At 34.6% G+C, this 249,520-nt stretch overlaps 23 protein-coding genes and 1 pseudogene across 31 annotated transcripts in view; 12 read left to right on the top strand and 12 right to left on the bottom strand.

The window, feature by feature from the left end:
• MIZ1 (MIZU-KUSSEI-like protein (Protein of unknown function, DUF617)) overlaps positions 1 to 595 on the bottom strand; it is a 965-nt gene extending 370 nt beyond the window's left edge. The window contains exon 1 of the mRNA XM_086248790.1: positions 1 to 595. This exon is cut by the window's left edge and continues 370 nt beyond it. Within this exon, the coding sequence (XP_086104916.1) occupies positions 1 to 587 (587 nt within the window). The 5' untranslated portion in view covers positions 588 to 595.
• A 7,645-nt stretch (positions 596 to 8,240) lies between these two features.
• Positions 8,241 to 10,925, top strand: LOC147282454 (putative disease resistance protein RGA1). The gene has a single exon (XM_086248218.1). It carries the CDS (start codon positions 8,328 to 8,330, stop codon positions 10,923 to 10,925), a length of 2,598 nt encoding a protein of 865 aa, XP_086104344.1. The 5' UTR covers positions 8,241 to 8,327.
• Positions 10,926 to 15,455: 4,530 nt separating this feature from the next.
• AGL18 (AGAMOUS-like 18) lies at positions 15,456 to 25,149 on the bottom strand. The gene is made up of 8 exons (XM_086247758.1): positions 24,965 to 25,149; positions 23,665 to 23,737; positions 23,109 to 23,170; positions 19,698 to 19,797; positions 18,290 to 18,331; positions 17,359 to 17,400; positions 17,085 to 17,233; positions 15,456 to 15,543 (listed from the first exon to the last, which is right to left on the bottom strand). The coding sequence occupies exons 1-8, from the start codon at positions 25,144 to 25,146 to the stop codon at positions 15,456 to 15,458; spliced, it is 738 nt and encodes a 245-aa protein (XP_086103884.1). The 5' UTR covers positions 25,147 to 25,149.
• A 2,788-nt stretch (positions 25,150 to 27,937) lies between these two features.
• LOC147282456 (P-loop nucleoside triphosphate hydrolases superfamily protein with CH (Calponin Homology) domain-containing protein) lies at positions 27,938 to 36,199 on the top strand. The gene is made up of 19 exons (XM_086246285.1): positions 27,938 to 28,007; positions 28,364 to 28,521; positions 28,718 to 28,864; positions 28,958 to 29,213; positions 29,425 to 29,555; positions 29,633 to 29,695; positions 30,423 to 30,524; positions 31,558 to 31,632; positions 32,075 to 32,156; positions 32,316 to 32,411; positions 32,513 to 32,686; positions 32,813 to 32,919; positions 33,129 to 33,304; positions 33,408 to 33,575; positions 33,762 to 34,012; positions 34,321 to 34,484; positions 34,657 to 35,546; positions 35,675 to 35,847; positions 35,955 to 36,199. Exons 1-19 carry the CDS (start codon positions 27,941 to 27,943, stop codon positions 36,029 to 36,031), a joined length of 3,357 nt encoding a protein of 1,118 aa, XP_086102411.1. The 5' UTR covers positions 27,938 to 27,940; the 3' UTR covers positions 36,032 to 36,199.
• Positions 36,200 to 39,226: 3,027 nt separating this feature from the next.
• Positions 39,227 to 41,873, bottom strand: LOC147282457 (xylan glycosyltransferase MUCI21-like). The gene is made up of 3 exons (XM_086247244.1): positions 41,209 to 41,873; positions 41,021 to 41,101; positions 39,227 to 40,665 (listed from the first exon to the last, which is right to left on the bottom strand). The coding sequence occupies exons 1-3, from the start codon at positions 41,423 to 41,425 to the stop codon at positions 39,350 to 39,352; spliced, it is 1,614 nt and encodes a 537-aa protein (XP_086103370.1). The 5' UTR covers positions 41,426 to 41,873; the 3' UTR covers positions 39,227 to 39,349.
• A 4,634-nt stretch (positions 41,874 to 46,507) lies between these two features.
• Positions 46,508 to 49,888, bottom strand: LOC147282458 (xylan glycosyltransferase MUCI21-like). Its single transcript, XM_086248036.1, has 3 exons — positions 49,381 to 49,888; positions 49,132 to 49,224; positions 46,508 to 48,056 (listed from the first exon to the last, which is right to left on the bottom strand). Exons 1-3 carry the CDS (start codon positions 49,595 to 49,597, stop codon positions 46,753 to 46,755), a joined length of 1,614 nt encoding a protein of 537 aa, XP_086104162.1. The 5' UTR covers positions 49,598 to 49,888; the 3' UTR covers positions 46,508 to 46,752.
• An 18,099-nt stretch (positions 49,889 to 67,987) lies between these two features.
• Positions 67,988 to 73,285, top strand: LOC147282459 (transcription initiation factor IIB). The gene is made up of 7 exons (XM_086248535.1): positions 67,988 to 68,615; positions 69,272 to 69,296; positions 71,010 to 71,139; positions 71,233 to 71,363; positions 71,452 to 71,540; positions 72,472 to 72,548; positions 72,857 to 73,285. Exons 1-7 carry the CDS (start codon positions 68,263 to 68,265, stop codon positions 72,988 to 72,990), a joined length of 939 nt encoding a protein of 312 aa, XP_086104661.1. The 5' UTR covers positions 67,988 to 68,262; the 3' UTR covers positions 72,991 to 73,285.
• A 14,083-nt stretch (positions 73,286 to 87,368) lies between these two features.
• On the top strand, positions 87,369 to 88,937 carry LOC147282460 (zeatin O-glucosyltransferase-like). Its single transcript, XM_086248826.1, has one exon. It carries the CDS (start codon positions 87,369 to 87,371, stop codon positions 88,821 to 88,823), a length of 1,455 nt encoding a protein of 484 aa, XP_086104952.1. The 3' UTR covers positions 88,824 to 88,937.
• A 7,616-nt stretch (positions 88,938 to 96,553) lies between these two features.
• On the top strand, positions 96,554 to 97,384 carry LOC147282461 (uncharacterized). Its single transcript, XM_086249391.1, has one exon. The coding sequence runs from the start codon at positions 96,554 to 96,556 to the stop codon at positions 97,382 to 97,384; it is 831 nt and encodes a 276-aa protein (XP_086105517.1).
• A 1,700-nt stretch (positions 97,385 to 99,084) lies between these two features.
• On the bottom strand, positions 99,085 to 101,379 carry LOC147282462 (uncharacterized). Its single transcript, XM_086248583.1, has 4 exons — positions 101,117 to 101,379; positions 100,889 to 101,020; positions 99,942 to 100,340; positions 99,085 to 99,391 (listed from the first exon to the last, which is right to left on the bottom strand). Exons 1-4 carry the CDS (start codon positions 101,278 to 101,280, stop codon positions 99,253 to 99,255), a joined length of 834 nt encoding a protein of 277 aa, XP_086104709.1. The 5' UTR covers positions 101,281 to 101,379; the 3' UTR covers positions 99,085 to 99,252.
• Positions 101,380 to 104,758: 3,379 nt separating this feature from the next.
• On the bottom strand, positions 104,759 to 114,824 carry LOC147282463 (nuclear pore complex protein NUP93A-like). The gene is made up of 15 exons (XM_086247982.1): positions 114,620 to 114,824; positions 113,287 to 113,378; positions 112,935 to 113,001; positions 112,446 to 112,505; positions 111,059 to 111,148; positions 110,419 to 110,688; positions 109,940 to 110,035; positions 109,709 to 109,843; positions 109,414 to 109,467; positions 109,229 to 109,312; positions 108,264 to 108,350; positions 107,261 to 108,160; positions 106,388 to 106,569; positions 105,413 to 105,704; positions 104,759 to 105,084 (listed from the first exon to the last, which is right to left on the bottom strand). Exons 1-15 carry the CDS (start codon positions 114,719 to 114,721, stop codon positions 105,007 to 105,009), a joined length of 2,589 nt encoding a protein of 862 aa, XP_086104108.1. The 5' UTR covers positions 114,722 to 114,824; the 3' UTR covers positions 104,759 to 105,006.
• A 376-nt stretch (positions 114,825 to 115,200) lies between these two features.
• LOC147282464 (Mitochondrial glycoprotein family protein) lies at positions 115,201 to 120,412 on the top strand. The gene is made up of 3 exons (XM_086247983.1): positions 115,201 to 115,408; positions 115,938 to 116,281; positions 119,970 to 120,412. The coding sequence occupies exons 1-3, from the start codon at positions 115,295 to 115,297 to the stop codon at positions 120,127 to 120,129; spliced, it is 618 nt and encodes a 205-aa protein (XP_086104109.1). The 5' UTR covers positions 115,201 to 115,294; the 3' UTR covers positions 120,130 to 120,412.
• Positions 120,413 to 125,315: 4,903 nt separating this feature from the next.
• Positions 125,316 to 135,885, top strand: LOC147282465 (putative calcium-transporting ATPase 11, plasma membrane-type). Its single transcript, XM_086246029.1, has 7 exons — positions 125,316 to 125,736; positions 130,546 to 130,600; positions 130,699 to 132,659; positions 132,748 to 132,906; positions 134,169 to 134,340; positions 134,432 to 134,730; positions 135,099 to 135,885. The coding sequence occupies exons 1-7, from the start codon at positions 125,566 to 125,568 to the stop codon at positions 135,408 to 135,410; spliced, it is 3,129 nt and encodes a 1,042-aa protein (XP_086102155.1). The 5' UTR covers positions 125,316 to 125,565; the 3' UTR covers positions 135,411 to 135,885.
• Positions 135,886 to 144,112: 8,227 nt separating this feature from the next.
• On the bottom strand, positions 144,113 to 149,274 carry LOC147282466 (UDP-URONIC ACID TRANSPORTER 1). Its single transcript, XM_086247180.1, has 4 exons — positions 148,700 to 149,274; positions 147,424 to 147,527; positions 145,848 to 146,076; positions 144,113 to 145,317 (listed from the first exon to the last, which is right to left on the bottom strand). The coding sequence occupies exons 1-4, from the start codon at positions 149,138 to 149,140 to the stop codon at positions 145,171 to 145,173; spliced, it is 921 nt and encodes a 306-aa protein (XP_086103306.1). The 5' UTR covers positions 149,141 to 149,274; the 3' UTR covers positions 144,113 to 145,170.
• A 576-nt stretch (positions 149,275 to 149,850) lies between these two features.
• LOC147282467 (translation factor GUF1 homolog, chloroplastic pseudogene) lies at positions 149,851 to 151,382 on the top strand (annotated as a pseudogene).
• Positions 151,383 to 160,520: 9,138 nt separating this feature from the next.
• Positions 160,521 to 169,911, top strand: LOC147282468 (Rho termination factor). 2 transcript variants are annotated; one of them, XM_086249365.1, is made up of 9 exons: positions 160,521 to 160,646; positions 162,094 to 162,151; positions 162,298 to 162,366; positions 162,462 to 162,796; positions 163,304 to 163,486; positions 164,442 to 166,622; positions 167,450 to 167,635; positions 167,835 to 168,047; positions 168,365 to 169,911. In XM_086249365.1, exons 2-9 carry the CDS (start codon positions 162,115 to 162,117, stop codon positions 169,346 to 169,348), a joined length of 4,188 nt encoding a protein of 1,395 aa, XP_086105491.1. In that variant the 5' UTR covers positions 160,521 to 160,646; positions 162,094 to 162,114; the 3' UTR covers positions 169,349 to 169,911. The 2 variants fall into 2 exon arrangements, with proteins under 2 accessions (XP_086105491.1, XP_086105492.1); XM_086249366.1 differs by lacking the exon at positions 163,304 to 163,486.
• A 1,351-nt stretch (positions 169,912 to 171,262) lies between these two features.
• Positions 171,263 to 173,355, top strand: LOC147282469 (trimethyltridecatetraene synthase-like). Its single transcript, XM_086246840.1, has 2 exons — positions 171,263 to 172,181; positions 172,635 to 173,355. The coding sequence occupies exons 1-2, from the start codon at positions 171,267 to 171,269 to the stop codon at positions 173,256 to 173,258; spliced, it is 1,539 nt and encodes a 512-aa protein (XP_086102966.1). The 5' UTR covers positions 171,263 to 171,266; the 3' UTR covers positions 173,259 to 173,355.
• A 1,838-nt stretch (positions 173,356 to 175,193) lies between these two features.
• On the bottom strand, positions 175,194 to 178,400 carry LOC147282470 (alpha-crystallin domain-containing protein 22.3-like). Of its 4 annotated transcripts, none has more exons than XM_086248551.1 (4): positions 178,257 to 178,400; positions 176,653 to 176,917; positions 175,881 to 176,289; positions 175,194 to 175,539 (listed from the first exon to the last, which is right to left on the bottom strand). In XM_086248551.1, the coding sequence occupies exons 2-4, from the start codon at positions 176,890 to 176,892 to the stop codon at positions 175,292 to 175,294; spliced, it is 897 nt and encodes a 298-aa protein (XP_086104677.1). In that variant the 5' UTR covers positions 176,893 to 176,917; positions 178,257 to 178,400; the 3' UTR covers positions 175,194 to 175,291. The 4 variants fall into 4 exon arrangements, with proteins under 4 accessions (XP_086104677.1, XP_086104674.1, XP_086104675.1 ...); XM_086248550.1 differs by adding an exon at positions 175,712 to 175,760 and having other exon boundaries at positions 175,410 to 175,539; positions 175,881 to 176,917; XM_086248548.1 differs by having other exon boundaries at positions 175,881 to 176,917.
• A 9,872-nt stretch (positions 178,401 to 188,272) lies between these two features.
• On the bottom strand, positions 188,273 to 195,794 carry LOC147282471 (transferases, transferring acyl groups). 2 transcript variants are annotated; one of them, XM_086247212.1, is made up of 16 exons: positions 195,512 to 195,794; positions 195,368 to 195,431; positions 195,225 to 195,270; positions 194,921 to 195,006; positions 194,550 to 194,623; positions 194,153 to 194,225; positions 193,962 to 194,051; positions 193,168 to 193,241; positions 192,485 to 192,572; positions 191,783 to 191,909; positions 191,588 to 191,692; positions 190,262 to 190,391; positions 190,073 to 190,124; positions 189,940 to 189,984; positions 188,609 to 188,707; positions 188,273 to 188,511 (listed from the first exon to the last, which is right to left on the bottom strand). In XM_086247212.1, exons 1-16 carry the CDS (start codon positions 195,559 to 195,561, stop codon positions 188,359 to 188,361), a joined length of 1,356 nt encoding a protein of 451 aa, XP_086103338.1. In that variant the 5' UTR covers positions 195,562 to 195,794; the 3' UTR covers positions 188,273 to 188,358. The 2 variants fall into 2 exon arrangements, with proteins under 2 accessions (XP_086103338.1, XP_086103337.1); XM_086247211.1 differs by having other exon boundaries at positions 194,921 to 195,039; positions 195,512 to 195,793.
• A 1,584-nt stretch (positions 195,795 to 197,378) lies between these two features.
• On the bottom strand, positions 197,379 to 200,735 carry LOC147282472 (threonine-tRNA ligase 2). 2 transcript variants are annotated; one of them, XM_086248844.1, is made up of 6 exons: positions 200,533 to 200,735; positions 199,102 to 199,135; positions 198,892 to 198,980; positions 198,717 to 198,811; positions 198,545 to 198,593; positions 197,379 to 197,680 (listed from the first exon to the last, which is right to left on the bottom strand). In XM_086248844.1, the coding sequence occupies exons 1-5, from the start codon at positions 200,605 to 200,607 to the stop codon at positions 198,563 to 198,565; spliced, it is 324 nt and encodes a 107-aa protein (XP_086104970.1). In that variant the 5' UTR covers positions 200,608 to 200,735; the 3' UTR covers positions 197,379 to 197,680; positions 198,545 to 198,562. The 2 variants fall into 2 exon arrangements, with proteins under 2 accessions (XP_086104970.1, XP_086104969.1); XM_086248843.1 differs by having other exon boundaries at positions 199,093 to 199,135.
• Positions 200,736 to 205,293: 4,558 nt separating this feature from the next.
• GPDHC1 (6-phosphogluconate dehydrogenase family protein) lies at positions 205,294 to 209,409 on the bottom strand. The gene is made up of 6 exons (XM_086246733.1): positions 209,217 to 209,409; positions 208,103 to 209,008; positions 207,552 to 207,773; positions 206,543 to 206,790; positions 205,914 to 206,053; positions 205,294 to 205,690 (listed from the first exon to the last, which is right to left on the bottom strand). Exons 2-6 carry the CDS (start codon positions 208,758 to 208,760, stop codon positions 205,531 to 205,533), a joined length of 1,428 nt encoding a protein of 475 aa, XP_086102859.1. The 5' UTR covers positions 208,761 to 209,008; positions 209,217 to 209,409; the 3' UTR covers positions 205,294 to 205,530.
• A 4,082-nt stretch (positions 209,410 to 213,491) lies between these two features.
• HDA14 (histone deacetylase 14) lies at positions 213,492 to 215,491 on the top strand. Its single transcript, XM_086247964.1, has 2 exons — positions 213,492 to 213,628; positions 213,886 to 215,491. Exon 2 carries the CDS (start codon positions 213,922 to 213,924, stop codon positions 215,209 to 215,211), a length of 1,290 nt encoding a protein of 429 aa, XP_086104090.1. The 5' UTR covers positions 213,492 to 213,628; positions 213,886 to 213,921; the 3' UTR covers positions 215,212 to 215,491.
• Positions 215,492 to 217,456: 1,965 nt separating this feature from the next.
• SFGH (S-formylglutathione hydrolase) lies at positions 217,457 to 222,979 on the top strand. The gene is made up of 7 exons (XM_086247198.1): positions 217,457 to 217,694; positions 219,102 to 219,219; positions 220,546 to 220,593; positions 220,814 to 221,010; positions 221,204 to 221,302; positions 221,387 to 221,452; positions 222,579 to 222,979. Exons 1-7 carry the CDS (start codon positions 217,545 to 217,547, stop codon positions 222,759 to 222,761), a joined length of 861 nt encoding a protein of 286 aa, XP_086103324.1. The 5' UTR covers positions 217,457 to 217,544; the 3' UTR covers positions 222,762 to 222,979.
• A 1,700-nt stretch (positions 222,980 to 224,679) lies between these two features.
• Positions 224,680 to 240,160, bottom strand: INO80 (DNA helicase INO80-like protein). 3 transcript variants are annotated; one of them, XM_086247158.1, is made up of 23 exons: positions 240,037 to 240,160; positions 239,360 to 239,447; positions 238,760 to 239,147; positions 238,210 to 238,642; positions 237,863 to 238,063; positions 237,587 to 237,697; positions 236,734 to 237,155; positions 236,508 to 236,616; positions 236,313 to 236,393; positions 236,068 to 236,240; positions 233,892 to 234,017; positions 232,489 to 232,650; positions 232,336 to 232,393; positions 230,780 to 231,010; positions 230,440 to 230,586; positions 228,067 to 228,627; positions 227,690 to 227,947; positions 227,201 to 227,308; positions 226,673 to 226,767; positions 226,408 to 226,564; positions 225,913 to 226,110; positions 225,631 to 225,783; positions 224,680 to 225,496 (listed from the first exon to the last, which is right to left on the bottom strand). In XM_086247158.1, exons 2-23 carry the CDS (start codon positions 239,439 to 239,441, stop codon positions 225,269 to 225,271), a joined length of 4,482 nt encoding a protein of 1,493 aa, XP_086103284.1. In that variant the 5' UTR covers positions 239,442 to 239,447; positions 240,037 to 240,160; the 3' UTR covers positions 224,680 to 225,268. The 3 variants fall into 3 exon arrangements, with proteins under 3 accessions (XP_086103284.1, XP_086103283.1, XP_086103282.1); XM_086247157.1 differs by having other exon boundaries at positions 239,914 to 240,134; XM_086247156.1 differs by having other exon boundaries at positions 239,706 to 240,134.
• Positions 240,161 to 249,520: the final 9,360 nt, after the last annotated feature.

The following is a 249,520-nucleotide window of genomic DNA, read 5'->3' on the forward strand; positions in this document are numbered from 1 at the left end:
CTCCCATTGCAGTACATGGTCCACGTGGGCTCCTGAAACAGTTTTCGGCCGTGCTGCATGTTAGTAGCACGGCCGGAAACCTGACGATGCCTTTCGGACTCAAGCGCAATGCGGACGAGTCCGGAAGACATTTCCTTGACAAGGGAGCTAGTAGACATGGCGAGCTCAAGAAGCAAGACAGGCTCGGACTGGGGATCGAGCTGGACTGCGAAGCTGACGTGGCCACGGCGGTGGCCGAAGAGGGTGCCGGTGACTTTGCGGCCGAGGGAAGGGGTGACGGAGAGGTGGGAGGGAATGGCGAGCCACTTGCAGGTTGGGAGGAGGGAGGGGAAGGAGAGGAGGCCGAGGAAAGAGCGGAGGAGAGAGGAGAGCTTTATTTGGGTTTTGGACAGGTGGTGGAAGGAGATTGGTGAGTGTTTCGGAATCAAGAGGTTGTTGGAAACGTCATCGTTTTGGTTTTGGTGGTGATGATGGTGAGGTGGGAGAGTTATTGATGATGAGGATCTGAAATGGTTTGAAGGGATGATCTTTCTTGTGCTTCTTGGGGTGGAGCTGCTTCTTTGGAGGTTGAGGTCTTGGTGTTTCATGGTGTGCACAAAATTAATAAGAGAGAGAGAGAGAGAGAGAGAGAGAGAGATTGTTGGGTTTGTTTGATTGAATCTTAATTTGCAGAAAGAGAGAGGGGGCGTGGTGTTGTTTTTGGGAAAGAGATGGAATTAAAGCGGCCGACAAGTGATGATAGTGTTCGGAGGTGGTGAATATAAAGGGGGGCTATGGAGGCTTGTGGTGATGATGATCATTTTGTGGACTTTTTATATTGTGTGCTTAAGGCCTTATATGGTCCTACAAACGACCATCACTTTTAGCGACCTGCGTTTTTTCTTTTGGTTTTTATTTTTATTATTATTTTGGTTTCAGACTTTCTGTCATGCATCAATTTTTTAATTAAATTTTGTTTACCTAATAATGCGACCATTTTTTATTTTAGAAATTAAGATTAAATATTAAGTGGGAATGTCTTTTTCTACAAAAGAGAAAAGAGAGCTTCTATTCATACCCAACATCCTTTTTATTTTACTCAACAAAATTTTTATTCCTGAATGGACAATTATGTCCTATGAATCTATGATGAAATGACCATTAAGGACAAATGTAACTTAAAAAAAAAAAAAAAAAAACTTTTTTTTCTTTCTATACCCAACATCATATCTTCATCTTCATCTTCAACCTCTTCCATAACCAAACTTCAATCCTAACCAAATTTTGGACCTCATATCATCAAATCAAGTGTTTTAACTCGAATGGATGGTCAAATCCTTATTTTCGAGGCTCCAAATAAGGTATGTATGCCAATTTTTTGCATTTTTTTGTGGGGTATTAAAAGCTTCAGCAAATACGGGTTCGTGCCTCGTTTTGTGAACTAGCACTTAATACGATGCTATTATTCGGCCGTTATCCACCACATGTTGACAACTTATTCGGATGATCGACACCCACCGAATTTCACATTCAATGGGTACCTACCTTATAAGGTTATATTGTTCAACTGCCTTGAACCGAATATTGGGTTACAATTCGATTGCTATCCACCGAATACTAGGAGCATAACTCTCTTTAACAATGGCCTCAGCTGTGGAGCCTGCTTCGAAATCAAGTGCGTGCGACGACGACCCCAAATGGTGCAATCCAAGCAAGCCCTCCATCTTCATCACCACTACCAACTTCTGCCCTCCGAACTTCCAGCCCAGCGACGACGACGACTAGTGCAACCCTCCCTGCACCCACTTCGACCTCGCTATGCCCATGTTCCTCAATATCTCAAATCTTAATGGGTAAGAAAAAAAATGGTTGTGATTCATTCTTATTCTTAATTAAGGTATGATGGTAATTGCAGTTAGGTATAATAAGAAAATGGGTTAAATACAAAAATGGTCCACGAACTTTACACTCATTCTTAATTTGATCCACTAACTGTAAAAAGTATCAATTTGGTCCATGAATTTTTCAAGTTGTACCAAAGCAGTACAAACGTTAACTTCAATCCAAAATTAACGGAATTGATCACATGAAAATGTGATGATAGAACTAAAATGCTCCTGAAAATGTGATCACTTGCTATATGCACATGACCAATTTCCGTTAAATTTTTTGATGAAAGTTAATGTTTGTACTGATTTGGTACAACTTAAAAAGTTCGTGAACCAAATTGATACTTTTTATAATTAGTGGACCAAATTGAGATGCACTGTAAAGTTTATGAACTATTTTTATATTTAACCTTAAGAAAATAGTGTTTTAGAAAGCTGTAGCTGGGTAAATTAAAAAGATTGGGTAAAATAATAATAAAATTAAGTTGGGTATGCTCTTAAGCGAAAAACTTAGGTGGAAAAGCCTCTTGCCATCTCATATTGCTGAGTGGCACAACTATCCACTTAAAATTCGACACATATTTAACTTTAATTGCCATTTTTATTCTCTATTCTCTTAACTAAATTTGTAATTTTTTTTCCTTAAAGTTTTGGGTTTATTTCATATTTAGTACCTAAACTTTGACACTTGTTTTAATATGGTACCTAAATTTTTATTTGTCCCAATTGAGTACCTAAACTTTTATTTTGTGTTTAATAGGTACCAAAATGAATTTTTGTTAAAATTGTCAATAAAAATTAGGGGCAATATAGTCAAAGTATATTTTAATTATTTTCTTTATATGTTTAAAATTATTAAAAAAAAACACACAACAAACAAAAAAAATTAAAATATAAATTTTTTGAAGTGACTATATTGCCCCTAACTTTTGTTGATAATTTTAACAGAAATTCATTTTGGTACCTATTAGACACAAAATAAAAGTTTAGATACTCAATTAGGACAAATAAAAATTTAGATACCACATTAAGACAATGGTCAAAGTTCATATACTAAATATGAAAAAAAAACCTAAATTTTTGTTTTACCTTTAAATAAAAAATTACAAAACTATATAAGAAAATCAACAACCCCAGCGCACTCAAACAGCCGCAGCCTCTCTCTCTCTCTCTCTCTCTCTTCCTATTTTTTATTTCATTTTCTTTAAAAACCCAAAAAACTTATTCTAACTTTTTTTTGCCTAGAGATCTGGTTTTACCCCCAAATAATCATCTAAAAAACCCACTCCTTCTCACCGGCAGCTTCCCAATAATCCCACAGCCTGGAACTTCTTATGATCGAACTTTGCATTCCCAAAATATTCCAAGTGATCGAACGTCAAAATATTTCCATAACCCATTGCCATTGAATTCTTTAATTGGAGCTGCCTATGGCGGCCGCAGTGAATTGTCTGATAATACTGGTGCTAAGAACCTTTACATATCATATCAGTAAAGGATTTAAGGTCGTCTGAAGACTCTGAACAAATTGCCATCCGCTTGGACATATTATAGTGTATGATCTTTTGTCGACCGTTGGATTAAAATCATTAAGGATAAGTGGTTGAGATATTATTTAAACTCAAATCGTAAAGAGATCCCACTTCAGTTGAATCAAGCACAGTAGTGGTCCTTTAGTAGTGCACCCCAGTCCCCAACTTCATGGAATCATATATATATATGGGACACTTGTAAATGAGCTACCCTTAAAAGATATAATGTCCCAATTTTATTGAAGGATCGAAGATGGAAATTTTCCAGATGCTGTCATTAGTTTGAGGAGGGCCAGAAACAGATGGCTATAGGATTAAGCGCACCTTTGGCTTTAGTTTTCTAAACGATTTCTTATATTTTATTAATATGGAAGAGGCTAGTAAGTTTTAATTTCTCTTGTTTTTGGGTTTAAAGAAAAATGTTTGGACCCTCTAAATAGAAAAAGCTTTTAAACAAAAAGTTTTTTTTAGTTTTTTTTTAGTTTTTCTTTAAAAAACCATTCAGTCTATTCTTCCTTTTCCTTTAATATAAACAAAAAGAAAAACACACTTTAACAAACAAGAGTACTAAAATATAAAACATCCCTGTCACATGACCTAAACACCCTAACCAACATTTCAACTAGCAACATAATAAATTGCATGCATGGTACCTACCGATAGTTCAAGTTATGGCTTTCTGCTATTAAAAAAAAAAAAACAGTCTCTCATCATTCGAAATGTTTATTTCTATATCTTCATCCAAAGAATATTAATTTTAAAGAATCAGTCAAATCAAAAAATTGTTTATAAATAATTTTTGAACAAATTAATTATCTAATCGCGATAAAGAATATAGGCAAATACAATATTTTTGAAAAAAAATGCTGAAATGGACATAATAATAACTAAATGACTAAATAATTTTTAAATTGATTTATCGTTAATAAAGATGATTTTTAACAAGACTTACAAAATAAACACTTCAGACCATTAGACAATATTGTAAGGTGTACTCAAAAAAAAAAATTCTAAGTGTCATATTAAGAAACATTGTTCTTGAACAAATCTCTATCATTAGAATTACTTTGTGTTGAAAAAGTAATTTAAATAGATTTTTATTTTTATGTAGAAGATGGATGAGTCATGAAAGTTGAAACATCATTATCTAGAGAAAATACCAATAAATTAATTGCTAGTTGGTAATTAATATTGATTTATATGTAAAAACAAGTATAGTTTTATAATGCGTACGAAAACTACTCCAATGGTGAGTTATGATTGATGAAGCATAGGGGATGAGTTGACCCCAACACATGGGCGTGAGATGGGCATTTTCTATGGTAAGACATAAGGTGACAAAAGGGTGACGAGCATTATAATGAAAGTCAATGCAAATTATGTTGTGAGAGGCCGACTTGTCCCATCAATTTGGAAGCCAAACAATACTTTGTATTAAACTACGCGAGTTTAATGTACATGCCTTTTTATAATTAATCATTATTTCTATACTTAATTAAATTTATTAATCCAAAAAAGAAAATTAATTAACATTTTTGGACGGTTCCAAACAAGCATGCTTTGCCCCCATGACCAATTAGATTGGTGGCCTAACAGTTGAGAGCTGAAGTTGGCCACATAGTGTTTTATGTGGACAGAACAGCATCACTAGCAGACGCAACTTTCTTGTCCAATTTCCTTTTGTAATTATAATATGTCACCTGCTTCATCTCATAAATCAGGATGAACATAATTTTATATAAATGTATGTGTGAGAATTTAGAATGCTTTTATAAACACAAATTCGATCAGGTGTGTATGTTCGACGCCGAGTATTCAGTAATAATTTTTTAATATAGGCAAGTGTTGCTTCCACATCCAAATTTTAAGAGTAAATCGTCATCTTTTCACTTCATTTCTTCTTAGGATATAAAATGGGCTTGGTACACAATCGTTGTTAAACTAGCACCGAACATTCGGTGGTAGTCGCCGAGTGCTCAGCATCAGGTGTGAAGGGCCGCACGTTCGCATCTGAATAAGCTTGTTTATAAACAATCTTAAATCTTATTAAATGTTGTTTTGATTACCGAAATAAAGATATACAGTAGGATCCACATTTGATTTGTTATAATAAATGTTCTTCTAAAAAAAAAAAATCAATATATATATATGTTGATTCTACATGAGTATATGCCATAATACATATAGTAATGTTCTCTTATATAAGACAGTCTACATCTACATATTGTTAGACAATAAATTTAATCACACATGTAATTTAATTAAGAGAGACTTTTTTTAGGTCCTTTAATTTTATAATTTATTGACTAAAGCTTTCTGACTTTTAAAATTATAACTAAAGTCTAATAATATTGTAACCATTCCATATTACATAATATTGGTCCATTATTTTCTATTTTTTTTCACACATAATTTTTGAGTGTTCGGCAGTGCATTTTTATTTATTCATCAAATCCGGGTTTGTTGACTTTATATTAGGTTTTAAAGCTCAAAATTTCAGAGTTAAAATCTAATATACAGCCTCCATAAACCTTATTCTATACTCTAAAAAGGTATAAGATTAACCCGTAGCCTATACTCTCAAAAAATAAAAAAATAATGACATATTTCTTTGACAAGACCATGATCAAAGGACTTTATTTAAAAAAAATAAAAATTTTATATGGAAAAAAAAAGTTATAAGATTTTTTTTCAAATAAGAAATGTTAGAAGGACTAAATTGTAATTTTCCCTTTAATTAATAATCAATCTAATCAATGATCTAAATTTTAGTGTTTTAGAAAATGTCAGTCAAGATAACATTACCATGCATGTACCAACCCATGCATTAATTTATATGAAAGAATTTATAAATATTATAAATGATTGTGAAACAAAAGAAAGATGCAGTGCAGTTCTGAGTTCTGTATTTGATTTGTGAATGTGTGTGCAAGTCATTATTTCTTGACTAAAATTTAGGACTTCAAAGTTCTCATTCATATATTGGATGAAATTTAAGACTAGATTGCTCATGCATATGAGTTATGTCCTTGCTCATAAATTTGAATAAAAAGGATTAGAAAATCGATCTGAGAATGTAAAGATCATGGTTGAGCACAATGCTCAATCATTTAAGTTGATCTGAAATGTGTACTTCTCATTTAGGAGAAACCGGGAAAAAAAAGAAAAAGAAAAAAGCTCCTGAAGCAAGGCAGTCTGAAATTACGTGTGGTAATAAATCATCATTTTGTCTACACCTCCCATAATTGAGAGAATTGGACATTTCGGTTGTCCTGAATTGAGTAAAAGATGTAAAAGGGAAGAAGGTGAGGATTGGTCCAACATCTCTCATGTCCCATCTATTCTCCTTGCAATTGATAATGAACAAATCGCATCAATTGACATTCCCTTTAAGTAACAATCTACTATCTATTTATTTCTTCTTCCTCCGCATCAATTGACATTCCCTTCTTGATTACCTTTTTTCCTACCCAGAAAATAATCTGACAAAAACAACAAATAGATGTGATTTTTATAAGTACCAGATTTCCCTAAAATTTTCACATATATACTTAACGTCATTTTTTTTAATTAATAATTGTAACAGTTGCAGATCTCAAAGGGTGGCAGCAAAAGCATGCGGTCATTGGAGCTGCGTTGGAGTAATAATGGTGTGTTGTATTGGTTTGGGTTGTAGTCATATTATTGGAATTTGAAATAATTAAGAGAATATAAATAACTTCAAGGTGATATATATATATATATATATATGTGGATGTTTTATGTTTAATTTATTGATGTTGCTGTATTAAACATGTTTTTGTTATAACTTCTAAATATGTATGATTCATGATTGATCCCCTTTTGTATCGAAGTTAATCACCTTGAATTTCTTGTTGTGGCACAAACTTCTACTTTATATATATAGATGCATGCCATCATTATACATTGGACGCATTATCTCATTTGTCTTACTCTGTTTTAAGTTTAGAGTTTGCTAGCTTGTTTGAAAGTCTCTCTCGATCATGTTTTATTATAGTATTGCAACAGCACCCATCATAAAATCAATAAAGGAATCTTAGATTCTGTAACTATGTAACAATAAACAGCTGATAATTAATAACAAATTCAGAAAGTAATAATTAATTAATATAATGCAAAATAAACATTTGGATTAATCCAGGCCAGCTGAAATTTGGGGGACATATGGATGAAGGTTTTGCTGATCCCATTGACAAAAAAAATCCCGTTTTACACAAACCGGTCCACCTTTTAAAAACTCTCATCTGGCGCCGTGTCTCTACCTCTCTCCTCCGTTATATGTATATACTTGTCCATTTGGTTTATTATGTACACTGTACAGTCATTTCTTTCTTTTAAGTTTTAATGTAAATGTTGGTTGATGACTATGAACTACAACTTTTTGTCAAAGCTTATAGTATTGCTTTTTTCTGTCTCAACCAAAAAAAATAAAAAAATAGTATTGCTTTTATCAGAATCTGACAAAAGGAGCTATAGGTGTACAAACATCAATGTTCGTATAAAACTGTAATGTGCAAAAATGCAAGTTTGGAATCGCCTTCCACTCAAGTTTGAAATAACCAGAATATTAGATTGCAAAAACCGAACACTTTGGCCTGCACAAGTTATCCCCTCACTTTCCTCCGGATTGTTCTTTTCCTTTAACACCACTCCTCTGTTTTCAAAAGATTCCACTTGTAATGTGCAATATAGGCAAACGGTGCCCAAATGTCTCTTATCTTACTCAGTTGGCTTCCCATATATATAGACTCCACTATGTCAATTGCTTCAGGAAAACAGATGTAAGCCAAGTTTCCAATCCATAAAGTCCCAAATTTCGCATTTGATTTTTTCATAACTACTTGTTTCCCATTTCCCAAATCAACCATATATAACATTACTCCCTTTCCTCCCCCTCTGAATCATTATGGAGTCATTAGCCTTCAACATTGCAGAGAGAGTGTTGACTAGGCTCGCTTCTCATACTTACCAACAAATTTGCTTGGCATGGGGTGTCAGAGATGAGCTAAACAAGCTCCAAGAGACCTTACAAACCATCACCATAGTGCTCCTGGATGCAGAGGAGAAGCAGACAGAGAATCCCCTACTGTCCATTTGGTTAGGAAAGCTCAAAGAAGTTTGCTACGATGCAGACCAAGTGCTGGATGACTTTGAATTCCAAAAGTTGCAGATGCAAGTGCTCAACCGTGGGAGTATCAGAAGAAAGGCACGAGGAAAGGTATGCAACTTCCTTTCACGTTCTAATCCACTCGTGTTTCATTGTAAAATGGGTCATAGAATCAAAGAGATAAGAAAGAGGTTAGATGAAATTACTGTTGAAAAGAATACCTTTTCTCTCTCGGAACGAGTTGGAGAATGGCATGGCGTGCACATGCAGAGGGAGACCGGCTCTTCTGTGCTGGTCTCAGATGTTTTTGGGAGAGATGATGATAAAAAGAAACTTATCACCCATCTCTTAAAGAACACTGGTCATGGGGACGTGAATCTTTCTCTTATTTCCATTATTGGGTTAGGAGGGTTAGGCAAAACTACACTTGCTCAATTGGTGTGTAATGATGAGACAGTAAAAAAACAATTTAATTTGAGCATGTGGGTATGCGTCTCAGATGACTTTGACCATGAAACATTGGTTCGTAAAATTCTTAAATCTGCAACTAATCAAAATTGTGAGGATGTAAGTTTGGATAGTTTGGAGATTAAGTTGAAAAATGTTTTGAGAGATAAAAAATTTCTTCTCGTGTTGGATGATGTATGGGATAAGAAGCCACTGGGAATAACAAAAAACAAATGGATTCGTTTAGAAAGCTTGTTAAAGGTTGGGGCTAATGGGAGTAAACTCATTGTAACAACACGTAGTGAATCGGTTGCTTCACTTATGGGCTCCACACACATGCATCGATTAGAAGGTCTTTCTCCTGAGGATTGTATGTCTTTGTTTATAAAAAGGGCATTTCGAAAAGGAGAAGAGAAGCAGTATTCACACTTGTTGGACATTGCAAACAGTATTGTCAAAAAGTGTGGAGGAGTTCCTCTAGCCGTAACTACTGTAGGGAGCCTACTGTCTTTGAAAAGAGACAGAAATGATTGGTTGAAAGTGAGGGATAATGCTATCTGGACATTGGAACAGCAAAACGATGACATTCTACCTGCACTCAAATTAAGCTACAATGCATTGCCACCTTACTTGAAGCCTTGTTTTGTCTTTTGTTCACTTTTTCCAAAAGATTATCAATTTGATAGTGTATCTCTGAATGCACTATGGATGGCGCATGGCTTCCTTGAAACCTCTAATGGAAACCAAGGGTATGATGAGATAGGCCTAGACTACATAAGGCAATTATGTTCTAGGTCTTTCTTTCAATTAGAGGATGATTATATATTCGCTATAACATTTAAAATGCATGATCTAGTTCATGATTTAGCCATCTCAGAGGCGCAGGTAGAGTTGTCATCTGTTAATTTCCGTCCCAATAAGGCTTTTGAAAGGGTTCGGCATGTGTCACTATCTGAAAAGGATTTCTCCCAAGAAGAGCAACTGGTTCCTGAATTCCTACTCCAGTCAGATAAACTCCGGACCATTCTATTTCCAGATGAGGGAGATGGGGTCACCAATGAATCATTTTTAAAAACATGCATCTCGAGATTCAAGTATCTTCGGGTGCTAGATCTGAGTGATTCGACTCTTGACGTCCTGCCAAGTTCCATTGGCAATTTGATTCACTTGAGATATCTCGATCTGTCTCATAATCGTAGGATAGAAAAGCTTCCTGATTCCATTTGTAAGTTGCTCAATTTGCAGGCGTTAATACTTTTAGACTGTCAGAAATTGAAGGAGTTACCCAGAGACATAGGGAACCTGATGAACCTGATACTGTTGATGTTAACTACACAGCAGACGTATTTGCCAGAAGGAATTAGACACCTCAGCTCTCTTCAATTTTTAGGGGTCAAAGAGTGTGTCAATCTTAAATCTTTGGGTGAAGGGCTCCAATACCTCACTAACCTTCGGCAACTGGTTATTTTGAAATGTGAAAGTCTGGAGTCCATGCCGCCTAATATGGAACGCTTGACCGCACTAGACACTTTATTTATCGGGGGATGTGAGAAGCTTGATTTGATGGAATCAGGACAAGGCATTCGAGATCTCCGAGTTTTCTTTATCTTCGATCAAAGTCTGGAGGTTTTGCCCCGTTGGCTTCAAGATTCTGCAAACACTCTTGAGATCATGAGGATCGAGTTTTGTCGCGATCTCACGGTACTTCCGGAGTGGCTTCCAAACTTCAGGTTGCTGCAGAAACTAAAGATTGGGAGTTGCCGCAAATTGTCAAGTTTGCCAGAAGGGATGCGTCACCTCACTGCACTGAGAGAATTGGAAATTCGCGGTTGTCCTGAATTGAGTAGAAGATGTAAAAGGGAAGAAGGTGAGGATTGGTCCAACATCTCTCATGTCCCATCTATTCTCTTTGATGGTGAACAAATCGCATCAATTGATGATTTGATTTAAGGTACGTAACAATATACTATCTATTTATTTCTTCTTCCTTATCTTATCAATATCATATTTGTGGGTTTCATAGAAAATGTCGTCTATATTTTATACTTTTATGCCATTAATTCTAAAATCAAAGCAGTTGTCAGTTTGATGGAATTAGTTTAATTGTTTTTATAAAAGGTGTTTTAAAAAAAATTAAAGTTTTTGATCACATGTTCATAGCACATCTAACTATTGATTTTTTTCTTTAATCATAACAATTGCAGATCTCAAAGGGTGACAGCAAAAACATGCGGTCATTGAAGCTGCACTGGAGTGAAATAATGTTGTGTTGTTTGGGTTTAGGTCGTAGTCGTGATATTGGAATTTGAAATAAGGAATGTTAATAACTTGAAGGAGATATATATATATATATATGTATACATGGATGTTAATTTTAGTGATTTGATTTATGCTTCAATAATGTTGTTGTATTCAACATGTTTGTGTAACTTCTTAAGATGTATGATTGTGCCCCTTTTGTATCGAAGTTAATAACATTGCATTTCATATTCTGGCACAAACTTTGTATGCGAATTTCTCTAGCTGCAGGCACTTATACTCTAAAGCTTATTTTCCTTAATACTCTTGTAAGTTTAGAGTTTCCTATAGCTTGTTAATTTATAAGCTCTCATTTTCTCTCTTTTGCTTTAATATCCCAACAACACATCATAAAAAGAAATTCAACAAAATGTATATGCACATAATTGCAATGCCTTTATCTATTTTTCTGCTTAAATTGTCACTCTCTCACGTCCCAATGTTGGAATGTTGTTGGCACTGGGTCCTTTTGGTTGATGACATATAGTCCTTTGGTATCGTTGTTTTACTCCTCGAAATCTTTATGTATTTATTTGCTTTGTTTTTAGCTGCTTCCCTTGTGGAAAGTTGTTGTATCGCTTTTCTGTTTCCTTTAATGAAGTTCTTCTTCGGACAATAAAAGGAAGAGTTTTTTTTTTTTTTTTTTTTTTAAAGTCCAGTTGAAAAATAAGGCTATACTTCAGTCCAGGCGCTACAATGCACTCCCAGCCTGGTTCACTTTAATGTAAAAAACTAATGAAACCAACATAAACACAACATTCAAGCTTATGTAGTTATATCCACCTGTGTTATAACGTAAAAATAACTGTTACTAATTGTCACTGTTAGACAATGGCAATTTGCCCAATTAAAAAAAAACACGCCGAGCGCTCGGCACAAAAAACAAGGAGAAAGTTATAATTGGGCTTATTTGTCAAAAAATTAACCTATTTTTCATTACAACTTTTTAGGTGGGTTTATTTATCATTAAGAGTTGTAAAATGAATTTTTATAATAATTTACTTTCAAAAGAATTGTCACCCGTAGCTTGTTAATTGTGTTCACTAAAAATTCTCACCCTACTTTAGTACTGCATTAGGCAAGTTGGAATTCTACCCAATAGCTTTGGTTTTAGCATGTAGATTTGTATAATCAACACTACAAAAAAAAAAATACCATACGCAAAGAAGCATTTTCGTCGCCTAAGGGTTTGGGCGACGAAAATGCTTCGTCAGAAACTTTGTCTTCCAAAGCTCGTCGCTCAAGATCTTTAGGCGACAAAGATATACGACGTCACCTCAAACCACTTTGGGGGACAAATATGGTTCGTCGCCCAAAGTAACTTTAGGCGAAGACATCATAACTTCGTCGCCCGATGTGACTTGAGGCGACGAACCATATTCGTCACCCAAGGTTTTTTATTTTTTTTATTTAAGCTTTTTTATCCAAAAACTATATAACCCAAAATTTATTAATAAATTTATATTAACACAAATTAGTAAAAAATTCATAATTATATCCGTACAAATGATAACTAATATATGACCTTAGTGGTCAATCTAAGTCAAAGGCATCATCGGAATCTCGTCTTGGCGACGTAGGCGCGGTAAACCCAGGTAGGTACTGGGTGAATATCTGAAGCACTGTGCCTGCATCTGTGCCTGTTGTGCCTGCATCTGTGCCTACATCTGACTCACATGTGCCTACATATGTGCCTCGCGAGTCTCTCTCTCGGAATCTAGCTGATGCTGCAGCTTCTCCAATCGAGCGGTCAGATCAGCGACGACTGGAGATGGTTGAGAAGAAGACGAGGGGGTACTGACGTCACGAATCATCTAATATCTCATGCCACGTATCTCCCTACCGGGCCAAACACCGAGTGTGTCCATTAGAATACAAAGGCCGGCATCGGGATCAAGTTGGATTGACTCCAACGGAGTGTTAGGAGGGAGTGAATGGCCGCGTCATCCAAATACCTCGCTCTCTTGACTAGCATCGCATCCTTCAAAACCAAATACACAAGTTAGAAATTAAGAAATTAAATATAAATAAAAAAATTAAAAAAATTAAAAACTAACGTGCATCGCTCTAGCTGCGTCACTGCCGCCATGACTGCAATAGACATCCTTGTAGGTGTCGATCTCCAAAAATTGCGAACCCGCCAGAACAAAAAAATAATGTTGTCAAAGATTAAACAATACTAACGAATATATATGTATTAAATTAAATTAAAGAACGACGTACCTGACGTCGCTCCTCCAACCGGCATGTGATGGGCGGGCTCGAGCTGGGATGGGATGAGAGATGAGAAAGTCACAACAAACCAAAAAAGAGAAAGGGGAAAGCAAGGATTAAAAATCCCGACCACACAAACCATATTTAGGCGACGAAAATATTCATCGCCTAAATATGGTTTGGGCGATGACTGGGCTTTGTTGCCTAAGATAATGAAATTTTAGGGTGTCATTTCACCCGCTAATATTTCGCATTTTAGGCAACGGCCCATTTTGTCGCCCAAACCATATTTTTGTCACCTAAGTACCTTTTAATTATAAAAACCATGATCGTTCATACGTTCGAACTCCGATACCTAACTTCTACATATGTGATTGACCTAATTTTTTGGAGGGATGATCTTTGAGTGTGGAACTGAAAAATAAACGGTTCAGATCGTTGAAAACACAATCGGGATGTGAGCTTCTATATATAAATGCACTTGAAGAGTATAATTCTATTAACTTTTTCGTTGAACCCTTGTCGTTTCAATAACTGCGAAGACCTCAACGTGATTTTAACGATCGAAGCCGTTCATTTCTATGTTCATTCTCAAAGATCATCCTTGCAAAAAATTGGCCTAATCGGAATTCATTATGTTCAATTATCATAAGAAAGATCACGATCGTTCATTAATTCAACCACCGTTACCTAATTTTCTACATCTTCGATTAAGCTAAATTTTTGCAGGGATGATGTTTGAGTAGGGAACTAAAAAATCAATGATTTGGATTGTTAGAAACACATCAAGATGTGAGATTCTACATATAAATACACTTGAAGAGTATAATTCTATTAACTTTTTTGTTAAACCCTTTTCGTTTAAATAATTGTGAAGACCACAACATGATTTCAACAATCGGAGCTGTTCATTTTCTATGTTCATACTCAAAAATCATCTCTGCAAAAAATTGGCCAAATCAGAATTCATCTACCCGTTTGATTATCATTAGAAAAACCACGATCGTTCAAATGTTCGACCACTATTACCTAACTTTTACATATCCGATTGGGTCGATTTTTTGCAGAAATGATCTTTGAGTGGAGAACTAAAAAATGAACGGTTTTGATCGTTCGAAACATAACTGCATCGTATGTTTATACATAAATATAAATGCACATAAAAAGGCATTGGGCGTACTTTAGGCGACGAAATTAAGTTGTTGCTTAAAGTGATCTTAGGTGACGAAGGTAAGTGTCCTGGGAGACGAAAAATTCCTTCGTCACTCAAAATACTAAAGGGGCGACAAATTCATTTCGTTGCTCAAAGAGACCTTAGGCGACGAAGGCTTTGTGTCGTCGCCTAAAGTCACTCAAACGCTCTGTGCACAAAGCTTGGCGCCAAGATCATTTTGTGATCAACTTTAGGTGACGAATGATTTTCATTGCTCAAAGGGTGTTTTAAGCAACAAAGCTTATATTCGTCGCCTAAAGTGTGTTTAGGCGACGAAAGAGTTCGTTGCTTAAACCTTTAACGTTTTAGGCGACGAAACGGAAATTGTGTTGCCTAAAGTGACTTAAGGCGACAAATTTGGGTCCGTCGCCCAAGATTTTGTTGCTTAAACATGTTTTTCTTGTAGTGCGATACACTGCCACGTGGTATAACTAATCTATGTGTCATAATATTGGTAAATGTTTTTAATAGTATATCCTACAAATATAAATATACCGTTCAATAATATCTTTACACGTTGGATTGGTTATACTACATGGCGATATATCGGTTATACCCAATAATTTTTCGTAGAACTGTAGAAGAGATGGAACATTTATAATCTGAATTTAGCTCTCAATATTGCATCTATATAAATATGTCTATTACTTTAAAAAAAAAATTAACTGCTAAAACTAACTAGAACTAATAAGAAAAATCCAAAAAAATTGAAAAGAAGAAAACTAAAACTCAAATTGGAAAAATCTTCAATGATATTAGTCTGAGTGCACTTGACTCTCTGAATCATTAGAATTGGGTTCAATCTTTGCTGCTTTCCTCTTCCGACCAACAGATGATGACAACCTGAGAAAACCAATTGCATGATTAAGATATTATGTCCGTCTTGTATTTTGAAAAAGAAAGTCTTTGTTGTCTATTTAGGTTTAGACAACCATTCAGGTCATGAGAGAGATATGACTAGGGTTTCATAGAGTTAATAAAAATGCATGGAGAGCAGAGGAAAAAAAAAAAAACAAGGGACATATATGGGATTTGTCTTACGACTTAGGTACTAAAGAATAATAGGTCGAGTTAGAGGTTCTGATTAGATGATATATTATCTATCGTGTTCGTAAATCTCAATCAGATTTAACTGTCTCATGTTAAATTATGTCTCTCTTAAATGTGTACTCTATTTTTCCTTTGATCTCCATATGCTTCAATTAAAACCTAACAAAGATTTGGGTTATGTATGCTTAGTTTGGTACATACAACTAAGAGGAAATTACAGATTTGGTCCACTTATTTTATACCTAGTTCAATTTTGGTCCATAATCTTTTTTAAGTTCTATTTTGGTCCACTAATTGTTTCATTTGTTCAGTAAAGGTCCAGATTTGTGACTTTAAATTCTTTGGGTTGTGTTTTCTTCAATTATAATTGAACTATAAGTTATATTTCATCATTTCTTAGTCATAAAACCAAATTTGGAGTATTATAATCTAAAAGAATTGAGATTGGGTGAAGTTTGAAAAATTGGCAGTTTCGGGTACCCTACTTTGGGGTCAATTATCTTGAGTTTTAGAACTCCAATTTGAATGATTTTTATATGGTTGTAAAGAAGAAATACATAGCTTTAAAACAAGTATATGTTCGCTGAATTTGGGTGAGATTTGATAGGATAAAAAGCATGCCAAATTTGAGAAAACAAATATGGACCTTTACTGAACAAGTGGAACATTTAGTGGACCAAAACAGAACTTAAAAAAGATTGTGGACTAAAATTGAACTAGGTATAAAATAACTGGACTAAATCTGTAATTTCCTCTACAACTAATAACACTAACGGCTAACTCGCTAACAAGCATAAATGATTCAAAATGACACCTACGAGAAATTTGTACATGTAATGAATGTATACAATATGCTTCTCTTACATTCACCCCTCACATATTGGTCTTATGATCAATTATTGTGAGGGGATGTTGCATACACCCATTATACCTTATAATTTCTCCACAATTACAAGCATACACAATGGTAACACCTTACAAAAAAAAAAAATAGAAGTATATGTGTATCCTCTTGGATGAAATCTCAAGATGAAATCTTCAGAATGTTTTGACACCTTTCTTTTGATTTTATAATTTAACACTAGCATAATTTAGACATGGCCCAGAAGATACTAAATTACCAAGAATAGATCTTAATCAAATTGTGGTTGGGATTGGAATTGGTCCATTAGGAAGTTGACAATTCTCAAAGCCTCAAGCCCAAGTACTGCCAACCCATAACCCAAAAAGCATTTATGTGAAGCTTTCTACTCCTATGAAATTTCAATACCAAGACCAGAAATTCAAAAATTGGAAGCAAAGGAACATTTTAATGGAGATTTAATGTAACATACCCCAAGTGCAAAGAAGTGTCTGAATGGTCATCACTTTCCTCATCTGATTCACAATTGGAAACTGCTTTTGAGCTTGTGAAGGAAAACCTCCTCTCCGAAGGATGAGATTCCAGGATAAATGGCTTGTAGTTTTGCTTCATCTCCTCAAGCTATGTGAATTTAAGATTAAAAAAAAAAAACAATTAAATGACGCAGTTTTGTGTTATCCATGAAATATTGCTACATAAAATGATGTTCTTGCTATCTATATCTGGATCAAGCTTACAATGTTTACCTCTTTGCGCAGATTCTCATTCTCTTGCATAGCTTTTTGCTCCTGATGAGTATTAGTTAAAATTAAAAAAACATACATATAAGTTGTTTAACTAGAAACAAAAACATAAAATCACTATAAAATGAGCCATATACATAGTTCTTCATTCCATACTGTTATTAGTTTGTTAGCTTGTATTTCACCCTAACCAACATAAAGATTCGAACGGTCATATTGCGCCGTTCGAACAATATAACATGCACAAATTGCTTCTTTTTTTTTTTTCCCTTGGTCCGGCCAGCTAGTACTTTGGCCTTTTACGCAAATAATTCTAAAAACTTCCCCCTCAACTTTGAGCTTAAAGTAGTCCTAGTCCATCAGTTTCTTATTAATTTGACCAATATATATGCCCTTCATCAACTATGAAAAAAATATCTAGAAACTCTTAAACACAAAATATTAGGAAGAAAAGTTAGATATCGCATCTTATACCTCCTAAATTCCACAACTAGTATGTGCTGGAAAGATCTAGGACATATATTTAAGGTCTACGAATTCAAATGTGATCAATTGAAGCTAACATTTTTGGAGGAAGTATTGAGTGTCGTTACCAATAATATCAGAGCAACCTAATCAAATTAATTCTTGTATATGATTGGAGGGAAAATACGTCCCTCCTTTACAGGCTAAGATGGACCTATCACCTATGGACAAGTAAATTTTACGTTGTGTCCCACATTAGAAATGTGTGTTCTTTGTCTGTGTATGATATGCATATATGTTCCCCTCATGGCAATGACGTCAAGGTATAAAAAATGAAAGATTGTGCTAGCTTTGAAGCTCACATCGGTATAGAATACTTAAATAAGGTCTAGAAATTCAAATTTTAACTGGAGCTAACATTTATGGAGGAGAAAGATAAGCATGCATGAAAAATTGATGGTTAGTTTACCTGTGATCTGGAGCTCTTGAGCTTCTCCAAAAGTACTTCCTCCTGCAACAGTAAAGATTCGGTAAAGTTTACTTTTTGCTAGACCTACCAAACTAGATAAATTTTAGAGTAAACTACAATTTAGTACCTCAATTTTTATTTTGTATCAAAATAATATTTCCGTTAGTTTTTTTGTTAGTAAAACCGTTATTTGCTGACGTGGCAGAGGTATTTTCATCTTTTTTCCACATGTTAAAAAAAATATTTTAAAGAACTTTGAATTAAAAAATTCTTCAAACAAAAAATACATCTACAGCAAGGGGGAGAATGGGTCGAGGAGGGGCTGGGTTGGGGGGGGGGGGGAAGAGGGGCTGGGAGGGGCTGGGTTTGGGGGGAGAGGGTGGTGGTGGGTCGGGCTTGGGTGAGGGGGTGAGGCGAGGCTAGGTGAGGGGGGTAGGTCGGGGAGGGGCTGGGTTGGGAGAAGAGAGGCGAGGAGGCTAGTGCTGGATAGGGAAGAAGATAGAAGGGCAGGAGCCTAGCGCTGGGTGGGGGAGGGAAGGGAATTGCAGAAGAAGAAGAAATTGTGGGGGTGGGGGGAAGTATTTTTTTTAATGTTTATTTTAATATTTATTTTAAAAGTTTTAATGTTTTTAATTATTTTTTTATTCAAAGTTCTTAAAAACATTAATTTCTTTTTTACATATGGGGAAAAGAAGAAAATATTTCTACCACATTAGCAAATAACGTTTCCACTAACAGAAAACCTAACGAAAGTATTACTTTGACACAAAATGAAAGTTGAGGTATTTTTTTGTAAGTTTTCAAAGTTAGTGTACTAAATTGAAATAACATGTAAAGTTGAAGTACTAAAATATAGTTTGCTCAATTTATATTATTATTTAACTTATATATATATATATATATACAAAAATGTTTTAGAGTTAACTAGTTAGTAAAATAATATAATATTAATCACCATTTTGGGCCCATTACACAATGTAATCTCATAATCCAAACCGTTCATATTTTAGGTCTTCATTCAAAGATTAACCTTGCAAAAAATCAACCAAATCTGAAATCATTTAGTCATTCGATTATCATTACAATCATTTCATCTTTTATTGAAAAATTTGTATTCGTCCATTTACATGAGCATAATTAGCTTACTAATAGTTGGCTAAACGATTTCCGATTTTGTTACTTTTTTCTAAGGATGATATTTGAATGAGAGCCTAAAAAATAAACGGTTTAGATCATGAAATTACATTGTGTAGTAGTATCATATTATTTTGCTAATTGTTTACCTCTAGAGCATTCCTCAAATAATTTTATTTAAGAAATTCCTCATGGGGCATCCATATAATATTTCAACGATCTGAACCGTCTATTTTTTTTGTTTATATATATATAATATTATATATGGCATCACCTTCTTATCCTTAACAGATAATATCCCTTCACTTAGTTGTTCTTCGAGCTGCTGCAGCTCTTTGAAACTCAAGCCATCCAACTCCTTACCCATCATCCGCCTGTACAAGTAGAAGTAACACGTACATGAATAAATACAAGGAAAAGAAATGAAAACACTTCAAATTATGTTGTAATAGGAACACCCTTTTCATTTTTGTCAAATGTAATAGGAATACCCAAATTTTCACACCAATTAAAAAAGCTTAAATTAATATATAGCTCGAGCTATTATAATCTCTTACATGCAACTCCATCCTAGAGAGATCGAGAAGAAAAACAAATATGTGCGACCCCACCTTGCATGGCTGCATGAAACAATTCAAGGCCTCATCCAAACGTGCAAGATGGAGTTACAGTTTGGATTCCAAGGACTTACTTATGTTTATTCTAGATCACCTCAATGCTTTATACCGTCTACTTTTTTGGTCTCAATTGAAGAATTGTGTTTACTAAAAATTAGGTTAATCGAAAATCATTTGACCGTTGATTAAATGATCACTATTTCAAGTGTTTATTAAAAATATTTTATTCGTCTATTTATTTGATCAAAGTTAATTGATAGCTTAATGATTTTCAATTTGCTTAATTTTTTACAAGATTCGGATCGTTGAAATACAATATGGAGTGGGCCCCACATTGGGATCCCACACCTGAAGCTATATATATATATATATAACCAGGCCCCTTTTATTGAAGGATCCCTCAAATATTTTTGTTTAAGGGATCCCTCATGGGGCCCACTCCACGTAGTAATTAAACGATCCAAACTGTCTATTTCTTATATCTATATTCAAATATCATCCTTGTAAAAAATTAGATAAATCGAAAACCATTAAGCTATTAAACTTTGATCAAATAAATAGACGAACATAATATTTTTGATAAACACTTGAAATTGTGACAGTTTAATTAATAGTCAAATAGTTTCCGATTAACCTAATTTTTTGCAAGGACAATCCTTTAAAGGAGACCAAAAAAATAGATGGTTATGATCATCAAAATATAATGTGGAGTGCATCCCACAAGAGATCCCTTGAATAAGCTTATTTAAGGATCCCTTATTGGAAGGGGGTTGTATAGCCCCCTTCTAAGAAGGTGTTAAATGAGGGATCCCCATGTGGGGCCCACACGGGTCGTTTTGTATCGATCTGAACCGTCTATTACATAATATTTTTTATATACACTTGAAATTGTGACAGTTTAATCAATGGTCAAATAGTTTCCGATTAACCTAATTTTTTGCAAGGACAATCCTTTAAAGGAGACCAAAAAAATAGATGGTTATGATCATCAAAATATAATGTGGAGTGCATCCCACAAGAGATCCCTTGAATAAGCTTATTTAAGGATCCCTTATTGGAAGGGGGTTGTATAGCCCCCTTCTAAGAAGGTGTTAAATGAGGGATCCCCATGTGGGGCCCACACGGGTCGTTTTGTATCGATCTGAACCGTCTATTTTTTACATCTCCATTGATAGATCATTTCTACAAAAAATCAGCCAAATCGAAAATCGTTTATCCATTCTGATTTGGCTGATTTTTTGCAAGTATAATCTATCAATGAAGATATAAAAAAAATAGACAGTTCAGATCGACACAAAACGACCCGTGTGGGCCCCACAGGAGGATCCCTCATTTAACACTAAATGAGAAATCCCTTATTGGAAAGAGACTATATATATATTGGTCTCTCAAGTAGAGATTGAGGCGTCGAGCTACAGAAAGTGTGCATATATATATAGGACAGGATATCACAATCTCCTTTTAGAACTTGGCATCCTCACCGAGGAAGGAATCATACATAAATATCACACTTATACCAATTGACATGGTTTTTTTTATGTGAGACACAACCATTTACTTGTCTACGAATCCATGTTACCTCGTAGCTCAGAGGGACAATATCATTTCTTTCATCGGTAGGGAGGAGTCATCATAGTCGTAGCCCTTAAAGTCCCATATAGGCAATGGGCTATGTTATGCTTTGATACCATTTGTAACGACCCAAAGCCTCATCTAGAAAGTACTAGCTGAAGTTGAATTTTGAATTCTTATGTATTGGTTAAGTACCCTAAATCTCCAGTGCATTACGGGTACTTATATGTGCATCACCATACATCTTACAAAACAAAAAGAAGTGGAAAATGAGGATTGAAAGGTTGCCAACCCACATGACATCCTACAACAAGGCCTTAAGTACCATAGATCTCCCCAAAGCATTGCCAATATGGAATTATGGTTATCACCATGCACCTTACCAACAAAGAACTGGGAAATGAGGGAGTTTGCCAACCCACAGAACCTGCTACAACTTGGCCTTACTTATGTACCCTAGAGCATTACCAATATGGAATTATGGTTAATTATCACCATGCATGCACCTTATAAACTAACAAAGAAATGAAAAATGAGGATAGTAGGTCACCAACTCACATTACCTCATGTTAGATAACTGGTACCATTGGATTCCAAAACTTAGGTTATTGAGAAATAAACCAACATATATATATATATAATAAACTGTATTTGTCTGCAAAGTTTGGAGAACCAAACAATTATCGATTTGGCTGATTTTTTACAGGGACGACCCTTAAGGATGGACCTAAAAAATGGACCGTCCCGATCATTAAATTCTCCGCTCTGTGGTGAGCGGGTGGTTAGGTGAGTGAGGGATTCCCCGCTCTATGGTGAGCGAGTGATCATTTTTGTATATATATATATATATATATATATACGAAGAATGCTTTAAAACTAACTAGTTAGAAAATTAATACGAAGCTAACAATGCTTTTGGGACTACCATATAACTAATCTCATAATCCAAACTGTCAATTATTTAGGTCATACTTCAAATATCATCATTACAAAAAAATGAACTAAATCGGAAATCATTTAGTCATCTAATTGAGATCAAATAAATAGACGATCAGTGTTTTCGATAAAAGCATATAAATAGTTGTTGTTATAATCAAATGACTAAATGATTTTCGATTTTGGAGATTTTTTACAAGGATGATCTTTGAAGTAGGACCTAAAAAATAAACGGTTCAGATTTTGAAATTATATTGTGCGGTAGGCCCAACATGGTGGTTAACTTTGTATTAACTTACTAAGTAGTTAATTTTAGAGTATTCTTGTATATATACATATATAAAACTATAATGACATTCTTTTTTGTTCCTTTTAAGTAAATGGACCTATTTTTGTAACATCTCTATAAAGTCCAAAAAGGAGAGCAAATTTAATACTGGTACGATAACATGCCTCTAGAACTATATATAATCATATCAAATAGACATGATGAAGCAATTAGTATTCTTATTTATCAACATGATATCCGCAAGTGACACAAGATCATCAGAATGACTTACAAGCATGCCAAGCGCAGTGTTGCAATCTCATCCTGCAGTGCATTTACATCACATTTCGGTTCCTGTTCATTCAACAGAAGGGTACTTGTCAGATGAAGTGTTTCCACATATGTTGTTAGAATATAAATATAAATATTGATTAGATGAATGTTTGTCAAAATGTGTAATCCAAATAGTCCATTATGTCAAAGTGCCAAAATGTGTAATCCAAATAGTCCATTATGTCAAAGTGTCAAACTGTCTGATAATAGAACATTCATTATATGACACATGTATTCTCGGTCTCTTTTCTATGTTTAGAAAAAATTTGAAAATTTGCCTACTTCATTCACCAATTTGGTCATTTGATAAAGGCCGTTAGACAATTGAGACAAAAAAAGGTTTTAGGAAAACAAGAATAAAAAAAGCTATGTAGCAAATCAACACTATTAGACTGATACATGATTATATTTATCAACTTTAGGATACTAATTGGCATGACAATTCTTATTTGTTAAAAATAAATAATTTCTTTAAGAAAATTAATGAGACTAATATGGCATACCTCTGTTGTTGCAGGTTCATGGGGGCGCTCTTTTGGATACTCTATTGCAAGGCCATTGTTGTATCGTGAAAGTGTCTGTTCCATGCTACATTAAAAAAAATAATAATAATGGATGAGAAATTAATTAAAATAAAATAGCTATTAATTATTTTTTTGTCAAATATAGTTATTAAATTTTTTTTTTTTTGGCCAATAATAGTTATTAAACTATTAACGGTTCCCTTTTTGTCACAATTATTACTTGGCCAGTAGGGTGTTCGTAAATCGTAACTTGGGCTGCAAGTTGAGAGTTACCCGTACTTGCAGGCATCTACTTGGGCCTAACTAAACCTAGTAATCAGGCCCATCCAAGCCCATGTACTCGGTCTAATATTTGCGTATACGATTTGTATATGTCCAAAATTAAAATTTTTGACCAACCCACTTTTACTAGAATAAGGTTTCTACTCTTGGTTAATTACCTTTTTCAGAAAAATTCGTCCTTATCTCTGTCTTTGAGTTTTCATCCTCAAACCAAAATTTTATAATATCAGTGAAAACTTTCCAATTTTTAGGGTTTTTTTTTTTTTTTTTTTTTGTGTGTGTGTTTAGGGAGCTCTCGAAACTACCAAAATATTCCCCAAAAATCATAATTTTCTAATTTTAGTGAAAAATTTCTACTGTTTCAGTTTATTTGTGTTTGCGGATGCTTTCCAAATTACCAAAAATATTTTTAGTAGTGTAATTTGATTAAAATAGACCAAAGTAACACTTACGGTTTCATCCCATTCTCAACACTTTGGTTAAGCATATAAAAAATTTCGGAGTTGAGAATGCTTTTAATCATGTTTTTAATGAAATTTTTTATGTGTATCTAATCTAACATCAAAGGCACTCACCAACCGTATAAGCAAGTCTATAATTCACAAATCTTTCTTGTATATTGACTATGTGCTTCTCCAACAAGGACTGAAAGTACCTCTACAACCTAAGAAAACAGTAGCTTCAAAAAAAAAATTCTTATTTGCTTATGGGACAACACAATACCAAGTCCCATAAATCCATAATCATTTACTACTATGACTGGAAATTTTCAGGTTTCAGAATCATCCAAAATTGAAAACACTGGCTGGTGAAGGTCCATGGACACATAAAAACATCAAGAACAAGAAAGAAATTCATCGAAAAGTAAAACATAAAACTTTCACAAAGTCTCAATCAAAAATAACCTATAACATTTATGATATCCAAGAAAGAGTGGCAAAAATAAAAAAAACAAAGAACAGTTTTCGGGAAGAATAACAAACAGACCCTTAATTAAATGTATACGGACCTGGTGCTTGAGAATTCATAAAGCTTTCCAGTGCTGGAGAAAACGATGACTCCAACCTCGGCATCACAGAGAACTGACAATTCCTTGGCCTTCTTGAGCAACCCATTCCTGCGTTTGGAGAAGGTCACTTGTCTGCTGTTCAGATTTTCAATCTTCTTGATCTCAATTCTGCCTCTACCCATTTGTTTTTTGTCCCTCTCTTCTTTCTCTATTTTCTCTATTTCTTAATTGGCAAATATGAGACTAATTATATAGAGGAGTGGGTGTTTATATAATAGGATTACTATGTTGCCTAAATAGATAGGGATTCTGCAGGTCTGCTAATGAAGGAAAAGTAGGACCAAATTAGGATACAAATATGTGAATATAGGTAACAAATGGAATACTATAGGTGGCAAAAATCCAAAATTGGCATGCATAGTTCATTCCCAGAAGAAATTACTCTTTCTTTCTTTACTAAAGAAGAAAATCTATTTACTTGGGGAGTAAGTCATTGCTACTTTCGGAATTGTTTTCTTGGAGATATTTTTGGAATTTTAGTCGAAACATATACATTCTGTTTTTATTTTTTGGCATTAGGCCTTAAATATACAATAATTTGGATTCCTTTTTTCTTAGTCCAAAATGGAAAATATATCCGCCAATAAAAGGGTTTCCCGTGCTCAGATGGTGATAACCCAAATCGATCGGCACCAATGTTCCTTTTTTCTTTATCATGGCTGTCGATATGCATACGAAAAATGAATATACAATGTGTAAACACCAAAAGTGCAATAATTTTGTGAGTTAGTCACTTACAATGTGCAATTGAGTGACAATTTCAATTTCCTTGTAAAAAAAATAAAAACAACAATCGGCAAGGAGACCGATTGATCGGCCCTTACAACATAAACGTAGATTTCATATACATATTGCAGAAAGGAGGTCACAAATGTCCGAAACATGTATGTATACAATAATGTTTCTAGTCCACCAATAATTTTGTGTCCTACACCATACATTTGCTAGAATTTGTGACTTGCTATACTTTTGAGTACAATTATACTTTTTTTTTTTTTTTTTTTGCCAAATAACACTTTTGGATCCTTTGGTCTTTGTAGTTTTGGTTATTTTCCAATTTGGAAATTTTGATCATCTACTTTCATCAGGATTAAAATCAAGTGTAAAAATGAAATTCATATACATATATTTTGAAGACAGAAATTCGACGTGCCACACACATATTGGGTTTGTATATAAGTATTTTGGACAGTTCCTTCTTACTAGGCAAGGTTAATGTGCATGCCATGTCAGATTTGGGTCTTCAAAATACATGAGATTAACATTTTGAAATTGATTGCGATTGTTATAAAGGTGCATGACTAAAATTTCCAAAATTGAAACTACGAGACACAAGTAAAAAATATTGAAACTATAAGGACAAAAAATGCAATTTGACCTTTTCTTTTCATAAATAATACAATAATCTCATAGGAAGTAACTAGTTAATAAAAAACAAGCAGATATGAAGCTACTTTTTCTTCCAAAAAATCAATAGCTTCAACAAAATAATATCATAACATGATTAATGCTACATACATGCATGAGAAAAACAAGATTTTTCCGTCAGAACAAATGAAATTTCAACATGATTAAACTTTGTACAAAAAAAAAAAAAAACACGTACACACGCAAGGTCAACATATGAAGAATTCCATGAGTTCCATGCTTCAAGATATCAAAGGTCATATTTGATAGTAAATAAATCAAAATGCTCCTAAATTTAACGGATTGTTGGAGAGATATGACAATGGAAAATATTGAAAAAGAAAAATTAAAAATCCAAAGGGTTTAGAGACAAATTATTCTCTAAGAGGCAAATAAAGACTTAGGTAATAGTTCGAGAGGTATTGCTAAAATTTTCCTCTTAAAGAATTAGGGTATAAAAGAGGGAAGGAGGAGATTTAACTCTTTTTTACAATTTGTTTTGACGTTAACATTGAGATTGTGGTCTTAGCCTTTGACTGTTAATTAATTAGAGTCCATGGGATACTAAAAATAGGATGTGTTGGTGCAATTAACGAAATGGTTCACTGAAATAAGCCTAGATTTAATGATTTGGTGGAATTAACCATAAAATTTTTAAAAATGCTACACTTACAAGCCAACTCATCTGTATTTAGATGGAAATATATCAGATTGTGTAGGGTGCAAATGTGCAATGTCCTCAAAAACAAAAAAGTATTTATGATTGATAATTTGATATCCCACTTCCTAGCAAATCCCTAAATTTCTTATTTATCAAAAAAATCCCTAAATTTTTGGTAAAAGAAGAAGGAGCGTGTTCTACACGCGCATAGCCTGCGATTCGTAAACTGCCATAAGCTCCTCGTTGCAAACCAAAGGCCCAACCCCGACTAGAACCCAAATTTCAACACTTCCCTTCTATAAGATCCCATCCGTTGGCGAAGATCGGACAGTCAGCTAATCTGACGGCTGGGATCATTGTTCATTGAGCGAAGCCACGTGTGGCCCTACCGATTTGAATTCAAAAAAAAGAAACGTTAGGATTCCGTAGCCTTAGGTTCGGAATTCGGGTCCCCAGCCCAAAAAGCCTATACCCAAGAACTATTCTCTCTCACTCTGTATCACCACTACCAAACCCCACCTCTCTCTCTCTCTCTCTCTCTCTCTCTCTCTCTCTCTCTCTCTCTCTCTCATTTTCTCGCGCTCTCTCTCTCTCTCACTTTCTCGCGCTGGGTTCTGGGTTTCTAGGGGTTTAGAGAAAGACCCGGATAAAGAAGCAAGTATGTTCTCGAATATTCTCTGTCTTTTTCTCTCTGTGTGTCATTCCCAATGTTCATTTTGTTTAGTATATGATTTCCTTAAGATTTTTGGTGGGTTCTTTTGGAATGTTATTTTAGCGGTTTTTTTTGGTTGGTTCTGGATTTTTGGTGGTTTTATTTTAGATTTTTATTTTCTTACAGGAAACAAGGAATGGAGGACTGTGCAAGAACTGGGTTGCATGATTTTACTAGGGCTTCAAGAAAAGCCGAAGAAGCAGGTTGGTTGGTTCATTGAGTCATTTGCGTTTTACTTTCCCAGTATGTGTCTGTTTTCTTGGTCAGAATGTTATAGAAAATAAAAGAAGAAGAAAGAAAATTAGAATAGTGTGTGTGGCTATGGTGGTATGGTTTCCAAGATTTGAAATTTTTTTGTCAACTAAGACCAATTGTGCTGCATTTGGTTCAATTGAATTGAGGTATTAATTTCTTGGTTCGTAAATTACAAAGAGATCACAGATGTATGATTCTTTTCCCTTAATAGGCTTAATTGTAGGGGCATAATTGTTGACTTTTCAAGAAACGGAACATTATTGATTATTCCGTTCTTAATTGCTAAATTTGCTAAATTTGGCAGCTGGGAGGCGATTCCAAGCTGTTGAGTGGCTTGAAAGCTTGGTGGGTCCACTTGGCATACCGAAACAGCCATCAGAGAGAGAGTTCATTTCTTGCTTGAGAAATGGTCTGATCCTATGCAATGCTATCAACAAGATTCAACCAGGAGCAGTGCCCAAGGTATTACTTTTCACCAAAATATCTCTCTTTGGTTGATGAGAAGAAGCAAAAAAAAAAAAAAGCAAAAGAAAATAATATATTATTGATTAGTTTGTCCAACAGTTAAAAATTTACATATATTCTCATGTAAAGGCCTCACATGTATAAGCTTCTAAGTTTCTATTTCTGTCAATTTCTTCTTATTATTATCTTTAAGGTTGTGGAGAGCCAAATTCCTTTGCAATCACTAAGTTGGGAATTCCAACCATTGCCTGCCTATCAGTACTTTGAAAATGTTCGTAACTTTCTGGTCGCTGCTGAAGAGTTGAAGCTGCCTGCGTTTGAAGCTTCTGACCTCGAAAGGGTAGATCATCTGCTTATATAACATGCATGTATATATATATCAATAGTACTTGTATTTTTACATTGTATGTGAGATCATGGTATATTGTCTCAGGATACATTGGAGGCAGGGTCGGCAGCCAAGGTTGTTGATTGTGTTTTAGCCCTTAAATCCTATGATGAGTGGAAGCAGATGAGCAGTGGGAATGGATTTTGTAAATATGTGAAATCTCCCTTAGTTATGCATTCTTCTAATAGAATGCATTCTAGAGCCTCAGCTACTGTCACAGCAGACACTTGCAGGCACTTGGATATGTCTGCCGCACATGAGAAACAACCACCTGTTGAGGGTGACAGTTGGAAACTTGAAGGTTTTATTCGTTTCTCTTGAGAATTTTTTTTGTATTTCTCATTATGCATTTCAATTCATGCCGCTGTACATGCAAAGGCCTATCGAATGATATGAAACAACTCAATTTTTTTTATCTGTTAGTAGATAAGACATCTACTCCAGAAATACCATCATCCTTATGTGGTATCCTCATCTTAGTAGCTCTATAGGCTATTTGTAATGGTCTTCAGTTCCTCTCCCTAACTATTATCTTCTCTTTTACTTCATAGAATCTGTTGTCAAGTTACTTGCTAGCTCAATGGTCGACATGAAGGAAAACATTGATGACAACCTTCTTGCTTCCTACCATAATGGAGATCTGGTAATGATTTCTTCTTCTTCTTCTTCTTAGATTTTACATCAAGTTTCATCTTTGTTAACCAATTTCTTTTGCTGCAGGATCCAGTCAGCCTCTTTACAAGGATCATGACAAGTTGTTTGGAGGAAAAGAAGTTTCCTGAGGTTAGTTAAATTTGAGTGTTAGGATATTTTTCCTTTTATTTTTTCTTGGTTGAATAAATTCCACAACAAGCCATATTTTTATTGAGCTTTTCAAGTATGATACTATGATGTTATTTTGAGTTTAGTGAAGACAGAATGAACGAAATAAAAATGTGGAGGGAAGCCCCCCTTCCCCCCCCCCCCTTCCCGGCTTTCCCCCTTTTTAATAATAATAAATTTAGGGGGCAAATTTGGGATAAAGTTGCAGTCTATTGTATTGTTGCTGCCATATGCTTAATTTTGAGTAAAAAGGGGTAACTTGATTTTGCCATAGTAGTTTTCTTCTTTATGAAATAAATGTAAATAGCTTTTTTTGCTTGATCCCAAATACTTTGGTAGCATGTATACTCTGAGTGTTTTTTTGCCCTACCATTGGATACAACAAGAAGTGCCTAGGAGGTATTTCGGTATAATTGGTGCCTTGATGGTATATCTTAAATGGGAACTATAACATTGTTGAATGCAAACAGTGGTGCATGTTTTGGTGGTTCAAAAGTCTTGTCTGTAATATGACTTTTTCTTTCCGCACTGCCTACTCTACATTATTCTGTAACTTTTTTTTTAAATTGGTTGTGCTTATGTTTAATTTGGAAAATCCCCCCCTCCCCCATTTATTTTCTGCCAATGTTTTCATTACATGAAGTTGATTTGAGCTTGACAGTATTCTTGTCTTCTTGTGTATAAACAGTTGCATTCAATGTTAAAAGAATCATTAAAAGGAATAAGCAGCTCACCTGCCCATTCAAAGTCTATGCCTCCAGAGGATTTATCTGCTCTTGAAAATTCCAGAGTATGTTCATGTTAAGAATCACTCTCTATGCAATCAATATTCTTAGAAATTGATAATACTTAAGAACCGTGTGTTAAACTTATGTTATTATGTTTTAAAAGCATTTATTTTATCTCAGTTAGAAGTCTACATTTAAGGAAAATCTTATTGTTCATTATGTAAGTTTATTTGTATCGAAGTTTAATGAAATAGTTTTGACTTCAAAATAATTTCTTTGAAGTGAAGAGTGTTTAAATCATTGAAAATCAAATGATTTTTTTGCTTGGAAAGAAGTTGTAAAATGTTTTCTTTATATTCAATATTAGTTTCATGTTGACGGTTGTAACCCCATCTTTTGTGCCGTTAGTGAATGGAGAATATTCACTTTTCTCATTTAGAAAGTGGCAATACACTCCTCTCTACTTTTTCCCCCTAGGAATCTTTAGATGTCTTATTCATTACTTCTATAATTAGAAATATATCTAAGAATTTTTACATATTCTATATGGTTAAATTTCTCTCACGACTCTGTATTTCTAGTAATTGATTTGGTACCATATATTTACATACTGACCCCAAGAGTAACCAGCTCTGTTAAAGTTAGATTATTGAATGTTGTTTGATATTTTACATGGCACAAGAAATATAAAGCCACAACTTTTTGTGTTTGGTAATGCCTTGTTTCCTAATATAGAGCACAAGTTACATGTATTCTGAATTTCATCATTTTCAACTAGACTTGAACATTCAATTCTACCTACTTGTGCCAGAAAATCCACTCTAGTTATATGATTTTGTGAACTCACTATTTTGTTGAAATTTGAAATGAGAAATATTAATTGTAAATTATATACCTCTGTTTCCTAAGAAGAAGTATCCATATTTAATGATTTCAATACACACAGATATATATATATATATATTTCTCTTTCCCTTTTTTGGGTTAGCCTCTAATGTAGTGCTACCTGATGCGATAAGTATGGTATTGGATGTTGCTCTCTAATTTTTGAACATCTCCTAGATTCTGAAGTCTCTTTATGTTTCGTCTTTTCAGTGCTGCAAAGCTTGTTTGAGAAAGGGTAACTGCAACCACAGGGTTCTATTTCAAATGCAAGAGAAAGAACTTGTGGTAGGTATTTATTTTGTTTTCTTTCCTGTACATCTATTATCATTTCAGTATAAACTTATTATTAAATCTTGTAATCCACTACTTTTGGATGGGTTATATGAATTTCCATTAAAATACAAAACTAATTCTGACACTGGATAGCTATTTTGTTTATCTTTTGTGATGGTTTTAGATAAACTTTGATTTGTAATTCAACTGTTCTTGGTTCTCTAACGTATTTTTTTTTTTAAAGAAAAAGGAGGTCATACCTTTTAGCATAAATCATATTTCATAACAAAGTAGTTAGGAACAGGCTCCTTGTTTGGACAAATAAATTCAATTTAATCAAAATATAATTAAATAGCACAATTTTCTAGAAAAATTATGATAAGACTTGCAATTTAGGACTATTGCATATATGATATCTCTAGCAGGGCTATTGGTAATGGTGTTTATATGGCAGGACCTCAAGGCGTTGTGGTTAAGTGCAAAAAGGGAGTTTGAAGATTTACAGTCCGAGCTGCAGAGAGGTTTGAAAGACTTGGGTATGTCCTGCTTTTAGTGATCTAATTAGTGATGGACGAATGTCCTAAATTCTTGCAATTTTACACAGCTGTATGCACATATTCACATAAATTTGTCTCCCACCAGTATAAAGAATTTTTCTTGAATGTTAATTGTGCTTGTGCGCTTTGTGGGTTCAGGGACTCAGGTGCTAGAGCTGTCTACTGCTGCTCTTGGGTATCACAGGGTGGTGAAAGAGAATCAGAAACTATACAACTTAGTTCAGGATTTGAAAGGTTGGTACTTTTTCAAACATAAATGTTAGCTATGCTTATCCTATTTCTAATTTGACAACTATCAAGAATTAGTGATCTTATCTTGGTTGAAATTTCTTCAGGTAATATTCGAGTTTACTGCCGGATTAGGCCCTCCTTCAGTTCTGAATCCAGAAATGTGATAGATTTCATTGGAGAGGATGGTTCACTTGTGATCTTGGACCCTGCAAAGCCCCAAAAGGATGGAAGGAAAGTTTTTCAGTTCAACCGAGTGTTTAGTCCAACTGCTACTCAAGGTAGTATTATGGGAAAAAATAATATTTTTTTATAGCTTTTCTACATCAATCCAAGTTTGTTTGTTTTTTTTTTTTGGCCAGCAATCCAATTTTGTTTTGACTATATTATTATACTTTCATTTGCAGATGAGGTTTTCAAGGACACCCAACCATTGATTAGGTCTGTGATGGATGGTTACAATGTATGCATATTTGCTTATGGTCAAACCGGATCTGGAAAAACACATACCATGGTAAGAGAATCCTGTGGCTTCAGTTGGATATATATTTTGCAATTTCTCATCCTCCCCCTTTTGTGTTTAAATATCTAATATTAGGCTGAAGATCCGTTTTGGAGGAGATTTTTGTTTGCTTTCATCTGTTTGCAAGTATTTATGCTTAATATAAGAAAATGACACATTAGATAAATCTGAATTAATTTTTTTTCTTTACATTTTTACAGAGTGGTCCATCAGGTGGGTCATCTAAGGATTTGGGGATTAATTATCTAGCTCTCAACGATCTGTTCCAGATGTCAAATAAAAGGAAAGATATCATACATTATGACATTCATGTTCAAATGGTTGAAATTTACAATGAACAAGTACGAGACCTTCTCGCAGAAGATTCATCAACCACCAAATATCCTTTCATATATTATTGGCTATTTTACTTTTACCTAAGTTGTATTCGCTGGTAAGAAGTAATGACCACATGCAATATGTGTATCCTTAACAATTCACAAATTAGAGATTCGGAGCTGCACTGGTGATAATGGCTTGAGTATTCCAGATGCTACAATGCGTTCCGTAAATTCCACCACTGATGTTCTCAACCTCATGAAGTTCGGTGAGGTGAATCGTGTTGTGAGTTCTACTGCAATGAATAACCACAGTAGCCGTTCCCATAGGTCAGTTTTTAGGAGCTGATTTATGTTAACTGTTTCTCTAATAAGAAACAACTTAAATTTTCTACTTCATAGTTTATGGTTCCATGTCTAAAACTATTGAGTGTAAATAAAAATAAAAATAAAAGCAATAAGCAAGATATCAGTTATTTTGTACCACTGATAGAATTCTTTGGTGTGTCTCTGTAGTGTCCTGACAGTCCATGTGCATGGAAAAGATACATCTGGAGGTACTCTCCGCAGTTGCCTTCATTTGGTTGACCTCGCAGGAAGTGAACGAGTGGACAAATCTGAAGTTACAGGAGATAGGCTCAAAGAGGCACTGTATATCAATAAGTCTCTTTCTTGTTTAGGAGATGTTATCACAGCCTTGGCTCAGAAGAATTCTCACATCCCTTACAGAAACAGCAAACTCACACTTCTGTTGCAAGACTCCTTAGGTTTGAAACATACCAGCTAGTCCTCATTTTTTGAGTTTCCAGCTTCTCTTTGTTATACTATCTTCTTGTATTGCTTTATGTGCCAGATCATGCCACACTATAATGCACTCTTTTTATATATTAATAATGGTGAAAAATTAGTGAACTGTTTACTTCCATTTTGATTGATACTGCAATGTGAGTGGTGAAATGACAGAAACTTGTCCTCCAAGGAGTTAAACCATTAAATTCAAATTGAGTATTGTGTATTGTGTACTGTGTACTGTGCATGTACTGACACAAATTTCTTTTTGGGATTTGTACTTTAGGTGGACATGCTAAAACATTAATGCTTGCTCATGTGAGTCCAGAAGAAGATTCTTTCAGTGAAACAGTCAGTACCTTGAAGTTTGCTCAGAGGGTTTCCACTGTTGAACTTGGTGCTGCTCGTTCGAACAAGGAGAGTAGTGAGGTTATGCAACTCAAAGAACAGGTAAATATATTTTACTGAGTAAGGTTTGTGTTGCCTGTATTCTTTCTATTCTGGTTTGCTCTTTCTTTATCCTGAGATTGGTTAATTTATCTAAGTTCATCCTGAAAATTTGGAGTATCAGCAAAACATTAAAATTGTTTAGGCAGTAATACTTTTGTTTCAAATTTTGCAGGTTGAGAGCCTTAAAAGGACATTAGCAAACAAGGAATCTCAGGGTATACAGTTCAATAAAACATGCGAGAAACCAAGGGCTGTGACTGAGAAAACTCCTCAGCGCCTTAGAAGATTAAGCATCGAAAATTGTAGCACTGTGAAGACCGAGAAGGCAATGAACCTTGAAGACAGAAAGGGATCCAAAACCCCTTCTCTTCCAACTCGTTCAAGAAGATTGAGCTTGGAAGGTCCAAGATCTATTAAGAAGGATAATCTGCATATATCATATGATATGGGGAAACCCCTGCCGTCTGAGGCAGTGTCATTGCAGAAATATGGTCAACTTCAAGGTGCAGAAGCAGTCACAAAGCCATCTGGGCATTTCAGCAATGACAACTCCACGTTGGAAGTGTTTTGTCCCAAGGCTCCTGGAAGTCCAATAAGCACTGCCTATCAGAAGCAAGTGTTAGAAACAGATAGGAGAACACAAGTTCCTCCTCTTCAGCTACCTACGACACCTGAACCTCGCCCCAGGGTTCTTCGAAGTCCAACAAGTGCTACCTATCAGAAGCAAGTGCTGGAAACAGATAGTAGAACACAAGTTCCTTCTCTTCAGCCACCAACGACACCTGAACCTCTTCCCAAGGCTCCTCGAAGTCCAAAGATGGCTACTTCTCAGAAGCGAGGATTGAAAACAGATAGTAGGACACAAGCTCGCTCTCTTCAGCTACCAACAACACCTGAACCACAAATACGTGCCAGAAATGAGGAGATTGTTTTTAAAAGCAAGCTCCCTCTTTTTACGGATTACCCGACACCTAATTTGACTAGTAGCACAACTGGAAAAGGATCTCAGATAAGGAGATCCCTTCGGACCATTGGAAAACTGATAAATGGCTCTGAGAAGAGGTGGGTGATAGTCTAGGACTTTTGCTGTTTCAATACATGTTATTTTGTTATGCATGATTCATATTGAATGTTATTGAAATTTACTTCTGCTGCAATTTCTCACTAAAGCTTATGGTGAAATATTGCAGGAACCAGCAAAATTTGATAGAAACACATTCAACTATTAAATGTTCAGTCGATATCAATGATGGGGAGTCACCAGTTACAAACAGTGCAAGAACTCTGAGGCGGCAATCACTGACTGGCATTCAACCTGACAGGTCTCGACGATCCTCTCTTGGAGGGAAGCCAGTCGACACTAGTACGGAAAACTCATACCAGCTTTCATTACAGTCTAGAACTTCTCATATTTTAGAATTTTCATGTTCAGATATATAACTTGTGTTTCTTGTGGTCTTTGCTTTGTAGGTGTAAACGACAATAGAAATGCCAAAACACCTCCCCCAGTCCACCAGTCAACAAAAAGTAACAAGCGATGGCTATAGATCATTCATTTGAAGCTGAGTTAATGCAAACTGATCATTATAACTGTAAGTCTGTAGTGGTGCTTTGACTCGAAGCATACTGATCTGTTGACATATGAATTAGGACACTCCAACAACTGCCTGAAAGAGAGTTGCTCACAGACTGGCCAAGACATGTATAGGCTTTTTTTTTTTCTTTTTTTTTTTATTGATAATGATGAAGTAGTAAATATTTTGCTAAATTTGTTATAATCTCATATTGATCATTTTGAGATGTCATCCCTTTTACCCATTTATGAGAAAAAATAATTCTCTTTTACCCAGTTTTTAAGGCAATGATCTCTTTATCCAATTAAAAAGTTATATAGATTTTGTGAAAGTGACATATTTCACATGGGCTTGAAATACTCAATGTGAAATTTTATAATTACAACTGGATCACGAGGTAGGCCGAAGGGATCAATATGTGAAAAGTGTAATTAACCTCTTTTGCCAAAACAATCAGACACCTTCCTTTTCTTTTCAATATCTTCAAGGAAGGTAAAGATAAGATAAGCATAATATTTTATATTTCATTTGTCTCGTACCTCAACTCATTGACATGATATTTTATACTTCATCTGTCTCCTGTCCTCCCTCCATTCTCTATTTCTTCCATTCTCAAAATGTCGAAATCTTTGTTTTTCCTTTTTTCTATTTCAACGGAGAAAGTCTTTTAAGAACTCATAAAATTTTGTAATTCTCTCAAGCTGGTTTTCTTGGGCAACACAAAGCGTTCCTTTCTCAAGAAGAGGCATGTTTTTACCCATATCCAGCATGGGTGAGTAGCCAACCACATTTCATATTTTCTAATTAAAATTTGATGACTTTTAGTTTTTTTATTCAAGTTCAATTTTTAAATATCCTACCATGTTGATCTTTCTAGGAAAAATAATATTTGGGATCCAAAATTTGTGAAGTGGCAGTGTTTCATTAGTCCATATCTAGGTTCAGTATAGAGCTCTTTTGTTTACAAAAGTATAAATCCAAATTTTGTACACAGATCTAAGATCTCTATATCTAATATAATATCACTGTGATTTTAATTACCTTAGAACCAAACCTACCCTTAAATTATACTTGATTAATCAATTTCACGCTACCATCCTGGCATGTTGTTATTGTTTAATGATTTCAAAGATATGGCTCTGAATTTTAAATGAATTTACATCACTGATGCAATGCCTGCCCAAGTGATGTAATGCATATGCCCCAAATCGTGAACTATATTATAAATTATCATTTATGTTTCATTTTTATAATTCAGGATATGTAAAATGAAGCAAGGTGATCAGTTGTCAAGTTTGACTAATAAAAACAGGAAGTATCACACAAACATGCTTATGCATATGCAGTGTAATGGAAAGCACAATATAGAAACCAAACTGTATGGCAGAGAGAAAGTGGAGGGAAAAAAAACTCTATTATTAAACTACTATGCTTGAAAATTTCTTCACTATAGTTGACAAAGAGAATCTTCTTAGTTCTAGCATAGATACTTACAATAAATTTAAAAAAAATAAAAAAATAAAACTGTTATTATTTCAGTCTAACAAAATTTGGACGATAAAATACTTTTTTTAGCCTTAGAGATATAAAGAAAAACCCTTGTGGTACAAATCAACCTCAACGACTAGTATTTGTGAGACTTATTCTCTATGCAAAAGTTCTTTCTTTTTCTCTGACCTCACCAGCCCCTACCCAATAATAAAAAAGAAACAAAATAGAAGAAAATGAACCAATAAAAACCCATAAATTAATAACTAGATATATATGAAGGGACAACTGGACAGTTCCTACTTGACCATGCGGTCCAGCAGTGCAGCATATGAGCTTCTGAGCCATACTTTTAGAAAGGCGTGTTTGGAACCTGTCATATGATGTATTCTGATCATCCAATATCATTATCATTGTCCTAGTAAGTAGTAACCACTTTATAGATGGAGGAAAAAATTTTATAGAAATTTGTAAAAATTTTTGTTCATGCCATGCCAACATTGCCTCACTGCAATCATTCTGCATAATATAAATTCGGACGGTACTTGTGTCACCTTGGGTACTCAAGATCACTCCACTACCCAAAATTACAAATTTGGTAATATAACTGCATAATCGAAATTGTTTATTTTTTAAATAACTTATTAAAGATTATTTTTATAAAAAATAAAATCAATCGGAAATCGTTTGATTATATAATTATTATCGCTTAAATAAAAAAAATCAACAATTTAATCCAAAAATCACTCTTTAATTGAAAATCATCGATTTTTTACTTAATTGACAATAATTACATAACCAAACAATTTTCGATTGATTTAATTTTTTGTAGAAATTATCTATAATAAATTATCTAAAAAATGAACGGTTCCGATCATGCGTCAGTATTATCAAATTTGTAATTTTAAAAATTTTAGATGGTGGAGTGACCTTAGAGTACCTAAGGGTGACCCAAGTATTTTCCTATAAATTCAATGTACCCTTTTTCAGTTTGTACAGTACAATACCGTTGCCATAATTTTGGCACTCATCAGATACAATAATGCATTCTACTGACAGTCTTCACATGGAGATTTTTGTATAGGAGATTTTTGTTTCACATGTCATGTTGAACTTATGGGGTTCTCAGGCAAACAAAGCCAATGTTACGCACGCACACATCACACACATCTACGTTAACAATAATCCTACGAGTGCACACAACACAAAAGGCATGACAAAGTGGCTAAAGTTGAAAATATGGCAGGTTTAGTAACCCACAAGATGTATTTTCCTGTCAATATCTTGGCCTAAAAGATGCATGTGCCAATTTGGAAAATGCAAGTTCAGACACATGGCTAAGTTATCCCACTATGTATGATAATTGCAGAACATATACAGCTGATGTTGATGTGTCAATGTTAGTATCATACATAAACACAAGCCTCCTAAACTTTTTGGACTAATCAAAAGCAGCACCTGAAACAACAAAGAAAAATGCAGAAAGCAACAAAGATTCGAGTCAAGAAAATTTGTGGACTATCGGAATACAGCTGGTCTAATGCAATTGAATTCAATATATAAAAATAAAATATTAACATTGGTCCTAGAAGAAATAAGTCCTAGAAGAAAAGAAGGGTTGCTTAAAAAATCAAAGTATTTACCAAAATTCAAGTTTAAGTTTCTTAGTTCAATGCTTGATGTACAAAAGGGCACATATGTTCAATAATTTCTACCAAATACAAACAAATCTTCCTAGTAGCCATTTTGTGCCATCTACAACCTCCAAAATGATTTATGTAAGGCAAAGAAAAACCATCAAAATTACTGTGATTGCAGATGGGGATGCTGGTTGATTCTGTTGAAGATGTAATCATAAGCACGAACCAACCGCTTCCGAAATCTTCCAAGGTCTAATCTCACATTTTGACCATCAAGATAGATCTCCTTTGTGTATTGCCATCCCTTTTTGTTTACACTCTTTGGATCTCTAAGAACAGGATCATCTTTATCATATTTGTCATATAATGAGCTCTCCTTGGTAAGAATTTGGTAGCCAATGTATTTTAAGCCAAGCTTCCTTGCAGGTTCCCCATAATACTCCTCTGCTGCCCACTCAGTTCCTAGGGGAACAACTTGGATAAACACACAACGAGGCTTCATAAAGAGAAAATGGGTCATGGCAGCACCATGAACCCCAATCATCACATCACTCGAATTAAGGGCCCGATAAATCTTTGCTAACTCTGTCGTAGGGTCAGGTCTCAAAACATTAACTTCAAACCCGATTTTCTCAGCCATTTTCACCAATAAATTCTCATTAGTTATCGCTCTTGATCCATTTCGAGATATGATAACCAGTTTAGGCTTCTTCAACTGATCTTCTTGCACTGCATTCTCAATTTCTAAGGACCTTTCAGATGTCGGAGATGCAGAAAGCTTCTCCTGTGCTTCTCGTTCCTCATCTTGAATTAGACTTCTAATTCGAGGCCAGTAAGCTCGGTCTAGAAGGTTTCGAAAGTCAACGATGCTTGTATTTCCCTCCATCAGTGAAGAATCCACAGTGAGCTCATCATGAATTCTCAGACCAACAATGGCCTCAGGGAAGCAATGAGTTCTCATATCTCCACTAAAATCTACAGGTGGATAATCTGATAGTTGTGAAACAATGTCTCCATATTTCATAACCCACCAATTATGATAATCGAGAATGACAAACACAACCTTCTTGTTGAATTGCTGGGAAGTAATGAACAATGGCAGAATCCCATCATTGAATTCATGATAAACATTACCGGTATAGCCCCCAGTTGAGAAAAAAACTGCTGGAACATCATGTTGGACATCACACTCATGGTGCATTCCTAGAGTGTCTTTCTTTGCAATGAGCTGCAATTCATCAATGGTGTCCATGACACTTGTTTCCCATTTCCGGGTGTACGGTTTGACCTTTTCGTGCTGGAGTTCCTCATTCTCCCCTTCTTCGTCTTCCTCAACGACACCTGAAACATAATTTTTGAAGCTACTCCTGTCTCTAGATCTATAGACAAGTATGGAAGAGGATGCAGAGTGTGTTCTTACATCCCCTTTCATGATACAAACATCTGAACGAATACTGTTTCTATCACAACATATAGTTCCTGCAGCCAGAGAAAGAAATGACAATAAATTAATACTTAAGAAAAAAAAAACATAAAAAATTAAAAGGGATTGAAGTTTATGATGGGATTAAGTTGTCTGATCAAACTCAGAACATGAGAGAGAGAGAGTTGTAATTTAATCCCCAGCTTGGTTACTGAGAAAACTGAAGAAGATAGGAAAGAAAATGAACTTTCAATCTCAACAAAGCCAAAGCACGCATGCTAGATTTTTATTTTCAATATAGTTTCAATTCTTTACCTTATTTTTTCTTTTAAGGCACCAAAAGGGGCATAAGTGAATGTTAACAATCAATAGCAAACAATCTAAAGAGAAAGAGAGAGGCAGAGTACTAACCATTAGAGATTGAAGAACACAAGGGAGCATCTGCATTCAAATCAGCAGCAGCAAGGCCTTCATTTTCTACTGGTGTTGAATCTGCAAAAACCAACAAGGTCCGCGTTCATAAATACACAGGTAAAGTAGAACAAAGAAAATAATAAAAAAAATAAATGAAACCCTTGGCCAGAGAGAGAAAAGCTTACATAAGAGAGAGAAAGTGGTGTTGGAGCTGAAAAGATGAGGGGCTAATATGAAGCTGAAAGAGAGGAGAGAGAGGAAGAGAAGATAGAGAAACTTGGGACTTGGTCTTTTGTAATAGCCAGAGTTTGCAAACTCCATTAGAAGGGCCTGGGATTCTTCATCTTCTTCGGTATGCTTTTCACCTTTTCTGCACTGGTGATAGCGCAGATAGCGTGCCATTTCTTATGCAAAAGATTTTATTTTTATTTGTTTGCCTCTGTTTTCTGCTTTGTGTGTTCAGCTTTTGTAACTGGGCTGGTTTTGAAGTTGGGTTCCCAATTACAGAGAGAGAGAGAGAGAGAGAGAGAGAGAGAGAGAGAGAGATTTATGGGCTTGGAAAGAAAACCCAGATGAGGAGGAAGAGGAAAGGGAAAGGCATACAAATAGAGAGAGAGAGAGAAGAAGGTGTTTCTTGGATTCCTCTGTTTCAGAGAGAGAGAGATGGCAGATGGGGTTGGGTTTTTGTTTATTTAAGAGAGAAGCTGCTTCATGGCCAAAAAAAAAAAAAGAGAGAAGCTGCTTCTTCCTTTGAGAGTGAGAGAGAGAGAGAGAGAGGGAAATGAAAGGGGATGAATAAGAAATCAAAAGGAGTTGTCAGAAGAGGCCATTTCAGTCAGTCTCTGAAATCGGGTATTATTTTAGGAAATGTATTTATTTGATTTGCAGTCAAATGCGTGTAAAGGAGCTGTTGTTGTGTTGGGCTCCTTCCTCGGTTGGCTCTTTTGGCACCTTGGGTTGGGGAGGAAGAGCATTAGTGTACTGAACACAACTCATCCCACCACGCGCCTTTGAAAGCTGTCAGCAGCATGGCAACTGTCCTTCGATTATGGTGAATTGACCACTAAGAAAAGAATTTGCAGATATGCATGGGTTATTGGGTTGCATGTTGGAGCATCTACAATAAAATAAGAGTGGGTACAAAACATGGGGCTCTTCAGATTATCCTTTACTTATCTTTGTTTTTAATGTTGAAAAAGGCTAGTTTTACATTCCTGCCCTTGTTTATCTTTGTACCATTTTGAATAGTCCTTGGCAAGGAGTAAAATTTCGGTTTCGAGGAAATTTTCGATGGAAATTTCGACGGAAATTTTCGTGGAAATTTCGATTAAAATTTCGATTTCGACAAAATTAGATAAAAACGACGGAAATTGTTATCAAAATATGGAAATTTTGAATGAAACTTGACCATATGCTTATTTAACATATTATCTACTATATTGATAAAAAACATTGAAGAAACCAAATTATATAGTAAGTTTTATGTAATATAAGATGAATATAATGGGCGCTGGTGGTAAATACTGTTACAAAAATGGGTGACTAATTAATAATTATATAAATAACACCTCAAATTTATTTATATTACAATTTTAAATCTCTTTGTATTTGGTAATCTCTTTATAGGACCAAGAATCTTTAAGAATGTTAATTATAATCTTCTGTTGCCTTCATTTGAATGTAATTTAATTCTAAATTTCATATTAGCATGTACTCTAGCTTTTTCTTCATTAAATGGTCCCATTACTCCTTTAATCAATTAATCTTATATATATTCTTTTTTATTTTAATAGACTTTAGGGCCTTAGGCTGTCATATTTCATGGTGATCTGATTGAAATGGGTAATCAAGAGAAGATATATTCAAAGCATAGTATTTAATGTGGAAAAGTGGAAAAAAAAAATTAATAATTTCTTGCAGCTTTGTACTAATTAGCAAATGCAAGACATGTGAATAATTCAGCTACACAGTCTAAATCTAAACTAATAAAAACAATACCCGGAATATGATCCAATAGGAATGCAGCCTACTAAAAGAACTGGCTTTCTCTGCTTATATAAATAACCAACAAACAACAAATTTTAATCGTGAAGCATAACTGCAGAAGAAAGCATAACACTAGCTTAGAACCAAGGGACAAACAAAAAGGCCAACCATTGCTAAAACTATATGATATATTTGACGGTGGCCTCTTTGCTGTAGCGACGCTGGCCATAGGCCTTTCCTCTGTTTGCCTTCTGTTGCCTTGTTGGGCTTTAATGAATCACGTTGACCAAAAAAAAAAAATATGATATATTTGACATCCAGGCTATCCAGCATAAACCCAGGCTACCCAGCACAAAAATCGAGCAGCAACCCAGGCTAATTGACATCCAGCATAAACCCAGGCATATACAGATATACTTGACATCCAGCATAAACCCAGGCTACCCAGCACAAAAATCGAGCAGCAAAACCAAGAAATAGACATATATGATATATTTCATCCAAAATCGAGCAGCAAATTGAACAACCACTAGGAGTACCGAGTACCCACCCGCCGTTTCTCCAAAATCGATCACCCACCCAGTTGAGATTCTGCGAAATTTCGGCAAATTTCGTCGAAATTTCAGCAAATTTCGTCGAAATTTCGGCAAATTTCGTCGAAATTTTACAAAAATGCATGTGAGGGGGATCGAAATTTCGGCCGAAATTTCGGCGAAATTTTCGAAATTTCGCCGAAAAATTACCGAAAATTAAGGGTAGTGTGATAAAATTTCGGGATCCCTAAAAAACGAAAATTTCGGCGAAATTTCGGCGAAATTTTCGAAATTTCACTCCTTGGTCCTTGGTTTCTATTTTATTTTTTCTGGCTATTCCTCACTTTGACACATACTTAGCAAAAGGGCAAAAAAAAATTCTTTGTTTACTATTTTTCTTTTAATTAGGAAAATCCTCTCATGTCACGACTCACAAGCCAGGTTTTCTTTCAATCAAAGTTAGAGCGAATCTATTTGGACCACTCTAGTTATTTGTTAAGACTTTTTTTTTTTTTTTTTAAGATCACTGTTATTCTTACACTCCCAAATTTCTGACCTCACACTCCTATAACTTTTTAATTTATTAAATTTCTCTTTACACCCCCTCTCAAATTCTTAAAATATCCTCATTAACCAAGGAAAAAACAGAAAGAGGAAAATCAATCCCCAGCAATCCTCACCCCCAACCCCGACCCCACCCCAGTCGCCCCCACCGCCAACAAGGTCGATGGTGGTCCAGCCTACAGCCTCCACTTCATTCTCTCTCCTTCCCTCTATCTTTATCTTTTTCACCCTTTTTCTCCATATCTTCCTTCCTCTCTCTTTCCGATTTGTTGCAAAGGGAGGCCGGCAACCTTGCTGGCCTCCAGATCGGTTGACAGCAATCTCCAACTTGGAGGCCTCAAGGTTGCTAGTCTTCCTTTGGAACAGACCGGAGAGAGGAGAAAATAGAGGGAGAGAGAGAAAGGAAGAAGGAAAGAGATAAACATAGAAGGAAAGTGAGAGGAGGAGAAAAATGGAGCGAGAGGGAGGGAGAGAGAGAGAGAGAGAGAGAGAGAGAGAGAGAGAGAGAGAGAGAGAAGGGAGTGCAAGTCGCAGGTTGGACCACTGGCAACCTCGCCAGCGGTGGGGATGGCTGGGGGTTGTTGATCAAAGCACCTGTCATGCCAACTGAAAATGCAATTCTCTATTTGTTGATCAATCATTTTTGTCTCTTAAATGAGTCCAATGTCTGGGGTTTTTGGAGCCCCTAGATATTCTAGCTTAATTAGGAGTTTCATTGCTCGTGATGGGTCCAGATGATACGGACCCACCACATTAGTTTTCTTTGTCACGTCAACACCTAAGTTAGATACACGGCCTTTCTTCAGAGTCTCATCCTCATCTCCTTTATGTTTTTGACCCCACTCCCTTCTTCCATTTTTTCTTTTGGTTGGGTTTGTCTATCCAAGCCCCTCATTTCTTGCTCCCCGATTCATTCTTAGTTGGTTAGGGTTTGCTTGTTTCATTAGAAAAGTTAGACTTTGTATTCATTGTCATGTTTCAAGTAGCACTACTATCTTCCTTTTGTAGCACTTTTTGAAAGACACCCCCTTAAGCCTTGACCTCTGTCTTCTTTGACAATCCACTCCCACCACCTCCAAAGTCCTCCCCACCTGAGAACTGTCACCCTAAACCAGGCTAGGGCATTTCTCCTTTCTAGACACCTCCTTCTGCCGTTCCACAATCTTATTATTTTTTGTATTTTTGTCAAGGGATTGCATCGTTCTTGAAAATTGCCTTTTCTGCACGTTCATACTCTTCCAAAAGCTTTTTCCTTTGTAACTCTTCAAGCCATTTTTAAGGTTTGAGAGGGGTTGCGCACTCTTGTCTCAAGTTCTGTTCTTGTCTTGACTAACACCCATTGATACCTCAACACTTCCTCATTTTGTACCTCTCTCCCTAGAAAAACCATCTCCCCTTAGAACGTGCATTTATCTCATACTTATGCACCAAAATCGCTTGGGCACCTCCATTTTTCTCGTATGATCCTCCATCATCCTTCGATTTTATTTTCACAAACTAAACTTTCACCCTTAACCATATCCCCCACTGCTTGTTGGGATTTTGTTTTTCTTTAACTGAGACTACACAACAATTTTAGAACTGTGTTCGATAAGCCCGCAATCAAAGTAGAAAGTGGGAAGTTGCTCATATCGGCTGAGTTCAACGTTGATCGTTCCATCCTCCTCCAAGGCTAATTTCTTGACTCTCAAAAAAGTCCTGGTGACATCGAGGCCCACACTCAGATCCTCATAACCCTTCCCACTAAGTCCAACTCGATGTCACCCATTACCTCCAAACATCTTCCAAACCATTGCCTATTGTCTTGCCTGTATCCTCTGTCAGATATAGCAATAGGACATTGTAGCACTATACCCACAAATCTGCAAACCAGAGCAGTAGCATCAATGGCGTTGTCTTCCTATTTGGCTCCTCCAACAAAACAAAGGCTCAAAAAAGGTCCAAGGACCTTGATGAATCAGCCTTTCTTTATCTTGCTCGAACGCGAAAGTAAAAAGAAATAAATTTCCCCTAGATCCTTCGCGATCGCGGTCACCTTCTCCAACGGAACCCATAATTTGATCATCGTGCATGTTCTTGAAATCCTTAATTTTAATTGAATGGCTTTATTGTCAAGACTTGGCACACAAACTCATTCGCAACACTTCTCTACTTATCACGAGGCACGTCTTCTTCACATGTAGCACGTCAACCTCATCTTATGTCAAAACAAGACTTTTTGCAAAGCTCGTCTCAATCTCCTCCATATTCTCCGTCACTAAATTTGCTTCGGGATAGCGCTTGGAGTAGCTTCTCCCAACCTTAGCCACCAAAGGTGAAGAAAACCCTTTCGTGGTGGCCAAGGTTGAAAAGCTCTCGCTGAGGTGGAGAGTATCTATATTTGTAGAATCTTGTACAATTTTTGATGCATTAAGTACAACAACAAAGTCCTAGAACATCATACTATTTTACAAAACTAAGTTTTCTTTTCAATCCTTAACCTACGTACCAAGGTTATATATGTCCACCAGTTTCTACTTTAGTACATACAAAATAACAGATCTCCCTAGTTGACACTTGGTGCCCTGTACAAACTTCCAAAATGAATATTAAACACTAAATCAAAGTTCAAACTACACATGAAATCAATTATGAGATCACTGTGATTCAAGATGAGCTAGATTGCTGGTTCATTCTACTAATGCTGTAATCATAAGCAGCAACCAACTTCCTCCTAAATCTTCTGAGGTTTAATGTCACAGTTTGACCTTCAAGATAAATCTTCTTTGTGTATTCCCATCCTGTGTTGGCCACACTCATTGGGTCTCTAAGAACAGGGTCATCTTTGTCATATTTGTCATACAATGAGCTCTCTTTGGCAAGAATTTGGTACCCAATGTATTTCAACCCAAGTTTCCTTGCAGGCTCCCCATAATATGTCTCTGATGCCCATGTAGTCCCAAGAGGAATAACTTGGACAAACACAGAGCCAGGCTTCATGAACAGAAAATGGGTCATGGCAGCTCCATGAACCCCAATCATCACATCACTCGAATTCATAGCCCAATAAATCCTTGCCAATTCTGTCCTCGAATTAGGTCTCAGAACTTCAACCCGAAACCCGATTTTCTCTGCCATTCTCACCAACAAGTTCTCATTGGTTAGGGCTCTCGATCCATTCCTAGATATGATGACCAATTTAGGCTTCTTTGTCGATTGATGTGATGACATATTTTTCTTCATTTTTAAGGAGCTTTTGGACGTGGCAGTCGACAAAGAGTAAAGCTTTTCTTGTGCTTTTCGCTCTTCTTCACGAATGAGACCTGTAATTCGAAGCAGGTAAGCTCGATCCAAGAGATTACGAAAATCAACAATGCTCTTATTCCCCTCCATCAACGAAGACTCCACGGTGAGCTCGTTGTGAATTCTCAACCCAACAATGGCTTCAGGGAAGCAATGACTTCTCTTATCCTTACTAAAATCTATGATCGGATAGTCTGTCAAATGCGAAAGAATGTCTGCGTATTTCATGAGCCACCAATTCTTAAACTCTAGAATGACAAACACAACCTTCTTGTTGAAATGCTGGCTAGTAATGAACAATGGCAGAATCCCATCGTTGAATTCGTGGTAGACATTGCCGGTGTAGCCTCCAGTTGAGAAGAACACTGCTGGAACATTGTGCTGGACATCACAGTCATGGTGAATGCTTTGAGTGTCTTTCATTTCAATGAGGTTTAATTCGTCAATGGTGTCCATCACACTTGTTTCCCATTTTCGGGTATAGGGTTTGATCTTTTCGTGTTGGACTACTTCTTGATTTTCGCCTTCTTCGTTTTCCTTGATAATGCTCGAAACGTGGTTTTTGGAGCTGTAGATGAAGATGGAAGAGGAAGCTGAGTTTGTTCTTACATCTCCTTTCATGGTGCAAATATCTGATCGGAAACTGCTCCTATCACAACATATAGTTCCTGCAGTCAACAAAAAAAAAAAAGAAGGTAAAATTAAATTTTATATTAAAATAAGAAAGACTCAACAATAATTGAAAGTGCACATTGAAAACAATTCAAAGCGAAAATGTACAGTACATGGTTCTATTTGTGGGTCGCAGCAGGCCAACAGATCGACATGTCCTTGCCATTGGTTCAGCTTTGCAACAATTCAATTAGTTATTTTGGGATTGACCAAAATAATTAAATTGTTCTTTCGGTGAAAAGTTGAGTAATCATTTTCCAATACTACTACTTTTGATGTTATTTGACTATGATGCTATTTGACGCAAAATAATTTTTATATGTATATTATATATGGATTTGTACATCTTGGGACTTCATAAAATTTTTTTTTTTTTTTTTTTGGACATGACTAGGAGAGTATAAAAGAAAATTGAATAGTAAGGGGATTGTAGCTTAATGGTTAAAAACATTTATTGGTGCACTTGAGGTCTGATGTAGGAAAAAAAAACATTATTATGAAGGGTTGTGAGAGAGCTAGGTTTATGGATCGGCTCATGGGCCAAGCCTGGACTCAAAATTAACGATCTTGACCTTGAGCTTCTTGATAGGAAGATTGAATTGACCCAGTCCACTATCGCCTCGAACAAATCACGGCCCACAAGATTAAGTGAAAACCTAATGAATTATTGGTGGGTCATGAGATGGATTATGATAATGATAGCATGATAGCATGATAGCATGATAGCAAAATTACGTGATGATGTTACCGTCGCAAATAATAATTTTTTAAAAAAGAATCATTTGGCAGCTTAGTAATACTATTTGATAATTGAGCATAAAAAAAGAAAAAGTAAATTCTACCATACAGATATTGTACGACATACAAAATAAATAAGGATGACAGAATTCACTTTTTAAATATTAGAAATGTAGGTTTTCCACTATAATATGTGCTTTTATAACATACACTCCATATAAACGAATTCCCAATAAGAATATTGTTTGATGAAAACTTTGTAAGGGAACAAGTAACAACACAAACAACCTACATATAAGGAAAAAGGGAGAAGCAAGCGCGCAGAGCACTAACCATTAGAGGTTGAAGAGGGCAAGGCATCGCTTACAATATCTATATGATCAGCAGCAAAAGAAAGGCCTTCATTTTCTACTTGTGGCTCTGAATCTACAAAAACCAAAAGGCACGTATTTATGTATAAACTACAGGTAATTAATAAAGAGGAAACAGAGAAAGGAATTATTGAAAAATATGGGAAATTAAGCTATGAACCTAAAAAGAAAAAATATGGGAACGCTGCACAGAGAAAATAGTTAAACTTACGTAATGGAGGGAAAGCGGTGTTTGAACAAATAAGATGAGGGCCTAATATGAGGGCACAGGAGAGAAGAGAGAGGAGGAGAAAAGTGAGAAGCTTTGGCTTTGTTCTTTTGTAGTAATGACCAGAGTTTGCACAGTACTCCATTAGAAAGCTCTGACTGCACTCTTCATCTTCTTCTGTGCCTTTTTTCCTCTGGTGATTGCGCTGATAGTACACCATTTGACCAATTGACCTTATGCAAAAGTAAGCTTTAAATTGTACTCTTCTCTTCCCTTTTTTATGCTTAAGTTATCACTTCTGCTTTTTGAAGTATGGCTTGGTTTTGAAGTTAGCTGCAGAGAGAGAGAGAGAGAGAGAGAGAGAGAGAGAGAGAGAGGTGGGCAAATGGGGTTGGTCTGTACTTATTGATCAGATGATGTTTCTTCGTATAGCTCTGTATATAAGCAGGAGAGGGAAAATGAAAGGAGCTAGGTGTAAAAGGGAGAGGCTAATTCAGGGGAGTGCTTTTGAAGTCGTATGATGCGTGGAATGACATATATAGAATAATGCATAGCGCGCACCAGATCGAACATATTATATATATTATAGAACAATTGAAGATGTTATATAGTACTCTAAATGTCTATTCATTTGCAGTCGTATTCTAATTCTAGTGAAACCCTGATATATATTGTTGGAGCATGTTATGTAGAATCTTATACCGGAAAATCCGAAAACAAAAAATGAAGAAAAAGTTGAATAGTCAAAAGGGCAAATACTCACTCTCTCCTATGAATTGTGTTGATCAAATCTCATTATTCTACATCGAATAAGTGATTATTTGTCATAAGTAAACTAAGAGGAGGAGTATTTCCCTTGTATCATTGGATAATTAAGTGAACTCACACCTAGAGGTGAATTCGGTTAGATGCTAAAAAATAAGTTTCTTTTTAATTCAGCTACTAAAATTTTTAAATAGTGTTATTGAAAACAAAATGAATTTAGTAGCAGCCTAATTTTCGTGTGGCAATTGGCTTAAGATTTGTGAGTTTTAATGCCATATATATGTTTCTTTGGCTTTTTTTAATTAATAGTAAATTTATATCACTTTTTGGATGTGAGTGGAGGTATATAAATTCTCTGATTTAAATTATACGGTAGAATTTACATAAATAAAAATAAGAAAAGTAGAGAATCTAACTTTGTACTTTTTTTTATCAATCCAAATCCGTATTTATGTGCCAAAAATTTTAGTAGTTGAAATTAAAGTATCATCTAGTAATAAAACCGAATTGCATCCTATTTAAATTTTTGTATTAAGCGATGGATTTTACCACCTAAGATTGAATTTGGAAACTAACAAAAAAATAAACGAAGTAATACATATATATACAAATAATTTTAGTTTTCGAATTAACATGGTTAATTTTTTATATTTGAAATTAACATGTTAGTCCTTGTATCATCCAAACCACCCCCCTCCGAAAAAAAACATGTTTTTTAATCTCGTATTAAAATTTGTATGTATTTCTCCTGTCTAACCCCCAAGCCACAAATGCATGCTTTTATTTTATTTTTCAAAAAGACATATTTAATATAAGTATATAACTGCACCCCAGAATTGCTCAAAAATCAGAAAGAATGAAAATTTCAAAAGAGTATACAAATCGCAATATTATAGACAAATACAATGGACCAACGTATTTAATTTATTAGTAGTTGATATTCAACTTCACGTGAATTATAGAAATTTTTGTCTCAATAAAATATAGTGGTCTTTGGTGGGTACGGGGTTTTTGGTTGGCGTTCTGTTGTTCTCTGAGGAAGTATCATTCACGTCATCAGTCTATCAGCTCGGCCAGCATATATATATATATATAATTTTTTTTTTGTGGCTAGCATATATTTAGGCATGGATGATTGTGATTTTTGATCGATCATTGATTAAGCCAAACTCTAGAATCGTAGGCAACAGTAGTGATCAATATTCTATAACAAAAAATTTGTTTCATATCCTACCAAAAAAATTTTTGTTTCATACTTAACCCCCAAAAACAACTTGTATCGGATATTACTCTAAAAACTATTTATCTAACTGCAGAACAATTCTCACCAAATAAAACAATCAAGAAACAATAAACTAAAGAATACATAAACTAAAGGATCTTCTTGTTTTTTATTTTAAAGTAAATTACTCTAAAGTCCATTTTACAGTCCTTAATGTTAAACAAATTCACCTAAAAAGTTAGAATTAATGATGAATAGATCCACTTTATACAAATAAATTCCACATTATGATTTGTACCATGTTTTTGGCGCTGAGTGCTCGGTACCCTGCCGAGCGCTCGATGGGTTTTTTTTTTTTTTTAAAGGACAAATTGTCACTGTCACACAGTGATAATTTATAGGGTGTTTTTATAATTTAAATAACTACTATTGCACAGTAACAATGATTGCCACTATCGTCTGATAGTGGCAATTTATCGAGTACTCGGCTCATTAAAGTGGACTGACCTATCACCGTGTTTTTGCAAGTGGGCCTGCCGATCAGAGTATTTTTCGTTTTGGACTTTAAAAAAAAAAAAACCTTAATTTTAACGTGTATTGTAAATTCAATGATGTTTGAGTGTCACAAAAATATATCGAGCGGATATAGTGTCACAAAGATAATTTGTATTTATATATGGAGAATGATTCATGGCATCATATTTTTGACACAAGTTTTGAATGGGGCCCACTCCATATAGGATTTCAATGATCTGAACCGTCTATTTTTTAGGTCTCCATTAAGAAATCATCCTTGCCAAAAATTAAGTAAATCGGAAATCATTTACCATATAAGATTAAATGGTCAACATTTTAAGTGTTTATTTTGTTGACTATTTAATCTTTGTAGGTAAATGATTTCTGATTTATCTAATTTTTTGCAAGAACGATTCTTTAATGGAGACCTAAAAAATAGACGATTCGGATCGTTGTAATCCTATATCGAGTAGGCCCTATTGAAAATTGTGTCAAAACTTATATAAAAAATAGAATGTCACGGATCCGCCTCCTTTATATATATATATATATACATATATATATATATATACAGGCTCCTTCTGTTGAGGTATATCCTGTTGGGGCCCATACGAGTCGTTTTGTGTCGATCCGAACCGTTCAATTTTTACATCTCCATAGATAGATCATCCTTGCAAAAAATTAGCCAAATCGAAAATCATTTGCCTATCTAACTTTGATCAAATAAATGGACGAACCAAGTATTTTCGATGAAACCGTCCATTTGTTTATTAAAGTTAGATAGGCAAATGATTTTTGATTTGGCTAATTTTTTGCAAGGATGATTTATCAATGAAGATGATCCTTGCGAACGGTTATACCTCAACTTATTTATGTTAAGGTATGACCTTGTTGGGGCCCACACGAGTCGTTTTGTGTTGATCCAAACCATTCATTTTTTACATTTTTATTGATAGATCATCCTTGCAAAAAATTAGCCAAATCGGAAATCATTTGTTTATCTAACTTTGATTAAATAAATTGACGGTTTGATTGAAAATATTTGGTTCGTCCATTTATTTGATCAAAGTTAGATAGGCAAATGATTTCTGATTTGGCTAATTTTTTACATGGATGATCTATTAATGGAGATGTAAAAAATGAACGGTTCGAATTGACACAAAACGACTCGTGTGGGCCCCAATAGAGTATATCTCAATAGAAGGAGCCTATATATATAAATATATATATACTAATGATCACTCGCTCACCTAATCACCCAGTAACGAATTTCAATGATCGGAATTGTCCATATTTTAGAGCATCATTCAAAGATCACCCTTACAAAAAATCAGTCAAATTGAAAACTGTTTAGCCAGTGTATAACTGTCAATATCATTTAAACCTTATTTGACGAATTGTATTTGTCTGCAAAGTTTGGAGAACTAAACAATTATCGATTTGGCTGACTTTTTACATGAACGACCCTTAAGAGTGGACCTAAAAAATGGACTCCGATCATTGAATTCCCCGCTCTATGGTGAGCGAATGATCATTTATGTATATATATATATATAACATTGTTTATAGAGGGTTATATTATGATTTGTTATCATCAAATACCTATGATAGGCAGTATTTGTGTGTTAACCCTAAATTCATAGAAAAAGTTATCAGTATTTATACATTGGAACTCATCTCATAACTTTAATTGAGTTACACTCAATTATATTCAATTATATATGTATGCTTTACATGCATGGGAACTCGATCATCTCCTAACTTTATTTCAATCACACTCATTTATTTAATGGTTTTTTTTTTTTTTTTGAGAAATTCAATTTTAGGACCTATTTCGACAATTGGATATCTTTATTGTCTTTGATTTATCTTTTTTTTTTTGTTGGGTGATTCTCGAATAGAGACTTATAAAATAGATAGTTTAGATCATCAAACTACAATGCAGAGTATATCTCACAAATTAATAATTCATTATGGCTAAAATGAGATATACCTCATTTGATCGACCTATTCTCTATCTCATTTCTTTGTTTTTTCTTTACTTTTTAATTAGTAAATAAATGAAAAGAAAAAAAGAAAATAAAAAATATCATCCCAATTAATGAGATAAAAAGATTGATGAAGGGTAAAAGAGTCTTTTAATAAATAAAAAATTGAAGGCTAACGAAGTTCTTTTCAAAGTACTCAAATAGAATCACTATTTTTTCTTGTATTGGGAAATGAATTAACTCCCATGATATTTTCTTGATTTTTAATTTCTTGACTTTTTTTGCTAGGAAGAATATTTTTCTTGGTGGAGAAAAAGAATCTAATTTATCATTTCTTTTTCGTCAATCAAATATCTATTTTTTGGATTGAAAGTAGCAAGTAGTTCAATAGGAATTAGCAAATTAGTCTAAGGCTTAGTTTGAGATTGCTGTGAGAAAAAACAACTGTGAAGTAAAGCAGCTGTGAAGTAAAGTCAGTTGTGAAGTAAAGTAGTTGAGTGTTTGGTAAACTATATTTTCAAAAGTGTTGTGAGTACAAAAAGCAGTATGAAGGTATTTGGTAAATTGTAATGTAAAACTGTTGTGACTATTTATAATTACTAAAATGAGGGTATTATGGGTAAAATAAAATTTTCATTATTGCTGTGATTCACTGCAACTTTCAAAAGCACCTATAAACTTGCTTTCTATTTTTGTTGTGGGGAGTTGAGAATTGTGGGGCAAAGCACTTTTTTATTTTTTTACCAAACACCAAAACTGTTGTGGGTGATTGAGAATTGTCATCCACAGCAGCTTTTGGGTCCTCTACAACAATCCAAACGGGGCCTAAAACCAACCAATCGAAAAATTCTGACGCCAAAAAGAAAACGATTGAAGCAAGGAAGTCCTGACTTTCACGCTTCAATATTAGCAATTGATCATATAAATTATTTTTTTATCGTTCTTTAATTTTTTCTAACTACGCGGAATTCCAATTTGGATGACGCTTCAACTACTTATATTCGGGTCCTTATCTGACTCTTTTTCCCCCTCTCATTAAGAACTTTAGAATAAGATCAAATAATTTTTGCTTCTTTTTGGTGTCTGTTTTGAGGTCTCTTTCAGGTTGACTAATAATTCAATATGCAAAACAGATAGCTAGCATGCTTCATAAAAAAACCAAAACAATTAATAGAAGCAACATTTCAAACTGATATAAAATATTTTTAATTGATTAATTTAATATTCATAACAACCCAAGGCCAAGTTGTTTCTTATTGAATCTCAGAGACTTGCTTATCCTTTGGTAGCTTGATGAAGTCCATGGCTGCTATCTCAGGTAATTTGCTCGATGTACAAGCATGAGCTAGCCATATTCCAATACCACACATGCAGAACAAGAGAAGGTTGTGCTAGCTAGCTAAAAAAACCAGTCAGAGCATCTTGGCCGGCCGGTTTCCAGTACTTGGTTTATTTGACAATATAGAATTTGATATTAAGAATTTTAAGTATTCAATCACAATAAATAAGGTTTAGACTTTAGACCTCACTTATTTTGAATTAGTTTAAGATAAATAGTTTAACTTTTACATAGTGTCAAAGTAGACAATTACATATTAGGCTCAATGTTAAGCTACACGTATTTCATTTCACCAAACATAAGTTGTACATGTATCAGAGACGGCCGATAAAGAATATATAATCTCACATTGGGATTTTGAAGTATATATTTATGTTATAGAGCTTTGCTACCCACAATCGACTAAAGTCGACTGCTACAAAAACTCTCCTACACGTGGATCATTAACTGAGTTGAGCATTTGTATATATATTTATAGAGCTAATTAGAAATACATTCATTTCAGGAGACCCAATTTGATATTATTCCTTTTTAAAAAAAAAATTAGATATACACTCATTTTTTAATTTGCCACGTAGGATTATCTATTTTCTACAGAAAATTTATTTTGTGATTTCCACTTTTACCATTTTGAGTTGAAAAAGGTAAATTTTAATGTTGTGAATTAATGCCTTATTTCAAGGTATTATCATGAAATTTTTTTGTAATTATATTTTCCATCTTTGATTTTCATTTTCAAATTTCAAAGTTTTCTGCTTTTTCCAAATTAGTGCGTATTAATGTCTTATTTCAAGGTTTTATCATTTATTTTTTTGGTAATTAATTGTCATTTATGTTTGACTTTGAAAATTAAGTATATCCTTTTTTATTTTGTTTTCAAATTTCAAAATATTTGTTTTCTTGTCCAAAGTGTATTATGACCAACATTCAAAGATTAAGAAGAAACGTCATTTACGTTTTCCAAACATTATTAAGCTTCCATCCTCACATATTCTTTAGGTTAACAATTTCAAAAGTTCAACACGGCTTTTTTTGCAGTGTTTTTCAAGTTTCCTTCCCACTATATTCAAATAGTCAACAAAAACAATAAATCTCCCTCTTTCTTGCATCTCGTACTACCATGAACTCCTCATTTTTTTCAAAGTTTTTAACTTTGAAAGTTTGGGTCATATATATTGTCTTCCATCTCTTTTTTAGAATAATATCCTGCAGCTCCTAAAACCTCAACTTGAAACTTTTAAAAACTTCATGTGTGTAAACCATGAACATTTGTTTTTCAAAAGGTGACGGAGACTTCAAAACAGGTTGTTTGTGCCATGTTCGAAAATCTACTTGAGCTTCTTTTTCTTGCCTATCTTGGAGAGCCACCTTATATTGCTAAAAAAACTCTTTCAAAGTAGTCTTTTTATTCACATATTTATATAAAATAAAATAAAAAGTTTATACTTTCATAACGTTGAGTTGTAGACATTTTAGCAAAAAATGTGTCTCTTATGTAAATGGGCACCCAATATGAACGATCTTCAAACAATAATGCAAGCCAGTCATTTTCTTGAAGCTCAAATCTTTCAATCATGTCCCACCATCTTCTCTCAAAATCTTCACATGACCATGAATTGTAAATGCAATTATTAAATATTCTCATAAAACTTTCATGCTTTTTAATTAGGCTTAATTATCGATTTACCACCCAAAACTGTAACTCATTCCCACTTTACCACCTGAAAGTTTTTTTGTCCCAGATTACCACCTGTAACTTACATCCGTGTCCCATTTTACCTTGTTCCGTCAACAATTCCGTTAATGCTGACGATCTGGCCGTTAATGCTGACGTGGCGCGTTAGATGTGCGCCACGTGTCACATCTTTTTTTTCCGCATTTTTTATTTTTTTATTTTTATAAACTTTGAAAATTAATTAAAAATAGCTCCAAACTCAGAAAAATACACGAAAAATTCCTACGGACTCGTCTTGACTAGCTCTAATTTAATATAAGGTTAAATTACCAATTTGCCCTCTAAAAATTTTCAAAAAAATTAGAAAGTCCAAATTTATTTCTAAAAAAGTAAAATAAATTTTCCTCTATTAAATAAATTCTAGAAAAAATTCTAGAATTTTCGTAAACTCTTGGACAAATTCTCAAAAATATTTTGAAAAATTACCAAAAGCTTGTTTTAGAGAATTATTTCGAGACTTTACAGAAATTTTAGAATTTTTCTAGAATTTATTTTATAGGGAATTTTATTTTTCTCTAAGACCAAGAGGTCTTTTGGGTAGCAAGTGTTCACGAGAAAGGTATTGTTAGTTTTTAGAAGACTAACGGTGCAGACCTCATATTTTTTGGAGTTCGGGAGATTATTTTAAAAGAGTCTAGAGTATTTTAATTTTTTAGAAATAAATTTGGACTTTCCAAATTTTTTGGAAATTTTTAGAGGGAAAATTGGCATTTTGACCCCATAGTAAATTAGTACTAGTTAAGACAAGTCGGTAGGAATTTTCCGTGTATTTTTCTAAGTTTAGAGCTATTTTTAATTAATTTTTAAAGTTTATAAAAATAGAAAAATCAAAAAAATCAAAAAATACAAAAAAATTGTGACACGTGGCGCACATCCAGCGCACCACGTCAGCATTAACGGAATTGTTGACGGAACAAGGTAAAATGGGACACGGATGTAAGTTATAGGTGGTAATCTGGGACAAAAAAACTTTCAGGTGGTAAAGTGGGAATGAGTTACAATTTTGGGTGGTAAATCGATAATTAAGCCTTTTAATTATATGGCCAATTTTTTCAGGAATTTTCCTTAATATATGCCATAAAATTGTCAATGCCATGAACTTGGAAATACCTTTGTAATTAATGGCTACTTTCATAGTTTTGTCTTGGTCAGTTAGTATAAAAGTTTGAGGTTTTCCACGCATTGCTCAAAGCCATGTTTACATTTTCCATTCAAATATAGGTATATTCTCACATGAAAGCAATGCACACCCAAGTAGCATAGATTGAAAGTGATTGTTCACACCAATAAATGGAGCAAATGACATTTTATACTTATTTGTGAGATATGTGGTATCAAAGAAAACAACATCTCTAAAAATCTTATAGTCTTCACGACCCTTTCCATTAACCCAAAAAACATTTATCAAACATTATTGATTTTCATTTAAATCCATTGCATAAAAGAAATTATGATCATTTTCTTGCATATGCATAAAATGCTCAAGCATAGTTTTAGCAAGAAGATTTTTAACATCTTTTTCAATAAATCCAATATTTTCATATCCCCCATGTTGTTTGGTCATTGCAGCAAAAATTTTGCTTGTTTTCACACCAATTACATGTAAATCTTCAATACTATTTTTTTCGAGAGAGAAAATATTCCTATGACATGGAAAATAGTATGCATATGCAGAAAAGAGTTCATGGTTGTGCTCTTTGATAAAATTATGAACTACCCATTTTTGATAAAAACAAGTTATAACACCCACATCCACAACAAGTTGCACACCCCATTTGACTGTTAAGAAACCCAAAAGAGAAGAAACCCCTTAATTCCTAATCAATAACGTAGTTTCCTAATTGAATCGCAATCATTCTTGATTTAATAGGAAAAACCATAGCAGACTTCTTGTCAATCTACTTCATACCACAACTTGTTTTCCTTCTCGCTTCAAGACCACAGAATACAATAGCTGCTACAAAAGGCACGACGACACTAAAACCAAAACAAAATTAGAGTTTATATTGAAAACCTAGACAAACCCTCTCGAACATTTAGACAACACACACCCGGTGAGTCTGAAATTCAAATGCCATTAGCGTGAGCCCAACATATTATGCAATGAAACGATCAGGCCCATTTGTACGTACGAGTAAAAATTTCACGTATTAATTTTGTATTCATACATGCTATGATGGCAATTAATGAGGCTCTATTACTAAAAGAGAGAAATTTTATATTCATTCATCAACAATTCAACATATAGGTACAGTACGTACAAGACTTTTTATAACAGAAAAACCCAAGCTCCACCTAGAGAGTATTATTTATAGATAGTGGCCAATAAACTACCACCATGTGTTAAGGTAAAATTACAACAATATTATTATTAACCCACTGAGACTGGAAAAATAACACCCCAAGGCCCAAACATGAATAAACCATGATACAGCCCAATTACTCTACTGTTTCTCATATGGGGGCTCATCACTGCCAAACAGTCCATTTAACTTTAGTGTATCTCAGAGCACAGTAGATAACTGATAACAACTAGTATGTTGCAAAACCACTTCATATCCGCTTTTCCGTGTTCATGTCCTCCTAGTTTATTGTTATTAATCTCCTTCACACTAACACTTTGCACATTTTTCCCTATGAGAAAAGAAACGCGAATTACATTTTGGTTCATGTGATTTGAGTTATTTTACAATTAATCTTTGTGTTTCAAAGAAATTTAATTAAATATTTGTGGTTTAGTTTAGTTTACAATTAAAGCCAAATTCGTAAACTTGTAGTTTTGTTTAATGATTCGATGATGTGGCAGCTCCAAACTTTGTGAACTGACCAAAATACCCACACTGATAGCAATCTAGAATTCTAGAGCCGCCACATCATTCTTGGGTCATCAAACCATAAAAAAATTATGCATTTACACATTTGGACTTAATTCCAAAGTAGAGTAAACCATAAAGATTTCATTGAAACTTTTTGACGAAGCAGAAGGTAGAGGAAGAGTGACGTGGTGATTGATGTAGGCCTTGACGTGTAGGTTAAAGGTTAGAATGACCATGTGATGAATTTTACGCATCACCAGTTATTAATGAATGTACATCAAATTGACAAAACAAAAAAATATCAAATATAACATCACAAAACAAAACAAGGAGCTCACTTGTTTTAGTAATCTCATATTGCTCACGTGCCGAAGCCTCAAAGGAAATGAGAAGTACAATGTTAATGACTAAACCTATCAGAAGAAAAGCCTTTATGAAGTTCATGTTCTTCAGCAACGTACATAAAGGAGTCCTAGACAAGGGACTAGAGAAAGCACTCTATTTTGAAATTCCTGTATATAAAGTACTCATGTATTAAATAGGGCAGGATGACTCTCCATAGTCCATATATAAAGACGAGAAATGTTGCTAACCTTCTCACTTATTTGTTTCTTTCAACCTTTTTTCTTACAGTATTTAACAGTCACCTATATTTTTGTCTAGCAAAAAACAAAAGATGAGAGATTTTTAAATTGTAGTTAACCCAAAAAAAATCCAATAGTTAACCTTTTTCTTTTCTTGAAAGGTGATAGCATAAAATTTGATACATAAGATAATTAAAAATTAAATTGTACATATATATTGGCGCAATCAAAAGTTTTAGATATCAATAAATAATTGAATTGCAGTTCTTCAAATATTTATCAAGCCATTGAGTAGTAGGACAAGAAAACTTTCCTTTTATATATGAGCTAAGGAAAGAAAACAATTAATAGACTTTTGGTTGGACCACAGAGCAAGTTACATTACTAGTTTGCTTGAGATAAGGTGAGAGCCTGAATATCAATTATTTCAAAAAAAAAAAAATTTCATAGTTTTAAAAAGATAACATAATACAGATAAGTTACTTATTCAAGGGAAGTAAATATATATATATATATATATATACAGGCTCCTTCTGTTGAGGTATACCTCAACTTATTTATGTTGAGGTATGACCTTGTTGGGGCCCACACGAGTCGTTTTGTATCGATCCGAACCGTTCGCAAGGATGATCTTCATTGATAGATCATCCTTGCAAAAAAATTAGCCAAATCAGAAATCATTTGCCTATCTAACTTTGATAAAACAAATGGACGGTTTCATCGAAAATATTTGGTTCGTCCATTTATTTGATCAAAGTTAGATAGGCAAATGATTTCCGATTTGGCTAATTTTTTGCAATGATGATCTATCTATGGAAATGTAAAAAATGAACGGTTCGGATCGACACAAAACGACTTGTGTGGGCCCCAACATGGCATACCTCAACATAAATAAGTTGAGGTATACCTCAACAGAAGGAGCCTGTATATATATATATATATATAAAGGCTTCATTGTAGGATTCTACATTTAACACTAAATGTAGGATACCTCATGGGGCTCATTCCATATAGTTTTTCAATAATCCGAATCGTCTATTTTTTAGACTTCTATTTATAGATCATCTTTGCAAAAAATTAACCAAATCGGAAATCATTTGTCTATCTAACTTTGATCAAACAAATGGATGGTTTTATAGGAAATTTTTGATTCATCTATTTGTTTGATCAAAATTAGATAGATAAATGATTTTCGATTTGACTAATTTTTTACAAAAATAATCTATGAATAGAGGTCTAAAAAATACACAATTTGGAATTGTTGAAAATATATAAGAGGGGGCCCCAATAAGTATCCTACAAATAATTTTATTTATAAGATCCTACAATAGAGCCTACTTATATATATATATATATTGTTTTGTGTCGATCCGAACCGTTCGTAAGGATCATCTTCATTGATAGATCATCCTTGCAAAAAATTAATCAAATTGAAAATCATTTGTTTATCTAATTTTGATAAAACAAATGGACGGTTTTATCAAAAATATTTAGTTCGTCCATTTATTTGATCAAAGTTAGATAGACAAATAATTTCCGATTTGGCTAATTTTTTGTAAGAATGATCTATCAATGGAGATGTAAAAAATGAATTATTCGGATCGACACAAAACGACTCGTGTGGCCCTAATAGGGTATATCTCAACATAAATAAGTTGAGATATACCTGAGAAAGAATATATATATATATATTTTGTTTTGATTGTTTATACAGTGACCGGCCATTCAATTTCTTGAGCTGTTGGATTGGTGTGCTGCAGACCCATCTAGAACAATTGTTGGGTCATTATCCTGTAGTAAGAAATGAATAAAAAGTAATAAAAACGTATGGCTCTTTATGCAAGAAGTCATTCATCCTTAAAAGCTAATCATAATTTGACAGAAACCATTTAATTTCGGCATTAATTGTTTAATATGACCCATATGGCCATATGCTGCTTTCAAGACTTGAAAAGCAAGTCCATCATCCTTTTACATAAATTTTCAAGGAAGCTAACCTCTCCCCTCCCAAATCCCCATAAAGAATTTATCAATTAAGCTGGGATTACAACAAGATACAATTCAAATTGTCAAACAGATTTATAGTGGTATACACGCACAGTGGATATTTACTATAAAATTTATTGTGAATTAGACGTATATTAATAGTTGATAATTACTCACGCACCCATCACTTATTATCACTAGCATTCTCTATTGAAAATTCTTAGCCAAAAGACGTTTTTGGTTTTTGGTTCATGTATTATGGCTGAGTCGCACTTTGATTTCTATTATTTCAATTTGTATTTTTTAATGACCATGGTTTCATTAATTTCGCAATCAAGTCCAAACAATCAAAATTATCTACTTCAGACCCAATCAGGTGATGTCACGTCAATATTTTTTATCTTGATTTTGACGGATTAGACCTGATTGCCACACTAATAGAAATACGGTCCTTAAAAATAGTAAATTGAAATTACGGGGACCAAAGTGCGACTTAGTCATATTATAGGAACCAAAAACGTCTTTTGGCCAAAACTCTTTATTCCAGCGTACTCTGGTTGCATGAGGACTCCCGACTCATACATGATGTATTTGATAGCAGCACACTAATTTTTGGAGAGATAGTGTTTCTCAACAAAACTCAAGGAATTCCAAGAAAAAAAGAAGGGAAAAAAAAAAAAAAAAACTCAAGCAACATCCTAGCTATATGAAAACAAATACTAGCAACATCCTAGCTATATGAAAAAAAATACTGTGCTTAGGGTTTGAATGTCATCTTGTTCCAATGTGAAAGAGATTTTTATGCAAATTGCAAAATGAGAACCCATGCTAATTAAGTGCAATAGAAGACTAAAAGTCTGTTTAGAAATGGGTGGGTGCTCAAGTTTGGGCCAAACCAAGACCATAAAAGTGTTCCATGATCGCTATACTTAAAAAGGACTAAAATATGTGATATAATTGGGCCTTCATTAGGCCAAACTCCTAAATGAAAAGACGATTAATAAGAAATAAACAAAAGGTTTATTCACATCATTGTCTCTTGTAAAATATATTTTTTTTCACTTTGTCCCGTGAAACTTAAATTCTTAAGTTTGCCACCTAAACTTTACACAGTTGTTGCAAAAGATCCTATACCGTCAACTCTGTCAATTTTTTCATTAAAAAAGCTGACGTGGCGCCTATATGGTATGAGTGAAACCCTTTTCTAGTTATGTAAGATCTATGTGGACAAAAAAAATTATAAAAAATTGACATGGATCTTATTATTTTTTAGTTTAAAAATTATTTTTTATTATTTTTTTTGTCCACATGTATCTTACATAACTAAAAAAAGGTCTCACTCATGCCATATAGGTGCCACGTTAGTTATTTTAATAGAAAAATTGACAGAGTTGACGGCGTAGGGTTTTTTGCAATAACTGTATGAAGTTCAGGTGTCAATTTGAGAAGATTTAAGTTTTAGAGGACAAAGTGAGAAAAAATGTATCTTATAGGGAGGAACGTGAATAAGCCTAAACAAAAATAAAAAACCTACTTTTCTCCTTTGTTTTCTCCGATGGCAGCGTCTTTGTGTAAAAGGTCTTGGAGAATTAGATATATATATATATATATATATACACATATGTGACTTATGTGATTTTGTTTCTTGGAGAATTATGTATTTATTTGATCATCTTAATTCGGAGAACATCTACAATATATCCATCTTGTAATATATTCAAAGAGAAAGGCGAAAAATCTATGAGGAAATTAAAAATGAACTTGTGAATGTTTAATATATGATAGAAAATGTGACTACACAACATGATTGTTTTGTAGAATTTCCTTTTAATTCGTTGCATAACAACTCACGTACTATCCTTTGAAGTTGAGCCAACTGCTTAGATTGCAGTCAAGTGTGTTGGTCTTCGGTTGTCTTTCTGGGCTTCTCTTCTGGCGCATGAGAATCAAGTGTAGTGTACTCCATCCTATGCAACTTTTAAACCTGTTTGCAGCTAGCTAGCTGGTCAATCCTGCCATTACATTAATTACAGATTAATCTGCATTACTTTAGTACATTACTGTTGGGGCATAAAATTTATTCCCTAGGCTCACAACTCACATGTTAAGAAGTCTGAGAGACTAATTAATTATACTTTAAAAGATTGGTAGATGATCTTATTCCCTTGCACGCATAGGAACCAATCATTTTTCTTATATTTTTATACATGCTTTTCAAACAAACCTTTGTCAGCTAAGTATTCTTGTGACTTTTGGAATTTTATCCATACCTTTAATTTCTTGGCCCTTGGACTTGCATATACGTACAATACAATTTAGAATTTTCCGATGTGACCTGTTTTAAAGTATTAGGATCTCTAACTCTGAAGCAAGCAATAATAGTGATATTGTACAAAATACATATCCTAAGATTTCCCACCCCACAAAGGCAACGTTTGCTATATACAAAACTAGGCATATTATCGGTTAAGTTTCCCAACAGGCCAATTAATGGGCCTTTTATCGGTTGATGTCAGTCGCAGTATAGATTTTAAGTGCTTCTTTAATCGACGTACATGAGACCAAGCTTGCAGTGGGGTGGAAACTGCAAAGGTAGGAAATTATCACATATTGCAGAACTTTAATAATACATCATTGTGAACGCAATTTTTTAAAAAATATATATTTTATTAATAAATTTTATGAGTACAATTTCTGTGTACGTGTCTATTCTTTATAGGAATATTTATCTAATTTGATATCCAAGATTGATTTGTTGATCGATCCAAAAATGTCTAGTACTTGTTCTTGGAACAGACGATTGGAATGTTCAAGCCTTCTTCCTATAATTTGTCAGGCCGGGGTTGAAGATGAAGTTTGATTGATGACAGGTATGCATGTCACGTGGTAGAAGAATCGGCAAATGTATATTATGCTTAGTGATTTTCCACAAGTTTGATGAAGAGAAGTCTTCAAAAGTGTTGCCTTGGAAATAGAGTTTTGCCTAATTTTGTCAAAGGTTTGAAGGTTGAAAAGGCCCCTTCATTTAAATAAGAGACGAGCATTTATAGGCAAAGAATAAGGTCATGATATGCTCGGTTAGCGCAATTGGTGATGGAGGGTGTAAAAAAGGGTTAGGATTAGGATATGTTAAGTCCCATGTAACTTTGGTTGATTTTGCCATTTCGGGATATGTAGTTTGATTTATTTAATTTATGATAATTACTTTAATTTAGCTCTTGATTTAAATGAAACAAATTGATAAAAGTGATTTAACCAATCAATATGTCACTAATTTAAGCGATCAACCAATTGAAGTGATTAAAGTGTTTACCAAAATCAAATTGATCATGAATCCACCTTTGCATTCTAAGATATATAACTAAAGTTTAAGCGGACAAAAATCCCTAGCTGCTAAAGAGAATCCTCAGGCCGTCACAGGCTAGTGATTTAGTTTTCTTAGGTTTCGAGTCCCTCTGTTGATCGAGGGTTAGGTTTAGTTTAGTTTTGAGTTCCCTTTCTTATTCTTAGAGAAAGTTTGTCTAGGGTTTTTCTCTGACTTTTTATCAATAGAGATGAACTCTAGCCAGTATTTTGTTGGTGTTTATTTCAGTTGTTTTTTAGGGTCGATGGTGCAGGTGCGATTGCTTGTGATCACAAGAGAGGTTATGGTGATTATGGCCCTCCCTCTTGGACGTATTGCTTCCTCCTAACAAATAGAGTTTGACGTTTTTGCACGAGATTCGATTTGTCTTAGGTGCTGAGTTTTCTTCTATTCTCTTGGACTTCATTCGATTTCAGAAGATAGAGGAGGATTTAGCCCTTGGTGGGCTCCTTTTGGCGGAGCCTAAAAGAGTTTTGGATTAAATTATTCGAGGTTTCCTGTAGTTATGTGTCTAAAATTGTAATGAGACGACACATGCTCATGCTTGTTTTGTTTTATATTGTATAGATCTTATTAGTTGGGTGAGGGAAGCTCTTGTATGGCTTCAATAGCAGCTTCAATCTGATTGTAACTATGTTTATTTTTCTTCAATAAAATATCTTTTAATATAAAAAAGAGTGTACTAAAATCACTATATCCCTCTTTCTCTCTCTCGCACGAGAGAGAAAGAGAAAGAGGGAAAGAGAGAAAGAAAGAAAGAGAGAGAAAGAGAAAGAGAAAGAGAAAGAAAGAAAGAGAAAGAGAAAGAAAGAAAGAGAGAAAGAGGAGACGCACCGACAACTAGGACGTCGAGTCCAGTAGTTGGCTTAGAGGTGTCAAACAAGTTGGGTTGGCTCGAGCACGGCATGGCACGACACGAGTAAATGGGTCGGGCCAGGCTGACTTTTTAGCCCATTAGGCATGGCACTACATGGGCCAAACACAGCACGAGCACGAAATGAGCCTGAATTAGACACGACTCTTTTAACCTTGCTTTTTTTTTTTTTTTCTAGAGAACTTCTCAACGAGAATATTCCATTTTCATGCAAAAAAAATTGTTAATATTTAATTATAAAGAAGAAAAAATATCATAATATTAATTTCTCACCCTAAAAAATAAAAAGAAAAAAAAGGCATGTAGGCCGGCTCGTTTAAGGTACAACATGAGCACGAATGGTCAACGGGCCGTGGGCCGTGTCGGGCCTAGGTCTTAATTACATGGATATGCTCGAACACGGCATAAAAGCATGATAAACTCAACTTAAACGGGTCAACTCGTTTGACACCTCTACAGTTGGCTGTAGTGGGAGTCGGGTCGGGTCGGGTCCTTAGGCTTTAATTTTGTTTTTTTGTTTTTAAATGTTAAGGTGTTAGTGAGAAAATAATTACATGGATATGCTCGAACACGGCATAAAAGCATGATAAACTCAACTTAAACGGGTCAACTCGTTTGACACCTCTACAGTTGGCTGTAGTGGGAGTCGGGTCGGGTCGGGTCCTTAGGCTTTAATTTTGTTTTTTTGTTTTTAAATGTTAAGGTGTTAGTGAGAAAATTATAAAAAATAAAAGGTTATATGAGTGTGTAGTGAGTAAAGAGTATAATGAAAAAGAGGAAGAGCGTTTACACAGCAGCCAGCCAGCCATCAATAAAAAAACTGCCACCCAATCAGTCTCACCCTCCCCTCCCTCCACATCGGCCGGCCCCACCACCCTCATTGGCCGATGATTCCCATTGCTCCTTATCTCTCCCTTTCTTCCCTTCTCTTAAACTCCATCTCTTCCCTTCTCTAAACAATGGCATATGAGGAGGCCGATGGCCTTGCCAGCCGCCAAATCAGTAGTCGACATCATAATCTAGAGGTTAGCAAGGTCGCCAACATCTTTTGATGGAAGAGAGAAAAGAACATAGAGAAGGGAGAGGGAGAGAAGGGGCGATGGGGATCGTCGGCTGATGAGGGTGGTGGGGCCGGGGAGATGAAACTATATCTCAATTTAAAAACACTAGATTATACAAGAAAAAGGAAACACCAGATTATACAAAAAAATGATGAGGGAAAGAACAACATGTCCAAGAGGAAGGGGGGAGCCCATCAAAAAATGGTTTAGGATGTGAGCCCAATACCATAATGCCATAATATTACCCAAGGATGTGAGCCCAATCCAAACAAGTGACAAAAGAGTAGGAATCTCCAAACAATTGCCGTTTGTCCAACTATGACAAACCATGAATACTTCATGACCTTCCTAACAAAGCCCTTCAATACTCCACTCCATTCTTCTTACCTTCTCTCTCTCCTCCTATCTTTCTGTCTCTCTCCTCTTTTTCTATAAATACCCTCACCTCCCCTTTCCTCCTATTCAAGATCTTTCAGCTCACCCAAAGACACACAAAGGAAGAGAAAGAAACAAATAATAATCCAAAAGAGAGAGAGAGAGAGAGAGAGAGAGCGGAGGAAGATCAGAAAAAATCCCACCCTCCGAATTTTCTCACCATCCAAACACCATTTTAACCGACATATTATAAAATAGAAATGTCCGATGCGTATTGCTCCGACTGCAAGCGCCAGACGGAGGTGGTGTTCGACCACTCGGCGGGGGACACGGTGTGCTCCGAGTGCGGTTTAGTGCTCGAATCGCATTCCATCGACGAGACCTCCGAGTGGCGGACCTTCGCCAACGAGTCGGGAGACAACGACCCGGTCCGTGTTGGTGGGCCCACCAACCCGCTCTTGGCCGATGGCGGGCTCTCCACCGTCATAGCCAAGCCCAATGGGGCTTCTGGTGAGTTCCTGTCTTCGTCTTTGGGTCGGTGGCAGAACCGCGGCTCGAATCCGGATCGGGGCTTGATCCTGGCCTTCAAAACCATCGCTACCATGTCTGATAGGTAAGTGTTTGGATCGTGAGAAAGTGTGGGAATTTGGTAAACTTTTGGAATTGGATTTTGGGGTTTGTTAGAGGGTTGAAGTTGGATCGATTGGTGCTATGTGGAATTGATGCGGAAGCTGTTTGGGTGCTGGTTAAGGATGGGAAAGTAAAAATGAAAATTGAAAAATGCAGTCTTCTAAGTTGTTCACTTAATGGAAATCGAGAACATAAAAATGCTATCTTTTAGCTGAGGCTGAACAACTAAGTATCATTGGTTGAATAAATTTTTATCAAAATTGAAGCTATAATGCAAATATCTGGACATATGGTTCTGCTTAATCGTAGGATTGAGTTTCGAATTTGGATATGTCCCGAGCTTTGGCTGGTAATCGAAAAAGAGCTGGAAAAAATACAATTTAAATTTTCATGGCAGTAGGACTACATGGCTTAGCTGGCTGAATTTAGGGTTTCTTCTTATGGAAAACAAATCAATATGAATTTCGGAGTCAAAATATCATTGCTTGCTTTCTTTGCCTGTTCCCTTCAGTAAAGTGTGATGATATGGTAATAGTATTAAAAATTTAGATGTTTTCCTGTTATGCTATATTTCTTTAAATGAGGTTATTGTAAACTACTACAAAGATCAATAGCTGATTTGGTAACATTGTGTTTCAGGTTGGGCCTTGTTGCAACCATCAAGGTATGCTATTTGTCTACTCATAATATTTGTTTATGAGACCATTAATAGTTCTATTACACTCATATGTGTACACATTCATACATAAAATTTTATCAAGTCATTATTTTTTATGCATGTAAGGTATAAAAGAAGTTGTCCCGTATTTTGATTGTGTGATTGTGTGATATGAATGAAATAGGACTGTTATATTATAAGAGAATAAAAGCCACTATAAATTGAATTATGAATATGTTTTCAAGTATGTAATTAATTGTATTTCATGGAATGTGCAAGGAATTTGACCAAAAAAAAAAAAAAAGAATGTGTATGGAAGTACCCCCTCAAATTTTGTATATTTCCTTGCACTACACAATTACATTAGCAGGGTTTAATAATAAGCATTATTTTTGAAAATTTTCCAACTAGCAGTAAAGTTCAAGCAGTTCTGTGCATTTTCATTTATCATATGCAAAATCCCCGCTTATGCATTGCTTGTACAAGTGTCCTTGATAACAATATGAAATGCAAAACAGTTGCAGCTACAAATGAAAATCCGGTATCTACTTAAGATTTTAGGAGTGCCTACTTGTCAAGAAGCATTTGGGACGAGCTGTTCTACTAAGTCTTTCTTGTTTGGTTCAACTGTTCTGGCCCACAGTGCTCTGGGATGAAGCTAAGTTTGCTTTGTTTCATTCAGACTAAGGTCAGAGCCTGAATGGGAAATGGTTGTTGTCGGATACTGGCTAGTGGTATATAGATAATAAAGTGGACAATCATAGATCATTTTACTTTTACTTTGTATGGTGTCTTGGGGATTATGGATGCTGGACTTTTAGCCTTTTTGGTGCTAATTGGGTGAACCCTGATTCTTTTGGTGATTTTGTTAGCTTGTTGGAGTAGAAAATTTGGTAGAGAATAAGCTTAGTTGCTTCTACAGCTGTTCCATCTTGGTTTGTTTTGATGTGACACATTTGGTTGGAGAGGAACATTAAGCTTTTGAGGGCAAAGTAAAAGAATAAAATTCAAGTGGGATGGGTTTCGTTAAGACTTGAATAAGGAACATGGCCAAACTTGTATTAACATATATGCTGTAATAAGGACTGTGATAACAAGTTGTAAATTTGTACTGTGTGCTGATTTTATGTATTTGCATCATGTGATTGGTAGTTATATGAGAAATTTTTTAATGAAGCCTTTAAATTAGAAATCAGTTTTTAATATACAGGATCATAAGCACTGTTTTTAGTTGTAGTGTTACTTTTTAGTTGGTTGTAGAAGGACGAGTTGTATTTTTACTTGTTAGTTGGTTGTAGAAGGAGGAGGATATAAAGTGCGAGACCTAAAAATTCCTTCGGTGTACTGCTTGTCAATACTATTGCAGTGTTGTTTAGTTTATATTAATAAACTTCTTTTGTTTCTTTGTTTAAAATTGTATAAGGGATCGTAAGCACCAGATTCCTGGCCTGCTTTTTCAAACCCGATAACTTTTTCTTTCGCATGAAATTTAAAGTAGTTCTTGGACTAACATGGTTGTGCAATTTAATATAGTTATTCTGTTGCTAATGAAATGAAATGGACATCATTTAATCCCCTGCTGAAATTGTAGCTTTCTGGCCTGGCTAAAGCAAGATTTCCCTCAGTGTATTCTTTAAGATGTTTGATCTTTTTGCTTTTCTTGTTTTTTTTTTTTTTTTTCTTTAGCATTCATGATTGGTTTTATGATTGGTTTTTAAGGATCGGGCTAATGAGATATATAAGAGGGTGGAAGATCAAAAATCTAGTAGAGGAAGAAATCAGGATGCATTATTGGCTGCTTGCCTATACATTGCTTGTCGACAAGAAGACAAGCCACGCACTGTAAAGGGTACAGCTTATGATTTTTTTTAACATCTGGATGCTTCCTGAATTATCTTTGCCTTTGTGTATGAGCTTCCCTGAACCTGTGGATTTCAAATAGAAATTTGCTCCGTCGCCAATGGAGCATCAAAGAAGGAAATTGGCCGAGCAAAAGAATACATAGTGAAACAACTGGGATTAGAAAAGGGTCAGTCAGTGGAGATGGGAACAATACATGCTGGGGACTTTATGGTGAGAATTTTTTTTTCCCTCTTCTTTTTAAATTTGAATTTGAAATAGAAAATTCATTGCCACCGACTTACTATCAACTTAATTGTAGAGGCGCTTCTGTTCCAATCTTGGAATGAATAATCAAGCAGTCAAAGCTGCCCAAGAAGCTGTGCAGAAGTCAGAAGAATTTGATATAAGGTAGTTCTTTGTTTTAGTGCATATGCAGAAAAATAATGGATGTTTTCATGACTGAACATTTCCCTATTATATTGTGTGTACTATTGACATAGTCGCACCGAATTATTTACGTCAAATGCCAATTTCCACTATGAACGTTCCAATTTTGTTCCTAATCATGAAAGATCATGTGATTTATCTCATAAAATGTCAGGAGTTTGGAAAGGATAAGAATGGACTCATAAATTTGGTAAAATGAGGGACAACTAACATGATCAAAATAGCTGATTGAAATGGTTCATCTCTTAATATTTATAATGAGGTCCAACAAGGCATCATAAAGGATTGGTTGGTAAAAGGTGAAGGCTTTCTATAGGAGGCCAAATAGGACTAATAAAGACAAAATGATCTTCTGTAATCCTGTGTTTCAACTGTTGGAACTGCCCTCATGACTTGAGGAATGTCAAATCTCTCTTAAACTGTTAGGCCATCTTTTGGTTTAGCTCAACGATCTGTTATAATGTACATATTTACTTATAAAATAGAAGTTTCTAACAAAACCAGATTCAATTTTTTTTTTTTTTTTTTTTTTTTTCTACTTTGCCTTATCAATTTTGACATGAGCTTGAATTTATGAGTCATAGGTTGTTTTGTTCATTTTCAGTGTGGGGAATTACTGGATATAGTGAAAAGTATATCGTAATGCTTTTGAGTCCTTAAAATGATATGTGATGGTTACAAATGACATTCCTCGGTTCCATGTGAAGAAGTTAATATCTGAATTCTGCTGCGTTATATAATTTATACATTTGTTATGAATGGTATTCATTTTCTTATAATAGAGACCCTTAATGAGTAGGCATGAATATTCTGTATTTTGGGTTTGGTGCGTTGACTTATGATCTTCAGTACTTGCTTCTAATGATGGCTTCTTTTCATCTCTAAATTTCAGGAGGAGCCCTATATCGATAGCAGCAGCAGTTATTTATATTATCACTCAGCTTTCAGACGATAAGAAGCCACTCAAAGGTTCAATAACCTCTCCCTCTTAAAAACCAAAGCATAGAGTTCACAAAATGTGGTTGATAGCTTGTGGACTGAACATATGGCCTGCATCACCCATAATTTAATGGGTTTGCTATGGAGATCCACGACTTGATGGGTCTACATTGATCATTTGAAATCATTAACTTCCACATGCTACTAATCTTGTAGTTTGAAATTAGGTTCCAAGGCCCAGTGCATCTATGTAGAGGTCCTGTTCATGCAATCTAAATATGCACCAAACATATGTTTCTAACAAGTTCTGATATAAGCGATGGCCATTGTGAGTGCAGATATTTCAATTGCTACTGGAGTAGCAGAAGGAACAATCAGGAACTCATACAAAGACCTTTATCCCCATGTGTCGAAGATAATACCGAACTGGTACGCAAAGGAGGAGGATATCAAGAGCCTCTGCAGCCCTTGAAATGTGGAGCAAGCGGACTTATTGGGAATACAGAGGACTTTGGTTTGGAACTTTGGATTGGAGCCTTTTTTTCTTGGTTGTATTAAACTGTCTGATGTATGAAAACAATGCAGAAGGCCTAAATTATTTTGAGAAATTTTCTCCTTTTTCATAGTAAATCATGTCATTCAATTGACTCGATTGAGGTTAATATGCTTCAAGTAGCAGCAATATGTATTCGATTTTTGTTCTTAATTTTAATAAACTGCCTACTTTGACCAATTATATGGGTACAACTGAGATCAATTCTTTTCTATTTGTCTTCTGCAGTTCATTTCCATGAAATTGCTGTCTTCCTTAATGTAGACGATATTCTATGCAGTAATGGTTGAAATTAGTGAGATCTTCTGGTGTTAAATGTCCATCTCTTCCCTATAAGGGTTAGTTCGGTTTGGTTGTAAATTTATGGTTGGTTGACCTTGAGCATTGGTATGTTCAAGGGTTTTTTTCTTGTAAGAACAATACTTTCATAGAAGACCCAAAACAACCCAGAACAGAACAACAAGGCCCAAAGAGGCAACCAACAAAAACCTAGCAAAGGCTACAATACAAAAACCCAAAACAAAAGTACAGGAAAGACCTGGACTTAGACAAAACCTAACCCCTCTCATCTTCTCAACGTTGAACTTAACAACAAAATATCAGAAGTTACAAAATAATTTCAAACACAATACACATAAAACATTTCTTTATCAAACAATACTAGGGATGAGGAATTCGAATTCAAAACCTCCGGCATAAAGGTGAATGTTTTTAACCACTAGAACTACAAGCCCTACATAAATAAAACATCTTTTAGCACCATAAAAACTGACATCAAACATACTACATAGCAAATTTCAAGAACACAACTATAGGTGGAGCTTTCATCACCATATTACAAACTTTATATATACCTAAAAAATATATTTTATCATTAAAATAAAATAACTATCAACTAACTTGTATTTTAATAATATTTCACTCCACAAGTTTGAGAAGTTTCAAGTTCGATCCCCCTCCCCTATATAAAAAAAAATTAAATAAATAAAATAACTAAAATATTACAAATTGGGTATTGACGAAAAACAAACTAGAAAAGTAAAATAAAGACAAAAAATTTTCAATAAAATTACCAAAATGCCATCACTAACGAGTCAACTGGTTTTTGTAATTGGACAAGATATGACTCGTTAATTTGATGGGTTCCTAGTGGGTCCACCAATTAGACTCATAAAGGACCTGACCCTATTGTTGTGCGGAAGCCCGTGGATGAGTTAGACGATGCACCTCCGAACCTACACACACCATACACCACACATGTCAATATTCTCCCCTAACAATACCAAATGAGTATAAGGTTTTACCAAAAGGGCTTAGCAAGTGACATTTGACTCATTTGAGTCATCATTCAAACTTCTCTCCAATCCAAACGAGCCTCCAAATCCCAAGTTCCGTGAAGCCACACATACCACATATGTCGATTTCACCCCAATTTAACCATCCACAATACCAAACAAGTATGAAGATTTACCAAAAGGCCTCGATGTTAGAGTGTGGTCTAATTCCTTATATATATATACATTTATACACCTTTGTGTAAAACATCATTAACAATGTTTGTCCATCACAATTTTAAATACTAAATACTAGTAATCCGTGCACACACAATTCATGTGTTGGAAAAAAGAAAAGTTTATTTGTTGAAGTGCGAATAAAGAACCAAGCATCGTTCATTATATATTTATTTATCATGAACATTCATCTTGTATAGTTTGCTGCTTTGTAATTTAACCAAAAAAATATATTTATCATGAACAATCAAAGACGTGGAGAATTCCCCTACCTTTCACCTTTGTCCCCTTTTCCAACAATCTATCATCTTGCCAAATGCAAATTTCTTTTGGTCTATTACTTAGTCAATCAAAAACAATGACATGTAGCATAATTAATTAACATGTTTTAATATTAATGAACGTAATTAATATTATTTTTTACAAGACCCTATAAGTATAAATTTGTAACTAATATTATAATACATAAATTAATTACACATATGATTGTATAGTGATTGTACATAATCATTTTTCTAAAAACAGAAGATAGTCAACAAATAAGTGGTCTTCTCTTCTATCTGATCTCTACTTGACACGAAGGTGCCCTGGTGTGCTAAAATCTTATAGGCCACTAGCTCAATTCAAAGATTGGATAGGATGAAATTTCATTGCATGAGCTATGAAGCTAGCTTTCTTATCTTTATGAATGCCACGTGGGCTCCAGGAACATTGAGTAGCACAGTAGGTCCCCATTTATCCTTGGTGATAATAATCACTAGGGCATATATCTTTTATCAATGTCTCGTATGATGGCCTCTTTCTCGCCAGGCGGCAGCAAAAGGATTGCAATTTTCTTTTCAAAGGAGCAAACTTTGTCTTGAGGTCAGTTGGTCCGGATAAGGCTGTTAAAAATGTGTAAAATGGTTTATCGATACTATTTCTTTTTCTTTTATTTACAAAAATGGTTTAAAGATACGATTTTTTTTTTCTTTTATTAACAACTTCGCACATAATTTTAAATTCAGAATCACTACAATAAAGAAAAAAATTAAATATTATCCACTAAATTGAATGATCATTCGCACTTATTTATATAGTTAATAATTAAGATGTATGACATATGTCCTACAAATATAGTTTTATATTTAAATATTTCTAATAATTGTTCCGAGTTGATTGTGCTATTATAATTTGTTGAAAAGAACTTATTTATCACGATTGCATATGTTTATATGCCTATCTTTTTTATTATATGGTATAATATATAATAAAAAAAATAGACACACTAATATATATATATCTGTTACATAAAAATATTTTTCATAATTTATTATACTTTTAGGCCCTTCACATCATGAAAATGCTGGTGCATATATACCACTTGTACTCTACAATATTATTTTTAAATATGTGTGATGTATAATATAGTTTATTACTCTCTATGATATGACAATTTTTAAAATTACTTAAAAAGGATTGGGAATTGACAATGTTGCATAACTTTAAAGGACGAAAATTCAACGCTTTTTTCAATGTTCGTTGAGCGTTAGAGCATTCTAACCCCTGATGATCGTTTGTGCACCTACATTAACTATTGCAATTGCGGTGACTAGAAAAATCATTTAATAACTCCTAATCAAATTTCGATAACTAGTACAATTACAATGATATTTTATGGATTATTCTGAGTGATTTGGATGTGTGAGAGTGTGTTTTAACATGATTTTTAATATTTATTGATTTATAATTTAAGATTTACATTTTTTGAAAAACTTGTCCCTTTTTTTATTGTGTAGTTGTAGATGAATTTTGGATGAGTGTTTAAATGCCCTCAGGAGGCGTTTGAATGCATAATGCTCAAGTGTCCTGAAAGTTAAAAAACCAATCACTATTTTGAGTAGATTTAAAGATTGTGAGACCATTATAAGTGGCCAATCCTATATAATATTTTTATTGATAAGAGAAACTGCTTAAAATCTGAATTTTTTTCAATTGATGAAGTTAGGATGAGATCAGCTCTCATTATTTATTTATTTTTCTTAAATTTTCCTTCATTAATTTTTTTGCCACTTTCCTTCATTAATTTTTATACATATACAAAACCTAGGATCATATATAATAGATATCATCCTTAATTATACCTTCTAAGCTTACTATTTAACACATGCATATGTCCATGCATCTTTATGATGAGATCATCCAACTAATACCATGACAGCAATTTTTTTAAAATTTTAAGAGGTGACCGATAATATATATGATATTACCTAGCTAGCTTGCTAGTAATTGAAGATCGAGTAGTTTATTTTTATTAGTACATGCATGCTTATCCATTTCTTTTTGGGTTCCAATAGTACATATCCATTAAAAAACCACATGTTTGCAAGTGAATATTAAAACATGTTAATGAAGGACGGTAGGTCTCAACGAGGAGAAATTATTGTGTGTATTTAATACATCGTCACGTAGTGTAATTAATCTAATATGTCATAATATGAGTGAATATTATTAATATTATATCCTATTAATATAAATATATCGTTCAATAATACTTTTACATATTAAATTAGTTACAACACGTGACGATGTATCGGATACACAATAATTTTTCCTCAATGAGTTGGGGAATGTAATTAAAATGAAGGTTTAGCCCACATTCAACATATTATATATTCTGACTCCATGCTTCAACTCCTCAACCATTATTTACTGAAAAGAAATAGTTGATCGAGAATATATTTTCTAGGCTAAAAGGTCTGGTCGCATTTTGTTGATGCACCATGTCGTTTTATTCCTCCAGTTTGTAATTGTTTGCTCGTTTTGCTTTTAGTTGGGCTTCTCAGTTGAGTTGGGCGGCCTCTGTCCCTTCTTGGCTGGAGGCTCAAGTAGCTAACTGCAAATTGTAATGCTCCTTAATTTTCTTTAATAAATTACTATTTCGATAAACAAAAACACTACAGAAATAAAGACTAACAATTAAAACTACAAAAAGTGAAAAAAATAGTACGTCCAACTTATAGGAACCAAAAACATAAAATTTGGCCTATTTGGTTATAATATAAGACATTAGACTTCACATTCTCACACTAAACTCAGTGTGAGATACTCTCACACATTGTCTCCTTTCACCACAGTTCCCATATGTTTCACTCTCTCTTCATATGTTCGGATTGAGCTCAGCTTTTCTCACTTCTCCATTGAAAAACGATTCCTTTTCACATCTTATTTTCACGGTTTTTTTGTTACAATTTTTTCATGTGTTATTGTTGTAAGATTTCCATTTCTATTAATTATTGTTCTTTATTTTCTGGTGCAACAATTTAAATAATTAATAACCTCAAAATCTAGCTTTAAGATACCTGTAGTAATAATGAATGATTTATATATTGCTAAGGTGCAGGTTTGCCCTATTATAATTAAGTATAAGTCAAGTATAAGAAAAATTATTGAGTATAACTGATATACCGTCACGTAGTATAACTAAACCAAATATAATAAATAGTTGCATCTATATGGTTTGAAAGCTACCACTTTAACAACAAATTAGTCATCACCATATCTCCCTACTGAGATCCACTACATTCTTAATTGAGATATATATCATGAAAAAAAGTTGACATTATCATGTATGTATCATATTATGTTAAAGAAGGCCGAAAAAAAAAAAAAAGAAAAAAAAAAGAAAAGAGGGCCAAGTTGAATGCATGCTTAATTAACTAGCCATCCAACGTGCAAGCCTATAGCCTATAGGTAATGATCCATATATCATATTGGATATTAACAGTGTCATGGCTGAGAGGGAATTATAAGGTGATCGATGGGTAACATATTAAAAAAGGGACAATCTTTCTTTTGGTTGCACAATTCTTGTCACCGCTTGAAAACCAGCAGGCCTGCTTTATTCCATATTGTAAAGAAATCAAGAAAATGAATTAAAAAGCAACATATGTAAGCCTTAATGTATGGAAATTTCTTATGAAGACTTGGTAATGTCTTTATTGAGAAATATTTTTTGTGTCTACCTGTGGTATGTTGATGTGATACCACTAATTTACTTAAATTATAAATTATAATACGTATATAATTTTTTTAAAATAATATTTTAAATATAATAATAATATATGTATTATAATTTACACATACAAATTATTAATTACATCGTCAAGGAGCATTAAAGTCCCCAACTAATATCCCCTCTTTAAGGTAGCCACTAGAAAGTAACAATTAAAATTTTGCTTTTGTTTTAGGGTGTTGTTAATGGCATTTCAAAAAAGTAATTTTACATTTTAATTAAAAAATATATAAAAACAAAATTTATACATGGTGGAGTACATAATAATTTTTTTGGATTGCTAATAACAGCAGTCTTGTTTTAATCTCTTTATTACCTTGAGATAAAGGCAGACAAAAGAGGTGCGAGTCCCTCCAACTTGGCATACGTGGCCAGCCCCGTACTTGACACGAGTTCACCGAAGAAATGATTGTGATGTGTATGGCAACATCCACAAAGTTTTGGAATTTTGTTCTTGTTATGGTCAAAAAGTAGTTTGTCTTTGTTTTTTTTTTTTTTTGGTCAAAAGTAGTTTGTCTTTTGTTCGCCTTTGGCTACAAGCCTACAATCTACATCATCGATCAAATTAAAGCACTTTTTTTTTCTTTTCTTTTTTTTTTGAAAATCAAATCAAACTCTCTCTCTCTCTCTTGACCGAAAAAAAAAAAAAGCACTTTTTTTTTTGGACAAATTAAAATACTTTGAAAGGGATCAAATTAATTGTCCTTTTTCTTTTTGTTAATTGATTGACACAATGACACTAACATTGATAGGTTACGTGCACCTCATCGATCCCTATGGCCGCCCAACTGTGCTGCCGACATTCTACTTAATCATGTACTAATTAAGCACTTCAAAGATTGCAAGTGGTCTCCATGCATGTCAAGTTGCCAACTTGCAACATACTAAACTATCAAGAGGCCAATTATATATGTATCTTATATTTTGGTAGCTTTGGAACATTACATTTACATTTCGGGTTTTTGGATTTGGCAGCATCACTTTCCTTTATCAGTTACTCACAAGTTTTGTTGCTCGATGTTCTTAATGGGTGAAGAAGTCTAAGATCAATGTATTCACTTATGTGTTGACTAAAAATTTAGTATGAGAATTGTTTGTTATATATGATACTATAATATATGTATAGATTAGAGTATCCAATAAAAGACCTATGATAATGGGTGGAGAAACTCTTATCTTATATGTTAATACATGGAAAATGGTTCAGATAATTAATAATAAAAAATCAAACAACCACGCTATATAGAAAATTTACTTATCCCCTCATGTGAAACCACATGGTATCTCTCTTTTTTTTATTGGCTATATCTCTTCTTTCACTCTCTTTCTCTCTCTCATTTCTTATCTCTATCTCTCTCTTCAAATGATACTACATCACTACAATATAGAAATAGGTAAATTTTTTCTCGCTATATAAAGTGGCTCACCCAACATGAGCTACGTCCATGATTCACACAATATATGTTTGAGATTATTCACTGTAAATAAAGTGATACAAAATAATAGGAGGGAATAAGTCGCATACAGAGGAAAATGGGGTCATTTGACCCCATTAACCCATATTTCTTCCCCTAGGTGTACGATGCTTGACCCTATTATTCATAATTTGTTCCTTAAAGTTTGGAGTGAAGGTGTCAATAGAAATGCCTTAAAGAGAGGCTAAAATGAAGGGAGGAGCAGTGGAGCACATCATATGTCTATCACATGTATGGGACATGGTATTTTTTTACTAACCGACTCACCCATGTTTTATCATTGCAACTTGCAATTTTTCTAAGGGGTCTAATGGATTCTAGCTTTTTCAATTCTCATAAGTTCCACATTTTCTCCTCTCCCAAACAGCCACCTACCACTTGATATGCTTGATGATGATTTTATTTGCTTTAAGTGAGACTTTAGGTGTTTCTTGTTCTTGGCGTTGTCTACTGAATCTATTGTCTTAGAGCAAAGGTTGATTTTTTTTTTTTTTTTTGGTTTAATCCTAATGAATCTTGAGTCTTTACAGTTTGTATATGAGTTGCTCATCTTTAATTGTTTTTTTTTTCTTCTATTTTTTTCTTTTATAAAAGATCCTTAAAGTGATAAAAGCATTAGAATTCCATGTAAAAGCTATTAGTTAAAGATCTCCTAGTAACTTATTAACACTAAACTAAAAGAATATAGATTTAATATCTTGACCCCTTAAGGAAATATTCCTGAATCTGTCACTAGCTGCATATGAGCATTAAGGGCGATATCTCTTCTAAAGAGGTGAATAGCCATATTTATAATACATCGGAGTTCTTCCCTTTTACAATTTGCCAATGTACGTGAGATAACACAACTGAGGCTAACAATATGCCAGAAACATTATATATTGTCATATAAAGCATAGATTTCCGATGTGGACTAAAATTTTTTATGTGAAATTTTAGTGGCCGAACTAACACATAAATTGCCTACTCTCAATCGTATCAGCTATAATAAAATTTATTGATTTACCATTATTCTCAAGAGAGGCTTAAATATAAGGGCTTCTGAAACATTTTTAATTCTAACTTTATTGCTTTATAAATTCTAATATAAGGATGATTCTTTAAACTCCTACCACATATACCATAAGATGCACCAAAAAACCTAATATTTACAACGTATGCCACCTTATTTTCCTCCTAGAAAGACGTAAGAGCCCGTTTGACACTGTTTTTAGAATTGGTAAAAGCATTTTCAGATTAGTAAAAGCGCTTTTAGTTGCGTTTGGAAGAAACAAATAAAAGTGTTTCTGAATTATAAAAGCGCTTTTAAGTGGTTTTTTCAGGTGCTTCCTCAAGAAGCACTTCCAAGTGCTTTTACATGAAACACTTGAATTTTTTATAAAAATTTGTATGTGCTTATGAACAGAAGCGCTTCCAACAAAAGTACTACTGATTATAAACGCTTATAAGAAGCACTGCCAAACGGGCTGTTCATAAGCCACCCAGATTAACAATTTTCCTGGTTCATAATTTTATAATAAAAGGAAGGAACCTGTTTGAAATTGAATCACATTGAATTTGGAACCTATTTTGAAGTTTAGAAAAAGGACTTAACAAACCCATTAATTGGGTGGCTTTTGATATTGATGGAAGCAACCTAGTGGAACAAATCTGATTTAAGGCTTGTTTGATCGTGTTTTTGTAAGAAGTGCTTTATAACTCAAAAGGGTTTTTTTTTTTTTTTTTTGCCAAACATAAACAAACTCGTTTTTAATCGACTATTTGAAAGTGTTTTTAAGACTTTTAAAAATAATGCCAAACAAACCCTTAGTATGAATTAAGAAACCTGGATAAAGGAACTTATTTTAATTTAGTATATTGGGCATATTTGTATGTTACGCAATGAACCTTTTTTGAATAATTTATTTTAATTGTAGAGAATGAATCTATTTGAATAATTGTATGTTACTCAATGAACGTATTTGAATATAATGAACCTATTTTGAATTTATTAAACCTATGTCTTTCAACCATCATATCATTTTTGAAATTTGAAATAAGCAATGACGGTAATAAATGTGAAAATCGTTTTTTTTTTTTTTTTTTTTTTGGAACTAGATGAGCTGCTCCAAATTATAATCAACCTCCTAAAATCAAGAATATTAATTGATAAATAATTAATTTATGGAGATTTGCACAATCAACAACAAAAAAAAAAATGGAAAAGGGAAATATGGGTAAAAAATTATAAAAAAACGAAAATGAAAGGCTAATGTGGACAATAATCAAAAGTTGGATGCTAATATGTATATAGAAATAGTCCAAGATTAAAAATAAAATAAAAAAATCCATCAGATTTATATCAAAAACTAATCTTATGAAAGTCCTTAAATCAAAAAATCTATTCTCAAAGGTAAAAATTGTTGTTTTATATTCTAAAACTTGATCGAAGTTTTTATATTATAATTTTTATTTTTGACAAAAAATAAAAAGCGAAAAAACCTCTAAGAAGCTTTGCAAGGGCCATCGGACTATCAGCAGGCAATTTGAGTACGTGATCATCTAGCTGCAGGCTGTTAATGAAATAATTAGCAACGACTATTCAACCTTTTGTTTGATGTTGATTTAGACGATGACATTATTAATTTGTGAAGTTGTCAATATCTTATATGTGGCAGCTTCAGGGATGACCATATCTCTACATCCCTGAAAGGCTGAAACCACCGATATGATCGATGATATGATATTTATGAGATGCAGCACTATTCACCAACCTGCATGCATGACAGTCTCTGTCCACGGGTTTAATGTAGCAAAGAAGAAAAGGAGTACGTGTTTTAAACGAGACTTTCAGAAACATAAACAAAAAAACAAAAAAAAAATTTTCTCAAGACAATATTTGACTAAGAAAATGACAAATTAATCAAATGTACGTTGGTTGGTTGAGTGTTCTACTTGTGTGCAAGAAATTGACCTCTCCCCAAATACTCTTCGGTCACCCTAAAAAAAAAAGTAGAGAAATTAATGTGCAAATGAGCTTATGCAAAATGGTCAAATGATTTGATTCCAATTTTGGTAATAATGCCTCTGTACTTTTTTTTTTTAGCCATTATAATGCCTCTGTAGTTAATTATCTAATGCTGCAAATTTGTGTCCAGATATAATGAAAGCTGTTGCATGTTCAATGAGTTGTTTGATTATGATTTGTGTTACGTGTTTTATTTTTTAGTGTTTTATTATTATTTTTTTTTAAATTCAGTTAAAATGAGTGTTGTTAGTTGTTGAGATATGTCTCCTATATATTAATAAACAATCTATTTAACGTTTGTGGGGTAGTGGGTTAACGTAAGAATAAGTTGAGGAGGGGTGGGTTAGTTGGGTTGTTATCTAGATAGGGTTATTTCCTATCTTTTGTCATGTTATCTTGTAACTCTCTACATCTATTTAAGGTGTATGAAATCTATATAAAAGGGTATCAAAATATTTATAATCCAAGATATAACGTGAGTTTATTTAAAGGTCAGGAGTTTTTCCATAAACCCAATTCCAATTTTTACAGTTACTTCTTTTTTTTTTATGCGAATTTGCGCTAACAAAATTAAATCTAGACACCCAAAGTAATTGTTCAAATTCGCTCAAGAAAACTGGCCGGCCGGTATACTTCATTGAACAAAATGGTAAACTTCCTTTTGACTGTTGAAGTTCGATTTTGCTAGTGCAAAACGTATGCAAACAAAAACATGCCAAACGTCCCGTTATAATTTGGTCACCTTTGAACATGATTCATAATCTTGTATTGGGTGAGCCAAACTAGTCAGATGAAAATAAAATTTAAAAAACATGCAAAATTTAAGAAGTTAAATTGCTTTGTTTGCTAATTGTTTATTGATTAATAATGTATAGGGCCGCTCTTGAGAGAGTTAAGTGAAGCAATTACTTCGGAGTTCGGGCTATTGAATGTTTGTAGTCGACTTCTCTTAATTTTATAAAGAGATAATTAAACTTGGATTCTTTAGAAAAATAATTTTTAAATAGAGACTGAAGGTATTTTAAAATTTATAAAAAAATTTTTTTAATTTATAATAAAGTTATTTAATTTATAAGAAATTTTTTTTAATTCATAATAAAGTCCTTTTAATTTATAAGAAAATTCTTTTTAATTTATAATAAAATCATCTCCGATTTAAAGGGTATTTCCCCTCCTAGGGTGTAGAGTGGGCTTTTGTAAAGGCTGCATATTAAGTTTTAACTCTGAAATTTTGGACGGAACCTAAAATTCCAGAGTTAAAACTTAACATAAAATTGTTAAAGAAAAAAAAAAAGACTTGATTAAAAACCCTAAATTACTACCGATTTTAATCTAAAAAAGACTTATTAAATAAATTAGACTCTAAATCTCCCTTTTATAAACTTCTTATATATATTATATTAGCTCTAGTTAATTTAAACAATTACGTAAAGATAAATGGAGGGTCGAAGACCCTTTTTTATAGTTTGCCTTAGTAATATTATATGGATAATTTTTGGATTGTTTGGTTGCTATGGTATATATGCAAGGCTCACTAACACACATGTAAATAAGAAATTATCTATATAATATATAAGAGATCACCTCTGCACAGCGAGAGAAACTTACATGAACCAGTGTCACTAAGTGGCATCCCGATGTTGAGAGAAGGTTAATTAAACAAAGGGTGAATTCTGCTCACCCTTTTCTCTGCACTGAAATGTCACCTCAGTGGCACTGTTGGAGGCAAGTTTTTTTTTTTTCTGCACAGCACATGACTAGCATATGGGAGATTGAATTCGAAATAAAATTGTAAGTATACAGCGGTACGTTGTGTAGAAGATTTTTCAGTCTATATTACCTTTTTTTGTGCTGCAAACCAGAACTTGACAAGTGTACAACTTTTTCATGTTGAAAAGGTATTATTGGACAGTTCTGACTCCTCCAGAACCTATCAAGTACCTGTACAGGACTATCTCATCTCCCAAAGTCCCAAGTACTGCACTCCGTAAGGATAAGGACGTAACAAATTGACAAATTGTATATGCAGTCAATATACAAAGGGCTTAGATTTTTTCTTTTTTCTTTTTTTTTTTATCAGAAAAGATTAAATTCTAAACTATTCAGTCTATTCTAATCTTAATCAATATCTTTTATTATTTTCAATATACAAAGGCTTAGTTTTTTTTCTCTTGTTTTTTATTATCAGAAAATATTAAATTCTTCTGAACTATTCTAATCTTAATCAATCTTTTTTACTATGTCTTCTATTTTTTCATCATTTTTCACCGAGGTTTTCACAGCTTTTATTGAATGATTTTCTTTCAGCAAATCATATGGAAGTTTTAAGTATGGGTTTTTTTTTTAAATTTGGGTACTTGAACTTTGTTCCTTATCCAATAAGTTATATAAACTATTATTTGTCTTAATTTTATACTTCAAACTTTTACTTTATCTAAGTTTGATGTGACATTCATCAAATAATACAAATAGATGGCATTAAAGTGAGGGGCATTTTAGTCAACCCAAATTTATGAATGGACTAAATTGACCATAGGTATAAGATATGTGCAAAGCACATGACCAAAATTGGTTAGCAATATTTTACAAAAGTCACGTTATATATTAAATTGGAACAAAATCTAAGTTTGAGTATGAAATTGGAACAAATAATAATTTGGATACTTAATTGGAACAAGGAATAAAGTTCAAGTACTAAAATTAAAAAAAATCCTTCACATATTGATGTTCTTTCCAATTTCAATTCTCTTTCGAAGTAGTTCGTTTTTATTTATAGAGCAAACACCTTCATGTTTTTGAACAACGGAAAAACCACACGACTCATTCTCTAATTATATTAATGTTGGGTAAATACGTAATAAAAGATAACAAAAATTATTACATGAGCACCCGGGTCGTGAGGACATAGTTCAAACCTGAGTACTATAGGTGATACATGATGCCTATCTTATATTAGGACGTCACTATGCAACGATATATGGTGTCTATCTTATATATGCATGAAAACGTTTTCGTATAAGATGTGTATCATGTATCGCCTTATAAAGACGTCTTAGTGTAGAATAAGTATCGTGTATCACCATATAGTATATAAATTTGAACTATGTCCTAACAACTGGTGTGCTCATGAGAGAAGGCCCCCATAAGAGAAATACTGACATTTCAACATCATCACAAGTTTTAGTTTTTCTTTTGGCCGGGTTGGCATGGTCTTTAATTTTATGTTTAATGTTTGGCTCCTTACATATATAAGAAGTCATTCCTTCTTACAAGTTAGTCACAATTTGACATGTGATGTGTTATTTTTACTTATAAGGAGAAATTGATCATTAGATAAAAAATGAAATGGTGTTAGTATGTACTTAACTTATACGAATGAATGGTATGTAAATAGCCAAACAGTTTTCTAATTTTAATCTCTCTCCTAGTTAGGCCCAATAGTACCGATATGAAGAGGAGAAAAAAAAACAACAGAAACAAAAGAAAACATTCCGTTCAATAAAATACAATCGGATTATGATAACTATGGGTCTTCACGTTTTCCCAAACAAAGGTATGCACATAGTTTTTTTTTGGCCGCTAAGGTATGCACATAGTTTAGTCGAAGCCTAAAAGGCATATTATCTGAATACTTAAGTTAATATTGCTTCTAATATTAACTAAAGGCTTGTTTACATTATTCACCTGAATTTTGAGTTTAATCTCATTTTATTATTTAAAAAAAGTTGTGCCAATTTAATTATCATCTAAATTAAAAATTTATTCCAATATATAATTTTTGACTTATTTTGTCTAAATTTTTATTAAAAATAAAACTGTTTTGGTCTTTTTTAAATTTCTATGTTTAGAAAAAAAAAATTTTTTTTTTATATTTTACCTGCTTTGATACAATAAAAAATTGACTTAAAAAGACCAAAATGCCTTTATTTTTAACAAAAAATTAAATAAAATAAGTCATAGGTGGTATATTGTAACAAATTTTTAATTCAGTTGATAAATTGACATAATTTTTTTTTAGATAATAAAATGAAATTGAGCTTAAAGTTTAAAAGGATAAAATAAAATAAAACCTTAACTAAATAAAAATATATCCTTCTCACAAAAAAGAATACTAAAGTTAATTAAAGCTACAAATTACATGGAAATCGTCAATATCTAACATGTATACGTCACAAAACCCCAATTTTCTTCTATAAAAACCCCCCAAAGCACAACCATGAAATCATACCAAGCCAATAGCTTCAATATTGATGGCTAACCACCAAAATCATTCCCCTAATGGCCTAACAAGCCAACCCCATCACCAAGTGGTGGTGGTCATGGTGCCCTTGCCAGCCCAAGGCCATCTCAACCAACTCATCCACCTCTCCCGCCTCATCTTAGCCTACAATATCCCCGTTCACTTCGTTGGTGCTCCCAACCACAACCGCCAAGCCAAGCTTCGCGCCTGTGGTTGGAATGATGACCAAAACTCATCATCACTATCCCACATCCAATTTCATGACTTCACAATCCCTTCTTTTGCTTGCCCTCCTCCCAACCCCAATGCACCAAACAAGTTCCCCTCCCATCTCCAACCCTCGTTTTCCGCCACCGCCCACCTCCGCCGCCCCGTGGCAGCGCTTCTCCGCCAGCTGTCATCCAAGACAAGAAGAGTCATCGTCATCCATGACTCCATGATGGCTTCAGTCATTCAAGATGTTGCTTTCATACCCAATGGAGAGTCCTACACTTTCCACACAGTCTCTGCCCTTGCAGTTTTCTTGTACTTGTGGGAAGCAATCGGACGGCCATTAGAGCTCGAGGGGGTCAAAGTGAAGATCCCGGACGACATCCCATCTCTTGATGATTGCTTCACCAATGAGTTCTTCGACTTCATCGGTGCACAATATGATTACCAGAAGGTGACCAACTCCGGGAACATTTACAACACTAGTAGAACCATAGAAGGGGATTACATGGATTTGCTGAATAGAATTGGTGATAACCAGAAGAATTGGGCTATTGGGCCTTTCAACCCAGTCACAATGAAAGCTACTAATAATTCTTCACAAAATTTTGGTGTTAGGGACATGTGCTTGGAGTGGTTGGACAAACAAGCACCAAACTCAGTGGTGTATGTGTCCTTTGGGACCACAACAGCCATGAATGATGAACAAATCAAAGAGCTGGCAATTGGGTTGGAGCAAAGCAACCAAAAGTTCATTTGGGTCTTGAGGGATGCTGATAAAGGTGACCTTTTCATCAATGGTGGGGTGAGAAGAGCTGAGCTTCCAAAAGGGTATGAAGAGAGAGTGAAGGGTAGGGGATTAGTGGTGAGGGATTGGGCCCCCCAATTGGAAATTCTGTCCCACACATCAACTGGTGGGTTTGTGAGTCACTGTGGGTGGAACTCATGCATGGAGAGCATCACCATGGGAGTGCCCATAGCAGCTTGGCCTATGCACTCGGACCAGCCAAGGAACACAGTTTTGATCACCAAGGTGCTCAGAGTTGGGGTTGTTATGAGGGACTGGGAGAAAAGAGATGAGGTTGTGACATCATTGAGTGTTAAAAATGGTGTGGAGAAATTGATGGGATCTAAACAAGGGGATGAGATGAGGAAGAGGGCAGCAGAATTGGGGGCTGCCGTCCGGCAGTCCATGGGGGAAGGTGGAGCTTCTCGCTTGGAGTTGTCTTCTTTTGTTGCTCATATCACTAGATAATTTATAATTAAAGTAAGTTTGTTTTGTAATATTGGAGTTAATTACTTCAACAAAAATCTTCAAACACAAACTGGTATGTAATTTAGAATTGCCACAAAACATTCCTTTGTAAGAAAATTTATTGTGTGGCTAATACCGTAACATTTTGTGACATATGGACATAATATTGCGAATCTATTAAGTTATAAGAAGTGTATAATTATTAATATTTAAACTCTAAATTCTTATTCCTGAATTTTACCTTTGTGTGACAATATATATAATATATGTAGAATGAATAAAAGTTTAGAGTTTAAGATATAAATACTAATGATTGTACATGTGTTATAATTTGAGTGAGTACGTAACAAAAATACGCATCCGAATCCTCTACTTGTATATAGTGTTATCGTCTTAATCAATAATTTTTCCTTTTGGACTTATCTCACAATGTTGGATTATAATTTGAAGTAGTTATTTTGTAGGGCCCACACACTCAAAATAATATTCGTGAAAAAAAAAATCAATTAAATTATAAAATTGATTTAATACCATTTAGTTATGATCATGGAGATCCCACTGTCTTATAGAAAAATGTTGTGTTCGTCTATTGTTCATTAGAATTAGGGAGACTTAGAGTTCAGTTTATTTTATGAGTCTTTTTTAGATTAAGACCGGTAGTGATTTAAGATTTTTAATTATGTCCTTTTATTTTTTTTCTTTGACGGCTTTATGTTAGGTTTTAACTTCAAGATTTTGGGCGGAGTTAAAACCTAATATGCAGCCTCTACAAAGCCCACTCTATACCTTAAGAGGGGAAATACCCTTCAAATCGGGAAAGACTTTATTATGAATTAAAAATATTTTCTTATAAATTAAAAGGACTTTATTATGAATTAAAAGAATTTTTTTATAAATTATTATGAATTAAAAAGATTTTCTTATAAATTTTAAAATACTCCCAGTCTCCATCTAAAAACTGTTTTTTTAAAGGACCTAAGCCTAATTATCTCTTACAATTATTAGATAATTAATTTTTTTTTATCTGACTAAATTTTTTATAAAATCAATTTTTCAAGAAAGAAATGATTTGAAGCATGACACTACACGAGGAATTCTCCAACACGTATGAAAAAAGCGAATGTATATAAGCACAAGAAATGTTAGTGAATTACAAAATTTGAATAAACGGCTTTGCAATTCAATGAGTCAATGACTTACATTTATCATACTGAATTAATTTCTCTACACTTAATTCTAATATAAGAAAAAAAAAAAAAGCAAAAAAGTTGTGATATTAAATTACATACCGACTTTGTACTTCAACATTCGTAGGTACTTAATTCTATGAAGGATTAATGCTATTTTAGCCTCTAGATTACTATATTTGTATCAATTTAATTTTTAGACTTTTAATTTAAATAATTAAATACTTTGGTTTTTTCAATTTTTTTCAATTGATGATATTCTATTAATTTACACATTTTTCATTCAAATTTTCGTTTGTATAGATGTGCCAATTACGTGGAGTCCTTTTTTAGGGAAAAATTGTCTATTCCATTTAGATTTTATCCTTTTTCCCTCATGCTCCATTTTTCCTCTTTCACCTCCCACTAAATTTGAATGAAAAATATGTAAATTGACGAAATAACTTTAATTGTAAAAATTAAAAAAATTAGAGTCCTTAATTTTTTAAATTAAAAGTCTAAAAATTAAACTGACACAAGTGTAATAGTCTGAATATCAAAATGACATTAATCCCTTCTATCAATGAAAAAGAAATTTAATTCCTGCAAAGAAAATGCATAGATGGCAACTGGCAAGCTGTACATGTTTAAAGTCCTTAAAACCATATATACCCAGCACCGACCAAATTTAATACTGACAATTAATTATTTGAACAATAAGTCCTAGTCTGGGAAAGGACCCCATTTCAAAACTTCCCGACTCATGAATGATAAATTAATGAAGCTATATATTTTTCGGATTCGAAATAAAAATTTTCTATAATTAATATTTTTTGGTGGGTAATTATTTTATTTAGGACATAATAAAATGAAATGACGGGGGTTTTAGTGTTGTCACATGATCGTAATTATTTATTTTCTTCTAAATAACCCTTTAAAAATTATCTCTATAAAAAAAAAAAGTCTAAATCAAAAATCGTTTAGTCATCTAACTATAGTATATAAATAAACGATATATTTAACTATTACCAAAATTGTATATTTATTTGATAAAAAATGTATGACTTAACGATTTTCAATTAAATTAATTTTTATAGAATTATCTTTAAAGGGTGTTTTAGAAAATAAACAATTTTGACTATAAAATTACCTTGGAGAAGATCCAAGTAGAAAGAAAAGATGGCTAGCATTTTCTCTTGCATTGACATTTGATATTGAGTAATACTATCCTTTAGGGCGCACTGTACTCTCGTGTATATCAATGGACTTTTGAACAACATTCATTAAAAATTTGTAACTTACTATTTTCTACTGCTTTTAAACAATCAACTGCTATTCTTTACAAAAAAATTTATTTAACTCTTTTATCATTCTTAAATTAAACTATCTTTTTAGTTTGTACAACTTTTAAACAATAGAAGAACATTTAAATTATAACGTGCAGGAGAAAATAGATAGATCTATCTAAAGAACTTTGACACATTTGCAACAAAACATTTAATTAAATGGATGGGATCTAAAAATAAAAAAATTTGGACGGATAAATCCTAGGAGGCTAGGAAGAGACATGAAATGATGAGAATAACTTACATGTCTCCCAATCTGTTATCCCAACGAGAGAGAGAGAGAGAGAGAGAGAGAGAGAGAGAGAGAGAGAGAGAGAGAGAGAGAGAGAGAGAGAGAGAGAGAGAGAGAGAGAGAGAGAGAGAGAGAGAGAGAGAGAGAGAGAGAGAGAGAGAGCATGTGGCATACCTGCCTTGCTGGTAAGTCCTTCTTTGAAATGATATCAGAGCTTATGCTGGATTTGTTTTGCGAAAATGACCTCCTAAACATGAAAAACATTTCTTCGATGAACAAAACATTTTGAAAGTAAATATTTTCTTTGAAAATAATATGTTTTTAAAATAATTTTTTAGTTTCAGTCCAAAAAGAAATATAATAAGGAGTAAACTTTAACTTTCTAATTTTTTTTTTCTACAAAGTACAAACGGAATTTGTCAACGACTTTATGCGCTGCATGGCTAATATGGATAGATTGCCGCAATTTTGGACCGGAGCAGTTGGGATTTCCCCAAACCAACCAACAAGTTGGCGGCTGACAACTTGAGAGGCACTTTAGAGGAGCTATTAATAGTAGAGCAATCACAATTATCAATCACATAGGTTAACTTATTATATGGCACATAGGAGTGTTAATTTGTAGGCTCGAGTATATTTACATTTATTAATTATAGGATCTATTTTAAGTTAGTCTACTAATTATAAAATATTTTAAATTATTACAGTAATTAACAAAAAATATATGGAATGGTCCATCCGTTAAGAATTTCGTAAAATAAATTATTAAATGACACGTTGGACGGAGTCCCCTTGGCCTCCTTAAACACTAACTCCCATAATATTTAATAAAAAATCAGCCTTTGCACTGTCTAAGATTCAATTTGCAGTGAAAATTGTTGACAAAATTATTAGGTGAGCAGAAAATCCTAATTTCAATGGTTAAATGCATTGTTTTTAGCCGTTAGAACAAAAACTCAATTTTTTAATTTATAGGGGCTTATGATTTCATTCACAAAAAGGGAAAAATGGTGGGCTCATATCAGAGTTAGGTACCACATGTCATCGTGGAATGGGCAAGAACTTATTTTGGGGTCAAACCCATTTTTTCTCATACCAGTCAATGCCACGTTATTAAAAATGTTAGGTGGACTATGTTCAGCGTGACACTTAACGGTCCATTTGTCAGAATTCCTAACGAATGGACAATTTCGTTTGTTTAAGTTAATTAATAGGGTAATTTGAAATGTTTTATAGTTCGTAGACCAACTTAATGGACCCTATAGTTGATAAATGTAAATGTATTTGAGCCTAATTTGTATTACTTGGCTGTGTTCTTATTGTATCACTTTGTGTTTACATTGAATATTGGTTAACTTTAACTCAACTCATTTAATTAGTCGTATTAAATTACTCAAAGTTAGATCAACTTGTTGACACATATCTTCTGTGAACTATAAACTTAAAACAAAGTTTTCTTTAATTTTAAACAATTATCTACGTTAATTAATTATAAAATAAAAAACCACTTGATTATGCATGAGATAACAAAAAATAAAATAATAATAATATGTACACAAGGATTCATATGATTTGTAAATGGAATACTCATTTCTAACACTAATCCAACTTATTTACTATTTGTATTAGCCGGTTGTGTCATAATGGGTTCTTGTCACGCCATAGTCAACCTAATTACCTAAACATGCTAATTTTGTGTTATGTCAAAAATTGTCATCTCTAGTGACAAGTATGGTTCATTTGTTATATCAATGACTAGAAAAAACTTATATATCTCCATGTTGTTGTAGTGATATGGCATCACTTGAAGAGAGAGTTAAAGACAAAAGATGAGAGAAAGTGAGAGAGAGAGAGAGAGAGAGAGAGAGAGAGAGAGCTAATGAGAGGGAGAGATGTTATGTGGTATCACATGAGGGGATAGGTAAGTTCTTCTCCAATTACTATGATCAGCCAATATCTTGGCATATAACTTACCACATAATGTATTTTAAAAATGTGGTTCCCTTCATATTATTGTTTAGAAAAACCCTTTTCTTATCGTTGACAAATACAGTGACAATTTGTCACATGACATGAAATTAGCAGATTTCGATTAACCATTTCTTGGTATGAACATGAATATAATACGACACGCTAACGCAAATAATAAACGGGTCGGATCAGTATCAAATACGAGTAACCCACATGTGACACGATAGACATGTATAACTAGAATTATAAGAAAATAATGATTAAATTTTCTCATTTTTCATATTTGTTGTTGTTGTTTTTTTTTTTTTTTTTTCAATTTTCATATTTATTGTAAGAACCACCGTTTAATTATATGATTATTTTTTATGGTTTTCTTAGTATATTGGTTAAGTGAAATATTATTTTACAAGTAATGTATAAATCATAGATTTGGTTTAGAAATAAGGGAAACCCAGTTTAAAGTTTTTAATTCACAATTTGTATACCAATTGGTCTAGTATATGAAATTTAGTCTCTCTTTTTTTAAGTAGGTTATAAGTTCAAATCTCATGACAGCCAGTGCCGGCTAAGGCCCAAGGCGACCAAGGCACAGGCCTAGGGCCACAAATTTTGAAAGGCCTCCATTGTCTGATAGTCTACTACTCTACTATTGAAAAAAAAAAATTTTATAATGGAACTATGGAAGCCTAAAAGCCTCCATCCTTTTCTCTTTGAAAAAAAAAAAATTTAGGCCTAATATTTTTCTGGAAGCCTACTAGCTAGCCTAGTAGCCTACATGCCTTATCCCTACAATTAATGTTGCACACGGCACCTCTACAATTAATGTTGATTTCTTGATTGAGTGATTGCTGCACTTGCACAGTTGCACGCCTAAATTAAGCATTAGACTCTACATCTTTTACTTGGTTGTCTATTCCTTATTCCCATCAGACTCTCTCTTTCCCTCTTCTCTTAATCTCTTAATCTCTTCTAGTTTTCTCTATTCTCTTTGTCTCTCTGACTCTCCTCACTCTCAGTCTCTCTCGTCTATATTCTCTAATAATCTCAACTCTCAATCTTCACAATTCAAACTCAATAGTCAAGGCTCATTGCCTCATTGGATAACTGGTAAGTTTTTGCTAATTTTTTATATTTGTCATTCGATTTTTGGTTGTTCAAAATTGGTGTGTAAATGTGCAATGATATGATTTTTTATACTAATCAAGATTTTTTTCTTCAAAATTGCAGAGCCTTTTACTTGTTGAAATTGTAGAGCCATTTACTTGTGGAAATTGCAGTTGAGCAAGGTTTTATTGTTCTTGTATCTCATTAGTTTTTGTTTGTTACTTTGTTGTTTAATTATCAGTATAAATATCAAATATGTCTAGCAGAAAATTTGAATCAGGGTATGAAAAACTTAAGAAGAAAAAAAGAATAGAAAAACTAATTCAATCTCAAAAAGGAGCTCTTGATAAGTTTGTTATTAACAATAAAGAACCAAGTCAATACCCAAATCAAGGACTAAGTCAAGAACCAAATCAAGAGCCAATTCAAGAACACAACCAAGAACCAAGCCAAGAACAAAACCAAGAACCACACCAAGAACCAAGCCAACAACTAGGCCAAGAACCAAGTCAAGAACCAAATGAAGATGTAACAAACATTTATGATCCTTGCCAATGGAAAAACATCAATACAAACATAAGAAATTTATTAGTGGAAAGAGGTCCCATTAAAGACTTTGAATTCAATTTTCCTAACGATGAAAACTCTAGACATTTCTCTACAAGACATTACAATCGGAAATTAGCAAATGGAGAAGAACGTGAACGAACATGGCTAGTTTATTCAAAAGAGTTGGATAGAGTATATTGTTTTTGTTGTAAGCTATTTAATTCAAAGACTAGTAGAAGTCAATTGGCTAATGAAGGATGTAAAGATTGGAAAAATCTTAGTGAAAAGCTAAGAAGTCATGAAGCAAGTATTGAACATGTGACTAATATGGGTAGTTGGATTGATTTAGAATTAAGATTGGAAAAAAATAAAACAATAGATAAAAAATTACAAGAACACATTAACAGAGAGAAAGAGCATTGGAAAAAAGTATTATTAAGAATTATTGCAGTTGTAAAAAATCTTGCTAAAAACAATTTGGCATTTCGTGGAAAAAATGAGAAGATATATCAAGAAAATAATGGAATTTTTTTAAGCTTTATCGAAACAATTGCAGAATTTGATCCAACAATGGAAGAACATCTTGAACGTATAAAAAATGGTGATGTTCATAATCATTATCTTGGTCATAACATACAAAATGAATTGATAGATATGTTAGCATGTGCAATTAAAATTGAAATTCTTAAAAAAGTTAAAGAGGCAAAATATTTTTCAGTTATACTTGATTGCACACCAGATATAAGTCATCATGAACAAATGTCTCTTATATTGCGTTGTGTGGATCTTTCAAAAAGTCCAATAACTATAGAAGAATTCTTTTTAGGATTTTTAAAAGTAGATGATACATCAGGAAAAGGACTTTTTGATGAACTTATAAGTGAAATAACAAATCTTGGACTTAATATTAATGACATAAGAGGACAAGGATATGATAATGGATCTAACATGAAAGGGAAAAATCGAGGAGTACAAAAAAGATTGTTAGAAATAAATCCAAGAGCATTTTACACTCCATGTGGTTGTCATAGTCTTAATCTTGTACTTTGTGACATAGCCAATTCTTGTTCTAAAGCTAAAACATTTTTTGGAGTGTTACAACGTGTGTATAAATTATTTTCTTCTTCACCTAAGCGGTGGAAAATTTTTGAAGATAATGTAACTAGTTTAACTGTTAAAGCATTGTCACAAACACGTTGGGAAAGTCGTATAGCAAGTGTCAAAGCAATAAGATACCAAGCTCCACAAATTAGATATGCTTTACTCCAAGTAGCAAAGCTTAGTGACTTAGATCCCATATCAAAAAGTGAAGCCGAAACATTATCAACATATGAGATTGAAAACTTTGAATTTTTATTGGGCATGATTATTTGGTATGACATATTATTTGCTATTAACTCTATTAGTAAAAACTTGCAATCCAAAGACATGCATATTGATGTTGCCATACACCAATTAAAAGGTTTGATTTCTTTCTTTGAAAAGTATAGGGAAAATGGATTTGAATCTGCTTTGATTTCAGCTAAAGAGATTGCACTTGAAATGGAAATAGATCCTATTTTTCGTGAAAAACGTAAGGTTTATAGAAAAAAACAATTTGATGAGAATGTGAATGATGAAACAACTCAATCAGCTGAGGAGTCTTTTAGAGTTGAGTATTTTTTATATATAATAGATCATGCTCTTTCTTCACTTCAAAGTAGGTTTGAACAGTTTCAAACATATGAACAAGTTTTTGGTTTCTTATATGATTTGAAAATTTTAAAGTCATTAGTCAATGATGATTTGAAAAGTAAGTGTCTTCATCTTGAAGAGTTTTTAAAAGATGGCAACACTTCTGATATTGATGGATTAGATCTTTTTCAAGAATTAAATGTTTTAAGAGAAATGTTACCAACAGAAACAAAAACTTCAATTGAACTACTCAATTTTATTGCAAGGTTTGATTCTTTTTCAAATGTTTGGATTGCATATAGAATATTATTGACAATACCTGTAACTGTTGCTTCTGCAGAACGAAGCTTTTCAAAATTAAAACTAATAAAAACTTATTTACGGTCAACTATGTCACAAGAAAGATTAAATGGGTTAGCTATGTTATCTATTGAAAAAAATTTGGTAAAACAATTGGAATATAAAAATTTAATCACTAATTTTGCATCTCAAAAAGCAAGAAGATTAATTTTTCAATAATTTTTTTAAAAAAATATTTTTGAATAATATATTTAGAAGGCCTCTTTGTAGTTTCGCCTTAGGCCTCACTTTTTATTGAGCCGCCACTGATGACAGCTAGTTGATTAATAAAAAAAAAATAAAAAAAATTCATGATTTGTATGGATCAGCCCAACACAACACGGTTATAGATGAGTTGCATTATTATATACTATAGAGCTATTCATCATGATTAATTACACATATGGAATTAAATTTTGATTAGTATTTAATACAAATAGAAATGACATGACATAAACTCGACTCTCTAATAGAAACTGCTACTCCTATCGAGGATTACCAATTAAGCACTTGAAAAGTGTAAAATATATATATATATATATTTATATTTTGTTCGATCTTGTTCCTGAAACAAATGGACCCTTATGCAATTCATATAGGAACCAGCGCACGTGTGTACATGCTCAAACATTATAGAATGTCTTTGTAAGCACATTACTAGCGTTCTTTTTTCATTTGGTTAAAAAGGTACTGATGTTCTATCAGCGCATCAGTGCATGTGTCAGTGTGTCACTACATTATCTCACCATAAACATATTGAACGTGCTTCCGCCAGTATCAAAGGTAGAGATGCTTACACCCACAGGACCACAGGAATAAGTTGATGGCTCTTTGCTTTCTTTTTCTGATTTTCTGATTGATTATGATACAATGGAGATTCGAAAATGGCTGGATAAGTAGGGGAAAGAAATTAAAAAAAAAAAAACAAGTGTGGTAAAAATAAAGTGAAAGTTGAAAATGGACAGCATAATTGAAGAAAATTCAATATGGTTTAAAAGGAACTAATTGGAGGATTGGTCTCCATTGTTGTAAAAGATTCTACTCCATTAAAATCTTAACACTCACCCTCAAGTTGGATTCTGCTCCGTTAAAATCTTGACACTCACCCTCAAGTTGGAATATGAATGTTACGGTGAATGCGAATATGAATGTTATGATGAATGCCCAACTTGCCACATCGATATTGCTATCGATCCCTCCCAAGAGTTTTAGTGAAGATGTCGGCTATTTGGTTGACAGAGAGAACTGACACGAGAAGTTTGTATCAAACCAGATGAATTTTTTCATGAATGAGATAGCAATCCAACTCTACATGTTTCATAAGCTCATGGAAAACAAGATTGATGGCTACATGAAAAGTTGCTTTTTTGTTTCCATATAAACGCATGGGATTTTTGTGAAGAATGCCCAGATCTTTGAGCAGCCATTGTCATGTCCCTTTCTTTTTTCAACCCCTATGTTTAGTAAGCGGCTTTATAGTTCTTGCATCTAACATATCAAGGCAAATGTCATTTACCATTTTTTTTTTTCGATTTTCTTAAAACCAAAAATTAACACAGGTGCAATCTCTAATTTCATCTCACACCATACCACTAGAGCTAAATCCATGCAGTTTCATTTCAGTACATGAAGGAAATAAGCTATAATTAAATAATACTACTACCAAAATAATGACAGAAATCAGGTAAAAGAGAACAAATATCTGATAAGTCTTAATTGCCTCAAGTTTTACTGCATCATCTTTTTCAAATTTATGACTCTGATATTAGATAGAAGAGCATGGCATGAAGCGATGTCACCCATTGTTCAGAAAATTGTGCATTTGAAAGAGGTTCAATGAAAATTGAAGACAATTAGCTTTCATCCCCCTAGATTGCAGATGCGTCTTGAATAAATTTCAATGTAGACAAGTTATATAACAGTGCAGGAATCATGCTTCAAGCAACTTGAAACTACAAGTATGCTTTTAGTAAGAGAGAGGTGTAAATACTTGTTTCTGTAGCATCCAATCCTATAGTACAAGTACAATACAACATAAACTCCGGCTGTCAAGGTAGGACAGGAAGTTCCACCTTGTCAAAGGAAAAGAAACTCACCCACCCCTGCTCCACATTACAGAACTTCAAAGGAATATTGCCACATTGCCTCTCGAGAGCTTCAAGGTCTGCTTTTGAGGGTGGATGGCCCCTAAAAGAGAAGTTTGCATAAGAATGAGATACTCAGATCAATTAATAGAACATAGAATCTGATTTAGTAGTTAGACGGAAGAACAAATTTTATGGATGCTAAGCTTCAACTCAAAAATAATCTACCAATACATATAAGCAAAACCTTGGCTAAAGAATTGGCTCCATACATATAAGCATGATGTTGTGGATTCTCAAATTAAGATCTCCAAGTAATGTTTGCAAAATGAGTGACTTAAAAAAAACCCAAAAAAATAAAAAAAAGTAACTGCACAAAAAGATTTATTAACAATTATTTCTACATAAAGTAACTCCATCACAGCAATACATAGTGTTTGGTGCCTCACTAAAAAGCAACTTAACAAGTTTTTCTAGTTAAAAAGGAACAATTCAGTTAATTACTCGCAAAATGAGTATATAGTCTTTGGACTATTGACAGAGTAGGCATATCTTATGACAATGAGGATTGACATCTAAAAGAAAAAAATCAATCACAGCTAATCAGGAATGAAATTTAGTTAATTCCTTAGGATTTACCAAAATATAAATACCTAGTCAAACAGAGAACAAAGCTGGGATCGCCAGGAGAAGACTTCCTGAACTTGCTGTTTGGAAGGTAAACATCAAAAACTGGCCTCACATCATTAATCTGCATCTCATTGACCAATCCAATGACAGAATTAATCTCTTCTGATTCCAAGTCCACTGCATCACTTTCAGGACAACCTTGTGAAGAAATAGATTCATAATTACTCTTGACACCCTTAACAGACCAAGGGATACCATGTCGCCCAACAATGTAACCAAGAGATTTGAGTTGCCTATATGCTCGAAATTCCTCCCAACAGCACCTATTCTTCCCATCTGAAATCTTCGTATATATATCTTTCAAGGAAAGGCTAGTATCATTATCATCCAATAGATGCAAAGCCCCTATTTCAACCAAAAACCTTTAAAAGAATTGTTACAATTTGCAAACAATTCCATCTCAACATGACAAGAAACGGGTAAGTTTCATTATAATGAATACTACCAGACTTTGCATTTACACAAAGAACCAATTACATTTATTTAACAATCCCAAGTTTTTCTTAAAGTGCAGGTCAATTGTAGCTTACATTAGTGACTTCACAGTAGACAAAGTTTGTGGCAGTCCACCCAAACTTGTTCCTCTTCATGCAAGTAGCAGATTGTTTTTGCTTAAAATCATTGAAAAGGAACAATTTCATAAGACGACTATAAGGCCATCTGCGCTTTGAAAGGGAAAAAGTTCAGCTAAAAATAAAATGTTCAAAATTTAAGGCTCACTGAGAAACAAAAAAAACCAAATACAGTAAGACAATGAAATGAAGTAAATCAAGATCGATGGACGAGTTCTTTTGAGTCAAATCTATCCATATTTTACATAAAGTTAAAGATTTTAGTAATTCGCAAGAGAAACCCACAGACACTATGAGCGTAAGAATCACAATAAAGAAGTGTGATTTTTTTCACTTACAAAGCTTCCTCAATGGAGCAATAGAGCTTGCCACTACGGACAATTCCCGTGGTCTTCCAAATTGTACCCTTTTGAACCATGACCTCGGCCATGCCCATCTCATCATTCCAATGAGCCTTGGATACGATAGTCCTAAAAACGAACCAGAAAGCTCAATATAAGAGCTGCTATATGTAAACTATCATATAACTTTTTCAAAAAGATAGTCACTTTAAATATAAACCCAACCTCGTTTGCAACTTGGATACAGACCAAGAAGCACAGTGATCTCCTTCTTCCTCTTCTTCTTCTTCTTCTTCTTCTTCTTCTTCTTCTTCAGCATCATTCGTATGTTGTGCATGTGCTTCAATAACGCTCTCTCCTGAAGACTTCCCCAAGTCCACGACCTCCATTATACTAATTCTCTCTCTTATCTCCCTCTTCCTCTCTCTCTCGCTCTATCGCGCGCGTCTGGTCTCTGTGAGAACTAGCAGAGACGATGCCCTCTGTTTGTTATGGGAAAAGCATCTTATTTGGGAGGCTGGGCAGTGGGTTTGGACTTCTATTGGACTTTAATTGATTATTGGGTGTTGGGCTCATATTTTAAAGGAATTATTTTGGTTTACACAATATTAATCATCTAATAATAATAGGGAATAACATTCTAATAATTTAAATAATGTATATGGAAATGGTTTGTTTTTTTTTATTTGATAATAATTGTATTTATATAGTTTAAAGTTTCTTATAATAGGTTTGTTTTTATATTTGATTATAGGTTTATGTGTGGCATGTTCAAAAAAGATTTATTTGTGACATGTTCATACATATAGTTACAACCATTGGGTTAACGCTCATATACTTTTGAACCCGGTAGAACCTTTTTCTGGATGTAGATGGACACTCATCTACTTTTGTACTACAATAAACTCAAGTATCGATTATGCATTAGTTCAATTTTACTTTTCATACTTGTTCACTAACGCGTTTTATATTTCCTACATATCATATACTTATCATATAGACCTTAATTTAATATACTAATTTGTTTAATATATGCATTTATGATTGATTTAACATTTCATAAAGTTTCATTTAAAAATTATGTGTTTTGAAGTTAATATCTATTGTATAAAAGTGTCTCATTCGTGTTTTGTGTTGTGTTCGGGTCGGGTTTGGCCGGCCTAAGTATTTTAAACTTTAAGCTCAGCCTGGCCCATGGCCCAACCAAAACGGGTTGTGCCGGGCCGGAGCGGCAAGATTAATTAATTTAATTATTTTAAGTTTCTATTATTATTTAATAAATCAAAGATTTAATTTTTAAAAGTAATCAACAATGTCAATATAATTTTTTTTAAAAAAATAGCAATTAATAAGAAATACGTTTGTAATTTAATATATAATTGTATTTTAGTTTTTTTGAAATATTTTTATTTATAGAACTAAATATGAGTTTTTAAAAAATTAAGAAACTAGTATAGACAGGCCAGCCCATGCCCATAACGGGCTTGGATATGCCCGACTCAAGATAGGCTCGTGCTGGGCAGACCTAATAGGATATAAAATCTTGACCCAACCCAGCCCATAAGTATAAGCCGAGCTTGGCCCAACCCACTTAATGACAGGTTGGGCCAGACTGGGCTGACTTTAAATAGGCCGTACCAGTTTCGGACTCAACCCAGCCCAGCCCGATATACACCTCTAGTTTCTACATTAGTGTCAAATACCAAATAATCAGATTCATTACTAATTCAAAGGTATCTAACTTACTAATTCAATATTTTACATAACAAATTTATCTAATATAAGAAATAAAATCATTCAAAAACCACAGTGATTCAATCTGTCAGCAGCCTGTTAGGACAATGGGCTGCTAGGTGTATTGGGCTACATAGAACATTTAGGATATATCAGCTTCATGGGCTACAATGGAAAGGAGTAAACAAACAAGGCGGCACTAATTCTCTTTGATGCCTAGCCTAACAAAAATCAATTTTGTGTTCATGGATATGCTGCAAGATTGAAATTGGTTAAGTTAACATAGAAAGATCATATGCATAGGAATCATATACATGAACAAAGTCAAAAGATCATCTGCAAGATTGAAATATTGCTTCTGAAATTCTGTTGTCATAATCTTTATTCAAGTTCTTAGTCTTGAAATCCAAAGAAAAAAAGATCAAATTACGACTCTTCTAGTAGTAGTAGTAGTAGTAGTAGTAGTAGTAGGTTAAACCCAAATCAAAATACACATAATTATGAAGGATTGCTAACAATGTCTGATTTAAGCATTAACCAAAAAGCCCCAAAGTATAACCACAATCCCTAATTTCCTATAGAAAACCAAAAACCAAAGCTTAATTGCCAAACGTCAAAAGCTATGCCATATTTAATCACTAAACTATGGAGATCATAAAATTAGTTACTTGATTGAGGATTTTCCTTCAGGCATGCCACTGTGCAAATGCGGTGACAAGCGGTGGCTGGTGGAGTGACGGGACTGAGCAGAGAGCAGCTGTAGGAGTTGGAGATTTGGCGCGAGGGGTGGGTGTCTTGTTGGTTTTTTCTTTTTTAAGTTACACTACCAATTGGCCCAAAAAAAAAAAAGTTACACGACAGAACGGTGTCGTTGTGGCACCTGATTAAGAAGAAAAATGGAGTTTAAATTGATCTTATTTGCCCTATGTATTATAATATGAGTAGACGTTATTAATACTATACTCTATAAATATAAACACGTCGTCCAACAATACCCTTACCCATTTGATTGGTTACACCACCTGACAGTATATCGGTTATACTCAATAATTTTTTCCCTATGTTTATTTGCAACCGAGGCACTTCGAGGTTTCTGACTAAGAGTTTAAATTCTTATCGAAAAAAAAAATTGAGAGTTTAAAATTAAGAGGGCACTAATTTAGAGTCCCCTAAGAATTTCTAATCATTCCCAATATTTTTGCTTTCATTTTTTGGCCTTTGTTTTGCATTTTTTTATCGCCCTTACCCTTTTTTCTCACTTGTTTTATGCTATTTGACGTTGATTAGACAGTTATAGTTCAAGTTTAAATATGTCGTAATTAAATATACAATTGTGATTTGCGACACAATTACACTTTTAGCGCTTCATTTGTATTTATTCTTTTTAAAATCTCGTTTATCATTTATAATTTAGGATTTAGCTATAAAAATTTGAGCAAAATCCAAAACTTGACATCTACCTAAATCGATAAGCTTTGAAAGGACAATTCTACACCAAGTAATTAACCATAAATATTATATAATAAATTACTCATAGACCCAGTTTTACAAAGATGTTTAACTACAAACCCAGTTTTAGAAAGATGTTTAACTACAAACCCAACCAATTAAAAAATTAACTACAAATCAAAAACAAGCGACCGAGTGCTCGACAAACTCTGCATCTACATATGGATATGCACACTTTTAAGTTGCAAATGCATCTTTTTAACTTGCATATGTCTTTTTTATGTTGTATATGTATCTTTTTAGCTCACAAATACATCTGCATGCATCTACCGAGCGCTCAGCAAGTCCTACAGTAGTTGAACCAAAATCATAGTGCAATGCATAATATTCATGTGTTAGTAAACCCTAAATCTAAAACTACCCCCCAAACCAATTCAATTCTAAAAAGCAAACGGAAGGTCGTATGATGTTAAGGGGATGAACGAGTTTTTGAACACATGCATATGAGTAAACCCTAGACATGTGTTAAGGTTAAACAGACACCCTAACTAGCAAACAATGGAAGGTTGTTAAGATTTTAAAGAGAGAAAAGCGTAGTGGGATTATTGGAAAATTAGGGTTTCTCCAATTTGGGTCTTCAATTTGTGGAAGCTTCATGTGACTTGGGATAATGCAATACAGAGAGAGTTGAACTCTTTGTGCAAATTGTTATAATCAGAATGTCAACCTTTCGTAGCACAGTGCAAATAAGACTCCTCTAAATTTATACAAGTTCTATATCTAGACAAAGGATAACAAAAACAAAAGACAAATAATTGGCACAAAAGGCAATATTCTCACTCTCCAACACTCTCTAGATGCCTCCTCCACAAGACACATTCACCGAGTGTGCTTGACCGCACAGGAATCTCAATCTACCTGGTAAGTGTGCTTCACAAGCTCCGGGCAACTTTCTCATACAAATCTCGAGGCCAGTTCCTACTGGAGTTATTTGCAATGAAGCTAGCAATCTGCAAAAACCATGACTCATCACAATCATGAAATAGAAACAATACATATCTAAAATTGGATAGATACATCGATAAAATCAACTTCCACCTGTCTAACTTTACGAGTAACCAAAATTACAACTCAAATTTTACATCACAACAGCCCAAAAGTAGGATCAATTAGTCACTTAATAGCTATTGTAATAGCCCATTAAGTAAATATCCAACAAGCAAATCACATCTATTTACCAAAAAAATAAAAGTTAAACATACAAAGGATATTGCAAAAAGATATTTTCTGAGAAGCACCATATAAAACTAAAATATGAAACTATTTGTTAAAACATACCTTAGCCCTCAAGGCACGAAGTGATCCATCAGAATCCGCCACGTTGTCCAGACAAGTGAGTGCAACCTTCAGGAGGTCTGGAACACAGGCTTGGACATGAGAAGATAAATTCTGGAACACATCAATGTTAATATCTGGTGTCCGGGGATCTAATGGAAGAAATGGAAGTCTGGCAACCTCCCTTAAAGCATCAACATAATTGCCACCTCTTGCCAACTTATGGATTGACAATATGGCCTCGAGTTGTCTTAAAATAGTGTGCTGCTCTGAAACACTCTCCCTCTCTTGAGGACTGCACGACACAATCAAATTACCCTTTTCGTCAGAGATAATGCATACACGTAATAAGTGAAAAATCCATTATAGTGAGTAATCGTCTGAAAAAGGTACTAAGAATTGAAAAAAAAAAAAAAAAAAATCACCCAGAAAATGCAGATGCCAGATGTATACTTTTTACAAATAAACAACCTTTGTAAACTACAATATTCTAATAATTCAACAATCTAGGAATAAGAGGAAAAGTTCCAAATTTGCATACATTATATAATCAATTAAAAATAAAAAATAGATAAGGCACACATGAGGAACTAATTGCTAAAGTATGCCAGAGGAAAACAAGTTTATTTACGCATACATTCATAGTTATTAAAACCAGATTTACCGATACGATTGATACGAATCATAATCACTGGAATTCTCAGTCTAAAAAATATAGAATTCCAGACCTACTCCACGAGAAGGTCTGTCCTGCAAAATGTTTATTTCAGTCATATGTTCATAGTTATGAAATCAGATTTACAGAGTCGAATCATAATCATTGGAATTCTCTCAAGACCTAATTAGGGAAGGTCTGTTCTAAATTATTTCTATTACAAGCATCCCTCAAACCTAGGCAACGGTGTAAACAGAAACATTGTTCAACGAGTAAAATTCAGACAGAAAAAAAATTAAACAGAAATACTATGTCTCAATTACCTGACTTCAGGATAATATTTGGACATCTCCAAGATCTCATTTCCAGAGTGAATGAGACCAGCAGTTCGGCTCTCACCATCCAATCTACCACGTGACAGGGCGCATATTGCTTCTGAGAGGCACTTGTTAATCGTATCCAATGCCATTGAGAATGCCCCTATTCGTTTCTGAATTTCTATAGACTGAATGGATAAAGAAGAAAGAAAGAAGCACAAGATTAAAAAAAGAGTAAAAAGCGGTTAAAGGATCAACAAATAGAAGGAAACATTAACATCTGAAGATGGCGTAATCAAGATTAAGAGCATTCATCCAATATTTTATCTTTTTAATAACAGATCAAATAATTTTTATAAAGTTTTAATAACAAACCAGTCATCCAATAAACTGAGAGCAAGAAGATGAGAGGGAACAGTATATGAAACATCAAAATAAGAACCGGACAAAAATTGCAAACTGCTATGAGTTAGAATACTCAACTCAACTAAGCCCTTTATCCCAGAACTAACTGGGGTATGCTGCAAGAGGTAATGTATAGAGCTTTCAATAAATGGTCATCACTTCATTATAACCCACAAAATAGAAAAAAGGTTCATGTCGGAGTTCAAACAAGAAGTCATGAAACCCACCCCCAAGTAGTACTAGCACCTTTTGTGGTGGAAAAGGGTAACCCATCACCAAGGCCAAACAGTATATTTACATGAAAGAAGTCATCATTTCTCCTTTTGAGACCACTAAAGAGCATCTAATATGGAACATGAAGTGAACTTGAATTAAAAATTTTAAGGCTAAACAGAGCAAAGAGGATAAGTACTATTTGCAACTTTTGCATACAAAACATGCAAACTAAAAGCAAGGTACAGAAAGAAATATTACTTTTTCAAACAACCCAGCTTCCTGACATTGGTGAGCAGCTTCAAGCAGGAACTGGTGTCTTGAATTTACATCAGTCAAAAATCGTCCCAATTCACCTTCTTCTCCTGCACCTCTTGAACCAAGTAAAAGATAGATCCCACCATCCCGCAACAACAGCTCCATAAGCAGTTGCTTCAGCATCAAATTTCTCTGCCTTTGCTGATCCACATTACCTCTTCCAGACCATGACACCTGTCCACCACCAACTGCAGCAGCAGCTTGTGCATAATATTCTAATGCCATTGGAAGATTACCCAGACGTAAATACACAGATCCATACTGTCTCACTATGCTAGATGCCTCTGCATAAGCATCCATCACGCCCATTTTTCCAGCCCCAGTACCTTCATAAAGGACCCCATGATCAGCTAGCACAATTGATATGTGGGCAGCATCGATGTTATATCCCTCATCTCCAATTTCCTTAGACAAGTATACCACAGCTGGTATCAACTGGATGCTTAAAAGCAAAACATATGGGTATACAAGAGGGTCCTTTCCATTTTTTGTATAATATAATGGGTCAAATTTATTTAAGTAACTCTGCAAATCATCCAATGTGTATGGTACCAAGCTCTCATTCATAACAATGGATGCAGCTCCACCTGGGCAGTCCCTTACAGCTGACAATTTGAACCACAAGAAATCCTCTATAGTGTTGAAAAGAGTTGGTAGATCTCGTAACAGACGATCGATTTGCCTACGAGAACCAGATATGAGAGCATATAGCAACAACTTTTTCTTGTCATATGCAGCTCGACCCACACGATCACCCATTCTTAGAATTTTTTCACATTCTTCTGATGCAGCCGCTGCAATCTCCGCAGGCACCATACCTCCAGTATTAATCCACTCAGTAAGCTGTCCAAAAAATGAAGTAATGATTTATGACTAAGGCTAAGTAATCATTAATGACTATGGCTGCATACGATTTAAATTTATATGCATATGCAAAAATCTTTACCAGAGGAGCAAACTGGTGTGAAGCACGGGATGACAGAGCAACAGTTCTTGCTTCATCATAATACCCAGTTCTCAAGCAAAAGTAGATCTGTCAAACATAATAAATAGAACTTAGTGAAAATCACAATTACTTTGGACGAAAAAGAAAAATGACTATCCAACAATAAAAACTACAAGAGAATATATATCGTTGACCAACTAATTGCACCAAAAGAAATTTGGGGAAGAAGCAGTGGAATTTTCTTTTATATATTCTTTTCTCTCCTTCAAATTGCTTACTCCTTTTGCAATTTAACAAGCCATCAAGAGATCCAAAGATACATTAAGTTAATCCTTACACCTTCTCCAAATTAAAAAAAAAATAATAATAAATAAAGAAGAGAGGTAAAAAGTGGAGTGAAGGCCCAATCAGTCTAGGGGACAAATATAAAAGCAAACAACAAGCAACCGAGAAGCACCACTATAGGATTAGATGAATCTCTGTTAGTGCAAGATAGCCTCAAGAACAAGAAGGTCAAAAGTTTCTAAAAGATTCTCCATCCCACATACATATAACAAACACTTCAGAATCATTGAAGAAGAGGAAGGGCAATGAGAGAGCTCAGACATAAGATTTAATTGAAATGCATACTGCAAAAGTTTAAGTACGATAAGCATTACATTACATTACTACTAGGACATTTCCCTATTCTTCATACAGGTTGTTACACAATAAAGTGATCCCTTTATAGCTCACACATGATATAATTTACTACTGACCAAATGATCTAGTTATAATTTGAACTAAGTAATGATTTGAGATTTGTAACATGTGAAATGTGAAATGCGTATGTATTGAAACTTGTAAGCTGAGTATCAAAGTTATATTAAAATATAACTTCAAAAATTAGGATATATAGTAAAAGAAAAGGTAACATAAGAATTAGAATTGTAACTTCAGAAATGCAAAAGATTAAGACTGAAGACCTGCTGCCAAGTGGTATCAACAGGAGGCTGCCTGCGAGCATCACCTGCATCAAAATCTAGAACTCCATAATCTCTTAAACGAATCTGCAAAGAAACAAACAAATACTGAATTGCATGATAACAGACTCTCAAGGATAGAATAACATGTAAGTTTTCAAAGTTTAAACAAAAAAAAAATTACAAACCCGAAGAAAAGCTCGAATTCTTTGCAAGTTTCCAACAACCCCTCCCAGGGCAGCCTGCAATGAGATCAGGAGATGACCTTGAGTTATGATTGTTGTGAAAAAAAGTGCAGTGCATTACATATAAAGCAAAGAAAAAGCTTCTTACAGAAGTAAAACAGTAAGGAAAAAACTAGAAAGTCCAAGAAACAAAGGTGGAAACAGTAATGAAATAGGTCAATAGATAGCTTACATAACCAGTGTGAAAGAAGCTCATTCTAACAAAATTTATTTAGCAACCAACATACAAATTTAGTACCTGTGCAGGATGACTTTGGATTGTATCCCTGATATATTTTTCATGCCCCCATTCCAGGTGGCGCCTTGCACCAATAACTAATGACATCCTTTTTGAAACACTTCGTTGTGTGGTTAAATCTTCACCCATCAATGTCTGTCAACATAATGAGATTTGTCAACAGTTACTTATCTTATAGAGAGTACATACTAACATATACCAGACAAACTGAGCACATGACTAAAAGTGTACCTGAAGAAGGTGCCATATCTTCTGCATGTTAACTGATTTTCCACCAGACGCATCAAGGCCTAAACTTTCATAAGCGCCCTTGAAAGCTGTAGCGGGCTATTGAAAGAAAAAATAAATAAACAGCAATGATATCATAAATATAGCAAACTCATTATTTAGTAGCATCTCACTAAGACCGGATGATTGCCGAAAAACAATAATCGTTAAGAGGCCAAACAGAAAGGTGAATATCATTAAAAACCACCACATATATAAAGTACAGTATGCACATGCTGGCAGTTGTACTCATAACTGTCAAGTTGACAGCATATTGTGTTGCATTGTAATTTTACAATTCAAAACAGCCAATTGGGCATTTATTAAACAGGTAAAGCATGATCAATTCACTCAAGCTCATAATCCCAGATTCCTTTTCACATGATGGAGAAAGAATTTGAAAGTTTAAACGAAATAAAAAAATTGGGAAAAAAAAGGCTTACTTTAAATGGCAATCCACGCTGCCTTGCATTATTCAGACTTTTTACGACTTCAGCATAGACAGAGGCTTTTTTCTCAAGGATGGGCTTGCTAGCTAGAGTTACAAGCTCCATGCCAGATGGAGCAGATGAAACTTGAGGGCTAGAAGTTATGGACGCTATTTGACCAGAACGACTACCACCGCTGCTAGTATAAGTATTGTTAGTCCTGGGTAATGTTGAAATCTGGCTTAAGCTTTGAAGGAAATCACGTTTTTCCTTCTGCCAATCCTCCTGCAAAGATCAAATTCCACCAATAATCAAGCGTTGAAAGCAGAATGAGAACAAATAATTCCTCATCTGTAATTTTTAAACAATTTTATGTCAATTATTTTTTTCCTTCTCTGAGTACCATTTTATTTTTTCTGTCAATACTATAGGTCACAGAATTAATATTTGACACTGAAGCAGCTTGCAGTCACGCATTATTTCATCCAAAAATAAAAACAAAACAGAATGAGTGAAGTTTAAATGCTGCTCCAAGGATATCAATTTATATATATAGGTAATTAGAATTGCCAAACATAAAAAGAATAATAAAATTTATACAAGGTAAACTCCAGAGATAATGGTATCATAACAAATACATAATGGCTACACTAACCTCCAAAACTTTTAACATGTAGTCATTAAAACTTCTAAGATTATCCTTCTGAGCTTCCTGAACAGCTGAGACCATTGCCATTTCATGGACCTAATGAGAAAAAGAAAAAATTATATACAATATGATCAAGGTACCACTATCAATCACTGTGAAAGCGAACAAGCATGCCTCTGAAAAGTGAATAAAAGCCTTTTAAGGTATGCATAAGAAAACAAATTGGTGCAACCATATTAGAAAAATATTGCTCACACATCAATGAGAAATATTAAAAGCATTTAACGTAAGCAAAAGAAAAAAATTTGTAGGTCCATATTCTAAGATCTTGATCAAAGTTTAGAAGCTGCAGCCTGGCAAAACAATACTCAGATAAATTCATGTATTTTTGATAAAGAATAAAAATAAAAAAATTAAAATCATAAAACTCGAATTTATCTCAATTATGAAGGGAAATAATTTAGTCCTGCACTACTACTCTATCAAGGACCATTAGATGCCCTAAAGGCAGACATGCATATAGATATTCAATGAGGCATTTTTTTTATCTTGCAGGGTAAATAAAGACAACACAAGCAAGACTACTGATCATTGTTCTCCTTAAAGTGGTCATTGCCTGTGAACAGTAAAAAATGCAATTACACATGTGGAAGAACTAATTAACCGAGATGTCATTGAATGATTACACCAAGGATAAAAATGTTGGTATCAGTGGAAATACCAGTAGTCTGAATTTACCAAAAAAAAAAAATCATGATAATAAGTTAAAACATAGGTAAAAGTTACAGAAACAGAAGAACTTTGCTTAAAACATGAAACCCTTGAATGAAACTTTAAGAAATGATAAATCAATTAATAATGCATAAACTAAATATGGATATTTCATAAATGATATATCCAACATAAATATATGACATGTAAGGTGCATATGATGCATAGTGTTCCACCTCCATATCAGTGTTGATGCTCTTATAAATCCGAAACTCCAATCAACATTTAAGTATGTCAACCAAAAATTTTAAACACTGATTACAACAAGTCAAACTCCAATTGGCATCCCTTCAAATGTAAGGAGGCACAAGAATGGTCAACAAGCACCAAGCATCATAAATAGTTCTATATGTTGTAGTTCCTTCTTACCTACCTAGTATTCCCTGAAGCATTATAAATACCTATATCTATAGCCAATTCTAAATTATTTCTTTCTAAAGTAAATGCACAATTTCTAATGGCTAACGCATTAGTTTGATCATGTTATGCCACACAATTTAAAGCCAACAATCAAGTAAAGTCATCTTTCAGCTTATCAAAGAGGACCTAAAGTTAAAGGAATGAAAAAAACATATAGTAATCTAATCAGATCATTAGTAAAAATTTATAGAGTTAAACCGACCTGCTGCAGATACTCTTCGACACTTGTTGCTTCGGCAGGAAAGACATCCTCAAATGTTGTCTTTGAATGAAGAAAGAAAAAGGAAATCACCAAGATAAATTAGTATAATAGGTGAAGAATGAATAAAAACATTTCAGAATCTAAAGCAGCCATTGACTTAATCACCCAAGAAAACAAATTAAAGCAAGTGCAGTTAAAATTTGAACTAAGACTTCCTTGATTGAGTTAAAATGAGAATCAAGAGAAACATGACTTACAAATAAGCTGAAATTATTGGAGATGGGAATAATCATCATTTTTTTGTATAAGAAGATTCTTGTAAAACTTATTTTACTTGGACATAGTTCTAGTAGCTAGCCTCTCTCTTATCAAGTATTTGTTGAACACAAATTGACTTGTGAAATGTTTCGATATAGTCAACAATTTTATAGCCAACTGTCAGTGGGGATAGATTTCTAAACAGAATGGAAAGTAGAAACATCATTATACCTTTAATTCAAAAGACTTAAGATCCCGTGCAAGCTGCTCTGCATTTAGTCCCTCACGGGCAAGAAGCCTGTAAAAAATCAATAAAGTATATGTAAACAAACATAATATCTAAAAGTTAAATCACAGGACACAGAACACAGAACACAGAACAGAACTTGAAATATTCAAGACATCTCCTTGAACCTCAAACTTACCTGCAATTTCAAGTTTCAATTCACATTCTTATGTTTTTAGAGCAACCAGATTGAAGTAAAGTGAATTCTTTTTGTAAGAAAATGAAGATTTTTATCAACGTGAGGTAAAGAGAGTTTGAGAAACACAACATCTTTTAAGACAGTTATTATTCAAGTACCTTGTGGCAGCAATGGATTTTTGAGGAGCCTCAGTTCGTAGAGTTTTCGCCTTGAGTTTCTTAGATAATGTTTCTAACTGATCTAGATTTCTCTGAAAAAGATAGAGATATGAATTTTGAGTTCAGATTAAAAAAAAAAAAACAGAAGCCAAGAGAGAGAGAGTGTGTGTGTGTGTGGACAGCGAGTTGACCCTGACAGCTGTGTTTAGCATAAATGAGAAAAGTTATTCATGTCCTCTCTAATGTATTTTCATTTACCAAATAATATAAGACTCAGAATTTCAGTTCCAAAGAGTCAAAGTCCCAATTTCATTGCTTTTCTGAAGATTTTTAAGCTGCCAATGGCCAAAAGTGGAAAATAGAAAAGATAAACCTAAAAATTTATAAATTTATAGTTCACTGAAACAAGAAAGAAGAGCTTGTAGAGAGATTCTAAAACTCAATATTTTTAGTTTCTTTTTCTCTAAGGAATTTTTCAGCAATGAAACAAGATTACCTGAATATTGCTATGCTGCTAATTTTCTTTTCCTCACTAAATGTTCTAAGTTAGACTTGTTTTTTAAACTCTATTTTCTTTCCTGAATTTTCTTCAACAAGCAGGCGAGACCAAATGAAGTGATGCTCATGAATAGAGACTAATGTCTTGGTCTTTTTCATATATTTTATCAGCAACAAAAGAAAAGTGAACAAATGTACATCTCAATCAAATAGGCATTCTTACATCTTCAGTCAAAGAATACCAAATAAGAAAAAGGAAAAGTCACAAATCTAGATTTTGGTATTAACATCTTCTAAAGCATTTTCTCAGAAATCAAACAGAGCCTCGGTGAAAGGCAAAGAAGCAAACCAAAATAAGTGCATTGCGTTCAGCAGAACAGAAATAACAAGAACCTTATTATTATAATTGCATCGGGCTGAATAATCGTATGCTCAAATCTCGAGAAAAAAATCATCCAATACTCATATTTTAACTTTGCTTTTTCCTTCATTGTCTTAGCAAACCACACACATAATTAGCGCGAGTGAAGCATTTTTAAAGTTAGAGAAATCCCGATTTCTCAAAGCTCACAATAACGGAAAATCTAAAAAATGACCCTTTATTTTCTTTCTCCGAATTTTCGCGGAAAGCAAACGTGGGTCTAAAAGAAAGATAACACAATCCTGAACAGTCAATTGGACAATGTCTGAGTCGATAAACTTCTGTCTCAAATGATAGTGAAACCCTAACCCTAACGCTCGAAGTTTCTCTCTTGGAGTTGTCATTGCTCCTTCGTTTTTCCCGTTAACCAAACGGAGAGGAAAGTAAAGAAAGAGGGAGTGAGAGGAGCTGAACCTGAAGAGGAGGAAACTGAGCGGAAGGAGCGGCTTGCTCGAGAAGCTTAGTGGAGGAGTGGAGCAGATCGGTCCAGCCACTCATGTTTTGCTCGGTCGCCATGGCTTTGTCTCTGAGAGAGGGAAAGGGTTTAAGAGCTATTCAATTTCCAAAGCCCTAAGACTGTTTTAAACGGCATTGCGCGAAACAACAAACTGCAGAGCTACGCTACTCGGAAATTCGGAATGGTTAAAAGTTAAAACTCAAAATATTATGTGTCTTCATTGAAAATTCAGACAAAAGATTTGTTTATTTTTAAATCACTTGTGGTGGCTTAAAAGTTAAAACTAGCGATAAAGAATAAGGTTAGGAATTTCAAAATTTGTATCTCAAAAAATGTCAAATTATGTATTTAGTGTTTTGGTAAAATAAAAATAATTTTTGGAATTAGCCATTTATGAATCCAAAATTGATTTCTATTTTTAAGCCTCCAAAGAATAAAACGGGCCTTAATGGAAATGACTACTCTTCATTCCAATTTTTTCCCTCACCCATTCCTTCTCACTCGTATTCCTTTTCTCTCTCATTCAATTCAATGTTAGTAAAGACTAAAGATGACCCAAGTGTGACACTGAACATATGAAAACTCATATGCATATTTGTGACATGTCACCACCACCATAAGAGAGGCAGAGAATGCCGAAGCTGAGCGCTTTAGTGCGCAAGGGTCGCAAAGCTCTCCAAGATCTCAACTTGCCCAAGGTCCTGCACTCTGAGATCCAACATGAGCTTTCCTCTGATCGCTTTCAGGTTCTCTATCTATCCCTATGTTGCTCCTCTTCATATTCAACACATCTCTCTGTCTGCAAATCCATTCCAGAACCCCAAAAAACAGGAAAAGAAGAATTTGGTGGAGTAAATTTGCTTATGTATTTCTTGTAAAAGTAAAAAATAACAAATGGGTGTTTCTCTTTGGCATGCGTTTGTGTGCTGACTGCTGAGTGTAAGGTCTTAAGCAAGTTTTATTCTCTCTCTCTCTGTGTTTGCTTTTTTAGTATTTTTGAATGTATGTGTTAATTGCATTTGCATGCCTACCATTTATTAAATCAAAGGGTCATCCTTTTGAGTATTCTATGCATTTGAAATAACAAATGGGAGTTACTCTTTGGCTCTTTGCCATGCGTTTGTGTAGAGTGTAAGGTATTTAGTCTGTTCCTTTTTAGAAATCAGTATTTTTGGTCATATTTGTTAAATTGCATTTGCATGCCTACCCTTTATTAAATTAAAGGGTCATCCTTTTGAGTGGTCTATGTGTTGACATTGAATCATTGATATACAGAAAGGCCGAAGCGGTTCTTTGGGGGATTTTTCGGTGGAGTGGGATGCACCGCAGTCCCAAGATGTGGTTTTGAGGAGAAAATGTGAGACTGGTGAGGAGGTTGCTGTTTCAGCTTTGTTGGGTCCCTTTAGCTCTGATACCTCCGAAAGACTGGATAGTGTGTATCCAAGGAACGTCGCGATGAAGGTATGTGTGAAGAAGCCTGGTTTGAGCTCTATGCTGCAGTTTGATTGTGGAATATATGAGGTAGACGGTTTAGGGTCTGGGCTTCACATCCAAAATGTCTATTATCTTCCATCATCAGCTGGTATCGGGCCTTCAGTCTATAGAGGTCCCTCATTCAGGTTAGTCATATATGTGCTTAATCAACTTCTACACGTGCTGAAGATAAACTTTCTATTATTATTGTGATCATTATTTTGGGACTCTGGCTTGAGAAAAACTTAAGTTGCTTGTTGTCAATTATTTTCACTTTTTCTATAATACATAAACAACAACCTGAAAAGTTGCTAACAAGGCATGGTACATAAACAAAACTACTGCAACATATAGAGGGGTGGTTTTTTCATTGTTTCAGTTCAAACTTGTGCTTTGGAACTCAATGCTAAGGAATCCATTCTAGGAAAGTCACCATTTCTTTGGAACTGGATTTTCTTAAGCAAAGTGCAGTCCTTGTTGAAAACCTAATTAAATAGCGATGATGAATCTACCTTGGGCCTTAGATTCTTGAAAGGAATCCTCTCAGTTGTTTTGTTGTTTTCGTTATTGTTTTTTTTTTTTTTTTTTTTTTGTGTTTGTCTGTTGTGGAGTGAGCCTTTTGAAGGATGAATTTCCATATATGAATACAATAGCTGTGCTAAAGATGCTAATTGCTCGTGATAAGCCTTGTGTGGTTATCTTCTATGTTATGATCCCTTTGATCTTGGAGAAACTTGTAACTGTTAGAAATATTCTGTCTCTGAGTCATTGGGGTGCTCATTACGCTATCTTCCTAAAAAGGAAAATGTATGGGTATGCATTAAGTCTAGATCATCACTTGTTCTTTGTTTTTTCTTCCCTTCTTTCTCTGATCTTCCCTGCCCATATCCATCATTTTAAGGATTTTGCATGCCTGGATTTTTTTGAGTCTTCCCTATCCTTTTTCTTCCAAGAGCAGGTTTTGTTTTAGGATACCCAGAAGAAATGAAGTTGGATAATAAATTTTCTCAGTGCATCATGTCAATACTCTATAATATGAAATTCTCCTTGGTATCTGAAAAAGATCACTGTCTTTTATTGGAATTGTTGCATCTACTATTGTTTGGTGATCTTATTTAAAGATGTGTAAGCCTTCAATTTCACTGCAACGAAATCTAAAATTTAACCTTTCGCTATTGTTGGGCATATTTGACTATGGAGGAATGAATGTTTAAACTGTTTAGGACAAAAAAGATATGCTTGTTTGGTTATTGGAGCAAAATTGAATCTGATTGTCTGGGACTTTTGGTTGAACTTTTAAGGACAGCCAGAACATTGCCACAAAGTGATTGGTAGGACATCCTTTGTAGCTTGATTCTGATGTAGACTAGAGCACAATTAAGCATATGCCTACTTTGATTGATGTTGTAGCCCATGTTTCCTGGGAAAACCTCTTTTGGTTGCTATTACGGCAAGCCCCGACATTCTCAAATGATCTAGAAAGCCAATAATAAGAAGTAAAGAGTCTAATTCTATGAGAAAGGAAACCATTTTATCCTTAATAAAATGAATCCTAGCCCTTGAAACGAATATATTGTCATTCAAAATAACCCAATAAAAAGAACACAAGACATAAAAACCTAATCAAGTTATGCTGCTACAGTACTGTGAACAGTAACATATGAATTTTGTCATGCATGATGGTTTCTTAACCATATTTGCTGTCTAGAGGGTTCCCTTGCAAGAACAAATTATTAGAGAGCTAAATGGTGATAGTTTAAGAGGACTTTTGGATTAGATCAAACTGTGGCTAGTGGTGGCTAATTTTTATTAGTGGCCAAAGAACTGAGATTCAGAGAGCTTGAGAAAAGGGATGTGGGGTATATCAGTATGTCTTTTCACAATACTGGATTACACCATCGGTAAATTGCTTCTTCACCTTAGGTCCAAAGACAAGAAGGGGACGCGACTCTATATTTATTGTAGCCAAGTCTTTCTTTAACATGGCACACTTCATTCCTTCTTGTACCGCGATGAATCTAATGTGATTGAATTGTTCTTTAGACTTTAATGAGGTCGTGTGCCTAGTACAACTATCTCTGATAGAGATGTGAAGTTAATGGGGAATTTTGGGTACAAGTTGATGAGGAAGTCCGGAAAGCAATTGCAATATTCTAGCACTTGCTGTCCACAAACCAAAGTAGTCAATCTGAGTATTGGTAACTTGTTGCTTTGCATTGCCTTGAAAATGTGGGAAAAGATTCTTTCTCATGCTGAATTTTCCTACAATAACTCAGTCCATCACACTACTAAAAGGACTCCTTTTGAGGTTTCTTGTGGGCAGAAGCTGCAATAATTGTTGGATTTGGTTCCACTACCTGAAGAAGCATGAGTTAGTGAAGATGGAGCTGCTTATGCTGATCTTTTAAGGTGTGCTCATAATGTGGTTCATGCTCCTAAGTACAAAGAGGATGCGAACCAACATTGCCACTTCAGGGAATTCAACCGAAGATGAAGTTTTGGGGTGCATTTAAGGAAAGAGATCTCCAAAGAAAGTTTATCGTAGGCTAACCTCTGGGAAGGTTGGTCCATAATATCAAAGAAGATTATCTTAAATGCTTATGTGGTGGATTTCCCAGATGACCTTAAAATGACCCCTATTTTCAATTCTGTGGATTTGGTTGATTTCCATGGATTTGATTGTGGAGTTGAGCAACCAGCAGCCCATGATTGGATTGACCAGTTTCAAAAGAAAACTAGATTAGTGATTGAGGACCTTCATGACATGGACTTGGAGATTTAATCACGTAGGGGCAAGTGTGTAACCACTATTGTTGTTTTCTTATCAAGTTTCTGGGTAACCTTCCATAGAACTTCAATTTTAGAGTTGAAGATAGGTTTTCAATGTACGACAAATTTGTTCATATGATTTTGTAGGATCCAAGCTCTCCACCCTGTGGGAATTTGGTGCAGGGGCAGCCAAATAAAAACAAATGGTTTGGAGCCGAGTTCCCAATCCTGAGAGAACTGATGCAGGGGCATTAAAGTTCAAAAGAAAAACTGTTCCTGGGTACTGTAGTGAGTGTGACATTGTTGACATTGTTCTAGCTTTCCAGTTTTATTGTTTTTTTTTTTTTTTTCATCTTTTTTCTGTTATTTTGTTTTGAATTTGGTTTCTGTGGTATGGAAAAGGATTTTTTTGTGGCTGCACCAGAAGACCTGCCTATTTTGGCCAGGTCATCCATCTTACATTGCATGTATTGGTGTTTTTTTTTTTTTTTGGTCAAGCATGTATAGGTGTTGATTTGTTTAAAGATATGTGGAGTAAGCCATCTTATTTAATGTTATATTATTTTAGTTTTTTCCAAAATTCAATTTATACTCTCTTTTTGTGTAAATCTTCTTATAGTTTATTTGTGATATGAAATCTGTTTGCTATATCATTACATTGCCTACATGCACTTTACATATTGATGCATTGAGCAAATCGTCCACACTTTAGCACTTGGAAAATTAACCATTAGTGACAGTAAGGAAGGTTTGTGCCAAAAAGAGTTTATTTCTTCTAATTGGGTTTTAGAGAGATTTGTACCAAGTTCAGTATTTGGTTTGGATATCAAAATTTAAAACATTAATGATGAAATGCTTGTTGTGGGGACTTAACTTTAGTGGTAGCAAGTGCCCTACAGTCACAACAAGAGTTTGATTCTCACCGTCCTCCTTGAATTACAAAAATGATGAAACGCTTGTTTCCCCCAACTGATGTGGTTCCTTTTCTTTCAATAAAGCAACTTTTCTTTTTTTTTTTTCATTCTCATTCTAATCTGTCTTATTTTCTGTCTTTATCTATGGCAGGACTTTGGACCCTCGATTACAAGATGCACTTGAGGAATATCTGGTAGCCAAGGGTATTGGAGAAAGCCTGACCAACTTCCTCCTGCACCACCTACATAAAAAGGAGCAAGGTCAATATGTTAACTGGTTACAGAAACTTGAGTCATTTGTTACTAAGTAACGAGAGAGTGACAGAATTCACTAGCGGCGAGGTTAAGATATTCACAATGAGGCAATTTGGGTAGTTCAAACAATGAAACCTGTTTGGTGACTAGTAAAACTGTAAAAGCCTATTTGCCCTGTGAAACTTGATTAAGGGAAACTTTTATTTTGATTTCTTTTTGTGGTTACTAGGGACCAGAGGCCTAAAAACACAAACAGCACACCAATCTGGGCCGGGTAATCCCAGTCCTGTCCATTCCTCTCCAAGCACACCAAGCAGAAAAGGGGGAAGGAAATCAGGCTTTTGCAAGCCCATACACAGCCCATGGCTGAACATAGCTAGCCCATCTGCACAATTGTTTCCTTTCTTATGCAAAGCTTATGAAATCATTTCATTCAAAATAAAGAAGCTTATGAAATCATTTGATTCTTAATAAAGTAGGTAATCAAATCCTCAATGATGGGAAAGGATTTATGAAAAGTTAATTCCACATTGTCTTCATTCCTCATTACAAATTGTTAAATATAACTGCTGTATACAACTTTTTCCTTTTCACAAAACTGGTGATGTGACAGTTTGAATGCCAAACTTTTGTATATAACGGTTTGTATACAATAATTTTTAGTGGCTCTTTGCATCACAAAGTCGTAGCACCTTCTTCAAATGTGGCTTGACCATCAAGGAGACATTACTAGACAAGAGATTTGAGGAGGATGCTATATATTTCAAAGCCAAAAGGACAGCCAAAAAGGCCTGTATACACGCACCCACCATTACAATATGCCTTCAGTCTTTAAATAAGTAGTTTGTTCATGTCGTGTATAGTTGAGCTGAACCACATGTCACATGACCTCGGATCTTGTCATATGACTTGCCATGCACTTCGTCTGTATAGAGGCAACAAGTGAGCCAGAGAGGTAACCAAGAGAGGCAACCCTCTCCAACTCTCAAATATTCAAGGCCTTTAAATTTTATAGATTCATTATATATTGTGCTACTTCCAAAAATTTTATAATAATTATTGTGGATACATAACAAAAAGCAAAAAACAAAAAAAAACATGTGAGTGTATATAATGGGTTGAGTGTCCCATTTTTATGCTTTGCTTTGAGTCCTCGAGATATCAGGCGGACTGGTTCTGTTTAAAATGTCCAACTTTTTGTTTTTCGCATATGAAATCATTCAGATATGCACATGAAAATCTTTACCTTTAGACTTTAGTTCACACACACATTTGGGAGGAGTGATTTTCAACTTAAAGATTTATGTAGTCAATATTATATTGTTAAATTGTTTGATTAGACTATTACAATAATCAATATATATATATATATCTAAATTTAAATTAGAAAAAAAAAAAAAAAAAACTATATATGAATTTCAAATGACTCCTTGTATATATACTTATAGCATTCCTCTTTACAAGGAATGCACTTGCATCAAATTATTTTTTGATTCAACTTTTAAAAAGTAGGTATCATACAACGGGCCAGTTATTTATGCATGAAACTGACATGCATGGCTGGACTCACATCTAGCCATCTCGGGCAAATAGATAGGGATTAAAAATTTCTCGGGCCCCGTATGCTTAAATGAGAATTTTTTTTTTATTTTTTTTTTTTCAAATGCTTTAAAAATTCAAATGCCTAAAGAGGCGACCAAACAAAACTAACTATAACTACCAGAAAAGATATTGGCAGATTATCCATTATATCAGCCATACTCACATTTATGCTTAAATGAGAATTCAGTATGACATAAATGTGAGCATGGCTGATATAATGGATAATCTGCCAAAATCTTTTCTGGTAGTTAGTTTTGTTGGGTTGCCTCTTTTCTGTCCATGTTGGGTAAGTTTTGTTTGGTTGCCTCTTTTTTGTCCTTGTTGGGTTAGTTTGTTGTTTCTTACTATCTTATGGGGTGTGGTTAATTTGTTCCCCCCAGTTTGCTGATTATTTTTAGGTTGGCTAGAGTTAATTTCTCCCGGGCCTTATTTGTATAGACTTTAGAGCTTTGCCTCTTTTCTTTTATAGAAAAACATATTGTGTCCTAGTAAGGCACAAAACTTATATGCTTAATTTGATATGGCAATTTTGCACACGTTACTATTTATGCTTTACTACACTTTACTCACCTAAATTTTAAGTTTGATCTCACTTTACCACCTAAAACAATTGTGTCAATTTACCACATGAATTTATAAATTGTTGCAATGTGCCACCTCTAGCTCATTTTGTCAAAACTTCTGCTAAATTTTGGTCTTCTGAATTACACTTTACCCACTTTCTAAAAATAGAAAACTGACTTGAAAATACTAAAACACCCTTATTTTTAACATAATTTTAGACATAATGAAGTCAAAGTGGTATATTGCAACAAATTTTTAATTCAGGTGGTAAATTGACACAATTTTTTTTAAAGTAGTGAGGTGAGATTGAGGGCAAAGTTCATATGGGTAAAATATAAAAAAACCTACTATTTATTTACCACATTAACATAATATCATTATTGATAAAAAAAAAAAAAAAACTATCTTACCCTACCCATATTAATTGGCAATGTCATAATAGTATAATACTTATTCAAATTAGGGCACTGCCCTTCTTTTATTTACAAAAAAAGAAGAAGATAATCTCCCAATATCTTTTTTTTTTTCTTTAAATTAGTCTGGCCAATATCATAGATAAGAAATTCAAAGAAAAGGGCATTTGAAGAGAAAGTGTGATTACAGTTTGTCAATTGCTTTCAACAAACTCTTTCTTGAATCCTATTTGATTTGTTTGCTTTGATTTTTCATCTTAGCAAATTTGTCCAATTAAAATCAATATTGTTTAATTAGGCTAGGTAACACCTTAAACTTATTTAGAATTGAATTAATTAGTAGGCTTATCTATAATTTTCTAAGCCAATTCTTCTAAGTACGTACTAATTCTTACACATTTATACTTCAACGCTCCTCTTTAATTACATACGTTACTATTTTTTCATTTTATTCATGATCAACTAAAAGACTTAAAAGACTTAAAAGGCTTTAATATTCTCATCTTTAGCATCCAACCAATTATAGTCAAATGATCAATGCTTTACATTCTGCCATGCCACGTACGTTGTTGAATATTGAAAGAACAATACTTGGGTTACCCCACGCTCTCAAATTTGAATTTTGGCAATGTCGGTACATAATCGGAACTGTTCACTTTCTAGATCATCTATTATAGATCTTCTCTACAAAAAATTAACTTAATCGGAAATCATTTGGTTATATAACTGTTGTCGATTAAATACAAAAAATCAACGGATTGGCAAAAAAATCACTCTTTAATTTAAAACCATCTATTTTTTTTATTTAATTGACAACAGTTATATACTCAAACGATTTCCGATTGATTTGATTTTTTACAGAGATAATCTTTAATATATTATCTAAAAAGTGAACGGTTCTGATTATGCACTGACATTGCCAAAATTTGAATTTAGGGGGGTGGGGTGACCTTGAGGTACCCCAAGAGGTGACCCAAGTATTGTTCATATTGAAAAATCTAATAGGATGGCATTCCAATTATGTTCTTCCAGAAGTTCTAACTTTGAGATTCAAAGTAGCATTGTAATTTTGCCCAGAAATATATAACCAATGCCAAAACAAATTAACATATTTTTCAGACCAAAAATTAACATACTTTTCGCCTTGTTCTAGAGTTGCTTTGCATATATTAGACTTTTTGTTAATTAAGCATTGTGGGTTTTGGTTTGTCGATGATGTTTGTCTTGGTTAACTTGCCTTTTTGTTTGCCGCCTTGACATGGTTGTATTTGGGTTTTGGTCTTTATTACTTCTCAAACTCCCATCAACTATTTCTTCTCTTCATATGGGACAAGCAAGCCTTGCCGCCCAAGCCAAGTATAGGGTTATCCTAGTTTGAATAGAATTTGTGTTATATTTCCTTTACTTATTCTCCACGGATTGTTTCCTTGTGATGAAAGGTTATGTACTTGTATAAATAGTCCTTTAACACATGAATAGAGTCTAGCAATTCATAAATTCTCACACTTGTATTATCTTAATTTACTCAATTAGATCTAAAACTTCTTGTCCCGATGGTTCGAGAGTTCAATTTATAATTCAAAATTTCAAACAAAGTCTTCTATTTTGATTCATTTTGAGAGGTGGATATGACAACCAATTTTTAATTTGAGGAAATTACAGATTTAATTCAGTTATTTTATACTTAATTCAATTTTGGTCAACAATTTTTTTTAAGTTCTGTTTTGGTCTACTAATTGTTTTACTTATTCAATAAAGGTCCAGATTTGTTTTTTCAAATTTGGCCTGCCTTTTACCTTATCAAATATCACCAAAATTCAGCAAATATATAATTGTTTTAAATGTATGCATTACTTCTTTACAACTATATAAAGATCATTCAAATTGGAGTTCTAAAACTCAAGATAATTGGCCCCAAAGTAGGGTATCCGAAACTATTAATTTTTCAAACTTCACCCAATTTCAATTCTCTTAAATTATAATACTCCAAATTTGTTTTTATAACTAAGAAATGATGAAATATAACTTATACTTAAATTATAATTGAAGAAAACACAACCCAAAGGATTTAAAGTCACAAATCTGGACCTTTATTGAACAAATGAAATAATTAGTGGACCCAAATAGAACTTAAAAAAGATCGTGAACCAAAATTGAATTAAATATAAAATAAGTAGACCAAACCTATAATTTTCTCTTTTAATTTAAACGTCCAACTCCTTTTTTTCTTTTGAACAAAGTGGAGTATATTATAACATCCTAAAGGGCAAGGGTACAAACAAAGATGGCCCAAAAGCCAATCGAATGTCAATATATTACAAAAAAGAGAAAAAGAAAATGTCAATATGTTTCATTTTACACTTAACTACCAGACTACCATATATTAAAATATTCCAGAAAAAAAAAAGAGAAACTTTTACAATATGAATATACATTGCAGTAGAAGAAAGAAAAAGTCTCACTTGAAGCCAAAAAATTGAAAAGGAAAAAAGGTGTTGTTTTCTGACTCAACCTCCGAGGAAATCAGCAAAACCAAAAGACGGAGAGTAAATCAAAACTTTTGTCACTAATGTCTAATAATGTGTTTAAAGACGTGTAAATGTGTAATTGACTAATTGTAGATGTCAGAGTAATTAGTTAATTACTATGGCCAAAAAAATAAAAAATGTGTAATTACTGATTAAATAATGTAAAAGCCCTCCACTTGTTGGAGGGAACAGAACAAATGTTTTGAGGGCACATGTACGGAATCTCAACCCTTTACACTCTCAGAGCGTTTGGATCTTGCTCGTAAAGCTGTATATAAAGGGGGCAGCGACTCTACATCTTCTGCTTCACTTTCTCTGGCGTCGCCTCCGATCCACCCTCTCTCACTCTCTGTCTCGCTGTTTCTGTGGAATGTTGTGAGAGAAAATGGAGAAGTACTTGAAGGACTTCGAAGTAGAGAACAAGAACCCCTCGGAGGGGGCCATAAGGAGATGGAGGGATGCAGTCTCGCTCGTGAAGAATCCTCGCAGAAGGTTCCGTTTCGTCGCCGATCTCGCTAAGCGCTCCGAGGCTGAGAAGAAGAAGCTCCAAATCCAGGTCCGTCTCTCTGTCACTTTAGCATTTTTGACGTTATTTCCATTTTAGAAAGAATGAAAACGCACCGTTTTGAGATCTAGAACGGGTAACGTAAGTGTTCTCGGGGATTAGCTCACCGATTGTTTGGCTACCGAGAAAAAAATTCAGCTTTTAATTTTGTTTTCCTTCATATTTATGCCTTTGATTTATTATCATCCGAAGCTAAATAGGCTTAATAATGCATTTATGCTAGTTTCGGCTGCTGAAAATTCACTTAAGGATTAATCTGGGTTTGTAAATTAAATCGTTATCGTACTGAGTGAGCGGCTGAGATTTAGGGGAGCATTTGGATTGAGACAAAGGAGGATTTCATGACTCTAGTTTCTTGATGTATCATTTGATTCATTTCCGTGATTTTCTCCGCTCCCAAACAGGTAGGGGTCTAGAAATTTCCTCTGGCCTTTGGCATTATTTGCTTCAATTTTCTAAGAATAGAAAGCATCGTGAGATTGAGAATGCACTCCGCGTGTACGGTCCCACTCGCTTAATCCATTTTTAATGTTTTTGTCGTTTGTGAATTTTAGTCCATCAATTTTGGTACCCCTGCCTACGCTAGGTGGGAAGTACGTTCTCCTCCGTAATGGAGATAGAAGATCTAATCCGTACTACAAATTTAAGATAAAAATTCCGATAGATATAATTACTCACAATACGCGAACGACATGTAGAAGGTAAATTTGAGTATTTTTGCCCTCAAAATTTAATATAAATTTTTAGCAAAAAAGCTAACATTTAGTCATCCTAATAAAAAGTTTTTTTTTTTTTGTATAAATTTAAGTCTAGCCAAAATTTGATATTGATGGGGAAAAACACTCTTCTGCAAAATGTCTATCTGTTACTATTAGAGGCTTTGATTACAGTATTAAAGGGGTATTTTAGTCCTTACCAGTCAATTTTTTACTAAAGTTAACTAGTTAAATTTTCCTGGTTTTTTTTTTTTTTTAATAACAATTTGAATATAGAGACTAATTAAATTATATCACTAAAAATTCCTTACCAGTCAAAATGTCTATCTGTTTTTTTTTTTTTGTTAGTAACATTGTAACTTGTAAGTGTCATTCGACAATAATAGAGAAACTGCAATAAACAATCCTGCAAATTTCTTTGTTTTTTTGTTAGTGGCATTGTAAGTGCAATTCAGTAATACTGCAATAAACAATTATAAAATTGAAGTGCATGTAATATTTTTTTTGAGCCATGCTTAGGTTTTTATGTTTGAAGACCAACTTTGTCTTCATGGCTAATCAAATGAGTCTATGATGAGATTCATCATCTCAACTCTCTTTTCTCTCTCATGATGAGCTCTTTTGACTGACCATGAAGATAATGTTGGTTTTCAAATATGAGGACGAAGCATTGTTCATTTTTTTTTAAAACTTATATAATTATCATGTTAAGGCCATTTGTCGAATTAAGTAATAGTTACAAAATTAAGTGACATCTATAATTGCTAATATGAGGATCCGAGCATTGTTCTTTTATTTTTAGACTTATATAATTATCATGTTAAGGCCATTTGTCGAATTAAGTAATAATTACAAAATTAAGTGACATATGCAATTGCTAATCACCCAGCATATCGCACGACAACTAAAGAAACTGGACCGTAACGACTATCTTGCTATGTGTCGGACTCTTTGGTCCACGAGTGCTTCATTTTTTCGTTGTATACTTCTATATAGAACCGTTTAATTTTCCCAGTTAACGCACAAACTTGCTCCATCACTAACGTTAAACTCTCTAACATTAACACTAATGACAGTTATTGGCGTAACCAAGTAAAAAAGGCCATAGAATTACTCTCATCCACCCAAAATCGATCCCTTTCTCTCTAATAAAAAAAAAACGTTAAAAGTCACTTAAAACTAATGGCTAAAATTGTTTTTATAAGATAATTATGAATAAGGAAAGGATATATTTGCTGTCTAGGTTGGTCCTAATTTTGATGAACAAGGGTACGAATGTAATAAAAGAGCTTTTGACTACATCTTGCAATAATGGCAAACAACGAAATTTCTCGGAACTTTCCTTTGGCAAAAATTCATAATGAATGACTTCAGAGTGAGTAGAGAAAAATTAAAGATTGACCATTTGATAAGGATGGCTGGTCCACTAGGTATTACAAGCTAAAACGAGAGAATCTGAAAAGTGGGGTATCACGTGCTCTTCTCCTCACCGCACAGTTCGACCCACTTTATTTGTTTTTTATTTTATATTTATACACCCCACCAAACGGCAAACGCACATAGTGGATATCAGCCACTTTCAGTCGTATCTTATTTATTTTGTTACGGAGCACTTACTTCGTCTTAAAGTTTGGTAAAGCAGTTATGCTGTTTCTTTTTTCTTATGTCACGTCTAATCTTTAATATTAATAATGCACTTTTCTTTTTCTTATAATTGTGATGTTGACTCAAAAACACGGTGCACACACGGCTTGTTAGGTTACCAAGAAAAAGTTGTTTTCATATTAACGTCATGCTTGACATCAACCATTGACCAATAAAAAAAGGGGTTGCAAGAGTTGGCTCATGCTCAACTCAATTGATAATGTGTTTCACATAATGTCAACATCAACGTTTGTTTCCTTTATTTTTCTTTTAAATAATAAATGCTAAGATTTGATTCATGCTTAACTATTGGTTTCAAATGAAATTTTCCAAGTTGCAACTATGTAATTAAATTATATTACTACTGGAAGATACTTCAAAACTTTTATAGGGAATCACATTTGATAACTAGACTGTGTTAATTTTACCACCTCTTTTAGATGTTGAATTATATTGGATGACATGCATGAAAGGGCGGCTTCTCGTTTTTAGTCGATGGGAAGTTGGCATATAAAAAAGAGTGCTTATATTCCCACCCTTTTGTCCTATTTTCTCACCCACCTTATTTTAACATCCCTATTATATTTTAAAAAAATATAAAAACACTTTTCCCACCTCTCATTATTTTTATAATACCCTTTTGATAACACCCACATGATCGCCCAACAGAAGTACTTAATCGAAAGTGGGAGAACATGATTATAATATTTTGTGCATTTGCTGTCTTCAATGATCCTTTGTTCCTTTATATTGCTTTCATCAACAAGGATATCAAGTGCTACAATAAGGATCTTATGTTGATTTGGGTATTGTTTTGGTTCACGTTCGATCACATATATGTTTTATTTCACTATTGACTGTGATGGTGTTGAAGTGAGAATTGCTTGGACATTTTGGGCCTTATGCATGAACAGTGATAAGAGATATTCTACAGAAGTCGACCAAAACAAAAAGAAAAAAAGAGTTTCTTCAAAAGGAACAATGGGAGGTGGGTGTTATCAAAAGGGTATTTACTCTTCCAACGACTATTTGATTGTCCATCATCCAAAAATAGTATAATCAGATGATTGATGATATAAGAAAAAGGAGAGAAGAAGATTCTAGGGTTTATCGAGTTTAGATCGTTGTAGGCAGTGGATGGGTAAGTATATTTCTTTTATTTTTTTTAGTCAAGTCCTTTGAGGTCATTTTACAAAAAAGATAAATTTGTCATTATGGGTGTGAAAATAGGACAAGGGAGTGGAAATATAACTACTCTATAAAAAATTTGGCTTGATTGTAGCAACAGTCCGCAAACTTTACTTCGAGTCTCACTTGAGCCCGCAAACTTTATTTTTAGATTCTATAGTCCACCAATTTTCTCACATTACTCAGTTTAATCTTGTCCGTCACTTTTATTTGAATTTTGGTCAAATATGTGTACGTGGCAAGCATGTGCTTGACTGATTACTGATGCTTTCCATCCCAAAAGCGAGTTACGTGTTTGTGTAGTGCACATGATTTGACAGAAATTCGAATAAAATTGACGGATAGGACTGATGTGAGTAACGTGGAAAAGTTGGTGGACCATAAAATCTGAAAGAAAGTTCGCGGATTTGAAGTAAGATTCGGACTGTTGCTATAATTAAGCCAATTAGTACACTGGAAAATTATTTGTGAATCAATTTATTCGATTATCTTTTTTAACTTGCCATCTCTCTTGTTATATATTTGGGGAAAATGAGTTTTTACTTGTTTCTGCCCCTTTCTTTATTTCTAGGGTGTTTCTATTTGCCTATCCTCTTCAGCTCATAACATCCCCTCCCTAAAAAACTTTCGAAATGTTTTCATTTTACCCTAATTAATTTTTAATTTTTAATAATTTTTTTAACTTATAAAAAATTCAGCCTTTGCGTGCCTTGGCCATGCCCATGGACTCATGGAGTAGGAGGAAGGGAGAGTGGATTTTTTTTTTTTTTCATTTCTTATAAAATTAAATAACTTAGGGAAAAAGTTATTTGGAAGGATTGAAATTTCGGTCCTAATTGGAAGGACTTTCACTTTTTTGGCAAAATTTCTCCCAAACTTTGCCAACTTTTCATTTTGTAGGAGAATGAAGCTTTTTAGCCTTAGTTTCTATTGAAGGCACCAAAATTTTGTTGGTTTCAATTTTTTTGCTTTTGATCTTGCTTAGAAAAACAACTTTCACATGCAGTGCAGGCCATGCACCCATCCCAAGTTCCTATTATAAGATAAGAAAAATGACTACTTGTTCTCATTTGTTAAATATGTAATGTATGAATGCTTGATTAAGAGTCTTTTGTACATTTTTTGTGTAATAAATGCAATTTACACATGTATTTAATAATCATTGTCTTTTGAGTCTCTCTATTGTCCTGCATCAGAGGGACAATGATTGTCATCAGTTTTTTGACTTTGTTATTCTTATTTGTTTTACCAGGAAAAAATTCGAGTTGCTCTTTATGTTCAAAAAGCAGCACTGCAGTTCATTGATGGTATCATCTTTAAATTTATAGGTCAAGTGGAAGCTCATTATGTGTGTGTTGATCTCATATTCAATCCTTTTCTCTCTTTGTTTTGTGATCTTATGAAGCTGGTGATCGTGATCGAACTATTGAAAAGCCAGGTCAAGATGAATACAAGCTGTCTGAAGAGGCTAGAAAAGAGGGTTTCAGCATTCACCCTGATGAACTTGCATCTATCATACGTAGCCATGATATTAAGACCTTGAAAATCCATGGTGGAGTTAATGGGATTTTAAGGAAAGTCTCTGTCTCGCTAGAGGAAGGTGTCAGGGATAATAGTATACCAATCAGACAAAATGTTTATGGCTTAAATTGTTATAAGGAGAAACCTCCTCGAACCTTTTTGGTGTTTGTATGGGAAGCACTACAAGACTTAACATTAATTATCCTTATGGTCTGTGCTGTGGTTTCAATAGGAGTCGGAATTGCCACTGAAGGTTGGCCAACAGGCATGTATGATGGTTTGGGAATTTTAATAAGTGTAGTTTTAGTGGTTATGGTTACTGCCATTAGTGACTACAAGCAGTCCTTGCAATTCAGGGATTTGGACAGGGAGAAGAAGAAGATTTTTATCCAGGTCACTAGGGATGGGAAAAGACAAAAAGTGTCCATTTATGACTTGGTTGTTGGAGATATTGTTCATTTGTCAGTGGGGGACCAAGTTCCAGCTGATGGACTTTTCATATCCGGATACAGTTTGCTGATTGATGAATCAAGCTTGTCAGGTGAGAGTGAACCGGTGAATGTATATGAAGAGAAGCCTTTTCTTCTTGCAGGGACTAAAGTGCAGGATGGGTCAGGTAAAATGTTGGTGGCAACAGTTGGTATGAGAACTGAATGGGGAAAGTTGATGGAAACTCTGAGTGAAGGAGGAGAAGATGAAACCCCACTGCAGGTGAAGCTGAATGGTGTTGCTACAATTATTGGTAAAATTGGTTTGACTTTTGCTATTGTTACATTTTTGGTGTTGATTGTAAGATTTCTGGTGGAAAAGGCACTTCAGAATGAGATCACCGATTGGTCTTCAACTGATGCAATGACCATTCTGAACTACTTTGCGATTGCGGTAACTATAATTGTTGTTGCAGTTCCTGAAGGATTGCCGTTGGCAGTGACACTGAGTCTTGCTTTTGCAATGAAGCAATTAATGAATGATAAGGCACTTGTGAGACATCTCTCAGCATGTGAAACAATGGGTTCTGCTAGTTGCATTTGCACAGATAAAACAGGAACATTAACCACAAACCATATGGTTGTTAACAAAATATGGATATGTGAAAAATCTATAGATGTAAAAGATAATGAGAGTACAGAAATATTGAAATCAGAAATATCTGGAGTATTAAGCATCCTTTTGCAGGTTATATTTCAAAATACAGATTCTGAAGTTGTTAAGGAAGATGGAAAGACCTCTATTTTGGGAACACCAACAGAGTCAGCATTATTAGAATTTGGTTTACTTTTGGGTGGCGATTTTGATGCCCTGCGCAGAGAGGTTAAGATTCTTAAGGTTGAACCTTTCAATTCTGACAGGAAGAAAATGTCTGTGCTTGTGGCCCATCCTCATGGTGGCATACAAGCATTTTGCAAAGGTGCATCAGAAATAGTATTGAGAATGTGTAACAAATTTATTGACTGTAATGGAGAATCTGTTAATCTCTCTGGAGAACAGGCAAACAATATCATGGATGTCATCAATTCTTTTGCCTCTGATGCTTTGAGAACTCTCTGCTTGGCTTTCAAAGATATAGATGACTCTTCCATTGAAAACGACATTCCATATGATGGCTATACATTGGTAGCAGTTGTTGGGATCAAGGATCCTGTGCGCCCTGGGGTCAAGGATGCAGTTCAAACTTGTTTAGCTGCTGGAATAACTGTACGAATGGTTACTGGTGACAATATAAATACAGCTAAAGCCATAGCTAAAGAATGTGGCATACTCACAGAGGATGGTTTGGCCATGGATGGACTGGAATTTCGTAGCATGTCTCTTGAGCAAATGAAAGCTATTATACCGAGGATTCAGGTAAGTAAATGATTGAATTGAAAAATTTTCACCTTCAACCATGTATTCGAAGACACTTCAAGTTTCTTAAGTTTTGGTGTGGATACAGGTGATGGCCCGGTCTTTACCGTTGGATAAGCACACCTTAGTAAAAACTTTGAGGAATGAATTTGGTGAGGTAGTTGCAGTGACTGGCGATGGGACTAATGATGCTCCTGCTTTGCATGAGGCAGATATTGGACTTGCTATGGGCATAGCAGGAACAGAGGTTTGTGTCTCAGCTACTTGTTGTCTTTTTGTTTCACTCTTAACTACCTATCACCTAATTGTGCCATATTGGATATTTTCTCCTTCAATTCTGTAATATTTTGCTACTAATTATTATTCATATAGCTCTTAGCTTCTTTTGTTAGATTCATTATACTGTTGTATTTGCATGATGGCTTAAGTTTCAGCTTCTCCCCATGTGTAACTAAAAGCAATATGAAGTTTGTTTCTCGCCATTATCTACTTTTTATGCTGTGTCATTCTTAAGCATGTCATGCACCTGCTGATGTTATTAGCTTGATATACATTGTTGGCTCATACCCTAACAACTTAAGCTTTTGGGATCTAATGGATAACTAACAAATAAAAAAAAGAAAAGAAAACTATACTTTTGTAGGCATGGTGTTTGAACCAAATTGACTTTTCATAAACTAGTTTCAGTATTTGTTCCAACTTATATTGTTTAAAGAGGGAAAATTCTTTCATATGTACTCAAAACATGTTATTCAGCAACTCCTATGACCAAGCATCTTATTCAAACAACTAAAGTTATAACAGCCACTTTCAGAATAATGATCTAATCCTATATTGCTTCTTGGAATATCAGTTGCTTGAACCTCTCCTTATCATCAATTTGCAGCTTTTTTCCTTTTAATTTTCAATTGATGCGTTGTTTTTCAGCACCACATGACTTGGGAAATAGGCCAACTTGAGATATTTACTGTGATTTCTCTCTGGTCCTCTTTTAGTTTCCAATGAACTAGCCATACTCTTTTTGCTATTTATTTCTTCTACCACTTTCTAAACGAAAGGCAATTCAAAACTACAACATGTGGCTCAACTAGCTCCTCTATGACTTTTCTAAAGCGTTTTTGAACCACTAATTTTTCCAAGTAGCATCCGTGTCATACACCCTTACACTAGATTTTAGTACCTGATTTCTGGGAATGGCCCCTCCCTTGCTTTATTTTGTGCTCTCTTTCTTTCTCGGTGTTTCCATGGGTGCGTTAGGTGCTAGATAATCAGAAATCCCTTCTCTGTCATAAACAGCTCTTAATGCAAGAGCAGCTTAAATTAACTACTCATTTTATTTTTACTAATTATCAATGGGATGTTTATTCTGAAATCTGAAAGTGCAAAACATTAGATGGCCATTTTGTGTCGTGTAGCATGGTCTTATATGCTTTAGGATTTGTTTTATCCACTCTGCTGCTTGAAATTTGATGTTGTTCCTAATTCTAAATAGCCAATTCATGGATACAGGTTGCCAAAGAAAGTGCTGATGTCATCATTTTGGATGACAATTTTAAAACTATTGTAAATGTGGCCAGATGGGGACGTGCAGTGTACATAAACATTCAAAAGTTTGTGCAGTTCCAGTTAACAGTTAACATTGTTGCTCTAGTGATCAATTTCGTTTCTGCATGTGTCACCGGTATGTTGGTCTGGCTGATTTTTCTTCCATGCAACACCATTATATTTGTCGAAAAGAGTCGCAAATAACGATAAATCCGCATCATTTTCAGGATCTGCTCCCCTTACGGTTGTGCAATTGCTTTGGGTCAACATGATTATGGACACTCTTGGTGCATTGGCACTCGCTACAGAGCCTCCACATGATGGACTTATGAAAAGGCCCCCAGTCGGGAGGGGTACAAGTTTCATCACCAAGACCATGTGGAGGAATATCGTTGGTCAGAGTATCTTTCAACTGATTGTCCTTGGAGTTCTCTATTTCTATGGGACACAGCTCCTAGGACTTACTGGCACAGATGCAACTGATGTTCTTGACACTGTGATATTCAATGCATTTGTGTTTTGCCAGGTACATTTTACTGCTTAAAAGCAATTTTAGTTTTCTCCTGCATCTGCCGCATGGCTAACTTTAATACTTAATCTACATATAACTTTTTGTTTTGAATTTATTGTTTCTAAATAATAATATATACTTACATATATAATTTTGGTGTGAATTCATGTGCTTCAGTTATATACTGTTTAGATTGTGTTCAGAAGAATTAAGCAGATAGTATTGGACCCGTATATGCTATTCCCCTTCTTTTGTGTCCTGAGGTTGGACTGCTGTATGTGTGTGCCTGATTATAATCTTGTTTCTTAAAAGCTTGTAGTAGAATACAGTAGCACTAGCACTCATATCCCACATATGATGTTTTTTTGCTTATGTCTTATCAGGTGTTTAATGAGATAAACAGCCGTGATATAGAGAAGATAAACATATTCCGTGGCATGTTTAACAGCTGGGTATTCGTAGGCGTCATGGTTTGCACAGTGGTCTTCCAATTTATCATAGTAGAGTTCTTGGGTGATTTTGCTAGCACTGTGCCACTCAGCTGGCAACTATGGTTGCTTTGCATTTTAATTGGATGGGTTAGCATGCCTATTGCAGTTGTCCTCAAGTGCATACCTGTTGAAAGTACAATTAAGCATCATGATGGATATGAACCTCTCGCTTCTGGTCCGGAATCTCCAGACAACATGGCTTGAACGGGGGCGTGGACAGACCCTTTTTTGTTTAAATGGCTTCCTAAGGTAGATGACTTCTACTGACTGAACTAACTAGCCCAATTTTTTGAGATGGTCAGATGGCCAGGTTTTGTTGGAAGAGGAGGTCTGAAAAATTAGTTGGGGGAAATTTTGAGCACAACTCAACATCTATGCTGTTTTTTTTTGGGTGTTAGAAGTAGGTCCTGGACTCCTAGGCTTTTTTTTTTTCTTGGTAATTTCTCTGAAAAAATTCTCACATTTCTTTATAAAACCTATGAAGTAATTTGAAGGACATTGTAGTGCTTGAAATTCTTCAAAATAATATTGAGATATCATTGGAACGTATCTGATGTAAACTCAATATAGTTGGTTAGAGAAAAATTTATGCTGTTTGTAAACGCTTGTCTGAAAATTTCCATAATTTGTCATTTTGTATTCAATTAATAAAATAAAATAAAGGCTTTTTAGCAAGATATTCACCTGAATTTTGACTCGATTTGCATGTTATCACCTAAATTAAAAATTGAAACAAGTTGCCCCATAAATTAAATTTTATTTGGGTTAAATACAAAAATAGTCCTTCAACTTTCATATGTGTCAAAGTGGTCCAAGAACTTTAAAACGTGAAAAATTTGCCTATGAACTTTTCAAAGTGTCTCAAAGTGGTCTTTTCATTCAGTCAATGACCCCTTTTATGAGGGTATTTCTGTCCATTCAGAAGAAAAAAAAACAAACTGAAAAAAAAAATTTAAAATAAACTAAAATAAAATAAAATAGCAAGCTAAAAGAATAACAAAAAAAGGGAGCCCCCACCCCACCCCACGGAACATGGGTATGGAGAAAAATGGATCAAAGGGTCTAGGTTGAAGCCCAACTTCAGCATACCAAGAAAGCCAAAGAGAAAGAGGAACAAAACTCAGAACTTTGGGCTCCTGTACTTTTTTTGCTCCTTGAAGATTTCTTGGGTAAAACAAGCAAGGATTGCAAAAAAGATAAAGACAAAGAGTTAATTATCTGAGAAGGGACTGAAATGTAGGAGAGCTTATTGTTGCTGTTCTTTGACTTGGCCATTGATACACTCAGAGAGCCACTGAGCCAGAGAGGCTCTGTTTCTTCGTTTTGAAAGAAAAAACTCAGATTTTGTTTGTGGGTTTTCTCTATTTATGAGCTTCCTTTACAAGCATTTGATCATTTTTCAAAGACAGAGAAAGTGAATGGGTGTGAAAACAAGCGGCGGGAACGAGGCTAGTGGGGTGGAAGGGGGTGCGACGGGGGCCAGGGGAGGGGGAGGAGAGGGGGGTGCGACGAGACCGTGGGTGGGGGGGCCTCCTTTTTTGTGTTTTTTCTTTTATTTTATTTTAGTTTGTTTTTTTAATTTTTTTCAGTTTGTTTTTTTTTTCTGAATGGACCGAAATACCCCCATAAAAGTGGTGTGCACCACCGTCAACTGGATGGAAGGACCACTTTGAGACATTTTGAAAAGTTTGTGGGCAAAGTTGTTACGTTTTGAAGTTCGTGGACCACTTTGAGACACGGGTAAAAATTGAAGGACCATTTTTGTATTTAACCCATTTTATTAGCAAATTACCACCTTCATCTAAATCTTCATGGGTTTTTTAGTTTTTGAACTTGGGTGGGGAAGCTTTTACCACCTCAGCATGCTTAATGGCATGGCCCAACCAATTACAAGTGGCTACATGTAGAATCATTTTTCTATTTCTATTTTCTTATTTTTACAAACTTTGAAAATTAATTAAAAATAGCTCTGGACTCAGAAAAATATACGAAAAATTCTTATGGACTCGTCTTGACTAATACTAATTTACTATGGAGTCAAATTATCAATTTGACCTCTACGAGTTTCTAGAAAATTTGAGAAGTCTAAATTTATTTCTAAAAAATTAAAATACTCTAAACTCTTTGAAAATTCATAGGATAATTTCCTGAACTCCAAAAAATACAAGGTCTGCACCATTGGTCTTCTAAAAACTAACACTACCTTTATCGTGAACATTTGCTACCCAAAAGACCTCTTAGTCTTAGAGGAAAATAAATTCAAGAAAAATTCTAAAATTTTAATAAAATCTCGAAAGAATTCTCTAAAACAGGTTTTTTGGTAGTTTCCAAAATATGTTTTAGAATTCTTTTGAGACTTTACGGAAATTTTATAATTTTTATAGAATTAATTTTTTGGCAGGAAATTTATTTTAATTTTTTTAAAAAGAAATTTGGACTTCCCAAATTTTCTGGAAACTCTCAAAGGGTAAATTGGTAATTTGACTCTATAGTAAATTAGTATTAGTCAAGACGAGTCCGTAAGAATTTTTTGTGTATTTTTCTGAGTCCGAAACTATTTTTAATTAATTTTTAAAGTTTATAAAAATAAGAAAATAGAAATAAAAAAATAGTTGTACATGTGGCCACTTATAACTGGTTGGGCTTTGCCACTCAGCATGCTGATGTGGCAAAAGCTTCCCCACCCAATTTCAAAGACAAAAAAACCCCTAAAGATTTGGATGGAGGTGGTAACTTGCAAACAAAATTTAATTCAGGAGGCAACTTGCTTCAATTTTTAATTTAGGTAGTAACATACAAATCGAGTCAAAGTTTAGGTGGGTATCTTACTAAAAGGCCTAAAATTAATTGTTTTAATCTCAGAACGGATGGTGTTCATTCCTTGATATCATCACCACGAATCTTTTCTATTAGCTGTTGATTGATGCATTTTATGAGTAGCATATTATCCCTTTTCTCAAACCTGCTTGATAGAACCTTTTAGACGATTTTTGGATAGGTTTCTCACAATTTACAACCAAGCGAAAGAAAAAACAACAAAATGACAAATCAACAGTGTTTCTGATTTGCAGCTGAACATGTCTTCTGTAACTGTAAGTTGAACTTTGTTGAAAAATTTAATTGAACTAAAGTCTAGGCGAACTGTTCTCTAGCTCTCAATTGTATAAGATGAAGATCGAAATAGGGTTGCTATGAAGTTTCACTTGATACAAAGAAATTTTGGAATCCTCATTCCACTCACATTTAATTGAAAGTAAATGTTCCGTTGATTGCAATTAAAAAAAATGAAATCTATGGGTTTATGAATAGAAAGGTTCAATTTTGATCAAGTAAATGTTCCGTTGATTGCAATTAAAAAATGAAATTCATGGGTTTATGAATAGAAATGTTCAGTTTTGATCTCTTGATCGATGGTTTTACGAGGGTCCACCATAAACTCTAGTTAGTTTTAATTGTAGAGTTTCTCTTGATCTAGGATTTTTCCTGGTTATCAATCGAGAGAAATTTATGTTAGTTAATTGTTGTTTTGAAAGTTAGTGTGGACGGTGTTTTTGTGCATGCAACAGAGGCTACAAGTATTGGTTGTTACTTGGAACAGTCACGGGGCAGTTGTTGTAGTTTTATTAGGCAAAGGGGCTTTGATATATGTTTATTTGATAGTTTTACATGTTATTATATTTCTTGAAACTGTAATTAAGTTGCATATGTGCTTCCTAATTTTGCGTTGAATTGCAGTGACTTTCATTTATTGGCAAGATGAGGTTCCTACTTGGTTGGAGACTTGGAACCTGTTTTCATGATACAATGTAATACTTTATTTGCTTCAATAAATTATGCTTTGGTGATCAAAATTTTTAAATTTACTCATAAAAATAGACAAACCAAAGTATAAGTAAATTATACTTTATATTTTTAAATAATATATAATTTACTCATGAATTATTATTATTAATTTATTACTCATAATAATATATAATTTACTTATAAATATATATATATATATTTACTCATAATATATAATTAGGGATACAACATGGTCCACATGGATTGGATGAACCCAAACATAAATTAGTGCAGCACAATTATTATATAACGGGGTTCAAACCCGACAACCCCTTCTTATAGTTTTCTTTTGTGCATGTCAACGTGGGTCTGTGCATTGGGTGTGTTAGTGTGGGATTAAGAGGAGCCATAAAAATTGGCCCAAAAAAGAAAAGAAAAAAGGAGCCGATAAGAATTTCAAGCCCAACTTTTTGTGGAAAAGTAAAAGCCAAAAAAAAAAAGGGAAATAATTCGGTTTTGGAAAAAATATAAAATGGTGAAAACGGGGAACTAACAGCTAAAAACATAACTTTTCTGTTGAAAAGTTAAAGCGGATGAAAAAAGAAAAAATTAAAATAAATTACTTTAAAATTTATTTTATAGTCTTTAATGATAAACAAACTCACTTAAAAAATTAAAATGGTGAATAAACTCATTTTGTACAAATAAAATTCACGTTATATTTTGTGTTTTTGACGCTGAGCGCTAGGTGAGATTTTTTTGGACAAATTGTCATTGTCACACAATTGCAATCATTGTCAATAACCTACCATTGATAATTTATAGGATGTTTTTATAATTTAAATAGCTATCGTAGCATTATCTTCTTGGTTGTGTTCATAATCTATTATATTTAATCTATTTAACCCTCTTTCTAGCCATTCTGTAGTCTATCTAGTTACTGTCACTTACAGAATTATCGATGTCCAGTTAACATTCTTTCAAACCAGAACCTATTTAAGAACATATGAATAGAGATGTACAATCTCATAACTAAACCCTTTTAGACCACTATACAATCCTCTAGAGTTCTATGGACTCATTCATAATTAACAGAGTCAAGTCCACGAATGATTTGCCCGAAAACTGTGTTCATACTGAAAATGTTGTCCTCAAGGCATTACTTCCAACAAAGGCAACCGAAAGTAGTCATTTTACTCCTACCCTTTTGGGTGGAGTGCATAGCAACATCAAATTCAAGTCTAGAGAAGTAGTGAATAGAGAGAGCTACAGCATCCAGAAAATACCATAAACCATGGGTAGGAAAAAGGTCAAACTTGCATGGGTAGAGAGTGATAGTACGTGCTAGGAAAAACATTTTCAAAAAGAGGGGAGAAAACTTGTTGAAGAAAATGAAAGAGCTAACCATCCTATGCAATGTGAATGGTTTTGTCATATATTGTGTATGCCCCAGACAGCAATGAGCCAGCTATGTGGCCGGCGGATCGCCCGAAGGTGGAAGAAACTCTCAAGAGGTTCCAGGTCATACCGAAATTTGAGCAGTGGAAGAAAATGACAAACCAAAAGACTTACCTCAAGGAGGGAACAACAAAAATGGAAGAGAAAATCAAGAAGCACCAGAAAAAGAACTCTGAAATGGAAATGAATGAAAATTAATACTAGTGAACTAACTAGTTTGGTTTTATTTTTTGAGGAAAGGATGAAGGAGATCAAGAGAATCATGCATGGACTATTTTGAGCGGGGGGGCTTTGCCTCCTCCTCATGAGAGTGAAGAGGCATATCGAAGTATGAGCCAAATAGGAGGCAATGCACTTCCAGATGGATGGAATAACCTTGGACAAAAGGATTATTAATTTGCACAGGCAAAATGTGAAGCAAATTGAGAACACAGATGAACCCAAACATATTTTGGTAGTTCTTTAAATGTTGCCAATGATTTGGGGCTCCCAATTGGGAACTATGTTGGTAGTGGTTTTGGGCTGCCTACTGGGTCTGTCAACCAATATGGAAATGGCATGGAGTGGCCATATGGGAATTTGGGAGTAAGGAGTGACATAAGTGATAATAGGGTTATCTGAAGTGAATTATGAAGACATTATTTGTGGAAGTGAGATAGGGCTGGCTACCTCAAGTGATGAACTATGGAGACATTTATGGTGGAAGTGAGATAGGGCAGTCTCAAGTGAATTGTGGAGGCATGATTAATGGAAGGGAGATGGGACAATTAACCTCAGGTGAATTATGAAGGAATTTTTGGTGGAAGTTTGTCATTTAGCAACACTAATACGGGAAATGACTTGGAGCATCATTTGATACCTCGCAATGACAATACTGGATGGGGTACGTGTCACAGGCAAGAGTGTTGGTTTTGCTGGAGATGAAGATGGACTGGGGCATCTGCTAGACCAAGATGACGTCAGAGGCGATTTTGAAAGTGATATAAGGCTGCCATATATCTTGATTGTTTAGAAGCAACAATGGTGGAAGTGATGTAGGGCTGAATCCTTCGCTATTTGGAGGTAGTAGCGGTGGAAGTGATGTCGAGCTTCTCTATGATGTTAGCAAAACTTGGCAAAACCCCTTCTCTCCTTGAATTGCAATTAATGGATTTCTACAATGTTCTTATTTATTTGGTTTTCTTTTGGTTATTTTTATTTCGATCATTTTGCTTCATCATGTTTTATTCACGTTTCAATTTCTCATCTTTAATAAATTATTATTGTTATCTTTTTGTATAATTTTTTGCAATTAATTGTCTTGTTTTGTTTGCAATTGGTTGAGTAAGTATGTAAGATATACAAAAATTATTATTTAGGTATAGATTCATGTGCAGTTGTTAAGTATCTTAGTTGAAATGGTCATAGAATTACTCACAATGCACTCAAATTCGAACACTCTTCCCCTAAATAAAATAAAAAAGTATAGATTTATCCATTAACTTTTGCCAAAAAAAATGATAAGTAAGAAATTTGAAAGGTCCACAATCTATATAAATAAAAAAAATACATATGTTATAAATTATCCGTGCTTCATTAAAATGTCAACTAAAAGACTTAATAAAGGTAAATTTATAAACAATTAATCTGTTAAATTAAAAAATAAAAAATACATGTCCTACAAGATAGGAACAACTAATAACAATATTTTTAAAAAAGTTATATGAACAATATTTTAAGCACTTAGTTGAGCCCAACAACGACAGAAGCGGATCAAGCCCCAAGGAAAGCAAATCTCATTTGAACAAGGAACCGAAGAATCTTTAGAAGATCAAAAGTCATAACCTTTTAGGATTCTTGCCAGTTACGACCTCCTGAAAGATTATGACTTCTGTAATCCAAGGCACCCATTAGGGTTTTATCCTATAAATAAAGGTCTTAAGACCTCCCAAAAACAACTTTGGACCCCCAGAATATCCCAAAGATCAAAAGCATCAAGAACCTAGTTCTTCAATTGTCATAGGTTGTTTGTTACTATATTCTTTTAGTTTCTTTTCAATTCTTAGGAGTTCTTGAGAAAATCTTATGGTTTCTCTCAAGAACTTAGGATCAAAATGTAAGAATTATCACATACACACTATAATCTTTAGGGTGTTTGATCAACATGAATTCACACATATTGTGCAACTTAATAAAATTGAGAGACGCGTACCTTGGTCCATTGTACGCGGCACTTGATTGCGGAATAACGATTGACAATAAGTTGTGCTCGAAGTCTGAGAATTGTAACTCGTGTTTTGAATTGTTTCTCTCTCTTCTCTTATAACCAATTTCATAAAGTGTATTTTGTGTGTCTGTAGATGTAGATGAATTAACCCTACATATTTATAGAGAGAGAGAGAGGACTGAATGTCCCATTATAATAACTTTAATCTCTACTGTCTATCATAGTAGATATAGACTAGGAAACTAACCCAAATCATTTTATTATGATGACTATATCAATTATAATCCTTATTAGATCGGGACTGTTATATAGGCCACAATTAATAGGGCATTTACTTGTTGAGCAAACAATTAATTTCAACACAAAACCTTTGTTTTCTTCAGTTTTTATTGAGATTAATATGAGTATGTTGTTTTGATTCGCATAATATTAGTTTAGAATTTATTTTCTTGTTCTTTAATCCTTGCATGATAAATAGGTTTATTACTTTCTTTATTGTTTTCTTAGCAATAGGTTTATTATTTTGTAAAGTAAATTAGCAAAAAACCACAAAAATTTGTAAGTTTTACTCATAAATCCATGTAAAATATTTATTTATTTTTAAGCCATAAGGAGTGACTTAAAACTAAAACTTTTTTTTCTGACGCCATATGTAACCCTCACAAAGTTATACTTTATTTTGTTATGATGCAATATGTAATTTTTGTAGAGTTACACTTTATAATTTCATAGAATTACACTTTGTTGAATGATATAATATTGTTTTAAGGTTTAAGCATTTAGAGTTTAGGTTTTATGACTTCATATTTAGGGTTTTAGGGCTTTAGCCCTAAATTCTAAAGATTATACCATAAACCCTAAACTCTTAAAATAATTACAAAAAAAATTAAACTAAAATTTGGGTATGCTTGAATATCTTACTTTGGTATGCTTGAGTTTGAATATTATTGAATGTTTCATACTTGTTTTTTCATGAATTGTGGCTTACGAAAAATTTGTGTGGCTTAAAAATAAATAGATTAGAAGTTTTGGTTTATGACTAAAAAAAGTTGTATGTTTGTGACTTATTAATAAAAAACTCTATTTTGTATTACTTTAGTTTTCTGAAAAGAGTACCAAGGCATGTCTAGATTGAACGATACATATTCTTCTTATTTTTCTTCTTATTTTTATGTGATTTCTTATCTTTAAGTTTTTTCTTAAGCAGTTTATCTAACTTATAAAATCAAACACTTCTTTACTGAGCTTCATCTAAGAAACTACAACCATATGACATGACATCTTCTCAAAGTTATTTATTTATTTATTGAAGGCTTTATGCCAAATTTGTTCAATAGACTTTAGCCACGAAGCCCTTCCTCCACCCACATAACAGGTTGATCACAACCTAAGCCAAAGCTAGCCAAGTGATGAGCCATAAAGTTACAAGTACGAGAAGCAAAAACAAATGATACTTTGGTAAAGGAAAGGAGCTGCTTGATTTCTTCTGTCAACTCGCCATACAGATCATTACTCTCGCGCATACTATTCAACTCAACTCAGCCACCACAGTAGATGCATCACTCTCTACAATTATAGTGCCAAAGCCGAAATCAATTGCCAACCGAAGCCCATGAAGCACAGCAAGGAATTCTGTAGTTCGATGCCAAACAACCACCAACTGAACTTGCATAAGCCACCATAAGCAAGCCCTCATGGTTTCGAATGACTGCCCCAACGCCAACCCTTTGCAACCCACTCCGACAAGCGCCATCCACATCCGTAAACGTACTCCAACTAATACTTATTATGGACTTGCATATGCATAGGATTAAAAAATACTGGAAAACATATATATATAATTTGAACAACATGAACCCAACTAGAATTCATAAAATGTTTCACATGTTTGGCTCAGGTTCAGATGTTTTCAACTTGACAGGGTTTAACATGTATTTAGAACTTGAATTGTGAAAGATGGGTTGAGCTTGGGCCGACTTTCCAACTATCCTCAGTTGCTGCCCTAACCTGAATAGCAACGAAAACCACCTAAAAACAAACATTGACAAATGACAATATCTAACTACAAGCGTTTCTCATTTGGATTATGATAACCAACATTAAAAGCTGCAATAAAATTCCAAATCTTGCAAAGTACCTTTCAAATAATATATTGCTGCTTTTTTCAAATTAATCTTTTGACATCTTATATGATATCTATATTAGAGAGAGTCTCAAGAAGTGAAGAACAACAAGAAGGAAATTTATATCATTGTTCAGAATATTCTTCAGAAACTTTACTTTCAAGGGGTCAAGAGAGACCCAAAATAAAATGGCCTATAAATAACTAGGATTGAATCTGGTACAAAAGAGTTGCTTGTATACATAATAATACAACACCACAATGAAATAACTCTCTCTCTCTCTCTCTCATCAAAACAATATTCACTAAGAATCTAGTTGCACATAATCTCACTAAACTCTTGAAACAAAATATTTAAGTCATCAAATATAAAAATGGTAATTGCCAAGGATAACTTATCTAAATCTCCGTTTTGCTTCTCCATAAGCAACAACCCCTGCAACAGTTATCATGTAACCGCCAATGCCCATAACAGTGACAGGATTCTTGAATAAAAGAATTGAGATAACAACAGCCACAGCACCTTTTGCATTGCCTAATACCTGATGGTGACATAATTTCAGACAGAAATCGGATGAGAATTCAAGAACAGTAACAAAAATAAATAAATAGACTAAAACATTGTAGTTGCCTAGGAAAAATGTAATTCAACTGGATTTGGAAGTTTTTGCACAACATTTAAGGCTTGAATTAGTATTGTGAGATGTGATTGTATGAAATTTTCAATCAAGGGTGAATTTTCTCACTGCTTGGTAACAAAGTCCCGAACCAAACTAAAAAAGCAAAATGCTTGTCTCCTCCCAGTTTTCATGGGTTTTCAGCCATCTCAACAGTGCAAAAGGGAGTTCTGAGAGCAGGAGTAATTCCTTCATGGCTCCAAGTTGGAGTTTTTTGTAGAAGCATAGCAACAAGATGGAGTTTACATGGGCCCTTTTAATTTCTGACAGAAATTTCAAGAACTGTGCAACACACGTTCACACACATATATGACGTTTTTAATCTACTGAAATTACCAATCATCCTATTAAGGAAACAAAAATTAAGGAAAACAAAAGGTAAAAGATGTCAAAACCTGAAGCGTTAGTGCACTTGTATGTTTGGTCACCAAGAAATTTGACAAATTAGCAGAATAGGCCAATACTGAATTAACCAAAAGAAGTAACCACATGAATTTATGCTCCCTTCCAAGTGACAGAGTGACATCTACGACGTTAGGTTCCATTATAAGTGCAGCAGGCAACATGACAAGAATAGCAATTGGAGACATATACAGCAGCAAATTCATCGAGTTCAACTTTTCCCTGTCAAGTATAAGACATTGAAACAGACCAAGTAGTAAGAAAACACCAGAGAAAGAGTCTTTAGTTTGGCTTGAGATAAAGATGGAGGAGAATTGAAAAGGAGAAAACTCCAAATAATAACAAATATCACAACTCTAACTAATGAGAAAATTATAATACTTCACAGATTGCTCATTCCTTGTCAACCAAATCAAGCAAGAAGGGAAGTACATCTAAACACATATCCGAAGAGAACACTTCAACAAATAATTGATTATTTATAATCCTTTGAATTGAATATCAAACTTCTGTAAAAAGGTGTAGAAATAATCAATTAGAATTACGACACTTCAACGGTCAAATAAACACTCACACTTTAAGTGTTCTAACCTGGTCCTAACCATAAAAAGAGATCTATTGGTTATTTACTTTAGTCCAACTAAATTCTCTTGACATGATATTGGTGGTAATAAACTGGTTAGACAGTTTCCGATTTGGCTGATTTTTTGCAAGGGTGATCTTTAAATGATGTTATAAAATACTGATGGTTCCAATTATTGAATTGTAGGCCCAGGGATGTTCTTACTTTTCTTAAAGTAAGGACATCCTTACTTGAAGCTCCCTCATATATATCTATATTTGTCTGCAAAGAACTTATTTAGATTGATTCCCAAAAATCTAGAATTTCTGTAAATATGGTAAAGGGTCACAGCTTTCTGAAAAGGGAAGAAGATAAGCAAGCCTATTTTGTCTCAAAAATGGCCTTTCTTTCAGGATATCCCTTTCTGGTTATGATTGAATCGGCAGAAATGGTCAATTCTGCTAAATGAAAACATGAGTTTCAGTTCTCTTTAAGGGTCGAGGTAACTAAGAAAATGGTTGTGCGTGAAGCAAAGGGCTGCCATATTTCTCTAGCCTGCCACAAAACGGCTTTCGCGCTAGTGCACTCACCCTTGCTTGATTCTTCTGTGAAAAGCAAATATGTAATAATAAAGTATTCCAAGCACAGCAGTACAATTCTCACACATTCGGAGATCATCCTTTACAAATTATTGCAGTTTACCCAATCCACTATATTTGACTTCCCTCCCTACAACAGGCACACATTTGAGTATAACTTAAGAAAAGCATTCATATTTATACAAATTTTAATTTTATATCCCGGCCCATGTCAGGCCCCTACTTTAAAAAAAAAAAATCCATATCATCAAAATATTACTAGCTCATTCAGTAATGACAAGAAGAGAGATTTAATCCCTCTTAAATAATCTCAGGAGGTAAATTATAATTATCAGAAACCATCCAAATATAGAAAGTTAAATAAAATGCCCAGATGACATGTTATAAGTGAAAGCTTTCAAGTTTTACCCGTCAGAAGAAAGTAGGATACCCTGAAGAACAGACTTGAAGGCCCTTGCGGCAGTTGCACTAATGCACATAACAAATCCAAAGAAGTGGAAACTCGGCTCACCCTGCCACCAACCAAGAAATTCCTGTAATTCCACTCAAATTTGAAACAAAATACATTGCGTTTACAAAAAATGAAAAACAAATTACGATCAAAGGCATCAGGCTAGGGAACCTAACAGTCTATAGCAGTCAATTAATGGAATAGTTACTCTCTTTTTTTCTCCTGGTACTTGTATAGTTTATAAAGAAGGAAGATAACAACACTAGTAAGAGAAACTAAGAAGTAGCTGTTATGTTCTTAAAATTCAATCAGATGCATATATTACATGCCAACACCTACATTAACCACCAGTCTTGCATTACTACATTACCAGCCTTGCATCACTACATTAGCCATACATGGTTTTTATTAAGGCCCCTCATTGTTCTCGAACTTCTTACATCAACCATGACAATGCCCTTGTAACATTGTCCATTACATGGTTTTGATTAAGGCCCCTCCTTGTTTCTCAAACTGCCTACATCAACCATGACAATGCCCTTGTAACATTGTCTGTTACATGGATTTTATTAAGGCCCCTCGTTTATCGAACTGCTTACATCAACCATGAAAATGCCCGTGTAACATTGTCCGTTCTCAAACATCTTACGTCAACCATGACAATGCCCTTGTAACATTTTCCGTTCTCAAACTTCTTACGTCAACCATGACAATGCCCTTGTACTAATGTCCGTTAACCACCAGCCTTGCATCACTACATTGGCCATACATGGTTTTGATTAAGGCCCCTCCTTGTTTCTCAAACTTCTTACATCAACCATGACAATTCCCTTATACCATTGTCCGTTATCAACTACTGAGTGATTCGTATAAATTTTTAACCCTGAATACCCTCTTATAAAAAAATAAGAGCTTCTCCAATAATTGTTGTCTTCAATACCATTTCTGGACCCAATGCATTTATAGCATTGTAGCATATCTAGCAAGTGTAGTATAAACCATCACAATTCAGATCTGGATTAATAAGTAGCATATCTGAACCATATACGTTGACAAAACTAAGCCAAAGAAGCTCAAATAAACAAATTCACAGCAAGATACACCTGGGAAATTATCAGCATTTATACACAGACCAAATAGAAACTAATCATTCCAAACAATAAACAACACAAAAATGTTCAAAGCTAGAAAATTGTGAATAAAACATATGATCCAATGAACAAACAAGCATACCCCACTAGCAATCACAACCCCAGTAACAACAGGCACAAGAGCAGCATAGGTAACCCAAGCCTCCCTCTTAAGGGTCGCCATATACGCAAAAAGGGCGGTGAAGAATGGCGTCGTTGCACCGACAGCCTGATTAAACGACACCGCAAGGTATCTGAGAGAAATGTTGCCACCCACAACCGACCCACAAAAGACAATGCTCAGAGTTGCAATCTTGATGAACTGGGACTTGGATTTGATGGTCTGCAAAGGCACAATCTTGAGGAAAACAATGGAAAGGTAGCTGAGAATGGCGCAGGCAGACATGTGGCACATTGTGAGGAAGATTGGGAATTTGAAGCCATAGTTTGAGAGTAAGAACTTGTTGAGTAGGAGAACACCAATGTTTGATGAGTACCAGAGGATTACGAGGGAAGTTATGAAAATGGCTTGTTTTGAGAACATTTTCAAAAGCTTTGGGGTAGAGATCTGTGCTTAGATTTGTTTTATTCTTAAAACAGGTGCTGGGATTTGTTTGGAGAAGCTCTCATCTGAGCTCCAATGGAAAATTAGAATTTCATTCTGTTTTTCTTTGGTTGCAGGAAATTAATATTTCTGCTTTGGTTTTATTTTTTCTGTTATTTAATTAATTTTGTGTGTTTTTCTTTTTTTGGCATTTGGGTGTGTGATTGAGCTCCGACCAAAAAAAAAACAGGTGTGTGATTGAGGTACGTGTGTCTTGTGTACGGAACATTTGTTGAGACGTGTGTAGGACCATAGGTGTCGAGTGGACTCACCTAACAAATTATGTACCACCAGATAACATAATCCATTAAGATTGTAATGAATTTTAATAGAGTTATAAATTTTAGGCTTATTTGCACATTTGCCCCCTGACTTATAGGTTGTTTCTCACTTTGCCCCCTAATCTTTATTTTTGTCAAATAACCACCTGAACTTTAAGTCCGTGTCCCACATAACCTTATTCCGTCCACTCCGTCTTGACCTCCGTCAAAAAGATGACGTGGCGTGGGTAATATGGTCATTTCAGCCCTCTGAGTGCCACATGAGTGCCATTTCTGTATTTTGTGGGCCCCAAATGGCCACGTAACAAAGCTAGCCCAAGCCATACATACAATTCAATCCCAACTCCCAACTTGGGTTTGCCCGAAAAAATGGCTGCAGAGCTTTGCTCTCAAGCTCAGGCACTCCTCCTATCCACGACAACCACCATTCCCCAACGCTCCCAACCCAGAAGTAGACCCACCACCACCGCCTTCATCCCCTTCTTCTCTCTCTCCCCCCCCAAACCTCTCTTCCACCTCCCCAGAACCTCCAAACCTCGACCGAGACTCCAAGTCCTTTCCCAGGCCACTGCTCTCGATTCGGCCATCCAAGCCGGCCATGACCGACTCTCCAAGGTCCCCATTTCCCACATCAGGAACTTCTGTATAATCGCCCACATCGACCATGGCAAGTCGACTCTGGCAGACAAGCTGCTCGAGATGACTGGGACTGTGCAGAAGCGCGAGATGAAGGAGCAGTTCCTCGACAACATGGATTTGGAGAGAGAGCGAGGCATCACCATCAAGCTCCAAGTTGCTCGGATGCGTTATATGGGCAAAAATGGTGAACCCTTTTGCTTAAATTTGATTGACACTCCTGGGCACGTTGATTTCTCTTATGAGGTCTCGAGGTCTCTTGCTGCTTGTGAGGGTGCTCTGCTTGTTGTTGATGCTTCACAGGGTGTGGAGGCTCAGACTTTGGCTAATGTGTACTTGGCTTTGGAGAACAACTTGGAGATCATCCCTGTTTTGAACAAAATAGACCTTCCAGGAGCTGACCCAGATACTGTTATCCAGGAGATTGAAGATATTATTGGGTTGGATTGTAGCAATGCAATACTTTGTTCTGCTAAGGAAGGTATAGGTATAACTGAGATTTTGGATGCCATTGTTGAAAGGGTTCCTCCACCTGTTGATACTGCTGAAAAGCCACTGAGAGCTTTGATATTTGATAGTTACTATGACCCATATAGGGGTGTGATTGTGTATTTTAGAGTAATTGATGGGAGGATAAAGAAGGGTGATAGAGTTTTTTTTATGGCTAGTGGGAAGGACTATTATGCTGATGAGATTGGAGTTTTGTCTCCCAATCAGTTGCAGGTTGGAGAACTTTTTGCTGGTGAGGTGGGTTATCTTTCAGCTTTTATAAGATCAGTGGCTGATGGTAGAGTTGGGGACACACTCACTCATTATAGTAGAAAGGCAGAGAATTCATTGCCTGGATATGAGGAAGCCACCCCAATGGTGTTCTGTACTTCTGTGGCATGTTTCCTGTGGATGCAGACCAGTTTCCTGAGCTGAGGGAGGCACTTGAGAAACTGCAGCTTAATGATGCTGCTTTGAAGTTTGAGCCCGAGACTTCGAGCGCTATGGGTTTCGGGTTTAGATGTGGATTCTTGGGGCTTCTCCACATGGAAATTGTTCAGGAAAGGCTGGAGAGGGAGTATGCTGTTGGGAGGGCTTTAACACTAAAGCTGAAGGAGCTTATACCAACGTGGCCATTTGGGGCCCACAAAATACAGAAATGGCATTCATGTGGCACTCAGAGGGCTGAAATGACCATATTACCCACGCCACGTCATCTTTTTGACGGAAGTCAAAACGGAGTGGACGGAATAAGGTTATGTGGGACACGGACTTAAAGTTCAGGTGGTTATTTGACAGAAATAAAGATTAGGGGGCAAAGTGAGAAACAACCTATAAGTCAGGGGGCAAATGTGCAAATAAGCCTAAATTTTATAGAAACTATCAAAATTTTAAGAGAATGGATTGAAATTCTCATGAATTTTAATAGAGTTATAAATTTTATAGAAACTATCAAAATTTTAAGAGAATGGATTGAAATTCTCATGATATTTATTATGTGAATCTATTAAAATTTGACTTGAGGATACTTAAATTTCTATAAAATCTATTAAAACCATAATCGAGAACACTTAAAATTTATTAAATTTTTAAAATTTATTAAAATTTGAGTTGAGGACACACCCTTAATGTTTAAGTTGAGCATTATTGAGTCAAGTCCATACTAATTAACACGATAATAATACAATATTTAATAGTTAGGTTAGTGTCTATTCGCAGTTGTTGGGTAACCCAATTGGAAGGGTTGTAGAATTACCCACAATACACATAAGTTCGAACCTCTCTCCTCTCATCTCAAAAAAAATGGTTAGTGTCCATTTGCAAAACATAATAGTGACACGTTATGCATCAATAATTTTACTTGTTTTTGCATATAAAAACCATTTGAGTTATGATTTATTATTGGATGCATTTTTTTTTTGTTAAAGACTTTTACTATATAATGTGTTGGACATAAATTTAATATTATATTTTTTAAAATAAAATATTTATTATACAATATTTTATTTATTTTAGGGTCCAATTTCTCAAGTCCAAAACAAAAATACCACGATAACCAATTGAGCCACTCATATAAGTGATAACTTTGTCCACTTTTTAGTGAGCCCATGATCGACATATTGTTTTAAAACTTTTTAGTGAGCCCATGAGCGACATATTGTTTATTTAAAAAAAAAAAAAAAAGACAATAAGATTATTTGACAGTTTCAATCATGTCCTTGAAACTGTTGGTTAATTTCAATTCTAAAATCAGAATAATACTTATATATACATGCAAAAAATACATTATACCAAAACACAACATAAAAGTACAATAATTTGAAATCACATAAAGTTAATATTAGTAAGTTATCAACATTGAAACTGTTTGACACTTATAGTCAACACTATAAAAAAACAAAAAAAAAAACAAAAGCACGTTGATCAATCGGCCCTGTAAAATACATAGCACAACTATATATTATGGGTCGATTTATCATTTTTTTTTTGTGGTAAAAGATCGATTTATCATATAAAACTTAAAAGTTGACATTTTATCATAAAAAATTCGTGGATTATTCTTGAAGTGAACAAATTAATCCTTCTCCCTTTATTTTATGCTTGGTATTTTTCTTTCTTGGAATTGTTCATATTTTGTTGTTTGGTTTACTAAAAAAAAAGTTAAAGGGTTTATATATGTTGGCATGATAAGTTAATGGGTCAATTTTGGGTTTAGGATAACACAGCACAAATACAACATAACACTAACATGCTAATATATATAAGACACGTTGTCATATCTAAGTGTGGATGCAGTTTATGCAACATTGTCTTGTCGTGTTATCATAATGGCTTAGCAAAGCTATTTGTTAACAAAATCGATTTCCAACTCATCCACCATAAAAGGGTGTTCATCTCTTCGAAATTGTTAAACATTTTGGAACTTCACATTGTATCCATTATAAATGGATTGTAAGTTTTACAATCGAATTCAATCTCATTTGAGATTAAAGTCCAATTTTGTCTCATTCAACATTGATTGGATTGGAAAAAGTTGGATGATGAGTTTTTCTAATGAAGGAAACAAAATTAAAGCAAAAATTATCAATCAATGTTGGAAAAAGTTGGATGATGAGTTTTTCTAATGAAGGAAACAAAATTAAAGCAAAAATTATCATTAAATTAAATGTGATCACAAATGTAATTGAATTATAGGTGAAATAGAGATTTAACAAGTATTTAGTTCATAGCTAATTATTCTTACAACACATTTTAAAGTAATTATTTTTATAGCACAACAGTATCAAATTGGTAAGTCAGGAGTTTTGTGTAGAGTGTAGCAGGTAGGCTCGGGCCAAAGCATGCAGATGTGGCATGTAGACCAAGGTAGGATTGGACTCACATGTAGATGTGGCATGTGGACCAAGGCGGGACTGGATTAACGTGGACCTGGGACTGGACTCATGTGGACCTAGGCGGGATTGGACTAGCTTGGATCAAGGCACATGTAAGGACAAGATGGACATTTTATGTTAAAAAAATCCCCCATTTCATGTCCCAAAAAAAAAAAAAACAATTTCCCCCATTTCATGCCAGAAAAGACAAAAATTCCTTGAAATCCAGATTGTATAGGTTATCTTATTAAAAATAGGGGTTAATAATAGTTTACTAATTATTCAACTCCTTTTTACTATTTCATATTATTTCCGCACCTAATGATATAATTTTTTGTTTGACCTAGTTTAATTTTCAATAGAAAAAATGGGGTTGAAGTTATTATATTACTTATTTTAAAGAGATTCTTCAATAGAATAGGCGTGCCACATGTATGATGTTACCTCATATATTTTACTAGCATATTGTATCCTTATTTCAAATAAAATTTACTACTTTTTAATTAAATAGATATGGTGTTGGAGCCTTTGGTGGTCGTACTACACACGTGGTACGACAACCACATTTAAGACATTTTCCCTTTGAGATTAATAATGCAAATGTGGCAAACAAACAGGTTAACGCATATGACGCATTAGCCCACATGCTAATGCACCTAATGCTAACACAACATGAGAGCACACACAGAAAAATTTGGTTTGGAGTCTTTGGACCATAAAAATTAGGGCCCTTGACCCTTCAAATAGATTTATATAATCGTTAATTACTCACATATGATCAAGGATTTAAATTTCAAAAATTTTGCCGAAATTTTTGATTTTTTGAGGTATAGAAATTTTAACACTAAACCAACAAAATTTTGTCTGGATTTCAGCGAAGTTTTCGACTATGTGGGATTTCTGGGTTTTGGGGAGGCTGGGTTTTGAGGAGGTTGAGATTTGGGAGGAGCTGAAGATGTGGAGGAAGAGAGGAGGGGCTGGGTTTTGGTGGTTTCAGTGGCAGGGGGTGACGGCAATGGGCGAGAGCAGGGAGAAAGAGATGAGGGTGGGCTGGTGGTCGGCCCAGCTGAGGAGATGGAGAGAGAGAGAGAGAGAGAGAGAGAGAGAGAGAGAGAGAGAGAGAGAGAGAGAGAAAATGGGCTGGTGGTTAGCGCAGGTGGGGGATGAAGTTACTGATGGAGAAAATGGGAGAAAGGAAGAAGAAAAAAAGGAAAGAGAAAGGAGAAGGAAAAAAAAAAAGAAAGAAAAAGGGAGAGAGAAGAGAGAATGAGATCAGGGTGGGTAGTGGCCTAGTGGGTAGTGTGGGTTGCGTGCATTGATAATGTGGAGAGAGAAATTAACATAAACAATTTGATTTTGGGTTTTTAAAATTCATGTTTATAAATTTACAAAAATGTCCATCATTTCAAATGCTCATATCTCTCAAACCGTAGCTCTGATTGATGTACAATTTGCGCTCACATGTTCGTGTGTTCGAGACCTTTCCAACAAGCCACAAATCGAAGTCAAAAGCCCAATAGTTCAAAAAGTTAAAGAACGGGTCAAACTAATTTAAAACAAAACTTATAAAATTAACCTAAAATATTTTATTTCTCAAATAAATTTCTAAAATATTTAAAATATTTTTCAAAATAAAATTTGGAAAAATACGGGGTCTCACAATCTACCCCCGTCAAAGGGGTCTCACAATCTATCCCACTTTAAACAATTTCGTCCTTGAAATTCCCAATGAAAGTAATAATGGAGCAACTTAAAACAAGCACAAACAACAACAATCCAAAGCTGTGAAAAGTTCTTTTCATTTATGAAAAACTGGAAAATAAATTACACAAGCTCTGAGGTGTTTGTTCAATCAAATTTATATAATTATTAATTAGTGAACAATTTTTTTAATAGTATTTGCCTCCAGCGCGCATTATATTTATCTTATATCACATGAAACCTACTATATAATTTGGTTTCTTCACTGTTTTTTATTAATATAGTCGATAATATGTTAAATAAATATATGGTAAAGTTTCATTATTTTGATAGCAATTTCCGTCGTTTCCGTTTAATTTATGTCGAAATTTAAAAATTTTCGAAATTTTTGTCGAAATTTCCATCAAAATTTTCGTCAAAATTTTCATTGAAATTTCATCGAAACCCGAAATTTTATTCCTTGCATAGGATTATATAAAGACTGTATGAAGATAGTTTTGCTATGCAAATAATGAATTTATTTTCAAATTATGTAAAGTATTGAAACAAAAATAATTTGTGGTAAATAGGGAAAACTTGGGATATCAATAGAAGTTTCTATAGTCTCATAATGAACCCCTCAAAAAGCAACCATCTAAATTTATTGTATTGCCCTTTGGGAGTTCAAAACTCCATGGTTACATTAATTTTTGCGTATGGTCAAGGCTTGTAAATGTGGCGCATGGACCAAGGTATGATTGGACTCGCATGTAGATGTGGCATGTGGACCAAGGTGGGATTGGACTCACATGCAGATGTGGCTTGTGGACTAAGGTAGGACTGGACTTGCGTAGGCCAAGGCATCTGTAAGGACAAAATGGAAATTTCATATTCAAATAACAAAAAAAATTCCTTGAGATATGTATGGAATAGGTTTTTTTTAGAGCTGCTATTTGCACACTTTTTTTTTTCTTTTTGCACACCCCTAATCATTTAATTAGTGATTTTACACATTTGCCCCATTGTAAAAATACCCTAAAGCCCTCTTCCAACACACCTCATTTCTCTCTTCCCTCCCCTCCCAACCTGCCCTTGTCGAGCTCTCATTTCTCCGACTTCTCTCTCCCCTCTCCGACTCCTCTCTCCTCCCAGCTCGCCGACCTCTCCGCAACACCACCCTCCCATCTTGCCGTCCGCAGTACTACCCTCCCAGCTTGCCGTCTCCTCGCAGCACCACCCTCCTAGCTCGCCGACCTCCTCGCAACACCACCCTCCTCGCACACCACCCTCCCAGCTCACCGAGCTCCCTGCAATACCACCCTTCTCGCAGAACCACCTTCCCCACAACACCACCCTCCCAGCTCGCCAAGCTCCTCGCAGCACCACCCTCTCCGCAGCAACATCCTCCCATCTCGTCGACCTCCCCGCAGGCCGCAACATCACCCGCCCAACGTAGCACCGACCCTCATCTCTATCTTTCTCTTTCTCTCTCTCTCTCTCTCTCTTTCTTTCTCTCTCTCCTCCCTACAACACCACCCTCTTATCTCTCTTTTCTCCCTGCAGCACCAATTTTTTTTTTTTAAGTTACAGGTTCGGCGGACCATTGCCGAACCTGACTGTTTCGTTCGGTAGACATCCACCGAATAGAAGAGGATTGTTCGGCGAGTACCTGCCGAACGAAACAGCCAGGTTCTGCACTGGTCTGCAGAACTTGCAATTTTTTATTTTTTATTAGTTGGTGTTGCGGGGAAGAGGTGGTGTTGTGAGGAAGAGAGAAAGATGAGGGTCGGTGCTATGGGGAGGAAAGAGAGAGAGGGGGAGGTGGTCGGGTGAGGGAAGTAGAGTGGGAGGGAGGTGGTCGGTAAGGGAGAGGAAGGGAGGGAGGTTGTCGAGGTGAGAAAAGGGGAGGGGCTGGGATGACAGAGGCTTGCGGGTGGCTGGTTTCAGCATTTTTTTTTGTTCTTTGTTCTTTTTTTTTAATTTAAAAATTCACATTTGGGGTGGAGTGTGTAGTGTTTGGATTGGGTGTGTGTGTAGTGAGAAATTTGGTGAGATTAATGAGGTTGGAGTATTTTGATAATAGAAGGGGTGTGTAAAAGAGAAATTTTAAATTTTAAAAAATGATAAGAGGTGTGTAGGAGAAAAGGGTGTGCAAAAAGAAAAAAAAAAGTGTGCAAATAGTAACTTTTTTTGTTGTTGTCTGATATTAAATAGGTTAATCCCAATAAAAATAGAGGGTTACTAGTAGTTTGCTATTATTTCTGCAACTTGTTATAAAAATAATAGAATAAAGAGAAGTGATCAGAAATTGAGGGATGATGTTTTCCCTCACATAGGTCATTTATTTATAGGCTTCAGGGATGACTTGGGATGAGCACCCAAGTTTCTTAGTTTTACATGAAATATGACTCCTATTGATTTTCTAATACATCAGATAAATAACAAATACATCTCATAGATACATTAGGTAAATATGGACAGTCACATAAATACTAATATTCATAACACAACCAATAATATAAATATATTTTTTGGTCCATTTAAGTTTTCAATAGAAAATATGGGGGTTGAAGTTATTATTTTACATATTTTAGAGAGAGATTTTTCAGTAGGACAATCGTGCCACATGTATGGTGCAACACTAATGATACTAGCATGTGTCCTTATTTAAAATAAATTTTACTTTTTTAAGTAAATAGACTTAAATAGACACATGGCGCAATAGCACTAGGTGGTTATATGATATACGTAGTACGATTGCCTCATTCAAGACATTTTCCCTTTGAGATCCATACTAACGCAACATGTGGCGGACAAACAGGTTAACGCACTTGAGCCATTGGCCACAAGCTAATGCACCTAATGCTAACACGACACAAATATGCACAAAAAATTTGGTGTTTGAATCGACAATAAAAATTAGGACCCTCGAGTCTCGATCCTCCATGTAGATTCACATATTTTTGTTTTTGAATTTGACTGTTCTTATTTATGGGTTGGAACCAAGGAATTAAATTTCGTTTTTTTAGGGTGTCGAAATCGAAACACGTGTTTAATAATTTTTCGGAAAGATTTCGGTGAAATTTTTGAAATTTCGGCGAAATTTACCGAAATTTACCGAAATTTTCATATTTTCTATTTTCTTCAACTTCATAAATTCACCAAAAATAGCTCGAGACTCTAAATAATTCACCGAAAAATTCTACGGACTCGCATTGATGAGTACTAATTTCTTATAACCTCAAAATAATCAAATTGCTTTCAAAAAAATTATGAAAAATCCTACTCTTATAATTTAATTGTGAAAAAAATAATAATCCCCAAATTCTTGAATTTTTCATTTTCTAAAATTCATTTCCACACAACTAAACTCTAGAACCACAACCAAAGGTCTAAGTTAGTTAAAATAAATTTAAAGAAATTTCTAATTCCTTTAAATAAACCTTAAAACAAATTTGAAAAATTTAAGTAACAAAATTACCATAAGCCAAAATTTGGGTTGTTACACTTAGTGAAGACAAAGCTTGGCTAGGTAAGAGACATAGGAAAAAAGGAAGGAAAGATAAAATAAAAATAAAAAGACTGAAGAGAGAGGCACATGGAAAAAAAAGTAAGGAAAGAAAAAAAAAGAGGGGGGGGGGGGGTTTGGGGCCTTTGGGCAATTGGAAAGAAAAAAAAAAGGTTTGAGATTTCTTTTAATTATTTTAAATCTTAAACTTTAATACATTTCTATATAAAAAAATAATTAAAAGTATCCTAAAGCGCTTAAAACCTAATATCTTAAAGAATATAGAGTATATAGGGTTTAATGTATAGATTATAGAGTATAAAGAGTATTATGATATATAGAATATATAGAGTATTAGAGTTTAGATTTTAGTGTATAATTAAATTATACAATATAAAGAATGTACTAATTTTGTTTATTCATTATACTAATTTTATTTAACAGTATTTGCTACAGCGCGCATTATATTTACCTTATATTACATGAAACCTACTATATAATTTGATTTTTTCAATGGTTTTTTTATCAATTTAGTAAATAATATGTTAAATAAACATATGGTAAAGTTTCATTTAAAATTTCCGTATTTTGATAGCAATTTCTGTTATTTTCATCTAATGTCTATCGAAATTTAAAAATCTTCGAAATTTCCGTAAAAATTTCCATCGAAATTTCCTCGAAACCCGAAATTTTATTCCTTAGTTAGAACTTTAACAAATCTTTCTTAAATTATATAAACTTAACACAATATATATAAATCTATAAAATTTAGGAGAACAAGGCGATTACCTCTTGGTTCTTCCAAGGACCGATCCTAATTGCTAGCATGGATATGATCATCAAAAGAAATATTTGTTTAAAATGTAATTTATGAAGAATAAATTTATGTAAATGTAATTAGAGATATTTTAAAATGAAAAATAACTCTTAAATTAGCTTTTTACGTACACTCCTCCAATTACTTTTATGTGAGACTCCTTAATTCACACATAGGATTATATTATATAAAGAGTGTAATGAAGATAGTTTTGCTTTGCAAATAAAAAATTAATTTCCAAATTATTTAAAGTACGAAAAATTATAGTTTAATCTTTCTAACATTTTTTATTAAAGGCCTTATTTTTTTTAAATAAAATTCTTTAACTATTGCCTTTTCAAAGAAATATGTTATTGTTTTTTTATTTTTTGAGGGTATAAGGTATAGGTTAACCTCCTACCTTTTTAAGGTATATAATGAGGTTTGTAGAGGCTGTATAGTCAAAAATCTCAGAATTAAAACCTAATATAAAGCCGACAAACCAAGACTTGACCAAAAAGAAAAAATGCACTGCCGAACAATTGAAAATGGCTGCCGACTATTCGGCTCTTGGTGGCTGGTATGTGTGAAAAAAATAAAAAATAATCGACCAATATTATGTAACATGGAATAATTATAATATTATTGAATTTTAGTTAAAATTTTAAAAATCATAAAGTTTTATTCCATAAATTGTAAAATTAAAATCCTAAATGGAAGTCTAAGTATTGCAAGAACAATTTTCTTTTGGCCCAGAAAGTATTGCAAGAACAATAATTTGTGGTAAATGAGGAGAATTTGGGACATAAATAGAAGTTTTTACAGTTTTTTTTATCAATCAACCCTTAAAGAAGCAACCATCTGAACTGACTATATTACCCTTGAGGAATTTCCGTTTCTTTTCCCACGCATTCTCTCTCTTTCCGAAAGGAGCAGTTCGTCGCTTTCAAGTGGCAGCCTTGCTTTTCTGTCACCAGCACAGCGAGCGAGAGAGAGCTCTAGAGAGAGAGAGAGAGCGAGAGCGAGAATGAATGCTCTGGCACTCACTTCCTCTCTCTAACTACGAGAGCACGAAACCCTAGGCCACAGAGTCAGAGTTGTCCTCAGATTTTTCTCTCTTTTGGAGAATCGGCTCTCACTTCCACTGTGATTCTCTCTCTCTCTCTCTCTCTCTCTCTCTCAGGTACCGTCTCTTTCTCCCCTCCCCCAATTTTCCCTTTCCTTCCGTACTGTTTGGTCTCCGAGAAAGCTACATTCCCTTATTTTCTCTCCTTTTCTCCGCTACTTTCACCACAACATCAACCTTACTACACTCCCAAGTCTGTTTTTCAACTCTCCAAACTGGAAAAGTAATCTATTTTATTTGCTTAAAACTTTCGGTTTCAAAATCAATTTTTGGTGGTCAAATAGAGTTGAACTTTCACATTCATGAGCTCTTATTGCTGCTTTGATTGTTGGTAATATGCATAGCTGAGCATCAACAATTGCAAGTCAGCTCAGACGTTGATGCTTTTTTGCCTTATTTTTTTAATTTTTTTTCTCAAATACCCATTTTTCCTGCTTGTTCTGTCTCTAAATTTTCTGTACTAACTATTTGTTGTACATTGAGGCTTTTTCATTGTTTTTTTTTTTTTCTGGTCAAAAAGGCTTTTTTTATTGTTAATGATTTGTGATGACTCTTAATTATTGAGGTAAATTGTGGGTTACTTACTGCTTAGTGTTTGGCAATTTGCTGCTTAATCTTTTTTTTTTTTTTTCCGTCAGATGTTGCTTAATTTTTCTAATTATCAAATTTCAAGGCTGATGAATTTTTGGGGATACAAACGCTGATTATGTGTTGCTATAGTTTTTTCCAGTGTTCTTTATTGTTTGTTGTGGGTGTTAAGGTGTTTAATTTTTTTTTTTGTTATTTTTGGGCCATAAAAAGTTGGATTATTGTTTGATTTTATTAGCTTTTTCCTTTCTTTCTTTCTTATTAAAAAATTATTGCCTTTGTTAAGTGTTAACGTGTATGGAACTCTGAGAAATTGCACTCTTCTTTATTGTTTCCTTTTCTAATTTCATGATTGAAATGTAAGTGCTTGTGTATATATATATATATATATATATATGAATTTTTGGGGATACAAACGCTGATTATGTGTTGCTATAGTTTTTTCCAGTGTTCTTTATTGTTTGTTGTGGGTGTTAAGGTGTTTAATTTTTCTCTTGTTATTTTTGGGCCATAAAAAGTTGGATTATACTATATAAAATATATGTTAATTCATTGTTGAAAATTTTCATTCTTGAGGTATTCATTAGTCATCTAATGGTTTACTGTTGAATGTTGATTACAATTTGAGGCTCATTTTCACAAAATAAGTTATTGGGTATGTGGACTTGATTGACATGATATTCTGAACATCAGGTTGAACCCTTTTTGTTAATCTTTTTTATTGAATTGTTGGTTTTCATATTATTGATCAACGCAATATTGGCTTAAACCTATCCTTATCAGATTAATCTTGAATCATCGGTTCTGTCAAGTTAGCATCTGTCTGAAACTTCTATTTCCAATGAACAAAATTAACTACCTTTATGCTCTCATGTCCCAGTCAAAGAATCACGCTTTCATCTTATTTGCATTTCAGGATATATATTTCTTGAAATTCATGGATTCGGATCTGTGGGGTTCATCATTTAATCAAGGTTTCTGAAACCTCTCTTGCACCATGTTGGTTAATTTTTATAAGCAACATTGAAGAAATACATGTTGTAGATCTTATCCAAGATACATGGATGTAGAAATGTTATCTTTATAATAATGTTAGCTATAATTGAATACTTCTTTTCAGCTGAACTTGAGAGCAATTACTGCTTCGGGTCTGGATGGCAGTGTGACTTCTTCTTTGGTTATGGACATGGTATATATGTTAATTTTTTCTTTTGGATTGGTGTCATTGCTTTTTATGCCTGTTTTTATTTTAATAGTTACAGTTGCCTTTTCTTATGGTTATAGATGTGTTAGAAGAAGATGCGCTAAATGAGAAATCTTGTATACAAGTGTTGAGGATATTGATAACAAAGGCAGATACTGAAATTGATGAACTTGAAAAAGATCTGGTGTCTCTTCAGGGTGAACTAGCTTGGGCTGAACATGAAGAATGGTCTGAAATATGCTGTGATGCTTTGAGAGAAAAGATCACTTGCCTTGACATTTCTATTAGGAATTTGAGAAATAAAGATGAGAATGATATTGAGGTTCAGTTATTAATGCATAGAGAACCTGCAGAGAATATTCACGAGATAGTGGAGGTTCTTTTGAGAAAATACTTCCTGGAGAAAGATGAGCAGGTGACTTTTCAAACTTGGATCCTTATTTTAAATAATGATAAGATAGTAATTGAAAACTTGCAATGAGAACTCAACACGGTTATATGAGAAACCTTTATAATGTCACACATGAATTTATATTTATTCATCTTCAGATCTGCCAATCATATGATAGTTATTGCATCCCGCTTTATTGCTTTTCAAAGACATGTTTGGATGATTTGAAATTTCCCCCTTCTTTCTGCTCAAACTTTGTTTTTCTGTTTTCTTGCTTTGGTTCTGCATTTTTGGAGATCCTACAGTTGACACTGGTTGCCTTTGAAATGAAGGCTATTTGATGGGACCTACTATCTAGAGAAGTTGGTTAATTCGGAAAGGTTTAATTTTTTGTAAGCATAGATTTCTTTGCTATTTTTCATCCACTCCTTTTAAAGCTAATAATGGTGCATCCTTCTTTGAAATTTAAATCTCTACTTGTAAGGAACTGATACCATCAATACATCATGTTTTTCTTTCTACAACAAGCAGACTCCAGATGTCATTGTCTTAAACTCGAGCTCAGATTCTTCACTACATGCAACTGGACTTTTGAATGAACACAGAGACTTGAATAAACTTGACTCAAATATTATTGTAGAGGAGGAAATTGGAGAAACTGATATGATTTTGAAGCTTCAAGAAAAGAAACCAAATGATCCCAAAACAATTAAGGTTCCGGAAGCTCTATCCCTTTATGCTTTAACTCATACCACTAAGATTGTTCTTCAAGTTTGGATGGCTATGTTTAATACTTTAGCGCAAGCTACTTTGCGACCATTTAGTTATGTGTTAAAGTCTTCCTTTTTGAACATGTGTAGTTGTCATAGCTATTTGTGATTGCTTATAATGTAGCATGACTCCGCAGTTTTATCTTAGGTTTATCATAATTTTGAAAATGTTTTGTCTCTCGGACACACAAATGCAGAGCAGATGCTCTTGTACCTAATCTTATGCAAGATGTTCATGTAATATTACTCCAATGCAGTAAAGCTAGATTTTGATATAGAAAATCTCAAGGGTGCTTAAGCCTGGCTGAATTGGAGGTGAACTGGGGGGTTTTTACAAAGTTAGAAAGTGAATTGATATTATTTCTGATTTGTTGTAGAAAGCAATCAGACCTGGATGTAGGAAGCAAAGGGGGGAAAATTAAGGTTTGGGATTAAGGCTTAGCGCTTTGGGTATAGGGTGTAGGGCTTTTAGGATGGGGTTTAAGGCCCTAAGTCCAAGAGACTAAACCCTAACCCTAACCCTAACCCCTAAACAGAATTCAAAATTTACTTTAACTGAAGATGTAATGCTCATTGAATTACATTGATGTATTATTACTAAGTTACACTTGTCAAAAGAAAAATGGGTGAGTTCAAACTCCCATTTTGGGGCAGCCAACGTAACGGACAAAGGTTCTGTGATGGATGCTTTAAGAACTTAATTTTTGTGGCTTATTGAGAAAGCCTTTAACTTTTAATATTTTATCAACTTATTTTTGCATAAATGAATCATGTTTCCCTTTTTTATTTTTATTTTTTGGGGGGGGGGGGGGGGGAGGTAAATTAGTTTAGCAAAGATCTTTAACAGTGAATTATGTCCTATTGCCTTCAGTTGACACATGATTTTTAACAATGAACAGCCTGCAAATATCATGGATTCCAGCCCAGATTCTTTGAGACTTGCAGCTGCTTACTCTGACAAGAAGAAAACATCAAGCAACAGAGATTCAGAAAGCACTACACAGTGGGAGGCTAAAGGACAAGGTCCTGCTCCTGAGGAAAAGAAAAGATCAAGCTTTTACTATGAACAGCCTGCAAGTACTGATAATTCCAGCCCAGATTCTTTGAGACTTGCAGCTGGCTACTCCGATGAAAAGAAGACATCAAGCAAGAGCGATTCAGAAAGCACTAGGCACTGGGAGGCCAAAGGACAAGGTCTTGCTCATGAGGAAAAGAAAACATCAAGCATGACCTTTAACGATGAACAGCCTGCAAATACTAATATCATGGATTCCAGCCCAGATTCTTTGAGACTTGCACTTGGCTACTCTGACCAGAAGAAAACATCAAGCAACAGCGATTCAGAAAGCACTACGCAGTGGGGGCCCAAAGGACAAGGTCTTGCTCCTGAGGAAAAGAAAAGATCACGTACGATCTCTAACTCTGAACAGCCTGCAAAGACTAGTATCAAGGATTCCAGCCCAGATTCTTTCAGACTTGCAGCTGACTACTGCGATTCAGAAAGCACTACGCAGTGCGGGCCCAAAGGACAAGGTCTTGCTCCTGAGGAAAAGAAAAGATCATGTACGATCTCTAACTATGAACAGCCTGCAAAGACTAGTATCAAGGATTCCAGCCCAGATTCTTTCAGACTTGCAGCTGACTACTCTGACGAGAAGAAAACATCAAGCAAGAGTGATTCAGAAAGCACTAGGCAGTGGGAGGCCAAAGGACTTGGTCTTTCTCCTAAGGAAAAGAAACCATCAAGCATTATCTTTAACAATGAAGAGCCTGCAAATACTAATATCATGGATTCCAGCCCAGATTCTTTGAGACTTGCACTTGGCTACTATGACAAGAAGAAAACATCAAGCAACAGCAATTCAGAAAGCACTACGCAGTGGGAGGCCAAAGGGCAAGGTCTTGCTCCAGAGGAAAAGAAAAGATCATGCAGGATATCTAACTATGAACAGCCTGCAAATACTTGTATCAAGGATTCCAGCCCAGATTCTTTCAGACTTTCAGCTGACTACTCTGACGTGAATAAAACATCAAGAAAGAGTGATTCAGAAAGCACTAGGCAGTGGGAGGCCAAAGGACAAGGTCTTGGTCCTGAGGAAAAGAAAACATCAAGCATTATCTTTAACAATGAACAGCCTGCAAATTTTAATGTCATGGATTCCATCCCATATTCATTGAGACTTGCAGCTGGCTACTCTGACAAGAAGAAATCATCAAGCAATAGTGATTCAGAAATCACTACACAGTGGGAGGCCAAAGGACAAGGTCTTGCTCCTGAGGAAAAGAGAAGATCAATCACGATCTCTAACTATGAACAGCCTGCAAATACTAGTATCATGGATTCCATCCCAGATTCTTTGAGACTTGCAGCTGACTACTCTGACGAAAAGAAAGCATCAAGCAAGAGCGATTCAGAAAGCACTAGGCAGTGGGAAGCCAAAGGACAAGGTCTTGCTCCTGAGGAAAAGAAAAGATCATGCACAATCTCTAACTATGAACAGCTTGCAACTACTAGTATCATGGATTCCAGCCCAGATTCATTGAGACTTGCAGCTGACTACTCTGGTGAGAAGAAAACATCAAGCAAGAGTGATTCAGAAAGCACTAGGCAGTGGGTGGCCAAAAGACAAGGTCTTGCTCCTGAGGAAAAGAAAATATCAAGGATGGTCATAAACAATGAACAGCCTGCAGAAACTAATATCATGGATTCCAGTCCAGATTCCTTGAGACTTATACCTGGCTACTCTGACAAGAAGAAAACATCAAGCAACAGCGATTCAGAAAGAACTTGGCAATGGGAGGCTAAAGGACAAGGTCTTGCTCCTGAGGAAAACAAAAGATCAAGCATGATCTTTATCAATGAACAGCCTGAAAATGCTAATATCGTGGATTCCAGCCCAGATTCTTTGAGACTTGCAGCTGGCTACTCCAACAAGAAGAAAACGTCAAGCAAGAGCGACTCAGAAAGCACTGGGAAGTGGGAGGACAAAGGACAAGGTCTTGCTCCTGAAGAAAAGAAAATGACTGAAAATGCATCTTTGAAGCATGAAAAGAAAACTATGCAAAATTTAGAAGATAAGGTCTCTCTCTCTCTCTCTCTCTCTCTCTCTCTCTCTCTCTCTCTCTCTCTCTCTCTCTCTCTCTATTTTGATTATTCAATGTGTTGTGATTCAGATTAAAAAATGTCTCTATGTGGTCGAACCATAGCAGTGTAATTGTAGACAGGCCATGCTGCAACCATGAATTATTATTTTTGTTATCTTTATTTATTTACTTTTTTTCTTTCAAGTACTTCTCATATACCCATCATTGTGAAATCACCCTGATTACGCAGTGCCCATCAATGCGAAATAACCCTGATTAAGTAGTACTTTGTTCACTTTCAATCAAATTCACAGTTGAAGTGTAGAAAGTTTTTATCCAGCAGGCACTGTCATTGATGAATGCAATATTAGAGAAGGAAACCGTTGTAGTATACAATTTGTCAGTCACATGACAAGTTATGAACTTATGGTTTATGCAATGCAGGGAAAGCTATATCCTTGCAGTACTTATCTAGAAGTAAGGATTTCATTGGTGTTTCAATCTGGAGAGCAAGCAGAGTTCAGGAATTGCATATCACTAAAATTGTGTTAAGCATTTTAATTATGGGACTGACCATCTACAGCATCCTAATTGTGCAACTGAAAATCAATGTATTGTTCTAGCTACAAAACAATACTTGCCTCTTACTTTCTTAAATTGTGCTGGAAATTATATTAGTATTAAGTAATTTTCCGATTCATTCTTTTTTGAATACCTTCATCATTTCCATGAATATCACCTTGCATGAACATATCGTCATAATTTATTACTCATAATATGATTTATTGTCTGGGCATAATTTGTTTTATCTTACAATGAACAGTGTGCTACTATCAAAAATTCAAGTAAAAGTGTACGTTTCTCTGGTGAGACGGAAAAATTGAGAACTTCTGATTCAAAAATTATGAATGAGAAGCTGAAAGAACATACTTCAATACCTGTGGCAGATACTATAGGTTCATCATTGAGGCCTGATGGACTTGGTACAGATGTTGGTAAAACTCTCGAGGTACTTTCACCTCCCTTGTTTGTTTAATGTAAGCATCTATTGTGTATCGTACCACACAGTAAATATGATCATCTACTGTTACAACTATTGACATTGCAACTTATGTTTTCTTTTAGAGCTCAGAGCCTCAGATGTTTGACATACTGCAATTCAACTGAAGGATTTTTTCTCTTTTGCTCTTTCTTTTCATATTGAACAGCCTGCAGATACTATTGTCAGACATTTCAGCTCAGGTTCTCTTAGATATGCATATGGCTACTCCAGTGAGATGAAAAAGTCATGCATGCCTTGTTTGACAGAAAATGAATATGAGGAAGTAAGGAAACAGCCTTCTACTGCTACAGACAAAATTCAAATCTTGAATTTATCTTTAAGTCCTGAAGGCAAGGAAACCCTTCAAAAAACAGAAAAGGTATGTGAAGCTTTTTCTTTTCTGTAATAGATATACAATTACATCGCTACAACAATTATGTTACTTAAAAATTGACAAATCTAGGGAAACATTCTTGTGTATGAACCTGCAGTTGCAGTACCAGACTGAGACCCAGTTTGGTATAGATGTGTGGCCAAAATAAGCAGCTTATTTTAGCAGCTTTTTCTCACAACTGCTTTACCTCAAAGCAATACCAAACTGGCCTTGACTGCACTGCAAGGGATCACAAGTTCTAGCTCAACTTACCCCTTCTCTTATCATTAGCTTGTAAGACATGTTTCTTTTTCAATTAGCAGACTGCAAATGCCTTGGTTAAGTATACCAGTGCAGATGCTTTCAGACAATCTGCTGGCATCAACAAGAGGAATGAATGTTCTGAATCCAGATTATATGCTTCAAGACTGGCAAATGGTGGAAACTCTGATGTAGAGCAAAAGCTAATTGACCTTGTTACAAAAACTGCACGAAAAGTGGTCGTCAAAGAATCAAAGGTTACTATGGCTAACAAGATTGGTTGTTCAAATACATCTCCAAAGACTGGTAGGAATGGAAGAACTCATCTTGCGATAGTCAAGTTTAAAGAAGGTGGTCTCACTGACACTGAACAACTTACTTTGACTTTGCAAGATCGGATGGAAAAAGATACAACCAAGCCTAAGTTGAATGACGTAGGAGAACAACAAAAGCCAAAGACAAAGAGGAAGCTACCATTGATTGCCCAGAATGTCGAAGAACCGTATTTTCCTTCTACAGATATGAATTCATGTTCATCATTTATGTCAAAAGCCAAAAGGGAACGGAGATTAAAAAATGATGATGACAATGCCAGTTTAAAACAGTTTTTAAGTTCGATGCGGAAATCAGGTCAGCTTGAACAATGTGCCAAAGACAAAGAGCATGGTACCTCTCTTGGTATCACGAAAAATTCAGCTTCACAGTCACAGAGGAAGAGGAGAAAGACTTTGGATTCACACAGGGATGAAACCCATGGTGGGAGCAAGGAAGATCTTCAGATGGTAGTCTATCAAGAAAAGGACGAACTTCAGATCATTGATCCTTACTCTCTTGAAAATGATTCTCATGCTGGGGAATTGGTTCCTTGCACAGTTCTGAACTTGAAAAGTATGACTGTAACTGAACTGAAGGGTGTTGCAAAGCAAAAAAATCTGAAAGGGTGTTATAAGCTTCGAAAAGCGCAGCTGCTTGAGCTACTAGAAAATGAACTTGATAGTCGATCAAGAAAAGAACGATCTTCAGATCATAGAGCCCTACTCAGTTGAAAATGATTCTCATGCTGGGGAATTGGTTCCTTGCACAGTTCCGAACTTGACGAGTACGGCTAATTGGTTCCTTGTACAGGTAGGTTTTGTTCTGTTGTCTCTCCATTAGTCCATGTTTGTAGATGTATTCCTTTAGGCATGTTTGATGTCCTATGAGCTATGCGTTATGAATCACTCCCATTGTCTTATACATAGAATCACATCATACTTCTTCATTGTTCATGACCCTCTCCACCTTATGGTATAGGAAAGAAAAAGTAGTCATCCCCTCAATAGGTTTTAGTTTCGGGTTTGCATGAAATGATACTTCATATATTACAGATGTTTTTGTGGTGACAAGAATGAACTCACACAAAAATAGAGTTTTGGGACAATGGAGCTGTTCAACTGGAATAGATATTTTGTACACAAACGTTTGGTTTTTGCATCTGAATGCAAGAATTGATGAAACGTCTCTCTGTTCTTGGTAAATGGATTATTCCTAGTTTTGTTATGGTCACTCTTTATCTGAAAAATTCATGTCAAAGTTAAATGATAAAGTGGAAAATCAACTGGAGGCTGGCAAAGAGAGAGAGAGAGAGAGAGAGAGAGAGAGAGGGAGGGAGGCCAGCTGGTTGAACCGCCGGCACGCTGGGGTCAGGGTCGGGTGGGGTCCGGACTCGGGAGTGGCTGGGTTGTCTTTCTTTAGTAGTAAATACAATCACAAATGTATTAACTATTGGGTGTGTAGGGGTTTTCCTCAGACTCGAGTTGTATAATTTAACTCGTAGTAGCGTGTTGTTCACCGGGAATTGTTCTCAATCTTGCCAGACATACAGATTTTAAGTCTGAATCAGTGAGCAAGTTGATAAATGACCTCATAATGATTAACAATTGAGCAAGTTGATAAACCACATAAATCAGGTACATATATACAATTTTTCTCTCAACTCTTGTCTATGTATTCTGATCCTGACCTATTATAGAGAGTAGTGAGGAAAATTGTAATCTGCAACAACCACTACTCCACCAAGATTGGAATTTTTTATACAACCAAACATCTTGATGTGGCAAACGTCACCATCACTCAGCACCATCCGATTCCGATCATGTTAAAATCTCGTTCTAAATGAAAGTGGCATTTATGAATACACATTAATCTCGTTCTAAATGAAAGTGGCATTTATGTGCATGTATATTCTATACACATTAATCACGTTCTAAATGAAAGTAGCATTTTTTTTAAATTACTCTCAACTACAAAAAATGCAAGTTTAACTGGAAATATACCTAAGAAAAATGCAGCTAAAGGATGTGCATCTGTCAGCGTAAAAAAGACTGTTGAGCGCTCGGCATATGCAGATGCACATGCATTGAGTTAATTTTGGAGTTGCATCTGTAGTTTTTATGACATTTTAAGTTAATTTTTGAGTTGTATATGCAGTTTTAAGGTGCAGATGCACACTGCATTTGCAATTGTTGAAGCACTCAACGTTAATTTTGTCCTGGAAGATAAGTTTTGGACTAAGTAGACTGTGAGTTAAGTTTCGGACTAAGTAGACTGTGAGTTAAGTTTCTTTCTTTTTTATTTGCTAAGTAAAGTACCCTAAACACTGACAAAAATAAATGAATTAAATAGCCATTGTTGTTGCACGTTTTAATTACATTACCCTTATCATATGGTAAATATACAAAGTGGGTATGGGCCATGCCACGTTGAAATGAAACCCTTATCAGATCTCCCTAAAGGAGAATAAAGCAATCACCCACTGAAAAGGATCACCATTGGCTATGATTAATTTTACAGTAGATTAATTTATCTACTGTAAATTATCATATATGTATTTACAGAATCTACCTGCTCCAGGTCTTCAAGACTTCAACTATAAGTACCTCCAAGGCTCCAAGGCCATCTCATCAATCTTTCACCTCACCTATAATGCCCATGATGGAGCTTCTTTCTTTGGCTGTTTTAATCCTAGCATGCCTGGCAACTCTGGCCCTTGTCTCAAAAACTTTCTTTCCCCAATACCACAAACTGAAATTTCCACCAGGTCCAAAACCATGGCCTATTATTGGCAACCTCAACCTCATTGGCCCTCTCCCTCATCAATCCCTTCACAAATTGTCCCAAAAATATGGACCTATAATGCAGCTCAAGTTTGGTTCCTACCCAGTTGTAATTGCTTCCTCTGCAGAAATGGCTAAACAATTTTTAAAGACACATGACCATGTGTTTGCCTCTAGACCCCAAACTGCAGCTGGTAAGTACACCACTTATAACTACAGCGACCTCACTTGGGCACCTTATGGCCCATTTTGGCGCCAAGGCCGCAAAATTTTCCAGTCCCAGCTATTTAGCTCAAAACGACTGGAGTCTTTCGAACACATTCGTGTTGACGAAAACCGTGGTTTTCTGTCACGACTTTATGCCATGTCAGGGAAGCCGATTGTGCTGAAAGCGCACGTCTCACGCCTAACTCTTAGCATTATGAGCAGAATTGTGTTGGGTGGCAAGTATTTCAGCGTATCTGATGATGTGTTTGAGACTTCGATTGTGACACTAAAAGAGTTTGAGGAGATGTTAGATGAGTTGTTCTTGCTTAATGGGGTGTTCAATGTTGGAGACTGGATACCGGGGCTTCAGTTTTTGGACTTGCAAGGGTATGTCAAGCGAATGAAGGCCTTAATGAAAAAATTCGACCAGTTTCATGATTATGTGTTCGATCAACACAAAGCAAACAAGGAGGGAGTGAAGGACTTTGTGGCCAAGGACATGGTGGATTTACTATTGCAGCTGGCTCATGATCCTCAAGTTAAGCTCACCTATGACAGTGTCAAGGCATTAACCTTGGTAAGTATATATATATATATATATATATATATATATAAATTATGGATTTAAATTTTACGACTTATCACATTTTTATACCATCTTACATTGGACACTAAAAATTAAAAAATAAAACCTAAAAAAGAAAAAAGAAATACCCTTCCAGTAAAATAATGACACATCAAGTGAGATACAAATGTGGAAAAAAAAATGTGGTACAATTAGCATTATTAAAATTTTATGGTGTAGATTAATCGTCTTTAGAGCGAGTTAAATTTTTGTGTTTAGAAATTAGAATCACCAGCAAACTACGTACAGTTCAAAACCTTAGAATTAAAACTTCAAAATCTAACCACGAGTGTCATGAATTTGTGGTATAAAATTTTGTAAAGTTTATGTATAGCTGTGATAAAAGATGCACACATTATATGAACACATGCATTTACATTTTGATTTTGTTTATTTGGAAATCAGGATTTAATAGGAGGAGGCACGGATACGTCTGCGGTCACATTGGAGTGGGCAATGTCTGAACTTTTAAAACATCCACACCTCATCGAAAAAGCAACCGAAGAGCTTGACAGAGTGATTGGGAGAGAGAGATGGGTGGAAGAGAAAGACATCCAACACCTTCCTTACATAGATGCAATTATGAAAGAGACATTCAGGAAACACCCAGTTGCTGTAATTCTTGCACCACATCTAGCTCTCCAAGATTGCACTGTGGAAGGTTGCCATATTTGCAAAGGAACTCGAGTGTTCGTAAACATATGGAGCATAGGGAGAGACCCCTCACTATGGGATGCACCAGAAGAGTTTAGGCCAGAGAGGTTCATAGGAAAAGCAATTGATGTGAAGGGACAAAGTTTTGAACTGCTGCCATTTGGTTCAGGAAGGAGGATGTGCCCTGGTTATAGCCTTGGACTCAAAATGATTGGGTCAAGTTTGGCTAACATGTTACATGGATTCAACTGGAAATTGCCTGAGAATATGAAAACAGAAGATTTGAGCATGGAGGAACTTTATGGATTGACAACACATCGAAAGTTCCCACTTGTTGCAGTTGTAGAGCCTCGGCTCCCAATCCATCTTTACTAAACATATATATATATATATATATATATATGTGTTTGTGTGTGTGAATCTGTAATGTTGTCACTGCATGCAGCTTGAATTAATTTGTTTTCTTATGTTAGGATACGTTTTGTTTGCTTTCCTAAAACAATAGGTTTTTTGTTAAATATATGATATATATTTTAAGTCACAGACAGACAGAAATAAGAAATAAAGTTGCTAAAAACAGTTTTTGAATACAATAACAAACACTAACTTAATGTAATCATTCCGAACTTGCTAAATTTCTACTGTGACTCAATAACATGCATCTTTTTATGTTGAGGCTTTTGGATATTTACCCAAATGGTGTAGTTCCTATCCATGCTTTTCTTTGTTTTGATTTAGACTCATTCTTAATTTTTGTATGTCCATTTTACCCCTTGAGGTAAATAATGATAATAAATTAAAAATGCTTAGATTTTAGCCTTTTTAGGCATTTATTACACCTAAATTGAATTTTGAATTAACTATAAATTATCTTCTAGTATCAAACCACTAATAAACTTGGTATTAAGGACCCTAACTAACTTATCTTCCAAGGTATATAAACAGAAATCATAATATCTATCTCAGGTTTAAAAATATAAAAAACATAAAGGGATTGATGAGAGAGCTAGAGGGCCAATTAAGGAGGTTGAGGTTGCCAATAATAGGCCAGGATTTGGGACCTGGTGGAAATTTCAGTACTTTGTGGAGTTGTGGATAGAAATTTTTTGTGAGAAGGGTGAAGAGTAGCCAGGCATGCCAAGGCTAAAAAAGCCCAAGAAGAAACCTCCATCGTTTTGACTAGTGTCGGTGTAAACTGTAAACTGTGTAATGGTGGAAGCTAGTTTGAGAGGTGGTCTAGCTTGAATGTTACAGGTATTTCTTATATATAATTATATATAACCATTTTTCTATTTTGTTAACTTAGTGAAGATCAACATCAAATCTGTAGTCTCAGATCCTTGCAAAATCTTAGCAGAGACTGCATGGGCCTATCGGCCCTATCATATATTGTAGCTAGTGCGGTCTCTCTGCTACGTCACCACCCCACTAGACCAAATAAACAGCAATAGCTTCAAACCATTCAGCAGAAAACTTCAAAATCAGCTAATGAGGCCAAGGAGACGTGGCAGACTGGCAGTTCATTTTTTCTACTTTGATTCCTGAATTTACAGTACCTTCTTTGTTTTTTTGGCCATGGGAATTTACAGTACGTACCTTCAAACTTGCACAATGGCACCTAATTAAATGCATGGAAGGTTATCAAAGTAGACCCTGGTTCTATATTCTTTATAGGCTCAATTACAAATATATGAATACAAACTTTGCTCAAAAGCACTTCCATCTTTTGACTTTTTGCAGCACAAAAGGAGAACTTTTTTTAACTTTTTTGGTGTATTTCAAAGATCTTAATCTTACTGTTTCTTTGATTTGTGCCATCACATTATAGAATTTCTTATTAATCTTGGAAAATATACTAATGGGGTATGTCATCATATGTCGATATTTAAACTTTTAAAGGCCCTCTAAGGCCTTCTACAACAATAACACCCAAACCCAAAAACTCATTTTGGGTATCAAATAGTGTCTAAAATTTAAGTTTGAATATCAGCAACACCAATAATACTTAAACCCAAAATGAGTTTCACTATTTTTCACCCATTTAATTTAAGAAATGATAACATTGCAATTGCAGTGAGCAGTGGCTTTGGACCGTGCATTTCTTATGGAAATTAATGCCAAATGATTGGTCTTAACGCTTAGGATAAGGAAACAAAACCCAGATGGATCATGCAACAAGCATCGGCTATTTAGATTTTTTTTTTTTCCTTAAATAAAAATTAATTAGTGGCCAAAAAATAAATAAATAAATAAAAAACCCTTCTAAATAGCTGATGCTGGAAACAATGTACATCAGACAAGCAGATGCAATATCATGAAACGGAATTTGGTAATAACAAAACTCCTTATCTCAAGATGTTCCTAACAAATATACAATGACTGACTACATTTCAGTTAAGCATACTTTATTATTTGACATAATTTTGTTTCATCACAATTCCCTCAAGAATTCCGTCAGTGCCAAAATTACCAGAAAACTGCTGAGGATTAACCGGACCAGGCAGCTGGAATGAGATAGAAAAATGCCCTGGAGGACAAAGATTCTGCGTTTGCATTTCAAACATCTGAGAGTACCTGTAGACTGTATTCTCACCTGTTATCGTCACTCCTCTTATCAATACTTGGCCCTCATTTTCAACTTCACAGCTGAACTCCCCTGCATGAAACATAAAATCACTCTACATTATACAAGTGGCAGTGCTAGCACCGAAAAGAGCCACATGGATGTTGTTTGTCAAAGCATGAAATGGCAATATGAGTGGCTGCAGAGAGAAGTATGTGACTGGAATACAAGAAGAGAAAGAGAGCAAGAGACAAAGGTGTCTCACATTCATGGGTCACGTGCTAGTCATATGATGTACAAATGTGAGACACCCACTGTAGACAACGGGTGCAATACGTAAGTTTTTCTTATCCTGAAGGCACCTCATAGCATGGAAGCTATTAAATGATTCAGTAAGTGATTAAAAAAAAATTAAGTGGAATAGAGCAGCTTACTTTCATCTCTTCTCACTCCAGGAAGAGATACGCGAAACAGGTAAGAGTCCTCACATTCTCCAATGTCAATGAGTCCTATAGTTGGTCCAACCTGCCCCATTGCTGCACTCCCAGTCAATGCAAATCCATTTTTGGTGGCAGCTACAATATTAGACCACTCTGTTTTAGTTGGAAGAGAAGGAAAAAAAATCATAGCAGGATCACCTTTCTCCACAGGTTCAGAGTCATTTTCAGCAGGCAAAGGGGCCATATAACTGTACATCATAGGTGTACCAACACTACTGATAGGTGCCACGACATGCACATGTTTAAGAGGATGCTTCAATTCCAGGAGACCATCTTCATGTTTTGGTTTCCTAGAACTTTGACTAGACCTAATGGGAGGTGACTCTCCATTAGACTCTGGATCCTGCACCGACACATTATATAAAACATCTCCATCTGGATTAGTGTGCAACCTTGCAGCATCTCTACCCAGAACAAAATCCTTCAGCCCAGTTAGCCTCTTAAATCTTTCAATATCCTCTGCCTTAATGTAATATGTTTCTGGGTTATTAATAAATACAATGTTCTCAAAGATATTGTAACTGTTTCTGAACTGTGAATTGGGGTGAAATTGGAAAGGAAAGAGATCAGGAAACTGAGGATAATTGGCTGTGGCCTCTTGTCCATGGCTAAGGAGATTACCAAGGAAGAACTGGTGCAACAAAGGTAATTTAACAATGGCAGATTTATCAGCCTTCCTAAGAACATAATAGTACACCTGCTCTACCTCCGCCGTTTTCATGTGGGATCCAGCTAGTTGCTCAAAAGTATATGGTGGAAGTCGCTCAGCTACTCTCTGCAACACTGACTTTGGGGGCCTCTCCCCTTTAAGATCAGGCCCAAAGTAGGTACCCATAATGAAGTACAAGAGAAAGCGCTGATCATCGTTTGCCATCCTGTTTTGCACATTGTTAGAACCAAACCCTGTGGCAGGCTTAGATTCTGTAGCCTTAGACAAGCCGTCCATCACTGCAGCAGATGAAATTTAGAAACTGCAAGAAGTTCAAGTATAATAGGATAATATTAGCTAGCAATTACTTTGACACTGAAAAATTATTTTAATTCTACATTTTTTACTGATGATTTGAAAAACTTATGGTTGAGTATAACTAAAAGATTATGGTATGGATTCTAAAAATTCCGAAAGCTATCTGTTATAAAATATTTAGCATAGACGTTAACTGAGACAGCTTTACTAGCTTCTGGAACATTTATATTTTCATTTGCTACAAAGAATTAGAGGAAAAAACAAAAAATAAAAAAAAAATGCTCATTTGGTTCTGGTCTTCTGGACTTTAAAAGAAAATTTTGCAAAGTAAAAAATGTTTAAAAAACGTAAAGGCACAACGTATTTTCTTTCACAAACATAAAGTTTGCCTTTTCCTTAAATCACTATATAAAAACTCAGCACTACTGTCACCATTACCCCACCATCAAACACCTTAAGCACAGCAACCACCAGGACCCCAAAACGACCACAATAACAAGCACTACACACCAATCATAGTTACTTTGCAGTGCTACACAAGCCACCACAATTTCAGACTACTCTCACAGCCCCCCACCAGTGTCTCTACATTACCCAGTCACACAATACTACCAGGGTCACCAGATAATACTAAAAACAAAATAAACAATCTCTTGTCATGTATCGATATCATAAAGCAAATTTCATATCTACAACTCATAATCAATTAAAAAAGATTTATCACTACAAAAAGAAAATGACAATATTTTATTCACAATTAAACCAAAAGGAGCTACAGGGCGAAGCACCAATAAGAGAACAAGGTTGCAAGAGTAGCAGCTATAGGAGAACAAAAACTAACAAAGAAACCATACTACAAAGAGACAAACAACAAAACTACAAAGAGGAACCCAAAATGCAAAGGCAGCCACAAAAAAACATAAGCAACCCAAGCGGCTAACAAGCTGAAATTCCACTGTGCATGCATTAGTTTCCATTAGTCTTTCAATGGGTACCTTCCACCACCTTCCAAATTTATCATGCAATTGAAGACTTGAATTATAGACTTATGTCTGCCATTAATGGCTCATTTTTTGCATCTAACACTCGTAGAAAAAATGAAGCAAAAGATTCAACAGTAACAGTAACACCAATCAATTTCAAGAAGCTCTGCATGTTTTCTGTCATTCTAAGCAGAATATAAATGTGACCCTTTAAATTCTGAGGAGAATGAGCAGCCCTCCAGTAAATAAAAACACAACCCAGGAGAATATGAGCAACCAAAACCACAATATCACCAAACTATTTGTGGGTAAAAATCAAAATTAAGCATATAACATAATAAAATCAAACACATTACATACCTCAATCTGACTTAGCATCTCAATCTTACTATTTGAGTGGCCCTCAATCGATTCAGGGGTTTTTACTGAAATGGGGTTTTCAGTTTTAGCTGCAATGAAGGTTGAAGAGAGGAATGTAGAGGGAGAGTAGAGAGAGAGAGAGAGAGAGAGAGAGAGTCGGAGAGGCAGAGTTAGAGAGTGAGAGAGTTGGGGGGGCCCGGGCCCTAATTTCTGATTTCGGTTAATATTTGGAGAAAATTTCATATGTATCAAACAAAAAAACTTATATGTAACGGTGTATAGTGTATACACTTATTCTCTTACAATATGTCCTTATATACTAGTCATATGATCTTCAATTGTGAGAGAATGAGTATATATACATGTTACATACAAATTTGTTTCGTATCCTAATATACACACTGTACTACTCCAACAAGCTTTTTCTGTTTTTAAACAAAAATTTTGATTATATCTTCTTTTTGAGAAGGACTTGTATGTGGATACCAACATGTGGTATTCTCATCCTCCCCTCTCTCTCTATCTCTCTCTCTTTTTCTCTTTCTTTCTTTCTCTCTCTGGTGATACTACACAGGTGGCATCCCCGGAATAGGTAAGTTTTATTCCTTTTTTTTATTTTTTATTTTTAATGAAAACCTCATTTTATTTAGAGAAACCCCAATGGGGGTTGCAGTTCAACACCTTCTTATATTAAAGTTGCACCTAGTGTAACTCCCATTTAACTTTTGAGTTGAACCTAAAAGTGATTTCCTAATGTGGGTTGCAACTCCAGAATATTTTAATTGGTTATCGAATAAACCTCAATCTCAGGATAGGTTTGGTGGGAAAATACATTTTGAATGCCAATTAATTAGTCACCAAAGTTGTTGAATGGGGAAAAAGTTTTATTATGAAACCAAATATATAAGAAACCAATTCATCAATGGTGGGGATGCACTAAGCAGCTGTTAGCATTAGTACGTGAGTGTGCTATCCCACTTTTAACAAGATAGTCTTTCAATTCCTGGCATGGTTTTGTTTAATGATATCAATGCTCCACCAATTGAGCAACCATACATGTAATGTTGAAGGGAAAATAACCACCAACTGCAGCAAAATTGTCAGACTTAATTTGTTGACAGTGTTTGTCAGCTACTTTAATTCCACCATTAATCCTACATTTGGGTGTCCTTAGCTTACTTGCCACCCCATTATGTATCTCCAACATGATTATAGTGACCGAGGGGTGGCAATTGGCAATCCAAACCAAAACTAGTGATAGCTGACTCAATAGCTAACAAAAAAAATTGGTGACTTTAGCCTAAAAATGTTGTAGTGTCCATAATTGCAAATTTGACGGTATGTTCATAATTTAGTAAATTATGTTATATGCACAATATTAGAACTCAAAATAAATTCAAACATGTGGAACAATGAAATCAAAACCAAATCAAATCATATGGAAGGGATCTAGCTAGATCGATGAAAAGAGAGGATTATGAATTTCTCAAAATCTTTGTCATAATATAATGGGAGGGATTCCCCTTTTTTATTTCCTTTGGTACGTTTTCCCTTCGTGATTTGCATGTAATGGTTTTATGTGCTCATCACCCTCATTACTTTAACTAAAAGATAGTCATAAGTCATAACACAATAATATCTCCAAAAGGTGATACATATTAAAAAAAAAAATTAATGAATAGCCCAAAATAGAAATAATAAAAAAAAAAATTGAGCACTACTAAACCTAACTTCGCATTTATAGAATCAATCGTCTCCCCCTTGTACACTTGTTGATTTATAAAAAGAAATTGATCTTTCAGACTTTTCCTAGCTAAATCCCCAAAGCCTCCAAAATACCCCAAAGAGAAACCCCCAACAATACCTGTCTTTACCACCAGTAAACCAAAGCAACCCCAAATAGACTAAAACCCAAACCCCACCAAACTGAAGAATCTAGACATTCATCCCAAAACCAATTGGTTCTAGGAGGAGGAGCCAAAAAAAAAAAATTATTGGGTGTATATGATACACCGCTATGTAGTATAACTAATCCAACATATAAGGGTATTATTTAACAATATATTCACTCATATTATGACACGTTGGATTGGTTACACCATGTGGCAGTGTATTAGTTGCACATAATAATTTATCGTATAACAAGACCCTTATAAACTTCTAAGCAAGGTTATAATTTTTCAATATGGGATAACATTCCACATTCTCACACAAACACTGCTCTCCACCTCTCTTCCAAATAACAAGCCCAAAACACAACCCAACAAAAATCTAAAATAACTCAAACAGCAATAACAAAATATTTTCTCTTTTTACCTCTAAACCCCTCAAAGCCTCTCCATCAAAACCCTAAACTCCCCCTGTCGATCTAATTCTCATCTCCAGTTCACCTTTGTTCTCTATATGAGCAATGCATACATTTGTTTTTTTGTCTGAGCTATACATACATTTCATGACAATTTTAATCATTGCCTATTTGTTCTAAAAAAGTTCTTTGAAGTTGGCATATCGAGTACATAACAGTCGAATTGTTATAGTTTCACTATTTCACAGCAGAAATTTCTAACATTGTAAGCAAATTTCCCTTCTCTAAGGAGACCAATTAATGTGTCAAGGTATGGGAAGTTTTTACTCTTTCGTACCCAAGTATCATCCAGTCTTAACACATTGCGAGTTTATGCGTGGTTGCATGAAAAGGCTGAAACGGTAGCAGGAAAATGTAAACAAGTCAATCAAAAGGGTACAGTTATTAAAATCAGTGCTTTTAGCAAACCATGAGGCTTTGAATTCTAGTGTACTATCTTTCGAAATGCACTGATGACTTCTTATGTTCATAGGATAAAAGGCAGTGATGATTGCAGCAAAGCAGTCTATCCTTCCTCCAACAGCATGCATGGAGTGGTTCATTTCTTGACATCGATCATATGCTATGTCATGTCTGCCAAACATTTTGCGTGCGTGTGTGTGTGCTGGTAATAGAAAGAAAGGGAATGGTTTTATATAAAGATTTTTAACTTCCTAATTAATTAATAATGTCATAATTAAAACAATACATATATATATATGCTATTAAGGAATATAACTCAAGTTTTAAAATAACTTTATGGTGCCTAATTTTGAGAATTATAGGATGTTTAAGATGTGTGTTTTGATTTAGCGAAAATGGTTTTAGTTTTTGGTTTAATGTCTTGAAATATAGTTTATGGTTTAAGTTTTAGAAGCGCAGAGGATGCAACAGAGTATAATGTCAATGAAGCTAGAATGGGAAATGTATTATATATGGAAACGTACTATTCAGTTTGTACCATAGATCAATTTCAACATGTTGAAATTGATCTATGGTACAAACTGAATAGTACGTATATGAATCATATTAGAACTCAAAAATAAAACCAAATTTAAATTATAACCAAATCAAATCGATGGAAGGGATCTAGTCTTCTAGATAAAAAGAGAGGATTTTGATTTCTTATTCATATACGTGGTCTAGTTTTCCAAGAAAGCGCTAAAATATGTTCGAGAGTAATATATATCTCTGGGAAAGTAAAGTTTTGCATTACGTACAATTTATGTGATTTTGGGCATCTTCATCCATATATCAATTGGTCTTGGTTTTATTGCTCCAACTTCTATTTATAGATAGATTAGCTCTATGGTTGTAATTAAGCTTAATTCTTTTTGGCCTTTCGCCAGCCCAATATTTTTCCTCTTTTATCAACCAATTTTTATTAATTTCTCTGAAAACTTACTCAAAGTAGGAAATCCCATCTCCAATTTCTCACACAAGTTGGCCATGATTTTCAATAGACCCATTCTGATTTCTAGCTATATATCTTAATTAGAAGTTCCAGCCAATTAGTTTGGTGAGGCTGGTACATGTCACCCTCAAATCTTTATATATATAATTCACACATTTAAGACATGATATTTATGACTATTTCATCAATTAACCTAATTGATGTCATTGGAACTTTACCAAATAGCCTTTAACTAGTAAAAATAGATGGATCCACTAAAAGTATGCTTATATTAATTTGTGAGTTTTACCTATTGCACTAGAAGGGAGTATGAAAAATTTGTTCAGTAGTTGGAAGATTTACATGGATCATATATGGCATATTGGATGAAATAAAAGTATGCTCATATTCATTTGTAGAAAAGAGTGTTATATATGGGGTCATCAAATAGCTAGCACAGGGAGGTAGGTAATCTCACATATAGGTATAGAAAATAGATGAATTTATTTCAATTAACTTGAACAAACTTTGCATTGATTAGTGTATCATGATGACATTGCCTCCTGTTTCCTTTTGTTCTAGCTTTGTGTAATTTGCATGCCATAGTTTTATGTCTTTCTTAACCTCATTTCTTTAGCCCAAAACATAGCTATGACCCAAAACATGCCACATATATATATATATATATATATATCAGGCTCCTTCTATTGAGATATACTTCAACTTATTTATATTGAGATATGGCCTTGTTGGGGCCCACACGAGTCGTTTTGTGTCGATCCGAACCATTCATTTTTTACATCTTCATTGATAGATCATCTTTGCAAAAAATTAGCCAAATCAGAAATCATTTGCTTATCTAACTTTGATAAAACAAATTGACGGTTTCATCGAAAATATTTGGTTCGTCCATTTATTTGATCAAATTTAGATAGGCAAATGATTTCCGATTTGGCTAATTTTTTGTAAGGATGATCTATCAATGGAGATGTAAAAAATAAACGGTTCGGATCGACACAAAACGACTCGTGTGGACCCCGATAGGGTATACCTCAACATGAAGGTGCCTGTATATATATATTGTAAAAGTAATGAATTAACAATTTAACATCACCCAAAAAATAAAAACACAAGAAATGTACACAGAGTAAAAATTTGATACATATTGATTTACAAAGAGAGAGTGATCATTAGTAAATAAAAAATAATAAAAATTAGACATGTGTCAAATTATAGTTAACTCGTTATCAGTGGCGGAGCCACATAGGAACATATGGGGTCAGTTTACCAATTCAAAAATCTTCTACTGAATTATAGCTTCTTGATCCCCTTGAGTATTTGTTGTATTTCTTAAAGATAGTGGCAACCACAACCTGTTTGAAGAAAAAATTGAAAGACCAAAGAGACAATTACTAATTCGCATTTATCCACAATTACAGATGAGAGTCAAACATTTTTCAAATTGGAAAAGCACAAGATGCAAAAGCACATGATGTGCATTACAACTGATACAATGTCAGAAACATGTAATCACCAACCACATGTACTATATATGGCAAGTTAATTGGGTTAGACTTGCTATAAATAGTGTTGAGAAATTTCAAGTTTTCAACTTTGCATTTCAATCTCTTTCTACAGTGTTGAGATTTCAACCTGCTTCAGTCTCTTTATTGGATAACAAGCCTTAAGCCTCAAAACCCAGTTTTGCAATTCTCCTTTCTCAACCCCCAAACCCACCAAAATACCCCAAAGAAACACCCTAAAAGTATCTGTCTTTTCTCACCACTGACCCAAAGCAAACCAAAATAGACCAGAACCCAAACCCCCACCAAAGCACATTGCCCTAAACCTCTGTTCCAAATAACAAACACAAACCACAAATCACCAAAATCCCATAAAAATAAAAAACTACAATAACAACTTTATATCTTACTTCTGAACCCCTCAAAGCCTCCCCATCCAAATCCCCAAATCCCCTATGTTTAACTACCAACTCCACCTACAATTTCTTCAATAACCAGAAATATTTTATATCCACTTAGCCTTTTGTTCTTTCTTGTCTGAGCAATACACATACAATTATATGAAAACACAAAAAAGAAAGTAAACTAGAAATATATTATATAATACCTTTCCTCCCTGAAAAGTTGATCACAATATTTCTGGGTCATTCTCCAGAGTCCAGAATAGTTGCTTGGCCATAAACCGTGAACGCTGAACACTATTACAGACTTTTGTTTGCAAGAACTTTTAGTCTTCCACTACACACGGTGGGCTGATATTGTGTACAAATTGAAAGTAAATTGTCCAATGCATACAGTTGCTTTCAATTTGTTCCACAATACCAACCAACCGTGGAGAGTGGTTAAGGACAAAATCCTCCAAAAGTGTTGATTCGATATAAATAAAGAAGGTAATAGTAATGAGAATGATAGCTATCATTCTCTGATTTCGCCACTAGGTACTAAATATCAGAAGAAAGATGAGACTGAAACAAGAGGAGAGTCTCAGTGTACACTAAACTTGAAATGCAAACACTTGTTGGTGTTGAGCATTTATATAATGAGTCTGATAAAAATCATAAAACTCATTGGTCATAGAGTCATAGTGGTTGGTGCATATGATTAATACATGTTGCTGACGCACTTGTATTTGCATTTTCTTTTTCCTTTTTCTAATTGGGTGATGATAAATAAGTCCAAATGAAAAGGTCTATGGACAAAATATAGTTCACTTATTCACAAACAGAACAACACAGCCTACTTTTAAGGATCTGAATGCAATTTCCATCAAGTGTAGAAGCGTTGGCACTCTATATATTTAAGTGTGCCAATTGATGACTCCATAAATTATTATATAATTGTTATATGAGAAGCATTTTCACCTAGTCTAGTTTTGTATATATTCCACATGAATATGAACATACCAATTTTCATGAAAAAATTGCTATAGATACATAGAGAAAATGGGGGGCACTTCATTTACATATATATATATATATATATATAGCTAGCTATAACATCAACATGAGATAATTTAGATCATACTAATATTATAATATTATGTTCATGTGAATCTTCCAGTCATGGACACACTTTAATTAAGTTCATTCACTATGCCATGATCCATATAGATTCCTTCATCTTCTACATGTTTAATTGATTTCATTGTTCATATATTCTTCGGTTTGTACCATTCCTCAATTTCAACACTGACAATATATTTATTTGCATCCTCTGGCAGTCTTAATTAAAACATTTCCCTTTTTAAGAATCTAACCATTTAACATATCCAGTCCCATGAATCAAACGAGACCACTTGAATATCCATCATCCTCATCTTCATCTTCACTTTCACCTTCTCCAGAAATCATGACCTGAAACTGAATCACCAAAAAAAAATTTGGTACAACCAACCTTGGATAATAATGAGTTCTAGCTATATGATATGTGACTAACAAGATTATAAAGATGTGGTCCAAGGATGGGAAGTACTTGTAGACTTATCTCAGACGCGTGGATATGCCACGTGGCAGTGCACACATGGAAACCATCACATGTGCAAACCATGCAATATCACATTGACACCCATTTCAGATCCCTACACCCACTACCCAATTCCATACCAAACAAAGATAAACTGCTTGAATTTGATAAAGCTAGCTCTCCTCATTACTTCCCAACTGAAACAAAAGCAAGATAGAAGGATGCGATACCTTTTCTTTTTCTAAGGCTACCTTAGCACAAGCATCCTTTAGCTTTGACTGTACAGTGTACACTGATCATTTCTGAATGATCCTCATTTCCAGAATCTGTGAGATTTCATATCCCCCACAACCTTTCTCATAGATTTCATTTTCTTCTCATAAATGAATGGGAAGTAAATACATAATTTCATTTTTTTCTCATAGATTTTAATTGTTTGAAATGGGAATCAGAATGATTCCCAAATGTTAAGTAAAGGGTTTAGGGTTTAAAGTTTAGGATTTTAAGTAAACACAAAAATAAAAATGAGAATGAAAACAAATGAGTGTGAATCATGATTAGTAAACATGCCCTTAATACTTGTTTATATTGCCGAAATTTCAGCAATTTAGTTTTGGGGGCCTACGTCTTTCAGCCCCTACTCCCTAGGTTGCATCAATAGGGTCCTCAACTTAACTCTCAAGGTCTGATACGTGTGGGTATGAGCCCAATTAATCCATTTAAGTGTAGGATTTTTATCTTAAAAGGCCTTTGATGGATTTTAGAAAAATCTCACACTTAATATATATATTGGGAAAAATTTACAAACAGGACACATATTTTGATGGTTGTTTCATTTTAGGACATTAATTTTGCTTTGTGTTAATGAAGGACACATACTTTCATTTTGTGTTGATTAAGGACCATATTTTTTTCAATTTTTATCTCAACTTTGGCCCGACGTTGGACCCATCAAAACTCCACCAAATTCAGAAAATTTATACTGGGTTTAAAGATATGCATCTCCTCTTTACAACCATATAAAGATTACCCAAATCGGATCTCTACAACTCCAGATAATCGGCCCTAAAGTAGAGTACCCGAAATTGTTTGATTTTTCAAATTTTTTTCTAGAGGTCCGATTGGACAGTTTCGGGTACCCTACTTTTGTGCCAATTATCTGGAGTTGTAGATGTTCGATTTAAGTGATCTTTATATGGTTGTAAAGAGGAGATGCATAGCTTTAAACCAAGTATAAGTTTGCTAAATTTGGTAAAGTTTTGATGGGTCCAATGTCGAGCCAAAGTTGAGATAAAACAGGGTCCTTAATTGACACAAAATAAAAGTATGTGTCCTTCATTAACACGAATCAAAATTAATGTCCTGAAATGAAACAGTCATCAAAGTATATGTTCTGTTTGTAAAGTTTTCCCTAATATATTCAATGATAAATAATTACTTAATTGTCGGACAACTGTATTTGCTCCACAATTTATAACTATTAGTCCTTTCTAGTGCATTTTGAGCTTTAAGTTATAGCAAAAGCTAATACTATTGCTATCCAACCAAGGAATTAAATTTCATATTTTTTCCAAGAAATTTTCAAAATTTAATTTCATGTACCCAACAAGGTAGCATTATCCTAGCTCAATTATCAATAATTTCTATACGAGCACTCATTATTTGCAATCAACATTTGGATAGTGAGCAACTTTATTTGAAAAGGGAGAACAGCTATTCATTAAGCAAAAACCACCATTTCCATATGTTGCATTACATGTAGAAAAAAGAGTGCAAAGACATACCACTCAGCTTGTGCAGCTTAGTTTGCATTTCATCAAGCATTAGGGCTTTTGTTTTATCTTCTTCATGGTGTGATTTGTTCCATTTTCCTGAGTTTTATGGTCAACTTATCAATGATTAATTTTCTCATAACTTAGGAACTTACATTTTTTTCATACAAAATGACAATTATATCCTCATCTCTACCCATCTCAATCTACATACAAAAGGGTATAATGGTCTTTCTCTAATCAAAATTAGTTTTCTTAATTTCTGAGAAAAATATATAATTATTTTTGCATAATCATTTTTAAGTTAGGTCCTTTCACCCTAAAACCCTATTGCCTTATAAGCCAATAATGAGCCTTGCACGTTCGAGAGAGAGAAAGGGAGATTGCAAATTGCAAGATCTGGCCATCCGAAAACTGTTGCCTTATCTAGTGAGTAGGACATATGGAGGGGAGGATGGCTGCCCTTGGAGGCTTGGACCATGGTCCAAACTGTAACTGTCAGACCTTCTGACATTAATCCATGTGACCAGCTTCTCTCGAGAAAGTACATGATGCCAATATATATTAGCAGTGATTAGCCATAATCTAGTGTCAAGGATCTAAAACTTTGCTACCCTTTTCTTTTTTTCAAAATTTTTTTTTTCCTACTAAATGTTCTTTGGGCTACTGTGTCAAGCTTCTTTCTCTTCTCCTGTGCTGTTTCTTTGTACAATTGGAATTTGAAGTTTACACTACATTTCGAATTCAGAAATCAGAGATTTAGTCGTTGTACTTGCTCGGAATTGGACAATCAATGGCATGTGACTACAGTGAATAGCATGCATTTTCATGTGCATGCCAATTTTTGTGCCTAATCTTTGGAAATTCCATGAGGATTCAGGACCATTGGTTTCGTGATTAGGCTCCATAATTCTAATAGAGTATGATATATCTGCACAATGTCTAGTAGAAACATACTTACAATGAGCCCCAATTGATTGATTTGAGAGAGAGAGAGAGAGAGAGAGAGAGAGAGAGAGAGAGAGAGAGAGAGAGAGAGAGAGAGAGAGATATTTCTAATGATTTTATGTCCTTCACAAAATTAGATTGTCAACTAGATGGTTGCGCTCTACCAAAATTTCAACCGGATGCCATAGAAGTCTAGCAATCCGATAGGGAAAGATAACATAAATGCATAGGTAATCAAAATAAGAAGGGCTTTGACTGATGATGCAAACAGGGTATCCACCAACAAGTTGATGAGGCCTGTGAGCAAATTTGCCTGCCAAAAAGAAGAAAAAAGAAGAGCAAGATAATTCTGAGCATGAGAGAGGAATTTCTTCCAGATGTTTATGAAACTATAAAAAGATTTTGTTTACCAGAAGAAATGTCACCAGCAAATTGCGGTTATATGCTTCTTCAAGTACTGAAGTTTTGCTTCCAGGGACAATATCAGAGAGCAGTAGTATAGCGAGCACCTGAAATAAGTTACAATCTGATTAAGATAAAAAAAAGGAGCCAAACGTGAGGGCTTGTAGCTTCAGTTGTAGAGAGCATTTACACCAACACCCAAGGCCAAAGTTCAAATCTCCCCTCCCTCTTTGGCTTCCTCTCTACCAAAAAAACTGAGCCAAACAAAAAGGAAGGAGTCGTCTGTACCACTGATTCTTCCTTTGGATTAACACAGAGTATACTACTGTATTGACAATTTCAATAATCTATGAACATAAGTTTAAAATTAATGGTTTCAAAGAAGAATGAGGGAATTTTAATTAGGAACATTCATTAATCCAATACAATGACAAAATTTAAAGTATTTGAAAGTTAAAAATATATAAGCCTCATTTTTGTTTCACTCTTCTTTATAACATGTTTGGCAATATCAGTTGCCAACTCAACTCATTTTTCCGGAACCCTTCAGGTAACATATTGAGACCACTGAGAGAACATAGCCAGACAGATGCCCTCTACTAGTAACTGCTATAGCTCATTTATCAATGTCAATTAACCAGCCCTCTACTCATTTCCGAAGTGTGTCCAAGTACTCCAAAAATCCAAGACAAACTATTTTTCATATGAAGTAAAAACAAACCGAAAAAATACACACCAAAGGGACCATTTTAAAAGACCAGTTGACAAATAGTATCACAACAAAGTTTTATGGAATAACATGATTATATATACAGTGGCATTCTAACAGGACATAAAAGACTAAATGATTTCCCTTTTGGCTAAATTTTTGCAAAGATAATTTTTAAAGAGGGACTCTCATAAAAAAAATATAAAAAAATTATAGAGGGACCTACACAATGGATTGTTCGGATTATTGGACCACCTTTTGGAGTAGTCCCCAACTAGGATGTTCACACTTTTCTAAGAAAGGGACATTCGTTTTAGTGAATGACTATATATTGGTCCATTGGGCTGATAAGCCACACAATGCACAATGGGGTAGCTTTTTCCCCAAACTACAAATGCGACATACAGTTAAGTCAGAAATAGTCAAATTCAAGTTAAATGGAAAATGGACAGCATTAAGTACAACTCATGAAAAACAAAAGAACAAAACAAAAGATTACCAATAAAAAATTATGTTGCTTACATGAGTTTATATCCAAAATGAATAGATAGTATCTAAACTTCATATCTTTGAAAGTGGATATGCCATTTAAATTTAAGACATCCTAATCAAAAGAGGAATGGGAATAACCTGTAGATTTACAGCCAATACCAGTGTAACATAAGCCAGGTTGCACTGCAAAATGTGTATAAATTTAGTTTCATCAGAACAACTATTTAAACACTTTCATAAATTAAGGAAAATAACACATAAGTATACCTACCATTCTACGGGAAACTCTCTCGACATGGCTGTCAAGAATCACAGTTAATAACCTGAAAGAGAAAAGGAATTAATCACCTTCACAGAAACAATCTTAGAGAGAGCTTGAGAGAGAAGGGAGAGAAGAAAATAAATTGATAGAAAAAGAAAAAAGAAAAAGATGATAACATGTCTTGGGGTAGAGATATACCAAAACAGAAGAGAAAGTATCCAGACCCTAATCTTTGCCCTTTTATAGCCTCCAATTGTAGAAGAGGACTGGTTTCCGAAGAAAAGATAGTTTCCCAACTGGACACCAACAAGGTACATACCCCAATATCCTGGGAATGAAAACAATAAACTCATTTACAAAAAGAATAGAAAACAGCAAAGAAAAAACCCACCAAGACATACTCCAAAGATTATAATACAGCTTTCTTTCAGTGTCATGTGGTGCATTTATTCTATTACATTTTACTTCCAAATTAAACAGGTCTCAAGTTTTTAGATTTTAGATTTTGTTTAGTTTCCTTCGTCAGTTTACCCCAGTTGGTTTTGGTAGTGTATACATCCAATATCCAGCAGCTTCACCACTTATACATATAATTAACCAAATTCATTTTCACCCATAAGAACACAGATTTACAAGGGATTAGATCATGGCCTTAAATGCCCACAATTAGATCAGTCCATGAATTAGAGCACGGCCTAAACTCAAATCTAAAATCATCACAACCAATATTTAGTTATAGAACCAATTTAACTTTGTTGTTTGAAGACAACCCTAAGAAATGTCGAGATAAGACTGAGTGAATCTAATGTTGTGACGGTGATAACAATAATGAAATTGGTAGGTAAGTTTTTAGCAGCTGTGAGAACATTCTTACCTAAAAAAAAAAACAGTAACTCTTGAGAGCATTCGAAATACTAGATTACCTAGTAACAACCCTCCTTTCTTCTCATTTCTATTGTAATTTTGGATGGGTTGATTAATGCAACTGGTCTTAGATGAAGTGAGTCAGTTGCTAGAACTACTGGTCTTAGATCCTAGTACCAATATCATCTATTACAAACCCCACTTAACCATCAAGGTAGTATTTAAATGGTAATGACTTGATCTAGATTGCTGTTTCTTTTCTTTTTTTGCGCATATAATTTGACCGTGTTCTAGGGGCATATCTATATTGAGATGCTAATATCTATTTATTACTTTTGTGTCTAGATATATGATCATAGGGAAATCATGATTGTATTATAAGTTAAGCAGAGATTATGATTAGGGTTATCATACTACAACTTCCTTGGCCAAAAGATATCAACAATTTAGTTGCGTCTCCAAAAGGTATATTAAAATTGAAGTATTTTGATGTTTTCTTTTCTGCAATAACTCAATAACTGATAGAAGAACTGAATCCCATCTTTTTGAGCAATTATTTAGGTACTAAGAAACCTGTCCTTATTTTGACATGATTGTAGAGTCCAAATTATACAGAACATATATCAATAATGCATAAAATATTCATACTCAAATCCTTACCAAATATGCTAAAAACCCCCTCCTTATTTTGGCTGATTATATCAGTTCCCCTTTCATTAGAAAGAAGATACAAGTTTAACCCATGCGTCAAGCAACCTTGGTAACCTTGAAGACAGAAAACCCAAGACGGCTTATAAGATGGTCTTTCCAAAGGCATAACAATAACCATACATATATTACCAAGTCAGAGTATACCTACTAGAATTAGTGAACCAAGAATTCCAGAATACTGTGCAGGAACACTAATTATGGACGAAAGGATTGATACAGTGGCAAGTGTGAAAAAGAAATTCCAGTGTACTCCATATTCACCCACATGAACCTACAATGTATAACAGCACAATCATAGCAAAGCATAAGCATAATAAGCTAACAAAGAAACGTAAACGCATCAGTGACATCAGTGTCTAATTGGAATGACTTATAACAACAGAATTGCAATGTAGTAGCCAAGGCTGATCCTAAAGTTGGCTTAAGTTGAACACTGGACCCACAATGCAGGTACCAAATTGATCTGATATTCTCTGTAATAGTAAATGTGCTTCAAAAGCCTGCCCTCACTCAGCTGGATTTTGGTCCAGACCCATCCAGAAATGCAACCCAAAAGCGCATAAAATGCCTTGTCTAGGTTGGAACTATGAAGCTTACTTTATTATTATGAAAAGGAAGAAGTGATTGATCTTTTTCGAATGGCTCATTCTAGCATACACTTTTAAGTAAAAAAAAAATTCTATTATTATAATTTCTAACAAGAACTTCTAGTTCCAACATGCATGAAAAACCTCAAAACTATAAACCATAATTACATGTAGAAGTTCAACATATGTTGATTGATACCCCAATTAGATTCAGCAAATGTCTGTTACCATAAAGACAAAGTAATATTAGAAAGCCTACCTGATAGTCCACACCTGCAGTAGAGAAAAGACGAGCAAACCCAAGGATGATTAGTGGACTGGAAGATTGGACTGCAGTCTTCAATTTCCTGAAAAAAATAAAAAATAAAAAAAAATAAAAAAAACATAAACAAACAAACAACCACATACATCAACATAAATTCAGTACCACAGGAATCAACTGATGTAAATCTTTTGATATAATACAATATCCAATCACGCAGACAGCAAAAGATGAAATGAAAAAATAAATATTGAAGAGAAAACAAGAATGAAAATATTATTTAAATCTCGTTCCAGGATTACTTGGGACCTTAAAGAGACTGTCTGGGAGTTTTTATTGCATTAGTAGGTTGCTAGTTTTGGAGGAAAGTTCACACTACCTTCTATTTTCCATTATTCAGTATGTCTTTTCTCTGAACTTCTTCTTATGTGTTTGTTTGTCTGTTCAATAGAGATATGACATAGAGAGAACATAATATGTTTGTCTGATCAATGGTCCAGATCTACAGTATGTCAACATATCATGCCAGACTAAAAAATCAATGTATGTGTGTGTGTATATATATATGTATATATATACATATATATATATATATAGAGAGAGAGAGAGAGAGAGAGAGAGAGAGAGGGAGAGAGGTTAGTCCCTACATGCCCAAACTAACCAATCATAAAATAACTCACATTGATGAGATATTTCGTGCTTGCCGTGAAACTAATGAATTTGCTATGACAAATGAACCAACTCCAAGATCCATCTGCCATATTCATGTAATGGAGAATTTTTCATTAGTATTTTTAAATATTCAGAGCACTACCATCCAGCAACGGCATAAATTTTTCATCAAGTACAATTAATATTACCCAATAATTGGGAGAGATAAAAAGAGAGAAAAAGAAGAATGTACAAATAGAAGTCTCTTCTCTTCTTTTTTTATTTCTTCTTTCTCAAAGAATGATTCATTTGATAAAGATATTTATGTTTAATGGGTGAGAGGTATGTCTCAAAGCAAGTAGAAGATCCAAAGTACACAAAAATAGAGAACACTATTTAAAGGCATGGAAAAAAAATCCAACAAAAACATAACTTTCTTCTTATAAAAAAAACTTGAAAGTAGTACTGAAGCAGCAGTAACTTATGCTATTGAATCTTGGATATTAATAAATAATGAAAAAGAATTATTCAAGAGAAGGGTACATCATCAAATTAATTCAGACAGAATTAAAACTTTGTTGTAAATTTGGAAAGTAATCAGCAATTGATAACCATGAAGACAAAATGATGTTCATGCCACGGGAATTAAGCATATCGTGTTAAATAATCCTTTTGAGAATAGTGCAGTACAAGTAGCACTCTAAGTGAAACTAAACAAAATCTAGTTCAAACCCAATAGCAAAGTAATTGTATAGAACATAATTTTAAAAATAAACCTAAGAATACTAAAATTGTGTGGGCATATAGCTTGCAAAATTCTTACCCAGCTAGTACCATATGTCTCAGTCTTAGCATATCTTCTAGGAAATATTGTGAAGTCAACAGCCAAGATACACAAGCATGTTATGATCATCTGCAGCAATCACTTTTGTTCACATGAGGCAAAATTAAGAGGTACAGGAAAATCTAATTTAGCAGAAAATAAACCATGCAGACCCAAGTGAGACTGCATACCGTAGCGACCCTGTATGTTGAAATATTTGTCCTTAGAGTATAAAGATCTTCTTCCAAAGTAGAATAGCCAAAACTGCATAAATAAGAAGTACAGGAAAATTTAATAACTAAACTATGCAGACCAAGTGAGACTGCATATGTAGCGACCCCTGTATGCTGAAATATTTGTCCTTAGAGAATTGGGCTCTTCTTCCACAGTAGAATATTAACCAAAACTGTATTTAAGTGCATCCAACTGTGTGTCACTGTCACTATATCTATGCAAACCATTTATATGCTCTACTACTCATGCAAATATCTTATAGCATTGTCAACATGCAACATGAATGACTTCCCCATGCAAAAGTAAACCATTAAAGATCAGATAAAGAAAAAAAATGTGATGAATATATTTTACCTTTTGGCTGCAATACAGAAAAGAAGTAGCAATATCAACAAAGTTGCCCACATATACATCCACTCTGCTAATACCTGTCAAGAGTTATGATGATAGTGAATATAATAGGTACATGTATGCATAAGCAATTATTTACCCATAGCAAGAGACCCAACTAAGCTACAGAACACTTGACTAGACACCTCGAACATGAGAAACTTTGACTATTCATGAACAAAGGCACTAATTTCAGAAGCCTTGAAGATGATGGGAGAAAAATATTACAAGCCCCAACCCAAAGATTACTTGAAAAATTAACATAAAACTCCTCAAACACAATATGCTTGGTTCCTACAAAAATTTTCAGAATTGCTCAAGTACAGAACACTTACAGTGTAAATTAAGATGATGGGAACCATAATGAGAAAAAAATCCAAAGCCATTGTAGCCATGTAAGCCTGCAAACTCTTAGAACCAACTGTTGCATTATCATTTTTCTTCAATGTGACATCTATGGTAAAAGAATCAGAGGAAACAAATTCATATCAGAAAAATAACATATTAGCTGCATCAGGTATCATACAAGCTTGTCAAGGGAAGAGCTTATGCTAATGAAATAACTATAATATAAATGCTAAAGTGAATGACTTTGTCAAAAACATTACTAGAAATGGAAGAAAAGTCCTTGTGGTTTACCAACAACGCGATTGGAGCCCAATGAGTGCCGCAGTAGTATCAGAATCTGAAAGCACCATAAAACAACATGGAAAAGGCGTCACACTTATGATTAAACAAAAACCCAAAAAAGTTACCTTTTTGTTGAAATTAGGTTGATTTACCGGGATTATTGTGGTGAGCGCCGCGATTTCCATCATGGATGATCCAGTCAAATTACTCACAAATCTGGAAAAATTTGAAATTCCCAAAAATAAATAAAAAAAAAAGAGTTAATGAAGCAAGAAACTTTGGTGAAGACTACTAACTCTTCCTTGAGACGTTTGTGTGGATTGAAGGATTTGGGAAGAGAATCCATGGAGGAACGACAGTTTTCTGATCTCGGAACGACAGTTTGCACCAATTTATGAGAGTTTCGGCAACCAAACTTTGAGCAGAAACCTTCAATCAGCAGCTGTGAGCTTTGTGAATGTGAGTCTTCTCTTTCTCTGTCTCTGTCTCTCTTACTCTCACTCTCACTCTCACTCTCTCTCTCTCTCCCGCTCTCTCTTGCAAAAAGAATATGGGCGTTGGGCTTGCGCTTCGTTTAAGGTTTTGATTAATTGATTAATGGGTGTTGACTGTTAGGCCTTATAATAGGTTTTTGATTAGTGGGTTTGGGCTTCTACTATACAGATTAGGTAACAATATATACATGAACACATTAGATTGGGGCTTTTTACTTTTGTTTTTTTAGTTTTTTATTAGTTATATATCTCAATTTAATTTCTACATTCTCATTTAATAGGGAATAACATTCTAATAATAAATCTATATAATAAAATAGAACGATTTTTAAATCCTAAAATTTATCTCCGGGTCTGAATGGCTGAAATCATTTTGAGTTAAATTCAATGGTCAGTTATCTATTTCCCAAATTTACTTTCTCGCTCATGAGAATTGGTTTGCCCTCTCTCTCTCTCCTTAATTAATTTTGCCTTAATTCTCTCTCCTTAATTAATTTCCCTTTAATTTCAAATATTCATTTTTTTTTTGTCTTTCATTTGGGTTGAACAACTAGGTTTGTTTCAATTTGTGATTTGAGAATAGAAATAAGAGAAACCTATTAAATGAGTTACGCTTGCCAAATTATCGATGTTTGCGCAATAGAAAGAGCCGCTTCACAGCGAGTGTGGAGAGGCTAGTAAATGTACATAGACAGAGTTTTTTTTTTTTTTTTCTATCTAATAATACTTGTATTTTTATAGTTTATTATTACATTTTTACAATAAAGGAAAAGAAAAATTGAGAAAAAAAAAAATTGGAATCTCTAGCACTACTATATTGTTTACTGATCTTTCATATTGGACATGTTTTTTTTTAGCAAACTACAACTTACATCTCTGAGGTTTGGAGGTTTTTACAACTTACACCCTATCGTTTCAATTTTTTCAATTTAGTACCTAACATTTTGATTTACTTACAATTAACTACTATTGTCAGTCTGACTATCTGATCAGACGTTAATTGATGGCACGGCTGTTGTGGATCCCACATTTTGTTGACTTGTAAGGCCGAATGACCTGCCAGACTGCCCCATAAGAAGTGTTTTGGCAATTTGATATGAAATTTTGGTTTTTGAATGACCTCCCAAAATCTATATCAAACTTCTGTATGATCATTATCTGAACAGTGGAAGCCTCTACTTTAACTGCACTTTTGTATTATCATTTATGCATCTTAAGACTCACCAAGTCACCAGTGATGATCTGTTCGATTTTTATGTGCACAGAGGAGCACTACAAGTGAATCTGGGTCCTGGTCCTAGTTTACTGACAGTATGAAATTATGACTCATTATATTGCTGGAGCTTATCGAGAAGTAGTGCGGGATATAATGCGCTCTAAATTCACATTGGTAGGTTCCACATAGAAGTTAGTTGCGTTGGAACTGATTAAGACTAAAGACAATAGATTTGCTAATAGATCTTGACGCAAATGATGTTCACTTTATAGGATGGGATGAATAAGACAATCATTGCTAGACTAGTTTGAAAGCTATTGGAAATTTTGAAGCTAGCATCTTTCTCACACTGCGAGGTTTCTCCAACACACAAGAACGAGATTTATGTGTTGCATAAACGGATAAACCTATTGAGATTGATAGGAGATTGATAGGCATTTTATCAAGGAAAAGTTGGAACAATCAAAGAAACAAATAACCAAATGTCTAGCAACAATCAAAGAAACAATTATGTTCCACAGAAATCTAAGTACTCAGCGAGTACTTACAAAGGCTACGTTCTCTATCCTAACATTTGTGCAGAAAAAGCAAAACATAATGTTAAAAAAGGGCATTCACATCCTCTATAATTACAATGTACCAACGCAGCTCAAATCCAATAACTATGAATCTATGTTCATGATCTTATGAATCCAACTTCAAATCCAGTTACTTCTGCATCCAATTTCAAATCTCCAGTTACTTCTGAATCCAACCTGCAGAAACAAAAGGACATGCACCAAAGCCAATATTAGCTGGATGTGCCCTGTGTGAACAAAACCATCTAAAATGGACTGAAAATATCTAAATACATGAAAAGTCCTTTAAGAGACTCTTGTAAGGCAAGTGATTATTAAATAATGAAAATGCTTAATGTGCCAACTTTTTTTTCCCAAGTTATGTGGCATCAATTCATTTGACTGGGTTTATCTTTTTCTTTCCTAGTTTTTTTTTTTTGGTTGTAGAGTCCAATATATGAATGTCATGTAAGTTGAGAGAAAAAGTTAACAAATAGCATCTTCCTTTGAAGAAAAAAGAATCAAGTGAAACCAATGAAAAGTTATCCCCAAAAAGGTCGAATATAATTCTGGAACTATTGCACCTACAAGCCTCAGGTGATAATAGGCTTCCTAAAAGATCAGCTTTTCACTGTCCATACTTGGTACTAACTAACGTTCACTCTGACTCTGTCAAACCCTGAAAATCGACTTCTTGCGGACAGTTTATCTTAGGAGTTCAACTTCTATGTGGAATATCATGAAATTCTTGCCTCTTAACATGCTCTGAAATTTGAATACACACACAGACCAAACTTTTTGCAATGCACAGATGGACATATAAAACACAAGTAAATGAAAATGAACCATCTCCTTAGTAAGAAAAGGAGTACTCTCAAACCTATCATTTTACACAATATAAATGATGCTAACAAGAACATTTATCCACGTAGGCTAATGCATGTATGCAACAAAGTTAAGGTCCTAGTTGTTTATTTCTATCATTTGCAAGAAAAATGACAAATTGAGTGGATAAGATTTGTATTTATCTTTTTCCACAATCCCAGAATCACTATAACTCACTTTTTCTCCAACTTTTCATCAGCATCTCCTATGCGGTATTGGAGCTTCTCTGTTCAGCAAGTCACAACAAAGTTAAGATCCTAAACTATTTCTTTTTATCATTTGCAAGAGAATTGACAAATTGAGTGGATAAGATTGGTATTTATCTTTATCCACAATCACTATAACTCACTTTTTCTCCAACTTGTCATCAGCATCTCTTACTGCCCGAATAAGATGGAATATGTGGTATCGGAGTTTATCATTTTCTGTAGTGAGCTTCTTGTTCTGCAAGTCACAAGAAAAGGATTCTAGCTCTCCTCATTACATCCCAACTGAAACAAAAGCAAGATAGAAGGATGTGATACCTTTTCTTGTTCTAAGGCTACCTCAGCACAAGCATCCTTTAGCTTTGACTGTACACTGATCAATTTTGAATGATCCTCATTTCCAGAATCTGTGAGATTTCATATCCCCCCCCACCCCCCCCCCCAAAAAAAAACAAAAATAAGGACCACAGATATTGGCTTTGAAAATACTACTGGTGCAATGGGTACCCAAAAACCTACCCTTCTTACTTGCAAGGGCAGCTTCAAGTCTTGATAAGCGTTCCTTTAAGACAAACATGCCAAAGTTAGCAAGATTACAGCGGAAGAACCAGAAGTTTCAGCCATCAACAAAAATTATTTAAACTACATATATATTTGGAAGCAACTTACCAACAAAATTATTTGAACTATATTGTATGCATTAAAACAGAAAACTATTACAGAAGGGAAAAAGAAAAAGTCTCTATCATGAAAAATACACCATCATCAGCACCCAACTCAATCAAACCCAAAATCAGCACATCATTAGTCGGTCAATAATAGAGTTGCATACCCCTGGTTTCATTAAAAATCTCTGCTGCCAGATCAGTTGGAGCAAACGGGATAAGGATGTGGTGGGTAAAGAAGCCCCCACAGTTTAGACTATAACTCAAAGTGAATGGAAAATTTTCCAACACTACCTATTTAGGAACAAGGTCCTGAAGCCATTGCCTACAAACTATGTATTTACCTAAGACAGCTTCTCAACCATAATTCCATAAGTACTACCAGAGAATGTATCATCTCAAAGTGAAGGCTAGAGTTTATTCTTGGTACTCGACCGTTACAATTATTGCCAACTTCCTTTGTTTTTTTGCTTGTTAAAAGAAAATACTGATATTTCTTTTAACCAAACTTGTTGCAGAAATTATGGCATTGGTATACAGAGCTTTTTCCCAGCCATGAACTTTTGGCATATTATTAAATGACATTGGAGATTGTACTGACAATTAAGCTGAAATCATAGACTTCATTTGCTCTATTGAACAAATATGAAAGTGGTATCCATCACATGTATCTGGCATTTGAGAGATAAAAAGCAATAGATTTTTTTTTTTCAATGAGAAAAGGAACTGGCATTGAGCCATAGATTTTCCGTTCTTTAGGAACCAAAGAAGCAAAATCCACTTACTGGGCATACGACCTAGTGGCTCTACTAAAGTGTAATTGTCATTATGGATAACCAAAATACAGAATAAAATGTAACACTCGAATTTTTCTTTCTCCACAAATTTCAGAAACCAAAACAGTGAGAAAAATTGGGAAACAAAATTTTTAATATAAAAAGCCCATTATCGATTAAAAATTATTCTGAGACAACCCAATCAAACCCAAATGACCAGCTTTATCATCAATTATTGACACCACCAAAACCCCAACTATATAATTCAGTCCAGCTCCATATAACTTCCAGTCATGACAATAAACCACACACACATTTATATATACATGTACATATATGATATATTATAATGCAGGATAGTTCAGATGCACAGAAACCCTAAACCCAGGAGAGCTAATACAAACCATATCGAAGAACATCAAGGTTTGAGCTATGAATCTAAAAATAACGTATATGTATATTTATGTATCTGTATAGGTGTATGTATTATGTATAAACAAGTATAGAAAGTGGGAAACCTCGGCTTCAGACGCTCTCTGATAAAAGGGTTTCAAGGTCTCTTCAAGTACGCTTTGATTCTCAGTTTCCGCCATTGTTGGAGTTTGGTGCCCTAGACTTTTCGATAAGACGAAAAGCCCGGCACAGGGTTCAGAACGGCTTAAACTGTCAAAGGAGAATCGGGCCCAAAAATAAATAAAAGCCGAAAACGCATCTTTTTCGATTCGGGGAAAATGTTTCAAAAATAACTTATTCACAATATATATTATAGATTTATAGGTTGTATCAAATTATCAATGTACCATTTAACTTTAATTTTGAAGTCAAGTAGCACCTTTTGTCGGTGCAGCTACATATCTCATCCAAAAAAGGCCACGGAAGTGAAATGATTTGATTTTTATGAACTTATATTACAAATAAAATGACAAATTATGACAAATTTACCAATAAACAAATAATTATATGCCTAGCATGCAATTACTTTTGAACAAAATTTACAACCAAATTTAGGAAAGTGGCATATTGACATCTAAAGTAAGTTGAGGGGGAAAAATGGTACAACTGTACAACTAATAATTAATGTCCTAAATTGACAGCAAGGAATAAAATTTCGGGTTTCGAGGAAATTTCGATGGAAATTTCGACGGAAATTTCGAAGATTTTTAAATTTCGACAGAAATTAAACGGAAACGATAGAAATTACTATCAAAATACGGAAATTTTGAATGAAACTTTACTATATATTTATTTGACATATTATCTATTATATTGATAAAAAACATTGAAGAAACCAAATTATATAGTAAGTTTCATGTGATATAAGATGAATATAATGCGCGCTGAAGGTAAATACTATGAAATAAAATTAGTATAATGAATAAATAAAATTAATATATTATTTATACTCTATAATATATACACTAAATTCTATATACTTTATAATCTATACTCTATATTATTTAAGATATCGTATAGAATATTAGGGTTTAGGTCCTTTATGATATTTTTAATTATTTTTTATATAAAAAGGTATTAGAGTTTATTGGTTTAGGGTTTAAAAACAATTAAACGAAACTCCAACACGGCCAAACGAAATCTCAAATCATTTTTTTTTTCAATTGCCCAAAAACCTCAAATTAGGATATGGTATATGATATTAGGGTTTAGGCTCTTTAGAGTATTTTAAATTATTTTTTATATTGAAATATATTAAAGTTTACAAATTTAGGGTTTAAAAACAACTAAATGAAACTCCAAAAAAGCCAAATAAAAACCCAAACTATTTTATTTTCTTTACAATTGCCCAAAGGCCCCAAACTCCAATCTACCCTAAACCTTTTAATTTTTTTTTTCTTCTTCTTTTTCTTTTTTTCTTCTTCTTTTTCTTTCCTTCTTTTTCTTTTTTTCCTTTCTTTTTTTTTCTCCCTTTTCTTTCCTTCTTTTTCTTTTTTTCCTTTTTTTTTTTTCTCCCTTTTCTTTCCTTCCTTCCCTTTTCTTTCTTTCCCCCCCGAGTCTCCAGCAAAAATTTCCACTGTTTTTCTTCTCTCTCTCTCTCTCTCTCTCTCTCTCTCTCTCTCTCTCTCTCTCTCTCTCTCTCTCTCTCTCTCTCTCTCTCTCTCTCTCTCTCTCTCTCCCTGTTGCGCCGCCTGCCTCGCCCCCTGCTGCGCCGCCTGCCTCGCCCCCCCTGCCGCGCCCAAGATCTCCCTCGATCTCCCTCCTGCCGCGCCCCCCGGCCACCCCCTGCCGCCGCCCCTCCTTTCTCCCCCGATCTCCCCCTGTCGCGCCCCCCTGCAGCCGCCGGCGAAAACTTCAGCGAAATTTCGAGAATTTCGCCGAAATTATACCGAAAACTTGACAAAACTGGGTTTCGATTTCGCCCACTCCTCAAATCGAAAATTTCGCCGAAATTTTTGAAATTTAAACCCTTAATTGACAGACAAAGTTTAATCATTTTAAAAAAAATTTCTCTTCGTTTTATTAAATAATTATAGCCCTTCGAGGATACCCAACAAAATTTTGGGTAATTCTAAATACACCCGCCATAACACCCGCCATAGTTGCTTAGTTGCCCTTCCTAAATATATTCTTTTTGCAACAATTCCTTTGATTATTTTTTTGTTAATTTATTTAGGGATAAGAGTAATTCTATTGGAAGTTTGGAACATACTTAATTGACCATGGCTGGCCATATGAGATGTTAGGCTTGTTAGCTAATGTGTACATGTCATCTAGTTAATTGATGAGGTCAGATATATATTTATATATATATAATTTTTATTTTTATTTTTATTTTTTTAAGAAAAATACTGCAATTGAGATGTAAGTTTAGCGTGTTTAGCATGCCTATTCTCTTCCCACCAGAGAACCTACCCTCCCATCCTCCCATCCACTAACCAGAGAACCTACCCTCCCATCCTTCATTGATGAACACTAAATATAATTAGTAAAGAAGGAGAAATTGTTGCAAAAAAACTATTTTTGGGGGTCAAGTCAACAATTATGATGGGTGTATTTAGATTTACTAAAAAAAAAAAGTACAACACTGTAGCTTTTCGACTACAGTAGCCTTGGTATCTCAGGCCAACATAGGCTAACGATTTGGTTGTCTTAATTTGGAGAGTCCTTTTTTTTATTATTTTTTATTTTATCTTATAGAAGGTTTGACCATTTCTTGATCTTAGAGAGGGTTTGCCCTCCTTTTTTTTTTAATCTTAAAGAGAGTTTGTCTAGGATGTCACCATAAACTCTAGTTTTGATTTCTCTTGAATGTTTCATGCCTTATGCAACGTTTGTGGTTATACCTTGTCCTAAGCTTACGTAGTATTTCATAGGCTTGAAGCAAAAAAGAAGAAATGTTTTTGGTATGGAACAGATCGATAAAAAGTCTACTGTGTTTTTCCCTATTTAATAAAAAATGATTGCGATTCAATTGAGAAAACGAGAGATTAAAAGAGTTTTTTGTTTTGGATTTCTTAGTTGTCAAACTAGCCAGCGTGCAACTTGCTATAGATGCAAGTTATTTCTTTTTTATCGTGGAGTCAGGCTCTCTTCAAGCATGCTCAATGGTCAATCATCTAGTGGAGGAGGTTAAATCATTGTTGACTCTAACCATTCTCTTGGACTTTTATTATCCGTCAACAATTTTTATTATCCGTCAACAATAGAGCGTTAGGATTGTTTGATGTGCTAAATGAACATGGTATATTCTTTTGGTAAAAGGATAGTCATGTGTGGTTGTATTCAATTTGTCTATCCCATAACTAGTATTGATTAACAAAATTCAATTTTTTCTTCTAAAAAAAAATTAACACCCATACATGTGTAAATTTTTAAAATTTATCTTTTTCCAACATGTGACAACATTTAGTATTTTATTAAAATCAATTTTTTCAACTTTAGTAATATATTAAAATCATGGGTTTTTTTTTTTTTTTTTTGTTTTAAGTTCAAAACGAAAAATATCATGATCGGCCCACCCACATGCAAAAAACACGATGACATGCCGGTCCAGTTTAATGGACCGAGCACTCAGCACCTTCACCGAACACTCGGTACAATCCACCAAGCGCTCGGAAAATTGTCAGTCAGACAGTGGCAATCATTGTGGTAAATTTCAAATCGGTGTGCCTTGGACGTAGAGCACAATGGCACCAGTGGTGGTTGGAGATGCGAGAGCAGTTGTGATCCGATTTCCTAATTTGGTTTTAAAATTATATATATATATATAGGGAAAAGATTTTGTGTTTTAGTATGACACAAGATATATATGCCATAATCTGATGTGGCAAAATTATTTTGCACATATCACAAGTTATTTGCCACATCATATTAATATCATTATTGTTAATTGACTATCTCATCCAATCCAAATCTAATGGCTGGAATAACTACTTAATTAAAATGTTATTATTATTATTTTTTTTTTATCATTCTCACCCTTCAACCTTCAGGAAATCTTTGGCTTTGCTATGAATACCACAGTACGTCAAACCGCCAATGGGTATCTCGATCAATGGAGATGCCATGAACAATGTGGCTATATGGCTAAATCATTATATGGGTATCTCGATCAATGGGTATCTTAGGGGCACAATAGTTAAACCACCAACAGTTATACCTATATGGCTAAATCATTACATGGGTATCTCGATCAACCGCAAGCACCATCAAATCGGGGCTAATTTTCTAAAATTGGGGTTAATTATTTTTTAAAGAGATCACATACATAAAAGTCATTAATTTGTTATATATACCATGTATAATCATTTTAATTAGGTTAACAAACAATTAAGATACCCATATAGGTTGGTTCACAAAGCTAGATAGAGATGCATCAATGGATTAAGATTAAGAGATGCAGATTTGCAAAAGGCTTGTGCGTGGTTCTTTTTTTATTTTTATTTTTTAATTTGAGTTCTTTAAACTTTAGTAATGAAAGTTTTTTTAAATATCTCTTTGTAATTTAAATTTTACAAGATTTTAAAGAGTCTAATTGTCTTTGTAAAAGCTTATGTAGGGCACCAATTTTTAGGGCACTTTAGCATTGGCCATATATATATATATATAATTGACCCAAAAAGATAAATTTGATTTATGGTGGCTGTTAATGTTATCAATGCAAATAAAATGTGGAGGCATGTAATTTGCATATACACCACTAAGCTACAAAACCAGATCATATATCAAGTTTGCTCAGATCTGGAATTATATTTCAATCATGGACTTCAACCAATTATAGTATTCTATCCAATAATATAATGTGTTTAGTCAGTCTGTAAAACCATTCCAGTTATTTTTAGGTGGTTTAAAGCTTATATCAGAACTAGACATGAATCCTTTCAAGCTATAAACATTTGGTTTACAATAGTGGTTCAAATAAATCCAATCACTTATATATATTTATATATATATATATATATCGAACATTACACCAAACCAGTGTGCATATTTCACCACGCAGTCCAATGTGCTTATTCTATTTTCTTTTTCTTTTTTTTTTGGCCATGGAATGTGCTTATTCATATTACCACTTTCTCTTTCAGTTGCAAACTATTCAAAGGCTGCCCAAGAAGTGAGGGCCTGTAGAAGACATGGCTCTGTGCAATCTCAATGCGTTCCCGGGGATCATTCAAGTTTTCATCCCGCAACGCCTGAAGAATAGCTTGCGATGACTGCTCCCTGGAGATCAAACAATACACATACCAAAGAATTTATATATTTGTAAACTATTTAAAAAAAAAAAAAACAGAAATTCTAGTCTTAATTTATGCATGCACTGGCAGAACATCTGAGACTCTTATCCTTGTGGTGGCTTCATAAAGAGGTTACATTAGAATAGACAAAATTAGAAATAACAAGTTTGCATTATCAAAAAAGAAATAACAAGTTTGCAAGAAATTACCTTGTTATCAATATTTTATACAGTGTCTTCAGGATCGGGCAGAGCTCTACAGGAGCAACAGGCTTGTTTTCTTCTGGATGCAACACATTTAGGCTTGACTGACTGAGAAGTTCGTAAAATGCTTCAACTGCAGAGACACCCTATAAAGAGAGGCCGGGGGGCATTATTCATCAGTAAGAAGGAAGTTGGAGGAAAATGAAACTATTGCTAGTTTATAAAGGAAACCTTTTTTGTGCTAGTAAGCAAATGATAGCACGAACTCCTCGTGTCAAATAAGAAATTTCGTCATTAATGCGGTTCCTAGAAAAAACTTTTCTAAGGAAACATTTCTTCTTAAGCCACTAGAATCCTAGAAATATGCTTTGTTTCTATAAAACTTAGAAAGGTGCACGAGGTGTTTCAAGCATTGAAATATATCTACAATTAGGCGGTGTAGATTGACCTTATCAGTTTCTAACTCTTAAAGATTTATTTCATTCACTTCCAAATAAACCAATAAAATAATCACAATGCACCCTGATTAGTACCATGACTACCATCACATTCTAAACATGATGTATATCTTTATAACTTGAAATGAATGCATCTTAAATGGGTTTTTAGAGGCAATAGTAAATCAACATTGATACCTGAATCATTCCTTTGCCGCTGATGTTATCCCCCATATCCCGGCTTAGTTCACCTTTGGCTAACATTTGCCCATACCATGCATTACGGCCTTTTAACAAAGTTACATATGTGTCCGCCAGCAAAGGCCCTGCAAGCTTCTCAGGTTCTTCGGCCAACAAATGAGTAATAAATATCATCTCTGAGGTACAATGTGCAAAATATACAGATTTGCTAGTAGCACTCTCCTTTGTGAGAGCTGCTACCATCCCTGAGAAAATAAAAACGAAAAATGGCTGTAAGTTGCAAATCAGAAGATTCATTATTTATAACATATACTTTGGTACTTACATTCCAATATATACTTATAACATACCATGATAGATACTTCATTCCAATATTTGTAACATATAATTTTAATAAATTTTATTGTTTTACCACAACTCCAAAAAGTTTCTATAGGGACATGGCCAACTACTTTTTATATCTAACAAATTTCATCTTTCGGAACATAAAGGCTCTTAGTCATGGAAAGGATTTCTGACAGTGTATGAATAGCCAAATGCATTTATTCCATTTGACACTGCAGTTTCAAGTCACCAATCAGCCTCTGATTTCAATGAAAACAGATCCCTCTTAACACAAGTCAATATTGCCCCTGTTTTTAGTCTGTCATCTGAATCTAAGTTATCTAACATATGCCGTATAGGAGAATGTTGTCTTTATGATTGCTTTTATATGATTGGGTGTCCTGTTTTTACAAAATCACTACATGTTCAAATCTGTCCTCATTAATACCGTATGAGGTGTATGCCCAAGCAGAACATTTGACATCTTATCCCCTTTATTCCTTTTCATATTTCTGAAAGAGGACATCATTGGGAATCAACATGGTTGATACCAGAAGTTGTCCCTTGTAGTTAAATCCTATAAAAATTCCTTTTTGTTTTTTACTATATCTGAGAGGTGGGAAGATTTAGACGTCACATTTATAGTATAAGACATATCGACCAGAATGAAACTGAGACTTACCTGCTCCAATGGCATAGACATTCTTTAAGCCACCCATGACTTCGTGTGTAACGAGGTCGCTATTGTCCCAGACAATAAAATGGGGTTGCCTTAAAAATTTTGCAAGAGGTTTCCTCCACTTCTCAGCTCCGCATATTCGAGCATTAGCATATTCCTTGTTGTAGATCTCCGAGGCAATATTTGGTCCCCCAAGATAAAGTATGTTCTCTATAGGTACTCCAGCTGCCACAGGCATATATATAGGTTAAATCTTAGAGTATGAAGGACAATGGTGAAGTGCAAATAACAGTGAAGGAAAAGAGTAAGATTACAATGCATCACCATCCAACTTCCATGCAATGTTGAGTTGAAAAAAACCCTTGCAATTGTTGACAATATAAACATAATATTTATCATTCTAAAACATCAGCATGCATTATCAGGCTTCCACAATGCAATTACCCATATTTACCAATTCAAGTAAGATAAAACCAAACCTAATAAACACTTGTCCTTTTTTTATGCCAAGATACTAGAATTTGACATTTAAATTGAAAAGAAAAGAGCCATACTTGCCCGGTTAATCAATTGTGTGGGAGTTATAATATGTGGAAGAGGCTCCAGTGCAGCCTCTATACCTTTCGCCAAAGAGATGATAATGGGATCTGTGATTCTTTCTTTCCAATAATCACTAATCTCTTCAAACACCTCTTGTGTTTCAGTTGAAGGCAAGCCATTCACCACAATATCAGCATCCCACACAGCCTCCTGCAAATTGGTTACAACCTTCAAAGGACAAAGAGGTGTATCGATCATGTTCAAACAAAACCCATCTTTCAAAATCTCGTCTGCATAAAGTGTCCGATCCCCCAGCCTTGCCTCCACATATTTCAAATACGCGCAGCGCCGGATCAACCTCCTCAATACATCCTCCCTCGAATTGATCACTTCGAAAAGATGTTCAGCTGTGGCCCTATCAACAGCTCTTCCTGCTCTTCTCCATATCCTTATTTGGATCTTCTCTCGAAATTGGCCGTAGTTATCTTGCAGCAATGCCGCAAAAACACTCCCCCAAGCACCTGCCCCAACACCAACAATTCTTAATGGATCACTATCAGCCTTGCCAAGGCGGCGCCGGAGCTCATCAACCTTCTCTTCCAAACTATTAAAGTTCTGAATAGACCCATTTGAGTATATTTTCCGATTTACAGTCTCAATGTTCCCCACCATCTCTATCCAAGTAAAATCACAATCAACAATAACAAAGAAAACTCAAATCCTCCTAGCTAGGCTCTTCTTTATTTCCAACTTGAGTTCCAATTGATGTTGAAATTTATAAACCAATGCAACACTGCTGAATCCTATGCCAGAAATGACAAATTCCTGATTCCAAACTGGCACTGTAATTTAGTCTTTTCACTCAGATTTTCAGACCCACCAATCAAGATTTTGTCTTTCCTACCCAAATTCAGCAGATACTGAGAGAAACAAGAAAAGGGTTTATGACTTTATGCATACATATACAAGTCTCTTTTATTAGAACATGCCAAAATAGAAACCCAATTATTAAAATAATATCCTTGTTATCTCCGCCTAAGGTTGTTCATCTACCTAACTATAAACTTCAAAAAACACATTTAAAAGTTGGAAATTAAATAAGAAGATAGAGAAGTCAATAAAACCAACCTTAGCTTGCGGGAAACTACAAAGCTTTGGTCATAGAGTGTAGGGGTCGTTCACTTAAATTCCTATCAACCCAGACCCGCCATTGTGATTAAGTTGTAGCCAATGGAGAGAGAGAAAGAGAAGGCACCAAAAGTGCAATGGAGGTGAGAAAATAAAGCTAAGATGAAGCTATGTGTGACAGTGTGTGTAGTGTGTACAGTTGATTGAAGGGAGAAAGTGCGAGAGTGTAGAGTGAGGAGGCATTAATGGGGTACAGTTGAGGCTGGAGTTAGGTGTCAATGCATTAATAGTTTTGGACTGTGCCAACTTCCCCAACGGTCATTAATATTTGATGACTGGTGTTTTATCACATGTGGTCATCCCCATGTTAGTTGGTCTTTTCACCGTTGCTCATTCGCTAGCTGAGCTCCTGTTGTTTGTGCGTGTACATAGTTGGATTTTTGAACTTGATCTAGATAAGTCATTACCAATGTTGTACATAAATCCATCTTGGAAAATTTTCTCCCCGCGCGTTCTTATCAAACAAATTAAAGCACCTCCAAAAGATGCGTTAAAACATTGAAAAAGTTGTTCTATATTAGATTTCCACCCATCTAACAAATTGGAGTAGAAATTTTTGAAGAAACAAATATTCATAACAAAATGTCAGATAAGTTAGTAAAGTATACTTGGCCTTTGTATTGCTACTTCTTTTGGAAATATCATAGTACTTTGAATCTCATTTGTTGATTTAGGTATAGTCATGTTTGAATAATCAGTTACAATTCTCTAATAATATAACATGCTAAATATTTAATATGTGATGAATCAGTACTCTATCTATTTATTTATAATATTTTTTTTATTTATGAACTAATTTGAAATATTATTTATAATCGGTGGACGGTATTTTGTAATTGAGCTATATATTTAAATCAATAGTTGGGATTCAAAAATTGACAATATAGCATCACAATATAAACACATTGTGATTGAATGCATGCATTAAATCTTAGAAAACAAAAGGCAAAATCTCATGGCTGTCAGGCTGTGTACCCTACGGCATTATGGCATATCTATGCATTAAATTATGAGATCCTCCTTATGCATAATAGGCTCAATTACAAAATGCACACACCAATTATAAATAGCATTTTAAATTGGTCTATGAATAAAAAAATATTTCAGATTGGTCCACTAATTAATAGAAAGCTACAAAATAGTATATTTGTTATGAATTCCGTAAAAAAATATAGTTAAATGCTACTTTAAATAACGATAACATGAATTTTTTGAATAATGTGGACACCAAATTTAAATTATATGGATTATATTTATTGGCATTTAATGTGAATTTTTGAATAATGTGGACATCAAATTTAAATTACATGGATTATATTTATTGGCATTTAACGTTCTTATTGACGAAATTTATAACATATGTGTTATTTTGTAACTTTCTATTAGTTAATGTACTAATCTGAAACATTTTTTTGTTTATGAATTAATCTAAAATACCTCATATAGTTGATGAGTATATTTGTAATTGAGCCTAAATATAATTATGTTTGAATGATTAGTTATAATTCTATGCTAAAGAGGGAGCTTCCGTTAAAGGATCTTTAAAATATTTTTATATAAGTGATGTTTCAAGGGGTTAGCTACTTCATATTGAATTTCAATGCTCTGAGCCATCTATTTTTTAAATATTTATTTAAATATCATTCCTACAAAATAATTAAAGTAAATGATTTTAAAATTCATTTTACACCTAAAAGGTTGTAATGACAATTAAGTTCATTTTTTGACAAATAAGCCCATGTTATAACTCTCTCCGTGGTTTTGGTGCCGAGTGCTCGACATTTTTTTTTTTTGTGAAACAGGGCAAATTGCCACTGTCTAATAGTGACAATTATTGCCTTCTAACAATGACAATTATTGCCATTATTTGACAATGCCAATTAGTAACAATCATTTTTATGTTATAACACGAGTGTATGTGACTCTATAAGCTTAAATTTTGTGTTTTATGTTACATTCATTAGTTTTTGACATGTTTATGTAAGAAAAGACATAAGATACATTTATAAATATTATTTTTATGCAGTTAAAATAGCTACTGTTGCACAGTGGCAATTGCCGAACACTCAGTGAACAATGTCAAGCCCTCAGTACTATTAACTGAGCACTCGGTGGGTTTCGTGTCGCACACATTTCATTAAAGTAGACCGGCTGAGAGTGCATTGTAGCATGTGAGATGAGTTATCAGCCTTATTTTTTTACCGGACTTTAAAATAAATAACCCAAACAATTATGATGCTTTTGATCAAATACATAGAAGAACATAATATTTTCGGCAAACACTTAAATAATTGACCATTACAGTTAAATGATTTCATATTTATCTAATTTTGCCTAGGAATAATTCTTGAATTGAGACCTAAAAAGTATACGATTCATATCATTAGAATAAATAGAAAATTATGATTAATTACCAAATATCAATAGTTTTTCAGTAAAACAGCAAGATACTAATTTTTTTTAGTTTAGGTATTAACTAAAATAAGACATTTTGGATTAGGTCAAAAATCAGTTTGCTATAAAGTTGTGACTGTTTGAAATTCATAAAAATTCAAAGTTTATAAGAATTTAGGGTTTTTGATTTAAGCTTGGGAGATGAAGTCCTATAACCTTATAACATAAAGACTAAACATTAAAGTTTAAGCCATGCAAACACCGAAAAATCAACAAATCAATAAAAACTTGTGATTGTTAAACAGTCACAGCTTGGTAGAACCATGTTTTTTAAAATTGGTACCTAAACTGAAATTTAGTATCTAAAGTGAAATTACATAATTATTTTAGTAGTTAAAATGAAAAAATATTAAAATTTGATACCTACACTCAATGAACTTTAGAATAAAATATAGAATAGAACCGTGAAAGGTCCCTACTCCCTATATAAACTTATCTTAGGAACCCTAACAAAAACTCCTAATATCGTAAATATTTGATAAGAGATTACTTTATCTATATGTATATAAAATATACATAGTAGAAAAGTATAGTGATTTCATAATTTAGATCCACCATAATGCTTTGCCTTTTGTTTTTCTAAGAATTTCATGCATGCATTAAATCACAATTTGTTCATAATGCAATGTTGAAGTCCTCATGGGGCCTGGGTACGTTAAGTCTATTAATTCGTTGTTAGAAAAAACAATAATTTAACTACTCATAGGACCTTGATGATTTTTTAAAATACCCAAAAAAAGAAGAAAAGAAATTGGCTTCGGAACTATAAGGTGAAAATACGACACTTTTTCAGTTTCCATCGAGCATTCGAATGCTCGACATACACTTTTTTTTTTCAGCAGTTGTAGTGGCTAATAGTATAATTATAGTGATATTTTGGGTTATGTGAGTGATTTAGGTGTGTGAGGGTGTGCTTTAGCATAGTTTAAAGTGTGATTTATAGTTTTTCCAAAGACTTTTGAATTTTTATTTTTTGTGCAACCAATTGACACTGCCACACTGGCAATGTTTCCAGAAACAAAAAATGCTAATGCGTGCGTCTAATTGGCGTCAAGCTACTTAGAAGTGCATAGACTTAACATAACTTTTATCGCCTTAGCCATTTTAACATATCATTTTCTGATTTATGCCTTAAAAAAATTAGCCTAATTACAAATAAATTAATAAAACTTTTCACAATTACATTTTAGTCAATACACTCTTTTATAGTTTTATTTTAGTCATTATTGACCAAAATGAAAAAAAAAAAAAATTACAATAGATTAATAAACATACATTATTAGTCAAAACAAATCCATAAGAATTTTTCGTATATTTTTATAATTTATTTTTAATTAATTTTTAAAGTTTATAAAATAGGAAAATAGAAAGAAAAAAAAATGCGAACATAAAAAAAAGATGTGACACATGCGCGCGCATATCTAGCTCACCACATTAGCATTTTTTACAAAGTTATTGATGGAACTAAGTAAAAGGTGGTAACTTGGAAAAAAAAAAACTTTTCAGGAGACAATGTGGGGATGAAAAACGTGATAAATCATGAAATAAGCTTATTTGTAATTTGCTATATGTAATAAGTCAAGTTTCTTTACTATGTAAAATAGAAAAAATTGTGAGCAGCATCCAAGTAAACTCTGACTCTGTAAATAGACAATCAATGAATATACTCCCTTAAGGCTTTTTTTTTGTTTTTTGGTTCGAACTCTCTTAACCCTTTACTTTGTTTTTAGGCGCATTCTCTAATAATATTTTTTAGTTTTTTTGTCGTTTCCCAACAGATAAGCCTCTGCCCCGCACACACCCATATCGTCACTTGCCCCACTGTATTCCAAAACAGCCGCTTCCCCCCTCCTCCTTCCTTCACTCCGGCAGCGGCAAGCGGAATCAGTCAGAAAAAGGTATGATTTTTGCTTGGTTTTGATTTTTGAATTTATGGGTTGGGTTTGAATTTTACTTGATTGTTGTTCTTTCTAATTGAGTTATTTAGTGGACCCTTCTTGACTGATAAATGGGTTGCCCTGTTTTTTCTCTAATTTGAAAACATTAAAGGATTACTGATGTTTGGAGTGAAATGGGAATTTGGGAAACCTTCAGAAGAATAAGGAATATTTTGTTTGTTAAAATATTAAGAGACCTTAATCACTTGACCTTGTAGGCTTGTAGGCTTTGTAGCTGTACCCTGTAGTCTCAAATGGCTGCGAATGTGTTGTTTTTGTTGAGGCACCATTTGTGCAAGTTGAAGAGTCATAGTAGATTTGACTTGGATGCAAATTTTGTGAGAGATGGAATTTTGAATAAGAGAGTGAGAAGAGGAAGGAGATGTTTCTCTACAAAAAAACAAGAAACTTCTTCTATTTCTTGTTGTTCAAATGGTACTAATAAGAAACTAAGCGATGCACGTGTGGTTTATGCTGTGGCTCCTGCCATGGGTCATAACAAGGAGTCTCATCCAGAATCACATTTTCGAGTTCCTGCAGTAGTGAAGGCTCTCGAAAAATTCGAGCTCACGCCGAGGTTCTGTGGCTCCAAGGTTGTTCAACTTGAGAATTTCAAGCCAGCTTCTTTGGATGACATTGCGAGTGTTCATACAAGATCCTATGTTTCAGGCCTTGAGAAGGCTATGGATCAAGCCTCACAACAGGGCCTTATTTTTATTGAAGGCTCTGGACCAACATATGCAACTGCTGATACGTTTGGGGACTCACTAGTTGCAGCTGGAGCAGGCATTGCATTGATCGATTCCGTGGTTGCAGAATCGAACAAGAGTTGGGATCCGCCTACAGGTTTTGCTTTGATAAGACCTCCTGGACACCATGCTGTTCCAAAGGGTCCAATGGGGTTTTGTGTTTTTGCAAATATTGCAATTGCAGCTCGTTACGCGCAGCGTGCACATGGCTTGAAGCGTGTGTTCATCATTGATTTTGATGTTCACCATGGGAATGGAACAAGTGATGCTTTCTATGACGATCCGGATATATTTTTCCTTTCAACTCACCAAGATGGAAGCTACCCCGGTACGGGAAAATTCGACGAGGTAGGCCATGGGAAAGGAGAAGGAACAACACTAAATCTTCCTCTACCTGGAGGCGCAGGTGACACTGCCATGAGAACTGTGTTTGATGAAATAATTGTACCTTGTGCTCAAAGGTTTAAGCCAGACATCATTCTTGTCTCTGCTGGGTATGATGCTCATGTATTGGATCCACTTGCGAGTCTGCAATTCACAACAGGAACATACTACTCGCTTGCATCCAACATTCAACAACTCTCCAAAGATCTATGTGGGGGTCGATGTGTGTTTTTCTTGGAAGGGGGATACAACCTTGAGTCCCTTTCGTATTCAGTGGCAGATTCGTTCCGCGCCCTTCTTAGGGAGCCAAGCTTGGCGCCTGAGTTTGACAACCCTGCCATCTTGTATGAAGAGCCATCAACAAAGGTTAAGAAGGCCATTCAAAGGGTGAAACAAATACATTCCCTATGAAGATCTCATTTAAACTTGTAAATCATTGTCTATAGGTCCCTCTTAATCAAATACCTTAGCCTTGGATATATATATATATATATATATATATATATTACAGTTCAAAAATGATTTGATGGTTAGGTCTTAGCATGCGGACAACTTCATAGATTGAATTTGAACTATATTCAATTGGAGAAAAAAGAGACCTTAATCATTTTATTGATCTATGATTACTCATACTTACTAGATTCTTAAAAAACCAATGTTATATATGGGCTTGTGCTTTTCTTTGTTCAAATGTTGGTGAATTATGTAACTTTGTTCAAATCTTGGCGGTGAATCCCCAAATCAGTTTTAATGGGGATGGGGCGGGGACGGGGAGAAAAGCTTATTCAGGGACTGGGATGGGACCGGCCTCGATCACCCCGCCCCATTGCCATTCCTTCATGTATACGGGTCAAAGTTTTGATACCAAAATTGAAAAAAGACTAAAGAATTGACTTAGTATACTGAAAGAAATGAAGTTCTCGATTGAATGATCATAGTACAAGCCTATAGTTTCTAACAATTGGGTGTTGGAAGATTGCATCATAAATCTAATGAATTCTAAAACGATTTGTTAAAACGTTGCTCAACAATTGTCAATATGATCTGGCCAAAAAAAGAAGAAAATTGGGTTAATTTATAATCCTATTAATTCTTGAGGTTAATCCCAAAGAGATGTCAGACAAAAAAAATTCTAAAGAGATGAAATCGTCAACATTGATCACCAAATTTAAAACAATGACACAGCAGATGTCATATTCTTTGGGATCTTGGTGCAATGTTTCTAACATTATTGTTAAATAGCAATTATGAATGCTAGGAATTCTAAATTGAATAATGCTATTCTTACTACATTTCTTATACCACATTCTTATACCATCTCACGTGTCATTACTTTATTGGACAAAGTTTTTCTTTTTCTTTTTTGGTTTTTATTTTTATTTTTTAATATCCAATGTATGAATGCCATGTAAGTTGCCACATAAGGTGGTATGAAATTATGGTATAAAAATGTGGTATATCTAGCACTACTGTTCTAAATTGATTCAAAATTATATATGTGTTATAGACTCATCAGTAATGCTACACTTATCACATTTTTATACCACATTTTTATACCACAATTTCATACCATCTTACATGGCATTCATACATTGGACACTAAAAATTAAAAAATAAAACCTAAAAAAGAAAAAGGAAATACCCTTCCAGTAAAGTAATGACACATCATGTGGGATACAAATGTGGGAGAAAAAATGTGGGACAACTAGCATTATTGTATCTAAAATGTTATCATGTGTTTAAAAAGTTAACCATGAATTAACCCAAAAATATTTTATTTCTTTATTTTTCCTTTTTTTCCCCAAAACCCAGTTCCCTCCTTTCTTTCTTTTTTCCTCTTCTTCTCCTCTCTCTCTCTCTCTCTCTCTCTCTCTCTCTCTCTGCATCTCCATCCCTAGCCCAGCTCACCGGCGTCAACCAACTCACATAAGAGAGATGGAGAAGCTGGTGGTGCTCATGCTGGCGAGGGAACTTGCGGTTGGGTTTGGGTTGGTCGAGAAGTGGTCGGCCTGGCCATGGTTGGGCTGGGCTAGCTATATGCAATGTTGCGTGAGGGAGAGAAAGCAGGGGGGAGAGAGAGAGGAGTGGGAGAGGGTGGTTGACTGGTTGCAGGTGGTTGGTGTCAGTGAGCTGGGCTGGGGATGGAGATGCCGAAAGAAAGAGAAAGAAGCATGGAGGATAGAGAGAAAGGAGAAGAAAAAAAAAAAAAAAAAAAGAGAAACGAGGGAACTGGGTTTTGGGGAAAAAAATAAATAATACAATATTTCTAAATTAACTTATGATTAGCTTTTTAAATACATAGACAACATTTTAATGAGAGGTGTGCATACACATTAGTTAAAATGGGTGAACAAAATTACTCTCCCACATTTTTGTACCACTTTATATATTACCTCTCTAATAAAATTAGTACCTATTTATATTAGTGAGTTATATTTTTATTAAAAAATTAATATACAATATGGTATTAAAATGTAGTGCATTGTGAGGCTCTTCCTACTAGAGTACTGAACTACCCAACAACTCAGTCAAACTCATTTAACCCTCTTTTTTGTTTTTTTCCCACCATTGAACTCTTATTATATGGAGTTTATTAAGAACCGCTGTCGTGTCGTGATGTGAGCTCTTCACTCACAAAAAGAGAGGAGCTTCTTCACTCACTAGTTACTAACTTACTACAGCTTTGGAGTAGCATAAACCATAGAGTTTCAGGAAACGAAACCCCAGTGCAAAAAAGTGCAAAGATGGAGACCAAGCCAACTGAGATCAGCAGCTCAAAGATGTTTGGAGGCTACAACAAGCGCTACAAGCATTTCAGTCCTACACTTGGCTGCTCCATGACCTTCCATATCTATTTCCCTCCTTCTTCTACTTCCTCTTCCCACAAATTCCCTGTAAGTCCTCTCTCTCTCTCTCTCTCTCTCTCTCTCTCTCACTATTTTCCATTTCTCACATACCCATTTCCAATTTCTTTTTAAATTGCATACCCAAATGAAATTACTTTCTGGGTTTTCATCTGATTTTGACACCCCAGGGTTCTGTGGGTGAATTCTATTGTATTTATGAATTTAAGGGGTTAATTGATAAGGGTTTTGATTTATCGTTTTAAATTTTTTTTAAAAAAATTGATAAGGGTTTTGCTCTTTTAGTATCTAACTTATAAAGGTTCTATTCTCGATGCATGTGTCTGCAATATTTTGTTGATGGAATGAACACATGCACTGATACACACCCAATTGGTAAAACTGGAAATTTAGTTTCGATTGGCACCAAGACAATGCAAGCTATTTTTTTTTTTTGGAGTGAAAATTCAAGCTAATTTTTTTCTTCTTACAAAGTTCCTAATTTTGTACTCTCTTTATTAATTTAAATTTGTTACATGAGCAAATATTAATCAAATAGAAGAATAATGTGTGATCACACCAAAAGTAAGAGAGAATCAGAAAGGTTTGAAAGAATTAGCATGAGTAAGTGAGGGAGAGTAAGAAAAAGCAAAGAGTGGAAGGGAGACACTTGAGAGGGGGACAGTTGGATGTAAATTTTTTGAATACATACAAATATATATATATATATATTTAAAGTTTGAAAAAAAAAAAGGGTTGAGACTAGATTTTTTTTGTTGAAAAGTTCAGTAAAATTTTGTTCAGTTCTATGAATTTAAAAGTTAGTTCTGTGAATTTTTATATGTAAATAATTAACTTCTCCAGAATTTTGAATTTAGGGCTCTATTTATCAATTCATTTTACAGACCTGCCCGAGTCTTGATGCGACAAATTAGTTACCAAATTCAGAAAAACTATAATTAGCTCTCTGATACTCACTAGCACCATTATAGTTTCAAACACAGTCATCTCTCCTAGTGCTGTTGTAGACAGGGGATTTCAGATTGTGGTGCGAATTATCCTAAAGTGTAACTAACTAAATGAGAAAACTATGCAAGATGGATTTAATCAATTGATTATTTCTGCACCACATGCTAAAAAACTATGAGCAGAATGAGTTTGGAGGTGTCTTCCACTTGAGAATTAATTTTGTAGCATCATTGTCTCTAGGCACAAATAATTGCAAGAACAAAATCTTTTCATAAATCGTGGGAACGTTCTGTAGCTGAAAATTTACATAAATTTTGCCTAGGCATTGTTTGGTTAGGATTTTAAGACTGCTTTGGTCTTTTCCGTGCATCTTTTTGTAGTTGGCAGTTGATTTATTAATTTTCTTTGTCCCATATGCTGCTATTAATAGTTGGTGCATTTTAATGTATGATAATCAAAGTCAATAGGTTTTTTTCCATCAATGAGCAGGTACTCTACTGGCTCTCTGGACTTACCTGCACAGATGAGAATTTTATAATTAAGTCAGGAGCTCAACATGCTGCCTCAAGTGAGGGTATTGCTTTGATTGCCCCTGATACATCCCCAAGTAAGTCGGAAGCCATTGCTGAATCAATTTTCAAGTCATAATGGTGGTTGTAGATGCGAGTAATAATTTCATGTTTGAACGTGATGTCGTTATTTCTTTTCTTCTTGTCCTTTGTTTGGCTTGATGTGGCGAAGTAGGACAGGTGCTATTTGGCAACCTTTTAAAAGACCAGAGGGGCAACCATAGTGGGACAAGTGACTGCTTGGGTCATGTATTCAAAATGTTATAGAATGTGACCATAATCAAGTGATTTAATATAATAACTAATCCATTTTGCATTTCTGAGCAGTTGAGATCCAAAAATAACTTAAGTTTATAATATGAATTGACTGCAGCTCTAAATTTCATGCTCACTTTCTTGTTAGCCTTCTATAGTTAACAATAATAAAAAATTACCTCTAAAACTTCCTCTATTATATACTTTGTAATTTTTGACCAAAACTTGAAGCCAAGAATGTTTACTTTAATTTTTGCATCTAGTTGGGTTGGGCCTTGGTCCATCTTTTGTCCTAACCAATAGCCAAAATCCCTTTAACATTGTCTGATCAATATGAGCTAATTACAGCCAATGTGAATCCCCCCCCCCCATCCCTCCCCAAGAAAAAAATAACAGATAGTGTCACTACCAGTGTGAAAGAATGGACACTCTTTGGCATTTGTGCTTTGAGTTTACTTCTATGCTTGATAATGATAAGTACTTGTAAATATCATGTTTGACTGCCCATTTTTTTCATTTTCGATCTTCAATGAGAACCACTCTCCCTGAAGGAGCAAGGGAGAGATTACAATCTCGAAAATGTGATGTGAAATCAGTACACACACACACACAGGTGTGTGTGCAAGCATGTCTTTAGGTAGAATTAAGATTAAGAGACTGATTAGAGAAGCTTCCTTTATGATGAGCAATCAAACAATACATTTTGTATATAAGTCTCAACTTTCTATAATTTATCCAGTCGTAGTGTATATAATTGATTAAGCTTGGGTGTGGCATCAATTGATCTCATTCCATAGTGCTAATCTTTTGAAACTATTTTCATTTTTTATTTAATCTAATATCTTAAACTTTTAGTTAACTTATTAGCTGGGAAAGAAAAAAAATTGGAAATTATATTGTAAATTATAAGTGCAAATTGAGGAATTTTTAATGAGAGGAGTCAATACTACATTTATGAAAACCTCTTGTACAAATTTGTTAGTTGTTAGTAGCATTTTTTATGATAAGTTTTCGTTTTATTTGTTTCTGTGTAAACCACCATATATCTTTTGTTGTTATGTTTCTTGTGTATTATGCTGACTGTTTCTTCATGTAAATTCTTTTAATAGGAGGCTTGTCTATTGAAGGAGAGGCAGAGAGCTGGGATTTTGGTGTAGGTATGCAACATTGGACCGTTATATTTCATTTTGTGAAGTATTGATGAGAAAATTGTCTTACATCATAGTGTGTTTGTGAATCCTACTACTACTTTACCCAAGACAGATAGCAAGAGAGAAGCTTTGCTAGGTAGTGAGGATTTAGCTATAGGTGTAAAGGGCCATCACTGAGTTAGTTGTGTGTGTGTGTGCGCGTGCATGCATATGTTTTCTCAAACAGGTGCTGGATTTTATCTCAATGCTACCCAAGAGAAATGGAAGAACTGGCGTATGTACGATTATGTTGTCAAGGAGTTGCCGAAACTTCTGAATGAAAATTTTCCACAGCTTAATACATCACGAGCATCTATATCTGGTCATTCTATGGGTGGGCATGGTGCTTTGACAATCTATCTGAAAAACCTGGACAAGTATAAGGTAATAGATCTAAACATTTTACCAGAAGTTGGATTTTATTTCACGACTTTGGAGATTTTGGTCAGTCTATAAAAGTCCCCGTGTTGCATGGAAAACTTATGCAATTATTGGGATGGATCTTCTTGTGACCGTAGGAGATATTTACTTTGGTTCTAACTCCTTTGTATGATTTTTTCTTTCAATAATTGTCTAGTCAGTATCTGCCTTTGCACCCATTGCGAATCCTATAAACTGCCCCTGGGGCCAGAAAGCTTTCTCAAATTATCTAGGTGGCAATAAAACTGATTGGGAGGTAAGTTGGAAATCTCATTATTTTAATTCTTAGTTATAATCTTCGGGTCCCTAAGTTTGTAACAGATTTAATGCAAAAATGCAGGAATATGATGCCACTTGCCTAGTTTTGAAGTTTAATGATGTGAAAGCTACCATTTTAATTGATCAGGTAAGATTTGATGACCATCTAATCTTCAGCACAATAATTTTTAGTGTTTTTCTTTGTTGTTATGACAGTTGTGAATTTTGTTGGTTTACCACTGTTTCAAAAGCTTAAGTTGTAAGGATGTGCTATTCCCCTACTGTGTGGACCTCTCTCTCCACGACTAGAGAGCCCAACATGTGAAATTCATAAATTTAGAGGTTGTAGTTGCAGGAGTTTGAATTCAGGATCTCTTACTCTGATCCCATGTTCAATTTTGTTGGTTTTCCATTGTTTCCATCCCAAAAGTTAAGTTGGTAGGATGCTGGCCAAATTCTTAGTTTTGTTTTAACAGCAATATAGATTAATACCTTTCTATGTATTGAAAGTGCTCTTGATTACAAGATGTATTTTTCTATAGGAAAGAAAACTTTATTAATAAAATGAAACTGTACAACGCAGGGGACAAGATGTCCGCTAAGGAAAAATTTAAAAAACAAAATCCCGAAACTGCCATCTTACCTACAGCAAAGCAACCACAATATATTTCCAACGGATACAACAGAGTTCCAATCTGAAAAAATAGCAGAAAATGAACTCTCCCTAAACTTTGATGACACCGAAGCCCAAAGAAATGAACCCTCTTTCCAAACTTTGAGAAAGGGAGTTCCCTGGGTCTCATCAGGCTTCAGAGGAATTGGGCTTCAGTAAAAACTACAGTGGGAATAATATTTCCTGAAAAATAAAGATCTTTCATGAACCTTTGCATATAAAATAGTAAGGTTTGAGTTGCTTAACCTCTTCATTCAAAAATGCTGTTTTATTTTTATTTTTCTGTTAGTATAAAAGGTTTTCATGGGCCTTTGGCCTCCACTCTACCAAAAAAAAAAAAAAGGTTTTACCCTAGCATTACAACAATGGGATTTCAAATCTACAATAGAAATGAAGAGGATAAACTGCAATGGTGTTGCATGTTAGTCTTTAAATTATCCGTTTCGAGCAGGGACGCTGAGTAAATATGTTGGTCCGGTAACCTATCGATGAGTTTTCTTAAGATTAATTTGTTAAATGTATATCCTACTCTCTCATGCACAGTATGACTGCCTCATTTGCATTAGATTTTGTTATCTTAATTACTGATCCTTCTCTGCAGGGGGAGGATGACAAATTCATGCATGATCAGTTGCTGCCGCACAAGTTTGAAGAGGCATGCAGGAGTGCTAAGGTTCCACTCCTGTTGCGATTGCAGCCCGGTTATGATCACTCATACTATTTCATTTCCACCTTCATAGACGATCACATCCGTCACCATGGTCAAGCTCTTAATCTACCTTGAAGCTTGTGCTTGTTATAAATCTACAACCTTAGAAACCTTAATAAACTTTGGATCATACTGGTTCCTTTTGCTCTCATATTTGGTTTTCGTTTGACTGAGTAAACATGTTGATCTTAGAAATATATATTTCCATGATGTGATTGGAGTTTGTGACTTGCTATCAATACTCAGGCTAAATGGTAATATTCTGGAGATCCATAAATTTTTATCATTAGCTATCTCATATTGCACTCTTTTGGAATGTGCATTATATCTTAGAAGGATAATTATTATCCTTTCCCCACTTTTTCCTCTCGGCTCTTCAGCTCTTCTCAATGACGATCAAACCATTAGAAATCAGTAGTACTTGTCAAGCGAGCCAAGACAGAATGTAGCATAGCATCATACAATGATGGAGCTTCTCAACAAAGGCACACCAGGATGAGCCTGTTGAGCATTTTTTTATTTATTATGCTTACAGTAGCGGTATCTTGGTTGGTTTGATGGGTAAGTGTGGTGTTAGTTGGCTGAGGCATTCTCGGCCTGACATCGTTGGTTTTGCAACCTCCAATTGGCGTGGGAAGTGCCTATCTACAATTGCTAAGAAAATCTACTTGGTTGTTGCTGTTTACACAATTTGAAGGCAGAGAAATAATAGAGTTTTCAATAATGAAAGCAAGCCTTCTATCATTCTATGGTATTGCTACGTCGAACCTGAATCTCTTTCTGGAATGGAGATTAGTCTTGGTTTTTCTTTAGCTTTTAGCTTTTGGTAGGGTTTCAAGGGCTTAATTGGTAATTAATTGGTAATATCACTAGACCACAAGTTAGTTGGTAATTAATTGTGCAATTGTTAAAAATATAATTATGTAATTGTTTAACTGAAAAATAATAGACTATAATTTTTAAATAATAAAAAATAAATTTTAATTTTAATATATTATATATTTGAAAGTTTGGTATAAGTATTATTAATCTCAAGACCACTCTCATGTGGAAATGTAGTGCAGCTAGTAAGGTGTATTTAGTTGCTCATAATTGGAATTAAACAAAAATTAAAATTCAACAGCAGCTTTTGCTTATTGACTAGGGGCTGTTACAAAGAAAAAACAAAACAAAGAAGGGGGGTCTGAATTATTTCTAATATGGGCAGGGGTTATGAATTAAACCTTAGACTAATAAGGGATTAGTAATTATTAACTTTATTAAAAAAAAAGAAAAAAAAAAAGCACAACTTCTTTTCAAAAGAGAGAACAAAAACCAAGATCTAAACAGCTCAAGGCCTAAGAGACCGAGGAATGAGGTTGTCCCTTCAAATTGCCCGCAAGTTGGTTAATCTTCAAGAGAAAGAGATGTTGGTGATAGAAATTTATGGGTAGAACTTGCTCTTGAAAACCGGCTTAAAACCAGCTTGCAAGGGAAAGAGGACCCCCTTTCATGGAAGTCCAAGACCGGCATCAGGAACTGAAACAGAAGTGGTACAGGTAAAGAGAGACATAAGAAGGAGAAGAGAGCAAGAAAGAAAGGAAGAGGAAGAGTTGGAGTGGAAGGCCAAGATTGTCCTTGAGAATGTGCCCTTTTTTTTATCGCAACAGAAGAGTTGGTCAGGACTCAGGATCCTTGAAAATGTAGTAATGTGGGAACACTTCTATTCTTCTATCTATTCTAACATAAGTTTAATTTTGTATTTATTAGACAAAATAAATTAATTTAGGTATAAATTTAGATAAATTAAAATTCATGTATTAAATTAAGACACGAGTGTACTACAATTTTTTTATTGTCAAAAAACCCTAATAAATTTAACATACCATTTATCCTAAAAACTCTTGGCATTTCCTAGCATTTTCATTGTAATGATTGATTCCTACACTTTGAAATGGGAATGGACATACCGAAATAGGATTCTTGAGAATTCAATTCATTATGTGAACCAATATCATCGTAAAGAATGCTTGAACATCATCTTAAAGAGTATTATGCTCTATTATTAGTAAGAACAAATAAAAATAAATGGAAGAGTGCCTTCATTTTATACAACTCAGAGGTAGAAGCAGTCTCTTTTCACTTACTAGCCGTCTCCCCAATGTATCCAAAAGTAGAAAGCTGGATTTTAATTTCAATTCCGAGAAGCAAGATAAACAGATGTTGGTTATAGTTCTCAACCAGAGACGTTTGGGATTGGGGCCACTGACCTTTTTACAGCCCAAAAGAACCAGAAAGAATGAGAAACCTTTACATACCTTATCTAGTAATATGAATGCTACCAAAACATATTACAGCTAATATATACAAACTATGATACACAGCTTTGACTTGGTTTTCTGTAGCTCAGCTCACCATTGTGTCCCAGCCGCAATGGGACCAGTGACGAGGACTTTGAGGTGATGCTCATGCATGCATGCTCATTAATCATTTAAGATCTTCTCCATTGCATGACATTATCAAGCGAATGAATTGCCTTTGATATATCTTTGCCCGGCTTCTGTTTTGAAACCCCCACATCCAAACTAATGCAGACATCCAAACTAATGCAGTGGTGGATAATGGGTCTGTTCTGGAACCACAGTGGGTGTCGCAGTAAATGCCGGCTCAAGAGTTTCATTTACACTCTTCTTTGACCTTTTTGGCCTCTTGGGTTTCATAGCTTGTGGATCAGTATTTTGTACGGTGTCATCCAAGTCGTAGCTATCAGGTTCATCCAAGCTTTGAGGATTCTTCGGCCTTGGAGTTGGCTTGTCAGATGCAGGTTTTCTCTGTGCACAGATGTTATCATAAGCAGAACTGAAAGGAACAACTACAGAAAAAGTAGCCAATACAACTTCTATTTTGCCAGCGGTTAATCCTAAGCGTAAATACAACAATAGAGAGTTGGGATAAACTCCAGTACCTTTTTGTTATTCGATTTTGCTTTTTCCACATCTGGAGAGTCTTCATGTCCAGTACCCTGAGATGCAGCGTTTGTTAAATCTTCCAAAGAGGCATCACCTTCTGCATCTACCCGTATACCCTTTGTTTGTTTCTTCTTTTGTCTATCCTTAACCTGACAAAAAAATTATATGGATTAGGATAACCAAAGTGTAGAAACAACTTAGAGAGAGACAAGAAAGAGAAAACCTAAAAATGAGCTAAAATTTGGAAGGAATCAACAGATAACCAACTTAAACTGCACCTGTAACGGAATTTCTTTTAATTTCTGCTCCAACTGAGCATCATCGAGAAGTAAAGACACAACATCTTCAGGAGCCAAAAGATCACCCTGAACATGACCACCCATCATTACTAGCTGCTGGACAGTATTTTTCTGACTTGCTCTTTGCAGAATCTTCTCTTCAACTGTTTCTTTGCAAATTAGTCGGTAAACGGTAACCTGCACGATGAGAAATTGAGAATTTATAATTAATATTAGAAGAATCTAAATGTATCTACTACACTAAGTAGAAAAAATTTCACTAAGTACTGATTGTATGATAATGTAAGAGAACCAGAAAGATGCCATTTAAGCAAGAAAGATATCTCCAAAACACCAAAAAAACAATCGGCTCCACTAAAAGATTGATCTAGCCATTTGAAAGCAAGTAGCATTTATCAATTTCCCAAAGGAAACAAAATGGAAGCACTTGGCAAACAGAAAGTCTAGGGTTGGATTCGGCAAACAGATACTCACATCTTTTGTCTGACCCAACCTATGAGCTCTATCCATCGCCTGTAGATCCAGGGTTGGATTCCAATCACTTTCATAAAATATGACAGTGTCAGCAGCTGTTAAGTTAATGCCAAGTCCACCAGCTCTTGTGCTCAGCAAGAACACAAAAATATCACTCCTGCAAGAAAACAATCATCTAACTATGTTAAATGAACTAGTATGTAATCATAAGAGTTAAGGACAGACTAAGCTCTGTAAAACCTTTATATGATAATGAAGTCCCTACCGTTGCTGGAAGTCTCTGACCATGTCTCGGCGATCCATTATGGTGGAGGATCCATCAAGTCTCAGGTATCTATATTTCCTGTAGTTCATGTAGTCCTGCACATATAGAGTTATCAGCAAGAGAAGAAATCCTCAGAGAAGATAGGTAAACAGCTCAAATAGAAGGTGTCCTAAGTTTCTTAAATGACAAGCTGACTAGCAAATTAACTCAACTAGAGCATGACTAAAATATTATTCCAAGTTTCAGCCTCAGAACATCTTACTTCAATCAATCAACAGGCAGAGAACTAAATGGCACTCAATTCTTACTGCAACTAACCAATGTACATTTCTCAAGCCACAAATAAATATTCGCACATAAGAACAAGCCATATATCATATACAGAGTGACACGGTGACAGACACCAATCATAAATTTATGGTGTAACATAATATGGTACAGGTGTGGCTGAAATGGGAACCAAATTAATTTGAAAACCCAAGGTGAACCCATGAAACTAGAGCAACCAAGAAATGAATGATTCAATACCTCAAGAATATTCAGCATCTTTGTCATTTGTGCAAACAAGAGAACACGGTGATTTTCTGCCCTCAAGCGTTTCAACAATATATCAAGTGTTTGAAGTTTCCCAGAATCCTATACAAAAAGTAGATAAGATCATCTTTGACACTTCAATTAAACAGAAGTACGAAAAAATGAAATTAAAAGAAAATGCAGTCAGTAAAGAAAAAATAAAAAACCCTGTTTGAAGTTCCCCAGAATCCTATACAAAAAGTAGATAAGATCATCTTTGACACTTCAATTAAACAGAAGTAAGAAAAAATGAAATTAAAAGAAAATGCAGTCAGTAAAAAAAAAAAAAAAACCCTGTTTGAAGTTTCCCAGAATCCTATACAAAAAGTAGATAAGATCATCTTTGACACTTCAATTAAACAGAAGTAAGAAAAAATGAAATTAAAAGAAAATGCAGTCAGTAAAGAATAAAATAAAAAACCCAGAAGAAGTAAGCAGTCTTACAGTGAGCAATTTTGCTGGGTCAAAGCTTTGCATGGGAGGACAAGACCCAAAAATCTTGTATGTTAACTGAAGAGCAGGATCTGAAACAGGCAGTTCAGAATCAACCTCTTGTATTAAATGATGAGGACTCTGAGGTTTTCTGGGTCCATTAGAGTCAGATGTCCGCGCAAATCCAGTAAACAACCTCTTCACCCAAGGGCACTGTTGTTCTTCAATCATTTTGTAAGAAAAGTCTCTGTCTGAGCAATGGGCATTAACCTATAAATATTGTACAAGATTTTGATTTAAGTAAATATTAATTAAATGTTCACAGAGATAATGACAATTTTTGCCTTGGAAAATTAAAAAAGTACTAAAATGAATAAATGGAAACATACTGGGGGAGCTCTAGCTCGTGGGATGACTGTGTATGTTGAATGGAGAAGCCTAGTGTTAGACAGAAGTCTGTCGCGATAAGAGACAACTAGAGCCTCAAAAGGATCGTCACCAGGTCCCGTTGCCAATTTCTTTTGAAGAAAGTTAGTCGCAGATCTTGAAGGCATCAGCAACATTCGAGTAACAGCTCTCACTTTTCCACTTTCAAGATAACTGCATTCAGAACCATCATCCATGGTTTCCATAAGTGAGTCTACGATTCCATCCAAAAATTGACGGTCCCATCTCGTAATGGAAAACATTAATCGCTCCAAAAAAGAACCAGTTGCTAGAAATGCAACCTCCGCAGGGGACAGATCTATCAAATGAGTGAAACCAAAAGTTCCACTTTCAACAGACAGCTCATCTGAGCTATTTTCTTGTGAAAAAATTGATCGATGAACATTTCCCGGGGAAAATATGTTAAAATGTTTCTGAAAAGATTCTCTGTAGACACCATGCCGAATTGCTGAGCAAAATGTTTCAGAACTCTGGAGAATTTCTCGATAGAAAAGTTTAGGGACCTAGAGAAACAAGAAAATTGTGGTTAAATTTTAATCAGTAGGTCAGTTACCGGAAACTAAAGCACAAACACAAACAATGAAAAAGGGCACATGCAAGCACAAAAGTCTCTGCATGCATACGACAGCTAGTTCAATTGATTTCTTCAAGTAAATAAATCTACTGAAAGCACTCTTATCTACACAAGCAATTGATGTGCTAGCTGTTTTGTATGAAATGAAATTAGACAATAGAACCAGTTAATGAATTTACTCTTGAGAGTTGCATTAAAAGATAATTCACTTCTCACTATAGGTCCAATGTGCATTTCGAATAATTCAAAGGAACATGACTTCTAAGAGATGAGAAGAACATGAACAGACATTCCATGTAGCTTCGCATGAGTTGGAAGTACATGCTTCATAACTCATCATAGTTGTTAGAATATATAAAAATTTAGCTCACTTCCTAACAACTAAAATTTTTGAGAATAATAGTAAACCATAAGCCCAATATGTCTCCGACTCTCAGTATTTACACATCAAGGGTTAATATCGCATCCACTAGAACATTCCCAGCTCGAGTGTCGCCTCATGAACTTTAAAATCAATTATAGCACCCCTGAATATTTATATCATGTTAGACAGCCCACTTTGTTAGCTCAGACCATCAACAACATACGGGAAGTATACATGCAGGTCACCAAATTATTTATAGAATTATGGAATTACCCCTCAAGCCTCCCTCCTTCTCTCCTTTCTTTTTTTTTTTGTCTCCACCTTCCACCACCAGTTACCTCCCTCGCTTTCTCTGTCCTCCCCACTCTCACCACCAAACCCAACCCACCAACCCTTTCTCTTTTTCTCTCAACCTCTTTCTGATAAGTGCAAAGGCTTCCCCACAAGAAGAATCAAAGGCCATTGTGTGTTTTCATGTCACCAACACTCATAAAAGCATGGTATTACTTGCCAGTGAGTTTCAATGTTATGTGGGACCCACCCAATCGAAAGTTCATGACCACAACTCTCACTATTACCTTTGTGCTGAATTTTTTGGATTTGGTTTTGATTCTCAGACTAATGACCAAGGTTGTGAGATTTGTCACTCCTTATGATAAAGGGTCTCCAAGCCTTTCATGGTATCAGAGCAGAAGATTGAGTTTGAATCCTTGCAACTACAACAACCAATATATGTTTACTTCCATATGTTGGGCCCTTCATTAAAGGACAGAGACCCACATGTGAGGAAGATTATAATATAAAATACTTATTGGCTCACATCCTAATAGATTAAACTTTGCGAACAATATTTAATACATAAAGCTTATCAAGAGGAACACATGATAATAACCCATAAATCAATTAATCCTTATACCAAGTTACCAACCATCTAATCTCATCCTACACTAAGCCTCAGTTTCCCATGTATAATAAACACACCCAAACTCCTAATATAAAACAAATCTGTGCATGTCCACTTAAAGGACCAACATTTTTGAAGGTTTCATAGAGGCAATAAAATCATAGATCCTAAATTCATGAACAGATGCAATGAATCCAAAATTTGTCCAAAAACTGTGATAATATGGTCTAGGCTCCCTCCATGCACCCACCCCCACTTCCACACTAGACCAGCAACTTGCAAAATTTAGATAGTCCCTTGATAACTCCCACATTAGTACCAGCACAATCAATAGGGCATAAAGATGGTGGTCATTCAAGGGGTTCAATACCAAAGATTCTGTCGCATACTAAGTACAAGCAATGTGATTATCTCGCCTATGAACCACAAAGACACATAATTATTTGTAAGTGAAAAGAGGTTTAAGAAAGTACCGAGTATGTTATAGGATTTTGACCTCCTGAGTAATGTACATCATCCATTTCCCCAAATGGAGGGGGTAGAAGAGAATTTGGAATCTCACCAAAGTACAGATATGTATTTCCCTCACTCCTCTCAAATAACTCAGGATGGTTGCAGACCTACAATTACGCAAACGAAACAGTTGTTAGGGACAGTAGTTAAAAACAAATAAAAAACAAAGAATAAAACATAAAACATTCATACCACAGACACAAATTTTTCAAAAACTACATCCCACCCTATAGACTACTAAAAATTAAGCTTTTGAAGAAGGTCGAATGAAACAAAATTGCAACAGAATAGATTGCGTACCTTTCTTAGCTGAATGACAATATTCATCAAATTCAAAATCTTCTTCTCATTGAGATGCCCACGATTGCTGTCAAACAACTCAGCAAGAGATATCTTGTTCTTGATAGCTTGATAGAAAGCTTGTTGCTGAGAACTCAACTTGCAGTGCACAGTAACCTCGGTTTTTCTTGTCAGCTCGGAAACCACGTCTGTTTTAACTCGACGCAGCATGAATGGTTTTAATATTGAATGCTGTAAGGAGAATAACAGAAGTAATAAATCAGAAAGGTTCCAGAAAGAAACCAAATTTCACAGTTTCATAGCACAGGTCAAGACTAAATGTGAGGACAACAGAGGTAAAAACAGAAAAAGGCTGAATTTCTATGAATGTTTTAACCAGCATATATATCCTTTTAAGTAGAGTAGATGACTACAAGGAAGACAGAATAATAAAATAGGAAATGTACATTATCCTCATGATTTCGTAAATACAAAAGTTTAAATTTGGGCCAATATTGTCCCAAAGAAAAAGATATTATCCACCTTTCCAGCAAAATCAAAGCAAATGTGTAGACCAGTTTGTTTGGGTAATCTAGCTAAAATGATGCTAGTTTTTCAAGCAAACACTTCTACAGCAGAAACTGTCAATTGTGGACGGAAAATAATGTGTTATGCAAATGTAGACTACATGTGACTAGCATGTGCACTTGAGTGCCTGTGCAGGAAACATTACCCATATGTGCAGTCACCCAGCACAGGTAACCCTTCAATTGACCTTACCAAGCTTTGTTGATGGCTTCCACAGAAACCAGAAAAACTAATACAAGTAGTTCCATCAAAATCCTAATCACACTCCGCAGCTACATGTGACTGACATGTGCCACTTGAGTGCTTGTGCAAGAAACATTACTCATTTGTGCAGTCACCCAGCACAGGTGACCCTTCAATTGACCTTCCCAAGCTTTAGATATGGCTTGCACAGACACCAAAGAAACTATTACAAGACGTTCCCAAGCTTTAGATATGGCTTTCACAGACACCAAAGAAACTATTACAAGTAGTTCAGTCAAAATCCTCCTCAATCCCAATCACACCCCACTGCTTTCAAAACCCAGAAAAAATGAACACATGCCTATTCAAGCTACAGAGCACCTCCATTCAATAATGCATGGGTGCCATCACTGCATACCAAAGCTACCACATACTTTTCAAATCACACCCTGGATCTGGAGCAAGGAAGAAGACCTATGGCCATAACCACCCATGAAGCCGCACATCACCACCATTTCAAAGCTTATTGTTTCTGGAATTGCGGTGTGGCAACTATATATATTTTCCTCCATAGGAAATTGACAAATTGTTCCAGCCAGCACTTTAAAGTGGATTGTACACATTATTTGCATTCACAATTGACAGTTCTTGCTTACAGGAGAAATTTAACAAACCAGCATATTTCAAAGCTCATCAAATTAAAATTTCATTGGGTACATTAGACCAGACCCCAAGTGCAAGGGAGTGTAATGATAAACATGCAAAAATCTATTACTTAATGCTATTATCAGATTCAGGGTACTAACCAATCTGTTAAGCTGGTGCTCGTTCAAAGTCCCCCCATGTTCCGCATGATTTTCAATTCTGGTAATATTTGATTTAAACAACAAAAACAAAAAAACATTAATATGAATACTTTCTTAATCTGTGGACAGGAATTTCAAATCCAAAATGCATACCCTTTTGAAAACCACTCATTGAATTGTTCATGGCTGTCAAATAAGGTTGGCATAATGAAATGTAGTAGGGCCCACAACTCTGCCATATTATTCTGGATAGGTGTACCAGTAAGCAGCAAACGATTTCGACAATTAAAGCTGAGCAGTGTCTTCCATCTTATACTGTCAAATCGAAATATCCAATGAGATATGATGAGAATACACAGAATTTCAAGGGACAACAAAGTAAATGAACTCACAATCTAATGGGATTTTGCTAATGTTAGCGTCTGTGGGTGATTGTTCTTAATATAAATTGTAGGGTCTAACGATCGAGGCTAGCAAAACAGTGAACAACTGCATACCTAATTCTGACATTAGTTCTATACCTTGCAGTAAACTTACTCCACAAAAAATATCTATGTTGGGAAACCTAAGGACACATCATGTCCACCCATGGCAACACTTCTTTGGATGCTTAGATATAATAAACCTTCATTTGCTTAGAAAGAGTGCACAAAAATCAAGGTCTGGAGCATATATGCCAAGAATATTACACATGATTATTATTTTCATAACTATTTTGATAAATATTGCTCTTTTGCAAGAAAATATATGCTCAATATAGATAGCCACCATTTTATCTTGTTTTTCTTTTGTATGGTTTCCATGCAAGTATAATACAATATAGGGCCTTTTATATGGAAATCCCACATTTTCATGAAATGTTGGTAATAGGCCTCAGTTTTCCAAAATGACCGCTCTGGTATATCCACGAACAAAATACTCAGTGCAATATCTATACATTCTGAACTAAAAATCCCCTATTTTATGAGTGGCTATTTAGAACAAAACCGAGTGGATATAACCCAATGCGGTCATTTCAGAAAACCAAAATCCATTCCAGACATTCCACGGAAATCTGAGATTTTCATTCATGTGGGGAAAAAAAAAACTACAATATATATATGTGTGTGTGTGTGTGTGTGTGTGTGTGTGTGTATGTAAACAATGTAAACAATGTGTGTGCGTTGTGTGTATGCACATCATTTTCAACTAAGCATTAAAAATTTAAAAACAAAAAAAACTTTCAAATGATTCACCATAGAAGTTAGAAAGGAGATAAGAGAAGGAAAACATCTGGTAGACATGAAAATTTTAAAATAAATGTCTGTCCATGAGTTGTATAGTTTCTTAAATTTGTTTCATCTTTTACGATACTTGGTATCACTTCATACAATCCAATTTTACTACAAGCAAAGCCTTGTTAATGAAGCTAGTTGTTCATGTAGTTGATTTTCAAGAGGAAAGTTCATGTTCAAGCTCATTGAGTAACTACCAACTACAAAGAGGTAACGAAGACCAAGGAATATGAGCAAGTCTAAAAGCCTTATAAACTCATCAAGGAAGATTTTAGTACAAACCTATTAGCACTTTTGATTGCTTGGGCTTCATCTAATACCATATATTGCCATTTCACACGCCGAAAATACTTCTCATCAGCCACTAGCAGCTGGTAGCTGGTAATGAGAATGTGAAACCCAGCATCCCTGGCAAGAAATGAAAAGACATCATTTTATATAATTACAGAAAATAAGGCATGGCATTACTCAAGTGGATAGCTAGCAAGCTGTAAAATTATATAAATTTCAAAAAGAAAGAAAGAAAGAAAGAAAGTGTTTTCGAAGGGGCGAAGTATTGTTTAATTGTTGACATGGCAGTCTGCATTTCCCTTTTATTCTTTACTTCATCTTGTTGTTTCTTTTAATTTCAAATAACTCTTATATTTCCAGTGTATTTGGGTTGCACCCAATGGTACTTTTTTCAATAAATTTTTACTTGATAATTAAAAAAAAAAAAGGGGAAGAGTATCAAGAGACCCACTCAATATGATAACAGGGACTTGATCTGGAAAAGTCCCTTTAGATAGGATATGTGGTACACCGTACATGCACAAAGAATCTAATCAATATGCATTTATTATTCTGTAATATATTTTTGGACTCGAACAAATATAATTTATAATTCTATAATCTATATTTTGTGCTCCAACAATAATTTTCTACCTTGGTTATCCACAATCTCAAACGAATCTTGTCTGTAATCTTGTCTATTTAGGGATTATTCATTTTCTGTAATCTTGTCTAATTGGGGGCTGTTGTGTATTAGGGAGATTATTTCCTAAACCTTTGTATGTCTGGGTCTTTTATTCTTTTAGAGCTTGTTGTCTAGGAGCTTGTAGGATAACGTACATCTTGTCCACTGCATTGTATCATGTACTGCTCTATTTTATTTTAATGAAAGTCTGTTTCTTATTAAAAAAAAAAAAAACAATCTCAAACGAATCAATTGAAAAAGAAAATCTCCTATTTTAACAAATTTTTCTGTGTAAAACATACTAAGACAACAATTCGAGGAACAAACCATATTTCCGTAAATTTCTTTATAAGGTTAGTCATGTGACTAACATAGTAGTTCATACTTCCATAGCTAAAATATAAACTTTAACTAGTTTCTTCGCTAAAATACAGAATTAATGAAACAAGACACTATCCAGAGCAGGCTCAAGGGTAAGGCCACTTGGGTGTCTCCTAAGGCCCCCCCTTGAGCCAATGCCCACTGCAAAAAAATAACTTTCTAGTGTCCAACAAATAATTAAAAATCTACTGCCTATTTTTTAAAACAAAACTTTGCATTGTCCTAAAACTTTCTAGTTAAAATTTAGTTACACTATCTCCAATTAACTTTATCTCTTCCTCCAATTTTCATTTGTCGTAAATGTAGGCTGTATGAAGTCTTGTTAGCCTATTTTTAAAGATGATTTCCAGGACATTTGATTGAGCTGATTTAGCTGATTTCTAGGGCTAATTTCAAGGAATTTTTCATAGACCTTTTTTATGCATGGAGGCTATATAAGTCTATGTATTCCTATCTGCTCAACCAATGAAATACAATGACCCTCTACTCTCTTGCTGATTCTTTCCAACATCATTCACAGTTGAGAATAACCAAAAAAATGTGTTATTTGAAGAGCTAGCGGAAGTACTGATACAACAAAAAGAAATATGTTCTAAAGCTTATCTCACTATAATTACAACCAATTTATAGGTTCTATTGTTTTCCTTTGTTTTCTTTTTATTTGCCTATTCTTTGAAATCTATATTGCTCTTATTTTCTCAGTATTGTTTTGATTGCAAATGCTTTTTTACCGGTAAATATGTCTATGAGAAACTTTTTTTAGAAGAAAGAAACTTTTTATTGATCAAAACTCAAAGCAATACACGCAATGGACAAGATGTCCATTATTTAAGAGAAAAGATCAAAAAGAAAAACATAGAGTTAGGCCTCATAAAGCAGAACCCATTTATCTAAATAAAGCAAGTATATAACTCCTGAATTCCTGATTAACATTTTTTATTATTTAACACTAATATCAAGAGGCCTAATTTAGGATTTCCGTCTAAGGCCTCAGATTGTGTCGATCCGGCTCTGAGACTATTCTGAATTCTTAAGCACTACAATACGGCCAAGACCAGCAAATTATCACCATTGTTCTAGTTCTTGAAAATGTTAAATATCAGCAAGGGCATAGAAAATTACCTACGGTAAAGTTTCTTAGGGTTGATCTTTTTCCTAAGTACCGCACGTTCTTGAAGGCCACCCCAATATGGAAGTGTCTTTAAGTCAGGGCAGAAACGACTAATTTCATCAGCCCAGTTGTTCAAGACAGAAGCAGGAGCAACAACCAGAAAAGGCCCCCATATATTTTTCTCCTGAAAGGGACAACCAATCAAGGTTACTACAGAGAGAATCAAAATGCATAAAACACCAAGTCGAACAATTACCTCAGCCAAATGAGCCAAAAACGCCATGGCCTGGATGGTCTTTCCTAGGCCCATCTCATCAGCAAGGATGCCATTTAAACCCTGATAGACAACAAGAAAACCTTCTTAATAACCAATCAAGATAAAATTAATTCAGGAGAGCTGAATTGTGTGTGTATGTGTCAATGCATATCCATTTGGGTACAGACCAACAACCTGCTCATAACAATTAACCAGCCACTGTAGGCCTTTTAGCTGATATTCTTTAAGGGAACCTTTAAACAATTCTGGTGTCTGAACAGTTGATGTTACAGGCATGGTGGAACTGCAAATATAATAGCAGAAACTATATCAATTTGACTGAACAAGCTTGGCCTTCAATTTCCTAATACAACCCAGAAGAAAGACAAGATTAAAAACAATAAAGGAACGAGTGACAGACGGGTTATGTAGATCTATGTTACTGGCTCCAGCAACCTCCTCTGCTGCCTCAGGTTCAGCAACTTCACGCAGCCTCAAACACTCATTATCGAATGCACTAGTTAACTTTTTCTGCTTTGAAACTGCATCTTGAGCAGCTTTAAGAGCCTCCTTCTTCAGTTCAGCCTCTTCAGGATCTTCTTCATCAACAGTCTCAACATCTGAAGAGCTCGGAGATACTTCTTGGTCATTTTGTTTTTCATCTCCCACAGGCAGATCTTCAGATGGCTGTGAACTTGACTTGTTCTGCATAAAGTGACTGTAGAGTTCAGTTTGTTGTATAAGAAAATTGAGCCTTTGCTGCTGTCTCTTTGCTTCTCGAAGCTCCTGTTCACGCCTCAAAGCTTCAGCAGCTTCTCTCTCTTCTTTTTTCCTCACTTCTGCCTGCAAGAATTTCAATAGTTAAGAAAAAAGGTTGAATTTTTATCAAAAGAAAAAAATCACACATATGATCTTGAAACAAACTTCTCTTTAAGAATGACTCTCAAGATTCCACTGCAGCCAAACTTCCAAACAATACAAGAATACCAGGCTATACTAAAGAAAATAGAAGTATAGACAATTCCTATAACAAAAGAAAAAAATAAGTATAGACAGAAATTTCCAGAGGAATGATTTGACAGAACATTTACAGAACTTTGGACATGATTTTGTCAGAATATATATATTTCAGATAAAAAACACATCACTAAAAAAGACTAAATTTAAGCCCAATAAGATAAAAATGACAAAGGAAACAAAAGCATGCATCTTTATATGTTCATACATATAATTGGTGTATTCAATTCACTTCACAGAGGAGAAAGAAAGGATACCATCTCTTTATCTATTCTCTTCCAAAACAGTAGCATGTCTCTGGCTAGTTTCCTTGTGCGAATTGCAGCACCCCTCATCAATTTAAGTGATCTACTCACCTTCATTTTAACCTATAAAAGATAATTCATAGCTTCAGTATATAGTACTACAACTGCCAGATGAAAAAATCAATCATCACCAAGTTTGAGCAACAAAAATTCACATCTCACATGCTGAAACGAGGGGAAAAAAAAAAAAAGGTAGAAGTCTACATTGGCCATAGACACCATAAGTACCTCTCTTTGACAGTTCTCTGAGACCCTCTTGGCATCAATTAGTTGCTTCCGGTGAAAAGTTGTAAAAATCCTATGATACTTTGGTATGTCTCTTCTTACGATGTTTACCCAAACTTTTCCAATCTTTTCCATTTCCTCCTTCTCAATCACAGAAGGGTCTTTCTTCACCTTTTGCTTCTTGGGTAGGCTTCGTTCAATGATCTGGAAAACAATACTTAGTGAAAAACCAGCCCCAAATACCACATGAAATGGAAAACACACCAGCACCGCACGCCACCCAACCCAAAAAGAGGGGAAAAAAAATACCATTGCAGTCATCAAGCAATCATAAGTGAAAGAACACAAACCTCATATGTATCTCCTTTCTCCAAAACTTTCACATAGTAGACCTGTAAGACACCACCCTCAGACAAAATAGACCTCTTTATATTTCCAGCTGCCCCCTCTGGAATTGAGGAATTCAATCCAATATTAGAGACTTTGAGGCTGAACTTTTGAGCTGAGTTAGAAGTGGACAAGACCTTCAATTTTGCCTGAAGAGATTCATGCTGGGGCTGGAGCTCCCCCATCCCTGCCCGGTTTTTAGGACCCAACCTTTTGTCACTAGCCATCATTTCTGCTAAGGATCCCAAATCCAATGTACCTTTTAAGTAGACTTCCTCCACCCGAATATCGGGAAAGCTCGGCAAGTGCAAAGATGTCACTAGCTTATCATATATTGGGGGAATCTTGTAAGTGATACCATCTCCAATATCCAGATAAGGAGGTTCATATATTATCCTGCATGACATACATGGATGAAAATATAATAATTAGATAATGTAATATAATTAACACATGTGCTTCACAATTGAGAACAACCCATGCTCAAAAGGGAACCAGAGGGAGAGAGCAAACCTATCAATGCCACTTTGTGGTGAAAAATCTGCATCATGGTGGTTCCCTGGTTTTTGAGGAATAGTATCATTGAGCCACTCGGATGAAGTTTCCATTTCATATAATCCTCCTCGGTGCTCATTACCCGGTTTCCTAGATTTTAAACCCTTATTACTCTTTGGGACTGGAATCCCCATCTGGGTGGGCGCAGGACTTGACGAGGAGTCCTTGAACCTCCTTTTGTACTTCTGAATGTGTTCTCCAAGCATTGATCGATACCTTTCCTCTGTAATGTGTGTCCCGTAATAACTGTCCTCGTCCTCGTAGTCACTATTTTGAGACCGCCTTCTTTTCTTCACTGAATTCAATTCCCTGTCAGACGTCAGTCCATTACCAATGCCTCCACCACCTACACAAGCAGCCAGCCAGAAAGCACAAACAATGCACATATGTAAGTCCACAGCTCTCTAGCCCAAGTTTTTAAACCACCAACAACTATATCTATATGTATACCATTATACATAGACAAACTATAATATGTAAAATATAAGTGCATTTGCAAGAAAAATTATCAAATTGGTCACATAAGCTTGAGTCCCACAATTAAGACAAAATGCCTACCTTGGCTCCCTCTGCTCTCATCCTGACTACTATTGCCATAATAATCAAAATCATCATCTGGTTGTGGTAGTTGAAAGTTCATCAAAGGCTACAATACAACAAAAAACGTAAAAAAATAATATAAAAAATATCAGAATAAAATCCTCAGTGAGCAACAAAAAAAATCAGTAACTTCAGCAAAAGTCAACATTCCCTATTCCAACAAGTGAGATATAAACAAGAAGGCTAAGAAGCTCATAATTTGCCAAAATCAAAGGGAACACCAAAAAGGGTCGTGAAAAAAAGGCAATAATTTGAGAAAACAAAGAGAACCCAAATCTCAAAAACCATGTCACTATTGACAAACCTCAAGATTAAAGAGGTTGGAGTAGGAGAGAGAATCCTTGGATTGCCTCCTGTGGTCCATGTGCTTTTGTAAGGTCGAACAGACTGTGAAGCTCTAATAACCCTAGGAGTTCATGAAACTCTGGTTCTCCAAAGCGCATGGAGAATTGGGCGACCCCAAAAAGCGAAAAAGAGAAAGAAGACGAAGCGAATGAGAAATTAGCCCTAACCCTAGAGAAGCTGTTGTGGTGATGATGCGCGGCTGCGTAGGATAAGCCAGGTAGAGAGAGAAAGAGAAAGAGAAGGTCTCGTAGTAGTCACAGACGGTGCAGGAAGCATTGGGAGGTGCTAACCTGAGCCGGGCGAGTGTCATTTGTTAACGTGCGCACCCCCCTCTGGGGAAGTTTTTAATTTTCCTTTTTTCTCAAATTTTTTTTGTTGTGTTGGTGTGTTTGGGGTCACACACAGGAAAGGGAGGAAAGTTTTGCTGTCTCTGGATTAATCGGTGTTTTGGGAGAGGGTGTTGGAGAGGTTAAAATTGTCTAAGGTTGGTGTAGGATAGGAGATTTGTCTGAAACCACGTGGCACATTTGTGTTGGATTATAAATTTTGGAACCTTGGTTATGGAAGATTTTACAATTTATTACTCTAGGGTGCATACACATATACCATTTAACCTATAATACATTTATTTTGAAAATATAATAATGTGGTCAAATTTGTAACATTCAGGTCAATTAGTCATCTTAACCTCCTTGCCACGCACATTCGTTTAGACTTGTGTGCCTTCCAAATTCAAGGTCTTCAAGCTAGCTTGTTGCAATTTTCTTTTCTATTCTCCTTTTCTCTGATACATCTTAATTTCTTTTTGGCAACTTTGCATATCGATCTTCTTTGATTTCGCTCATCGATCTTATTCTCTCTTCTCAATTTCTCTTTGACAATTTTGCACATGGATCATCTTTGATTTCCCAGTTCGATCTTTTTAAATTTCGTGATTTGATCTTGTTCTTAATCAATCGCAGAGTTTTAACGTATGTTTGGCTTTCATTTATGATTAATTTCTGTTTCTTTTTTCATTTTTTATTTTGATTGTTTGTTTGATTTTGATTTTTGATTTCCAATGTCGCATATTTATATTTACCTTTATTTTGCGCAAAGATTTGTAGCTGATTGCATTGAAATCGATTTCTATACTCTATTTTGCAGATTTCTTTTTGTTGTACCTATAGTTTCATTTTGTAGCTTCAGTTGTAATTTTAGTTGTATAAATTCTTAAATTTAATGTACCAGTTTGAATCTAGAGTTTCCGAATTCTCAAGTTCTTTGTTAGATAAAAACTTGCTCTTATTCTTTAAGTTTTTTTCATCCTTTTGTTGATGTGCATATCTAATGCTTTTCTTAAATGTGGTTCGCAAATGAAAAAGAAGGATAATGATGATTGTGGTTAAATTTTAGGGTTTTTTTTTTTTTAAGTCCACAACGAAAAAGTCTATGATTGGCCAGCCCACCTATAAAAACGTTCCACCTTAATGAGCCAAGCGCTTGGCACTATTCACCGAACGCTCGACAATTGCCGCAGTGGCAATGATTGTCACTGTGCGACAGTAACTATTTGAATTGTAAAAAATACTCGTGTTATATTGTTACTAATTGTCATTGTGCGACAGTAACTATTTGAATTTCATAATTGTCAATGTGCGACAGTGGTAATTTGCCTAGTTAAAAAGAAAAAAAAAATCACACCGAGTGCTCGGCACCAAAAACACGGCAACAAATATAACATGGGCTTTTATTTGTACAAAGTGAATATATTTATCATTATAACTTTTTAGGTGGGTTTGGTTATCATTAAGGGCATGAACTTTAGAGTAATTTACTGTAAATTTTAATGTTATCAGTACCTTATAATTAAAGGACTCAAGTTTTTATTTGGATGGTTCAAATTTTAATTTATTATTGCTTGGTTCCAATTTCAGGTATTTATGGTGAAAAATCAACCTTGCTCTTTGGAGGAGAAAGAAAAAACTATAAAATTTAAATTCTTGCAAAAAAACATAAAACACAATGATCAAATTGAAAAAAATTGAAACCACAATAACCAAATATGTTTGCACGTCAAAACACAGAGACTAAAAATGTAGTTTAGCCTCTGAAAAGATAGAATTTAAAGTTAGAGTTTGCATAATTTCTTATTTGGTTAACATATTAAGCATGGTGTGGATTTCATATGGAATTTATAACTTGTTTTTTTCATGCATTAATATGTAAATGAATGGAATTGTGATAGTCATGATAGTGGTTGTGGCAACAACGACAACAATGGTGGTGGAGCAATGGCTATGGTGGTTGTGGTGGTGGTGCATGTTGACAATGGTGGTAGAGTCAAAGATGATAATAGTAGTGAAACGTTGGTGGTAGTAGTAATGGCAGTGGTGGTAATAGTGGCAGTAGTGGCAACGGCAACAATAATGGTGATAGTGGCAATGGCAACAATAATGGTGATAGCGGCAATGGTGGTGGGATGGTTAAGTGGTGAAGCAATGGTGGTGGTTATAGTTTCTTTATTAAAATTCATATTTTTTAAAAAAATGTTGAAACTAACACCTAGTTAGGTGAAATTTAAAGTTAAAGGTTGTTAAGTTTCTAGTGGAGATGTGCAACAGGCTAGTCCCGCCCATCTAAGATGAGTTCAATCGTGTTTGGGTCAACCCATTTAATAATTGGTCAAGCTCAATCTGACCCAAATATCTCAAACCTTGAGCTTAGATATGCCTGCAGCCCGAGTCACTCAAAACTCATTTATAACAATTTAATTTTTAATTAAACTTAAGATTTGAGATGGTCGAGCTCAAGCTGGCCTAACCCATCATAGACTCAAATAAGTCTGACCCATAGCGGGCTTAAATCGATGAGCTCAAAATCATTAGCCTAGCATGGCCCAAATGCTCGGGCCATGTTTAGCGAGCCACTTAAAATCAAGTTAGGCCAAGTTTAAGTAAGTTGGGCTCGTATCGACGCGAGCTAATCATACCCATTATATTCTATATTCTCGAGTTATTTTTCATTATGGATTTAAGAATTTCCTTATTATGAATGCAAATGAGGAAATTAGAATGTGTACGTTGTTTATTATATCTAGAGTTTTTCTTGAATTCCAAGTTTAATCTCATCCAAATACACCAAAGAGTCTAGTCTCCTACATGTGGTACCCTAGCATCTTTGTTTAATACGAGAGCAAACTAACTAGAGATAAGTCAACAAAAATCGTATGTTGGACAAGCATAGAGAGACAGACTCAACCGAGGGAAGAGGTTCAAAGTCTCATCTCGGTGCCGCAGATGACTTTACCAATTGGCCTTGGCCATGTACCCATGTAGCCATGGAGGGTAAGGTGCTGAGTTAAAGTCTCAAAAATTACAGATGATGGCCTCTAGTTTTACTCCTACATTTGTTGTCTCTGTCTTTTTTTCTTATCCGATGTTTCTTTTTTATTTTTCTTTTGTCTTTGTTGTGTTGTGTTGTAAGAAAATTACATGTAAGGATGGGTAGCAATAAATAGATTAGAGAGGGGAGTTGGCCATTGAGTGGAGTTGTTCATCAGGATCGCTTAATCCACAACTTGCTCACCATCTCAGAAAAAATAGAATAATATAGGGAGTCCAAGCAAGAGCAAAATGTCAAAAAGCCATAGATACCATATTTGTGGTTCTTCCAAATTATATATGCCTATTATCTATAAAAGGAAATACCATTCCCACAATCCCACTCTTCCTTAACTTCTTTACGCATTTATTTTCTGATCCAGTTATTTTGAGTTATTTTTCACTTTTGTTAGGTGATTAAGGGCCAGTTTGGTATTGCTAGTTTGGTATTGCTGTGAGAAAAAACAGTTGTGAAGTAAAACAGCTATGAAGTAAAGTTAGTTGTAAAGTAAAACAGTTGAGTGTTTGGTAAACTATGTTTTCAAAAGTGTTGTGAGTGCAAAAAACAATATCAAAGTGTTTGATAAATGTTAATATAAAAATGTTGTGACTGTATAATTACTAAAATGGACATGATGCTGAAAGTGCATTTCACTTATTTGTTTGGTAAAAATAATATGTTTTTTTACTTGTTTTTGAAATTTTTGACTACAAATTTTTATTAACATTATTTTTTCTAAGAACAACATTATTAAATAAGTATGCCTATTATTTTTTTAGGTATATTATAATTTTAATCCTATAAATAAAATATCATAATTAATTATCACAATATAAAATATAACTAATAATTGACATATTTTTAATTTAAAATAAACAAATAAAAATCATATAAATCAATGAGGGTATTATGGGTAAAATAAAATATTCATTGTTATTGTGAGTCACTGCAGTTTTCAAAAACACCTAGAAACCTGCTTTCTGTTTTTGTTGTGGGGAGTTGAGAATTGTGGAGAAAGCAGTTTTTTATTTTTTTATCAAACACCAAAATTGCTGTATGTGATTGAAAATTGTCATCCACATCAACTTTTGGGTTCTCCACCGCAATCTCAAACGGGCCCTAAAAAAGTTTCCATCAAATCCGTGTTATCCACTTTAATTTGCAAGACCAAATTCTTAATCTCATCATTTTTTATACGTGTTATCCACTTTAATTTGCAAGACCAAATTCTTAATCTCATCATTTTTTATACGGGTTGTAGACTTGGTGGCAACTAAGTGGCTCCAAACTAACATTAGTATACATATTTTGGTCATTTCACGTAGGATCCCATGCTAATACCGAGTCACATTGTCATTGCTACATCATCAAACCATCACATACACCGTTATATTCATATAATATATATATATATTGGGATGATTTAAACTTGAGATCGATCTCATACAACAAAATGAAGATAATTTATATTATAACCAATAAATAATAAATGGTTACAATTTATTTATATCCTTTACCCACATGACCACATCAAATCATGATCATGTAATTAAAGATGGTACGTCAATGACGTTTAGAACTTAGAAGCAAAGGAAATGTTATTAGGCTGATGATGGAGTCAGTGGGTCACCATACTCAAAACCAATGTGCTATGCATTATCCAATTGAAGAAAGTTCAAAAGCTGAGAGCTCATTCTGAATTCAATATTTGCAATTCTTATGACGTGGAAATAATTTCTTCAACTACTACTTAATCTATAAGATACAAAAGTGGTTCACAAGGTGATGTTCTAGCTTGATGCCTAAGAAATATAAAAAATTAAACACCCCACGAATAGGCAACTGACTTTGGCCCTTGTACAAGTCTTTATTCCGTCCTTTACAAGTTCGATAGTTTAAAGTCTTTTAAGACTTTTGCAAATAGAATAAAGTTGGTCGTACCTATATGATAAAAGCAAACACGTGAAGTGCATTTGTCCCCCCCTAGATTTTGTAATCAGTAATCACAGCGTTTAAAGTGAGACATGGCAATCAAATTGGACGTGGCAAAGGTGTACAACCAAGTGAAATGAATCACCAGTGATTTTATATATCTTATATTCTTATATATGTCAAGCTTTTACCTTTACACACATTGAGTATTTTCAATCCTTAGGGCCTAATACCTCAAAATTTTAGATTCATTTAGTATTCTTTTTGGAAACTAATTAGTAATTATATTTTTTTCATCAATAGTATTTATAGATAAGCTTTTTGCAACTAATATCACCACTAACTCTATCATCGTCAGGATCACCAATATCATCGCTCTTATCACCATCATCACGACCATCGCTCATTCACTCCCATCACCATTGCTTCAACAACCATCATCACCATGACCACAATTACCATCGATTGTTATAGATTAATTATAATACTTATAATTTTGTATTTAAATTTTATTGTATTTAATAAGTAAAGTAAACAAGAAATTTTACAAACTATGCACTTCTAAATTTCATCGTATTTAAAGTTACAAAACAAATAACAAACTCCCTAGACTTCAATGAAGATCGAGATGGCCATCAAATACAAATCCTCTTCTTGTCCTTGAAGTTTGGATAATAGATTCAAGGACAACAAACAAAACATGCATCCAAAGTGAGCTCAATCCCGTGACAACACAAAATTTCTGAAAGCTGAAGGGAGACAATGCAGCTGAGAGGAAGGGCATAACCGCCCACAACCTCTCTCGTTGAATTACGAATGATGGCATATGAACCACCAAACCCAGTCACGGTACTAAAAGCTCCATCTCTAAACCACAGTAACCAACAACCGAGGACAAGCTGGGAAAAAAAAGAAGCAGACCAAATAAACACAAACAAAATCTACACTAGATAAAACCAAAACTAACACCACCGCCACCTTTACTGGCGCAACCCAGCCGCACACGAACACCCGGTGAGCACTACCAATGGACGTGCGGTCGAGATGCAGAACGTCGTTTGCTGGCCCCCATCAAAGAACCAGTCGCACCCAGCTGCATAGCCACCACGACCCACCCAACAGCACAACACCGCAACCCAGCAGCCGCCCCCGCGAAGCCCAGTCACCTCGGAGAGGGAAGAAAGTCAAACGACAAACTAAAACAACAAAAGAGAGAGGCATGAGAGAAACTCTAAACTTCTATCTCTCTTCATTACCATTTAATTTCTCGTAACTTTATTCTTTTCTAGTGGCCAAAAAAAAAACTTTAGTCTTTTCTATTATTACTTTCATAATATTACCAAGGAAAATAAATAAGTAAAAATGGGAAGATATGTGGGAGCTTTTCCATATTTTCTTTTTGAAAAAAGAAAAATAAAAAGATTTGTTTCCTTATAAAGGAGGTCAAGAATGCCAAAACAAAAGTCTTTAATTAAGGCAACCACATATATATTTTTTTATCTCATCCAATCTTATGGTCATTAATTTGTTTATAAAATTTTAGTTTTTGCTTCAAAAAAAAGCTTATAGTCTTGGGCCTCTTAGCAATAAAACAAGAGAAAAGGTTTGGGTAATTTAATTAAGAGCAAATTACACAGAAGTATCTCAAGTATACCCTCTATTTCAACTTAGTATCCTAAGTTCAAAAAGTTGCAAGTTGGTACCTCAACTTTCATTTCGTTACAACTACATACCTCTATTAGCTTTTCCATCTGAGAGTACGTTAACTGCCTACGTGGCATACTGACATGGCTTTAAAAAATGCCACATAAACAAAAAAAAATATAAAATAAAATAAACTTTTAAAATTGAAATAATTATAAAAAAAAAATTAAAAAAATCAATAATTTAATTTTAAAAATAACAAACAAACAACAAATCAATCCAAAATCATCAAAAAAATCAACAAAAATCATCAAAATATATCAACACAAATCAACCTAAAATCCATCAACACAAATCAACCCAAAATTCATTTGCAGTAAACCCAAACCCACAACGCCTCCTTCTTCCCCAACAAATCAACCCAAAACCATAAAAAAAAAAAAAAATCAACAAAAATCATCAAAATATACCAACACAAATCAAACTAAAATCCAGTATACCCAAACCACAACCCCTTCTCCTTCCTTACCCACCAGCCACCCTCCAAAGCTCGAGCAACTCTTCTCCCTCCAAGCCATACACCCCGCTGCTGAACCACAACCGAAAACCACCACTTGAGACCCACACAAATCAATCCTTCTCCCTTCATTGTGCTTCTGCAACTCAAAACCAGAGACCCACCAGTCACCACATGAGACCCATAACCACCACCCGAGCAACCCTCCTCTCTCCCAGCCACACAAATCAACCACCACTCGAAATCCCAAAACTAGAGACCCACCCCAACCCACAACCACCACCCGAGCAACTCTCCCTTCCAGGAACACAAATCAACCCACCACCTGAAACCCCAAAAATCGAGCAACCCGAGACCCAATAGGTCTCGCCGGAGATGGGCGCTGGAGAAAGAGATCGGGAAGAGAGAAGTGAGGAGAGAGAAGAGAGGAGATGGGCGCTAGAGAGAGATCGGGAAGAGAGAGAAATGAGGAGATAGACAGAATCGGGGGGGCTGAGAGATGGAGATTGGAGAGAAAAATGAAAATAAATGTTTTTTTATAATTTAATTATTAGGGTTTTTAATTTTTCTATTTTTTATAATTATTTATTTTATTTTTAAAAGTTTATTCATTTATTTATTTATTTTTGTCTATGTGGCATTTTTAAAGCCACGTCAGTATGCCACGTACGCAATTAACGTGCTCTTAGACGAAAAAGCTAACGGAGGTATGCAGTTGTAACGAAATGAAAGTTAAGGTACCAACTTGCAACTTTTTAAACTTGGGGTACTAAGTTGAAATATAGGGTATATTTGAGGAACTTCTGTGTAATTTGCTCTTTAATTAAATAACTCATGTTGATCCAATTTAAGCTTTTTTGATCCTAGTTAGAAAAAAGTTAATTTTTAACCCTTTTCCTTGTGAAAGGACAACTATACTCTTATATGCATACCAAAATTCTTTTTCTTTTTTTTTTTTTCACTTTTTCTCCTTTTCTCCTTTTCTCCTTATCTCCTTCTCTCTCTTTCCCAAATCTGTTCATCTCCTCCATTACAAATAGATTTGTAAAGTGAACAATATGATATCAGAAACTCCCCAAGTTCACCATCGCAATGCTTCTCTCGCCCACACTGCCGCTCACCGACACCTTTCTCTCCTGCACTGGTGCTCACCAGCCTAACGAAAAATACCGCACCTCCCACCCTTGCTGTTAATCTCCATTTCCTTTAATTTGTTTTTTCTTTTATTTTTTTTCTTTTTTATTCTAATAAAAATCAAGAGAGGGATGTAACCTTTTTTGATTGATTAAGTAATCCATATCTGGTTTTTTTATGTTATGATTTATAGATATGGATTTGGTTTCTTTTGTCCACCCAAATCTGGTTTCTTTATGATTTATGTTTTTTATCTTCATTCTCATCTATCTAGCCAATTAAAAAAAAAAAAACAAGTTAACAAAGCTAATTAAAGAAAACAAGTTAAAAAATCAAATGGATATGGATTACTATTCATGTGAAATGTCCAAAACAAGTTAATAAATTGAATGGATCTGGATTTGATTTAATAGAGAAGAAGAAGAAGAAGATGTAAAAATTGTGATGTGGATTTTTCGATGAACTTTTTGGTCAACAAGTGCTAATAGCACTATTTCAAGTGGACTTTTCGGTAGACTTTCTGGTCGACACGGTGCTATAGCACTCGACCCCTTTTGTCAACCACTTTGTCCACCACTTTTGTCCACAAATTTGTCCACCACTTTTTGATTATGGGCATTTTGGTCTCAAAAAATGAAAAAAGGTTAAAAAAGTAAGTTTTGGGCCTAGGGAGTCAAAATAGCTTAAGTTGGATCAAAATGGATCATTTAATTAAGGGTTAATTACATATATATACTTCAACTATACATCACTTATCAGTTGGGTACCTCTGGTTTAAAAACTTTCATTAGGGTATATCAACTTATGTTTTTTGTCAATTGAATACCTCTGTTAGTCTGACCGTTAAATGCCTACGTGATGCTGACGTGATACACGCGGACCCCACCATTAAATATTAACTTAGCATTTAAAAATAGCCACTAAACCAAAATTAATAAAAAACTAATAAACCTTTAAATTAATATAATATATAAAACTTAAATAATTGAATTGAAAAAAAAAAAGAAAAAAAGAAAAGAAAAAGGAAGCCCAGAACCCAGCATCACCTCCGCCTCCCCTGCACAGCCACCTAACTGTTGCCTCTCTCATCGACTGCCACCCTCTCCCCTGCGTCTTTCTTAACCCCTAGCCCCGACCCCAGCCCCCGTAGCACCCTCCTCCCTCCAACCTCCGTTCCCCCCAAA

Source organism: Dryas octopetala, chromosome 6 (genome assembly GCF_963921425.1).
Source record: "Dryas octopetala chromosome 6, drDryOcto1.1, whole genome shotgun sequence".
NCBI classification, from domain to species: domain Eukaryota; kingdom Viridiplantae; phylum Streptophyta; class Magnoliopsida; order Rosales; family Rosaceae; genus Dryas; species Dryas octopetala.

Coding starts and splice junctions, on each gene's coding strand:
- LOC147282454 (XM_086248218.1), top strand. CDS start 8,328: ATGGAGTCATTAGCCTTCAACATTGCAGAGAGAGTGTTGACTAGGCTC.
- AGL18 (XM_086247758.1), bottom strand. CDS start 25,146: ATGGGTAGAGGCAGAATTGAGATCAAGAAGATTGAAAATCTGAACAGC. Junction 19,798..23,108: donor ACACTGCGCTTGGCATGCTT/GTAAGTCATTCT, acceptor CTACTTGTACAG/GCGGATGATGGGTAAGGAGT. Junction 18,332..19,697: donor TATCTGTTAAGGATAAGAAG/GTGATGCCATAT, acceptor TTACTGTTGCAG/GAGGAAGTACTTTTGGAGAA.
- LOC147282456 (XM_086246285.1), top strand. CDS start 27,941: ATGGAGGACTGTGCAAGAACTGGGTTGCATGATTTTACTAGGGCTTCA. Junction 28,865..28,957: donor AAGCTTCTGACCTCGAAAGG/GTAGATCATCTG, acceptor ATATTGTCTCAG/GATACATTGGAGGCAGGGTC. Junction 32,687..32,812: donor TAGTCCAACTGCTACTCAAG/GTAGTATTATGG, acceptor TTTCATTTGCAG/ATGAGGTTTTCAAGGACACC.
- LOC147282457 (XM_086247244.1), bottom strand. CDS start 41,425: ATGGCACGCTATCTGCGCTATCACCAGTGCAGAAAAGGTGAAAAGCAT. Junction 41,102..41,208: donor CACCACTTTCTCTCTCTTAT/GTAAGCTTTTCT, acceptor TGGTTTTTGCAG/ATTCAACACCAGTAGAAAAT. Junction 40,666..41,020: donor GTGTTCTTCAATCTCTAATG/GTTAGTACTCTG, acceptor CTCTGGCTGCAG/GAACTATATGTTGTGATAGA.
- LOC147282458 (XM_086248036.1), bottom strand. CDS start 49,597: ATGGTGTACTATCAGCGCAATCACCAGAGGAAAAAAGGCACAGAAGAA. Junction 49,225..49,380: donor CACCGCTTTCCCTCCATTAC/GTAAGTTTAACT, acceptor TGGTTTTTGTAG/ATTCAGAGCCACAAGTAGAA. Junction 48,057..49,131: donor GCCCTCTTCAACCTCTAATG/GTTAGTGCTCTG, acceptor TGTTGACTGCAG/GAACTATATGTTGTGATAGG.
- LOC147282459 (XM_086248535.1), top strand. CDS start 68,263: ATGTCCGATGCGTATTGCTCCGACTGCAAGCGCCAGACGGAGGTGGTG. Junction 68,616..69,271: donor ATCGCTACCATGTCTGATAG/GTAAGTGTTTGG, acceptor ATTGTGTTTCAG/GTTGGGCCTTGTTGCAACCA. Junction 71,364..71,451: donor TACATGCTGGGGACTTTATG/GTGAGAATTTTT, acceptor ACTTAATTGTAG/AGGCGCTTCTGTTCCAATCT.
- LOC147282460 (XM_086248826.1), top strand. CDS start 87,369: ATGGCTAACCACCAAAATCATTCCCCTAATGGCCTAACAAGCCAACCC.
- LOC147282461 (XM_086249391.1), top strand. CDS start 96,554: ATGATTATTTGGTATGACATATTATTTGCTATTAACTCTATTAGTAAA.
- LOC147282462 (XM_086248583.1), bottom strand. CDS start 101,280: ATGGAGGTCGTGGACTTGGGGAAGTCTTCAGGAGAGAGCGTTATTGAA. Junction 101,021..101,116: donor GTATCCAAGTTGCAAACGAG/GTTGGGTTTATA, acceptor GTTCGTTTTTAG/GACTATCGTATCCAAGGCTC. Junction 100,341..100,888: donor TGCTCCATTGAGGAAGCTTT/GTAAGTGAAAAA, acceptor ATTCTTTTAAAG/GTTTTTGGTTGAAATAGGGG.
- LOC147282463 (XM_086247982.1), bottom strand. CDS start 114,721: ATGGCGACCGAGCAAAACATGAGTGGCTGGACCGATCTGCTCCACTCC. Junction 113,379..114,619: donor CTCAGTTTCCTCCTCTTCAG/GTTCAGCTCCTC, acceptor TATCTTTTTCAG/AGAAATCTAGATCAGTTAGA. Junction 109,844..109,939: donor AGATATGGCACCTTCTTCAG/GTACACTTTTAG, acceptor TTATGTTGACAG/ACATTGATGGGTGAAGATTT.
- LOC147282464 (XM_086247983.1), top strand. CDS start 115,295: ATGCCGAAGCTGAGCGCTTTAGTGCGCAAGGGTCGCAAAGCTCTCCAA. Junction 115,409..115,937: donor TTTCCTCTGATCGCTTTCAG/GTTCTCTATCTA, acceptor ATTGATATACAG/AAAGGCCGAAGCGGTTCTTT. Junction 116,282..119,969: donor TATAGAGGTCCCTCATTCAG/GTTAGTCATATA, acceptor TATCTATGGCAG/GACTTTGGACCCTCGATTAC.
- LOC147282465 (XM_086246029.1), top strand. CDS start 125,566: ATGGAGAAGTACTTGAAGGACTTCGAAGTAGAGAACAAGAACCCCTCG. Junction 125,737..130,545: donor AGAAGAAGCTCCAAATCCAG/GTCCGTCTCTCT, acceptor TTGTTTTACCAG/GAAAAAATTCGAGTTGCTCT. Junction 132,907..134,168: donor TGGGCATAGCAGGAACAGAG/GTTTGTGTCTCA, acceptor TCATGGATACAG/GTTGCCAAAGAAAGTGCTGA.
- LOC147282466 (XM_086247180.1), bottom strand. CDS start 149,140: ATGTTCTCAAAACAAGCCATTTTCATAACTTCCCTCGTAATCCTCTGG. Junction 147,528..148,699: donor GGGTTGTGATTGCTAGTGGG/GTATGCTTGTTT, acceptor GGTTGGTGGCAG/GGTGAGCCGAGTTTCCACTT. Junction 146,077..147,423: donor ATCCTACTTTCTTCTGACGG/GTAAAACTTGAA, acceptor TATACTTGACAG/GGAAAAGTTGAACTCGATGA.
- LOC147282468 (XM_086249365.1), top strand. CDS start 162,115: ATGGATTCGGATCTGTGGGGTTCATCATTTAATCAAG. Junction 163,487..164,441: donor ATGATCCCAAAACAATTAAG/GTTCCGGAAGCT, acceptor AACAATGAACAG/CCTGCAAATATCATGGATTC. Junction 168,048..168,364: donor CCCTTCAAAAAACAGAAAAG/GTATGTGAAGCT, acceptor TTCAATTAGCAG/ACTGCAAATGCCTTGGTTAA.
- LOC147282469 (XM_086246840.1), top strand. CDS start 171,267: ATGCCCATGATGGAGCTTCTTTCTTTGGCTGTTTTAATCCTAGCATGC. Junction 172,182..172,634: donor GTGTCAAGGCATTAACCTTG/GTAAGTATATAT, acceptor TTTGGAAATCAG/GATTTAATAGGAGGAGGCAC.
- LOC147282470 (XM_086248548.1), bottom strand. CDS start 176,892: ATGGACGGCTTGTCTAAGGCTACAGAATCTAAGCCTGCCACAGGGTTT. Junction 175,540..175,880: donor TGGAGTGAGAAGAGATGAAA/GTAAGCTGCTCT, acceptor TGTTTCATGCAG/GGGAGTTCAGCTGTGAAGTT.
- LOC147282471 (XM_086247211.1), bottom strand. CDS start 195,561: ATGGATTCTCTTCCCAAATCCTTCAATCCACACAAACGTCTCAAGGAA. Junction 195,432..195,511: donor CACAAACGTCTCAAGGAAGA/GTTAGTAGTCTT, acceptor AAATTTTTCCAG/ATTTGTGAGTAATTTGACTG. Junction 194,226..194,549: donor TTCTGTATTGCAGCCAAAAG/GTAAAATATATT, acceptor TTATTTATGCAG/TTTTGGCTATTCTACTTTGG.
- LOC147282472 (XM_086248843.1), bottom strand. CDS start 200,607: ATGGCGGAAACTGAGAATCAAAGCGTACTTGAAGAGACCTTGAAACCC. Junction 198,981..199,092: donor TGCCCTTGCAAGTAAGAAGG/GTAGGTTTTTGG, acceptor GAAATCTCACAG/ATTCTGGAAATGAGGATCAT. Junction 198,812..198,891: donor TAGCCTTAGAACAAGAAAAG/GTATCACATCCT, acceptor TGTGACTTGCAG/AACAAGAAGCTCACTACAGA.
- GPDHC1 (XM_086246733.1), bottom strand. CDS start 208,760: ATGGTGGGGAACATTGAGACTGTAAATCGGAAAATATACTCAAATGGG. Junction 206,054..206,542: donor GCGGCAAAGGAATGATTCAG/GTATCAATGTTG, acceptor CTCTCTTTATAG/GGTGTCTCTGCAGTTGAAGC. Junction 205,691..205,913: donor TATAAAATATTGATAACAAG/GTAATTTCTTGC, acceptor TTTGATCTCCAG/GGAGCAGTCATCGCAAGCTA.
- HDA14 (XM_086247964.1), top strand. CDS start 213,922: ATGGCTGCGAATGTGTTGTTTTTGTTGAGGCACCATTTGTGCAAGTTG.
- SFGH (XM_086247198.1), top strand. CDS start 217,545: ATGGAGACCAAGCCAACTGAGATCAGCAGCTCAAAGATGTTTGGAGGC. Junction 219,220..220,545: donor TGCCCCTGATACATCCCCAA/GTAAGTCGGAAG, acceptor TTCTTTTAATAG/GAGGCTTGTCTATTGAAGGA. Junction 220,594..220,813: donor GAGCTGGGATTTTGGTGTAG/GTATGCAACATT, acceptor TTTCTCAAACAG/GTGCTGGATTTTATCTCAAT.
- INO80 (XM_086247156.1), bottom strand. CDS start 239,765: ATGGACCACAGGAGGCAATCCAAGGATTCTCTCTCCTACTCCAACCTC. Junction 236,241..236,312: donor TTTTGGCTCATTTGGCTGAG/GTAATTGTTCGA, acceptor TGTCCCTTTCAG/GAGAAAAATATATGGGGGCC. Junction 230,587..230,779: donor TTGTCATTCAGCTAAGAAAG/GTACGCAATCTA, acceptor GCGTAATTGTAG/GTCTGCAACCATCCTGAGTT.